General features: G+C 39.6%; 13 protein-coding genes and 3 long non-coding RNA genes across 24 annotated transcripts; 8 read left to right on the plus strand and 8 right to left on the minus strand.

Moving 5' to 3' along the window:
• Positions 1 to 589: 589 nt before the first annotated feature.
• Positions 590 to 13,588, plus strand: LOC146329441 (uncharacterized). The gene is made up of 6 exons (XM_084714701.1): positions 590 to 716; positions 4,724 to 4,777; positions 4,895 to 5,015; positions 5,174 to 5,343; positions 5,478 to 9,987; positions 10,192 to 13,588. The coding sequence occupies exons 2-6, from the start codon at positions 4,775 to 4,777 to the stop codon at positions 12,810 to 12,812; spliced, it is 7,425 nt and encodes a 2,474-aa protein (XP_084570827.1). The 5' UTR covers positions 590 to 716; positions 4,724 to 4,774; the 3' UTR covers positions 12,813 to 13,588.
• A 538-nt stretch (positions 13,589 to 14,126) lies between these two features.
• LOC146329442 (uncharacterized) lies at positions 14,127 to 22,011 on the minus strand. The gene is made up of 7 exons (XM_084714702.1): positions 21,520 to 22,011; positions 19,935 to 20,733; positions 18,993 to 19,053; positions 17,196 to 17,703; positions 15,998 to 16,188; positions 15,765 to 15,891; positions 14,127 to 15,443 (listed from the first exon to the last, which is right to left on the minus strand). The coding sequence occupies exons 2-7, from the start codon at positions 20,727 to 20,729 to the stop codon at positions 15,266 to 15,268; spliced, it is 1,860 nt and encodes a 619-aa protein (XP_084570828.1). The 5' UTR covers positions 20,730 to 20,733; positions 21,520 to 22,011; the 3' UTR covers positions 14,127 to 15,265.
• A 1,754-nt stretch (positions 22,012 to 23,765) lies between these two features.
• On the plus strand, positions 23,766 to 28,501 carry mrpl4 (mitochondrial ribosomal protein L4). Its single transcript, XM_084714706.1, has 8 exons — positions 23,766 to 23,922; positions 24,317 to 24,488; positions 25,360 to 25,411; positions 26,004 to 26,121; positions 26,745 to 26,851; positions 27,878 to 27,987; positions 28,072 to 28,145; positions 28,251 to 28,501. Exons 1-8 carry the CDS (start codon positions 23,796 to 23,798, stop codon positions 28,394 to 28,396), a joined length of 906 nt encoding a protein of 301 aa, XP_084570832.1. The 5' UTR covers positions 23,766 to 23,795; the 3' UTR covers positions 28,397 to 28,501.
• Positions 28,502 to 28,554: 53 nt separating this feature from the next.
• Positions 28,555 to 39,901, minus strand: hyls1 (HYLS1 centriolar and ciliogenesis associated). Of its 3 annotated transcripts, XM_084714703.1 has the most exons (12): positions 39,726 to 39,901; positions 38,369 to 38,506; positions 38,020 to 38,142; positions 37,803 to 37,876; positions 35,571 to 35,794; positions 34,533 to 34,588; positions 31,172 to 31,338; positions 30,986 to 31,031; positions 30,832 to 30,886; positions 30,641 to 30,722; positions 30,341 to 30,367; positions 28,555 to 28,689 (listed from the first exon to the last, which is right to left on the minus strand). In XM_084714703.1, the coding sequence occupies exons 2-12, from the start codon at positions 38,466 to 38,468 to the stop codon at positions 28,555 to 28,557; spliced, it is 1,089 nt and encodes a 362-aa protein (XP_084570829.1). In that variant the 5' UTR covers positions 38,469 to 38,506; positions 39,726 to 39,901. The 3 variants fall into 3 exon arrangements, with proteins under 3 accessions (XP_084570829.1, XP_084570831.1, XP_084570830.1); XM_084714705.1 differs by lacking the exons at positions 34,533 to 34,588; positions 35,571 to 35,794; positions 37,803 to 37,876; ... (1 more) ...; positions 38,369 to 38,506; positions 39,726 to 39,901 and adding exons at positions 32,435 to 33,200; positions 33,543 to 34,403; XM_084714704.1 differs by lacking the exons at positions 34,533 to 34,588; positions 35,571 to 35,794; positions 37,803 to 37,876; ... (1 more) ...; positions 38,369 to 38,506; positions 39,726 to 39,901 and adding exons at positions 32,435 to 33,251; positions 33,591 to 33,810.
• Positions 39,902 to 41,212: 1,311 nt separating this feature from the next.
• On the plus strand, positions 41,213 to 67,973 carry col9a1a (collagen, type IX, alpha 1a). Its single transcript, XM_084714427.1, has 29 exons — positions 41,213 to 41,422; positions 42,558 to 42,632; positions 43,932 to 43,970; positions 47,118 to 47,141; positions 47,764 to 47,817; positions 47,972 to 48,025; positions 48,300 to 48,332; positions 49,467 to 49,523; positions 49,664 to 49,717; positions 50,433 to 50,486; positions 50,608 to 50,661; positions 52,644 to 52,697; positions 52,770 to 52,823; positions 52,958 to 53,011; positions 55,073 to 55,126; positions 55,207 to 55,260; positions 55,361 to 55,405; positions 55,491 to 55,544; positions 55,763 to 55,816; positions 57,311 to 57,364; positions 60,005 to 60,076; positions 61,141 to 61,176; positions 61,285 to 61,329; positions 61,575 to 61,607; positions 63,028 to 63,174; positions 63,494 to 63,548; positions 64,487 to 64,675; positions 65,725 to 65,802; positions 67,102 to 67,973. Exons 1-29 carry the CDS (start codon positions 41,348 to 41,350, stop codon positions 67,305 to 67,307), a joined length of 1,911 nt encoding a protein of 636 aa, XP_084570553.1. The 5' UTR covers positions 41,213 to 41,347; the 3' UTR covers positions 67,308 to 67,973.
• Positions 44,077 to 47,022, plus strand: LOC146329446 (uncharacterized). Its single transcript, XR_014769816.1, has 3 exons — positions 44,077 to 44,140; positions 46,767 to 46,820; positions 46,985 to 47,022. It is a non-coding gene; the product is annotated as an uncharacterized LOC146329446 (long non-coding RNA).
• Positions 67,974 to 70,930: 2,957 nt separating the features above from the next.
• On the minus strand, positions 70,931 to 77,290 carry ptp4a1 (protein tyrosine phosphatase 4A1). Its single transcript, XM_084714709.1, has 5 exons — positions 77,158 to 77,290; positions 76,715 to 76,807; positions 74,988 to 75,118; positions 73,979 to 74,053; positions 70,931 to 72,138 (listed from the first exon to the last, which is right to left on the minus strand). Exons 1-5 carry the CDS (start codon positions 77,260 to 77,262, stop codon positions 72,021 to 72,023), a joined length of 522 nt encoding a protein of 173 aa, XP_084570835.1. The 5' UTR covers positions 77,263 to 77,290; the 3' UTR covers positions 70,931 to 72,020.
• Positions 77,291 to 77,475: 185 nt separating this feature from the next.
• Positions 77,476 to 83,357, minus strand: LOC146329448 (uncharacterized). The gene is made up of 2 exons (XR_014769817.1): positions 83,199 to 83,357; positions 77,476 to 77,848 (listed from the first exon to the last, which is right to left on the minus strand). It is a non-coding gene; the product is annotated as an uncharacterized LOC146329448 (long non-coding RNA).
• Positions 83,358 to 90,605: 7,248 nt separating this feature from the next.
• lgsn (lengsin, lens protein with glutamine synthetase domain) lies at positions 90,606 to 95,394 on the plus strand. 2 transcript variants are annotated; one of them, XM_084714707.1, is made up of 4 exons: positions 90,606 to 90,907; positions 91,099 to 91,807; positions 93,672 to 93,838; positions 94,129 to 95,394. In XM_084714707.1, exons 1-4 carry the CDS (start codon positions 90,884 to 90,886, stop codon positions 95,320 to 95,322), a joined length of 2,094 nt encoding a protein of 697 aa, XP_084570833.1. In that variant the 5' UTR covers positions 90,606 to 90,883; the 3' UTR covers positions 95,323 to 95,394. The 2 variants fall into 2 exon arrangements, with proteins under 2 accessions (XP_084570833.1, XP_084570834.1); XM_084714708.1 differs by having other exon boundaries at positions 90,610 to 90,907; positions 91,079 to 91,807.
• A 5,607-nt stretch (positions 95,395 to 101,001) lies between these two features.
• Positions 101,002 to 121,976, minus strand: LOC146329450 (uncharacterized). Of its 2 annotated transcripts, XM_084714714.1 has the most exons (5): positions 120,514 to 121,976; positions 119,782 to 120,272; positions 114,190 to 114,354; positions 106,381 to 106,505; positions 101,002 to 103,211 (listed from the first exon to the last, which is right to left on the minus strand). In XM_084714714.1, the coding sequence occupies exons 2-5, from the start codon at positions 120,220 to 120,222 to the stop codon at positions 101,147 to 101,149; spliced, it is 2,796 nt and encodes a 931-aa protein (XP_084570840.1). In that variant the 5' UTR covers positions 120,223 to 120,272; positions 120,514 to 121,976; the 3' UTR covers positions 101,002 to 101,146. The 2 variants fall into 2 exon arrangements, with proteins under 2 accessions (XP_084570840.1, XP_084570839.1); XM_084714713.1 differs by lacking the exon at positions 120,514 to 121,976 and having other exon boundaries at positions 119,782 to 120,457.
• A 153-nt stretch (positions 121,977 to 122,129) lies between these two features.
• myom2a (myomesin 2a) lies at positions 122,130 to 162,796 on the minus strand. 2 transcript variants are annotated; one of them, XM_084714712.1, is made up of 34 exons: positions 162,627 to 162,748; positions 161,609 to 161,737; positions 158,592 to 158,684; positions 157,300 to 157,435; positions 155,143 to 155,297; positions 154,197 to 154,289; positions 150,196 to 150,284; positions 150,074 to 150,112; positions 148,313 to 148,477; positions 148,050 to 148,211; positions 146,745 to 146,886; positions 145,586 to 145,797; positions 139,312 to 139,486; positions 137,997 to 138,118; positions 136,685 to 136,872; positions 136,381 to 136,507; positions 134,799 to 134,977; positions 134,499 to 134,613; positions 133,457 to 133,616; positions 131,495 to 131,601; positions 131,337 to 131,381; positions 131,104 to 131,240; positions 129,950 to 130,094; positions 129,530 to 129,589; positions 128,910 to 128,977; positions 128,687 to 128,800; positions 127,085 to 127,172; positions 126,953 to 126,991; positions 126,153 to 126,258; positions 125,138 to 125,301; positions 124,875 to 124,911; positions 124,758 to 124,780; positions 124,402 to 124,457; positions 122,130 to 123,476 (listed from the first exon to the last, which is right to left on the minus strand). In XM_084714712.1, the coding sequence occupies exons 2-34, from the start codon at positions 161,713 to 161,715 to the stop codon at positions 122,910 to 122,912; spliced, it is 4,215 nt and encodes a 1,404-aa protein (XP_084570838.1). In that variant the 5' UTR covers positions 161,716 to 161,737; positions 162,627 to 162,748; the 3' UTR covers positions 122,130 to 122,909. The 2 variants fall into 2 exon arrangements, with proteins under 2 accessions (XP_084570838.1, XP_084570837.1); XM_084714711.1 differs by lacking the exon at positions 161,609 to 161,737 and having other exon boundaries at positions 162,627 to 162,796.
• Positions 162,797 to 173,479: 10,683 nt separating this feature from the next.
• Positions 173,480 to 206,002, plus strand: LOC146329452 (hexokinase-1-like). Of its 2 annotated transcripts, XM_084714715.1 has the most exons (19): positions 173,480 to 173,947; positions 177,399 to 177,561; positions 187,113 to 187,261; positions 189,676 to 189,795; positions 190,229 to 190,324; positions 190,833 to 190,932; positions 191,230 to 191,413; positions 193,337 to 193,492; positions 193,707 to 193,940; positions 194,823 to 195,127; positions 196,673 to 196,821; positions 196,972 to 197,091; positions 197,383 to 197,478; positions 199,196 to 199,207; positions 199,856 to 199,955; positions 200,701 to 200,884; positions 201,073 to 201,228; positions 202,946 to 203,179; positions 205,020 to 206,002. In XM_084714715.1, the coding sequence occupies exons 1-19, from the start codon at positions 173,885 to 173,887 to the stop codon at positions 205,168 to 205,170; spliced, it is 2,772 nt and encodes a 923-aa protein (XP_084570841.1). In that variant the 5' UTR covers positions 173,480 to 173,884; the 3' UTR covers positions 205,171 to 206,002. The 2 variants fall into 2 exon arrangements, with proteins under 2 accessions (XP_084570841.1, XP_084570842.1); XM_084714716.1 differs by lacking the exon at positions 199,196 to 199,207 and having other exon boundaries at positions 173,481 to 173,947.
• Positions 205,461 to 209,445, minus strand: LOC146329453 (uncharacterized). The gene is made up of 2 exons (XR_014769818.1): positions 207,697 to 209,445; positions 205,461 to 207,133 (listed from the first exon to the last, which is right to left on the minus strand). It is a non-coding gene; the product is annotated as an uncharacterized LOC146329453 (long non-coding RNA).
• On the plus strand, positions 207,320 to 225,723 carry zbtb45 (zinc finger and BTB domain containing 45). The gene is made up of 6 exons (XM_084714717.1): positions 207,320 to 207,782; positions 211,231 to 212,594; positions 212,948 to 213,082; positions 219,102 to 219,242; positions 223,548 to 223,821; positions 224,761 to 225,723. The coding sequence occupies exons 2-6, from the start codon at positions 211,536 to 211,538 to the stop codon at positions 225,177 to 225,179; spliced, it is 2,028 nt and encodes a 675-aa protein (XP_084570843.1). The 5' UTR covers positions 207,320 to 207,782; positions 211,231 to 211,535; the 3' UTR covers positions 225,180 to 225,723.
• A 7,610-nt stretch (positions 225,724 to 233,333) lies between these two features.
• On the minus strand, positions 233,334 to 253,489 carry dla (deltaA). Of its 2 annotated transcripts, XM_084714719.1 has the most exons (12): positions 253,333 to 253,489; positions 239,740 to 240,007; positions 239,259 to 239,558; positions 238,922 to 238,982; positions 238,559 to 238,816; positions 237,510 to 237,570; positions 237,264 to 237,394; positions 236,014 to 236,183; positions 235,577 to 235,793; positions 234,682 to 235,462; positions 234,478 to 234,586; positions 233,334 to 234,360 (listed from the first exon to the last, which is right to left on the minus strand). In XM_084714719.1, the coding sequence occupies exons 2-12, from the start codon at positions 239,806 to 239,808 to the stop codon at positions 234,355 to 234,357; spliced, it is 2,163 nt and encodes a 720-aa protein (XP_084570845.1). In that variant the 5' UTR covers positions 239,809 to 240,007; positions 253,333 to 253,489; the 3' UTR covers positions 233,334 to 234,354. The 2 variants fall into 2 exon arrangements, with proteins under 2 accessions (XP_084570845.1, XP_084570844.1); XM_084714718.1 differs by lacking the exon at positions 253,333 to 253,489 and having other exon boundaries at positions 239,740 to 240,394.
• A 7,426-nt stretch (positions 253,490 to 260,915) lies between these two features.
• LOC146329456 (rho-related GTP-binding protein RhoU-like) lies at positions 260,916 to 263,514 on the plus strand. Of its 2 annotated transcripts, XM_084714727.1 has the most exons (4): positions 260,916 to 261,451; positions 261,677 to 261,735; positions 261,927 to 261,956; positions 262,686 to 263,514. In XM_084714727.1, the coding sequence occupies exons 1-4, from the start codon at positions 261,181 to 261,183 to the stop codon at positions 263,172 to 263,174; spliced, it is 849 nt and encodes a 282-aa protein (XP_084570853.1). In that variant the 5' UTR covers positions 260,916 to 261,180; the 3' UTR covers positions 263,175 to 263,514. The 2 variants fall into 2 exon arrangements, with proteins under 2 accessions (XP_084570853.1, XP_084570854.1); XM_084714728.1 differs by lacking the exon at positions 261,927 to 261,956.
• Positions 263,515 to 267,482: the final 3,968 nt, after the last annotated feature.

The following is a 267,482-nucleotide window of genomic DNA, read 5'->3' on the forward strand; positions in this document are numbered from 1 at the left end:
ACTACAGACATTATATGAGTCTAGACAGACATGGATGTAAACTGTAACTTGACTGGTTGGTGGAGACAAACAGCTGTGAGACTAATTTTATTTTTTGACTGCTGTTCAAACTGCTTCAGGTTGAAATCGGGTTTATGACGTACGTGGAGGTCGTGTTAATGGCAGAGATCTGCACTTCATGAGTGACCTCCTCCAGTTTGAATTAATACAGAATATTGTTTCAGTTAGCTTTATTTTTACTCTACAGTCTAGTTTTTATTGTTATTTCAGCCATTATTAGTTTTAGTTCACTGTAATGACCTTGGTTTGCATGTGTCAACAGATGTGGGAACAGATGTGCTGACGTATGAGGGAGAGCGGGTCAGAGATTGAAGTTGTGCTGTTGTCTCCTGGGGTGTGTGTTTGTGTTTGTATGCATATGAGCCGCAGGCGTGTGGTAGTCAGGGTGTGTTTGCATGAGGGCGTGTCATGTGAATGTGTGTGTGTTTATGTCTGTTGACAGTTAATGGAGGCGGGACATCTTAAGGTGGAACCTGTTTGTCTGCTTCAAGTCAAGTATTCGTCCACCTGACCGGCGCTCCTCTCCTCAGTTGCAGCCTGCAGAGCAAACAGCATGGACTGACTCATCTCCGTGCTGAGACTCTTGGACGCAGCCGCGAGAACACGGACGCCAGAAAAAAAAAACACACACGCACACCTGCCTGATGGACCCAGAGGTCAGTGTCATTTATGAGTTTTCTCTCCAGCTGTGTGCTCCCTCCTGTGAGGCGTCCGCTCCTTAAGGTGGCAGGTTTTGGGTGGCAGTGGGTTGAGTTTCAGGTGCCATCGTCCAGGTAGTTTCTGTCATGTCTCCGCTCCTGTTAGAAACTGTTAAACACGTCTTTCTGGTTGCAGTCGTTTAAATCAACTCTCAGTGCATCATGTTCAACCAGCTGACCATGTGTTTTTTCCTGCAGACAGTTTGTTTCCTTCATTAACCTTTTATCATAATATTCTCACAATTATTCTTCTCTAAAAAAAATAAAATAAAATCCATGTCAGTTCATTTAGATGGACTTCTGCACTGTTCTGCACTTTATCCTCTAATTATTAGAAGCTGCAAACATCCTGCTGAATTAATGTGCTGATGGCTCAAAATTTGTGTTGCTAATGAAACAAACAAACAAAAAAAAAAAACTGAGAGGCATTTTGCATCCAGCTCCCACTGACTGAACAATTCCACGTTTGCAGGCAGGTGCACTTTGACTCACTCTACCTGTAAAATGTTTAATGTGTAACTTTTCCAGTAGTAAACCTGCTGCTTCCTTTGCTCACTTGTCATTTGGAGCCGCGTGTAATGTGAGATAAATACCCAAAATGCGATTCATGTTTGTGTTTGGTTTTAGACAAACACATGATATTAAACTACAGACTGACAAAGTTTTCTTTTTCTTTTGTTAAATGTTTGTTAATGTCCTCGTTTTGTGCCTGAGGACCTTCCGGTTCATCTTAAGGGGTCCGTCCTCTTGGACTGAAAATGAAAATATTCTAAATATATTTTTAGGACATAGGAGCATTTTACTGCATCATATTCAGAGTTTTTGTTAATTAAATATTGTTATTGTTGTATCTTTACATATAAAAGTCTTGTGGTTCCCCGTTTTACCTCATATGGAAATAAAACAGTTAAATTTAACTACATTTTCATCTTTTATCTGAAAGTTGTAAGTAATTTATTAAGAGATCCTCTGTAAATCTGTGTAATATGAGAACCAGTAAATCCACATACAACATTCTAGTATAATATCAAACTTATATGAGTTAAAACTTTTTTTTACACACTTATATGTGTAAAAACCTTACAAGACATGGAAGATGTCACATATATGAGACGTACAAATTGAAAAAACATAAAACAAAGCAAAAGTAGGGAAAACTAACGATTATTTTCATTGTCGATTATTTTCTTGATTAATCGATTAGTTTTTTGGTTTATGAATGGGTTTATGTCTTGTTTTATTAACAACCCAAAGATATTCAGTTTACTGTCATAATGGAGTAAAGAAACCAGAAAATATTCAGTTTAGTTAGTTTGAAGACAAATTTAAGAATCGATTAATTGTTGCGGCTCTAAGCTGACTAACTGACACATGTTTAAATATTCTATAAAAACACAGGATGCACCGGTAGCTCACCTGTCAGAGCGCACGTAACATGAAAAAAGAAAAAAGAACAATATTTACTAATAAAAAACTTACATAGTATTTACATGATTAATTCTAATAATTGTGTTGTTTGAGAAAAATGCAGAAATGGCCACTTTTATGAGTAAATCATAGTCTAAGACGTATAAATCTTATAAGACACAATACTATATTCCTGTAAGTTTTTTCTTGTATTTGTTTTTTATATGGGATTGCCTGAATGAATTTTTAGAGTAGGATTTTACAGAAATCTGTCCCAGCTTGACTTCTTGAATATCTGACAACATACTAGTGACAAACAATTTTATAATTCTGCCATATAATTTTAAATTCTGTAAGTAAATATTATATTGTTGTTAAGATATTCCTGCAATAATTCCTGCAATAATTTATTGCCTGAACACATTGTATACTTGCTGCTATAATAACTGCATGAATGTTGGATAACTTTTCACTGTTTATAAAAATCATATAAATTGGATTTTTACGTTTTTAAATCACTCGGGATCTTTTATCCTCATTTATGTGCTTTTATTTTGATGTGTGGAGTTTTATAAACTGCAGTTAGATGTTGATGCAGAATAAATCAGTTTCAATCATCCAGCTCATCTCTGCACATCGTTTCATCTCGATGGAACATTGTGTGTCTGGATTCACTGGAGTTCAGCCAGGACTCTTTTTTTTCATTGATTTCTATACTATAAAGTTCTGGGTGTGGTTACTTTTGACATTGTGTGCTTACATAAAAGGAAACACCCAACAACAGAACATTTGTTCGCAGCACTCTCGATAAACCTGTTCCTGGTTTTCCTCATTTATAACCCAAACAGCTCCGAGGCCATAACTCAAATACCTGAGAGATGCACCTGCGGAGTCACCTGGGTGTCACTCGCCTACCTGCATACACTGAAACTGCTGAAAGTTTTTTTTTAATCTTCAGGAAACTAAACTTGTCTCTGAGAGCTCAGATAAGAATTTCATAGCGCATAATATTTATCTTGGATCTAAATTAAACTCTTTTAATGAAAAATGTTTTCAGACTCTTTCTGTTTCTGTTTCCAGTCTCTATTCTGTTTCTGCTGTCAAAACATATCGTTCTAAAATCATACCATTCCCCTTACCTTTACTATCTCCACTAGATGTAAGCCTGGAGGGGATCTTACATTTCTTTCTTCTGTCAGTGTCACATCTGTCTGTCTTTAGAAGGCTGAAACGAGCTCAGTTTTAAAGCTACAGTGAAGATACTAGTATCTGAAACTTTTAAACTAAATGATGTAAGGCAGCTTGTTGGGGGCTAAATAAATAATGTAAAATAATTTCCACATGTTAACTAAAAGCACAATTTCTACCAAAGTCTGTTTACAAAACTATACATATAGCATGCAAAACTAATGCAAAACAAAACTAAGATAATTTTTTTTGTCCTCACTTAAAAATACTCGCTACTCATTATTGGTGTGTGTCGTGTCTGTTGGATTGTTAAAAGACAAAATGTTAAGCTTATACTAGGAAAGAGACATTCATAACATCTCAATTCCTCACAATAGAGCTTTGGAATAAAGAATCATTCGTGTGGTGTGTTTTGGTGTGTGTGCATGTGTGCAGGCTGGAGGGGTTCAGCCCAAAGTAGGGGATTCATCATGGAAAAAAATTTCGGAACCACTGTTTTAAATAATGTTTCAGTTGAGAAGTTTGTACTTTCTGTTAAGTTTCAGTTTGTACAAAGGATGCTCAGTTACAACACTATTGCACCATTCTATGCAGCTTTAAGAAAACTGAAACTATTTTATACAAAAACACTTAAAAAAAAAACAAAAAAAAATCTCCAGTGGTTGCATGTGGAAGTTGTTGTGGCATTGCAGTTGGTGCATCACTCCACTGAGAGCTTTCTCCTAGTCTCCTAGTTCTTTGAACAGTAATAAAATGAAACAACACTGGTCTTTCCTGTACATATAATTTATTTATCTGGCTGAGTTGATCAACTCCACCCAAAGCTGTTTAGGGGTTTTGTACTTCTTGTTCCCTCCTTGTATCAAAGGACTGCTTGGAAATGCAGTTAAAACAGTGAGCTGGCTGAAGTTTGGTGGTGCCTTCAGGTGCAACTGTTTGGATTGGGAAATTTGGTTTTGTTTCTGCAGGTTATAGCAAGAACTCTGCAGTGTTTCTTCTAAACCCTTCTGCAGTGGATTGATTAAATTCTCAACCCTGCAGCGCTACAGGTGTTTTTATTTTCTACTAATACCAATATACATTTAATCTGGAAATACAGCTTTTAAAAATCTTCGGTATATATCGTCAACTACCCAATCACCTGTTTTACACAAACTGCTAACATAGTCTTCATTTACCGGAGTGGTTTAAACAGATATGACATGATCAGAGCTGCTTGGGACAACTAATGTTCTTGTTGTTTGGGTTTGTAAACTTAAACATGTTACATGCATGCTGTATGTAAAAAGCTGCTCTGTATAAAGAATTCTGTATATCATGTTCTCATAATGGCTGAATGTGTTTACTGAATATTTTATTTTCTTCTCTAGGTTTAGTCAAAGGGGATTTTTCAATGCCACTGTGACAGAAACACAAGCACCATGGTGAGAAACACTGACCTTGTTTTAGTTCTGTGTTAAGTGTGAAATATTCTAGAATACGTTACATTTCTGTTGTATGTTTCTTGTTTTAACAACTTAATGAAACGTCTTGGCTTGCAGCCGTCACACCGCAGGGGAAGGAGTCTCTCTGAGGCTTTCACCCTGGAGCGATCAGAGGGGGGGTCGCTGTTTGTTTCCAGCATCAACGATGGCACCTCAACCAGTCAGGGACTGAAGGAAGGTAAAGACCTTGACTTGCTACTCAAGCTTTTTTTTTCCCATATTGCTTTTGACTGTTTTAAAATATTTTACACAAAGCCCAATGAGAGGGAATTTAGGAATGTTTTGGAAGCTTTTGTTTTATGCTAACGTGGGATTTTTATTGATTTATTTTTTCAGGGGATGAACTTTTGGGGGCGACAATCAATTTTGATCAACTATCAAAAGAGGAGGTGTTAAAAGTACTCAAGCTGATGGAGCCGTTTGACGACAAGGTCCGAGTTCTCACAAAGAACAACCTGAGCAAGAGTGTCGGAAATCTGGACCTGGCTGCCAAGAAACCCGAGGCAGTAAGTGGACTGCAGATTTTATCAAATCAAATGGAATTAATTAATTAGTTAATGTATCATTTTGTCCACAGTTCAACAATTTTGATATTATATAAAAATATACCTGCAAATTAAGTTGTGCTTTACATTTCTAGATGCTGAAGGATTCCTACAACAAACTCTACAATGCAAAAATCAAGAGGTTTATGAAAGGTGACTTGGTCGGTGGTGAGGAGAGCAATGCAAACGGGGAGGTTACTGCCACGCCAGCTGTACCGGGCTCCTCCAAGGTCAACCTAAAACACGCCACAGGATTGCCTCGCCTCGGAGTGGACTTTGGACTTCTGAAAACCAAGACCGTGAGCACAGATGTTAATGCTGATTCACAATCTGATGATGCTGGAGAACTAACATATGGCAGCAATCTGAACCTTCCACCAATGGGCTTCAACGGGAGTGCAGTAGTTGGAGCTCAGTCACCAAGACTAAGAGTCAAAACTAAAAGTCCACAGCTTAACGCTCCAGACCTCCATCTGTCTGGAACATTACCAGCAGCTCCAAATGGCAACACTACAGCTGGTATACAACTGCCAAACACTGATAGTCCATCAGTTGACTTGACAATGCCAAATCTTGAAAGACCTCAAACTGGGCTGAATAGCACTGGAACTTTAAAAGCTCCAGAAGTAGGTATGGACTTAAAAGGTTCAGGTGTCACTATCCCTGACATGGGGATAAACCTTAATGGGGGAAATATCACTGGTCCATCCGTTGACACCGGCGTTCCCAAAGTGGCCATTGAAGGAATAGACAAAGACTTCAAAATGCCAAAATTCAAACTGCCAAACCTGGGCCTCACTGGACCTTCTTTCAGTAGTCAAGAATGTGAGGTCAGTACACCAGATGTAGAAACCCCAGATGTTCCCTCAGGTAAACTCGGTCTCAAGTATTCCAAGAGACTGAAAAACCCAGATCTAAATGTGGATGATCCTCGCAGTTATGTAGAGTCACCCAAGCTCAGGCTTTCTGGGAGATCCCCTGAGTTAGACATTGACATGCCAGGTGTTGACGCATCACAACTTGATCTAAATGGGCCAGACATTGACATGCCTTCAGGGGAAGTCAAAGTGCCACTCAAGAAATCAACAATTGACCTTAAATCTCCAGATTTAGATGTGGATGCCCCATCTGGCAAATTCAGTCTACCCAAATTTGGGGCCTCCAGTAAAGGTGATGCATATGTTAAAACGCCTGACCTAAGTCTCAAAACACCAAAGATAAAAGGTGGGATTCATGTACCTGACGTAAATCTACCCAAAGCTGACCTAAAAGGGCCAAATTTAGCCATTGGAAGTCCATCGGTTGGTGTTAAAGGTCCATCTGGAAAATACAAGGCTCCTAAGTTTACAATGCCCAAATTTGATTTACCAGACATTCCAGTTCCAGGTTTTAATGGAGATTTATCAGGAGCAGATATGCAGTTGACCGCGCCAGATCTCAAAGCTGGATTTACAAACCCAAATGTTGATTTGAATGTACCCTCACCTGACTTGGATTTTGCAAGCTCATCTGGAAAACTCAAAATGCCAGGCTTTGGGCTGTCTGGGCCTAAAGTTAAAGGCCCTGAGTTAAAAACTCTGGACATGGATGTATCTGCTCCCAAGTTTAAAGGGGGAATCAATTTGCCAGGTTTTGATCTCAAAGACCCAAAGCTAGACCTTAACACCCCTGATGTGGATGTTGATGCACCTTCTGGTAAATTGGATATTGATGCAAATGCTCCCTCTGGCAAGTTTAAACTGCCAAAAATTAAGTTCTTTGGCACATTACCAAAGAAGAAAGATGTGGACATTAATGCAGGAATGAAAACACCTGAACTAACTCTGAAATCCCCAAAGTTAGATGGGCCAAATTTGGATCTCAAAACACCGGACCTAGACATCTCAGGTCCCAATCTCAGTGGCGGTGTAAAAGCACCAGACATAAAAATGCCCAAGATTGATCTCAAAAGTCCAAAACTTGACCTCAGTACCCCAAAGCTCAACTTAGATGCGCCATCAGGTAAACTGAAAATGCCAGAGCTTCACGCTCCAGATTGGGATGCTAATGCTCCCTCGGGCAAATTAAAAATGCCTAAATTAAATCTTTCAGGTACATTACCAAAAGGACCTAATTTGAACTTGGATGCAGATCTTAAGTCACCAGATTTGAGTCTGAAAGCTCCAAAGATTAAGGGTGGAATTGATGCCCCTGACTTGGACTTGCCAAACATGGACCTTAAAGCTCCCAAGTTAGATGTTAACACTCCAGATGTCAACATTGGTTCACCCAACGCAAACTTCAAAATGCCCAAATTAAAGATGCCTAAATTTGGTCTGCCAGGCCTAAAAGGACCTGAGATTGATGGCAGTTTTGATGGTCCAGACATGGATATTAATCCACCCAATGTCAATCTGAAAGGTCCCAAAACTGATTTAGAAATGCCAGATTTTGGTATTGCTGGGCCATCAGGAAAATTCAAGAAGCCAAACTTGAACCTGCCTGACTTGGGGCTTTCTGGTCCGAAGTTAGGTAGCCCTAACCTGGACCTCAAAACACCTGATCTAGATATTTCTGGTCCCAATCTGAGTGGTGGTATAAATACACCAGATCTGAGTCTGAAAGCTCCAAAGATTAAGGGTGGAATTAATGCCCCTGACTTGGATTTACCAAACATGGACCTTAAAGCTCCCAAGTTAGATGTTAACACTCCGGATGTCAACATTGGTTCACCCAACGCAAACTTCAAAATGCCCAAATTAAAGATGCCTAAATTTGGTCTGCCAGGCCTAAAAGGAGCTGAGATTGATGGCAGTTTTGATGGTCCAGACATGGATATTAATGCACCCAATGTCAATCTGAAAGGTCCCAAAACTGATTTAGAAATGCCAGATTTTGGTATTGCTGGGCCATCAGGAAAATTCAAGAAGCCAAACTTGAACCTGCCTGACTTGGGGCTTTCTGGTCCGAAGTTAGGTAGCCCTAACCTGGACCTCAAAACACCTGATCTAGATATTTCTGGTCCCAATCTGAGTGGTGGTATAAATACACCAGATCTGAGTCTGAAAGCTCCAAAGATTAAGGGTGGAATTGATGCCCCTGACTTGGACTTGCCAAACATGGACCTTAAAGCTCCCAAGTTAGATGTTAACACTCCAGATGTCAACATTGGTTCACCCAACACAAACTTCAAAATGCCCAAATTAAAGATGCCTAAATTTGGTCTGCCAGGCCTAAAAGGAGCTGAGATTGATGGCAGTTTTGATGGTCCAGACATGGATATTAATGCACCCAATGTCAATCTGAAAGGTCCCAAAGCTGATTTAGAAATGCCAGATTTTGGTATTGCTGGGCCATCAGGAAAATTCAAGAAGCCAAACTTGAACCTGCCAGACTTGGGGCTTTCTGGTCCGAAGTTAGGTAGCCCTAACCTGGACCTCAAAACACCTGATCTAGATATTTCTGGTCCCAATCTAAGTGGTGGTATAAATACACCAGATTTGAGTTTGAAAGCTCCAAAGATAAAGGGTGGGATTGATGCACCTGACTTGGATTTACCAAATATGGACCTTAAAGCCCCCAGGTTAGATGTGAACACTCCAGATGTCAATATTGGTTCACCCAACACAAACTTGAAAATGCCCAAATTAAAGATGCCTAAATTTGGTCTACCAGGCCTAAAAGGACCTGAGATTGATGGCAGTTTTGATGGTCCAGACATGGATATTAATGCACCCAATGTCAATCTGAAAGGTCCCAAAACTGATTTAGAAATGCCAGATTTTGGTATAGGTGGGCTATCAGGAAAATTCAAGAAGCCAAACTTGAGCATGCCTGACTTGGGGCTTTCTGGTCCTAAGTTAGGTGGTCCTAACCTGGACCTCAAAACACCTGATCTAGATATTTCTGGTCCCAATCTAAGTGGTGGTATAAATACACCAGATCTGAGTCTGAAAGCCCCAAAGATAAAGGGGGGGATTGATGCCCCTGACTTAGACTTACCAAACATGGACCTTAAAGCCCCCAAGTTAGATGTGAACACTCCAGATGTCAACATTGGTTCACCAAAAGCAAAATTTAAAATGCCCAAACTCAAATGGCCAAAATTTAATCTTCCAAGCCTAAAAGGACCTGAGATTGGTGGAAAATTAGATGGTCCAGATGTTGATGTAAATGTCCCCGGTGTCAATCTCAAAGGTCCTAAAGCTGATTTAGACATGCCAGATGTTGATGTTTCTGGTCCATCTGGAAAATTCAAAAAGCCAAACTTCAACCTGCCTGATTTTGGCCTTTCTGGTCCAAAATTAGATGGCCCTAACTTGGACCTCAAATCACCGGGCCTAGATATCACTGGCCCCAATCTCAGTGGTGGTATAAATGCACCAGACATAAATATGCCCAAGGTTGATCTCAAAAGTCCCAAACTGGACCTCAATACCCCGAAGCTCAACTTAGACATGCCATCAGGTAAACTGAAAATGCCAGAGCTTCATGCTCCAGACTGGGATATTAATGCTCCCTCAGGCAAACTGAAAATGCCTAAATTAAATCTTTCAGGTACATTACCAAAAGGACCTGATTTGGACTTGGACGCAGATCTTAAGTCACCAGATTTGAATCTGAAAGGTCCCAAAGCTGATTTAGAAATGCCAGATTTTGGTATTGCTGGGCCATCAGGAAAATTCAAGAAGCCAAACTTGAACCTGCCAGACTTGGGGCTTTCTGGTCCGAAGTTAGGTAGCCCTAACCTGGACCTCAAAACACCTGATCTAGATATTTCTGGTCCCAATCTAAGTGGTGGTATAAATACACCAGATTTGAGTTTGAAAGCTCCAAAAATAAAGGGTGGGATTGATGCTCCTGACTTGGACTTACCAAACGTGGACCTTAAAGCTCCCAAGTTGGATGTGAACACTCCAGATATCAACATTGGTTCACCCAAGGCAAAATTTAAAAAGCCCAAATTCAAATTGCCTAAATTTAATTTTCCAAGCCTAAAGGGACCTGAGATTGATGGTCCAGATGTTGATGTAAATGTACCCAATGTCAGTCTCAGAGGTCCCAGAGCTGATTTAGACATACCAGATGTCGATGGTGGAATTGATACCCCTGACTTGGAGTTACCAAACATGGGCCTTAAAGCCCCCAAGTTGGATGTGAACACTCCAGATATCAACATTGGTTCACCCAAAGCAAAGCTGAAAATGCCAAAATTGAAAATGCCTAAATTTAGCCTACCAAGCCTAAAAGGGCCTGAAATTGATGGAAATTTTGATGGTCCAGATATAGATTTAAATGCACCCAAGGTTGACCTGAAAGGTCCTAAAGCTGACCTAGATGTTGATGTTGCTGGTCCATCCGGAAAATTCAAAAAGCCAAATTTTACCCTGCCTGATTTTGGCCTCTCTAGTCCAAAGTTAGATGGCCCTAACGTGGACCTCAAATCACCTGATCTAGATATCTCTGGTCCTAACCTTGGTGGTGGAATAAAGGCACCAGACATAAACATGCCAAAGATTGACCTTAAAAAACCCAAACTGGACCTGAATACCCCAAAGCTGAACTTGGACATGCCATCAGGTAAATTGAAAATGCCAACACTGCCAAAACCTAATGCAGATCTGAATTTACCAGATTTAAATCTGAAAGCCCCAAAGATAAAGGGTGGAATTGATGCCCCTGACTTGGACATGCCTAATATGGACCTTAAAGCTCCCAAATTAGATGTGGACACTCCGGATGTCAACTTTGGTTCACCTCAAGGAAAACTGAAAATGCCAAAATTGAAAATGCCTAAAGTTGATCTACCAAACCTGAAAGGACCAGAGATTGATGGCAGTTTTGATACCCCAGACATTGGCATCAATGCACCCAACATCAACCGTTCCAAACCTGGCTTTGAAATGCCAGATGTTGATTTTGGCAGCCCATCAGGAAAACTTAAAAAAACACATTTGAAAATGCCTGATGTGGGATTTTCAAGCCCAGAGTTTGATGGCCCAAGTTTTGACTTAAAGTCACCAGACCTGAAAAGTCCAGATTTTAATCTCAAAGCTCCAAAGATGAAAGGAGGCATTGATGCCCCCAAATTGGGCTTACCAAACATGGACCTTAAAGCTCCCAAGTTAGATATGAACACTCCAGATGTCAACATTGGTGTCCCTGATGCAAACTTTAAAAAGCCCAAGATGCCAAAAGGCCCCAATCTTGACATAAGTGGGGACCTACAGGGGCCTGACCTGAATATCCCAAAATTAAAAATGCCGAGTTTAAATGCACCAGACATTAATCTTTCAGGACTTGAAATAAAAAGCCCTGGTCTAAGTATGCCAAACATAGATTTACCTGATCCCAGATTCAGAGGTCCCAAGCTAGACCTCAATGCTAAACGTCCTGATCTGGGAATAAATGGTAACATAGGACGACCGGACATGAATGTTACTTCCCCCAGACTCAAAGGAGGAATAAGAGGCCCAGGATTTGACATGAATGCTCCCTCGGGAAACATCCAGAGTCCTCAGACTGATCTTGATTTGGCAGACAGACGATTCAGACTCCCTTCTTTTAAGATGCCTCAGTTTGGGGGCCCAGATCTTAACGGAGTAGGGTCTGATATTGATTTTGGTGCCTCTCTGAGACCAACAAATATGGATATTTCTCCTCCAAATGCAAAAATGAACATGAAACCACCGGCGATGAGGGGGAATATCATCGGTCCAAATATGAGCGCTCCAAACATGAACATCAACATGCCGAAAGCGGTGATGCGAAGTCCACCATTGCATCTCAGAAATCCAGATCTCAACATTGATGATCCTTCACTACATTTCCGAGGACCCTCTTATAAGAATCGCAGATCAGATATGGCTGGGTTAAGCATGAAAATGCCTGCCTTGAATGTAGATGAAGGCGTCAGGCTTCGACACCCTGACAGAAGGTCAACTGGGACCAAAGTAAGGTCCAGCTACCCTATGATGGATTCTCATGTAGGCCCCCATATTGATTTTAACCGTTCAGATCTTAACATTGATGATTTCACAGGAAAGGAGCATGTGCTTAGAGCCAGAGGGACAAACCCCCAGGCATCACATCACTACCGACAGGTGATGTCCCCGCCAGGTGTTAACATTAACATGAGAGACTCCAGACATGCCAGACAAATTCCTCCTGGTGAATTTGACATATATGCAAAGCCTCAGAAAAGAATGCAGCCTGTGCCTAATGCACGTTTGCAGCACGTTCCTCAAGATCCAAGAAGAATGAGAGTACCTGACAGCAGAGAGGGATACTATGTCACTGTTTTTCCCTCAAAAGCACCAAATCAAAGAATGCCAAACCGCAAATATAACACACTTGGGGGGCCTGACTTTGATCCAAGAAACATAGACCTTGAAGTTCCAGGTGTAAATGAACTGAAAGGGTCAACTTTCTTTTTCTCCAACCTTGTGTAGGTTTCAAACCACTGATATTTCCATGAGCAGAACCAAGTGTTCCTTTTAGTGTGCTGTTTATACTGGGTTTATTTATTGTGACTTAATCTGTTGTATGTTGCATGATTTAGGCTCATGCATTTTTGAAAAGTCATTCAGTTTTTGCATATAAAGCTAATTTTGTTGTTTTATAATGATGCTGCCTATGTTACAATGCAGCATTCTTGCACTTGTTTTATATCTAAATTCAAGGTTTTTCATATTTTGTTACTATGCATTAGTACTGCTACTATTATGTGTATATGCTATTTGTACTATACAATACTTGTCTGAAAAGTAGCTTTAATTTCTATGTACATTTAAGTTAATTTATGCCCCCCACTGATGATGAAAGTCATGGAGGAAGTTTATGGATTTTAGAGTTTTAGTACAAAATCAAACAAGCTAAGTTGTTACGTTATATATTGTCAACTGAATGTTAACATATCCAAAGATGTGCATATGTTTATATTTTACCGTATGTTTATACTTTCAAAACACCCGCTTTATTGTATATTCATGGGGGTTGTATATAGTTGAGCTTATATTGTTTTTATAACCATAAAAACTTTTGAGAAATAATGTAATAAATGATTAAGTATTTAAGATGACTACAGTATAAATTCTAAACCATATAAAGTGCCTTAGTAAAATTTAAATGTGAGCATGAAGCTAATAAAGTTGGTTACAATGCACAGACCATATATCATTTTATTATATTGTGCGAAAAAATAAACACAAAAACATATAGCCTACAATATTCTTCTGTGCTTTCTTATTCATATTTTGCCACTTCATTGAGAGGAAGAGAGCATACAACCTGTTACATCAAATGTATTTGTTTATTAAAATATACGAGGAGTTTTGACTGGTTATGGATCAGTCCTCATTTGATGCTGATGCCTCTATATGATCTACATAAGCAAACGAGAACTTGTGCGAGAAAATGTACTGTTTCTGTTGAATTATTCTTAATGTCTGCCACCTGATCGGACTCTTTAGAAATCAGATGAGACAATTTACAGCTCTACAGACCAGAAGAGCCCATGCTTATGTTTTACATTAACCAGTTAAAAAAATCAAAAAACAAAAGGACTAGAGAGAAGTTTTTTTTTTTTTTTTTTTTTTAGATAATTTTATTTTTTCTGTTATATTTTGTGGTTATGGCAATGTTGTGGAAACACTACTGCTTTTGTCCACAGGGGCCTCCAAAACCAACACAGTATGAAAGTTTCTTGTTGTAGCTTTAAGTCCAAAATAGTTTCCTTTGTAAGATAAAATTGAAAAAAAAACCTGACAGATTTTACCAATGTTTTATGTTTCTAAAACAGGTTTTACACAATACTTCAGAGGGTTCAGTCTGTTGGTTTTATGTGTGTTTCATAATGAGCCCAAACTAGATCAAGCAAGGCTACAAAAATCATAGACACAGAAACAGCCACCAGCTCAGAGCCTAAAACAAACTCAACCTCCAAAAACTCCTAAAGAAATAATTTTACAGGATATTATTCATCCCCTTCAATCCAAATTCAAATGTAGCAAAAAAACTAGAGGAAAGAGACTAATACAAAAAAATAAAAAATAAAATAAGAAGTAAACAAGTAGATACAGTAACTCTTTTATTTGTCAAGACATCAGCCTGTACGATCAACAGTTGTGTTACTGGTCACTTGAACTTTTTCACTTTTACATAAAAAGTGAATTTTGCTGATTTGTATTGACTATTTTTATTTGACTTTATTATTGTGACCTAATTTAATATGATTATGTTACAATCTTATTGTGTATTCTATTGTTTTTACAGTTGTTTGACAAAAATTTCCCCATGTGCGATAAAGTCAATTTGAATCTGAAAAATCTTCTGTAAAGTGAGTATTAACTAAAGGTGTCAGATAAATGTAGTGTAGTTAAAAAGTACAATGGTCCCCTCTGAAATGTGTTGGAGTAATTTACAGATTCGTAAAGAAGTTTGGACATATGATACAAAAAGTAGAAAAGTCACATTTGTACATTTTTGAACAGAACTGCGTGGCTTTGGTGAGTCACTCGTCGGCAAATTGTAAAATTGAGTGTAGAAGTGAAAAAATGGCATCAGGTCGTAGAGAAAATGCAAAATTTGGAGAAAATATAGTTTATAATTAAAAACCAAATTACATGATTTTACAAGAACTATATTCTGCTCATTAGGGCTGAGTGATACGGTCAAAATCAAATATCACAATATTTTGACCAAATACCTCGATACTGATATTGCAACAATATTTTAGGTATGACTGTTGTAATGATGAAAGTGGGTAACAGCAAATAATAGAACAGTTAGAACAGTCTGATGAGTTCAGAAAATTAGATCATTTTACTGTAATTCAGCTTTTAAAACCAGAAACATGTATTTCATATCATGATATCCAAAATCTAAGAGGACATCTAGTTTCATATCATGATATTGATATGATATCGATATCTTGTCCAGCCCTGCTGCTCATTTGGTTTGCCAGACATTTTTCAAACATGGACAATATGATGTCCAACATTTTGGAAATGAAGCCGTGTGAGGCGAGGTCCACAGCCTCCACTCTGTCCTTGATGGCTGCTATGGCTCCCCTCAGGTGAGACCTGTAATGAATACAGACAAAACTTTGAAGGTCTCAGTCTCAGACAAAGAGGACTCTGCATTTTATTTTAAGAACTGCATCGTGCCTCTGCATCGTCTGATTGTCAGTGTCATACCTTTAAAATTACACTGTGTATTATGGGATGTATGGTAGACATCTGGTATGGTGTGACAGCTAGATTTAGAGCCATTTTGGATGATGTGACTGATCTGACATGCAGGAATTTTGACTCATGAGTTTATCGTTTGTCGTCACATCAGGTTAATAAGGAGGGTGAATATTTTTAGTGAGTCTACATAATATATACTGATCTTAAATCTACCTGAACTCCAGCAGCCTCCCCACAGTGGCCAGCTCATCCTCGGCCTCAGGAATGATGTGCAGACCCTGAAATGGAAGATGGTCTCGCACCAGGCCAGCGAGACTCTCACATAATGCATCTACCTCCTCTGATGAGAGAAAGAAAAGCAACCAAAAAAAAAAAAAAGTAAGGCACCACTTCAACAAACTGTCGATGATTTATGAAAATTGTGAGAAAAAAACGACGCAGCTTGCCTTCACACAGTCTGGAAAACAGTGAGGTCTCAGCTGTAAGCTGGGTGGGTTTAATCCCAGCCTCCTCCAGCTGGACTTGCAGTTCCTTCCTTGCGTTGTTATCCGTCTTCAGATATGCAGCCAGGGACGAAAATGACATGTACTCTGGTGGACCGACCCGGCGCTTCAGTTCCTCCACTGTGATTTTGCATCTGTGTGAACAAACATTAACATACATACAGAAAGACGATGCAGTTAGGGGTGTCACAGTTCTCCGAATGCACGATTCGATATGACTTTAGATTCATCTTTGAAGTGTTGTTTTTTCTTCGGACACGTGCTGGACGCCGCAGGTAGCTGGGGGTAGAGGAGTAACAGGACAATCACTGATTCTGCCTTTTGATCTGATTACTGAAACTGACAGCTCATTTTGATCAATTTTAATATTGAAATTGTTTCACCCCTGACCGCAGCATGTCAAATTAGAGACATGAACATGAGTCTACAGTGACGGCAATGACACCAGAAGTCGCTAATACATTAAGTCAGTTTTATTCACATATACAGTCAGATGGGGCAGCAGGCAGCCTGCAATTTTTATCAGCCTTCGAATTTTTGTTTTCTCTGTATATTCAAGAGTTTGAACAAAGTGATCACAAGGAGAGGACGACCCTTCAGAAAACATGAGCACACCATGAACAAAGTCTACATGATTCATGGCTGCACTTTACTTTCATGGCTTGGAGAAAAATTTCACTATGGTGTCATGATGTGGAAATTTAGCCACACGTAAAGAAACTTTGTTAAAATTAAGCTTTCCAGGTATGAGTATCATAATAACAAAAGGTCCCTAATATGAATAACCACTCTTTATTTTATTTTGAACATAATTCTAGTTACTCTGTTGTGTTTTTTATTCTCTCCTCCTTCTCTCCTGAACCAGATGGGATGAGAGTCATTCTCTTCCGGGATTCAGGATGGGACAAGAATTTTTCTGGAAGTGCGATGGGACGGGAGTGAAAATCCACTCCTGTGTCACCCTTTACTGAACTCAAGTCCGCCCGGTGTGCATCCACAGTATCGTGGTCATGCAATTATCTTCAGTGAAGTACAAAGGACGTTGTGCAGAGAAAGAACTCTACTGATCGACACCCTCATTGGAAAATAGTGCTAGATGACCTTAACATTTAATATAAAAAAATTACCAGAGAAATCATACCTTCTCTTTTTCCCACCGGACGACAGAGGGAGGATGCTGCAAATCTCTTTGAAAATCTTTGGTGTGGAGGGGGCAGGAGTTGGTGTTGGAGTGTGCTGGGTGGAGGAAGAGGAGGGGCTGACAGGTGCAGGAGAGTGCTGGATGGAGGGAGTGGAGTGTGTGAGGACCGCTGTGTGTGAGGTGATGGTGGCGGTGGTGGTGCTGGTGGTGGTGGTTGTGTTGGTTGTGGTTGTGGTTATGGTGGTGGTGAAGTGAGTTGTGATGAGAGGTTGAGGGTGAATTTGGACCAAAGTGCTGTGTGTGTTTGAGGTGGAGGGGAATGATGTGAGGGAATGTGGGGACTGGAGGAATGTTGTGAGGGGGGCGGGCTTTGAGCTGTGGGTGTATGAACTGAACTGGGAGGTGGAGGGAAGTGTGTGTGTAGGAAAGGAATATGGGTTTGAGATTTCTGGTGTTTGTTGTTGCTTGGTGCTGCTCGATGGGGAGGCGGTTTGCTCTGGTGCATCCACTGAAAATGAAAAGCTGCAATCATTAAATCATCCTAAAATAATCATGTATGAATCATTTGAAAAAAGCTATGATGAAACAACTAAAATGCGTACATTTCAAAATAGATAGTCAGGGTTGATGGGAAATGTAGTGAATTGAAGCAATACATTGACCACAAAAAAGCTAAGTTCTCCTGCTCATGGAGCCGTGCCGGCAATGCCTACATGTACCAGAATGCATTGCTTGCAAATCTGTTCAGCTAATACCCATGTTGCTGTGTATCACCACCTGAGCCTATTGGTATTATTTTGTTGGCCAAAACACGGCATTAGATAATAAAAACACTCAAACAACGTGCCGTCTGGCTATCTAGAGGCAGAGAATAGAAATTCAAGCATGTAGTTCTTCCTTAACACCGATGACATCACTGTGACATCACTGGAGGCAGGAAGAACAACTGATTTTGCAGCATTAGAACTCAGTTTTCTCAGTCAATTTAGCAGCACTGAGGATTTTATATTGATTCAGGTGACGACATTTACCATCAACACTGACTGGACATCCACATGAAAAGTGGTAGATTTCCACTTTAACCCTCTAAGAGTAAGTCTTTTTCCTGTCCAGTTTTAGTTTTTGACACGGAAAAGTCACAGAAATGGCAACCATCTGTACTTTTACATACAGATGAAATTTGTGGGTGAGGAGCAGGAGAGTAAAGCTGCGCTTTAAAAAAAAAAACAAGGCCTAATTTTATTTTATTTTTTATGCAATGTAGAAGATGTTGATGTGAAAATGACATTCCTCCAAAAGTTAGATGAGGTTTCACAATACACTGTGGCAAAACAATTAGCATTACCGTTTAAAATTTGCATTATCATTAAAACCATGTTTGATTACTGCACTTTGAAAAACTCACAGTAAATATTGTTCAGGAGCAACTGAAGTTAGCAACAGAGTCCCAGAAATGATTTCAGTGTCTATCAGTACTTTTTGATAATCATGAAATAAAATTTTCATACTGCTGAAAATTCAAAAAGGAACACAGATTGATATCAGTTTCATCTGTGTGTGTCCAGGAGCTCCAGAGAAAAGGTGCAGGTGTATGCCAGTCTAACTTACTTCAAAAGTGAAGACATACAACATCAAAAAACTCCACAACTGCTGCACAGAGATGAAACTTCTATCCATCTTCATGTCAGACTATGGGGAAGATAGTAAAAAAAACTGTTTCCCAAAATGTTGGACTGCTCCTTTAAGCAGCCACAAACTTGGCACAGACATGTCAAAATTCGATGAAGCAGTCCTTACATGAATCCTCTTGAGGATCAGGCCGAGCCGTTCTCTTCCGTTTCATTCTTCTTGACACTTTCTGAAAAGGAAATGAGAGACTGCAGGTCAGTCTGAGAGCGGGAGAAAAAAGTCAACAGAAAGAAAAAGTGTTATATTTTATTAAAGATCGTGCCACTAATGAAATATTTAGCATGTGATCCTTTTCGCCAGAAAAATACAATAGGTATTTTTGAACATTCACCACTCTCTCTTAAAGCTAGAAATCAGAGATCACCCTCCAATCTGTGGGATGTAAAATGTGGGGCTGCTTCAAAGAAAACGAATGAGTCTCTGACTTTATGAGGCCATTAGGGGGGTAATTAGGTTTAAATTCTGGTTTGAATATAAACTTTATTAGGGTAGAAGGAGCTCACAAACATTTCATGGCCTCATAAACTCAGTTCCTGTTTAACATTAGCCAATAAGCTTGTTAACTTAATTAGATTTTGGTTTCTTTTGAGCGATAACAGATATGGTAGCCTAACGACACATTTTCCTGCTGACCGCCCCAGTGTCGCTCAGGCTGCTGGTGAAATGGCAGACACTGCTGCAGCAGCAGCACCAACCTCGGAGTAGTTGGTGCCAGTTGCCTGACTCGTCTTGGAAACGGTAACAGACCAACGCCGCCTCTCCGACACAGAGAGAAAGCAGCTTCAGCGTGAGTTGGATGCAGGCAACAAAACACCAGCAGCTTGATTGACATGGCAGCCAGTGAGCTGGAGAGGAACATGACACACACTGCCTCCATTGTCCATCAAAATGCCCCACCCCACCTCTCATTTTAGCATCTCTCCAGCTACCAGCCCACTCTGTACTTCATGGTCCGAGCTGGATCCTCAGGTCCCCAAGCCAAGTCCTCACAGACTCACAGACAGACTGAGCCACTGCTGCAGCCATAACATCAGCACATTTAATACTTACCGATGAAGCAATTTCTGGTTGGTTGGTCTGTAGTGTGGTTTGTTGTGAAAGTGAAAATGGCGCATCATTGGCTGAAGTCGTGTTTGAATCTGTTGGCTGCTGAAGGAAATTGGTTGGATTTGTGTTTGAAAGGCTTTCTGGCAGAAAGCTCTGAAGGCAAACTTCTACTGCCTCCGTTTTGACCAGATGATCAACGCTGAAACAGTCGTTGCCTTCTGTTCTGGTCTGTGCATGAAAGCTCTTCTTTAGCATCCTGATGTCTTTGGGGGAAACAAAGTACTGTCGATCTCTGAGGTCCATCTTCCCCTGAGCTTTCGCCCACTCCTCACACTTCAGCAGGATTTCTGCGTTGGAATCTCCCAGCTGAAAACAGGAGTGAATGAAGGCGATCAAATTACTGTTGATCCGATTTGAGCGACCCTCCTCGGGATTGTTGAGATCGTGTCCAGAGTGCTTGTTCATTAGGCGCACAATGCAGCTGTTGAAGGTGTTTTTGCTCACAAATGTAAACGAGACGTAGGCTCCACAGCCGTTGGCCCTCGTGGTTGTTGGATCTCCGCTTGACTTCCCTTTACATTTATTAGCTCTTTCACAGCGCCACTGGATGTGTTCCGCTCCCCTTTTTTTCATTGATGTGAATTTTCCAATCCCATTATTCTCTAATTCCACCAAGTGTCTCGACATGAACTCGTCCCACGTCTCATTGTGGGGGACGATGTGGACTGTCCTTATAACATCTGGATGGGTTTCTTTACGGAGAGAACTCTCTAATGACTGCAGCCAGTAAGACTCCATTTCACTACAATACAAAAGAAAATAATTAGTCAAATAAATTACAATAAATAAATAAAGTAAATGAATAAATGAATGAAAAATGTATTAATTAATAAATGAATAAACTGAAGGGTCCATACAGGTGCTGGAAGTCCTTTTTTTATTTATTAAGCTTTTACTATATTTTAATATTTGTTAATTGAATAATTGATGGCACCAGGTGGAGAGACACAGCAAACTGACAAAATTTCATTGCACTGATAATTTGTTTATTTTTGCACGTGGCAATAAAGCCTTTGAATCTTTTGAAATGAATGAATGCACTCACCTGTCTGACAGAAAGACATCAGGTTAATTAAGAATGATGAATGCACTAACCTTTCTGACAGAAAGCCAGTTCAGATTAATTAAGAATGATAAATGCGCCAACCTTTCTGACAGAAAAACAGTTCAGTTCATATTATTAATTATGAGCGATAAGGCACCAACCTTTCTCACAGAAAGACAGTTGACATTGTTACTGCATGCCAACACCAACTTTAAATAAAACACTTTGAGTGCAGCAGAAATATTCAGCTAAATTTGCCATAAGCTGCTAAGTGACTAATGTTAATGTTAACTTAGCCATTTCTGGAAAGAAAAGTAGCTATCAAGCTAATATTTGCCAGTTAGCTTGTTAACTTTCATACTTGGGTATATTTTGGTTTCTCTGAAGTGAGAACAGATATAACAGCCTAGTTACACAGCAATCAATAGGTATTTCGTATTTAATTTAACAGTATAACTTCAGTAACTTTGATAACTTACTCACCCTGTAAGCAGCTGTGGATCTGGATGGTTGCTCAGAGTCTGGTTTGTGGTCAAAGTGAAAACGTCCTTCTTTAATTCTATTGGCTGCTGAAGTGAAGTGGTTGTGTCTGTGTTGGATCACCTGATCTACCGTCGAAAGAAATTATCGGGTGCATATAAAGGCTTTCTGACAGAAAGCCCTGGAGGCAAACTTCTCCCACGGATGGATAAAGAGAAAAGAGCGTACTGTTCGAGGTCGCGCAAGCTGTTACGTCTTTCGATACGTTACGTCATCAGTACGCGCCAGCACACCACAGTGCAGCGCTAGCACGACCTTTCATAGAGCAAACACGCTTATGGTTCCGTTTATAATGTGTGTTTCAAACGATTTAAGAGTAAACTGAGTGTTTGTGTGAAGAAAACAGAATCAAAATGTTTCGCTGTTCTTTGGTAATTTGTGGCAGAGGAGTCGCTAAACGGGTGAGTAACGTTTAACCTGCAGCTACATTAACGTTAGCTAACTAGCTGCACACCGGTACACACATGAACATTAATTACAACGTTTAATTAAACTTAAAGATGTCTGTAAGGAAAATGACGGCGACTCTGTGCAGCATAAAAGTAACGTAGCTTTGAGGGAACTAGCAAAACTATACAACTACACTGTAATGAAGATTTTTAAGTTTAATTTATTTGATATATTCATAGCAAACAGTGAAGCAGCAGTGACATTCTTGTTCTCAGGGTCCCTCGTTCCTCCCTATACAAAATATAAATATTAAAATCACACAACTAAAATGAGGTAAAGAGAAATGGAAGACATAAATGGTATTAGTAGTTTAGTTTAGTTCAGTCCTAGTTAACAATTTCAATTTCAAAGATAATAAGTAACAAGAATTTACTGAATTGTCAGAAAAGGTGAAGTTGTAGCTTATTAAACCTACTTTATCTGCACACAACATGTTCTAATAGGCGGTGGAAAGAGTACTGAATGTCTGTACTGTTACATTACTGAGTACAATACATTACAAGTAAAAGTACTGGCGTTAAAAATCTGCTTAAGTGAAAGTACTAAGTACTCTTGTCAGAAACTACTCACAGTATTAGTTACTTTTTAATCGTTGACATTTAATGAATTATCAGCAGCAGCATTCAGATGTCTCAGACTCTTCTGCTCTCCAAACTAGGGCAGATTTTATGCATCGTCCTTAATCAATAGTCATAAACGTCCACAATCGATTAATCATTGATAATTTACAACATACACAACACAAGTTTTTTTTTTTTTTTTTAAATCTTACTGTATTTTTTTCCATTTAAATTTTCCTTATTCAACCAATGAGCTGCCTTTACCACAATTTCTAGACTATTGATTAAATATCGATAAATACATTATTAGGTAGTCAAATGATTTTTCCAAACCTGTGCCACCTGCAGCCTTTTGGAGGTTTTTCATCAGTTTGTCCTGGTTTTCATTGTGATCAATGTGTGATCAGATCACCTGACTGGCTACTGCAGTGCAGATGAAAAATGTGGGTTCAGATTGTACTCGACACTTTATTATTATTATTATTATTATTATTATTATTATTATTATTATTTCAAAATTAACTAAGTAGATTACATGATGTAATGCATACTTAAGTACAAGTAAAAGTACAGACTTGAGCATCTACTCGTAAAAGTACACCAAAAAATTACTTAATTACAGTAATTTGAGTATTTGTAATTAGTTACTTCCACCCCTGCTCGTAGGTAACACTTTCACAACTGGGCTTGAACTGTACAAAAACCAAACGAAACAAAAACACAAATCAAATAAAAAATAGTGCACAAGTTAAAACAAAACTTGAGATATTACTGAGATATTTTATTGTTATTGATATTCGTCAGTTATGTTCAGTTTCCTATTCCTGCTTAATGTTACTGTAACATATTATGTTTTATATTTTATTGCTTATTTACAGTGTTTTCTTTGTGTATTTTATATTTTGAATGTGCTTGGGAAGATGCTTTATGTATTTATGTATAGTATGTATTTTGTTATTGTCATGCCAAGAAAGCATCTCTGAATTGAATTGAATTAAAATATAGGAGCAAAATAGAGCAAATATAAAATAAAATATTATATGAAATATTATACTGAAGTAGACTAGAGTACAGTAGTAATGAAAAGGTAATGCACATAAATGTGTGTAATCTGGGCTGTTTTAATGCCTTGAAACAGTAGAAAAATAAATACATTTCTATATGTAAACTGCAGTTTGTGTGTTTCATGCTTCTTCCAGTACCTGCTGAATGTTTGTACTTGTATGTTTTCTAATGGAGCTGTTTTGTCCTCAGTTTGCCTCATCGTTCTCTGGTGAGAACGTTCTGCCTCCCAATCTGCTGCTGCCGACAAACCTCGTCGATCCTTCCAGATTAAGTGAGTCAAAACTTTTGACCTCTGTACATGTGGATTAGGGCGGCATGATATGGTAAAAAAAATGTTTTGGGATTATTTTGACAGATATTGCCATGATTCATGATTTGATTCATGATGCGTGTCAGTGATCATTTTTTAAATTTAACTCAGCTACATGCTGCTGCTGTTGTAGCTAAAGGGATAGTTTGGATTATTTGAAGTGGGATTGTTTGAGCTACTTTTCCAGTGTTTTACCTACAGCAGTTCAACAATACTTTTGGTGTCAACAGTTTACAAACTGAAGTAAAACTCCCTCAGATTGATTTCTGTCTGCACAAATGTTTCATTTTGATAATATTGACTGTCTGTGTTTGTCATGTCCATCACTGACTGGTTCTTGTCTTTTCTCCTGCAGAGCGTCCTCCTCCTCCTGCAGACTGCTCCCTGCCTGTCCTCAGGAAGTGCGATGCCGTCGTTCCCGCTCATCTGAGCCCCGTCCAGACGTGGGTGGAGACTCTGGAGAGGCAGGACAGCGAGCCTTTGGGCATGGCTCATCTCCACCCTGACGTCTTCGCAGTGTCTCCGAGGTAAAGCCGAGTTCACATTTTCAAAACTTCAATATCAAATTTTCAGTTTTTGTCAGGAGAGTGTTGTCAGCTCTGCCTTCACTTCCTGCCTCAAAGATCAGACGTCATTGGCTGTTATCAACTCTGAAGTTCAGGCACCACATTTCTGAACATCTTATTATTTCTTTAAATTATTAAAATAAAAAAAGAGCAGTGGACTCTGTACAGATATTTGCACGGTGTCAATACATATTATAATAATAAAATGTCGTCTGTGATTATTTTGAATAACATACTATATGTATGCGGTGATAAAATAAAATAATTATAAAAGGGTCAGTAGTAATATGCTTCATTAAGTTGCTTTGTTAAATACTCGATTCTGATTGGTCAAGCACAGCATTCTAAGGTCTGTTATTGCTGTATAACTGAAAGTTGCTATGAATATAAGAAACAAAACAACAATGGGACTTGACTATGACAGGCCTATAAAATGGTTTTAGAAAAGAAATAGTTTGTGTATAGATGAATCTGGCAGCTGCTTTATGTGTTCAGCCATCTTGCGTCGGCGCCGTTGCTGCAGTGGCATGTCATGTCCATCACTCAGTGTCTGCTGGTTGGGTCTAGAAGGGAACCCCAGATTTGTGAGACTCACCTGATACTTCATTGTTTCGGTCAAAATGTTGACTCTGACGAAACCTTGTGGATCTGGGGTTCATTTCTACAAACTGTGTCTGCACAGATAATCAGATTGATGAAGGTTCCTTTTATTAACATCATTCAAATTTATTGTTGTAGAAGCTTTGATATGGTTCAGCAGCTGTTTGTTAATAGTAAACTTACATCCTGTGTTAACCAGTCGTGTGTTTTCTCTTCCTCCTTCTCCTCTCAGGCTCGATATTCTCCACGCAGTTGAATCATGGCAGAGAAATTTTAAAAGAATTGTAAGTTATGTTTGTCTTGCATGTTGTCAGATGGCTTCATGGTGTCATTTATGTTTTGTTTCGAGATGATTTCTGGGCGTGTTCAGGCTTCAACTTTCAACATTCTGTAGCTCCTTATGTGTCTGAACATTCACAGTTTGTTCTGTATGTTTTAGTGTAAAAATGCTTTTTTCCCAAAGCCCTTCTAAAAACCTTTTCACACACGACCTGATGTCAGTTTCTGCGTGATGATTGAGGTTGAGGGAGGAGAGGGCATCAGCGCTGTAACCTCCATCACCAGCTGAGTGAGAGTTTCCGTTTGAAAAACCCAGAAAATATCACAGATGGAGCCTCCCTTTAAGAAAGCATTTGTTTTATCTGCTGTGCAGCTATTTTCTCTTGCTCTTATGCTGCTACACTGTGGGCTAAATAAAGCCTTTTGTCTGTGAATGAAACTCAGCCAGGCTTTCATTAACATCTGACTGATGGACTGTATTTTGTATCGTTCAGTGGAGAATCATGAACAAAACAAGAAGAGGTTAGCCACAGAAACTCAAACAGAACCGACCAGAAGCTGATATTCACTTAACTGACAGTTGTTTTGATCCCTCAGAGCCACGCCAACACAAAGGTCAGGTCGGAGGTCAGAGGTGGAGGCAGGAAACCGTGGAACCAGAAAGGAAGTGGGAGAGCGCGACACGGAAGCATCCGATCACCGATATGGAGAGGAGGTGACTGTTAAAATGTCCTTTTGAATGGCTTCATTCATCTGATACATGTAGTTTTCAGTGTTTTATTTAGACGTGAATGAAGATGTACATTTCCAGGGTGTGTAGAAAGTCTTGAAAGTTTGGAAAGCGCTTAATTTTATCCGTTTTCAAGGAATATTCTTCTATTTATAGATACTCCTTAAAAATACTTGATTTTCAACATAATCTGCTCTTTCGTCTGAACAATTTCTGTAAACCAAAAATCTTTTAATATTTGAATTGATATGGTTCTGTCATATTTATCATTCAAGTTAATCTGAAAAACTGGTAAAATAAAGTGACAATATACTTTGATTGTGTGGACAAAGAAATTTGCAGTTTCTTTTGTAGTAACATTCTAGATGTGGTGATAAAGAAAGTCTAGAAGTTTTGTCTTAGGCACCTTGAAAAGAGCTTGAATTTTATTCTTAAAAAAGCTATACAAACCCTGAATCCCAACTGTTACCTAGACGTGACAAAAGTCGGATCTGTTGTGTTAATCCTGCACCGTCACTGTTTTCTTTCCTCACTCGTTCGATCTCTAGTGATTGACAGGTTGGATATCAGAGCAGGACTGACAGGTGATGTCTCTCTCTCTCTCTCAGGTGGGGTGTCTCACGGACCCAGAGGACCGACCAGTTACTACTACATGTTACCCATGAAGGTTCGGGTGCAAGGACTCAAAGTGGCTCTGAGCTCCAAGATGGCTCAGGTAAACTGAAACCTGTTCATGACAACAGGTCATTTAAAACTGCACTGAAATGAGTTTTGTGATGTTTCTTTAACCTTTCAGTGCTTTGAGTTAATTTAATAGGTTTGTTTTTAGACTTTTCAGACCAGGTTTAACTAAAACTAATCCCAATAAGAGTAATGAAGAAATAGCTGTTTTATTCCAATTTTAATAGGCCTGTTTTAAAAAGTGGTATCACTTTTAAAGTCTTCTAACGAATATTTTAATTGAACTGAAAAAAAATTATTGCTTGTTTTGTCCGACCAACAGTCCAAATCCCAAAGATATTGAATTTACTATCAGATGTAACAAAGAAAAGCAGTGTCTACTCATTTAAAGGGATAGTTCACCCAAAAATGAAAATCCAGTCATGATTTCCTCAGTCTGTAACTGACTGAAGGTCTGGTTTAGTTTTTTTGGTCCACAACATATTGCTAGAGTTTCACAGGAAAACAGCAGAGCAGGAGCTACAGAATCTCCAAAACAGTGGAATTGAATGGTGACCAGTTTTCAAACTTAAAAAAACAACAGAACAAAAACATAAAATGCCTCCATGCTGCTCGTCTGGTGTAATCCGAGTCTCCTAAAGTCCCAACATGCCAGATTGACTTTAAAAAAATCTTATTTACACCATGTTTTTAGCCTGAATCTTCAATGTAGATCTTTAGCTTGGAGCCACGTTCACATGCACACTGTCTGAACTGTGTGTGTGGTGTGACGACACGCAAACAGCATGTCGGGACTTCAGGAGACTTGGATTACGCCAGACGAGCAGCATGGAGACATTTTTTTTCCCCCCCAAACTGAAACTCCAGCTGTGTTTTGCAGACTAGCAAAGTAAAGCCAACCCTGAATCAGCATGAAGGTGAGAAGATAGTGACTGAATTTTAATTTTTGGGAGAACTATCCCTTTAAGAAGCTGAAACCAGATTGACAAAAACTGACTGAATCGATTGCCAAAATGACTGCTGATTAATGTATCCTAACTGTTACTGTATATTTTCCCAGGACTACCTTCACATCGTGGACTCTCTGAACATCCCCACTCCGGACTCTCAGTACCTGCTGGACCTCATCAGACACAGACACTGGGGAGAGTCGGTGTTGATCGTCGATGTGTGAGTTATCATCAGCAAGAAAGCAGAAACAAAATTCATCCTCTGTGGTTCGCTCAGTGCTGAAGTTGTTCTTGTTGTTTTCAGGAGTGAAGAGATTCCTGAAAACATCCTCCAGGCAACAGCCAGTTTGAAGACAGTCAACATCATTCCAGCCATTGGTCAGTTCACTCTCAGCATTTCTTTATCTAAAAGGCGACAGAACACACTAGCTTGCAGGACTTTAGCCAACTCAGATTTTTTTGTTTTTGTCTTTTCTCTGTCAGGTCTGAACGTCCACAGCCTGCTGAAACACGAAGCGGTCGTCCTCACGCTGGAAACGATCAGGTTTCTGGAAGACAAGTTGCTTTGGCACGATCACCGTTACACACCTCTGTACCCGTTTAAACTGCCCTACTCCGATTTCCCATAGAATGACCTGTAATATATTCACTGATGACGTAAGACAAATATTTTCTTTATGTTTATTATGTTTAACAAAAAAGTCATTAATAAATAATGCCAATAATTAAAAAAAGCAACGATGTAAAGTTTTATTAAAAATATCTAAAAGGCATGAGGGATAAAAGGCTAAAATTGATAGCTGAATTTGTAAGGAAGAAGACCGTTGGCCAAATCGTTCCTGATCTCCCAGCGGAGGGCCGAGCGTTTCTTCTCTGTTGGCACGATGTAGGTGTTCGGCACGTACACTCTCCGAGGTTTAGGCTGCAACACACAACAAAGCAAGACTTAATTTACTTCAACATTATATGGTGGATATTTTTGAAAATAGTCCACATGAATTTGATTGACAAGTGTTAACCACGCTAAAAGAAAAATGCTTATTTTTTGGCCAGCATACTGACAGACTGAGGTCAGAGGCACAAACGATTGTGACAGAGTCCTGATATTTCTGTCTTAAAGTTGCCTGTTAACATTTACTGTGTTTCAGTGCTGCTGACCACACTCTATATGTTGACATATGTTATCAAATCAGGTCTTAAAGGGCTGCAGAACTGATTCCTAATCAAATCACTGTGTGTGCAGACATTACAACAAAGATTTGTCAATAATAACTCATGCATTGAGTTTGTGCAGCTAAGTGGAAATACATGAATCCCTCTTCGAAAGGGTTAAAATCAGCATCTTAATTTAGACAGAATTAAAGTGCACTGGCATTCTATCCACATCAAAAAGTTCGCCTAAAAATTAGTTCAAGTTTTTGGTCCACAAAACACTGTTGGAGTTTCACAGGAAAACAGCGTTGCAGAATCTCACAAACAGGAAGTGAATGGTGACCAGAGTCACACCACACAAACGTGGCTCCAAGCTAAGGATCTACATTTAAGATTTAGGCTAAAAACATGATGTAAATGATGTCTTTCGAGGAGACACCAGACGAGCAGTATGGAGGCATTTTCTGTTGGCGTCTTCTGTTTGAAAACTGGTCACCATTCATTTCCATTGTGAGATTCTGCAGCACTGTTTTCCCGTGAAACTCTAGCTGTGTTTTGTGGATTAAAAAACTTAAACCTGACCTTCAATCAGCATGAGGGTGAAGAGATAATGACTGTTCATTTTTGGGTGAACTATGCCTTTAAAAAGACATTTTTACAGATGTAACCATCAGTGAGGACGGGATCTTCTGTAAAAATATACAGATATGTGCAGATAAATGCAGAATCTGTAGGCAAGGGACAAGATTTTGGACAACAAGCCAGAATGCTGGGCAGTAATGCAGCTTTGAAACTTACTGGTTATCATCTGATGATGGTTGTACACATTATTCAATCTCGACTATTCTCGTGTCTCAAGTTGCTAATCAGAATGTAAATGGAAGAGGAAGTCTTGGCCTACATGTCTGTTATCAGGATGTGTCCTGGCTAAACTGGAAGCCCTGAAACACTGTCTGTTGCACCCAGAAGTTAAACAGTCATCAGATAATAGCTGATGGATTCGCAGATTGTGCACAATTTTTAGCTTTAAAGCAGGCCTAATTATAGTTTTAAAAAGTGCCATAGGGCCAGATGTTTATATTTCACGTCTGACCTGTTAAGTTTAGAATTTAAATGTGTAAAACAAATGTCCCTGTGCTTAACAACAGACATGTTAACGGGTTATTTAAATAAAATCACAATAACTTTTTTAAATATATATATGAATGATTAAAGGTGCAGATTCAACCCACTGGTCACCAGTTCAACAGGCCTGCTTTAAAGCTAAAGACACAGAGACAGAGACAGAGAGAGAGACAGAGACAGAGACAGAGAGAGAGAGAGAGAGCGCTCGGGTTTTTGATTTTAACAGATAAAACTGGTTTTGCACAAAATATGTTGCCTGGTGCAGCTTTATGGAGAATATTTGGGAAAATACTCACTGGTGGAGGCTGGTATGCAAGTCGTTCCTGAAAACAAAAGCAAAACTCGTTCAAGCAAAACAGAAAAAAAATGTAACAGCTGAACAACTTTTCATTTTCAACACTCATCACACCTAAAGCCAAACTGACAAACTCAAGCTGACAAACCAGAGGTTAATGACAACTCACTCAACCAACAGTCACAACTGAATACTATGAAGATAACTGTGAATGGTGGCTGCACTGACACTGCTGGAGGCGCCTGAAAGTAAATATTTGGACACTATGTAAGGTAAAGTTTTTTTTTTTTTTTTTTTTTACCTTTATCTCCAGGCGGATAGCTTTCCTGTCCGTCTCTCCTGGAAGTTTAAACACTTCCCAGAGCTGCTTATACTGGAAATACCTGCCGGGACGAGAAAACCAAACGAAGCAGACCGATATGAATCTAATGTGAATAAAAATGTTTTAGTATCATGTGGTTCTGTTCATCTGAGGGTTTCTTTTTAACTTACTTTGCCACTGGGTCTGTCTTCTTTATGGTCGGCTGATGCCTCACCGGTCGGATGACTGAAACAAACATTTTTTTGATTATTAATTAATTACAAAATGGTTTTAAGTCACAAAAACTATGATGTGACTCAGTACATCAGATCATTGCTGACTTACAGGATTTGGGTTTTGGCCTGACGTCACCGTCACTGTGAGCTCGAGTCTGCTAAAAAAAAAAACAACAACAGTAAAGTGATTTTTAGCAACAATTCAAAACATTTAAAAGCTCTAACCAGTGCATATTTCATACACTTCTTTGTAATGTAACACAAACAGTGGAGACGTGTCCACCTCTTTACCCACCACGCCTCTCAAGTAGGATTCAAAGGCGCTCATGGAGACTCCGTCTGTCTCTGAGCTGTGCGTGTCGCTGTGACTGGTTACGTCTTCGTTCTCCGTCTCGAAGTCGCGTCGAGCTGCCGTGGACAAATGAAGCTCCGCCAGGCGTTCCTCCAGACAGCTCGCTGCGTCTGCACACAAAAAACATCCGTCACGTTTTATTAGGCAAATTACCTGAGAACAAAAATTCAGTCATTCAATCTGATCAGTTTTCCAGCTGGTCAGAGGATTCAGACCAGTAAAACCTTCAGCTGCCTCTAATATTACGTGAGCTACTGTGTCTGTGATTAGTGCTCAATTTCTGTGGAAAATTAGAACATTATTTCTTGTTCTATATAATTTATTTTCCAACATTTATTGCTTTCATTTTTCACACAGCTCTGTTGGATAATGCACATTTTTGCACTTTTAATGGCACAGAACAGACGTATGATCAGTAATTAAATGTGTCTCTTTCAGCCTTCTTGTTTGCTCTAAATTTGAACAACAATCTGTATTTTATGTTATCAAAAACAAATATCAGTATAGATGTTTTATAAAAAATCTTCCCCATAATATTTTCATGCTCTTATAAAAGTATGTTTTGTATGAGAATCACTCTTATTCACATCAAATAAAACAGCAGTCAGTTTCAGGTGCACTGGGTCAAAGAAACTGTCCAGCAGCAGCACTGATGGAGGTAAACTGATTCAGAATCACTGCTCCCCCTTGTGGATCAATAAAGTACTGCAACTGGTTTTCACACATGGTGATTAGGGGCTTTGTCAGACAGGGTTGCGTTCAACATGTAATCAAGGGGGATGGATCTCGTTACGGTTAAGCACCAGGCTGGGACCCTGCAGGGATCCACTATAGATCTGTACGGACCCTGTCACAGACCAGCCAGCCAATCCAGGTGGCTGCATCTGTACTGTGAGCCAGTAAATAAACATCACCACTAAGACACTGATGTGTCCCGCTTTTCTATATTATATTCAGTATGTGCATTTGAGTATAAAATCTAGGGCTCAATAAGGATATATTGATGCTGTGACTCATGCTCATGTTGGATGGATATAAAACACCATCAGCTGTCATTTCCTCTCAGAACATATTTTTTTTTTAGAAACGTCTATTTTGATCTGAGGTGTTATTTAAAGCAAAGATGTAATCCCTTGAATTTCAGCCTTTTAACAACCTGATATTCTGACACTGACGCTGTTAACAGGGACACAGGAAACCATTTACCCTTCTTGTGTCTGAGGTTTCCTTCCCACTCCATGCACATCTCATCGTACGTCATCTGGCTGAAATCCACTTTGGAGTCAATAAACTTGATGTCTTTGTTGCTTGAAGACTCGTCCGGATCCTCCGACTCCACTTTGTCCTCTTTCTCAACATTATTCTCTTCTTCTCGACTTTCGACATAGACACTCCTACCTTCCAAATGCTTCCCATCCAATATGAATTTGTCTTCAGCGTGATGTTTTTCCTCTGATGCTGCATTTATCATCTCATTTTCAGATGCTGCATGCATATCTTCAAATTTCTCCTCATCTGCTTGGTCTTCTTCTGGTCTCATGTCTGTGATGTCCAACTCATCTCCACAACACGCCACGTTAGCTTCAGGCTCGGGAGCCTCTGACACGCTCAGTGGACGAGTCTCGCTGTAGTCCGGCTCTGTGGACTCGATGTCAAACCCGCTGAAGCTGCAGAGCGAACGATCGTCCTCTTCGTCGTCTCTCATCTCGGACAGATCTCCCCGACTGTCCTGATCAAACTCTGTCACGGTGTGGTCGTCTCTGTAGTCTCCTCCCTCCTGCTCCTCTGGTCTGTAGGTGCCGTAGCCAGAGGTCATGAGACTCGGAGCTGGACTGTCACAACCGCTGCTTTCTTCTTCTTCTTCTTCTTCCCCTTCCTCCTTCTCTTCCTTGTCATCATTATCATCATCATCATCATCACTTCCACCTTCTGAACTCTCCCTGCTCATGTTGCCCTGGCTGTTCAGTTCAGGCTCCTCCTCCTCTGAAGACTCCTGGGGAGACTCTTCAGAATCAGAAACAGTCTTTGAGTCTTCCTCGTCAAACTCTTGCTCAATCTTCACCTCTTCCTCTGTATCCTCTTCATCATTAAAAGATTCGGAGTCTTCCTCACTTTTCACTTGCTCGCTCTCCTCTTCTTCCTCCTCTGAAAACTCCTGGTGAGATTCGTCGACATCGTCAACAGGTTTGGAGTCTTCCTCACTTTTCACTTGCTCGCTCTCCTCTTCTTCCTCCTCTGAAAACTCCTGGTGAGAGTCGTCGTCATCATCAACAGGTTTGGAGTCTTCCTCAGCGATCACTCGCTCAGTCTCCACCTTCTCTTCCTCTGAAGTCTCCTGGGGAGAGTCCTTCACACAGGCAACAGGTTTGGAGTCTTCCTCACTGATCACTCTCTCAATCACCACCTTCTCCTCCTCCTCTTCTTCCTCCTCTTCTTCCTCCTCCTCTTCCCTACGCTCTCCATCAGACCAAAAAGAGGAGTTGAGGGAACTCTTGTCGTCGTCACTCTCGTCGTCACACTGAGCGTTGTACATTTTGTACATGGCGGCGACTTGTTGTGCTGCTGAGGTGAGTGTCCTGTGTGATCTGTGGAGGCAGAGGGCTTAAGGAACGAGCTAAGAGGATTAAGCTGATATCCACGAGCTTCATCCTCTTCTTCTGTGCCTCCTCTCAAAGATGAAGCAGCTCCAACTGCTGGTGACCAAAGGGATTACATCTCTGCTGCTGTCTTTTCTAAATTACTTTAACCCACAGCAGGTTTCTATTTAAGAGACGAGTGAGAATAACTTGAGAGAAGGATGCTGTATTTACATGATTTGAATTATTCGACCACCAGGACACATCAGTATTTAGTTTGTTTGTGTTTTCATTGTGTTCATTGTTTCATCTTGTTTGTATCCTACTTGCTGAAAAAAACACTTTCCTCTTGTAGGACAATAAAAGTTTGAAGTAAACATCTAACTTGAAACTGTTTTTTTAGTGTGAAACACTGTGTTGCAGTTTGTTTGCATGAAAGGTGCTATATAAATAAGTCTGACTGATTGATTAAATGACCAATATTACCGTTTATTTTCAGTAAAATCTAAAATATCTAGCAGTTAAAATGACCTTTATCAGTCTGTATTTTTATGCTATTTTTTTCTTTTACCTTAAAGTCTCCATTTGATTAAAGTGTATACTTAAATTTTATGATTTATTGATGTTAATTTGTTGCCCTGAAATGTGATCTGTAAATAAAGATTGTTGTTGTTGTCTTTGTAGAACAAACAAAGATGATCAGCAGATCACAGATCAGTGAACGTTACCTGAGTCTTCACTGTAGACGGATTCATCGCAGACAAGAGCTTGACCTTTATGTTTCCTATAGGTGGAGAAAATAAAAAAGTATAATTGTCACATGTCCAGAAAAGGTAATGAAATACAAAGCTCCAGTCTGAACAGTTACAAAGAAAGTTTTCCTCCTTCAGCCATGACAAAATCATTTCTGTAGACAGATGTTTTTATTCTCATGCAATGAGTCACTTCATGATGAATTATAATCTTCTAAGTTGGTTTTCAATTTAATCTTATTTAAGTCTGTGTCTTTATCTAGTGTGTCACACATTTCTTTTTATCACTGCTGAAATTATTTATCAATGATTCAATCTGATCAACAGAAAAGGATTAATTATTACTTGTTGTCTTTTCAATATTGCAATTTTTTATCACGATAAACTGAAAAGCTTTTGATATCTCTTTGACAAAACCACAAAAAAAAAAAAACTAAGACATTAGTGTGGCTTTTCTTCTAATTTCATTTATTTATTAATGAAAATGCACATTTTCAACATGATCAACACTTCTGTAAACGTGCCACTGTTAGCCAGCTGTTAGCCAGCTGTTAGCCAGTTTAGTGAGATGAAGCCAATAAAAATGATCTGTTCTTAATGACAGATTGTCATTATTATTGACATTTCATAGATAATCAATACCAAAAATGACAGTTTTCAGATCTACATTTTTTTTCTCTCTTTTCTGTAAAATATTTAATGTACCTGCATGTGGCAGATGAGCCATAAGGTGAACTTAAGGAACTTAAGTTTTATTAAACTGAATCAGAGACATTTGAACTACTTGGTGCGACTCTGCCAGCTGCACTTAATTTGAACAAATTCAGATTGTTGCTCTCAGATTTTTCATGGATCTGTACTCCATGGATGTGTTTTGATTCAGCTCTGTTTTTCCATAGATGGAACGACAAACAGATGAATGTTAAAACAGCTGGAAGAACAGACACAAACCCATCCACTGCATAATCATGTTCACATATGTGAGTCTGTGAATATGAGTGTCGTTAAAATTACCTCAGGACTTTTCTCTTGATGAAGCGTCTCCCCTGGGTGTCAGGAGATGACGTGTCGCTGTCACTGAGTGGAGGGTGGAGGGTGTCGTCAGGATCCGGCTCCACCTGCAGCCTGTTGGGAGCACCTGCTGGCAGCCGGAGCCTCGGAGCCACTGAGTGTTGAGCGTACGAGTCACAGCATCCCTGCTGCCGACCATAATCTCTGTTCTGACACGTGGTGAGCACCTTTGTTAATAGAATTAATTAATTACATTTGCCTGACACTATTAAAATATTTATTTGTCCAAGCTGAACGTTGTGTGGCTTTATTATATATTGTCTTCATTCTCATTTTGTTTGAAAATAAAACAAAACTCCCCATAAATGAAAAATGCATCAAACTTTACAGAACGGTTTGGTTTCATCTCAAGTAATGCAGGCTAAAGTGTGACAGTGCTCTGATTGATCAGCCACTGAACATAATTGGCCAATAGTCAATCTTGATAGTCTGATAGGTGGTTTCTCTGAAGGCCAGTCAGATGACAAAGCAGCAGGATCTGGAATTAACAACACCAAGCACTAAATGTGGTTAGATTTTCTGTTTGGTGAGCGAATCTCTGCAGGCCATGTGCCACACTGACAGAGAAATGTTTACACCAAAGTAGTCAAGTAATAAAAGACAATGAAAAGAGAGTATCTACTGTGTTCTAGTGTCTTTTACAGGGTCTTCATGGTGCATTCAAGTGCACTTTGTAAAGTCAGAAATCTTGAATGGCCACAAAAGTTGTTTAAAACAGGAAAGCTTCTTTTTTTTATTTTCCTCTGCTGAAAAACACATGCTTACATCTGTCATTACTTTCTTGTTCTTTCACTACATTTTTTATAAATAATTAGATGCTAAAATCATAATGTCCCTTTCATTTCTACATAGGCACAATTTTAAAATTCTACTTTTAAAAATTCTTATCAGTAAACTCTACCATATTCTTGTACAACAGGTCCCCAAATACCTCTGTGATAATGTTCAAGTTTTTTTTTATAGTTATACTCAATGTACAATGTTGTGAAGAATAGTTATATGAAAGTTATATGACTTCAAATCGCCCCAGTGATTGGTATCAGCCAACACTGCTTTCAGACTGGTGATCAGCCACAAAAATCCTGACTGAAGTTCACTTTCTAAATTGTGTGCATTTTTTTTTTCTTGACGGTGGGTCTGTAACTACTACCTCCACTTTAAATTGTATTCTTCTAATGTGAAAATAACATATTTCAGATTTAAGACTTTGGTAAGACTGTCTTAAGTTTGATTTTCATGATTTAATAAAAACACAACATATTTAGAGTAAATAAAATTTAAACACAATCTTGTGCACAGTCTTTCTACAGATGGATTTGTTCCTGAATGACAGCTGAACGTCTCTGCAAAAATGTCTCTAGAAAAAAGCCCTAATTTGTTTCTGAGAGATTACCACTGAATCTTGGCTCAGACTACAGGAGCTTTAAAATCCAAACTGATTCTGAAATCACGCATCACTCAAGATTTACAGATGTAATCAGAATGGAGACTGAAGTGGTGCAACAACTTTTTGTAGTAAAACTTTGAGGAAAAGCAAAAGCAGAGGGCTTCACGAGTCTGGAGGAGAAAAAGTTTGGACAGATGCTCAACACAGGTTGTCTATTCTTCAGGGAGAATGAGAGGTGAGACTTTAAATGTCAGTTTTAATATCTGTTAACTGTAGTATGCTAGCTGATGACAGCTTCAAGGACTAAAATGTTTACCAGTGTTAGACAACACTGTCCACTGCTTCTGTCTGCTTGGAGATCTGTCTCATTAGCTGTTGTGGTCCTACCGTTAAAGGACTGACTAAATTACTCAGATTTTAACCCCTAACTATTAAACACCTTTGAAAATCATCAAGGCAGCTCTGATGAGTCTGACTGGATGTATAAATCGTTCACATTACCAGATAATCTGAACTGAACATCAGTACCAATCAAGGTCCAAGACCAGATTTCTCCTCCAGTTGTCAGGAGTGTAAATCAGGAATAAATCAGCCCCAAAGTCTTGTAGTCTGAGCGTGGCTTAAAACCTGAGAGTTATTATTTTTGTTTGAGATTACTTAAACCTTTTCTGATAATAAACACCATATATTTAACACTGCTGATCTCTGGATGTGGTCTCATGTTGACCACATTTTGCTCATTAAGCATCAGAAAAATGACAATATATATAATTGTGATTAACACTTACCTGTCTGTCATGGCCTGTCTGTTCAGCATGTAGGAAAAACCCTTCACCAGAGTCCTCAAAGTACCTCTGACTAACTGCAGAAAAACACAGAATTCACCAGTTAAACTACTGCATAAACACTTTTGAATGGAAAATTTTAAAATGTTACACCTGACTGCTGACATGCATTGTTTAGGAAAAAAGTGTCATAAAAAAATACTTTTATTATCCCACTGACCTTTCTCTTTGGTAAAGGCAGGAGGACTTGGCTGAGATGCTGCTGTCTGAGGTTCTGTGCAGTTTACCTGAGTGGGTGACGCGAGACTGTTCCAGTCTCCATGCCGAATCAGTTCATCAAGATCTGAAGTTACAGAAAGAGTAACTATAATCCTTCAAGACAAACTCAAACACAGAAATCACCAACTGTCAAGTTACTTTTTTTTCCCATATCCTCAGTCTCATGTTATATGTTGACCAATATTCATTTCATGGACAACATAAAACATTTAGGGTCTCGAACAAGCTATAAATAAAGCTGAAAAAAATACGCTAACTCAAGAGGGAGTATGGATGTTTCAGAGTCTAACCTTGCTTGAATTCATGCAGTCTGTGTTTTGGTATGTTTTTGTAGCCCAGGATCGCCAGTTGTTCTTGGATTTCCTCTTCTGTGAAATCCAGGGTGTCCATAATCTTCTCAGTTTCAAGTTGAGGAGGTAGAAAAAATCCTGAAGGAAAGAAAAAAACATTGCAGTATATAATGTAACAACAGAAAACAGATATGACGAAGAACAAGAGAGACTTTTTATAAGTCAAGTTTTAGAGGTCAGGCTGGGGATTATTATTAAGGATTAAGGTAACAAGCTATTTAAAAAATATATATAAAGTTATTAATTTGTTTTTAGTACCTAAAGGTAGAGTTGGTAGCATTTTTCTGAACTGTCTTTAAACATGTTGGGATATCAAATACTAATGTTTGGGGTTGGTGAAATGTCCCAAGAACAACAAAACAATGAGAGCACATAAAGAAATCCAGGCAGGGTCTCAGGGACACCACCACACACTTACGATGGGTCATAAGTGAGAACTGACAAGGATGATGTTTATAGTTTGTATGATGTGTTTAGAAGAAAAACTCCCTTTTTCTTTAACTCAATCTTTAAAACATATGAAGAACTTCTAAAACACAGTAACAATGCATCATGACACCAGCCACATGCTGATAAAACACACAAAAAGCTGGTAGATTTGTTTCATTCAGCAGCCACAAAAACAATGAAAATCTACTGGTTGGCTGGTAAAATCTGAACTTTCATTTGCTATCAAGCCAGTTGATTTTCATCCCAGTTTTTCACCCTGAATGCATTATTTATAATAACCAAGTGTATAATAGTAAAATACTCACAGGGGTAATTTACTTTTACCTTTGATACTCTAAGTACATGTGGCTAATAATACTACATACTTCTACTTAAATTACCCTTTTAATGCATTATTTTTACTTGTGGAGGAGTGTTTTTCATTATTTAAGTAATAGATGTGTATAATTCTTCCACCACTGAACCACATGTCCCGTTCATCCAAATGTAACATTACAGATCTAACTAGCTAGTGTTACTAAGCTAAGTAAATAGTTTGAGAGAGATCTCAACCCCATCATATTTGGTATTTAAACCGAATAAAGTTAGTTAGTTGTCAGCCTTGTGTAAACCGAATTTATCAGCAGACTATTAAGAACACGTGGCCCAAAAACTTTCTTTATAGTTCTACTTTAATAGCTGCTAATAAGCGAGCCAATCCTTAAGTGACAAACTTTTAAACAGGGTTCGGCGTATTGTTCTCACAGGTGAACGGAAGCAAACTATGCTAACGTTGTAGCAGCTAAACAGGCAGTAAACATGCTGACTGTTACCGAGTAAACAGACGGTAAACGGGCTCGTTTCTCACCTGAAGGACAGCCAGGTCTCTCTGTTATGGCGTTTCCATCACGGTAACATAACCGGCTAACTACGTTTATTATTCGCTGTCGAGTTTTACTGTTTACGGGTTCACAGACACAGCACCAAGACAACAGCCGTTAACGAGCTTTGAAATCGACGCCTGCTCTCTTCGACCATAAACTTCCGGTGTTTTTATTCTTCGATGCTCTTATTAGCGGTTGGCAAGCTGGAACTCTAGCGCCCCCAAACGGCAGGAGCGGTTTGACGCTAACAGCGTTGGTGGGAGAAGTATTAAAATCATTTACATTTATTAAATAAATAAATAAAAAATTATCATAAATAAATGACTGAATAAATAATTAAAAAGGGCCGAATTTGAAACTCATAATGTTGGGCCATGAGCTAAGAGCACACAGAGAGAAATGTTTTTAGGGCTGCAACTAACGATTGTCTTCATCCTCGATTAATCGGTCAGTGATCGTCTCAATTAATCGATCAGTTGTTTTGTCCACGAAAGGTCAGAAAATGTTAAAAAAAGAAATGTTGATCAAAGCTCAACATGACATCTTCAAATGTCGCGTTTTGTCCACAACTCAAACATATCCAGTTTACTGTCAGAGAGGAGCAAAGAAACCAGGAAACACCCACATTTAAAAGGCTGTATTGGAGAGTTTTGATTTTTTTTTAAACCAAAAAATGACTGAAAATGATTTAATTCATTCATCATGTCAAAGTCTTATCAGTTTCTAGGTACGTCACTGTGCTCCACATGTTTAGACCTTAAAGTCTTTCCTTTAATGATCATTTTCATTATCGATTAATTAACGATCGCTCATTTTCTCTGTTAATCAATTAGTTGTGTGGGCCATAAAATGTCAAAATATGTTGAAAAATGTTGATCGGTGTAGTAAAAAAAGTTTTTTAAGAAGCTAAAATCAGAGAATTTTGACTTTTCTAATTAAAAATGACTCAAAATGATTAATCGATTATCAAAATAGATGCAGATTAATTTAATAGTCGATTAATAATTAATCGCTTCAGCTCTAAGTTATTAGGTTATTCAGTTGTTCCCTCCTTTGTTGTGTGCAGTTTATTGATTGATTGATGGATCGAGTTAAAGACAAAAAATGATTTCCACCCAATGAAACAATTTCACAAATTCACGAGAGGCCATCCCGGCTCCAATGCCCCATTTTCAAACATCTAAACATTTAAAGTGTGAAAATATGTTTTATAAAATCTAAGGTCTCTATCCTGAGGTAAAGGACAAGATCAAACCATTTTCTGTCATGGACAGTTTTCACTGTACTACTGCATTCATCAAACCTAATTTAATTTCAAAGTAAAAGTAAGTACGGCCCACCCAGTCTGTGCAGAGGAGCCTTCCTCCTCCTCCTCCTCCTCCTCCTCCTCCTCCTCCTCCTCCTCCTCCTCCTCCTCCTCCTCCTCCTCCTCCTCCTGCAGAGCCTCTCAGCTTCTCATGAATAATCAGGACTCTCCAACATCCTCCCCTTCCAGCAGGCGGTGGGGTTTCAGTCAGGGGGGAGACTGACAGGTGGACCGTCCGTGAGCCCGATCTAATCTGGGAAAAAGGGACTTTTTGGCGTCTTCCTCGGCCCTGGGAAGACCATGGCTCTCTCCAGGATCTGTCGGGAGTCTTTGCTGGTGATTTTACTGCAGATCGTGCTGATTTGCTCCGCTCAGGTGAGACATAGGTGATCTTTCTCCTCTGTCCTTCCTCTCCTGGAGAGGAAACTCCAGTAATATTCCTATAGATGCTCAATGAGACATTTATACAGAGTCTACTGTACTTTATTGTGTTTTATTTCCTATATATCCTTATGATAAAATAAATAGTATCTGAGAATCTGATTATTCAACTTTCTTATCATATAGAGCTTAGTGTTTTTTATTTCCTATATATCCTAATTATATAAAAATAGAGATTTTGAGTCTGTATGATTCTTAAAAGTGAAGTTATAGCTAAACTATATGCTCTATTATTTTGGATCTTTAGTGGTATTTATACAGAGCTCATTGTACTTTATTGTGTTTTATTTCCTATATATCCTAATAATATAACAAATAGATATTCTGAGGTTTCTGTATGAGTCTTAAAATTGAGTTTAAATCTTAAGTATATGTTATATTATTTTAAAACTCTTATAGTGTCATATTTTATTCTCTTGTGGATCTTTCAGCATATTTGTGTTGCTCAGTAATGCTATGAGCAGATTTTATTGCACATTATTGTACTTTTAGTGCTTATTTTCCTTATTTTTCATCATATTATCCCTATAAAAACTAACTATTTGTTGCTATGATGAGACATGTATACTTTATTGCATTTTTATTACATTCTTGTCATATTTTTTTTATGTATTTTAAATATTTTTTGGTTCTAGTATTTGATTTTCTTTGACAGTATGTGTTGGTATTACACATAGTTGTTGTATGAGTCATCTATAAATCAGTTTGAGGGCATGTGGATGTTGAAACTGGGTGAATTTTAAGTCTTTTTTTTTAGATGAAGTTTATGTACAAAAGTGGTCTAAACTGTGGTCCATTCATCCCAGTGTGCACACCTGGCACCAATAAGGTCCAGACAGCAGCAGTAACCTGAACACATGGTGGTATAATGGGACTATAATGGGAAACCAGGTTCGGTTTCATGACCTTTCCCCTCACATCACCTGAACAATGAGACTCTGTGTGAGCTGCCCTTCACACCAGCAGCAGCTGAGGCAGCACTGGATGATATTTAGAGATGAATTTCAGTGAGAAAAAAAAGTGAAAACTGATTTTTTTTTTTTTTTCTCTGTGTGTGTTTGTTCTACAGAGGGGCCCGGTCGGTCCCAGAGGCCCCCAGGGGCCGCCCGGACCTGCTGGCGTGCCCGGAGTGGACGGCATCGATGTGAGTTGCAGCTTCAGTTCAAAAACTTGAGTTTTCAGATGTGGGTCAGACGCGTGGATCGGTTCATTTGTGGGTTAATCAGCTCAGTGACGCAGCTTTTCATTGTTTTACAGAAGAAGGAGAAAAAAAACAATAAAGTCCTTTAAAAATAAAAAACTCCTCACATGACTTCATCCTGACTACAGTCACCTTCACTGTGAGCAGAGCTGTCAGCTTTCAACATCACGTTCTCCTCTCAGACTGAGAAAGCTGCACAACTAATCATTTCTCATGAATTTAACATAAACATGCACATTTTATTTATTCAGGTTAGGGTTGACTTAAAGCTAATTTCATATTTTGTTGATTGGAGGCCCTTGTGCACAAAAGCAGGACTGTTTCCACTGAAAAAACACAAAATATAACATTAAAAATAAAATAAACTAACTAACTTGAGGCCTTTTGACTTGAAAAGATGAGTTCTGTACAGGGTTCAGTCTACTCATTAAGATAAGTTTCTAAAGAAACATTATCAGTATATTAGCAGACTTCCCAGCATGCATTGTGAAAGAATTAAAACTCTCCCAAGACCCTTCTCTTTTTTTCATAGTTTGAGGCAAACATATATGATGAACTGTGTGTCCCATATACTTACTTTATCTTTTATTTATTTCATTTTCATGTTTTAATTAAAGTCAAAGAAATTAAGTTCTGCTCTATGAACTGAAAAAAGTACAGGACTCCTTGAAGTTTATGAAATTCCTCCAAAACCACAAACTCAAACATGTATCATGTTCACACAGAAAAAATTGCTGTTTTTCTTATTTCCTGACTGAGCAACATCTGGAACACAGTCAGGATTTTAGATCAGGAGTTCTAGTTTCCCTTCAACGGACCAAAAACAAAAAGTTTGTTGTTCAATTATGTTTTCTGCATTTTTTTTCCTCATGAGTGTGACAAAGGCTTCGAGTCACATTCATCCAGGGATAAAAATTTTGTTGGGGAATATCCTTAATAATTTAGTCTAAAGTCACCTAAAAGTAGTCAAAATCAAATTATCATGAGCCTGAAAATACCAGAATGAGGCTACAAAACATCCACCACATGTTAGGATTCTATAAACTGTAGTTTAACACATCAGGTTAGAAGAACTCAAAAAATCCCAGAAAAATATACAAATGAACACAATCAGTGTCCTAAATGGCAGTTAACGTTAGTCGTCTTATTTTAACAAAAGATTTTCTTTGTTTGAATTTTGAAAAATTCTAATTTAAAGAGAATTTTTATCGTCATCTGAACTTGTGCTTCGTCTGTCTTCAGGGCGACAGAGGAGAAGACTCCACGGTGAACGGTGGACTGGTGAGTGGACCGAGTTCCTCCTTAAATGATAAATAAATGTGTGACGGATGCTGACTTTAGGATCTGAATCGGCGATGTTTAACGAGAGGTGAACCTCTGCTCTCCAGGGTTCTGACGGTGACAACGGCAAAGACGGAGCTCCTGGAGCTGCAGGCCTTCCAGGCGCAGATGTAAGTGAAACAACATGTTAATGTAGTCCAGACTGGTTTCAGCTGGTCGAGTGCTCATCTACCTGACACATTTTCTGGTCTGACAGTTTGCCAAAAAAAAAAAAAAAAACTGCAAAAATCACAAAAGATTCAGTTGAACTCTGAATCCTCTGTGCTTTAATCCAGTGGATGAAAGGTTAAACTCTCCAGTAAAGAGGAAGTATTGAATCTCTGTAAGATCTGAGCTGGAGAACCTGAGGTATTCAGATCTGCTGCTGTGTGAGCAGTTTGTCTTGGCTTCCACCGAGTGAAAAAAAAAAGTTCCTTGAATAAATCAATCTGGCTATTTAGGGGAGAGACTCGAGTAGCTTCCTGACAGAAACAGGGGTCTTTTTGTGTGAGATCGAGGGGTGTACAGCCGGGGGATCGGCTGCCCAGCGATGGCTGACGGGACAGAAGTGAATGCTGGGAGAGGTGGTGCAGAATGGACTCAGTGTGTTTGCTGTCCGCCGTGGTGACGGAGAACAGACGGGCAGATTCATGAGCTTCATGTGGACTGAAACAGAGAAAAAGTGTAAACTGCACAGACACTTGAAGAATACTTTGAGAAATCAAAGTGTCAATCATAAAACAGACCAGAATGCAATGCAGTAGAGTTGGGTTCTTCACTGGAAGAATGAGAAATCAGCACTGCATCATCATAAATGGATATATTGATTATGTGAGGTGGTTTTGTTTCCATCTTTTGGTTTCTGCTTCTTGTTGTGATTGGCTGATTGCCTCGTCTTGGGTTCCCTTCGCTTGCTGAAGCCTTTGACCAGGTGAAAAGTGTGTTGAGAGTCATTTATGGCGGAGGCAGGTGAGGGGAGGAGCTAAAGAGTGGAAGGAAGGACACGCCTCCTCCTGATATCAGATTTCTTAACGTGTCTTGCAGGCAGAAAAAGTTTGACTGAAGCATCGTTCTATGACGGCGTACTATAGGACCATTGTAGCGTAATCGAAAAGAAGAGATTTACTGAGCTGTTGGAAGACGGCAAGATTCCAAGAAAAAACTTTCCAAGAATTTCTGAGATTAAAGTCACAAACTTACAAGAAGAAAAATTTGGAATTTGGAAAAATTGTTAAAAAAAAGTTTCAGTGTTACCTCTATGCCGTGACTTTGTTTTATTTGTTTGTTTGTTTGTTTGTTTGTTTGTTTGTTACCTACATTGGTGCCAATACACAGTTGGCCAACTTGGGTCTTATTTTCTAAGTTTCGACCATCATTTCCATTAATAATTATGACATTCTTCTCACCAAATTAAATGCTGAGATTTGGGAATTCTGTGAGAAACATGAGCAGTAAGATGGTCAGACATGATCCATCATCAAACATGTCTGGAAGAGAAAACAAAATAAAACAGTAAAATTATCTGTTGTAAACATCCGTCACAGATTACAGACCAAACTTCCCGTGGTTGTGTGGAAACATACACAGAATTGTCTGGTGCAAATATAAGTTATTAACAAGATTTTGGGTAAATTCACTAAAACCTGAGACCTGAACCCGGCCTGTCTTTAGAAACCCTTCCTCCCTTCTACCTTGTTTGGTGTGGACTTCTGGACTTATTAGTTTGATCCAAACCAAAGCTGCACCTGTGAAACCCTCAGATCACAAACCTTGGTGCGACCAAAAGAAGTGATCTCAATCTGGATCAACACAACAAAACAAAATAAGCCATGGAGGAACATGGGGCGAGGAGGAAACACCAAATTAACATTTAGTTAATCAATTATTTATCAACTACTAAATTAATCAACAACTATTCTGATAATCAATCAACTGTTTTAAGTCATTTTAAAGAAAAAAATGTCCAAAAACACTCTTTTTAGCTTCTCAAAAGTGAATATTTCTGGTTTCTTTGCTCCTCTATGATAGTAAATTGAATATTTTTGGGTTGTGGACAAAACAAGACATTTGAGGACATCACCTTAGGCATTCAGATAGTGTGCATGTGAACGTGGCTCCAAGCTAAAGATCTACAGTGAAGATTTAGACTAAAAATATGATCCTGTGAAACTCCAAAATGGTTTTTTTGGACTAAAAAAACTAAACCCAACCTTCAATCAGCATGAGGGGGAGTAGAGGGTGAGACAGATTTTTCATTTTTGGGTGAACTATCCCTTTAATTTCATTCACGATTACAAGGCAACATATTAGTAACCTTATGCATTCTTCCCACTTTGCATTGTGTGACTGCATTGGCTCAGTCAGAGAGAGAAAGAGGGAACTTTCCTTTCCTAAATTTCTTAATAAAATTACATTTGAATACAGATAAATAAACCCAAACAGCCTGAACGTGACCCAAAACCTGATGCTTGTTTCATGACCTCTCAGGTTCAAGTCGAGTAGAAAAACTCTAGATAATCTGACTAATCTGTTGGTTTGTTTACAGCCTGTCTGACTGTCTAAGAGTTTGTGTTTCTTGCCCCATTTGGTTTTGTTGTAGCTTGTTGTTTTGTTTGCAGAATAATCATAACTGACAGAAACAAAATAAGACCCAAGTTCTGATTACCGAAAAAATGTCTGTGTCCAGAAAGTTCAACATTCACAGTGATTTGTTAAGGAGTACTTTTTTTTAAAAAGGATTTTATGTCCTCTTTGCAGGGACCTGTTGGACCTCCTGGAGATCCTGGGGCACCAGGCGTACAAGGGCCAAAAGTAAGTTTATTATCTGACACATTTTTATATTGAAATGTCAGCGACTCTGTCAGTCTGCAGAGTTAGTGGGCTGTTTTCTGTCTTTTCTTCTCTTCTTGACCTTCTGTGCATAAATATTGTTCTTCCCTGTTTACTCTAACATTTCTGTCCTTGTTTGTTTTCAGGGAGATCCTGGTGCACGTGGGCCTCCTGGAGAAGCTGTAAGTACTAATAACAACACTGATCATGTCTTTATTGATCTCTGTTGACCAATCAGTCTCAGTCTGACTCTGTCAATCCATGATTTCTCTCTCACAGGGTGTGGGACCTGACGGGCTTGACGTGAGTAACAATATCACTCTTTATACACAACGTTGTTCGATTTAGCTCCTTCAGGTCAGTTCAGATATTATTACCACGACCACAGCAGGGTTACTGCAGGCACAGCACCACGCAAACAACAAGATTTACCCGTCGTGTCCCACAAATGACGTGCTGAGCGGTAATGAATATGTATTCTTATTGTGAGATGAATTACAATTGTTTTGTCTTATCATATCCTATAATTTAAATAAATTAGATTTTGGATTATTAATCTAAATATGGAAACTCAACTAAATGAAAGTTATCAAATATATGAGTGATGTAAAAAGTATAATATTTGCCTCTGAAATGTAGAGGATTAGAAGTATAATGTAGCAAATAATGGAAATACTCAAGTAAAATACAAGTACCTTAACACTGTGCATAAGTAAGGTACTTCAGTAAATGTACTTAGTTACTTTCCACCAGTGAAAATAAGAGTCGATCTTTGGATTCAATGTAAGACCAAGTTGAAGGTTTTGGTTCTGTACAGCTCTTGTTTTAAACTGATCATTTCGATTCTGAATGCCAGAAGTGCACAAGGTGTTAAATATGTATAGGTTCATTATAAGCTGAAGTATTTTTTGCTGTTTGTTAACAGGGTATTCCTGGTACAGACGGATTACCAGGTGAACTGGGCAAAGTTGGACCCCCTGTGAGTAAACTTATGTAAAGTTTGTCAAGTTTACATTCAAGTAAACATGACAAACTTAAGCAACACATGTATTTCCAAATGTTGGTAAGTGTAGCAGTTGATTGTTTTTTATCTATATTCACTGTATTAATAAAGACGCCTGTTTCTCTCACAGGGAGTGAGAGGAAAGAGAGGTCAAGTGGGTCTTCCTGGTTCCGCCGGGCCGCGGGTAAATATCACAGCTTCTGTCTCCACTCCTGTTAAACATTATCAGGGGAGGCGGATTATTAAAAATGAAGGAGAAATATTTTGCTTTCATGGTGGCGAATGAGTCGGGGGCAGCTGTTAACGAGACGGCGTGACGCTGCGGGATGTTATGATAATGATCCGAGTAAATGGTGTCAAGTTTTGGAGAGAATAACATCTCATATTACATTTTAGGATCACGTGTTTTTCTTATGTTAACAAAAATGTCTCAACCACGTTGTGTTTTTTTTTCCCAGGGTCCTCCAGGCGTGTATCAAGGCGAGGACCTGGTAAGTTTGATCCCACAGTAGATTCATTTACAACCACTTCAACAAAACCGCCTTTCACATTTACAAAAAGTTTAGAGTAGAAGAGTAGAAGAAGAAACATGGCCGACTGGATCACTTGGTTGTATAACAACAATTAGCATAATGCTAATTATCTGGGTAGCAGTTTACACTACAACTTCGTAATAAGTTGTTAATAGTGGGATAATAGTTTGTTAAAATAATACTGTGTGCTTACCAAATGTGTCAGATCTTAGGATGCTGTAACTGACCAATCAGAATCGAGCTTCATATCAGGGTCCTGCATCACTCTGTTTGGCTTTAATTCTCAATAATGACTCACTTCCTGTACATTCTCACAGTTATTAAACACCTGCTTATTAAAATAATTACAATAATAATAATAGTTTGACACAAAATATTACTTTAAAAATTATTATATTTCTCCTTCAGAGTTTATGATCAGAACAATCTGTTCTCCATAGCAACGGCCTGCCATACCAGAATAACAGATTTTGGGAGGTTACAACTGACCAATCAGAATCGAGCTTCACATCGGGGTCCTGCCTCACACTGCATCTTTATTTCTCAATAATGACTCACTCAGTGTACATTTATCTGCTTATTAAACATCTACTTACCAAAATAATAATACTAATTTGACACAAAGAACTGCATCCATAGCAACGATCTGTTTTCCATAGCAACAGTCTGTTTCACAGACATTACAGACCTCAGAATGCTATAACTGACCAATCAGAATTGAGCATTTAACAAAGCTGTGTAATAATTCACAATAATGACCTGCTCACTGTAGATTATCCCTTAATTTTTGAGGTGCTATCATCCACACAGATTGAGCTTCAGTTTTAGATTTCATGTTTTAAGTGACCACAGCTGTGTCTTACTTTTCAGGCAGCCATTTTTTTCAGTCCATGTCAGCACAAGATGAAAAGTAATCTCTCTTTTTTTGGGTCACTGTTATGTTATTGTTTTATTGTAATACACCCAAAGGTTTGATAAACCACAACAAGCAACCCGGTCAGGGGTTATGAATACCCAGGGGGGTCAGTGTCAGTGGAGCCCCCTGGTGGCGGGGCTCTTCCATGACCTCAAATAGGCTGTTGTGTTTTTCAGTGTCCCAACGCCTGTCCCTCTGGTCTGACTGGACATCCCGGTCTCCCCGGCATGAAAGTAAGTGAAATTTCACTGATGCTGTTATTTGTTACCACTCTGTGACTTTATTTCATCCTAGCTGTGGTTGCTTAGTAACACCTTTTCACAGGACCGAATGCATTTGATGGATAAACTGAACTTGCTGTTCCTGCCTGTAGGGTCACAAAGGGGTTAAGGGTGAATCTGGTGAGCCTGGAAGACAAGGACACAAGGTAACGTCCTCTCCTTTAACACTGTGCAGCCTCTGCAACAGATAACATGCAAAGACATTTTTCTTTATTCATATGCTGTGCAGACACTCTTGTGCGCACACAGTGTCTGGAAAAAATACACTTATTAACAAACTATTTTAACTCTGAACAACAAAACAAAACTATGCTGTGCAAACAGGTACTTCATTTAAGTGGGTACTTGTGACATATCTTTGGAAAGCTCACAACAGCAGGTGAAATCAATGCCACCAACAAACATTGTCATTGGCAAAGGTCCAGTTGACCTAATCGAAGAAAAAATCTGGTCCAAAACACACAATTACATCAGTAAATACCAACCCACAAACTGCTGTTGTAACATTTCAAATCAGCTGGCCAATGTCCTAATCTTACATGTATTTTCCAAGTTAGCATGCAAATATTAGCGATATTTTCGTATCAAAATGGCAGCTGCACTCTGACCTTTTTGTTGACACCCTACTTGACCCAAAAGGACCTTTCATGTCCTGTCCACAGACCGCAACAGCCAGCGAGTGCCTGCCTTTCCTCTCATGTAATAAATTTTTCAGCCCAGAACCATGCATGTACTCCAAACGGTTCGAGAACAGCTTTAAACTTACTTTGGGGATAGAAGTTTTAGGCTTCTTTACATGGATTTACAGGACAGGGAGGAGGATATGACAGCTTGACATAACTGGGTTATGTTCTCTTTCAGGGAGAGGAGGGCGACCAAGGACTGCCGGGTGAAGTTGGAGCTCAAGGACTACCAGTAAAATATTTCACCGTTCTCTTTACGAAAGCTTTGCTTCATGTGAGACGACTCCTCACAGTCAAACATATTAACATGGGACATTTCTGTCTCTTTTCCTCTATCCGCTGAGTAATTTTAGGGTCCAGGTGGCTCAAGAGGCCTCCCAGGAATAATCGGCCTCAAAGGTGACAGGGTAAGAACTCACGCACACACATCCTGCACAAGAGTTTCATGGATTCATAAAACAATACAACAGTTATTTATTTCTGTTAGTTATGTTTGACCCCATTGACTGCAAGATAACTTTGCACCACTAAGACTGAAGTGCAGTGACTTAAATTAATCTTTGTTGGTGCAACATAGTTTAAGGCTGGATTAATTTAATCTAAGATTAATTTGGTTGCTCTGTATTTCTTAACAAAACATCACATTGTTTGCTTGCTAGCTAAAAAGTTAGCCTAATTAACCTACTCATGATGACATGGCAGAGAGCCTTTAAATTCTCCTCCTTTGATAGAAACTTGGCAGAATTTATAGAGAAATACGGGCAAATAAAGTAAAAAAAAACAAAAAACAACAACCTGACAACAGCACAGTAAGGAGAAAAGAGACTGGCTGGCAGCAACTAGCAGACTGTTTTAACAAATCAGCTGGAGTGAAAAACAGAAGAGACGCATCATAAAACTCATTTGGGTTGCATCTGTTCCTTAAATCCATAACTTTTCCACATTAAAATGTCCAAAAACATTGGACAAAAATTCCGTACTTTGATGAGTTGTGTACTTAGATTATCCCAAATGTTAAACTGAAATCTAAGCGTTTCCTGTTATCTGGTTGCCATAACTACCAGTAAAACACAGAACACATTGGAAAATGTGACCGCATGTCATGTGATTAAAACATAAATATTAATGCATCCATGAGAATGATTTCTGCCTGAGTCGTGTCAGACAGATTTTCATCTTTTATGCCGGTTGTTTAAAAACGAAGACCACATCTCCCATGATTCAATGCTACTTCATGACATCATCAACGCCTTGTGTTATTGTTTTAATTAATGAGGGAGAGACCCCTAGTGGCAGAATTCTCAGAAGAAGCCTCTGTCCAGGGAACCACTGTGTCATAAAAACAATCTATAGACTCATATAACCATAATCCCTTTCAGTAAGCACTTATGACCCACTAGAAGTCTGCTGTGGTGTCTGCATCTACTCTGCAGCCCTCTGCCTGTATTTCCATATTTTCTCATTATTTTGCTGTGCTCGGGACGCTTCGCCAACCTAAACTGTTGGTATCGACCAACAATCAACTATCTTTCTGTTGCATCTTTCAGTTCGGACAAATCCTACTGATTCTACCTGTCATACTGGATCATGTTTTAAATTTCAATTTTAAGTTTTGTTGCAACAAAATTAATTTAATCTAAGTACAAGTAACACAACAGAATGGTCATATGTATACAGGAAGTCATGCAACATCAATAGCTGAAAAGGTGTAGCTGTTTTTTGTTTTTTTTTGTAGTTTTGCTTTAAAAAACTTTCAATAACTTTTTATTCTATTTAAATTTGTTTCCAAACTTCTTTTAAATAAGTTACTAACAACAACTGAAGCCACAAAACAATAAAGAGTAACTTTTTACATTTAATTTTAAAGACATTTGAAAATTTGAGTCTTTTGTTACCCAGTTGTAACACAAACAGAAAAGTTTGTATAATGACGTGTTTGTGATCTGCTAGCTGACCGCTTGATGCCACTAAATAAACACTGGTCTTTTAAATTTTTTTATCTTTTTTAATATTAAGCTGGTTTTAAAGTTTGGTGTAACATAATTTAAAGTTAAACCATGATTTAATCTGGTTTAAAAAGCTGTGTCAACCCAGCCTAAAAGATTTAGTAGAAGTATCTAAATCTGAAACAATGGCTGACTATCAAGTATCCAATCAGGACAAGACACACAACGACCAACCTTTTAAATTTCCAAGAAGATATTTCAAAATAAAAGCTCAAAAAAGAATTCAACCATTATGAGTTGACTCCATCAGTCCCAGTCAGACATAATTGTCTGTGCTGACAAGTATTAACTCAATTTTTGTCCTTTAAATTACAAAACAGATTTTTTAAAAATCTTCTTGAATGAATTCAAGTTTTACTGACTACAGCAATTTTTACAAACAGGGACCTCGTGGAAAACCTGGTGATGGAGGTCCTCAGGGAATCCAGGGAGGCCCAGTGAGTATCTATGTTTGTCTCACCTCTCCATGTCATTTAGACAAAATACTGATAATCAAACTTTTTCTGTAGGGTGATGCGGGTCAGAGAGGAGCCGTGGGTGAACTCGGGCCAAAGGGAGTGCAGGTAGGATCTTAAACACAAATCAGACCTAAAACAACAACAGTGACACAGTTTATCAGCAATGATAAACTGCCACGTCTGCTCCTTACAATTTGTAATTTAATTTGTGTTATAACTTTTTCTTTGCTTCTTTGTAGGGGGAGCGAGGTTCAGGTGGAATCAGAGGAGTACCAGGGCCAAAAGGAGAGCCTGTGAGCACTGCTACATCTTATCAATCAATCAATAAATCAATAAATCCCCTTCCTATATGTTTTTCTGCTTTCCAGTCTCACCTACATCCTAACAAAATGCCTTTCTTCCTCCCTGTCTATCTTACCATAACGCGACCGCATGAATATTGCTGGTTTGGCCACTAATTCGACCGCCTGGCCAATACATATGATTTTTGTACAGTTTCTCTTTCTTGCTTTTGAAGGGAAAACATTTGTATAATTGTATGATGCTAATTATTGTAAGGTTTCTATAACCTATAGCTGTGTTTCTGTTAAGTCTGACAAAGTGGAGGACCCAAATGCAGAGAAGAGTAGACAGAGAGGAGAGTTCAAAAGATATTTAATCCACAAAAGGTCAACAAAACTTACCGGAACCAAGGCAGATGAATCCAAAAAACAAGGCCAGGAGAAAAAACCCAAAAAAACCATACACAAGACAACACTAGGGAACACTGGTAAGCACGGAGACAAGAACAAGCGAGCGAGTGAGAGAGACAATGAACCGACAATGGAAGAGGACAAGACACAGGATTAAATACACTAGGAAGGGGAAGGAAAACAAGACACAGGTGAGGGCAATCAGGAACAGGTGAAAACAATCAGAGATCACAAAGGGAGGGAACACAGACAAAGACAGGAAGTAAAACCAAAACACATGAGGGAGGAACAGAAACTATCAAAATAAAACAGGAAACAACCAACCGGAATCCCAAACCATGACAGTTTCCACCCAAAGTACCTGGAACTTTTAAACACGGTAACTACTTTTCAATGAACTAAAAGGTTCCTTCAGCCCGTTGCAGTTCCAAAGCGGTGTAATGACCGGAGAAGATTAGGCAAATTACTTCGCTGATGAACAACCACACTTTTTACACATAATTTTTGTGTGTAATTATTAAACAATAAGGCCTGGACTTTGTAGTCAGTCCATCTGTGTCGTATGCTATCCTCTGTAACGCCGTGTTGGTGTGTTAAAGACAAAACAGACTGGCTCACAGCTGCAGAATTTTAAAAGATGGTGGCTGAAATAAAATGCTGCAAGTACTTGACCAATCAGAAATGTCCAGCGCCGCAAGCCCCACCCTCAGAGTTCCTCTACTTTTGTAAAATATGACTCCCCTGTTAGGTAGTCAGGCAGAGAAACAGAACAGACCCAAATGCAGAAATGCAACAAGCTGAGGTGAAGATCCAAAGTTTAATAGGAAAAAAAAGACACACACAAATGCACAAAAATGTACAAAAGAGGCAAATGGGCAAAACAAGGCAAACCCAAGTCCAAAGTGTGAGAAGACCAACAAACAGTCTAAAAAACCCACAGGGAAACACGAAGAAAACGTTCTGAGTCTTGACCACAAAAATGAAGACAAATTAACAACTGAAGACAAAACAGACACGAGGCTTCATACAGTTGGGAGCTGATCTAGGACAGGCACCATAAAAGGTGGGAAAACAGACAAAGACAGGAAGTAACGACAACAAATACAAACAAGGGAAGACATGCCAAAATAAAGCAGTAAGTGGATTACAAAACCCCAAAACCAAAGATAAAATAGGTTAAACATATCAGATGGCTCCGTCTGAAGTCGCAGTTATGACTTTTGCCATTAATTCATAATTTTTTGTCATTCAGCGACTGCATGTTTAATTATTACAGGCAAAGAGGGTTGACAGCCACGCCTCAGCAGTCTCTCTCTTATACCTCGTCTTGATCCTCGCTTCTTTGTTTTAATAATGTTGCCAGAATTTAATTTAGACCCCTCATTCCTGCAGTGGTCAAACACTGAGTTTGCCCAAAGGTTCCTAGTCCGTTAAGTTCCTGCAGTGGAAACATCTGAGTAAAAGACAAATTTTCCTACGGAGACAATAGAATGTATTGTATCATATCGTATCATTTTGTATCATATTGTATTGCATCATATAATTATATATCATATCGTTCTGTATCGTATTGTATTGTAACGTACGTATTGTATCGCATCACATGTCATCGTATCGTAATAAACATGACTTATGTAAATGTCTCATCTTTCTTGTCAACAGGGCCTCGTTGGTCCAGATGGCCGTGAAGGAATACCTGGACTGCCAGGGTCCAAGGTAAGTCTGAATCTGTGGACAAGTCTTTTAAGACATCTTAAGAAAAAATCCCCCTGACAGATTGCGTCTCTTGTTTTTAGGGTCTTCCAGGAAAAAGTGGGGCTCCAGGTGATGCTGGCCCACAAGGACTTCCTGTAAGTGTGACCTCTGACCCCAAATCCTCCCTGATTCTTCATTATTGGTGTGAAATTTGGCCTTTTTGAACTCAGATGTTTATGTTTGATACCATTTTAGGGTTTACCAGGCGCTTATGGCCAAAAAGGAGTCAGTGGTACAAAGGTATGATCAAAACTTGCACAGTTACAATACAGTTACAGTTTCCTCAGTGAGATAAACTCTCCTGTTTTTCTCTTTTTGTCTCCAGGGTAACACAGGTGATCCAGGTGTTGTAGGACTGATGGGATCTTCAGGAAAACAAGTAAGTATTTCCTTTGTGTTACCATGAAGTTAATTTAATTGTTGTTAATCAAATTGTAAAGCCTCAGAGTAAGTATGCACTACCAGCCAAAGAGGTATTTTAAATTTACTCACCTGATGAAATAATCAACAGTTCACCTGAAGTACAAGACTAAAACCAATACTGATGTGTACTTTTTTCTGGGTCTGAAAATGATTTAATGTCTTATTTGTTTCCAGGGCGAGCGTGGCGAGCAGGGAGAGGTGGGACCTCCTGGACCCAGAGGAGGACCAGTGAGTCAGCTGCATCTATATTTTACTTAAACCTGCAAGATCTAGTTTTTCTCCCCAAGACGCTGTTTGGAGAAGTGCAGAAGCCCTCAAGGCTGTCTGACAGAAAGCCCTCCTTGGTTAGGTGTAGGGGAAAAATCTTGATTTGCTGGCCGAGGATTATCAGTCATACTGATGAGGCGCCTGTGGCATGTTCAGACAAAACACACGAAAATATTTATTTAAACAGAGAGGGTGGTGCATTGAGTATATCGAGTATTATCATACACTTCACTGCTAACACCTCTGACACACCCACTGAGCAAAAACACACATCAAATCCTGCTGCACACGTTTCACACCGTTTCGAGGAAACGTGTCGTTCAACCTCGCAAAATGTTGCACGCTGTTTTCAGATTGAACGTGTCCCTGGTGTCCCACGAGCATCCAGGGCAAATCTAAATGTCCACAGTTTATTCTACAGTTGAAAGGAGACTTGCATTTTGCATTTTTTACTGAGCCCTTCACCTGAACAATAATCACAAAATACCTGTCCAAAGTATCCAAATAGCATCTGTCTGTGACCAACAGAAAGACCCAGCAGCGCTTCCTTTATGTCCACAGTGTCTCCAATGCTACAATCCATTGCAACTTGGAAGTCAATAGTTCCAAGTTGGTATTCCTGCCTTTCAGTCTACATGTGTCCAAGTGCATCTGCTCAGGAAAACATGGAGGCCCCACATCAGACTCAAGTCTCTGAACTCCACAAACATCTGCAGCAGCTGATTTGACAGATTAGCACACTTTAAGAGAGACGTTGCATTGCAGTTTTCCATGTTGGAGGTCGTTTTTTCCAAGTTTCAAGACCAGTGGATTGCAGCATAACCCTAGCCCTGACTTCCTGCTTTGTGTCCAATAGCCAAATCATGACAGATATGGCCATATGTTACACCTACAGGTGCAAACCCCAGAATGCCTTGCATTAAATCGCAGGCAGGAGATTTTAAACAAATACACAGACAGACAGATTAAGGCAGAATACTTGTGCACTTGTCATTATTTTATGACAGAAAGCAACCTCCTGTAGCCTGTAACCTGGTCAGCATCAGATTAAAGGAGGCTAATATGTCCAATGAGAATATTCCAACTTTGAATTGAAAGTAAAACTGATAATGACAGAAGTAAAGCACCTTTGTTATCAAGTCTGATCAACGTATTTGTTTCTTTTTGTGGACACCATCCAGAACATGTACAATCTGCTGCACAGTTCAGTGTTTTCATCATGCACTTTTACCGATTCTCAAACAATGCATCAATAAAAAAAAATCTTCTGTAATATGATTACATTACAGATTAGTATATAGCACAGACTAACTAAAACCTGGTGCTCAAATCAAAAAAATACATTAAGACAAACAAAAGAAAGAACATTTAAAGGTCAGAAACTAAACATAATGTGCAGCTCTGCATTGATTTGTTTTTCTGTCCAGATTCAACCTTTTATTTTCTCTCTTTTAGGGTGAACGAGGACCGAGAGGGAATGACGGGCCTCCAGGATCTCCAGGAGCCAGGGTAAGATCTGAGAGAGAGTTCAAGGATCAAATCCACAGGTGTAGTACTGCCTGAGAATGCTGAACCTGACCCAAAACAAACCAGAATTTAAGTATGCGTGTGGGTACATATGTGCATCATAGGAGCACTTTAACAAACTGCACTACAGCTCTGATAATATATAATGTCTCACTCAACACGTTGACACCACAAGTGTGAAATCACAGAGGAAATACAGCTGCAGAGGTGGAGGTGACTCATACAGTCGGACAAGATGAACCTTCAACAACAGCTGGAAAGAGAGACGATACTGAATGTAGTTCAGTAGAACGGAGTCAAACAGGGTTCAGTGTGATTATGCAAATAATTCGCAGTGTTTGTTTTGATGTGTGCAGAGTAAAGGAAAAGGTCAGACCAGAACAGGAAAGGATATATTTACTCACAAAAACAGGTTGTAAGGACAGGCTGCTCCCTCTGTCACAAATATTTGTATTTTACAAAGTTCAAACTGATCAAACTGTTTGAATGAGGAGTGTGTGTGTGTGTGTGTGTGTGTGTGTGTGTGTGTGTGTGTGTGTGTGTGTGTGTGAGAGAGAGAGAGAGAGAGAGAGAGAGAGAGAGAGAGAGCAACTAATAATACACACTGAACAAATATAATGAATGGTGAGCAAGAGAAAGAAGACAAGGTGACTAAAAGAACAAGATAATTAGAGGAGGAAGAGGTTGCCTTCATTTCAGATGCAATTTGTTCATTTTGAATAATTTATAAACGTCCCCAACATCCCATTCCAAACCACACAACATTCTCTGTTAAAGAACAGAGACTTATCATGCATATTATTAAACATAAATAAGTAAGTATTGACAGGAAAAACAAATCAGTGTAGAAAAACAGATGAAAGCAAATTACTTTATGTTTCCTTACAGTTACTGGAATATCTTCATGTTATATACAGTCTGAAGTAAATAAAAGAATAAAAGAATCACGTTAAAAGTGTCACATGAAATAAATCATCAGTCACAGGTGAATATTGTCACTATACCGGCATTTCAGTAAATCCTTTCATTTGCACATTTGAGACGTAAACCACACATATATTGAGGAGCGCAGCACTGCAGCACTCGTTTTCATCAGAGGAAAGTGATGTGTGCGGTTCGTACCACTTAGCAGAATAGATAGGAGGCTCAAAACCTGTTGTGTTTATGTTGTGGTTATTATTTCAATAGTGGAGCCGGTTTCCGTAAAATATATATTTTCAATTCCATAATTTATTTCAAAACAATTTATTTGTTGGGGACTTGGGATGTTATGTAGCTGTGACTACTATTAAACTACTGCTCCATATTAGAATAATTACATAAAATAATGGAACTAATTCTACTTTATATATTTTATTACATTCTTAGTACAGTACAGTACGACATCACCATAGCAACATGTCGTCATGGTGCACGGAAAAGTCTCAAGATCTTCTAAGAAAGCGTGTGGCCCCAGAACAGAACGCTGTGGTACTACAAACCTTATTTAATACTCACGTATCTTTGATAAATTATGATTATGTTGTGTAGAAACACAAAGATATCAAGAAAAACTAGTGATACGTTACTTAAGCCTGCAAAACGCAGGATTCAGGATCAGCTGTCTTTCCCTTTTGGTTCCATAAATATGGATTTAGCAAACGATATTTGTCTCATGGCAAGAAACCTGGATTTTGATAGAGAAAAATGATTATTATCATCACTAAGGTGTAAGATATTATCAAATCCCCGTCTGTGCACAAGGCTTTTTGAGTTTCTGAGCTCTCCTACTGGTAGACAAACACACTAGCAGGGTTAAAAACATTCCTCTTTTGGAAGAACTCATTAAACCTGAGAGGAAAACAACAGGATTATGTTAATACAGTTACAGTGAAAGATATGGATGCAAATGACACCATGGATGGATGGAGAAAGAAGATCAGTCAGGTTGAAAATATGAAAATATAACAATCTCTTAGATGTTATTGAGAGTTCTGGGCTGAAGTACGAGCTGTGCTGCAGCAAACGTCGACTATCACACTAAGAGATCAGAGTCTTGAAATACAAAGCGAGTAATCAGTGTTCATAAATATTATCTGCTAACTTGAACGTATTATTCGACAAGTGGATCATTCACCAAGATAAACCTTGTATCTGGGAACTGAAGCCACGTTTTTATTAAAGAGTGGCAGGTCTTTATGAACTTCAGTCCCTGCAGTTAAGTCTCTAATCTGTCGGTGAGCGGGTATGAATGGCCCCTTGTTCCAGAAATCTGAAAGCCCAAGGGGTTTTTTTCTGCAGCTCAGGGGGGATACAGTGCAGGAAAAGAAGCTGAGAAGCCCTGAAAGAGCTCTCTGTTCCCCAGGAATGCCTGAGACCCGTCGCCCCACTGTACACCACAATCAGTACCCACACACACCCAGAAACATGTGAGGGATGGAGGGTAGATGAGCAGGGGTGGAGGTGAGGGGGGGTGTTCAGGGCTTTCCAGCATCACCTAAATGTTTTTATTTTTTCTGTGGATGTGGTCAGGTTAAGGCGGGGGAGGCCACTTCTCTGAGCTTCACACAGTCGGTCTTGTGTTATGATTCTGAGTGTGCTTTCTGTGTATTTAACTATTTATTTTTGTGTGTATTTTAATAGGGAGGCAAAGGAGATCCGGGTCTTCCTGGACTTCCTGGTCCTGCTGGGTATCGTGGCCAAAAGGGCGACAGAGTAAGAGACACGTTTTGTCATTTCCATACTATGAGTTTGTTTTCAAATGTACCGTTGCTCAGACCATAGAAATGCTTTTGCAGATGAATTCAGTCTAGTTAAAAGGCCTGAGACTAGTTAAAGGGATAGTTTGTGTTATTTGAATTGGGGTTGTATGAGAAAGTTACAGCAGATGAGTGTCTGCATGCCCCCAGTTTGGAGAAGCAGCAGGAGAACCGGTGTAGGAAGCTAAGCAATGTGGACAGAATATTTTCACTGCATTACACTGCCAGGTATAGGACAGGTTGTGTCATTAAAATAAATATTCTGATTGACAGAGGATGTGTTGCAGGTGAAATAGGGTGAAGCATCTCCCCAATAAGAGAGACAGTGTCTGCATTTACGCACGAGGCACAGCAGCATATCCTGACATTACTGCATGCATGGAAACATTTAAACTGACTGAACACAGCCTCTCTAATCTTTAGTAAATCATCAAAGAAACACTCAAACATCAATACATCACACAATAAAGAAAACACTTAAATCAATTTGACAGATGATCATTAATTATTAAGCTTTGATCATTAAGCTGCTGTGCCTCATGTGTTAATGCGTTACCTGTGGATTAACTGCGGTGCCCTAGAAGCAGAGTGTATGCATGTTGTGAACCCTCTTATGTAGACAGATCTTACTATATGAATAACACGTCCTTCACATGGCAGGAAAATACTACGATACTGACTTTTTGTTTGGTGCAATCACTCTCTGCTGCTTCAAGATAGCAATGCACCAACAATGCGCCTGACCACAACTCATTTAAAGACCAACATGCCATGGGGTGCAGAGATCAGTGCAAGTACATTTGACACTTGGTGAGAAAACGACAACTGTGTCTATGTCTGAAACTAGAAAGGGCCCATGGTGTGTCCAGCAGTCATGCATTTTACGACAACCAGCAATGATTGGTTTGCCGGAGATGAAGGGGAGCAACTGTTTTACAGAAGGGAGCAATAAAACTTCTGTGCTGCAGGTTTAAACAGTTTCAGATTATCAAATATTCATTATGTTCTTTTTTTTCTCAGGGTGCCGTCGGTCTCGATGGTCCAAAGGGAGAACAGGTATGTTGTTTCATAGGCTGTAATATTACACCTGCTATTAAAACTCTGTTACTGTGTTGAGTTGGAGCACACAAGGTGCGAAAAATCTGTCACGCATCTTTATTTTAGGGACCTGCAGGCGCTGAAGGAACACCAGGAGAGAGAGGAGACCTGGTGAGTGAGCGACAACCAAAACACCTGCTTTTGACCTTCATGCAGACGGCAGTGTGTCTGTGTGTCTGTCGAGGAGAAAAATGAGCCGAGCTGTCAAATCTGTTGTTGTGAAGAATCATTATTTTTGCAGCAAAGTGAAAATGGTTTTGCATCATGAGATGATTGTAACATGTCTGAACAGTTTCCTTTCATGCTTCTCTTAAGGTTCTTACATTTTCTTTCTCTTTTTTTTTTTTTTTTGACAGGGTGACCAAGGAGAAGCAGGAGAGAAAGGATCGGTATGTTCACCTACACAAAACATCAAAACCACATCACAACACTTCAAATGACTAAATAATTCTCAAAAGGCCCTTATTTGTCTTCTGATATAATTCCCATTACATCCTGGTGATCATAACCAACATAACTTCAGCTGTGAAGCAGCTGCAGGACATTTTGAGTTTACTCACAAAACACAACATTTGACCTAGAACGGCACCCAGAGAGGACAGATGTCTGCCAAGACCAATAGCCCAGTCTTATATGATATGAAAATCTGTGTCTGGATATATTTCCAAAATATTTCCAAACATGGTTGTTCCAAGCTGAAGCCTCATCATCTCGGCTGCACATTTATTATGTACAGTATGTCTTATCTCTCATACTTAACATACATTTGTGAAAACCGGAAAATACTTTATCAGGTACATTTGTACAAATATCAAATGCTCAGACTGAAATCAACAACAAAGTCAAACAAGACATGCAAATAGGTTTTAAAAGATTCTAAGCAAGTTGCAAAAATCGCAAAATTTTATAATTTTAGATGACTTGAGAGGTTAAAATGATGAATTAATGTTGACCCTGAGAGTTTGAGATAATACAGCATCACCTTGAGGTCAAAGAGCGTCATCATACGTGCCGAAGTTGTGGGTGAAATTTGCAACCCACCTACAGATTCTGGTGGGTTGTTGTCTAAAAGTTTTTGCTGCATGAACGCTTTTAGTGGAGACAAATAAAATGTAAAGAAGGAAGAATAATCAGAACAAAAACAATAAGGGTCTGCAGCAAGCAGCACTGCTTGGACTTCTAAATACGGCTATATGGTTAGCAATTACATGAGTATGCTCACCCACTCTAACCTTTAAAAAGGCTCATTTTAGTTAAATCAAGTTGGAAAAAACAGTAAGGATCCTTTCCAAACATTGCTGATTTCTTACATTCCTGCTGCAGTGATGTTTGAAGCTGTTACGTTTCGTTGTACGTTAAGTCGCGTTCAGTTGATCTGAATCTGCACCAAAATTTCACGGGTTCTTCCTTGGCACATGCTACACCCTTCCAACAAGTTTTATAGAGCAGTTACAAATCAGCTGTTTTTCAAATCAGTAGTTTTTCCATGATCATGCTAAGAAAAACACAAACTGAACTGAAAACGACCTCTTTATCAAAGATAACAACAACTCTTTCAGCAACTCCTAAATGAAACCTTTTCCTTCTTGTTCATAATCATGGAAATGAAATGGAAATAAACATATACTGGTTTTGCTGCTTTCGTACAGTTTGGAATATCCCTGATCTCATCTAACAAAAGAATAAATTAGATGTTTAGATTTGTTCCTCCACCTCTCACTGTGTTCTTGAGTTACCGGTGTCTGTATCCTATCTGTTGTAATCTAGTCCTCCTAAATGTTAGTGTCTTCCTGCTGCTGTTGATCACAGACAGGCCCTCCAGGAGAGACAGGAAATAAAGGACCCGAGGGCGCCCGAGGACAGCCGGGGAAAGAGGGCAAGCAGGGCACGCTGGGACCACGCGGCATGCAGGGCGACATGGGCGTACCAGGCCTGCCGGGCGCTCAGGGACCAGCGGTGAGAAGATTTTTATCTTCAAACGATTGTGTGACAGTTTTCTGCTGAATCAGAGCTGCTTATTGCTCTGAAGGACACTTCTGATTATTTTAAACCACGGCCTGATTTTCATGTTCATGTTTTCATGTGTTTAAAACGATCCTTCAACAGGGAGGTTTTCCATCACTTAAACTTTAATTTAACAGTAGTTTTATGGCATTAAATATATTTGTTTTGCTGAAGCGACACCTCGGGGCCACGTTGCATGTGATGTTTGCTCATAAGATTGCTGTGCAAACAAAAGACTCATCATCACCATCAACAATCTGTGTTTGTTCAGGGAAAATCACCAACTGATACACACATCAAACAAGTCTGCATGAGGGTAATGCAAGGTAAGTGTTTGTCATCTTCTCAACAAACTCACTCCGTCTGTGTGCAATATACTTTTCACCTCATTTATCCCTTTATCTTGTTAATGGTTCATCCATAATGTGCTTTGTCAGTGCTGAATCCTAATAAATAATTAATAATCCTAATAAAGTAAAAGTGAAAAGTTGGAAAAGCTGATACACAGTGTGATGAATTATATATTGTATATATTATATATTATATAATATATATATATATATTATATATCAGTAATCTCAGTTTATGACACTTTATATTTCTACTCTGTTATATTTCAGACAGAAATATTGTCCTTTTTACTCCACTGCATATTCCTGACAGCTGTAGTTAGTTGTTTCAAAAATTACATTTTTACAAAAATCGATTTTTACATCTACAACATATAAGAAATGAATTGTAAAAAACAAACTACCAAAAAATTTCAGCTTAAATGATTAATCAGTTAGTCAGTTTATTGATTGTCATTTGTCAAAAAAAATAGAAAAGTACATTTTCCTGATTATACTTTAATTCTTTTACTTGAGTAACATTTTCAAGAACTAGTTTTCAAGTAATAGTACTTGACAATAAACTGTATATAATCTGAATATTTCTTTCACTAATGACACTGTGACTGATGCTCATCCTGCTTTAAGGATCAACTAGAATTTGAAAAAACATATTTTCTCACTCTGTAAAAGCTGTAAGTAAGAAAAGAGTTTTAGTTGTCCTGGTTTAGAGATATGTGTCTCTGAGATTTGTGTCAACACTCCAATAAAACAGTGGAGGTAAACAGAATTTAATTGTGGCGCTCACAGTGTGGAAACATTAAAACAAACAAAAAGCAGCAGTGTCACTGGATTTTTACTGAAGAGATATAACTGATTACAGACTGCAGTGTCAGCTTACAAATATAAATGTCGGTCCTGTCCTCCTGTCACAGAGCAGCTGGCCCAGCTAGCAGCCAGCCTGAGCAGGCCTGAGTCGGGCATCGCCGGGCTACCCGGTCCTCCGGGCCCACCTGGACCCCCAGGACCCGCCGGAGAGAACGGCTTCCCCGGACACACCGGATCACGAGGACTGCCCGGTCTGAAGGGACCAGCTGGGGTGATGGGTCGCAAAGGACCCAAAGGTGAGAGTCAGATGAACAGTTCAAAGACCGTATGAATACATGAGATCATTGGACTTCAAGTGGCCTTAAGATTCGGTGAAACATTGAGCTGCAACAATTAGCAGCACGTCTAAAATGATTGATGATGAATCACAGGAAAAATTCTACCGAACATGCTGATCCCTGCATCTTATTATCATCTTAGGGGAACTATATAGTATATATAGTTTTTTAAATTTCTCCAACAAATCCCACCCAGGAGGGTGGCTGGCATCTCCCTTAGGGATAGGGTGAGAATCTCAGTCATCCGTGAGGAACTCGGAGTAGAGCAGCTGCTCCTTTGTGTAGAGAGGAGACAGTTGAGGTGGTTCGGGCATCTCGTAAGGTTGCCACCTGGTCGCCTCCCTAGGGAGGTGTTCCAGGCACGTCCAGCTGGGAGGAGGCCACGGGGCAGTCCGAGGACTAGGTGGAGGGATTATATCTCTGCCCTGGCCTGGGAACGCCTCGGGATCCCCCAGTCAGAGCTGGCTAATGTAGCCGGGGAAAGGGATGTCTGGGGTCCCCTGCTGGAACTGTTACCTCCACGACCCGACTTCGGATAAGTGGTTGAAGATGGATGGATGGAAAAGGATTGTTTAGACCATGAAACTCAAAGTTAAGGACTTGAAAGACAAGGGAGTTCACAATCAGAGCAGCATGTGCCGCCCTCCATCTTTAGACCCTGATGTTAGAGATACAGGATTTAAAACTGGAATAAAGCACTGCTATCATATCTGCGGTCAGATATCCTGATTTAAGTAAAACCTGTACTCTTTTATCATTTGTAAATCAGTTGTCAAAACTGTGAGAATTTCTTCTGTCCAGACGCTGGTCAGTCTTTGGGTTTTTATTTTATGTGTTCTTACTCATATCCTTCAGCGTCTCATGTCCCCCTCAGGGACCAATCAGGTTCATCTTAATGTTAATGACGGCACAGATGAGGTGTGAAGTCTGAGCTTGAACTCCAGCTAAATATGGTGACTTTAATTACGTGTATCCTCCAGGTGATCATTAATGTTTCCTGTCTGCAGGTGACCAGGGTGACAAAGGAGACAGAGGACCCACAGAGAGAGGACCCAAAGGAGCACCAGGTGCCCCTGGTCTGCCAGGTAAAATCACGAGTATGACTAAGAGATCTGATTTTAGAACAAATGTCCTCAATTCCCGACTCTGGTGCGTCTAAATCAAAAACTCGACATGATTCAATGAACGGCAAGTAAGAACATTTATTATTTGAAGGGAAATATTGTTCAGATCACACACATCACTGAGTGAAATACTATAATTCTAAATTATTATTATTATTATTATAATTCTTTATAATTAAAGGTGCAGAAACATATTGATTGTTGAAATCAAATATTTCAAGTACTGACATTTTGGGAATGAGACCCAAAAAAGTAAATTTTTCTCATCTCCAAAACAAAAGGAAACAGAAACCACTCATTTTTGAGAGCGGGGACAAAACCCTATTTTTACATGTTTTTTTAAAAAAAGTTTTACTCTTCAATTATTATTATTATTTAAAAGATCAAACTCTTGGCTATTAAACCTTGTAACGGGCCAACGTCCAAGTGATTTAATTTTTTATTGAATCGTATTTTATGTGGCTGAGGACTTGAATTTTGTCTGTCAGACACACAAAAAGTCATAGAATTATATTATAAACATGTAGGAAATGTTTGAATTTTTTTTGTTGCATTAAGTACAAGATTATTTAATTAGCTGTATAATAACATTTTTTTTAAAATAAATACGATTATAATTTTGCTTACTTACAATTTACGTTGAAAAAATAATTTGTCTTTGTGATAAACAACATATCATATAATTTATAATAAAAAGAACACACATTGGGTGCAAGTTGAAATTTACTTGTTTGTGTAATCTCATTTTGTAAATCCTTATATATGCACATATATAACACATGAGTTATAAAAATTTAGCAGAAGAAACGTCACCTTCAGGTGACGTCCAGACTTTTTTGACTGGATGCTCCAAATTATTTTTTTTAATTTATTTTTATTAAAGTAAAATAAAAACTACTGATCTGAAACACATTTCAGTATGAAAAATATTTTAAAGGGTTAGTTTGACATATTAAAGCACCAAAGTCACACAATAACACAAACTAATCGATCAAGGCAGCGTTAAGATCAGCAGCAGTTTCTGTGTTCTTCAAATTAAAATGACTGTTTTTCTCAGTGGAGTCTGGTGGCTTTGAAATTATAAAGACTGTGTCTCATTAAACAAAAAAGTCTTAATTAACAATAAAAAACACTGGACGTATACAAACAGGCGTATTTGTAGATTTTTTTGCAGCCACTTGGTAAAAGAACTAGTCAGTGATTAAAAAACAAACAAACGGCATATATCCTTTAAAATGTGTTTTATCACTTTTCTCTCAGGTGAACCCGGTCGACCAGCTTACGGCAGAGACGGTCGTGACGGAATGAGGGGACCCCGCGGCGTTGCCGGTACACCCGGCGTTCCCGGGCCTCCTGGCCCCGCCGGTCTGAACGCTTACTGCGAGTCGTCACAGTGCGTCCTGCCCATGGTGGCGTCGCCGGTTTCTGCGAAGGACTCCGGCATGAAGGGCCCCACTGAGATGTGAAGAGGGGCCGGTATGGAAAACTGAGAGACTGGCGGGGAAACCAGAACTCCAAACGGAAGATTTATCCGTTTGGGTTTTGTCACTTGGTTTGTACGTTTTGACTTTTTTTTTTTTTTTAATTTGGTCTTCTCATTTGGAAAGTGATTTTGTTCTCTTGAAGCCATCTTTGTGGTTATAAACTGACATGAAGGTGGACACTGAACAGCACACCTCACCGTTTGAAACTCCTCTACATAAAAAGTTTCATTTTACCTCAATTTTTTTTTACCATCTCTGTACTGTAAAATCTGAGACAGTAAGAACTCACTGAATTTGTGCAAAACCTGCCAGCCCCATTTCTATCCAAGCAACAACGAGGAGAGCCTGAAAGTTTGTCTGTATGTTTATGTAAATGTGTCAATACGCAAAATTATACTGCTGGATGACGTACATTTTGTTTGTGAGTATCTTTGTTGTTTATCCACTTAAATGCCCCCTGTGCTTTTTCCTATAAATGTAGGATATGTTTGATGATTTCTGTCATGACGACTGTTGTTTTTGTGGTTGGAGGGTGGCGATGTGTGAAAACCTCTCTGGCAGTTTTATATGACTTCTTATTTATTATATCAAGGTTCAAAGTGACATCTTCGAGTTGTACAAAGGAGGAAAATAAACACATTTTGATAACCTCTTGCATGGTTTGTATGGACGAGTACAGCCCCAAAAACAACCAGGAGCAGACTTAAAAAAAAAAAACTAATTAAAACTGAATTCCTCTGATTAACAGCTTTATGACATTTCTTCCCAGAAACCGAACCTGACGCTCTTGCTGTGAAGACAAAAACATGCCAGAAGTTTTTAGACTGAAGTGGTCTTTGAATTTGACAATTTTCTTGCCAATCAAACATTGAATGTTCCCAGTTTGATTTCTCTCAGAACTAAAAAGGTCACATTCTGCTCACAGTTTAATTTGATTGGATACTTCCAAAACATATAAAAGAAGAAAATTTCACAGAGACAGTCCACAGTGATCAGAATCAGGGTTATAGACAAGTAGGTTTTAACATATCGGGAATCTGCCTCTGTGTTTTGGTGCATAAAAATAAACTCTAAGTAGAAAAATATAAAGAAAGATAAAAAGCAAGTGCTGCAAGTCAAAAGGCATAAACAGAAAATAGGAAATTAACAAAATGTGAAAACGATTACAAAAATATGTGCAATATGTTCTGTAAATTTAAGATCTGTGCAGATTTTGTGCAGGAATGTGCAAAAGTACACGGTGTAAAGAATATCTGAAGATAGTAATCCAAAGTTAAAGTTGTGTTTGTGATGTGAATAAATACATTTAAATGATAAACCAAGACACTGTTTCAAAGAATAACATTTTTAAGGGTCATTTGCACAGTGGATTTAAAGGGATAGTTCAGCGTTTTTGACATTGTAGTCAGTGTATTACCTCCAGTAGGTGGAATCGAGGAATCGTCAGACCATCAACTATCGTGGTGCTTTTTGTCCATTTAGATTTTTTTGGTGAGAGTTTTGGAGATATCAGCTGTAGAGATTTCTGCCTTAGCACTTTAATTGTGCCTGAATAGTTGAACCCATTAAGGCCCATTCCCATAATTTTTTTTCACGAAACCTACCCGAACCCGACCCTCATTAGCATATTTCAACCTGAACCCGATTACAGCCCGACATTTTTCTTAACAAGCTTCTCCCTGTGCATCAAACAGTAGGAGTTTTCAGTGACAGGGACAGCACACAGGGGGAATTAGCAATGACTAAATTGGGCAGAAAAATGAAAATAAATAAATAAACATGGTACAACCAACGTGAGCCTGTGAAATATGTGAGAAACAAGGCACAGCCCGACCTGTCAGGTCACATCAGGTCCCGTTGGGCTTGGGTACAGATCTCGAGCTCTAGTCTGCCTTCTCTCTAATAAAACGTGACTAAATGGCACTCGGTTTGTGATGCTCAAAGCACCAAAAACATACATTTGAAAAATTTATTTTTATCCATAAATTTTGATCTAACAGACATATATTATGGTATGTATTCAGGGGCGTCTTTATACATCACTTCCTTGTACTGAAGGAGGAAGGTAAGATGGTGGAGAGTCACCCGCCACGTTCCTTATTCTGACAAGTATTTTATGCATTTTGTCCGTCTCGTGATGGACGCATCCTTTCTCAATCTCAGAGGGAAAATCAGTCTTTCCAGCTCATGCAATCTACTGTAGGTGGGCTGGTTTGTACGAGTTATTGCTTTTTTTTGGTTGCCACAGAAAGCAGACATGTTTACGGCTGATTTCTCCAAAACTCTGCAACTCACCCCCCAAAAACCTACACAGGCAAGAAATACAACTGTCATTTCTTTTGAATGACGCAGCTCTTTCTCAGTGTTTGAATATCTGCAGTGAAATCAGATTAAATGCGATGTTTTGACTGTCACAGTTAAAGGGAAGCTGCTGCAGACTTTGACATCAGAAAGCCTCCTTGTTGAAATGTTCGTCAGGTTGATAATCAGAAACACTGCAGGAGGGCGACCCTCACTGATGTAAATACTGTAGGCTGTATGTTTGAAAGTGACCACCAGGGGGCGGCCACACAGTTCCACCATCCTGATCTATTTAACCCAGTTCACGAGCCATGAAGTGTGCTCATATATTCTACAATGTTTCTGCTTGTTTTTGCCTTTGAGCAGTTTTTGTTCCAACACAAGCGGCTTTTATATTTTCTGAATAAAACTTGTTATTTCAGCATTGAGGATCGGACACCTGACACACACTGCCTGCTGTTCATACCTGGATTTACGGCTCATTTTACAAGAGAACAACAGAACAACAGAGTGTCAGGAGGTGTGGAAATGTTTTTTTTTTATATTTATAGGATCACATGCTTGACGGGAACAAACCACGACAGAGAGAGCCTGTATGGAAGAAGTGTGGAAGTGAAACATCATCTATTTGAATAAAATAAAGTGTTTAAAATGTGTGACTTCACAGAAATTACACAACTGTATTTTGGAAAGAAGAGCATGTGAGACTTAACTAACCAAAGAAAAATCTATGGAGTCATATTAGTGCTACAAATAAAAGAGTAAATCAGAAACAGAATGAGAACATGAACATGGAAATATAGAGGAATAAACAAAGGAATACATTTTAAAAATGTGGAAACATAAAAAGTATAAGAGAATAATAACAACCATTTTCACATTTATGTTAATTTTTTTTTACATCATTACAAATTTATTTTCATCCCCTTCTTTTTTTTCCATATTGCTTTTTCCTTTTTGACCTCCCTGACCCCATAAAAAACCTCATCTGTTGACATTAATCTCCAAAATTAGATTAATTCTGTCAAGGAAAATCTTTTCATCAGATAATTACAACCCCGTCTCTTGGCGTGTTCTCGACAGATTAATTTAACTTTTTTTGATTTTTCTTACAAATGGTAAAAGGAAACATTTTTTCAAACTGAATATTTAGAAAAAGTTCAGATGCAGATGCATGACAACAGTTGGTAAGTGGACCTTGATTGGAGATTTTCAATTATTTCCACAATGAAAAACAAACTTAACTCAGACACAACCATGATATTAACAATTCATAAGCACTGACAATAACCACACAATCACTCTTTTCTTTGTTTTTCAGTGTATCATTTAATGTACTCTCACAAGTTGGTGAACAGGTACAACTTTGTCGCTCACGGTACTAAATCACACATCCATTGATAGTATAAATAGCCAACCTAATAATAATAATAGTACACATTTTCAAATACATAAAATCATCAAGTATCCAAGTCTTAAGTTACGGACATCAAATAAAAAGGCATACAAAATATCGCAGACGTTGGAAGTCCAGTTTGAAGCAAAAAAAAAGAAAAAAAAAAAAGAAACAAAACCTGGAAAAAAAAAAATCACATTTTGGACATGGCAGTTAATTAGTAAACAGAAGGTTTGATAGAGAAAAAAAAGTTCCTAGACTTTCAATTGACAAATATTGCAACAAGTAAGCATTTTATATTAAAAAATAGTTACTGAAAGGGCATAAGTGAGTGTAAGACTTCCTGCACAAGACAAAGGCAACGATTTTTTTTTTTGTTCCGAGTAGAAAAATGAAACACCTTTTCCAAATGCCAGCGAGAGTCGCCTCCCGCCTCGATTGCCTTTGTTCCACTTCGATTGTAAGGCATTTATGGATGAACCATCTGATTTGAAGGAAGGCATACCTCTTTCTAGTCTGTCTTGAAACGGAACCGTAAGATTGAACGGGGTACATGATTACTCACGTGAAATTAAAAGTGTCGTCTTATTTTTTTTTTATTTTATTTTTTAAGCACATTCTCAGGCTATGTAAACTGGCCAATCGTAATCTTTGGGATGCGTTTGCAGAAAACAATTAATCCAACATCTTACAATGATACACGACTCAGCGCTGCCCTTCCTAATCTTTTTTTTTTTTTTTTTCTCGGGCACATGAAGAGAAAACACGGTGATTCCGGTTCACACAACTCATTTTACTTTCTTTTTTTTTTTTTTTTTGACACTTGAGCGGGAAGGGGACGAGGTGAATTACTGAGCATGGTTTTCCAAAGTAAAATACTTCAACACAACGACTAAGAAAACAAGCCTGCCAATAAGCTAGCGAGGTTTAATTAAACTCTTCAGTTGTGGGGCCGGGAGGGGAGGGGAGGGGACGTTGGCGTGGCTCAGGGTTTGGCTCTACTGGATGCAGCAGTTATTGCGATGGCCGTTGGAATCTTTGAAGCGCAGGCGCATCTTTGGACGATATTTCTCCAGGTAGAACAGCTGCTTGCTGTTGAACGCTCCTCGACGCTTCCTGGAAGAAACAACGTGACATGAGTTCAGCTCAGTTTCATCATTCTCTCCAAACATCAGCTGTTAAACACTTTAAATATCTAAGCAGCACTGAGAGAATATATAAATAATACTAGAGGTACCACAATTTCAATATTAAATGAAATACTGATCAAATCAAAACATCAAACTTTTTTCCTCCACCCATGCCCACGTCCAAAGAAAAAAGACAAACAAAAAACGTCAAATGCGTCCCAGCATAGCTTATCGACTGTCTCTCACACTTGATGTAGACACTTCTTAAAGAATTTGAAAATGTAAATGACAGCTGCCATAAAACCAATTACCTGCTGATCTGTACAAATCAAAACTCAATAGTTTAACAATGGCATAGGCATTAGTGCAAAAAAGAGAATCGTGACTTCCCGACTAAATACTCAAAGTATAATTCGAGTCATCCAACTTTCAGATATTTTCTGCATCATAATAGAGTGCAGCAGGGATAACGTAGTTTTGTAGGCCAACGTGATATTTACTGACGGATTTTGTGCTCTATTACAAAACACGAAAATTTCTTACACCTACATGAACCACAAACCTTAGTTCAGGCATCTAACTAAAGACAAATTCAAAAACCGACAGACTTCAAGATGAGCAGAAATGCTTTCCTGCAGCTCTCTGTTAGGGCTGGGTGATCTGGTGATATAAATACAGTGTGACGATATTATTTTTTTTTCTTCCTATTGAAATGTTGTTTCTCACATGACAGAACAAGACAGACAGTAGTAGTTTAACCCCTGATGTCTCTAGGTGGACTCGACTGTTGTGGACAACATTGTAAATCACTGATGATGGGTTTCTATATGATTTAGCATCAGTGTGATGAACGTACTTTAGTTTATCAAGTATTTAGTTTCCTGAATTTGTCAAAAACACACATTCCTGTACTGTTGTTTTATCCATCAACACTTAATCAGATTCATTTCCAGAATTATTATATAAAGATTTAAATATACAATATAATATTACATATACTGTGATTTTCAGTAATACTCTTGTAACTGTGTATGAAAAATGATTGGAAAACCAACACGTGAGACCTAAAAACATTGACACATCACATACTTTAAAGCACTCCCTCCACTCACACTGAGTCACTCTTATCTCACTATCTGATATCTGAGCTATTTACAGTGACATGACTCATCCCTCCCTGCGTTATGTACTGTGAGAAACAGGCTGTGTGTCACAGAACTGTAGGAAGATCGCAAAACCAATATAATGGCATGGCTGATATTATCTGACAGCTCACCACAGATACACTGGTGTGTGTGTGTGTGTGTGTGTGTGTGTGTGTGTGCATATGATGGGTGATAATAAGAACCTGCTGAACACAAACAATAAATATACTGAGAGCGGAGGGTCTCTTTCATACAGCTTGTCCACCAGAGAGCACCGATAAGATCATTTTTCAACTGTTTAATGTAAAGTTCAGCACATTTCTGGGTCACGATAACCAAATTTAAGGGACCTTAATGTGTTTATGTTAAGAAAATAATATTTGAGGGCCTGATAACTGCACATTACTGCAACATCCACAGTTTGATTCCTTCCACGGTCCCGTGTTGCACGTCAAAGTGTGCCCCTCTACACTGCCCTACCTAATAAAGGCAAAAATGCCGTAAAATAATAGCAGATATATTAAATTTTTTATCAGCCTTGAACTTCTTATTTTTTAATGTTCTTTCACTGTGACAATATGAATCACTGGGAGGCTGTATCAGCTTTTCAAACAAAACATAACCTTCTTCTGGGAAAACCTGAAACCCCGTCGAAAGGTTTTCTTTGTCATGTGAACTTACTGTCGAATGAACTGGACAGCATCTTCATATTTCATCCCACATTCAATCAAGGCGAGTGCGACCAGAACAGGAGCTCTGCAGGGGAAAACAAACGTACCAAGTCAGTAAGAAAAAGAACTTTGTTTTACACCGTCCTTTAGATGTAAAATGATTGTTTTCAGAGCTTTTGTCTAGTTTCATCTATTCTCTTGAAGTTCCTCTTCATCCACTGGCCAAACGGCAAGTAAAAATTCAAATACTCCGAGCCACTCAATAGATTACTGTAATTTTTTGGCTGCTGAGTGAAACAAGTCTACCAGCCAGTTGCATATTTAACCAGCATGTGGCTGGTCCGAATTTTGTGCCACTTGAATCTCAGATCAGTTTAAAGCAGACGGGATGAAAACAGACTCTGTTTGTTGAGTTTGTCCTCATTTCCAACTCAATGAAAACTAATTCTAATTCATAAAACTGTCTGACTCAAGATCAATTTTTTCTGCACTGCACGTTTCTTGCCACAATTGCTTTTAAGAAAAACATTTAAAAAATATATAAACTATAGATTAATCATCAATAATTAAGATACAAACAAGCTAATTTTCCCCCCTCATTTTCATTTTTTATCTGTCCTTATTCAACAAACACCTCCACCAGATGAAACAATGTCAAATGAGGCACATTTTTTTTTGATGAATAAATTATTCACTTGGAAGGAATATTTAGACAATAGCAGAAAAAAAGTCTTCAACTTGATTACTCTGTTGAGCCAAAATACATAAACCAAAGAAAATAAATTTGCAGCGAAATAAAACAGAGAAAAGCAGCGAATTCTGAAGCTGGAAACTGAATGTTTTGATATTTTTAATTGTTAACCGACAACTGATCAATAATCAAAAATGTTGCTGGTTAATTTTCTCTCAATCAGCAACAGTTTTATCTGCCACATCCCGACCAACATAAATCACGTGTAAAATATGATCCTGTATGATGAGAACATAATACTTTAATCTGAGTGACAGTGAGCGCTCACCTCCCCAGCCCTGCCACACAGTGGACAGCGATGCAGCAGCCGGGCTCCTCCCTGAACTTCAGCTTCAGCAGGTTCAGCCAATCGTCCACTATCTGGTTGGAGGGAGGAGCTCCATCGTCGAACGGCCAATCCTGGAGGAGAAGAGGGAGACGGAGGGAAATGATGTCATCTGCCCGGTTTCTCGGAAACCAAAACAAAAGAAGTGAGAGGGCTGAAACCAGCTGCAGGGGAACAAAAATGTTGTTGTAGGGGGAGGGACGGCTGGAGGGGTTTTCTTTCTGTATCAGTGTCTTCATTATTTCTACTGGTTACACATCAAGTGTTTATAAAAATGACCCACTTAATGTAGTTGGTGATATAATCAGTTTATGTTTAACACTTCTGACTCAATAAGAGACAAAATCTTTGTTTCTTACATCATTAAATGAATTTGTGAAGTTTTGCTGATTCTTCAAAGGCAAAAAGTGTAAATGGAACAAAACAAGGAATCTGCAGTTGTCAACTTGGAATATTGGAAATTTTGTTGAGCACATTTGACAATTTTATGAAATGTTGATAGACAAAAAAATAATCAACAAATGATAGTAGGCTTGTGCCGATTGGCATGCAGATCGCAGTTTGATTGATTCCTTCACCAATATTAAGGCCATTTTAACTAGCTAACTTATTGTGAGAAGTAAGATGTTGGAAAAAAAATAATCTCCCAACTCTGCACCCTACTGTGCATTTAGAGATGTTTTTGGTGGAGCTGAATATCTGCCCACTGAGCTGCATTTATTAGCAAACGTGAATTTTAAATTCTAAATTAGAAACCAGTTTGCGAGTGTCTTTTTTCCATAGATCTGACACGCTTCATCTCCGTTTTTTTTATTGTGTTATAAGAGCAGCGTAGCTCCTGGGCAGAGCATAAGGTCTGTCGGACATCTGTGAGGTATCAGCGAGCTCTCGAGTGCTGATTAACGAGCCCAGAGCGAATGATGATTTTCCTCTGATTTGGAGGCTTTTGTGGGTGAAAAATCAAAGCTACAATCTTGTAGTGTGAACTCGGCATAACCACAACGCATTATACGAAAACCAATCACCCAACCATAATGGATAAGTAATGAATATAATTATTGTATAACTGCAGCCCTAAATATAATCCACTAATTTGTATCCACTTCACTTCCTAATCCATCTTCAAACAAAGGAATGTGTACAGAAAACACTGATCATCTCCACTTTTTTTGATTTAACAGGAAATAGTGTAAACAATATTCACCGAAATCAGCTGGATTCATTTTAACGTGTTGAAAATGAAAACATTAACACTGTCCTCCCTGTGGCGCTGCTAGTTTTTAAAGCCATGTTTTTGCTTGGCAAGTCTAAAAAACTCACCGTGACACTGATGTTTGTTTAGTCAACTGATAATTACATGGCTGCTGCTGCTGGATGACAGTTTTCCCGGACCTCGCCGTGATGTGTTAAGTGGTGCACCAGAGCGCTGAAATGGAGCGAACCCTCTAAATCTAAGGTTAAAGTCGTGTTGGCAACAAGCTGTGAGCTCAGTATTATGATTGTCTTTTGTATGTTGTGTTAATGGAAAATCTTGAACAACACTGTTATAAAACTACATATTAACAAAATTAACACCTCAGTTTCTCTCTCAGGCATGTTCAGGAGAGTAACAAAGAGCAAACGCCAAACAAAAAACACACTGGTTTGGTTTGATGCAGGCCCCAACTCACCAGAACTTGGATTCCTTCCTTCACCACCAGAGTGGCGTCATAGGTGGCCTCACAAACTCTCACAACGGTGGTGACTCCATATTTCTTCAGCTCCTTTACAAAAAAAAAAGATGCATCACAGAATTTATTAGAAAAAAAAAAACAGAGAGTAACATGAAAGCTATGTCAAACACAACATGAGATCAGAGGTGATAAAACTTGAAAAATTAGTCCTTTCTTACTTTTTAATCTTCTGCAGAAACTTTAAATCATTAAAGCTCTTATGTTTATGTTTCATCTTCCATTAGTTTTCTCTCTGAAATTATTTCCAAGCACTTTAACTTTTCATGTTTTCTAAATGTGAACATTACATTCTACAAACTACTTTACAGTTTGTACACTTGTAAATTTCCCTTGAATCTGACTGAATAAACAATCTTTTAACCAATGACAATGAGGCTCACCTCGATGAACTTGTTCAGGGTGGCGTTGGTGGGATTGTGGGTAATGAGGAACCTCATGTTTTTGTAGGTGATCTCCACAGGGGCTGGTCTGTTCATACGAGCCATTGTGACAACGTAAAAAAATAACAAAACCCAAAAGTCTTCCACAGAGTAAAAACACTAATGTAAACACGTAGTTAAACTCGGAGGGAATGTCAAACAAAAACGTCCAACGAGCTTCTAGAAACCCAGAAACAGAAATCCTCCGGTCTTCCTTCGAGGTTGGCAAGGCTAAACAAAAAAAACAAAAACGAAGGCTGCGACAGGCAAATGGGGAAATTTGGGGAGTTAACGGCCGAAAAAGGGCGGACAATCAGAGAAACAACTCAAAACCCTCTCCTTTGGAATAAAACAAAAGAAAAGGAAGAAAAAAAAAACAAGGCTGGTTCCACCTTGATTCAGGCCAGGCGGAAGCCGACGAGGGCAGTGTGCAGCGGGTGGAGTTACCCCATCCAGGCCGAGTTGTCGCTGGTTCTGGGAGGCGTCCCGGTCCTGCCAACTTTCCGGGGTCCCTCCTGTGGCTCAAGTGCGTCGGATCGATGGCGAGTTTGGCTGTTCACTCGTCTGCATAGGCAGCGTGCTGAGCCTGGCAGTAGTCCCCACTGCCCTTCAGAAACTCCATAAATGTGTGACCCAGAACACCACAGAACTGCTGCAGGACACAGAGGGGGACAAGGAAAAGAAGAAGAAGAAGAAGAAGATGCTTTAAAGACAAGATTTTAAAAAAGAGAGACAACACAGAGGACTTCTGTTCAAGCTCACTGTGTTAAATGCACTAGAGGTGCTCTTTGTTTTGGCACTGAAATGTGACAAAACAGTTTCTGGGGCTGTACTCTTGTGTTTTTCTTCCTCCCGTGGATAACAGGCTGATGTTTGATGGCAGAAAAAGTTTTGCCGATCTCTGACTCAACCATTAATGTCGGGTTTCGGAGGGAACAGTATCTTTATTTCAGGACAAGTTCAAACAATTTATTTTGTGAACAAACTGATCTTGAGTGAAGTAAGAAAACTAGCCGACATGTAAGCTTTTGTGCTAAATCATTAGTTAACTGACAGAGATGAATATAATGATTTTAATATTCAAGTTAGCGCTGTAGCCAAAGATTATATATCATTAAATTGTAAAGTCCATGGTGACAATTTTTAAATGTCTTCATTTATTGACCAAAGACTCCAAAACCAAAAAAATATTCAGTTTACTATCAAAGGATGAGTTGGAAAACCAGAAAATATTCACATTTGAAAACCTAGAAGCAGCGAATTTTTGAAATGAAATGAAATTACTGCATTTGTTTCCAATCCATTTTCTGTCGACTGACTGGTGATTCAAAGTCAGTTATCAACAAAAATTACTAAATATGTCCTTTGCCAATTAATCTGTAAGCAATAAATAATCAAATAGTTGTCAACTATTAAATGAATTGCCAACAATTTTGATAATTGATGAATCCTTCTGAGTCATTTTTTAAGAAAATTCTCAAATTCTCTGATTTCAGCTTCTCAAATATGATTTTTTTTTTTTTTTTTCTTCAGTCCTTTAAAGGAGCAAACGGAATAACTTTTGGTTCTGGACAAAGGACATTTGAGGATGTAACTCTTTGGAATTTTTTTTTTTTTTTTTTTTACATTTTATGGACCAAACAACTAATGGATTAATCAAGGAAACGAACACATTAATCAGTAAAGAAAATAATCATTAGTTGCAGCCCTAGAGGATTTTATTTGTTTTTAATCTTGGTTAATCTTAATTTTTGTCTTTCAATTCTCAGAACTTTTGATGGACTGAAAACAACAACAGATTAAACACAGACCACATCATCTAGTTGCAGCATCATTAATGCTGCTGATGTTGGAGAAGAAGACAGACAGAAGACAGAAGACAAGCTTGTTGACATTTCTGTCTCACAGTTGCATCAGACGCTCTGAAATCACCTTTCTGCACACTTATTAATAGTAACAACACTGTAACTCAATATTAGCCCTGATAGTTAAACTGCATTTCCAGTCAAATTCATCAGACCTTCAGACTCAGAGTGACTGATCGTATACAGAGCTTCTATTTTACATCCATGTTGATATCTGACAAGAACACATAGATCATAAACAAAGCACAGAGCAGCAACTAATGATAAGCTGCAGATTGTTTTCACAATCAATAGATTAATCTTTAGTCTTTAAAAGTAAAAAAAAAAAAAGGGAAAAATGCTCATTACATTTTCCCATTGCTTCTTTTGTCAAGCCAACAGTCGAAGGCAAAAGACTCTTCATTTACTATACGACAAAGAAAAGCAGCAAATCCTCACATTTAAGAAGCATGGAACAACGAATTGACAAATGACTGAAACGATTTATCAATTGTCAAAATAGTTTTTCTCTCAACCGATTAATTTATTAATTGACTAGTCGTAATTTGTAGTAAAGTAATTTTTCATGGCATGAAATGTTGTTTTCAGCCTGTAAAATGTGGTAATTTTCTTGCTTTTATACATTTATTAATATTAAATTTAATACCTTTGGGATTTTGGCTGACAAAACAGGACGTTTAAAGACAACCTCTTAGACACCGAGGAACTGGGATGTGATTTTTCACTATTTTCTGATGTTTTAGTCATAGTCATAGCTGTTATTTAATAACCGCTAATTAATAAAATAATTTGTATAGGAACAAGTAACAACGGACTTTGCGCAAGAACATTTCTGACCCATTTGCTCAACTGGGCAAGTGGGAAAAAAAATTTAACCCTGCAATTAATCGATTATAAAAAATTAATCGCCTCCTATTTAGATAATTGATTAATTGGTTTGAGGAAATTTTTTTAAAAGAAAAAAGTTAAAATGATCAAATGTCAGATTCCTAAAAGTGAATATTTTCTGGGTCCTTTATGACAGTAAACTGACTATCTTTAGGTTATGGACAAAACAAGACATTTGAGGACGCCATCTTGGGCTTTTGGAAACACTGATGGACATTTTTCATCCTTTTCTGACATTTTGCAGACGGAACAACTAGACAAGTAGTGAGGAAAATAATCGACAGATTAATCGAAAATGAAAATAACCAGTAGTTGCAGCCCTGGCACTAATAATAAAGTCTCTGTATTTATATTTTTCTTCACATTTAAAACTCACTACACTGAAAAATGGTTGTGTAATTTCCAATGTTTTAGAACAACTTTCTGAACAACTAACAATGTAAAATTCACATGAAACTAAACTGTAAACTCTAGCCTCTACCAGGTGTCGGGGTTTGCTTCCAATACTGAACAGGTGCAGATAAAACAGTGTTTTTAAAAAAGAGCTTTCCACAAAATGTGATAATACACAGCATAATGCTTCACAGAGGGCCAGATGAATGAATAAGGGGCACAAATGAAAACCCACCTGTCAGTATGTTATATAAAGTCACACTGCAGCACCATGTAACATCTTACCTAATGGCTGCTGGTGTACAATAGGAAGGATGTGTCATTTCTGACATCTAGGTCATATCAGTGAAAGCTGAGCTCACCATGAGGCCTTCAGCTGGGCTTAAACACTGACACACTCTGTTATTATCATCTCTATAATTCTGACTCACACATGCTTTCACTGCCATTTACTTCCTAATGTTTTTGCCCTTTACACTCTTAAGAAGGATGTAATACCTGAAGGCCTACTTACTGGAAATGTTTCCCTCCAGCTTATGATCCAAATACTAAAACCTAAGCTGTTCAAGTATGCTTTGTTAATCCGCTATTTTCAGCTGAAAAACAACATTTGATAGAAAACGTTGCATGGGAAACAAAATGGAGTGATTCAATGACTGAAGAGGGAGGGTGATACAAAAACACAAAAGATGTGAGAAAGTAAAAGTGGTCACTTCAATAGATGACATGTTGCATTACAATACCAAGCTGTGTTTTTTTAATCCTTTCTCATCTTTATTTCTAGTAAAAAACGTACATATACCAAACTGTACAAAAGTTAGTGCTTGGGGTGATAAATAAAAATAAAATGGACTGTTGGTAGGACAAAAGAAGCAAATGGAAGACATCACTGTGGGCTCTGGGGAAAAAAAGTGATGAGCATTTTTCACCTGTTTTCTAGAAGAAACAACTAATTAGAGCTGGACGATATGGCGATATTATATTGATGTCACGATATGAGACGTGAAGATACGTGTTGTCTTTTCCTGGTCTTAAAGGCTGTGTTACACAAAGGCAATGCAATTTTATGAACTTAGCAGACTATTCTATTTTTGTCTTAATCCACTTAGTCATTACATCCACATTACTAATGATTATTTATCAAAAAAAAAAAAAAAAAAAAAAAAACATTGTTAATATTTACTGAAAGCACTAATAGTCATCCCAACAATATTGTCGCAATCATTACCAACACATCTGGTCAAAAATATTGTGATATTTGATCCATAGATCCCAGCCCTAATCGTACATTTGCACTATATGAGAATTTATGGTACATTATTTCAGAGAAATTGTGTATACTGAGTTGAGGCCCTGACCGATATATAAGACAGCCAGTATTATCAACCTGATATTGGCCTAAATGTTGTCCAGTATGCATCCTTTTTGTTCTTACAAACCATAATGCATACTATTTTACTCTATAGGTAACATTTTATGTATCTTAGATCCTTTTTCTCATGTCTATTTGAATATATGTATATATATTATTCTATTTCTGGCATAGGGCGGGAACAAATGGATATTTTCATAGTTGATTAACCAGTTGATTATTTTCTTGATTACTTGATCGATAGTTATTTTAAAATGTCAGAAAATGCTGAAAAATGTCAATTAATGTTTCCCAAAGCTCAAGATTACGTCCTCAAATGTCTTGTTTTGCTCACATTGCAAAGATAATTAGTTTAGTTTTCATAGAGGAAAAAGAATTCAAACAAATGTGCACATTTAAGAAGCTTAAATCAGATAATTTGACTTTTTTTCTACAATATACATATATATTTATTAGCAAAATAGCGATTTATCTAATAAACAATCATTGCAGCTCTAATGTCATGTATAAAAAACAACAAAACTACTGGAAAAAATATACTAGTTCAGCGCCCAGGTTTCATTTTTAACAATAAAGTTTATTAATAAACTGTAAAATATTCTACCTACTCTCCAGTAAAGGGTACCAGCCCCAAAAATCAAGCATTACACGAGCTGCAGTTCAGATATATACCGTATATCGCGGCACAGCCTGAAAATTTCCTGATATTATTTAAAAGCCATGTCGCCCTAGAAGAAGCCGGCCTTCTTCCTCACCATCATCCTCAAATAAAGTCCAATATGAAATCACATACGGTACCTAAAGTAGTAATGTCTGTTTGGAGCAGAGCTCGTATAGATTTGTTGTTATGATCAGAATCACCGTTAAATGAAATGTGGTCTCTGGTTGAGGATATTGGAGATAACCGGGGCGATACAAAGCTGTAAAGTGTCCTTTGTGTGAGGACAGACTGGGCGCCATCATTTAACGTTAGAGGCCTGTAGGCACTGTCAGGGCTCAGAGATGGACAATCTCACAAGGCTTTCAGGTGACAAGTACGACGCCTCGTCAAAGCAGCAGACAGCTGGTCTGCGTCGGAATTCACTAAGAAAATGTCATTTACGTGTTGAGCTTATTTCACATAAAAATACGTCGATTTTATCCGACAGAAACTTGGAGTGACTAACGTTAGCCAGGAGCAGCCCGTGCTGCCGCTTCCTCACCATGACGAACATCACACAAAAGCTTTAAATGCACTTGAAAAAAGCGGAACAAACACCCGCTCAGCCTGTTAACGTTACTGTTAAGAAAGAGATTTAATGTTAAGAGTCAGAGTCACGGTGGAAATAAACCGGGTTCGTGACGAGAAGGCCGTGATTTCACCGAAGAAACGTGAAGGCCAGCTGGTAACGATAACGTTAACTGATTTAAGCTTCAACACAAGCCGGAGGAATAAAAAAACATGAGAAAAACAAAATGGCAGCCACAGAAAACATGTTACTTACTGGGATATGCTTACTCATTGAAGATTGTAGCTTAATCATACAGCCGGTCCCCAGAAAAAGGTAAAAATATGAAACGGTTCTCCACCATACAATCCGGTGCTGTTTCTCCGAGCGGAGCCGAAGTCTCCTGATCCGCTGCGACGACTCCGTCCGACAGGCTGGAGAGGAGGGACAACACCACTTCCTGTCACGACTTTCAAAATAAAACACACACATTTTAGCAGCGCTACTACTCCGCCACACAACTTTCTCCCCATGCAGCTTTAAGTGCACATTAAAAAAAAAATATATATTTTATATGGTTTTATATGGCTGCTTATTGCTGTCACGCCCGAAAACAAAATATATTACGTTACAATGTGGAAAGTTCCTTAGGGATGGAACCAATTATTATTTTCATAGTTGATTAATCTGTCGATTATTTTCTTGATTAATTGATTAGTTGTTTAGTCTATTAAATGTCAAAAAATGGTGAAAATGTTGATAAACGTTTCCCAGAGTCCAAAATGATGTCCTCAGATGTTTTATTTTTTATCCACAACCCTACTTTATTCAGTTTACTGTCAGAGAGGAGTAAAGAAACAGAAAATATTTACATTTAGGAAAAAGAGGACTTTTTTTTCTTATAAATAGTCCTACTAATCACAACATAACAAATATAACATAAAGCTTCTATACTTTTCTGTAAGTCCTCAGAAAGTAATTGTACCTCCATTGTACCTCTATCTTCAGGCTGTGAGTCTCCTAAATTTATCCTCCACACGCCATCATAAAAAAATATTTTATTTTTATGATTTATTATTATAGCAAATTAGACTTGCTTAAAAATAAAGCAGACTACACACAAAAGAAAACAATCCACATTGATATATATCATTGTCTTGTAAGCCCATGTAGCAAGTGATAAAGATCTAAGTAATTATAACAATGAGTTTTCATATTTAATTATTCAGTTAACTAGATAATTCTAATTTTTGTGAATTTTAATTCCCTAAATTCTGCTGTGCCCGCACTCTGTCAGTCAAACTAATGGAGAAATAAGGAATCTCTTGTTTTACTACTTTACGCTTTAATAATATAATCAAACAGAAACATATTGAATCTAAAAATACTGGAAACAGCCTTTAAAATAATGGCACCTGAAGATAAAGAGGAAGATTCATATCTTTTTTCTTTTTTTTTTTTTGGTACCATTGTGAATATGTGACTGTCTAGTCTGCAAATACTTAAGAAAAAAATCATTGTATATCACCAATATGGTGCTAAATTCACTGCTGCATCCCAGCTTGTTTCTCCAAAATGTCAAAACTTCATCAGAGAAAAGACAAAAAGTGAAAAATTGACTGAACTTCCTCTCAACCTGTCAAAAACCAGTTTCATCAGCCGACAGGTGAATTCGTAGAACCTGTGATCCAAAACACAAACAAAATGTTGACAGTGTTATTATGTGTATGTGTATTTTAGCCTGCACTCCTGCCCTAAAGCATTTACTCTACATGTACTTATAAGAAATGGTGAGAATGGAGAATATTTTCTGTTGTCAGATATCTGAAACTTCTACTTTTAGCCTTGATTTTACACGATTAAAGCTGTCATTTATTACCTATCAAATATCTAATTTGTGTCCATGTTTTGTCGCCAGTGACACACCTTGAACTCTATTTTGAAGAGAAGCCCGAAGAACTTCCTGTCCTCCATATACTGAATTGTCTCCAGCTTGATGCAGCTCTTTAAAACCCCACCCTGAAAATGTGAGGTGTTCTGCCCAGACATCTCCCTGCCTCCATGCTGCACAGGTCAGGTGATGAGGCCCCACTGCTCCCTCACCTCCTGGAGCCACATGTGGACACCAGAAACCATCCAGAATTATAAAGACTGAAACATTACTACCAACAAAACTAAAGTGGGCTTTCTCTGAACACATTCACCAATATATATTATTAATTATTGGGATATATTGAAAAATAGGGAAAAATCTCATAAAGCTTGTATTTTCACAGTTTAAAGGTCCAATGTAATATGTTTTCATTAATGTATAATCTCCTGATAATAAGAATTGTTGAGTTTTTGTCATCTTAGATCGAACTCTTTGTATCTACAGAATGCGTGGGTCCTCTTCCGTTGAAGCCGCCATGTTTCACTGTCATGTTTCTACTGCAGCACAGAATGGACAAACCAAACACTGGCTCTGTTTACAGCTTTTTTTTTTTTTTTTTGCAAGTTTCACAGCCACCGTCGATTCTCCTGCACACTTGGAATGGAAGTGTGAGGCGAAATGTTTGCAATCTGCGAACTCGCCACTAGATAAATCCTGCACAGCGATCCTTTAAAGTCAGTCCACATTTTGATAAAGTCTATATGTTGAGAATAAAGTTGAAATATTGAGAATAAAGTCTAAATGTGGAGCAATGTCGAGAGTGAAATAGAAATGGTGAGAATAAAATCAAAATGTCGAAAAGAGGAAGTCAGAATGTCCAGAATAAAGTGTAAATGTGGAGCGTGAAGTTGAGGTGATGAGAAATTATGTAAATAAAGTCAAAATGTGTAGAATAACGTTAAAATACCACGTCAAGAATGGTTGCAAAGAAAGTTGAAATGTCAAGAATAAAGTTGAAATGTTGAGGATAAAGTCGAAATGTCGAGAGTAATGTTAAAGTACCATGTCAAGGATGAAGTCGAAATGTTAAGAAATGTTGAGAAGTGCTGAGAATAAAGTTGAAATGTCGAGAAATGTCAACAATTAAGTCGAAGTGGTTTCTACTTTATTCTCCATAATTCGACTTCATTCTCAAAATGCAAAATAGTAATAAAAGCAGCTCCAATTATCTCAAAACCGTGGCTAATGAAACTAAAACCACAGTAGATTTTTTTTTGCATTTCTTTTTTAAATCAACTTGCAGTTTTGACAACAGTGAGTCTGTGCAGCTTCGTGTAGGTCTGTATCATTAATCAGCCCACTGAAGTTGATACTTGAGAAGAAGTGAGGCTGATTTCTGAGGCGATTGAGTCCTAATTAAGTTTTAACTTTTCACTTGAACAGGTAATTTGATGTTTAATTCCAAAGTCATCAGTGTGTCGTCCTGAGTCATCGATGCTGAAGTCAGAGCTGAGTCATCAGAGCTGGAGATTCAGACCAATGAGAGCCACAAATACAGAAGGCCTGAGGAGGAGGGAAGCTCAGGTTGTGGAGGTATGGAAATCTAACAGCAGTATTAGCAGGTAGCAGAAGAGTAGCAGGAGAGCTGGCAGTCATAGTTGCTAAATGATATTTAAACATTGCTTACTTTTAAGAACCAATCGTTCTGGGAGCTGGGACCTACACTGTTACCTACTGTCACGTCTTTTATCCAGTTTAAAGGTAAAATTCACCACTTTTCATGTGGATATCCTGTCAGTGTTGATGGTAAATGTCATCAACTGAAAAAAGAAAGCTGAGTTCTCCTGCTTACAGATCATGTGGACAGTTCCTACATGTACCAGGATGCATTGCATTCAAGCTCTTGATGCCCATGCCCATGTTGCTGTGCATCACCACCCAAGCAGTTACTTTAGTGGCCAAAACATTTAATTAGATGACAAAAACAGGGCATGACAAAGCCTTTATGGGGCCCTAAGCTGATGGGCCCCCCAACACCATACTACTGGTTATTGCAGGGGTCTGCAACCTTTACAATTAAAAGAGACATTTTGGGCCAAAAAAGAGAAAAGGAATTGTCTGGAGACCTTATTATTTAATTTTCTCTTTTCCCTGAGGACCTTTCTTTTTTTTTTTTTTTTTAAATAGCATTCATAGCTAGCTTAACTTTAGCACCATCAAAATTTAAAGAAAAGGGCACCGAGCCACAGATGTATGTTCTGACGCTTTTTAGCTGACAAAATATCCTTTGTTGTATGGGCTAGATATTTTTACAGTTAAAGAATGTCAGAATCAATTGACACTGTAAAAAAAAAAAAAAAAAGCTGAGACAACGCAACATATCAAGGCAACAGATTTTTGAGTTTTAAGCCCAGTTTAAACTCTTGAGCTTTCAGATGAATTTTAAAAGGTTTTAATCTTTAGTTGAGCTAATTTACTATTTGTCAATTGTCAAATTTCTGAGTTTTAGAAACTCAAAAAAATGTATTTCATATTGGTCACAGTGCGATGTGAACCTTTGTCATTATTTTGGTGCCTGAAATTTAAACGTTTTTAATTGAAAATTAAAAAGAATTTAAAACCATCATTCACTTTCTGTTCAATTAATTTACTCAATGATTTTTTTTTTAATACAGCTTTTTGGGTTTTCTAAAACTAAGTTTATCTGAAGGAGAAAAGTTAATCATCTCAACAAAAGATTTGTAATTTGATAAAACTTTTTCAAAACACAAGAATTTGAGTTGGGCTCAAAACTTAAAAATGTATTGCAGTACGTTGCCTTGAAGTTTTTTCATTTTTACAGTGTAGACCTGCAACAGTGACAAATGAAAATTAAAATGCTGTTATTCTTTTCTGTATAATTTTTTGCCAAAGCCACAGGGAGCCTCTGGAGAGCAGCTAAAGAGCCACATGTGGCTCAGGAGTCACAGGTTCCAGACCCCTGAACTATTGTTACTGCTCGATAATTTGCATCTACTGCAAATCTAACAGACCTGTCATCAGTTTATTGGCTGGAGCTGTGTTGTTTCTATCAGACTAATGTCAGCCTGGCATGTTTTGTTAATCCTAAAAGGACAACAAACTCACAAGACTCATCTGGTGTTAATTTGCACTTTAATATTAATTATTGGGAAATGTGACAGCAGCTCTGACAGAGGCAGCTGGAATTTATTAGACCTGTAGGATTAGCTAACACAATATTTGTGTATGTTTTTGTATCATTAGCATTGACAATAATAAACACAGAGACAAAAAACAAACAAAACAAAACACACATTTCAAGCTCTACTGGGGCCCTGTGGGGGCCCTGCGGGGGCCACGGGGGCCCTAAGCAGGCGCTTTGTTTGTTTATGCCTCAGGCTGGCTCTGGACATATAGACTCATCTAACGCGCCCCCCTGGCCGCCCAGAGACAGAGACTGAAGCTGAAAAAGTCTGTAGGTCTTCCTTAACACCAGTGACATCACTGTGACATCACTGGAGGCAGGAAGAAACACAAATTCCAGCTTTCTCTGTCAATATGGCAGCACTCAGGGTTTCTTTTGCTTCAAGTGACTGCACAAGAGGGTTATCAAAGTCAACTAGGTTCTTGAAGATGTTCCAGCTCTGCAGAACTGAAGAAGCCTCTTTGATGAGAGGCAAAACATCTTCAAGAACCTAAACAGGTCCAGTTGCCCAGGATAACCCTAACATCCACATGAAGAGTGGTGAATTTTCCCTTTAAGGTTATACACAGCGTCCATCTTTCTAAATCAAGACTGTTTCAATTTTGTGCAAAATAAAATTATTAATTTCATAACTTTACTATCTAGATGTTGCCTACTCCTACACCGGAAATATCCTAATCTCCTAATGTCCTGAAATAATTTTATAATTTGGTACAAGGTTTTGGGAAGAACATCGATCAATTGGTGCCCTTCCAATAGATCAGTTCCAATAAACCTTTGGCTTAAAACTTATTAGAGCACAGCAGGTCAGCTATACGTGCAGAAATGTGTAATTCTCTCCACAGACAAGCACACAATTCAACACATATAAACAACAAAGTTTAATAATAAGTGAATAATAGATGAATATTTGAGTTTAAATGGAACAGTTGCTTAATCGAAACTTTCCCCATAATTAGGAGTTACTAGGAAATTTGTTCTAGGAATTTCAGCATAAAATAAAGCCTTACCAATCCTTTTGCATGCTGTTTATTCACACTCCGCACAGACTGGTTTGTCTTTGTATCAGGTCATTTAATTCCTCAGGGAAAATCCTCCAATACTAGTGGTTATAGTACATATATACACAGTATATAATATATCAAATATTCTCCATGAAGCAGATGAAATGAGCCTGTGTTTATTCTTTCCCAGTGAGTCATACGGTTGCCAGTTAAAAGAAAGCAGGAAGAGATAATTCAGATAATTTAATCTGATGTTATATTTTGAGGTTATGGCAGAAAAGTTCCTTGCAGTCGCTTAATTTTTTTAGGCTTTCTGGCCTTTACTGATCCAGCTTTAGTCAGACAGGAAACGGGGCTGAAAGAGGGAGGAAGACATGCAGCAAAGGGCCACAGACGGGAGTTAAAAACATGGCCGCTTCTGAGGACTGATAGCTTCTGCACATGGGCTGCATGCACCATCAACTGAGCTGCTGGGGCAACAACAAACAAACAAACAAACAAACAAAAAAACATGTATACATCCATGTATGCAAGTATGCATAAACACAAAAAAGTTTTGGCACATCTTCTCATTCAACATTTTTTAATTTATATTTATTATTTATCTACTTATTAATACTGGTGACATCAGAACTGGTGACATCATTTGTAAAATATGAAAGACTCTCATACGCTGTCTTTAGCAGTAGCAACCAAAGATTAAATAAGACGTGTTTTAAAGTCTTTTTGCTTCTCATTGTGGACCTATGGTCCTCTCCTATGCACCCGTCCACCTGCAATTTTTTTGCTCTTTGATACATTTTGCAACAATTTTGCAGAAGGTCGATATGATATGAACCATTTCTTATAAAAAAAAAAAAATAAATAAAAAAAAAAAGAAGACAAAAGAACAAACATGTCTTGGTACTAAACTGACCTGGTGGTGAGACTGTTTTATCTGTAAGAAGTGAAATTAAGCAGGAAAACTGAGTTTTGGAGCTATTAGCTGCAGAGATGTCTGGCTTCTCTTAATTATAATCAAACTAGAGAGCCCTCAGCTCTGGATCTGTTCCAGTAGATCCAGAAAAGCCAGTGGAACTATGTTTGTTCTGCAGTAGAATCGACTGGAACTACTTTCTTTCAACTACAGAGAAAGTAGTTCCTACATGAAACTGCTCACAACAAACTCTGGATTATTTTGAGTAACCGGGTCGTGATTTCTGGAAAGAGACATTGCTGTTGAGCATCACAAGCCAAGTGACATTTAGTTCCATTATGTTTGAGAGAAGACAGATGTTTCTATATCAAATATCTCCAAAACTCTGCAACTCACACCTAAAAATATCTAGATGGATAAACAGGTAAGAGGACACATATGTATTTTTGTTTTGGGGGTGAACTGCTCCTTTAAACATTCGTGTTCAGCCCCCCCCCCCCCACATCAAGAAAACACAGTGTTGATTGGAGAGTGATTTCACTCAGACAGCAGCAGCAGCTCTTTAATGCACAGACCATCACTAACGGCAGCCATTGTCTGCTCCTCACACTCGTGTGTTTTCATCTCTCTGGAATAAATACTTTTGCTCCCATATCCTTCTGGAAGCACAAACAGAGCTGCTGAGCTCTGCAGTTTCACTTCGCAATGACACAAAAGCAACAGTGAATTGTCCCCACAGGCAGCCAATGAGCTCAAAGCAGCAGTGGTTCAGTGTCCACCGGCGGCCGGCAGCTGCCAGTTTCCAGCCGGACTCCCGCGGGTGTTGGGGGGCAAAAAGAATTTTCTAATCCGTCACCATTGTACCAATTGTCTATAAAAATTAATGTGCGAGTGAAGCTCTGCCTTCACATGAGGGCTATCAAATTCCAAATCACAAGTTCATGAAAGAGTTCAAACAAAGAAATGAATGACTCTGAAGATTTCAAGGTAACAACTCCACATCTAACTTTTTCATTTGAATTTTGTGAATGGATGCTGCAGCTTTGGCTTCAGATACATAATTTTTTTTATTTGTCTTTCTTGACTTGGTTGGATCTTGATTCCTTGCACTAACTCTTTTCATATAAACTTGACCATCTCTTACCATATTTGTGATAGACCCATTGTGTGTTTTCCAGGAGGGTCAGAGTAGAAGCAAGGACCAGATAGATGGCACAGGGATGAGCCTGGGCAACAGGAAGGGAGTGAGGGTGTCTGGGAAATACTCGCCTCCGGTGGACTGGAACAGCGGAGGAGGAGGCCCATCCATCGTCCACGCTCCCAACAGCATCTCTTTACCCCCAGACAGCCCCACTGTGATCTCCATCTGCCCCCTGCCTCACAGGCCCCCAGAGCGAGTAGATGATCCCAGGATGGATGAACCTGCTGGTGAGGACTGGCCCAAAGAGGTGTCTCCTCAAACCAGGGTGTCCTTCAGTGAGATGGGCATCCCCCGGGAGACCATGGAGGAGCTGAAGACCATCCTGAGGGACAGTCCTCTGCTCAGCATCCGCGGGAGAGATGATGGGAAGCCGGGGAGTCCATATACGTACCTCCACGGAGGCAGCAACGGCAGCGGTGGCAGTGGCAGTGGTGGAGGTGGTGGAAGGCCAGATGGACGGCAGGAAGATGGAAACCCCAACAGGGCGTTCAGCACCTTCAAACCCCACTCTGACGCTTCCAGAAGGGGGCCCAACTCGAGAGAGAGCACATCTATTCAGCTGCCTCCCAGCATGGATTCATCCAGCTCATTCAGGTCTGATGCCAACACAAATAGGCAGCCTGGAGTCAGGGCACACACATATTCAAGCGGCAGCTCCTGCGGAGAGACTGGAGCTTCTAATTCAGGTTGGTGAAGCTTTGGTTAAAAGACGAGTTTATCCCTGATACGAAAGAAGGATTGATTGAATATTATCAGATAAATTAGATCATTTTAGTTCTTTGAGGATGAACCATTATCAGATGCTGGTTCACTGCATTTCAACACTCAAGTCATGTTTTAAAATCTCTAGTTCCTATTTTGACTTAAATTCAATAATGTATTGACCTCTTTAACGTGAAAATTAGCTTTGCAGTTCTTTAATTTCTAGGAATTTATTTGTCAGTTAGTAAAATTATCCTGGCATAGCGAACCGGAAGGATCATCCTTAAAAAAACTCCTGAATCATTAGTTTTACATTTGGAATGATGGATTATTGCTTATTTTGAGGTTGTTTTTCAGTGGGATTTGATTTTACTGGATTTTTGTGACCAAAACTGATACTTAGAGGAGAAATATAAACTTGTTGGTGCTCTCTGGTGGGAAAACATTCTGTACTGTAAATCAGTCCCTCCAGGTTTTTGTGGGCTTTTGTTTTTTAATTGTCAAATGCCTGATTTCATGGCAGCTTTTCAAAAAAAATGTGATACATGTTGTTTAATGCTTTCTTTGAGCATTTTTTTTTTTTTTTTTTAAATAATTCATTAAAAATTAAAGGCAAGTTGTTTCAGGGAGAATATAACCACAATCTGTCCTGAATGTTCTAAGTAAGCTTAAAAGAAAGGGTCAGGATTTGACAAATTCAGCTAAATATGCTTTATTTGTGAATGCACCTGTGGTGGTGTTCCACAAAGAAGCAAATTTTTTTAGAGCACCAACTAAGTCAAAATCCAAGTGCAAAATTTTAATACATAAAAGTGCACAGCACATTGATAAATGTCAATAACACTGACGAACTGTATGAACTTTTCAGTACTCTTGACAAAATAAAAACAAAAAAATTAAAAAGATAATAGATAAGGAAACATTGAGTCGGTTCATTGAGATATGTATGTATGACATTTGTGTGGAGAACTGTTATGATTGATAGAACACGTAGAAAGTTACAATTATTGGTCAAAGTTGCAAAGTTGTGCAGAATTCACGGAGATGAACTGTTGCGATTGCAACATTGCAACTTCCTGGAGGGACTGATCAATAAACTAAAGTCATCGACAGACAAACAGATACCGATATATCTGCAAGAAGATAATATCTGCTGGGCAGGTTTATTGTCCAGCTGTACTCAGTACTGACTTGAAATCAAACAGAACTGGTTTGGGATCTGACTTTGGCTCGAGTTAAGTGGTTTTGACACCACTGGAGCTTTGAGTTTTCCAGGAAATACCAGAGACACTTCATAGAACTTGACACTGGATGCAAAAATGGCACCAATTCAAGTCAGTGAGAACTGAAAAGCTGAAGTTAGAAAAACTTTTCAAGCTTCCTGGTTTACTTCGGTGGTATGCAGCCTGCTGAATATGCGTAGTGATGTTTCTGCTGCTGGCCCCACCCACTAGATCCCACTTGGCCCATAGACTTTACATTGTGATGTCACAGGTTTTTAAAATCGCTTGTCTTGTCACAAGGAAAGTTTTACAAATATAAAATTCATAATGAAAAGAGTCATAGTTGACCTTGTTTGCAGTTCAAGGTGTCCTTGTGAAGAAAATGCTTTTTGGGTCACAGGAATGATTTTTTACTGCAATACCACAAGTAGCCACTGGGAAAAATCGTGAGCAAGGCTGAGCAGTAATCCCACTCCAGGTTCTATTATGTGTCCATGAGAAATAGTGACAGAAAAACATAGGTTTATATATGGCTGTTGTTGTTTTTTTTCCAAAAATTGGATGCTTAGTACTTGGAATCAAACTGTCCACTGTTTTTGCAGATATTTCAAACTCTTTTCCACAGATAACGGAAACGAGGTTATCGAGATCTTTGGGAACCAGCGGTTCATCTCAGCCATGGAGCAGATCAAGCAACAAATCGCCAGAGAAAACATCAACTTCGTCCGCTTCGAGGCCACTGACCTCCACGGGGTGTCCAGGTCCAAGACAGTGCCTGTCCGCTTCTTCCATGTAATCACCCTATCTATCTATCTATCTATCTATCTATCTATCTATCTATCTATCTATCTATCTATCCATCCATCCATCCATCCATCCATCCATCCATCCAGAAAGATTGTTGTATGATTCAGAAGAGAGGAAATAGGGGGAAAGAAATAGCACAAATGCATCAGAAATAAGCTGTAATGCAAATACATCAGAATGTCACATTTAACTCTAAAAAATAAAAATGAATGAGTATATTGAGTATGTTCCCAAAATGTTGAACTACTGCTTCATTGTAAACGTTATTTTCACAGGAGAAAGCGGTATATGGGGTACCAATGCCAAGAAGCTATTTGGAGCTGACCCTGAGCCCCAAGAGTAACGAAGTGGACCACGCCAACACCGCCAATTTCAGCAGCGATGTCCTGCTGATCCCTGATCTTTCGACCTTCAGGGTTTTACCCTGGGCCGAGCAGACAGCCCGGGTCATCTGCGACCCGTGCACGGTGACAGGAAGCCCCCTTCGCACTTCCCCTCGCCTGATCGCCAAGCAGCTCCTCGGCCAGCTCCAAAGCATGGGATTCTCCTTGCACTCGTCCTTCACCTACGAATGCTGCGTCCTCGGAGCACCGGACCGGATCGGACCAAAGACACTCATGTTCCCGGCCACCACCCTGCTCAGCAACCATGACCTGCCTTTCTTCCAGCAGCTGGTGGACAGCATGTACTGCATGGGCGCAGATATAGACAGCATCGCCTCCGCAAGCGGCCCCGGCCAGATGGAGATCAACCTGAGGCCAGAGTTTGGGATTGCAGCCGCAGATAGCGCCTTCACCTTCCGCACCGGCATCAAAGAGATGGCTCGTAAACACAGCTACATCGCAAGCTTCTTCACCGATGACGGCCTGTACAACGCTGGGGTGCTCTCTCACAGTTTGTGGGATGCTAACGGCCGCCGTAGCCTCTTTCACAGTGGGGAGAAGGCAGGCGAGCTGTCTGAGATCGGCAGGAAATGGCTGGCTGGGCTCCTCACCCACTCTGCTGCCCTGAGCTGTCTGATGTCGCCCGGCCTGGGCTGCCGGAGCCACATCGCCAAGACGATCAAAGACCCCAAACGAGTGCTGTGCGCCACCTGCGGCTGCAACGATAACAGCAGCTCTTTCAACATCAAGTGTCATGGTGGGAGGGAAACGCACATCGACAACAAGCTGGGCTCAGCCATGGCCAACCCCTACATCGTGCTGGCTGCCACTGCGGCCGCGGGACTGGACGGCATCAGACGAAACCTGAACGTCAACAGCAGTCTGAACAAAGCCCCCAGTCAGCAGAAAGAGTTTGCCATTCCAGTGAAGCTCGACGACGCTCTGGAGGCGCTGGGGGAGGACCAGGTCATCCGCAGTGCCCTTGGAGAGCCATTTGTTCAGTATTTCATTGCCATGAAAAAGTTTGAGATTGAGACCCAAGAACTGGATGATGAGAGGAACAAGTGCCTGGAGTATTTTATCTAAAAACCCTCATCGTTTTGTAATATGAAAAACACACTTCCTCCTGCCACACAAATAAAAGCATGGAAAACAGCAGCTTGAATAAAAACGCCTTTTATTTTATATATAATGTTGATACCTTATTATTATTTTACAGATTGTAGATATTTTTGAGTTATTTCAAAATAAAGGTATAAGTACACCCTCATTGTACAAAGCAGCATTGTGCAATTTCTTTGTTGTGTTTATACACATAATTTTTTTTACTTGCAAGAACAATACTGATGCAGCTGTTGCTCTGACAAGTGTGAACATAGAAATTTAAGTACATTTTTAACCAATATGATTAAAAAGACCTGCACACTGGGTGAGTATGCCACAGAAACAAAAATAAGTTGCAACACTTGCTAAGAACGCACCTCCCCATCTTCAGTCTTGTCAGTACTTGTTACAACCTCTTGGGGTCGCTAACATGGCTGCTGACTTCAAGTCTTCCTGCATAGAGGTACTTAGATCAAATCCTCAGACTCAGAGTTTTTTAGTTAAAGATTCCATCTTTTCACAAAAAAGAAAACCTAAATATGACTTTAAAGGATAAGTGCTTTTCGTAAAAAAGTTGGTATCATTTTCACATTGTATACTTATATTTATAGTTTATATCAGATATAAAAACCTGTAAGTTGCATTTGCTGTTGCAACAATCCACATTTTCACATGTGACTTTGCACAATAGAAATGAACAGAAAAAGCATTACTTCACCCAATTTACAAAAACATCTGAAAAAAAAAAAAAAAATTCCAAAGTCCAACTGACTCTTCACTAAGCCCCATCTTCCTTAGTTACTGTTGCTATGCCTGTCAAGCTTTCCGATTGTGCAAGAATCCATCTTGCCAGGCTTGAAGTTATCCATTAGTGTCCTCACCAAAAGTGGGGCAGCCAATCAGCATCTTAGGAAGGACTACTGGCAGCTATGGCTGTGGCTTTAGGTGTGACATCTCTAATAAACAATGGTGGCTCCTGAAGAGGTTAGCGTAGATACTGTGATCAGTTATATTAGAACTGGAGAGTATTTTTTCATTGAAAGAAGAGCAAAGAACAGCACCGAAGGCTTTTCTCCATGGAAAAGATGTTTTTGCTCTTCTCCCGACTGGCTTCGGCAAGACTTTGATCTGGTTGGTTAAAGTTTGCCCATGTTAGACGTGATAGACAGATGGTTCATCCAAACACCTGCCAAATGTTCTTTGAAAGTGCTTGCCATTTTCCAAACAGTTTCTAAGGGAGACCTCCCAGATAGTTTTATGTAACAATACAGTGATAATGGTGACAGATTTAACATCAAAACTGGTAGCAATTCACAGAGAAGTAACAAAAGCAGCTTCTTATAGCTGTCGACTGAAGATTTTGTCGACTAAAATTATGTGGATCTGGCTAATTAGATAAGATAAACTTTATTGATCCCACACCGGGGAAATTCACAATGTAATTTAATCTAAGCTAATGCTAATGCTTAAACACCTTGAATTAGCTGAGAAGTCTGACTCCTGCTGACTTTAATGTTTGTATCTAACATATTTTAAAACAAGAACCCAGTGAAAGTGTCTCCTCTAAATATGTAAAGTTACTTAACAGCTTAAAGACTGAGTTAGTGAAATAGTACACGTATATGTATATGTATATGTGAGAGGACAGAAATACAGTCATTAATGTGCGAAAAAGAAGCGCAGGAATCAGATCAAGTGCAGCGGACCTTGAGACACTCACCCAGGGATAAGAGCTGAACTAACCCGACTTTGACCTACGAGAGCGAGCCACAGAGAGATGCACCACTTTGATTCTGCACCAGCCGACATCCTCCTCCTCAAACCAACACACAACAAATGTGGGATTAAGCCATGAGTTTAGAAAATAGAGTAGCTGATGGTAACGTTACTGCAGCTAGTAAGCTAGGATTAGTTAGCCGTACATGCTAATGCTTGTAGTTTACATTAAAGCAGATAAAGATGAATTTGTAAAGTAATGCAAAGCTTGACAGGCCTGTGGTGTCTTGCTATGTTTGCTAATCTATGACTGAACGGTTACTGTTTGCAGGGGGGCTTAGCAAAGGGCTAATTAGTTGCTGTTCTTGGTCTTTCAATCATATCACATGATCTTCCTCAGCATGAGAAGTTTGCCCAGTTGTCATGAAACTGAAAATGTTCAAACATGGACATGCCCTTAAAGTCCTCAGAGAAAAAATACATTTAAATCTTTTATTTCAACACATGCAAATGGCAACTGGGCAAAGTCCATCTGCTGAAAATCATGTGACCTGATCAAAAGCTCCAGAGCAGATACCGAATAGACCTTAAGGCTTGATTGTTTTCTGCTGTTTCTAAGGTTTTCAAAAAAACAACAACTGATTTGTGACTTAGAATATCCCTTAATGGTACATATCCACACAGAAAATTTCATTTTTACTTGCCCAGATTTAGAGATATCTTGTCTCTGAAAATTCTGCTGCTGCACAAATACAATGAAGGCAAACTGAATTTAACTAGTGCTGCTATTTGCATTGAAAAATTAAATTCAAAATATTCAACAGCAGCTTGTCTTTCCAGAAGTGGTGTCCTTGTTACTCTGTATAATCAGCAGACTTCACTGTGATCAGTTTTCAAAGAAACTACTTCTTCAGTAGATTGTAGATCCAATGAAATCTGATCACAGTGAAGTCTGTGAAATCACTAATGAGTCACATCACATGGACTTTGTGACTTCTGCACGAGAGATATCTCATTAGTCCCGCTGAAATCTTGTCTTCAAGGCTACATTAATCAGAGTGGTTGTACTGTATGTTTTGTTTTATCTATTAAACATATGGACTTCACTGTATCACAGCCGTATGCTTCAAACATGAATATCTTCAATGACACAGAGAAAATGAGAAACACAGAGAAAATGTACAACATATGTATTACAAAAATATATTAAATATATATAAACCAGAGGAAATAGTGCATTTGTTGGGGACTATTTTCAGCAGTGAATTAATCCACATTTAGTGCTCCAGTGTCGGGATGGAAATCAGGAACCGGTTTCAGTTCAGAGCGGGTTCCACATTGTCTGATCCATTGGTATCGTATGCCTCTGAGCCAATCAGTTCCCTTTATCCATGCCGGCATGTTTCTTCTGACAGATGATTGACTATTTTAATAAAAAAAGAGGAAGTGTCATTGTCCTGCAAGCTAAAATAAGCTGTAACCCTAATGCTAAGAAACGTATCTCTCCATCTTCAATCTTTAATACGCTGACACACTCTAATCTCAAAAACCATTGTTTTCCAGGTGTAAATTAAAAAAAAAAAAAAAAAAAGTTTTGTTTTTAAAAAGGGTAAAAAATACATAGTTTTATTGTTTTAAAGGCTCAGTAATTTCCTGGAACAGCCACTCACCGTAACTTATCAAATGTAAGTCAAACAGGAAGAAATAGTGAAATGCATTTGCAGGGACTATTTTCAGCAGTAAATTAATCCACATTTATTATTCTGCACTGTGCAAAACACTGATATCAAACTCATGCATCTAGAAATGTTCCAGAGTGTTGATTCAGTTCACAAAGAAGATGACAGTGTTAGCTGTAATATGTGTGTCAACTGATCATTTCAAGTCAGTAATGCTGAAACATCTTTCTACAAAACCTGGGCTTGAATTCCATAAATTCCATGTATTCGACACCGCCTCCCAACTGAGTAGCATTTCCACCACACGGGCACGCTCAGCAAATTTTTGAGAACCGGTTCCAAATTAAACAAAGTGGAGCTTTTGCACACCAGAGTCAAACGCATGCCTGTCTTTACTCTGATCCTACACTGTGTTCAGACACAGAGATCGTAAAACAGTCACACTGACGCTGTAAACCTGTGTAAACTTTTTATCCACAAAGAAAACTGATCTGGAATCAATAAAGGAATCAGTAAAGAGTTAGGCAGATAATTTTAGCAATTTCCATCCCTACAGCAGGATGATATATGTGACTGAGCCAAAATGTATGTTTTTGTAGTTTTGCAAACAGTTAAAATCATTGTTTGCTTTGGCCTTTTCATGGGATTTAGTGTTATTTGTTATTTGTTCAGATACTGATACCAATATCCTAAATGCCTCCGATACAGCCTAAAATCAAGATCAAGTCTATGCATCAATCTGATATCAACTCATTTATTATCTCAGTAACTGGATCCTGCTTCTTCCCAGCAGTGAAGAACACAACCTGAGTCGGGCCGTGCAACAATGATAGAAAACATATTACATACATACATACAGGGTTGAGTAACATACAGTTGTTAAAAAATAATAATAATATACATTTTTTACATTTTCGACTGATATTCAAAGTTCAGGGACAGAAAAGTGGTCTTGAAACATCTCTAAACACTTTCAATATAAAAAAATGTATCATTTTTACAATTTTAACTCCCCTGATAAAATATTTTTTTTCCTGTCTAAAAGCACTATAGTTACAGTGACTCTGTTTGAACTTCATTGTAAACAACTTGCCTCACTGGTATTTTCACATCAACCCTGTTTCCCTGTAACATCCAATTCCAGGTAATAGACAGACACTGATTTAGTAGCAGATACCTGACACATGACGTCTTGTTTTTTTTAACAACAGCTGTAAATATCTTCCCTGATCTTAGTCACATTATCAAACCAGCTCAACACATCAAACATAGCAGCTTGTTCGGTGGCCCTATAGACGAATCCGGCAACTGTTTTTTGTGATCACTGTTGTTGCGATGCCATGTTGTGTCCGTCAGTCTCGGTGCTTTCTGGTTAGGTCTAGAAGGGAACCTCAAATTTGCCAGACTTTTGCAAGATTTTTCATGGTTTTTGTCAAAATGTTCACTCTCGTGAGATCTTGCGGATCTGGGGTTCCCTTCTAGACACCATGTCTGCTGTTGCTTGCTAATAGTGACAACATGGATAATTGGATTAATGACGTTAGAGATAGTGAAAATGTGCATCCTCCTATAGTTCGGATATAAAAACAGTGGACAAGCTTCTCTTGCCAGGTTGCAGCAGTGCTGCTGCTGCTGTCCTGCATCACCTGCCATGCATGTGTCAAGTTGGAAAGACAGTGGAAAGATAAACCAAGATGTTTTTGGTGAGTTTTTTTTTTAAATGTTTCTGTGGAGTTGGAATGAAGCTGACGCTGATGATGTTTTTAAAAAGGAGTCTGGTTAGTTTGGTGAGAGCAATAAGAAAACCGAACAAACAAAATGTAAACAAAATGTTTAAAAAAAAGGTCTCAAACTGTTGCGATCCTTTCCAATTATAATGCGATCATACACTTAGAACAGTGTTAGCTTGTCAATGGCAAAAACAAGCATAAGCAACAAGCAAACAACCAAGTGTTACCTGCTCTGCATGCTCTCTGCTGCCGTATGTGGTGATTTTGAGAATCAGTTTGTAAAGTTTACAGCCTGTTATGTTGTTGCATTGCTCTGTGTACAATGACGCAGCTAAAAAACGAGAGCAGAAACTTTTTAACTAACCACTCGTTTCCCTCTCACCATTCTTCTTTACACACTTGTGAACACTTGTGATGATTGGCTGCACGCAAAACCATGTAAATAGTCTTTTTTCCCCCTGGGTCTGGAAATCAAAAGGGTCAACTGCAGGTATTATTTGACTGGAAAAGTTTGGATACAATACAAAAGTTTGGTTATTTCACTCGATACCTTAAAGGTGTTGAGTACCGATACCCTGCCGTAGTGGTGACCATACAGTCAATCGCTGCATGAACAACAGAAGCACTAAAGACTGTCTTTGCCTTCATTCTTGAGCATGGCAGCCTTCTTTTTCTGCAGCTCTACTTGTTCTTGCCCATTAGATTTCCTACTCGCTGCATGAATCTTCCCAGTTTGTTGTCAGTGCCACTTTGTGCCTGATTGGCAGACAGATTGACAGGCCTGTTCAGTGAAGAGCCTCTGTCTTTCGGAGTATTTTCAGCAGTGAGCAAATATTCAAATCGGCTGTAGACTTTCTGTCTTTGGTAGACCGGCGCTCCCTCGTCGTCCAGGGTGCTCCCCGAGCCTCGATCCTGCTCTGCTGAAAGGTTTGCCTTCTTTTTGCTCGAGCGCTGAGGAGATAATCTCGGGAATGGAGATTTTGGCTTGTCTGTCTCTGTCAGACTGCTGACAGACTTCTGCGACCTGGATGTGTTTGGCGAGTGAGTTTTCTTGGTTGTTTGGTTTACCGCAGGTGCCTGTGAATGGTCTCCTTTAACTGGTTGGTTTGATCCTGAGGGATTTTTTGATCTCAGCGATGGCTTTCTCTGGAGTGTCTTCTCATCTTTTTTGGATGCTTTCTTTTCGTCCGAATTCAGCAGCGAATATACTTTCATTCTCAAGGAATTTTTCCTTTGAAGGGTTGGTTCCTCGCTCTGTGTTTGTGCTTTTTCTGTGTGACTAATCCTAACCTCTGCTCCATGCTGAGATCCTGTAGAATTGTTTGGGATAGTTTGTGCCTCATTCGGTATTGATTTCTGTCTTTCTTTTGGGGAGTCTGAGCTGTTGGCCACCTTACCTACAGAACCATGGCTTCTTTTGGCTTGATCCTGATGCTGCTGTGGTTCTGCAGGTAAGCTTGTTTTCACAGAGTTCTCTTCTGCAGCTTTCTCGTCTTTGTGAGCCTCCTCATTTCCCTCTTTGAATGCAGCGGAGTCTGAGCTGTTGACACGTGATTTCGAACCCTCTTTCTCTTCAGGGATTTCAGTCAAAGACTCCATCACCCTGGCATGCTGGAGACCACCGGGCTGCAAATGAGAGAGCTTGAGTGACGGATCCTTTGGTTTCATGTCCAGATCGCCCGCTGAGGTTGTCCTGGAAAGAGGCTCATTCCGGTTGGGCGTCTGTGCCGTCTTTCGATCTGGAACCATTTTTACATCGTAGTATGAGGCAGAGCGGTTGCCATCAGTGAGAAGTCCCTCCTGATTTGGCTCACTGTTTTTGTGGTTGGCTGGTTCCAGACTGCCATCGTTTTGACTATTTGGTTCTACTTCTGCCACGCTCATGTCCAGACCTCTTAATGAAGACATAAAGGTAGGTCTGTCTGTCGGATACATAGCTCTCAAAGACTCTTGGCTCTGCCGGAGACTGGTGTATTCCTGCAGACTGAGCCTCTTCTGCCTCATTTCTTCCATCCTGGACTTTATGTCTCGCGACCTGTTGTGAACCAGCTGCGACTGATACTCGTTTAAGCCTGTGTGGCTACTATATGGAGATGCCAGCGGGGATATCGCCTCACATGATGCATCTAAAGGCATGTCGCTGTCTTTAAGGTATGTGTCCATCTTCCACCTGTGCAGTGATGATTCAGAGTTGAATGGTATCAGATTCTGGTCTGCTCCATAGCGAGCCCGGTGCCTCAGGTGCTGCTGAGACAACCTGTTTGAGATTAGCATGTCACCGACCATCCTCGGGTTAGATCCGGTCCTCTCAGGAGGAACTCCAATGTCCTTGGTCCCCATTCTCAGCCGAGTCAAGGAGTTCAACTTCTGCAGTTCTCCACCATAACTGTGTCCTCGTATCAGATTCCCCATGTCAGGACAGTGAGATTGATGCAGCCTCTCCTGTACGCTCAGGCCCCTGGTCAAAATGGCGGCATTGTTTAACCTGTCGTCCTGAGCGACTCTCAGGCCGTGCATCCCTCTGGATCGCATGTGAATCTGATGGAGGGAGAGGTGGCTGGAGTTTGGGCTGTGCAGGGCCGCTGGCTCTCCCAGGTATTGGACAAACGATCTCTCCTTGGAATGAACTGGAGGGACCATGGAGCGAGCGTACAGTCTTCGAAACTCCTCGTCATAAGAGCAAACCAGCTGACCCGTGATCACCAGCACCATGCTGAGGTTGATCTTCTCATACGTCCATGTGTAGCTGAAAAAGAAGACAGAGAGGAGAGCCGGCAGGGAGATGATGAATAGATTTTCCACATTACTAACAATGAACTGATGTAAATCTTAATTATTTCAATCAGAGGTTTTTAAAGTGGCAGGCAGGCCAAGAGGGTCCCAAACAGTTTTCTCAAGAGGCTCAGTGAATGGAATTAAAAAATGATTACATCAGACATTAGTTATCAAAAGGAGATCACAGAATAGCTTAAATATGTGAGCTTTGGTTAAAGAGGCACAGTTTGGGGGGAATTCACTATCCCCTGACACTGACAATGGGGAGCATAGACATAAAATACCAGGAGCCGAGTGCACCAGCTGGGTGGTAATAAGGTCTTAACTCTTACGCCAGACTGAACTATGTCCAACATTGTGATTGGAATATACACCGACTGCACCAAGCCTGACTGACAACAGTTGTAGCTGCGCCTGGTCTAACAGTGCACGTCCACATGAGCACATGTGAATTGATTATTGTTGCTAAGCAACACACTTCTACCCAAAGCATTATCATGCATTTATCATGTCTTCCATAGTATTCTGAAAGGCTCCGTTGGCATAAAACCTGAGTGCAGTCAGCACCTGCAGGGCGGGAGACACCGCTGTCTTTCTGTCCGACAGATCCTGTAGTTGATGGGAGAGCACTTCAATTAACTCAAACAGTGCTTGTCTGCTGAAATGAAACCTCTGTATCAGCCTACTTTCTGAATACATATCAAGCAGATTTGTCCTGCCACAGATTACTCTTTCTCTCTTTAATTTTGTCTTTCTCCTGCCATCACCATTACAGAGTTTTGTTTGAATGAAAGAGGGAGAGCTTGGTTGTTCTTGTTACAGAGCCTCTGGATGATGTGTTTCTGCCTCTGCGTCAGTCCCAGTAGAGAGCGGGTACTGTGATTGGTGTCCTTCTGTGATGAACACAGCGTGTGGCCAATCGCATTTTAGAAAAGAAAAAAACAGCAGCTGACTTCAAAACTTTGCTTCGACTAAAAGTAACAAGTAACGACAACCTTCCTAGAAATGTAGTGAAGTCAAAAGTACAATATTTGTCTTTGAAATGTAGTGGAGTGAAAGTCTGAAGTTTTTAAAAAAAAACTAATACTCAAGTAAAGTACAGATACTCAAAACATGTACTTAAGTACAGTACTCAAGTAATTGTACTTAGATTCTGTCCACCACTGCATTCAAAGCATCATTTTAGCACCAGTATTGGAAAAAACCCACATGATACACAACTCTAGGAAAATAAGCAAGAAAAGTTTAGACTCCTGATTTAATGATGTTTAAATGTACTTTATCTTTACAGTAGCTTTTACAAAACAGGACTTGAAAATGACAATAGTCACACATAATGAATTATGGGCTTTTTAGTTACAAATAATTGTGAGAAAGGCTCCAAACACATCACTGAAATCACAAATCAGTGGCAGTTACTGAGGATTAAAACATCTGTAGGCTAAAGAGAGAAGAAACCAGAAATCATGGACACTGTGTGTCACTTGAACTCTTCTGATTTAGTCATGACTTTTTGGTCAGTTGACCTGCAAAGTGAGCACAAGGCCACATTTTCACCCAGTATAAACATCTGATCTGTATCCGGATACAGATTCACACCTGGTATGAATACATGTTCATGTTTCTGCCCTGTGATTCCAGCTCAGCCTCAGTTGTCTTTCCTGTCCCTCTTGACAGCCACATTTCCTCTTGTCCACATTCCCACGCCCCACCAGATGTCCTCGTCATTTAACTCTCACATCCACTTGCTCACCTGTGTCTCCTTCCTGAATCATGCTGTTGGTGCATCGTTGCTGCCCGAGAAATGTACATGTAAATGTTCCCCTGTTTACTTGTATTTGTTTACAGGACAGTCTTTCCCTGTCCAATATGGCGACGATGTTAATGCATCATAGCAAAGGGCCGAAGCGGTTGGTGCAGCGTCTGTGTATTTAATGTTTACACACCAGATGATCTCAGATTGTCCTCATCAATCCTTGTCACTGGAGTCTCACATCCACCTGCTCACCTGTGTCTCATTCCCTCGATCACCCTGTCAGTCCCAGCCCAGTTTCTCAAACCATTTACCAGTTCATCAGTGCTGCTTCATGCCTTTGCTTTCCACCCACCTGAACCCAAATCTGTACCTCCGTACTTGCTGCTTTTTCCTGACCCATTCCTGTTAACCTGAGGACAGACTACGCTCGCCTGTAGGCTTATGTATCGACATTTTCACATCACTGAACTGTTCATGTCTGCTTGTTTGTCTGTATTCGGGTCTTTTTCCTACATCATGGTCAGATCTCAGTAGGCACAGACTTATATACGTATATGCCTCATTGGCCTTTGGGTTGTATGTCAGCGTTGCCACCATAGTGGACAGGACATGACCAGCGTGCAAACAAATGCAATTTAACAAGAGGAGCTGCAGTTTTCCTGAATTAAAATAATTAAAATGTATGATTTCTTAACCGATTACAATGAATGGTTTTTATATTTGAGGGTTCATGATCTGTGTTTCCTACATAGATCATAAACCCTTTTTTCAACATAGCAGCACTCATTGAAATCAGAATTGTGAATGTTATAGTGCCTTTTATGCAGAAAAACAGCAGCTTCCCATCTGCATATATTTGTTTACAGGCCAGGTGGTCCGAAATGGCAGCAATGTTGACATATTGCAGCAACAGGTCAAAATGGTCAATGTAATGTCTACGTATATACGTCCGGACTGATGGATGTTTCAGCAAACATAGTAATCAAATGCATAGGTATCTTTATCATCACTTTACACATGGTAGGTTCAAGGCTTGCTATTGACCAGCCGCTAATTCTACTTGTAGCTTTTGCTAGCATTGCTTGAGCTAGCAGGGAGATGCACAGCTAGAGACTGTGCAGATTTACCCCTGACTGAGATCCGACCACGATGCAAGCTTCTAGATGTAATTTGATCATGATGTGTTCTGCATGCACTTGCAGCTTGCAGTAACAAGTGTTTTCCTTTATTCAGATAGGACATCCAGATTCAGATCACATTTTAAAGTCAGGTGTAAATGAGGTCCAACTGATCAAAAGGATTTCTGGTTTCCAGAGCTGAACAATAAGAGGTACCAGGTGCATTAGAGAATATCAAATCACACCATGGCTCCTGAGCAACTCACCTGTAAGTTCCATACATCACTGTTCGACAGTCCACCAGAATGAATTTTTGCTCCAGATCTCCGTGGAACTTCACCCCAGATCGACACTGATACTGTGGCCCCTGAACCGTCCGAACTCGAATGTTCTGATGAAGGAAACAAAGAGTCACTGGGTTAGAGCTCCTCAGCCAGGGAAAGAAACAGGTTTCATTTTCCAGTGCTTGTTTAAACGCTACAGGTACCTTTTCAAATCAGTAAATTTATTTTTACTTTAACTTGCTATAACTGATGTTTGGCTTCTCTTCGCTTCTCTTCTTGGGGGAGCCACCATTCAGCAGACCATGCGGTCGCCATCTTAGCTTCCGCTCTGCCTCGCCCAAAAACACTCTGGCAGCGGAGAGCGGCTCCAGTAGAGGAGTGATCCTGAGAAGTCACAGGCCGGGTGAGAGGGACTGACACAGCGAAGGAGGTCGATGTGATTATCAGGGAGAGCACGACTGACAGTCTGCTGCATCAGCACCACGGTTCAGCTCAGCGTTTTATCATTGGCTGTCATATATCAGATACGCTTTTGTCATTCGTAAGTGGGTACGGTTTCATCTAAACAGGGTTGGAAAAACGATAGATGCGGCCCAGTCTCCTGGGTGAAAGTCCTGTGATTGTTTGAGTCCTCCAGACCTGGACTTCCTCGCTCTTTATACTGTGTTGAAAGCCCGGTGCGTTTTTCTGTATCCAGACAGAACATCCACCTGACTATGTCTGGTTTTATATACTTGATGTTAAAGGTACACTATGCAGGATTTGTCCGTTGCTGTTTGTAAACACACCATTCAAAGTTGTCCCCTCCTCCCAGACGAAACGAGTGAGACAGAGAGTGAATGAAGAGAGGGAGCAGCGAGAACAAAACAGTGAATCAGAGAAATAAAATGTTATTTTCTATTTGTTTCACAGCTGTTAATGTGTGTAGCTCGGCCCCACCCTTTTGATATTTTGTTTTTCTGTTTTACGATGACCTAACAAGCTTTATTTTGTTTAATAGACAAAACAAATGTACATGACGTACGTAACATAGCAAACTTGCTGCTCATACACACCTCCCAGCTGAGACTCGGGAGGAGTTGCAAGGCACAAACACACATGAATGAATAACTCTGCATTCAACAATTGATGTGCAGACAGACACAAGCATTGTATTAGAAACTGGAATGTGACACTGCCTGTTTAATTGGAATGTTTCAGCTTAATTAGACAATTTATCAGGATTATATTTTTGTGATAGCAGGTTTAACTAGTTTGGTAGCTCATGCTAGCTAGACATCTAACATCTAACTAGTAAACAGGCCTGTGTATGAATTATAATTCATTATGTTTCCATCTTAAGAAATACAAATTAACACGATAACCGTCGTCGTAAACTGAGAGTGAAATGTGTGTTTTTCACAAACCAGGACATTCACACAAAAGAAACCCCAAAATGCTGCAGCAGGTACAGGCTGTGGCAACACGTTCGCATCCAAACATACCAACGATTCGTCAGTGTTCCTCAGCGTCTGATATTGAAGCGCCAGGTAACCTTCAGTGACTATCTGACGCGGTCAGAGGGTCGTTTTAACACGTGATTAACGCTGTGAAATGGTCACAGTTTGGTGAAGTTAGGCACTAAAACTACTTAGGTTTTAGGATGAGACCATGTTTGAGGTTACAAAAACGACATTATTTTACATACATCACATGACCTCACTGAAGTGACTTGCAAAACGAAAGACAAAACGAAGTGATGGACATAACACTATGTGCCTTACAACTCTTAATATTGTTTTGGTGTCACATGGGACATGAAGTCTCCTGTGTTTGTTTGATCCATCTGTCCTCCCCCACCACCTGAAAAGTCTGGTTCATCACTTTCAGATACAGATACCCTTTGCATTTGTATAATTCGATTTATGAAAAATTGTCTTTTTTGTCGTGTGTATACGACTCTCAAAGTCTACGCTTTCTCACAGACAACAACACAGCTACACCAAACCAGATTTGTAAAAAGTTTCTTTAAAGGAAAGCGGCATGGATTTTGTGAAATCTGACGCATCTGTTTTCTTTTAGGAGCAGAGGCACAAAAATAAATAAATGAAAGAAAACCAATGAATATTCGTTTATGCCATGGATTTACTAAAGTCCACATTCTGTATTCTTTCCTGAGAATTAAACATAAAGCTGATGTGGATGCAGCGTACTTTATTCTGTTATATTTTGGTGTTGAAATCCTCCCTTTTTTGAGGTCTCAAGCTCGACAAGTATGCTGAACATATGATGATTATTGTCATGGCAACAGAGCCGAGTCAGAGTTCAAGGCAATGAACTCATCACAGGCCTCCGCCTCCTTTTCAACTGCATGATGAATTATATTTCACACACAGACCTAAATGACAGTCAATATGATTTTATTGAGTATCTAATTAAATTATACTTGTTTATGAACCTTTTCTTTTCATTTGTCATATTTTTTCTTCTTAAAAGAAAAGCTTGTAGTTTGGAGAAGCGTAGGAGTATAAGAAAATAATATATAATGCAGTCTGTATTTAAGTATCATTTCCATCTTAAATGAGATGGATTTTACTTTGTCAGATTGGGTTTTTTAAAGTAAATTCTAAACAAAGTAATTCTGGGAAATTAGCACACTTGTGAACCTTTAAAAAAATATCAATGCCAAAAAGAAAAAACATATTTGAGTTTCAGGGACATTTTTCCTGCATTTTGGTGACTTTTAAAGACTGAAGCTCGGCGTAAGTCCAATCAGGGGGACTATCTTTATGTCTCATGCATCCTTAACTGTCTGTCTCTCTCCCCTGTCTCTTTACCCGGCATTCACTCTTTAAGTCAACCAACCAGATCATGCCGTCAAAATCTGCTGCTTTCATTTCTGCACAGAATTGTTGCGACCCTCCTCCGCCCCGTTCTCCTCCAGTTCATCTAATCCAGAGTCCAGGTCCAAGTCCAGTCCTCTTCAGCATCTCTTCACCACCACCACCAGTGTCCAGATTCCATCAGGGGCTTCTTTCACTAATCATAGCTTCACTACCCCCTTTATACATCGCTGACTGATCAAATATATTTTGTAGTCTCTCCTGATTAAAATAAAACCAACAAAATAATACCTACACTGTTACATCATTTTTATGTTAAATACATTTTACTTTTTGTTCTTAGAAAAGCATATAAAACAAGACGCCCCTCTGGCGTGAACTTGTGTAAATCTCTGGCATAAGCTAATATGTGTAAGTTTTTTTCATGCATTTATTTTTGCTCTTCCTTGAAAAGAATTGACACAGTTGCTTTTATAAGATGCATACCCCTCCTCTTTAAAACATAAACTATTCCATGAAGGGTCGAGTGGCTGCAGGTTTTCATTCCCACCAAGCCGGAGAACACCAGGCTCGACTCATTAAATCAACTGATTTCAGTCTTTCAACAGCAGGTGAGTTGTTGATTGGTTGGAACAAAAACCTGCAGCCACGCGGCCCTTTATGGAGTAGTTTGGACATGTCTGTTTCAAAACTTTCCTTTTAAAGAAACAGGAATTCTTCTATCCAGAGAGTCTAGTTTGGTGTGGCTGTATTGTCGTCCGCGTGGAAACAGTGGACCTTTGGAGTCGTAGGGTGTAAACACACAGCTTGTGATAAAGAAAAGGGAAAAAAAGGTATGAAAATGTGTCAGAAATCAGGAGAAATACAGGAGAATTGTGATGGAGGGAATAGGGAGAGGCCAGTGAACAACGGGAGTCTCCTGGGAGAATCAGGAAGTTTGACAAGTACAGAAATCAGGAAAGTGCAGCAGTAGCTTTTTTCTTCACGTCCATTAGTTGTAACTTCAACACCCACCTACCCACCCACACACAGGAGATCACACACACACACACACACACACACACACACACACACACTCACACACCCTCTGTGATACTCGACAAGATCAAACCTGTGCATCAGTTTCTCTGAGGCTGTTATTTTGAGCTGGCTACTGGCTAAGCAATTTGCAGAGATCACAAAGCTGTCGTTGTGTTCGTCGCTCTGACGTCTCGTTTGTTTGGTCTGTTGTGTGAGACGTCGTCCCGATGCCGCTCAACAGGAAAATCCAGCCCCCGCTAACAGATCTGTCCTATGGCTGCTGTGGTTGTCTCCGTATGATAATGACAGGTAGAGAGGGAATGCTGGTAAATGACAGCATTTCCACGAGGGCGTGGAGCAAATGTCAGACTTAATCCACTAAATGCTCCTGCCAATAGAAGAAAGGTCATGCCACAGGCGAAGCTTCCTCTGGCGGAATACAAATCGACAAATAATAGAGCTGCAGGAGCGGAAAGATGGGTCGTTTTTTTTTCATCCAAAATGTCAGAAAATGTCCACATCAGATCACATTTAACAAACTGTAGTGCTGTTTGTCGTCTACTTGTGTGTGTGTGTGGTGTATTCTGGCTTCAGATAGTTGACGTCTGTGTCTCTGTGTGATAATTTCCCAACACAATACCTCAATCAGCATTTTCTAAATCTTAAAATCCTCTTTAACTATTCATGTTGAGCACATGATCCTCAGTAAACAAAAGGGAGTCGATGAAAGCTGCTTTTATTCCTCAGCCTGTTCTGTCTCGGATGTCTGAGGTAATTTAATGTACGGTGAGTGAATTTAAGCTGCATTGTGTTTAAAAAGTAAAATAACATTTAGGCATTAAAAATACCCTTTGAATTCACAAAAACACATTGTTTGCATCCCTGAGGTCTAACAAACCTGCAGAATGCATTTCCTTCCTCATGAAACATTTGCAAACTTTTAGCGAGTAGCCTTATTCTTCTTCACTGTCTTTGTAAATCGCTGTGTTTCATGGAGCTTCACAGCCACCTGTCGGTCGGTGCAGACTATTCTCACCCACACGTCTCTGTGTGTTTGTACTCATGCATGAGAACAAACATCCCAGGGGTCTGCTCATGTTAAAAAAAAAGATCCAGAGCCCTGATAAAGGACAAAAACTCCACCTTGGAGCCCCCCTACTTGTATCAAAGGAAAGCTGAGCCCCAGTGGGCTCATGCACACGAACACGAACACCAAAATAATAAATGATTAATTCCAAAGCCTTACTGCCCAAAATAAACATCAATGAAATGTTTTCCATCCTCAGAACCTTTACCTTTGGTAAATGTCTGTTTTCTAGTATAAACCTAACAATCTTTAGTTTTAATAACCCAACAGGATCAGCTTATACAAACTCAGTCTGACCAAGAGTACAATAATGATTCATTATCAGAGAGTTTGAAGGTCATAGAACAGTGGACTACTGAGAAGCCTGCAAAGTCACCTGCTATTTTTAATTCATGACGAAAATATAATCTTTTACAGCCCCTATAAAAAGTGTTCACCTGCTTGGATGTTTTCCCCTTTTATTGCTTTTATACATGGAATCATGGTCGATATAATTTGGCTTTTTAGACAAAAAACCAAAGTTATGTCAAATAATTAAAAATATGTCATGTGAAATAAGTGATCCTCTGGAGTTCAGTTAAATCCATCACTAAGAACTGGAGGGAATATGGCCCATGTGTAAATGCGTTTAGAGCAGGACGTCTTGCAAACTGCAAGAAGGAGACGAGTGAAGGAGACACCGAGACACCTATGATACTCTGAAGGAGTTAAAAGCTTCAGCAGCTGAGATGGGAGAGACTCTGCAGACAACAACTGTTGCCCGTGTTCTTCACCAGTCAAAGCTTTATGGACGAGTGGCAAAGAGAAAGACAGTGTTGAAGAAAGCTCATTAAATCTGGACTAGAGTTCACCCAAAGGCTCATGGGAGACTCCATGGTCAAGTGGAAGAAGGTTCTTTGGTCTGATTAGTTGTTCACACCTGATCCCCGGGCAGCCAGACAGAACTTGAGCAGTTTTGCAAGTAAAACTGCAGAAAGTAAAATTGCAGTTTCCAGCTGTGTGAACCTGACTGAGACCTTCACAGACTCAGAGCCGTGACTGTGACCAAAGGTGCATCTGCTAAATACTGACTTATTAAATCTCTTATTTTACATTATATATTTTTATTTAATTGACATTTCTTAGGAGAAATCTGTTTTTTCTTTGACACACACAAAAAAAAAGCCAAATTATAGCGACCATGATTCCATTTCTAAAATCAATAAAAGGGGAAAACATCAAAGAGGGTGAATATGTTTTATAGGCACTGTGTACAGACTGGTATAAATTGTGACTGAATCTGATTTTGATTACTTCATCTCAGACAAAGTCTTGGGGACCCCCTGTGATTTCCGGCGCCCCCCTGAGGGGTGCAGAGACCCCAGGTTGGAAACCAATGACTTCATTTTATAATTGGGTGTACGGGTGCAAACTCAGAGCAGATTAAGGTGTTTTTGAGTCTCTTGTACAAATGCTTTGTTCTAAGTGATGCTGACATTTGTGGCTTTTCAGGCTCATATTTTGGTTTCAACCAAAAATGCAGACTCACTGCAGTTATAAGATGCTTCTGACATCACCAACACCAGTCTGAGCACGTTTTTGTAAAGTTTTTCATGATTTTGCAGGATAAACATACGTATATCTGCTGTGCATGAAAATCAGAGAAATCCACGTGTAAAAAAAAGGGGGCAAAAAATGGTGCTCGTGTCTTCTGCGAGGATTTATCAACATCACCTCCTGACACTTAACTTCTAATAACCGCAAAGATTACACTGCATTTTCTTCTGCAGATTTTCTGGTCATTTTATGATCATGATCATCTTTAGTGGAAAGTAATTGGTGGAAGCCATGATGGCATTAAATTAAATAAACATTTTAGTTTTAGTTCTTAACTGTCGACAACGATCAGTATACAGAGCCTTTTATTTAAGGTTTTCCTTGTTAACCTTAATCAAAGTTTTTCTTCCTCTGCTGGATAATACTTTCAGGACTTTAATACATTAAAACGAGTGTGTTGTGTTTCTGTCATGTGATCAAAATAACATCTCAAATATTTGGTGTCCACAAAATAAAATATATGTTTTAGAGTTTGAGGCTACAGCCACAAAGTGAGACTTTAAGACACGCTGTCAGTGGATTTTCTCTAAAAGCTCTAAGACTGAAATCCCCTGAAATCTCACTCATGAAAACAAAGTCTGTTTATTAAATAATATTTCACTGACGTGGATTAAGGCAGGGGTGGAAGTAACTAATTACAAATACTCAAATTACTGTAATCAAGTAGCTTTTTTGGGTGTTTGTACTTTTATGAGTAAATTTTTAAGTCTATACTTTTATTTGCATTATACCCTGTAATCTATTTAGTTACTTTTGAAATCATAATTGAGTACTGAGTACAATTTGGATTAATACCCAAACTGTTTGTCTGCATTTTTGTGGCCAGTGAAGTGATCTGACTGCAAACAGGAAACTTCAAATTAAAATGACAATTAACAAAAAAAAAAAAAAAAAAAAAGTTTTCAACCATCAGTTTAGAAAATGCACAGAATTTGCAGCCCTAGTTTAGCAGAACAGCAGAGTTTGGAGTAATTTAGACAGAAGATTTGTAGAAAGCAGAAACTCCTTTGATTCAATGGCTGCTATTTAATTAACAATTAAAAAGTAACTAAAGCTCTGAGTAGTTTTTTTTGTCAGAGTATTTTGTACTTTTAATTGTAATTAAGTAATATTTTCACAATGTAACAGTACTTGTACTTGAGAACAGATGTTCAGCACTCTTGGCCACGTTTGTCTGAAAGTCTCAACACATGAATATGTTCAGAAAAGAAAAATAAGTAGGTATTTTTGCTGGTTGTATTTGACAGCAGTGTGTGTTCTTCTCACCTTGAAGTCGTGGATGTTGACGCCCACCCTGTTGGACATGGTGAGGAAGCTCCTGAAGTGGGAATCGTCCAGCAGGATGTAGACGACCACTCCCCTCAGCGTGGCGGTGATGATCTCTTTGAAAATGTCGACGTCGGTGAAGACGTCCATCGCTATGGCGATAACCTGGAGACACATTAAACATTTGGAAACACTCTGAATACAGGAGAAACAATATTTATTCTGTCAAAGTTCGTACTTTCAAATACATTGACAGTAAGTGGTTGTATTATACAAAAGTTCTACCAAGTAAAAATCCTCTGAAATGTTTTTTTTTTTTTTTAAGTTTTGATGAACTGACAGATTCCTCACCAGGAAAAAGATGCAGACAAGTACTGACTGTGTGTTTTATTGATTTTATTGAACTGATGTTTTTGGATTAATGTGTATGATGCATTATACTGCTGTAGCTGTTAAAACTCATAGCTAGTTTAATCTACAGCAATGCATCATGGTCTATATGACATGATATATCGTGTTTGTAGCGTCACTGTCCTGTGACGCCACAATGTGTGTATCTCTAAGAAAATCAACTTTTCATGCTGTTAGCCGTGTTTTCAGCTTTGTGATGATGCATTTTCCACCTGATCCAGAGGGTTTTTAAATACTTTATTTAGCTTAAAGGGACAGTTCACCCAAAAGTCAAGACTGCATCCTTCCCCCCCTGGCCAGCAGTGCTATTATTATTTAGCCATCTAGATTTTTTTTAAAGTGAGTTGCAGAGTTTTGTATCAGCTGTGGAGATGTTTGTCTTCTCTCGATATAATGGGACTCAGTTTGACTTGGTTGTGCTGCTCAAAGTGCTCAAATCAGTGTCTCTGTCCAAAAGATAATTCACAGACCTCATTGTGACGACTTTCATGTAGGAACTATTTTCTCTCTGCAGTAGAATCTACTGGAACTACTTTCTAACTTGCTACATGAAACTGCTCACAGCGAAGTCTCTGGATTATCTTGAGTAACCAGGTCATGAATTTTGGAAAGAGACACTGGTTTTGCATTTTTCAAAAGTATTTTTTTGGTGCTTAAGCTGTAAGTGAAGTAAAAGTACAATATCTGCCCCTGAGATGTACGGAAGTAGAAGAATAAGGTTGCAAAATGATTATTGGCTCTAATAAACATGAAGCAATATTTTTAAGTAACATGGAACTGAGAGATATAAAATTAAAAGTTCATTTATTTAAAAAACTTAATGGGAAAATGTTATGTATAAGCTAAATGTAAAAAAAAAAAAATCAAGTAAACCTTATTTACTTGATTACATAAGCAGGCTGTGTGTCACACTGTAACATGTATAAGTTTGCATTAACTTAATAAAATAAAATTACATGGAAAATTTGCATGTAATTAAAATACATAAAGTCATGTTTTTTTGGTTAATTGTTATTATTTTGGTTGTAACAGAAATACTCCAGTAAAGTACAAGTACCTCAAACGTGTACTTAAGTACAGTACTTGACGTGCATCATGAATTAAGACATTTCAAGACAAAGAATCACAATAACAGAGGGCTCACCATGTTTTTATATTAAGAGTTTAGCCACATTTTCTGGCCTGACATAAAATCTTTAGGAGGTAAATTATTAACAGCAAACTTCACAGCATGTTGTATCAGATAGATGTTGTGTGAGTTATAAGAGGACAAAATGAAATGTCTTTATGTCTGAACGCCTACAGGATTTATGGTATTTGTCCTGATAACAATCAGACTTCTTCACTGTACATGTACGCACAGAACAACACGTATCACGCAGTACACTGTGTGCATTTCATCAATCATTTAATATCTGTGTAATTAAAGACCATTTCCTGCACGCTCAGACTAAAACACACACACACACACACACACACACACACACACACACACACACACACGCCCTGCTGTAATTTCTGAATTATTAGCTTCAGCTCTGTGAAGCCGGTAGCTGAACACCGAGAACATTCAAGCTGAGACACGTTGGCTGTTAATGTCATGAGTCTGACAGTGAAACATGACCTCCATGTTAACCTTTTCCATTAAGAACTCATTTCACAGCTGGCAGATTAACTTTTTGTCTCGGAGACGAGTAGTAAGTGTGTCTGTAAGTCTGTTCTTTACATGCTGAGCTGTACGTACCTCATGCTGTGGCACGATCTTTTTTAATTTACTCTTGTAAACGGAGTAATGACTAATGATTCGCCTCAGGTGCTCAGTTTTTTTCCTGCATGTCAGCGTTCTGCCAGCTGGAAGTCCCTCTTTAGTAGCTGATGGAAACATGTCTGGTCACTCTGCTACATTTTCTTGTCAAAATAACCCACAGCAGCTGATATTTTAGATTTTCACTCCTTTGCACAGTTTCCCTGAATAAAGTGAACTGAGTTCTCTGGGTGCCGTGGTGGTTCAGTGGGTCGAGTGTACTGAGGGTATCAGTCCTCTGCAGCGTCCCCGGTCCAGTTCCAACCTACAGGCCTTTGCTGCACGTCACCTCCCCCTCAGCTGCACTGTGTACGATGGCTTATGCTACACAACAACATCAAACAAAGTGGTGCTGCTCTGTGAGCTGCTGGGTGAGGTTGTGCCCAGAGTTGACCTGGGTTGAACTTTTGGTGGAGCTGAACCCAGCACTGAGAGCAGCTTAAGCCTCATTGTGTTTAAAGCAGTCATTCCCAGAGACTGGGTCAGGACCCGCACATGGGTCACAGGAGATTATAGAAGACTATAGAGGAAGTTTTTGTAAATGTAAGATTTATTTCTGCAGTACACTCGTCATAAACCCATTACTCACAAGAGGACAAGAAAGAGACCTTGTTAATTCCACTAGATGCACTTATTTTGTCTCATTTACGAAGTAAATTGTTTTCCAGATGAGAGGAAATAAAAACAACGAGATGATGCAGAAATGGCAGGAAAAAAAAAGAGTCATGAACGTTCATTTATGATGCACAAAGTAAATCTCCCAAAATGTATTGATAAGGCCTGTTGTGAATTGGGTTGTGATAGTTTGTCATTTTAAAAAAATGAGTCCACAGAAAAGAAGTTTGGAAAACACGTAAGACACGTAACCTGGACGCTGCAGGAAAGCAGGCAGTGCTTCGTCACACTTCTCTGTCCCGTGTCCCCAGCGTCACTACGCTGCAGCAGCTATAGCTGTTGAATTATAATTTGTTTATGCTGTTTTTGTTTCTGCTATCAGTTTATTGCTAACCAAGCTAGTCGTAGCTGTCTGAGGCTAATGTGTTGCTAACAGAGCTGCACGATATGGTAAAAAAACAAAACAAACGATTGTAATATGCAATACAGTTAGTGGGAATGAATAGTTGTGCATCAAACTTTTTCATTTTTACTGAAAAAAAAACTTGTGATGATGGTTTTGTAGGGGTCTGAACCAAACAAACCTCCTTACATCTGGAGAACATCTGCAGCACGACAGTACTTAAATATAATGCTATTTTCTCACACATTTTTTCTTTTTCAAAAAAATTACAGTTTGGTTCTGGTTCTGCAGTCTGGATATTGCACTTGGCCATGTTGCGATTTCAATAATATTAAGATTAATTATGCAGCCCTCTGCTAACTGTTCATTTATTACTTTTTGTCCAACTGTTATGTATTTTACTCTCTTTATCTTTACGCTTGTGGACTCTATTTATATGTTTACCAGATTAATTACTACTTTGGAAACCTAAAACATGTATGGTAGGTCAGTTCTGCTGTCTGGATGCTGCACAGCATTAAATGCACAGACCGAATCTTAGTGTATATTTGTGTTTTGTATGGTTGTATATGTCACAATAAACTCAACCTTGACCTTTAATATTGATCTCTTAAGAAGCTATTTGACAGTTACATATTTCTGTGAGTGAAGTCTTGTTACTGTACTGGACAAAGAGTAGTGAGGTCAGGAGAACTTGTATTCTTTTCTTTTAGTTATTGTTCTGTTTTAGCTGTTGTTACTTCACTGCAACTGGCTTGATTTAATCCAGTTGTTAGGTTTGTTTTGTAAAGGTCTGAAATCTAAAAACCCACATCAGGATCTAGTTCAACAAGAGACTGTGGCTTTATAACAATGAATGAGCTGCTGCAGGATTCAGCAGGTCTGACCTTATGGAGGGGCGGGAAGCTGCGTTGTAACGTGTAAAATAACACACGTGTCTGCTCATGAGCTCTGACTGGCTCTGCTTAAAATGAGGACTGAGTCAGATGAAGTGCATCTAATCCAGATTTCGTGATTTGTTTCTGCATGTTTCATCTGAACGATGCAGTCATCCTCATAAACCTCTGAACTGTCTGAGGACAATTACCTGATCATGTAGTTCATTCCTGGAAATTCCATGGAAATTATTAGGAAATTTCTTAAAATGAACCGTAGGCATTTTGTCTCTCATCAGGAAGGATTTACAAACGACAAAACAAGAACGTGAACTCAGTCCATGTCGCCAAAACCCACAATAACCAGAAGAAATATGGAGGACATGATGCTATCTACAACCCTGAGACTGTGGGGTCTCCTGCCCCTCAGGTGCAGGGGCAAAAAAAGGGCGGGTGAGGGCACTTGATCATGTTGTCTCTACTGGAAGGGCCCTCTAGAGGGCGCTTTATTATGTTTCCCTGCAAACTGGGCCACCAGAGTGGGCGCTGTATCCTGTTTTATCTACTAGAAGGGATATCCATCATGTTTTCTCCAATAGAAGGACACTCTAGAAGGCACTTTATATTGTTTTCTCTACAGGACAAGGACACCCAGTCTCATTTTGTCCACTGGAGGGGCACCCTTGAGGGCACTTTATCATGTTTTCTCTGCTGGAAGGGCAATCTATCATGTTTTTTCCACCACAAGGGTACTCCAGAGGGTAATTTATTATATTTTCTTTTACAGGAAGGACACCTGATCTCATTTTGTCCACTGGAAACCCTTGAGGGCACTTTATCACGTTTTCTGTTCTGGAAGGGTAAACTATCATGTGTTTTTTTTTACTGGACAGACACTCTAATAGGGAATCTATAACATTTTCTCCACCAGAAGGGAACTCTAGAGGCCACTTTATATTATATATTATCTATATATCACTTTATATTATCTATATATCTGTCGCTCAGTGTAATTTTGTCCACTGGAAGGACGCCTTTGAGGGCATCTACCAGTTAGTCTCTGCTGGAAGAGCACTCTATAAGACACTATCACTTTTTCTTGTAAACTGGGCCACCATAGCGGGCACTGTGGCACCATAGGAGCATCTAAGGGAGCATTGTTGCAGAGTTTTTTTTTTCTAACATGACGGCAAACCTTTAAAGCCTGTAGGCAGCAGACTCTCGATACTCAGAGTGACTCGTGTATTGAGCTGTTTCTGATAATGTAGAGTACAGGCCTGGAGAAATATGTAGAGTGTGTGCAAAGCAACGCCTTTCATTGTGTGTCTGTGCTATAGATCAACTTCTATTGTCCCACTTCTCCATTTGTAAATATAGTATGTGTCAGTAAGATCAATCTATACATGATTATGTACCTGACAGTGATGGATAAAACTGCACCTTCAGAGTGTTTTTTCATCTGTTTGACAGTGTTTGTTTCTCACCTGCCTCGCCTCCTGTATCTGTTTGCGAATCACATCTTTAATGCTCGGTGTGTTTTGTCTGGGCGGGTGGAACAGCAGGCTGACGCTGGTGTCTGCACCCTCCAGGGAGACCTCGGGCCATCCCAGGTCCAGGTCGGGCACCTCCTCGTCCGACTCGATCGGGAAGTAGGTGGAGGGGCTTGCCTCGTCCGCGACCTGCTTCCCCTTCGTGGGGTCGTCCTCCACCAAAGGCAGCTCTGCATTTTCCAAGACGAACAGGATCTCCTCCTCGGACAGGAAGTGGCTGATCTTCTCGGCTCGGAGGAACTCCTCGTAGGCCTCTTTGCCTCCACACAGCAGGGCGTAAATAGCCAGGCGGTAGGTTTCCTTGTAATGTGGCTGGATGTAAAGCGGAGCGTCGTCTTCTTTCAGCGAAGACAGGCACGACAGATTGGACTCCATGGATGCCCGATCCCCTCTGAGCGTCTTTGTGCAGCAGACCTCTCTTTCACCTTCAGTGTGACAAGTTGTTTGACTGTTAACCATCCTGTTCAGACTAGACACTCAACTCATAATGAAGCAACTGACACTGAGAGAGCAGTTCACATTTATAAAGGGACAAAAACAAAACCTGTCCGACTGGTGTGATTCACCACAAGATAAACAAAACAAGGCATGTGGTGACTTCTTTAAGACTTTATTATGATTGGCATGAACTGAGCAAAAAAACTAAAAAGTATTAAACAAACTTACTTCATGACTGGTAGAAGAGTTTTCCTGAGTCCTGAACCTTGAAGAAAACGGCTCAAAAAGAAGAAAGTTAAATCCTCCGGTCGGTGTCTCTGCTCTCTGCAGCATGAACCAGCAGCACTAAGGTGTGGATGTGAACTGTCTGTGCAAAAAAAAAAAGAATAGCTTGTTGTACCTGCCCCGTTGCTCACATACTGTAACAAGCCCCGCCCACCTCAGCTCACCTGAGTTTCAGCAGCAGGAGCAGGTTTGTCTACCTGTCCAGCTGTCAAACAGTCCACCTGAGCCTGGATACAAGACAACAAGTGACCATTTTCACTTTCAACTTTATTCAGTTTCCTCCTGACGTATCTGAGAAAGCCTGTTTCTGCCTGAACATTTAGACAATGAACATTCCTGACCATTTTTATTACCGTTTCTGCTTCTTTATATTATCTTGACACGGTTATTGAAAACATATGCACGTGTTAAATATTTTATAAATGATTAATAAATGCATTTGTGCTCGGTCACAGGTCATCTCGTTGTTTTATTTCTTGAAAACAGTTCAGGACATTTCATTAATGAGACAAATTGAGTGTATGCAGGCAGAATTAACAGGCTGTTGTTTGTTTCCTCTCATTAGTAAAATAATATACACGTTTTGAACGCTTTTGTACTGCAGATATAAATGTTAAATTTACAGAAGTCCTTCCATAGTGTTTGATTTATTTGAGAATCCACCTGTGGGTCCTGATCCAGTCTTTGGGGATGACTGGTTTAGACTAATGTAATGTTTCATTTTGGTTGTTAGTTTTTTTAGTTTGTCCAATTAGTTTCCACCCAGTGAAGCGTTTTTCACCAGAGGTCATGATAATCAATCAACAGCTGTAAGATTATGTTTAACATGAGACCAGACTGATAAAGTTTAGTAATGTGTTTGCACACTGTGCAGGATAATAAATCCTTTATTTCACAGTGGATTTCAACATTTTAATTCTGCTAATAATCACAGTTTTTACTAAATGTATACGTGATCTGATTACAAATTTTTAGTTACCTTTTTATGTAATCCTGTTACATGTAATCCGTTAGTCCCCAAGTCTGCTCAAAGTGAGAAACTTTCTAAAAATAATGATTTAGTAACTCAGAATAAGAAGAAACTTAAAAAAAGTGATTTACCTATCACTAAATAGTGAGTTAGTGACTCAAAATGACTAGTTTCTATCTCAAAATAATCAGAGACTTTCTAAAAATAATGACTTAACATTGCAAAATAATGACGTAGTGTTTAAATAATGACTTAGCATCTCAAAATAATTACTAGGTACTGCAAAATATTGACCTTTTATCTTAAAATAATGACTTTTTTGCAAAATACTGACCTTATATTTAAGAAGAATGACTGAGTACTGCAAAATAATGAATAAGTAGCTTGAAATGATGAGAAACTTTCTCAAAATAATAACTGCATTACAAAATAATGACTTAGTATCTAAAAATAAAGACTCATTTTGATAAAGTTTCTAATTACTTTGTGATTATTATGAGAACTATAATGACTGACAGGATCATGTTGGTATAAATGCTCTTCCAGACACACGTGAGGTAAGAAGAGACGACTCACAAAGACAACAGGACGAGGTTGATAAGTAAAGTTTATTGCCATCACAAAGCGTTGGGGGGACGCAGACAGACGGACAGACAGATTTCTCTGGCGTAGACACCAGGGCAGGATCATCATCAGGATCATCACGTGATGAAAACTTAACCATCCCAGAGCAAAAAAAAAAAAATAAATAAACAACAACACAATAATGTGGTATCTGGTGCTGATTCCACACCCAGGTACTGACAGCAGAACCCCAGCTCTGTACCTGATAACTCCCAGCTCGCCCAGCTTAAAGAATAACTCTGGTTTATAACATTTCCACATATTTTCCACCTGATTTTTAGTGGTCATGGTAACTTTGTGCTCACACCCTCTTTGTAATAAACAAGAATTATCCTTTAACATCCACACAGAAATGTATACAGGCGTTCCACTAACGTAGCGCAGTGGAAGGTGCAGCTTTTAAAACATTGAACATGAACATCTACCCTGGTTTTTTATTTTTCTTGTGCCTTTTTCCCCACCTGTGTCAGCTGAATGACATGAAATAACTGAAATGATCTACTGTATGTAAGCCGCCGTTAAAGTCCCTCTTTTGCAGGTTTTTTCTTTATATATCCTGCAAGTAGCTCTTAGACAAAAAAAACCTAACTGGTTAGAAGCCCGTTCTTTGCACGTGTTGTCCAGAAGTTCAGAAAAAGGGACTTTTAGCAGCGACTACATCTACATAAACTTTAAAGTAACAGCTCATGGTTTCACACTCATGCTTTGCTAACGTTTCCCCCACAGACGTCGCCGCCGCCACCGTTTACTTCCTGGGTGGGGTCGGAGACTTGGCGAACCTGGGCGGGGTGGGCGACTTGACGCCGCGAGACGGAGTCGGGGTCGGAGATTTTGGGGTTGGAGTTGGAGATTTGGGGACCGGGGTTGGAGACTTGGGGGCCGGGGTTGGAGACTTGGGGGCCGGGGTGGAAGCTGGGGTAGAGGCCGGAGTCGGGCTCTTCATGGACATCGCGGGGGTCTGGGACTTAGAAGGGGTGGGGGTCGGGGTCTTGGAGGGCGGAGCTGGGGACTTTGGCGGCACAGGCGTGGCTGCGGGCGTTTTGGGCTGTCCCAGTTTGGGCTCGGGGATCTGCTCGCCGTGCCTGTAGACGCTGACGGTGATCTCGACGAACTCGCCGCCGTACTTGTTCCGCACGTTGATGCTGTACTTGCCGGAGTCGTCGGGAGTGACCTTATTGATGACGAGGCTGGCGAACTTGCCGCCGTCGAACGTGACCCTGGTGTGCTCGGTGGAGGCGACTTCCTGCTCATTCTTGAACCAGGTGACCTCGGGGGTCGGCTCGCCCCACACGGTGCAGGTCAGGCTCAGAGACTGAGGAGGGACGAGAGTCAACTCAGGTCAACATTTATTCAAAATAAAGGTTTGTTTACTGTAACTTTATAGAAAAACACATTAAAAAACACTTAAGAGCACTGGGCCTCATCTTATCTCAGTTTAGGATGACACTTAAGATTTTTGGTATTAAAGAAACTTTTACTGCATTTAGGAAAACAATCTTTTTTTTTAGCTGAACCAACCTAAATGAAGAAAGTTAGAAATCCTAAACTAGGATGTTGGAATCCAGAGTAACTGTAAATAAACATGAACACATATTATGATTAAAGAGCGACTCAAACTGTATGATGACGCTGTAAATTTCCAGAACCATGTATTAGAGCACTGGTTCCCAACCTGGGGTCCGGGCCCCTCTTAGTGGGTCACCAGAGATCACAAGGGGGCCCAAAGACTTTGTCTGCTCGGAGGTCCTCAAAACCAGATTTGCACATGTCAACTAAAATCACAACTTCAGGGTTCCTACATCTTTGCCAAAGTCTAATTCAAGCTCTTTTCAAACTTTTCCAGCAGCTCACAGCTGTGATACTTCAAGAAAGTTTTCACACTATAATGACACACAGGATCTTTGTTTCTTCCCATCACACTGGCATAAATGAGCGCCCACAAGCTTGAGGCTGAAAATTTTACTCTTTCCTTAACTTTTACCCTTGTAAAATACATTCTACATCTATAGACTTTTTGTTTTGTTTTGTGAAAACCGGATCACATGACAACTTGTAGATCTTATTTTTACTTTTTGTTCCAGCTCTCATGTCACAGGAATGCTGTCGGTGCAGTACACCTTGACCCTCTGTACTACTGCTCTCACACAAACATGTAAACCAAAGATCTAAAGGTGATCTTTGGTTTTCATGTCATCACACTGTCATTTTATGAGCACAGTGTTGATTTACATCCTCACCTTCTCTTCCATGATAGTGACCACGTCAGGCAGACCACCGACCACTCTGCCACGGTCTGAGGAGAGACAACAACAGGTACGTTAACTTCAGAACAACGTCAGTGAAGACTATCATCCTGTTTGCACAGTGAAGTGATGTAAAAAAAAAAAAAACTCCACCTGTCACAGAGTAAGCAGGAGGAATGTAACACTGTGACTCTTCGAACTTTCAGACACATTATTCAGTTGAACTTTGCCTTCAAAGCAAATAACTCGCCTGTCAGACTCATCAGAAAATGTTCAGAATGCTCAAAGAGTCTTAAAAATCCTTATCATGATGAAACTCAAGATATAGATATAAATAAAGATATACTCACTCTTCTCTGCAAATGCGGCTGCCCTAAAAGATAAAAGAACGTCGGTATGATTAATATAATTTAGATATAATTTAAAGATGCATGTTCACAAACTGACTGTGCTGTCAAATTACTTACTTAAGTCTTAGGTATTCTTCATAGGCATCGGTGTAAGCTGCAGAAAAAGAAATAATCTCATAAGATATTTACTAATGACTGACTCAAAGTGACTCAAAGTCAAGAAAATAACAAAAGGGAAATAGAAATACATCAAAATAAATCTAGAAATTAAAAGTAACCATAACCGAGTCATACAATAACATAAAAAAATAAATAAATTGCAAGTAAAATGAATGTGTTCATCAGTGAGTACAGATAAGTGTTAAGTGCACATTACAGACCTTGTCCAGAGAGGTCGAAGGTTCTGGTGTGGGTCTGCACGCCGTCTGAGATCTCGATGGAGTAGTGACCCTTCTCCTTGTCAGACGGATCACAGATCTGCATCCAGGCCATCTCTGCGGTGCCGCCGATCCTCATCTTCTCAGAGGAGGCGATCTTACTCTCCCTGCAGGGTCACAGGAGTCAGTCCTCGGATCAAAGGCTGAACTTTCTACAGTGAAGTGGCTGCAATAACATCTACAAGCTGATGACTGAAGGAGGATTTCTACACTACTGAGAAAAATAAGAGTGGAGCGCAGCAGAGAAAAGTAAACTGTTGGTCAATCGCACCTTGTTGCACAGAGGGATGTGAATGTTTTTCTCAGTAAACAGCTTCATTAGGAAGTGTCACAAAAAAATCAGTATCAGTTTGACGCTACACACTACATTTAGAATATTTTCACCGTCTTGCTTTGCTTTATGTAATTTTTAATAAGCTTGGTCCGATGATGATCCACAGATAATTTGATAAAGATCTGAGTTGCAGTTTAAATATTTGTCAAATATATGTAAAAAAAGTTTTTTTTGTCCAGGAGGTTTTTTTTGGAGAAAACAGTAAGCTGAACTTCTGTGTGAAATTTCGAGTTAATGACACTCGTGGTGTGAGGGCCGAGACCTTTCTTCAATTTAATTTTTGGGCTTTAATTACAGCGCCACCATGTGGCCAGTTGGGCTCATATTTCCTGGGAAGCGCATCATTTCCAGTTATTGAACAGAGTTTCATGTTTCTAGCTCACAACAACTTGAGCCTCGGCATACGACAAATAATGATAATAATAGAGTGGCACAAACATAATAGTTCTTAAGTGACGCTGCAGTTTGTCTTTTCACAGACTGAAAATGTCAGGTTTACACACAAAAAAGAACTCGACAGCCGACAAAATGTTGTTACGCCTCAGCTGTGAAAGTAAATATTTGAATTCTGTTCACTTGTTGCGTACAACGTGAAGTCAAATGAAGCATTTAATGAAACAGTACTTGTGTTTCCAGACGGTCTTCATCTCTTCAGTGTAGTAGTTCATGTAGCACTGCAGCCTGATGCCCTCTGGAGTACACTGCAGCACCAGGTCAGAGGCAGACGCACCTGACGGACACAAACACACAGGAACTCACACAAACTGAAAGTAAAGATGCTTTCTGTGCATTTTTCTGTGTCCCAGTTGTGCATTTTTATACTTCCTTAAAGTATACACCGTGTACTTGTGTTGCAATTATTCCATCTTTCAGCTTCTTGTACAGACGTTTTCCTTTCCTGTTTGCCAAGCGCTTCTACTCTGAATACTTTACTGAGGGCTTTTCAAATAGATATCCAAAGAGCCCCTTAGGCTGCTTTTTCTCCCTGCTTTACTTTTATCTAAAGGTTAAATCACATTTTTTTTCCTTATACATTTTTTGGGAGGGGAGACAGTCAGACCTTCAGGCTAAATCGAGTTACAGCTGCGTGTAGCAGAGCGGTAGGACTGGATTCAGTGCAAATCCAGAGGATAAACTTTTCACTAAATGTTGGCACGATACAGTGTTATAGGTGCAGTAACCGATTCTGGAGAAAGATAATTGATTGCTGAGTGTCATTCTCAGGTCATGAGCCTCAAAACGGCCTCTTGTCACGAGTTTTTCTAAAACCTGAAGACAGAGCCAACAGGACGAGCAGAAGTCTAGTTTTTTCTCAGAACATGTGAGCTTTTGCCCAATGACATAAAAAATAAACCACTTATCGGTCAATTACACACAAGAGGACAAGGTCTGAGATGATGTTTAAGTCAGATGATCAAACTCACCCGCGATCTTGGCGATTGCATTGATGATGTCGTCAAACACTGTGAGAAAAAAAGACACAAAACACATTATAACGTGTTTATTATAAAAATGAGCATGAAGAAATTGACTCCTTCTGATCAGTGAGAAAGTACCTTTGCCTGAAATGTCAAACACAGATGTGTCCTTTCCTCTGTCGTCACCGAGCACGGCCTTGTAAACGCCCTGAGACGTTCTGGAGAACTAAAGAAATAAAAAACATGATTTATATGAACATGCAGCAGCAACATGCAAATTTCTGTGAATCTGCAAACACATACAAAAAACTACGATGTAATTATAAACATTTTAGAAAGTAAATAAGATAGATTACAGTGTGGTTATGTGTTGTAACGAAGGTATGAAGGTCAATTTTAATTATTTTGTCCCAGAGAGCAACATTTGTTTTGAAGCCAGATAAAAAAAAAACATGATAAAATACATGAATACATCAAGTGACAACAGAAAATCTAGAGTATGTTTAGCATCGCTGAAATCGTCATCATCAGCCGGGTCACTGTGAGCATTTAACAGTTCGGTGAAACAGCAGCCTCTGGTCTAAATATCTGTCAGTTTCATGCAGAGGATGAAGAGAAAACCGTAAAATATCTCGAACTTCAGAAGTATCCTAAAAATCACAGTGAAAATCCGCAGCAGAGTTTTGGTTTTTGTGCTCAATGTTTAAAAAAAAAACAGGAAAGACAATATAAAGAGAGTAGCTGATTGTTTAATCATGTATTTTACAGTTTCCTTAATTTATTTTTTTATTTCATGGTCTGTAGATTCATAAACTGCAACAGTGACATACTGTTTATTAATTCATTATAAGCTGCTGGTGTGTATTTTTGAGACGTCCAGTTGAACAAACTCATCATCTGTTGAATTGTAGCTTCAGCCATGATACTGACTACTTTTTTATGTTCAGTGTGTCTTTTATCATGGAAAGATTCATATTGTTACTATTTTTATCAAGTGGATTTTATGTTTCATTAGTTATAGCATTCTATCCACGTTTAATGTTCATTCTATGTCTTTTTATGTGAAACAGAGAGTTTATTTGCAGCAAAGTGCTTTGGGTTGCATTTCTTGTATTAAAAGTGCTGAACAAATAAAGTTTATTACATGATTATTATTATTACTATTACCAAAGGACACAGAGAATAGTTCTAAACTGTCCTTAATGTTAAGATTGTTAAGAATTTTCCTTGACAACATTACTAGACTTCACTTTTAACAGTTTCATTAAATGCAGATTAACTGTAATGATCATAATGTATGCTTAAGAATAACTTATGCTTCATTTATGTACGAAAAAACATACATTTTAATTGATATAGCCGTTACCACCCACATACGTCATGTCTCCTTCACGTCAGAACGGGTGTTATAGATATAGAATAAAAGTTTTTGACAATAACAAACATGTTTAAAACTTTTTTGTGGCGTCCTGTGGTCGTGTCTCAGCTGAACTATTAGCTACACTGCTACACAGCCGTGACGCTCCGCCTCGTCCATACACATGAAATAAAAGCACAGAAGAGTGCGGACAGAAGCTCCGCCTGTATCTGTATCTGACGTAGAGCATAAATGAACCTTAAATGTTAACTCAGTGTTCGATTACTGCTTTGGTCTTTGATTTGATATAATTAATATTTGTGTGTGATGTAAGTCAATAAGCTCGCAGCACAACAGTGGATTATTTTGGTGTCGACGGTTACCAGAGGGAGGGGGAGAGAGCAGGCTCCAGACATGACATTGGGAGGAGTTTCTGGAACGATCTCTTCGTCCTCTTTGTACCAATGGAAAGTCGTCTCCTTCTTCACATTGGCCACCTGACACACACACACACACACACACAAACACACAAAGATTAGTTTTATTGAGGGAATAAGGAAGTCAAGAGATTAAAAAAGGCAAAACGGTGAGCGACCTGAACCTTACCTTGCAGGCCAGCAGAACAGTGCAGTCCTCAGTGACAGTGAAATAGAGATACTCAGAGAAATGTGCACCTAAAATCAAAACGTGGAATCATGTAAATTAGGATCTCATCAGTCCTACGAACATAAAAGTATAAAATCCTCAGAGAGAGTTTATCTCTGCCAAGGCTGCGCAGGTTTGTCATCATTTAAGTGCAAGAATTAGAAAATAACAGCAATGTTCAAAACTGACTCTTCTCATAATGTCAACAAATCCTTAAAACATTCCTGCATCCAAACCAAAAATCAGCCACTCGTCTCTTTGCCTGTGGATTCATTTTACACCAGATTTCATTGACATCTGTTGACATTTTTTTTTTTTTTTTGAGCTAACAAACAAACAAACAAACAAACAAACAAACAAACAAACAAACGAGACTGTAAAATACTGGAACCTCTTTGGAAGAAATTAAACACAGAATTAACTCAGATTAGATGTGTTTGCAACTATGAGCTTTTGTTTGTGTAAGTGATGTTTACAACATAATGACAGTTGAGCCTTGGTGGAGCGTTGTGTGTGTGTGTGTGTGTGTGTGTGTGTGTGTGTGTGTGTGTGTGCGCGCGTGTGTGTGTGTGTTTTAGTACCTTGCTTCCTGATGTGCTCTTTCCTCTGAAACTCGGCCTCCCTCAGAGCAACCTTGAACACTGAAACAGAAAAACATGATCAATATAAATGTGGATAATGTAATGTTTCTGAAGAAAAACAACTTTAAAACACACAGTTCACTTGGGGAACATAATTTCTTTAAATGTCATAAAACTACCTTTATAATAGAGTTCATTTATACTGTATGTTAACATAATTAATTTGTAAAAATACACAAATTTTCCTCAAAACATTTAATAATTCCCTATAAATATTACATAGACCGGTTTCATACAGAAATATCCTGTACTTTCCCATTATGTTTATTTGGTAAATAACATCATACTTGTTTAAAATAATCAATGAGCTGATTTCTTAACTTTCTAATAACAGTTAAGCGAGGATAAAGAAAGCCTCACCATCTCCCACCAGGACCAGGGAGCTCTGGGTTTTGGCCTTGCCGTCGTGGATCTGGACGGTGTAGGTGCCCTCGTTGGCTCTGGTGAAAGTATCCACCGTCATCTGGATGATTCCTGTGGCCACATCGTGGCTGATCTTGTGTCCCTGAGAGGAAAAAAAAAAAAAAAACACGATAAAGATTTGTATCTACAACACACCAAGAGGTCAGGTTCATATCTGAGCGTGTTTGTCTCTTCACTGTCATGACATTATATCTTTACTGCACATAAGAAATTCTTCTTTAACACAAACTGCATCACTGTGACATCACTGGATGCAGGAAGAACCACAGATTTCTCAGACTTTGAACTCACTGAGGGGTTTATCTCTTATATTCACTACATTTACCCTCGGCAGTGACTGGACGCCCTCATTAAAGGTGCAGAATCTTCACTTTAAAGACCAAATTCATTCATTTACTTAATGACAAACAAACTGCAAGCTGTTTATTTCTCAGCTGACTGATCGTAAATGAAAATATAAATTGGTTTCAGCATCCAGTTTACAAGCATTACTGATTTAAATAAACCTCTCAGCGTGAGGCCCATATGCAGCAGCTGTTAGTCCTCGGCAGTGGCCATGGGTTTGACTCTTTCCTGTCTTTCCTGTCTATCTAAAGCTGTCCATTAACCGCCTGGTGAGTCACTTTTGCAAGTTGCAGCAATCCAGCGTTTTAAATTTTGGTTGGGGTTTACATTTTAATCTTTTCTTTACAATTGCGTAAAACATGCAGGGACAAATGGTGCTTTCCTGTTTAGGATTCACATGGTTTTTCATTCGAAGGGTTAAAAGTGAGTACAGTGGCTGTTTGACAGGTACGATGCTGCTTTGCAATATTTGTTTAACACCTAACAGTGTCAGGAGAGCTAACAGAGTTCATCAAACAAGTCGAATGAAGCTGCAAAATAAACCTGAGGGGAAAGAAAGAAACATTGCAGGAATTGAATTTACACATTTCCAACAATTTCAACAAAAACTGAACCATGAGCTTAATAAAAATGATTCTTGTAAAGCTGCAGAATTAGATTTCACGTGTACCTAATAAAGTGGCCGCTGAGTGTGGAATTAAATTTTCATTCAGAAACTCAGAGGATGTAAACGTTGAAGACGTTACCTCTCCACTGGTGACCTCCTTGTCATTGACGATGAACCTGTAGGACACAGACGGGGACAGTTTGACGGCCTGCACCCAGAAACGCACGTGACCCTTCTCCAAAATCTCATAGTTCAGATGGTGTTTCAGAGGAACGACTGCACAGAGACAAAGGACACGCAAAGATTAGATCCAGAGGAAATAATGTCAATTTAACTGACACAGGAGGTTTGCTGATGATGCTCAGGACTCACTTGGATGTCTGATGGCATGGCTGAGCTCCAGCATGGTGTTCAGGGCTGCAGAATGGAAAAAAAAAACAAAACATGAGCAACAAGGACGATTAAAAAGAGTCAGAAAACTAAAATCTAAATGCTGTTTCCGACATTTGGTTTGTGACTACGTGACCCACCGTCCTCGGTCAGAGTGTGGCTGCTGGAGACTCCATCTGTGTCGGTGACGACCACAGAGTATTTGCCCAGATCGTCTTTATCAGGGTTGGTGAAAGTCAGCCTGGAGCTGAGAAACGAACAGAAAAACTGTTAAATTCAAAGTTCACACACACATTTTATGATGAAAACGATTCTTTATTGAGGTTCTTCTGCTTGGAATCTGCTCCTCACAAACACATTTTCTTTAAAAAGTCACTAAAACAAAATTGATGATGCTGTTTGTAACCTTTTTGTTCATTTTTATTTATTTTTTTGATGCTGTGTGTTTGTGACAATTTTGCTTCTCTTTTCATTAAAAGGTTGCTGCTATTTATTGTTTCATGTGTAAAGTAATTTCACTTATTTTCTGATCTTTATATTTGTCTTACATTGCATTTTGTTGTCTTATTAATACTGTGCGATTTTAAATAATTGCCTGTTTTAATGTTGTTGTTTTTGTGTGGATCCCAGGAAGAGTAGCGATCACTTTGTGGAAGCTGATGAGGACCCAAATAAAAAATAAATATCCATTAAGGTCAAAACAATTACAGCCATCAACTCAGCAGGAACAACACTGAAAATCCACTTGCATTTTACATTTATTGTCCCAAAAATTTCATACATTTGTTTATTTTTTTACGCCAGTCTATCGTCATGAACACTTGTAAAAATGTTTTATTTAAAAAGTTGTTAGTTTGAGATAAAGCAATCTGTCACTTCCTCTGGACTTTCTGATCATTTCCTGAGAGATTTTTGGAAAAAGAAAAATGAAATTCAGTAATTATTAAACTAGAGACAGCGTTGAGTTATTACACTTACAGTAACTGCCAAGTTAATCAAGTCTTTTAGTGAGCACACAGCAGGTCAGCTGCACATATATTTAGAATAGCTGAGCAGTCTCTATCTTTCCAATGATTGGTACCAAATTACAACGTTCTTAACAGGAAACATTTAGGAAGAGTTTCATTAGAACCTGTAAAATAAAGAAAAATTTTGTAATATCTTGGCTGTTAAGCTTGTATTTAATTACTGTAACTTTTCTTAATTCTAATGATATTTCTGGCGTCCCTTCTGAAAGCTGAAGAGTCGAATCATCTGTTAAAAAACCTTCACTCGACTGAGATTCTTCATGCGTTTTTTTCCTTTTATTTTTTTCCTTTTTTCGTCAGTCAGAGCGCAGCGTACATCTGCGTACACATTTTGGTCCACAGAAATAGCTACAGAGTGAGCGCTCTTGTTTTCATGCTACTCTCTGGGATAAAATCACCTCCAGCTTAGAAGTGAATTTGCAGCTCACAGCAACTTAATACAAAATCTTCGGCTTTTGTTTGATATATATAGTGTTGCACATTTCTGCTCGTCGTTAGCACTCATTAGCTCAGAGGGCTAACTTGGCTTGTTTACGTGAAGATGCATCAAACACCATTATGTTGCTTGCTGGTGTACATGCAAGAAAAGGAACGAATAGTTGAATATTCATATTGATGATATATGACATATTCGATCGGATTCGACTGACAGAATTCTGAGTTGGGTACAGCCCCAATATTTTCACAAACATCCAAAATATGAAAGACAAACTTTGACAGAATTGTTAAAAAATCTGCATAACTTGTTCTACTGGGGCTGAAACTGAAAAATAATCTTGAGTTCAGATGTTAAACATCACTTGAACGCAAACAAGGTCTTCAACTTATGACCTTACGACCTCCGTTTGTGACGCCGAAAACAGGAAACAGAGAAGTGTGATCCTGTTCGGTCGTGAGTTCAGTGAGGACAAAGCCCCGAGGACAAAACACGCTGTCTCGCTCTGCTCTATTACTGACTGACTCTGACAACTACTTTAAAGTTAATCGCTCCGTCTGTAATCAGAGAAGAAGCTGAATGAGCGCCGAGCTCTGCCTCAAGCCTCTGTGATGCGTCGAGGATTACGGCGAGCTTACGTTCTGCCCTTCGCCGAGACGGCCACCCTGGGGCAGTCGCCGATCGGTTTGTAGTTCTTCGACCAGACAAACTTGGACGTCTCACAGATCTCGCAGGCCTCGAGAGACAGGAAGATGTCTCCGGTCTCCTCGTCCACGCCGGCCACGATCTCCTTGGTGCCTGTGAACATGAATAACAGGAGACAATTTCAATGAGATATTACACAGAAAACAGAAAACATCAAGATATCTCAAACATAACATCCATTTCCTCCTGGTATTAAAATGTGATCTGTATCCAGACACTTTATCCAGAGAAGGAAAAATGCTTGTTAATGCATAAAGTCTGGCTCAATCTGTACAACGAACTGGCATCTGTAAACAAAAAAGCATTGATACTGATATTTTTTTCTTACCTTACATAGAGACCAAGTAAGTAAGTGAGAAGGCTGAAAGAGACACACTTTTAATGACTAATTATATGTATATTCTGTGCAGTGATGTAGATAGATAGATAGTAAAAAATAATAAAGTGTGAAACATGACTGTCCCTGCTGTGTGGGATCAATAAAGTTTATCTTAACTCTTATCTCTTAAAGTTTGCCCTAAATGAACAACTCACAGAAATGATTCTTCAGTTTTCAATCTGAGGCTGATTTACCCACCATTACCCACAACACCTCTGTTTACTGATGAGCAGATTTTGCTCGGCAGGAAAGAAGTCGAGTCTCAATGAGGATAATAAGTAATTAAATGCATTAAAATATACAAAAACAAGATCAGATCTTTCAGATCCCGTTCTAATACCAGGTGTAAATAAGATGCTACAATAATATGTGTTTTCAAAATGTTTCTAAAATATATTTATTAAACTAAACACATGTAAGTTCTCTTTTAGTCACAAGAAGCTGCAGGACTGTGTGACTTGTGATGTGAAATCCAAACTGGACTAAACAAACATCATGTGACACAGTCAGTCCCCGACATGTTAGCAGGTATTTTGTTAATATAAAAGGTGCGGAGCTGCTGGTAGTAAAAGTGAGCCGTATTAAGTTGTTGTTACCTGGAAGAGCTCTGGCGCAGACCGGCTCAGACAACTGGGAGGCTTTTCCCACGCCGTTTGCGTTGACAGCACGAACTTTGAACACGTAGGTTTCACCTTCCTCAAGACCCTTCACCTGCAGGAAACCATGGAAACATCTCTACATGTACAGTGTGTCAGGTTTCTGATTCAAACTTTTAATAAGGAAAAACTCTTTAAGTCACTTTTCATGGTCATCAGGATTCTTTATGCTACTGTCCACTAGTGTGAATGGGTCCTAACAGCCAAGTATGATCTCTAGTTGAACAGTCAGTGTCCTACCTGCAGGTAACGGTGGTTCACAGCTTCCTGATTCAGAGTAACAAAGTCTGATGAGCCCTTCTTGGCCATGTCCACGAAATATCCAGTCACGGCGCTCGCTCCGGTGTAGACTGGAGCCTTCCACAGGATGACCAGGGAGTGACTTCTGACCTCACTGAAGCTCAGGTCGTAGGCTGGGCCTGCACGTAAGACAGAATGAAACATGAAAAACAGAAGTCTGCTTCAGAGATATATAGAGATAAAGGTGAAGACGTGTTTTCACTTCCTTCCACTACAAAATTAAGCCAAAATATCACGGATAGAGTGCTGCCAAGTTTGTGCAGTAGTAGTTGGGGTTGGAGATGTGGTATCGTGGTCCCCCTCATACACCCAGCCGACTAAAATGCAAGCAAACTGTAACTCGTGACGTGAAAGCCCGTTTTTATAGCATCAAATAACTAATCAAAACCTAACTGATCAGAAAAATAACCACTTTAACATACAACAGCATAATAAGAACTACCTAAAATAACAGAAAACATCTTTAGGAAACATTTATTTGGCACAAACTGATTTTTCCCATCTGCTAACATAGAGGGGGCGGGGTTTAAGACTTACACTGCAGCCAGCCACCAGGGGGCGATCAAGATGTTTCAATTTACAATTTCATTTCCCAGACTCTTTTATCCAAAGTGACATACATCTGAGAGCTGATACAACACAAGCAAGCAATGTTTGAGGTTCTTTTGTGTCCTGAATGTAATGAGAACATCATCATCATCATCCATCATCATCTTCCAGCAGAATCTCCAACATTTCTCATGTTTGACATAAAAAATAGTCACATTTTCACAACAAACATAAGTAAACATCTAATCAGAAGAGAACATTTTATATAAAGAAACAAGAGCAAAAGCAAAGAGGGAGACATACACTTCCTCTAAATCCTTTGAAAGTCAGGAGTGTTAAGTCATTGTTATTGATCATTTGCACATTAAATATGCTACATAACCTTTATTGCACATTTAACAACCTTGTTAGGTTTTTGGGCCACTGGAAACATTCAAAGACTCATAAGAGCCATTAAAGAGCCAGATTTCTATTCAAATATATCATAAAATATTAAGAGATTTTTGAGTGAAACGGCAAAAGAAAATGCAAACTATTGCTTATTTCCTTCCACTAATGTTGACGGATGACAGATGATTATCAGAAATTGGTTCTTCTAGACGGAAGAAGGATGTGCAACAAGATGATGAAATTAAAAGACGCCAGTTGAACCTTAAGTGGTGAGATTGTCTGGTTCATGTATTAATGTGAGGACGGTTCCCTCAGATCTGTGTGGAGAGATGATGGATGTGTTACAGTCATTAAAGTCAGTGTTCTCTTCATAAGAATTTATTTGGAAAAAGCGTCCCGTTAAGACCATTAACTCTTTCTGGAAAAAAGGCTTAAACCCTTTCAAGCGAGCGTAACATTTTGCATCACAGGAACACGCAGCAGACCCAGAAATGACTTCTTCTTTGTCATTTCTTAGTAGTATTTGGGCGGACAGAGAGCTGTCAGTCTTGTATTATTTGAGGAGCGGTGGTGGTTCTCCTACCTGGCTGCTCCATGGTCCACGCTTCACACTTCATTGGGACGCTGGGAGCTGAGGGCACGCCGACACCGGCCATGTTAGCAGCCTGAACCTTGAACTCATAGAAGTTTCCCTCCGTCAGATTGTCAACCTGCAGAAACACAGAGACGGAGGTGTTACTCTGAAAACTTCCTCTGATGAGTCATGGACTACATGAAAACTCACTTACTCACATATAATCAGAGTTTCTCTTAAAAGTTTCCAAAACAAACTTTTGCATTTTAATTTTTTTTACTGTATAAACTTGTGTGTGATTGATTCCACTCACAGTGCAGATCCTCTCTTTGACGCCCGTCAGGTTGACCTCCTGCCACACCAAAGTGTCGGCGTTGCGCTTGTCGATGTAGTAAGCGTTGACCTTGGAGCCGCCGCAGTGTTTGGGACTCCTCCAGGCCAAAGTGATGGAGGAGCCGTCAGAGCTCAGCATGGTGATGCCGAAGGGAGCGCTGGGAGTTGCTGAATCACATATAATAAAAAATATTTAATATGCATTTCGGATACTTAACTGGAACCTTACGGGCCTTTTTACACCAGTACGTCCAAACTAAAGTTGACTTTGATGTGGTTAGTTTTGGCTTCACATTGCAATTGTGCAAGTGGACTAAATAACTATATTAGATGTATCTACATCCTGTCATCTTCACCTACATGAGCTCTGTGTTGCAGCTGATTGGTCTGGCATGAGTCTGATGTCAGTGTGATGTCAGGTCTCATCCTCTTGAAAAATAATTGGAAAGTTTTTTGTTTTTCCAGCTGATCCTTTAGAAAATTGTCAAACATCAAGTCAGTTAAAGTTTTCATCCTACCATGTCTAATTTTGTTTTGTTCTGTTGTTTTTTTTTTATTTTTCTAGCTCTGACAACTTCCTGTAGCTTGTCAATTTCACACCAAAAACAAACCAAACTGCGGTTCCTTTTTGGGTGGACCAAAGTTTGGCCATTTGGGAAAGTTTTCACATCTGTGACTTTAGTTCAGACCAAACTGAAAAGTCACAATGTTTGGCCCAAACAGCGTGTGTGTGTGAAAGGGCCCTTCATGAGAAAATACATTTATGTTTGTTTATTTCAGTCAGCTGTGAACTATGTTGGCCTTTCATGCATGTGTTTTTCAAACTAGATTTACATGACAACCACAACAGAACAGTGTCATTTCAAAAACACATTGAACAAAGGTTTTTAACACCTAAGCTGAATAACTGTGCAGTGGTTTTGTCTGGTGCATGAGTTTTTGTGATCTTTCTGGCTCCTTCTCTGCACAGTGACAATGAAATATACAGTTCTGTGATTGAAACACACATGTGAAGTGAAAACAGCCACAGTGTGAGCAGTGAGTCAGTCAGGTGGGAGAAAACTGACTTCATACATACCATATTCTGCCCCTTTACCTGGACAGAGTAATGAAATGAGCCACACTGAACATCCACCATGTTTATGACACTTTAAATAAATAAACTAAAGGTGATGAGATTTCTAATGTTCACATCTGCCCCTTTTGAAACTGTTTTTTTATTTGAAACCTACCAGTTTTATCGACAAGGGCAATATGAGCAGAGTTTATTGTGAATGTGATGTTGCTCTCACCGAGCGCTGGCTCCACAGCGATGGGAGAAGACTCCTGAGACTCCTCACTGAGGCCGAAGACGTTGACGGCCTGGACACGGAACGCGTAAGTCTCTCCTGGGATCAGGCCGTGGACCACAAACCTAAAACACACACACACACAATTCATTTACATACAATTAAAAGTTGTTGTCATCATCCATACTATCTTATAGGGTTACTATAGATTTTTTCTTTTAATTAATGGTGCTTTATGAACTTTGGTGCTTAATAATGGTGACTAAAGTTCCTCTAAGTTTCCACAGATTGAAGCCTGGCTTGACGCTGCAAAGATTCACCTCGTCGTAAACCACATTAAAGAAAAAATCCACTGGACCACCTGTAAAGTTTTAAAAGTTTACTCAGACAAACACAAAAAAACAGGTGGTTAAGAAAAAATATCAAAAGTGTCCATCAAGCATCCATCACATCCAGGCAAAAATCAACAATGAGAGGAAGAGGAAGAAGTGCCTCCACTCCCTGCCTTAATGTTGTTTTTAACTGTTTTTAAATTAACTTGAATTATTTATTACTTACTTTTTTAATCAAAAATGAATTGCATTTGGGCCCCTTTGTAGCTTTACTCGTGGATGCATATGGTATTTCTATTTCATTCATTATTTTAAAGCATAATAATTCAGAGTTGAGTCATATAGATCATTATTGTTCCAAACTGGTACCATGTAAAAAAATTATTGAAAAGCGTTTTTCACCAGAGGGTTACAAACTTATCAGGCCATTAAAGTTTGTAAGAGTTCTTATCAAAAAAATTCCCAAACTCGTCAGATGTTATAAAGGCTCGTTAAGATTGAAGGGGTGCTGCGTTAGAAAATCTGAATCAGAAATACTTCTTTTTTATCCTCAGGGGGGAATAAAAAAATCAAAGGAAGAAAATACATGAAATGCACAGTATAATAGATTTATTTATTCTTATAAATACATTTATAGATCCTAACATAAATTCACAGGTGGAGTATTGATAATGAAGGAGGAGCTTTGTTAAACTGGATGTGGATCAAAATAAATCTCTGCAGTATGAGATTATTAAATCATTTGAAAAACAAATGGTAAATAATAATTAATTAGAGTCAAAGTCACTGTACCGATGGGAGATATGAAGCAAATTCTTACCACAGAAAGATAATGAAGCGGTTAAAAAAACACAAAAAAGAAGCAACGACTCAAGACTTATTTTCTCGGTTTCTTTTGTTCTTTTGTGAATTTAATATATTTTGATAAGATAACGCTCTTAAACCTCCCTGGCCTCTGCGGGACTCTGTTAGGTCTGAACACCCACCTGGTGTGTTTGAAGGGTTTGTGGTTGCAGGGGAACCACTCCTTGGCTCCGACCACGCGGCCGTCGATGTAGTATCCCATGAGGTTCTTCAGGTGTTTGGGAGCCTCCCACTGCACAAACACAGACGTCTTGGTGTTTCTGGAGGTGACGACCTGACCGGGAGCAGAGGGGACGCCTGTCCAGGGGACAATAAGATAATATTAAACACTAGTAATCATATTATTACCAACATTTATTATTAAAGGTTTCATTTGAATGTAATTAACCTTCAATTTATGTGTTTAAAAAAACAGATCTTATCACAATATCATCATACGATAATGGATATTATCACGATACTTAAATCATGATTGGATATTATTCTGATTTTAAATGTTTTGTGACATGCTGAGTATTGCAATATTTTCAACTGCAAATTATGTCCCCAAAGAATAAGTTTGTCAACAATAGTTTTATTTAATAAGCTTAAGTCTTCATTTCATTTCAATGGTCAAAAAACATAAATGTTACATGCACCTGTCAAACTAAACTGTTTATATTACAGTCGACACAGTCCAACACAACTGTGCTATTAAAGGTATTTTGAACAATGCAACTTGCACAAAAAACTTATGCAGCAACTGGGGAGTTTGAAAGTAAAAGAAATTATTTTATTTTACTCTTGTATTAAATAAAATGTGCAACTGGCCTGCAACTTCCAGTGGACTGAAAAATCAATTGATTCTATTATTCTAGTACTGAAAATGTAAATTTGCATTTGCAGCATTTATAATTTAATATAATATGCATATTGATCCCCCCCACACACACCTATAGTAGACAGTAGGGTAAAAAACAAACACAACACAACAAATATGCAGGTATGCAGGAGCTTGATTTACCAGACCAGGATGACTCAGACAGCAGCTGTCAATCACAGGAACTTATTACCTGACTTCACTTCTACCATTTATACTTTCTGGAGGCAACGTACCGACTTCCATCCAAGTGCTTTTCATGGAACAGAAATACTAGTAATTATCTGTAAACATTACTGGCTGCAGGTCGGTACAGTTGATCATAAAACATGCAGCACTCAGAGGTGTGTACTCATGGTGCTTTCAGTGAAAGGTGAGCTCTCATTGTGCAGTTCGTGAACAAACAGAGTGAGTTTAGGTCAGTGAAACTGGTTTGACACCTGGGTTGGAATAATAAAGCGACAAAAACAAACTGTGGTTGGATTGAAGTGATTGAGATTAAGGAGGGATTTAGCTGAGCCTTTCCATGGAATCTGACCAGAGTTTCTTTCTTTTGAAATGTCAGATACTGTCGAACCTGGAGTTTGAGATGCTTTATTGAAACATTCAGTTGCTTAACAGGAAAAGTTGGAGATTTTTTGACTTTGAAGTAAAAATAAATGCAAATGTATTTCAACAACAAACAATTCACATTCAGGCATAAGAACTGAAAACATCAGATCTGAATTACAAGAAGCACGAGATGGTTGAGGTTTAATGGAGAAAAGAGGTCTGAAAAATTCTTTATGTGCTTTATATAAAAAAGGTGTCTAATTAACTCATGGTTAACTCACACAGTGGAAGAGTGAACTGTTTTGTGATGTTACTGCAGTGTGTTTCCATTAAATTGTACAGTACGTACCAACTGACACCTCGGTACCTGGAACATACAGTGATCCACTTTAAACAAAAGATCCATTTCATCATTTCATGTGTTTTTGTTTACACACACATCTGCATGTTCGCTTTCCAAAAATGTTTGCTAAAAATCTTGTGGCGTTAAAACACAAAAACACGTTCACAGACGTTCCATTTTCACATGAACTGAATTTAAGGTGAGACCACAGGCTGGCAAATACACAGATACTTTTTCTGATTTTGCACTCGAAAGAAACCCAACATTTTTGAGATTTATTCCTATTGTTCCCCCTCAAATATGGATTTTGTTTCATAGTCATGTATTTTGAAGAAACAGAAACATAGAGAAGGTTTGACAAAACCTAAATTTAACACTTTAATCTAATATTTCTTTTATTGCTCCATAATTATTACTTTTTTAACCTACAATAGTCCTGATATGTCGTCATAAATATGTATCTGTGTGTGTAAATGTTTGTGTGCAGGTGTATTTGTGCGTTCATGTTTTTGTTTGTATTTATGACGCTGATCTCAGCCCTTACCATCCTCATCGACCTTTTGGATGGGCTCAGAGGGCGCGGACGCCTCGCTGGAACCGTACATGTTGACCGAATACACTCGGAACTGGTACTTTTGCCCATCTTGCAAATCAAAAACCGGGTAACGAGGGGAGTGCAGTTTGACTGCTGTGTTGATCCGCTGCCACGCTCCAGTGCCCGCTAAGCACTGTGGGAGAGTCGGGGGGGGGGGGGGGTGAGGAGGTGGGGGTTGGGGGGGTGTCAGAAGGTACAGCCATCTGCGATAGAAACCTCATCAATGTAGCACAAACACAAAGAGGAGCTTTCAGGGTGTTTTTAAATAGTTGGGGCTCAGTTTAGTAATCTAAATCTCAGTTTTGAATCGAAAATATCAAATTTTAAAAGGTGCGTTCATCATTATATTACAGAGAAGCTGCCAGTTTTGGGCACCTAAAGCCCAAACTAGAGTGGAGCCAATACCAGTATTGTTATTTTAGAGTCGTACAAATATGATCAAATCATCTGTAACAATATTTGAAGAGTTCATTTGCAAAAACAGATTTTGATTTATTCTCCTAAACCATGTTTTTTTTGTGCACTCAAAGAAATATCAAACAGAGGCGATGGGCTGCAACTAATTATTATTTTCATTATCAATTAATCTGTCGATCATTTTTTCCATTAATCAATTAGTTGAATTGTCTAAAAATTGTTAAAATGTTGCTCACTGTTTCCCAAAACCCAAAGTGACATCATCAAATGTCCTGTTTTGTCCACAACCCAAAGATTTTCTGTTTGGACCAAAGAAACCAGAAAATAGTCCCATTTTATTCTTAAAAAGTCAAAATGATTGATTGATTGATTATCAAAAGAGTTGGCAATTAATTAAATAGTAGACAACTAACTGATTGATTGAGTGTTGCAGCTCTAAATACAGCACTTTTTTTTTTACATTTTCATAAATAATGTTTTCTATTGTGTCTTCAGGAAAATATCAAACTGTTGTTGGTTCATTCATTTTTAAAAAGATGTTTATCGCTTGAAAAACATAATAATAACCATTTTTGACAAGAATTACCTCAAAGAGTTGTGACAAGGAGGCAAGATGAACAAATGAACAGAAACTTTGAAGACAAGTGTCAATGTTTAAATCTTACTTCAAAATTAAATTATTGGAAAAACAAGTATAGCGGTTACAATATATTAAATATGAACTGAGAAAATAACAAGGGTTAAACTATTATGCAGAATATATGTATATCTGCAGATATTAAGATCTTGCCAGTCTTTTCGGACCTCGTACCTCCCATAATATCTACATTTCTAGCGTACAGATTAATTGTCAGTTATGTGAAGTTATGTGACCTTCATATAGATTTGTTTTGGCCATATTTTGATTTTGCACTGACTTCAAACAAGTGGAGCCCCAACAATACAAGTCATACATGTTGTGCTTCAGTGCTAGAATATTATATAAGCATAAAAAACACATGTAACCTCTTAAACTCTGATGGACTCAGCAGTTAATCCATCTTTACACACTCATGTTGTGCAGCAGGGCACCGTTCAAACCCACAGAACCCACCATCTCTAATGGAGATCTCAAAGAGATCTACTGTAAGTATCAGGAAGAATTCTGGGGGAAATCTGTGTAAAATGAAGACATCAGCAATATTTCAACTTGATATAATGGTGCAGCTATAAATAAATATGTTGTTTTGGGTCAAACAGTTTGACTTTAAATTAAAATCATGCTTCATTGAAGTCACGCAGTTTGAGAAAAAGCTCAATTTTAATTTAAACAAACTTAGTGGGGACTGAGTTTAAGAGGTTAATGTCTTCTTTATCTTTTCATCACAGTGCAGGTCTTAACTGCGGGCTACATTGACGGACATGGATGGCCAACGGTGCAGCGACACACACCTTCTCGATGACGTACCACAGCGGCGCTCGTCCGCGGGGGTTGGGAGGCTTCCAGCTCAGCACGACGTACGATTTGAAAATCTCGGATGCGTGCACGTCGGTGGGCTCCCCCGGGATAGTTACATAGCCTAGATTGGGAGTGAACGGTGTTGAGGCCTAAAGTACATACAACGGCACCTGATGCAGAAGTCCCACACTGTGTTTTTAATCAAGGATTGTATAATATTACATCAATAAATGTAGTTTTCTTAGAAGTTTTGCAACTGAATAAACTTGAAAACTACATGATATGATTTTCTGTTTTTCTTATGAGGACTGTTTTTCATTGGTCTTTCTAAAAAGCTGAACAGAGAGTATTTTGGTCATTATTATGATCTACTGACTGGTAAAAATTATATTGTTTGCATTCAACAAAAACAACATCATATCCATTAGCACTGAAGAGCTGTCAAAGCCTCATGTTGTTCACAAAATAAATCTTTTATTTTCATAATGATGAGGTGTTCAACGTGTTTAGCAGCTGGTAGAGAAGATAAATATAAGACTATAGTGTCATATATATCATGTTTCAGCTTTTTAAAAAGAATCATCTTCATGAGAATTTACATTAAGCAATAAAAACTCTACATGAAGAGGACCTGGACTCTGGTGATAGTTGAGGATACTGCTGTAAAAATGTGGGACTTCTACACAAGCCTCATGTGTAAAAATATATATTTTTTTAGTTTTTAAATTAGTTTTTGTGTTAAAGGTTTACTTTAAGTAAAGAAAGAGATACTCGCCAAACTTTCTAAGGGGAAGAAAACTCTTTGAGTGGTTTAATTGGAGAAAATATTAAAATTTCAGTTCACTAAAGCAGAAATAGAAGAGTTGGAGTTAGATCAAAGATGACACTGCAACAGTTAGGACGGGAGGAGGAGAGAAAATGGTTTGTCCTGACCAGAATTAAAATCAACAAGTTAAAGCAGATGTTAGGGTGATTCTTAATTCCTAAAACTTCGACCAGATGTGTTTGCCGGGTGTCGGGGGGTGGAAAAGTCTGCAATATAAGGCGACTAAATCTTTTACTGACGTACTATAAAATAAAGTGTTAAAAAAATAAACGTATATGTATTTTTGTCTTTTCCTATTTGTGCATTCGTTTATTTTTATCTGTACATTGTCATTTGTAATGTTTCTGTTTTTGTTTCCTACTTCTAGACTACAAATGTAAATTAGCATTCCTGCTAAAGTCCTTCATGTTCACATCTTATTTATATAAATATTTTTGTATTGATGTTTGTTAATGTGCTTTAGTCTTATCAAATAAAAAAATAAAGTAATGAAGTAAGTAGTAAAGTAAAGGACCTTTCAATGCATTCTGTCAGACCTCTACAGAAACAAAAGGCAAAATGTAGAAGTAAATATTTATGCTGTCCTGAGATTAACAGCATAACATGCAACACTTTCCTTAAAAAAAATAACATACAGACTCATATGAACATAATCCTGTTCAGTCATCACTTGTGACCCACGAGAGGTGTGTGTTGACGTCTGTATCTGCAGAGACTCTGCAGCCCTCTGACTGTATTTCCTTATTTTCTCAGTGTTTTGCTGTGCTCAGGATGCTCAGGACCAACACGAAACGTCTGTATTTGACGTCCTGGCATATTTCTGGTGCGTTTATGAACAGCTCGGACAAATCCGGCTGATTCTCCCTTTGATTTCACATTGATGAATAAAAAAGATTAAAGAAAAAATCTTTATAATGGCTGAAAATGTTGTGACGGTGTCAAGTTTCCTCATGTATATAGTTTATAGCTTCATCAGAATGAGGTATGAGTAATTACGAGGTTGTTGATGGGATGTTTATGTGGATGAGAATAACATTTAAATGAAAAAAAAAAGAAACTTATTTATTTACAATAGGACTACCCTTTATGATGTTGAACATGTTATCATGATGGAGCAGATGAGGGTTGTAAAGAAGGACAGGTGTTAGTATCTGGTGTGTGTCAGATTCTGATTAAGGAGTTTAAAGGATTAAAAGAAAATCACTGAAACTCAGATAAGTCTTTGAATTCTACTTTACCTTCCAGATCATCATCCTTGATCACTATGTCGTATTTTCCTTCGATTTTAATCACTGTTGCAGGAAACGACATCAGCAGACCCGTTAGGAAACAGTCGTATCCCGCCGGTTTGTATTTTTGTATTTACCTTCATCGGTACCTTGCAGCCTCTGGTTCTCAGCTTCGTCGATGGCGGTCACTTTGTCAGACTTGCGGGACGGCCTGCTGATGCCGGCGCTGTTCACGGCCCGGACGCGGAAGTGGTAGGAGCGGCCGACGCTCAGGCCGTGCACCGGGTACTTACAAATCTTCACTGGGGAGTCGTTGCACTGGACCCAGGTGTCGCTGCCGGCTTCACACCTACAGACCAGATCGGGACATGACATCATCAGTATAATGACATCATCAGCGAGGAAATATTCACATCCAAACATTGACTAAGCACAATAAAATTTATAATATTTATGCATTGGTTGGTATGTTACGTTATCTCCTCTGCTAGTTTTCTGTCGTGTTATATTCTTTAACTTTTGTTATTTTATTGTTCAGCAGTCGATTTTTAGTCATTTTTAAATGTGCTTTACAAAAAAAAATGAATTGATTTTCTGTCCACTTAGGTGAAAGAAACTTCACAACAAGCTTTGGTTACTGAAAAGATTTATCGATATCGAAATTTGTTGTCACTTCTGTTGATCAATCGCTTCAACTAGGGGCAAGTCTGAACCACACCACAACTTTTTTAAATTATAATTATTACTTTTTTTTTTCCTTGGTCATTTATTTATTTATTTTTAGTATTTTTATTATTATCTCTCTGCTGTGGTTGTCATGTTGAGTAGGTGTCACTTAATTTTTGTGTTTAATTTATCTAATTTATATTAAATTATACAAAAAATTCTACAATGTACATGAAAGAATCAGTTAGCTGGAATGATAAACTTTAAATCATTGCAATAACGTAGAAAAAAAGTTAATACATAAACAGTTGGAGGATGACGCTCATAGCCTCCTTATGTCAATAAAGTTTTCTTGATTTGTTTACATTCAGTTTATACTCAGCATATTGATATTATTTAATTTTATTGTTCTGAACCACACAGTAAATGTGCTATAAACTGTGAGCTAAAAGGCTCCGTAGAGAAAAAAATATTGATGAGTGCAGCTTTGAATAAATATTATGACATCACCTCATACTTTTAATAATTTCCTTGGCATTAAGTGTGGTGTTATTTGACTGTATTCATGTTAGTGTGCCAACCCCGGGCTATAAAAAGAAAGCCCGAAGAGTTTTCAGGGTGCACACTGACCGATCCACAAAGTATCCGGTGATTGCCGCCTCACTGACGATGTTTGGGGGTTTCCAGGCAACCAGGACGTAGTCAGAGTTGATGTCATATGCCTTCACGCTCATCGGTGCACCAGGGGCGCCGGCCGCGGTTGGGGCGGCATCTGGGGAGAAGGATAAGGACACGGAGGTAGGAAAGGAAGGAGGAGGGAGGATGAAGGGCAGAAAGAGGAATAAAGAGACAAATAATGACATCAAGTTGGAATTATGAAGATCAATTATTTGCAATACACTAACATCAAAAACCATCCTCCTCATCCTCTGTTCATATCCCTGTGGTTACGAGGAAATTAATTTTAACTTGGATTCTTTCAATTAATTTTCTTGTGCTGTATGTTGGTTTTTCAAGAGCAACATATTTAAATCTTTTTAAAACTAACTGCTTCTATTTCTAGATGTCTGTTTGATGTCTTTGCTTGTTGACTATAAAATCAAAAAGCGTTACTTTAATTTGAATCAAAAGTCAAACCAGTCCCGCTGATTATTCTGGGAACCACAGACAACCTGACTGAAGTTCTCACTAATTAATAGTTCACAGACCAGACATAAAGAAAATCATCTGTCACGTTGTCATGTCGAGACACATCCTGAGATCCGGTACGGTGGGAACTGAGTGAACTTCAGTTTCTGAGCCTGTTATACACGCTCTCTGCAACTGATGTGACATTTGTAATGAGTTGAGATTTGGCTTCAGTCCTAAAAACCTTTACTATGTTGGAAAAATAATTGGATCAACCAGTTTATCCATCTGAAAAGACTACAGGGACAATATCTACACCATCAAAATGAATCATTTTCTACTTATGGCTCTTTAAAAGAGGAATCAGGTATGATGAAGGGATCTGTTTATTTATAATATCTATTTTAGATTTTTTTCTTGTTCAGTTAACAGAGATGAGGCTCACTAATTTCTCATCTTTCTTTTTATCCATATTTGGTTCCAGATTTGGTGTTTCAGATTCAAGCTTCATGAATACCATTAAGTGAATCCTCTCACTGATCTGCAGCTACTCAAGATAATATATGAAGCTGACTTGTGTTTGTTTGAAGTCCCTGAGTGAAGCATTTTTTCATAAATCAATCAATTTTTGAAGATATTCTTGGAATTTCTTTACGTGGTTTACACTATTAACTCTTAACAGTTATTGTATCTCTTTTTGCAATAAAGCAATTCAGTCAATTTCCCCAAAAATGTGATCCAATAACTTTTAATCTCTAAAATCAATGTTACTGCTGTTAAAATGCAGGATGATGCAGGGAGACGAACCTGAAACAAACAGGTAGGCGCTATGCTCGGCAGTGCCGTCCTTTGTAAAGATGCGGAGGGTGTAGAGGCCCTCGTCGTCCTTGGCCAGGTGAGGCAGCGTCAGACGGGCCGCTCCTCCGCCCACACACATCTCCGCCAGCTTACTGGGTTTCAGCAGTTTATCTGTTAGCAGACAGGATGGAGGATGCAGCGAGGGGTGACCAAACACAACCAGCTGATCGACTCCCTGAACAAACGAATGAACGAATGAATGAGTGTCTTACCGTCTCTGTACCACTGGGCGTGGGGGGGCACGTTGGGGAGGTCGGGGACGACCACCATGGTGCACACCAGACTGATGGAGCCGCCCTCCACGCCGAAGCTCACTGGGAAACGATCGAGCAGAGCGACCTCCAGCTTACTGGGGTGGATCTCAGTCAGATGCGGCACTGAGCAAGAAATGAAACATCACTGTTAATTATTATTATTATTATTATTATTATTATTATTATCATTAACATTTTATAACACAGTCACAGTCTGTTTGGGTCGTATTTTAAAGGTGTAAGAGCAGGATGATGATGCAGGATCCAAAATAAGAGTTTTGGCAAATATGGACATTAATGTTTGTTTCTGTGTTTTCTGCATTCTAGTCTTAAGGTAACACACCTTGAAAACCAGGGATCCAATAATCAGTGCAAACATGTTATATTTATTTTAAAGGAGATCAGAAATATCTCTGAATTTAATATTGCATAAAAGGTTGTCAAACAGACCCATTAAAGTACATTTATGAGATAAAACTGCCAGGGTTCCCTTCAATGAACCCTGGGAATTATCAGATACAGGGCTGCGTTTGTAAAAAATTTTCTTAGATTTACGCTGCACTTAGTCTTAAGATCATTTCTGATGGTGTACTCACTTCTGAGCATAAAAAAAAAATTAGTTTACACAGGTTCTAAGACGCCCATTTTCCCTCATATAATGCAGCACAATTGATGGTTTGATCAGGAGTAGCACTGAATCAAAACAGAAAAGCAAACTTTTTGGAAGACAGGATCACAGCAATGGTAGAGGAGATTGAAGCCAGGCAACAAGTATTACAGAAATATACTAAATAACTACTTATATACAGGTTTTCTGTGCAAGTCAAATTTACACAAATGGTTCTCAAAGTGTGGTCCAGGGACCACAGGGGTTTGTGGAGAGGTCAGTATTGGATCCATGAGAAAATGTAGAATAATTGTGCCCTCAACACTGTGTTTGATTCTGTGATTTACAGATTTATACTGATCGGTGTGATACCACACATTTGCTTGACTGTCAGTGTATAATGTGCAACACTTTGTACAGTGGATGATTTTAAGAAATTAAGAAAACCAGATAATGCAGCACGCTGTCAACCGCTTGCATCCACTTCATCACCACTGTGTCGTCCTCAGAGCTTCATCAGGAGATTACATTTTTAAATTTTAATAACATATTTATTTTACCAAGTGAAGGAGTGGGGAGTGTTGCTGACAGAGTGAGTAAAGCTGATCAATAGTGTGCAGGATTCCTGGTGTGCAAAAACATTTTGATTTCAAGAAAATTAAATCCATGTTGTGTTTAGGAGAGGACGATAATACTGTTTCTCCAGTTTTAACAAAATCTTGACTCGTAATGAACCTGACTGATGTGTTTCAACATTTTGTTTGGGGCACTGAGCCTCTCATTATATATTAATGATGAGAGAAATGATTTGCCTAATGGCTTAATGATTTAATTTCCTAAACACTAACACATTAAGCAAAAGTTAATGAATCTTTTATTAGATCACCGAGGGCTGAAGTGTTTACTGAGAGAAGTTGTTCTTCTTGTTTTCACTTGTTTCTGGACAACAGCTTCTTCCAATAGTTTCCACTGTTTATCAGGCCTCTCATGTGTTCTGCTATTTGTAGCCAGCTGATCCCGTGTGGTTGAACTGGTTGAGTCCGGGACTGATTCCAACCAAAAATTAAAAAAAAACACCCCACCCTCCCGCTAATGCCCCACTCTCTCCTCACCTAAACCGAGATGGGAGGACTCTCCGGCTCCTGCTGGTCCTGAGAACACAAGAAAAATCATGTTAATGGTGAGAAGCACGAGCTGAACCGTGTCTGAACGGCACGAAGCGAGAATGACTTACTCTTCACGGCAACTTTAGCCATGCTGGTGGCCGTGCCGTGCTGGTTGGTGGCCACTGCGCTGTACTCAGCAGTATCACTCACAACACACCTACGACACAAGACGGCAAAAATAAAAACATGTCATAATGTAACTTAATTTTAAGTTTCTGCCACCAGAAGTCTCTCATATCAAAACAACAACAAAACAAGTAGTTTGATGATGTAGCATGTGATCATGGAAGATCAGCTTTGTTAAATACTCTAATCTGATTGGTCAGTTACAACATTTTAACGTCTGTTGTGTCTCAGTAGTAGACTGTTGCTATGAATCACAGACTGTTGCTATGGACACAGCTCTGATCATTGACTCTGGAGGAGAACTTATTTATTTTTTTTAGTAAGGAGCCACATAATGAGTGGGATAATGTACAGTGAGTATGTTATTATGTCGAAATAAACCCCTACAACAAAAAATGGCATAGAAATGATTGAAACAGATCTTATTTAACATTTTAATTTTTATCTACCATTGCTGTGGGCCTAAAGTGATTCTTATGCTATCCAGTTGTAAAAAAATGTAGCCTATACATCAAGCAAAAAAAGTTCTATGATTTTGTCAACTTAAATGTGCATCACAGGCCACGTTTGTGGCTCGGCACCTTTTCCTCTAAATTTTGCAGATGACTGGTCTCGTGTTTCTGAGGGATTGCTACAGATGCCAAACCCAAAAGAATAAAGGTTTCAGAGGAAATTACAGAATCACCCCTGTTTTAGGGTGGTTCAAGACCTGCTCCACTGTGTCGGGGCTTGTTTCTCGCTGTACATTAGCCGTTACTTATTTACTTCACTGTTAAAAGTTAAACCACCATTGATGATAAAAATCAATCTGGTGTGACTCAGGCAGAAATCACGTCCAGCCACGAGGCAATTTATTAAAGTTTTATTAAGGTATCATTTAATCATGTTTGTCGATCTCTGATGCATCCCGTGTTTCCCCAGAAATTACATCGACAGCATCATTACCCTGAATAAAATTATGTATTTTTCTGGGTTTGAACATGTTTGGAATTTTTTGGGATAATGTAAGAACACAACCCCCAAAAATATATAACTTAGGTCTACTTGTTTTTAGGTATTTTAGGTATTTTAATGCAGACATGTTTCATATTATATCTTTAAATATATCAATTTATATCCCCAGCTTTTCAGCTTTGCAGGCTACATATGGACCCAAGAGCCCCATGACTAATCAGAGGTCACTTGTTTTGTTGGAGTCACTTGTCACTTGTCCAGACAAGTTGTTCTTTGCACTTTAAGTATGATGCACATCGACTGTTAAGCTTTGGTTCTTCCTGGATCTACTCAAATAAAGTGTCCTTGGTGTGTCACATACAGTACGTATATGCCCTTTCTGCATTTTCTGCATTCCAAACTATGCATGTATGTTATATCTATTTTTTAATGACATTGGAAATATCTCTGTATTAAAAAAATATTAAAAGTAGCTTTAAGATTGCCAAAAACTGCCAGGGTCCCCTTCAAGGAACCTGAAAAAGAACAAGATCATTTCCGATGGTGTTCTCACTTCTGAGCATGAAAACCCTTGTTTGCACAGGTTCTAAGACGCCCATTTGCTACACGCCTGTGATCTATAAAATTCAAATGAACCTAACTGTCCCTCATAAACTGTCCTTTGTGTGTCACATATACATATGCACTTTATAACTGGATGCTTTAAAAAGCCATCTATGCATGTGCACTTTAAAAGTAATATAAGCACTTTGATTAGTGTGCTATTATTGTGCACTTTACTTTTGAGCAGGGTTGTTTGTTGGACCATCCATGTAAGGAATTTGCATGCGTTTCTGTTTTCCTTTAATCCTGTGTTTTATCTTGTACTGTGATTTTTGTCTTATATGCTGTCTGTATGATTTAATTGTTTTTTGTGTGTTTTATGGGCTTTTGCACTCAATTTCCACTGCAGTACCTTCTGCAAATGGTGAATTGGTACAGCCGCCAGAAATGTTGCCTGAGAGGCAAAACTCAGGGAGAAACAACTTCTACTTGTCTCTGCTGTGTATAAAGCAAATTCATTGTAAAACTAGGTGTTAGAGGGTGAAAGTATGATTTTGAAGAGATCTGCCCCGTCTCCAAATGGACATTTTGCCAAAAAACAGGTAGCATATCCACACTTAACTTGACAGCCAAGAAGGATTTGAGCCAGAGAGGGAGCAACCAGCTGAAAATTGAGCCCATCTTAAAGTCTTGGCACCGTAATACAGAGTCAAACATCGGAACATGGAGCAGCTAAGCCCTTTCTTTCCTCAACAACACCTCAGCAGCTCTTCAAGGTCAGCTGTAAACTCCTCAAGTCAATGTCTGATCAAGGCACAACACATCATGTTCTGAATCTTTTGAAAAATAACCTCGCATGTTGGGAGGACACTGAGGAGAAGTCACAGCAAGGCAGCGGCGCCCGTGTGGCAGCCACTGAAGAGGAGTCTGAGAGTGAGAATAGAAGGAAGAAATGTGACCTTCACCCTGGTCTGAACTATTTTAAAAGACGATCCATTTTCTCAGCTGTGGGGGACGTAAAAACTGATTCTGTGTTCTTCTTCTATTAGAGCTTTTCACTGTGGCTCTGAAAGACACAATTCTCTCACTTCTTTTTCAGAGTTCGGGACGTAAATGACAGTCTCCTCGCTGACCCTGTAATGCAATGAAGGAGGAGCGGAGATATTCAAAGCCTCAGAGAGAAAAAGAGAGAGAGCGAGCGAGGGAGCAGTGGGAGGAATTCATGGCTCGAATGACGCAAAGGTCAGCACTTCGACACGAACAGCTGAGGAGCCTTGAAGATGACGAACAGGCAGCAGGCTGGGCCCTGGCCCTCAGTCTAACCTCCCTCTGCCTCTCTAACCACTCGTCTTTTAATTTTAGACGCCAAAAGTGAAGTTAGAGGATTAAAATATTAAACTTTTAAGAGGACAGAGATTATTTAGCTTTGCTTTAGTTCACTGCCCTCAGTTTCTTTCATATTGTAAAGTTGGGGTCGACTGATTATTGGCCTCGTCGACTATCAGATTCGATATGCAGCATTTTGACAATTATTGGAATCTGTGTTTTTTTAATGAATTAATAATTTTTAAAAATATTATTTTTAGCCTTAATTTGATCAAGATAGCTCAATATAGACAGGAAATGGGGGAGAGAGTGGTTGGAAGACACCCATGCTGGAATTGCACGCTCTGAGCTACCAGGACACCCTGAAATCAGTGGGGTTTTTTTTTTTTTCCATCCGATTGCTGATAAGATACAAATTTCAGTACAAATGAAAGAATTACTAGTTTTCTTTTTACTTAATTTACTTTGTAAAACTTCTGGCAGCTTTTGTCTATTTATTAAATTAAAAACATTCAGTTAACTTTATGAAATACTAAAGGGCATTTCAACAAAGTTTTGTGTTGGAGTTTGTGTTATTGTAAGTTTTGAGATTTTCATTTTTTACTGCAAATGTAAATCGGTTCCAAATATCAGTTATCAGTTTCCTTGATCACTAATCTACCCTGAAAAAAACCCAAAACAAAACATATTGGTTGATCAATGCAGTAAAGCTGCACAAGACAAGGCTGTGTCCACTGCATATGATGAAGCCTATTTATGTTGGCCAATTGTCTACAAGGTGATGAGTTGTGGGATTTAGGGTGGGGGGCTTTATATGTACAGTACAGTTTAAAGTTTCAGTGTTTTTTCTTTATTTTCATAAGAAATGTTTCAGATTATACCAACAATGTGCAAACATGTCAGAGCAAAAGATCTAAATAACTTCTGCACACTTGTACATTGACAGGTGTCTCCAGAATCAATCTACAATTAGAAAAATGATAAAAATAAAGAAAAAACACTACATGAAAAGATATGTCCAAACTTCTGACTGGTACTGTATATACTGTGATGTTCAAACTAAAGACCTCCTGCCAGTTTTTTTATGTTTTAACTCTGCAGAGTTGTGTTTGTTCCGTACCTGCTAATGATCAAACTGTGGACTCCATACTTGTTTTCAATCTTGTACTTTCCCGGGGCGCTCAGGGGGTCGACTGGCACTCCTCCTTTATACCTGCAAACAGTCGTCTGTCAGTCATCAGGTCACACCTGCAGCACATGCTCTCACTTTAAACTGTTAAATCAGCATGTGTGTATATGGACACATGACTCTCTGATGATCCATCCAACAATAAAGTGAAATGTGTCGTGTATTTAAATAGCAGCAGGTATTTACAGTACAAGGTGATGGCTGCTGGGAGGTATGCTAAACACTGTAGACTGGTACTAAAGGGATTGAATGAATGCTAACAATGCTAACAGACTTTTTTGGGTAGATCAAAGGATCAATGTTGTATATCTTCCCAGGATAAACGACTAAAGTAAACCATGAGATGAAAAAAATGGCTGCACCATCATAAACATTAAAACATACAGTATTTAAATTAACTGGGAATATTGTTTGGTGAGTTTAAAATGTTCTCCTGTGTATGTAAGTCATTCAGATTTTAAATATTAAGAAAGTTACAATTCAAACTGAACATGAATAGACTGTTATGGAAGCTCATTTCAGCCAATATGAAGAACAAAAATATCCTGTGATTCATTATAAAGACAAACTTTCTTGAAATAATGACTTTGTATCTCAAGATAATATGAAACTCATTATTTTGAGATACTATATTTGCAATATTACAGCAGCAAAGTGTGTAGTAAAACAGATATAAGCGTCAATAAAAAAAATAAATGAGTAAAAAAAAAGATGGAAGTCTTTTTTTTAATCATGTAGGCAGAAACAGCCTCCCACAGACTTGAATGCTGTGAGCTTAAATAGTATAATCTTTAAATGTGGTTTTGCTTAATCTGACATGAAAATCAGACTGAGGTCAAATCTAAAACCGACTGCTGTGAGATGTGAATATTCTGACCATTTGACAATGGGCCTGGGGTTTCCCTGCACGGTGCAGAACAGTTTCACAGGAGTCTTTTCCCACACGGTGTGGGGCCGCAGGGCCACCACGAAGTCCGGCATCTTGGGGATGTCGTCCAAAAACTCTGGCCTCTTGGTCATCATGGCCCTAACCTGGAGAGAGTGTACTGCATCAGGTGGATGTGTATAACACAGTGTGTAAGTGACAGGACAGTGACACTGCTACTAAGCTATAACAGTGTTTGCCATGCATGGTAAACCCACAGACCGACTGCTTCTGTGAAAGGAAGTCGTCATTATAAACCCGATTATGCCGACATGTTGTCATCGTCAACATTTCCCAGCTGACATCACCATCAACAGATCTGAAATCTGCCCGGAGCAGAAGGATTAAAGAGGTGAAGTCAGCAGTCAGCAGTTAGACCTTCAGTCAACAAGAGAGAACAACTTTTAACTTCAGCGTCATCCGTCTGTCTTCTTACAGCAAGATGAGGAGGGACCACGAGGGCTGCAGCGCTATAATGGTTTAAAATATACAACGGTATCAAAAATAATTTACAGCATTGAATTCTACTGTATTAGTGTTATTTTTTTTAAAAATGAAATAATAAACAAATTAACAAATTGAACATACAGAAATGATGGATTTCTGCTTTCAAGTGAAATTTGTAAACATTAAAATGCTGTCATGTTTACAAGACATAAAAATGACAACATTAAACTGCAACTGGAAAGAAAAATGTTACAGGTCAATGTTCAGCTCCTCAGATCCACTGGCTGTTTTTTTTTTCTACAGAAACAGGAAATAATTAAATGGCAGAAATTCAGCTTCAGTCTTAATTCTCACCCTCAGAACAGCAAGAAACCAGTTCAAGATGACATATGAGGTTAATAGAGGAATGATTCCTGAAACCCAGGAATGAGCATTTTTGCACCTCTGGTTCCTTCGTCTTTAAAAATGTTTTTAAAACTTTTTTTGACGTTCTGTTCTACATCAATACCCCACTCATGAATTTTGAAGCTTGCATGTGTCTTAAAGTCATGCAACTGTAGTATCATTCATTTATAGCTCAAAGTTAGCTTTTTACTCCTGACGATTGCATTTACGCTTCAAAAATCAGAAAAGTGGTGTTCACTTGCGAAGATTATCCTGCTCAAGAAACTATCAAAAACTTTTATGAGCCACATGGTCTATTTTTTTTGCAATAATCCAGAATCCACTAGAGAAGAGTCTCACTGGCTTTTTTGACGAGGAACCGGGGTGATGCTAACATCAGGGGTAGCCTCCAAAAAGATCGTCATTCAGCACTCTGTCCTACAATACAATCACGTCAAAGATCTACTGAATCTGGCTTTAATGATTCAGCATCCAGTGATCCATGATACTGTGACTTGGTTTCTATTTTATGGCACATTGAGAGATGCAATGAGGAATGAGTTCTAGTTTTTTAGTCTTGGTTTTAAGGAGCTGCAGTTTTTAATCGTTTTACTGAGGAGAACACACAAAATTACTTAAAGACAACAGACTGGAAGCACTGCTGGGTCTTTCTGTTGGTCACAATACAGCTGCTCTTTGGATACTTCAGGTATTTTGCACTTATTCTTCAGGTGAAGGGCTCATTGTGTGGGTCAAACAGTCTCAGTAAAAAAAAATGCAGGGCTCCTTCAAAAACACACCAAGGCACACTGTAAGGTTTGTTTACAATCAGGATGCCTTTATTTTATATGGCTCGTGAAGGGCTTGTTACATGACCCATGCAACGAGCCCTTCACCTGAAGAATAAACAAGAAATTACTTATTTTGGTGTGTATCAGCAGACAGTACAGTACATGTGCATTTTATGCCTGTTGAATTAGAGAATATTTTGACCTCAGCAGTGTATCAACAAGACCAGGTGGTCTGTCAAAGATAGATGAACAGTTGAGTGTCATCTGCATATGTGCAATATGAAACATTGGATAAATATGTATGAAATGATTTGATCCGTGTCATTTCATGCATGACTGCTGAAATACTGCACTTAGTCTGGTGAATCAAAACTGCGGTTAAACAAAACAAATAAATCGGCCTATCAGCCAGTTTTGCAGGTAACAATACAAAAGTTTACGATCACTTACAGTACGAATAATAAAAACACCATTATCGGCTCCTCACCTCTCTCTGGATATCGAGACTCTCCACCTGGGCTTTGGTGGCCATCCTCATCCTGTGGAGCTCCTCCTGAATAACAGTCAGTCCTTTCCCAACATTCGTACTCACGCGCTGGTACTCCTCAGTCTCTTCAGCAGTCCTACAAACACACAACGCAAACTGATCCACTGCTAATCTACAGACCAACTACGTATGTAGAAGATTAGTCATTTTAGTGTCACTCATACACTTTCTCCACCAAATTATCTCCATTTCTTTAATCGGTTCTGTTCAAGATTCTGAGAGCTACAACAAAAAATCAATTATTAAATTGATCAACAACTGTTTTAATAATCAGTTTGACTTCATAATGAATATGTCCTGACACATTAAAACACATTACTTTTCTTAAACAGTCTGTTTTGCCTTTAATGAGTCCTTTGACCTGATGTTTATGGCAATTTTCGTGTTATCTCCATCTAATAATTAAAAATAAAGTATTAGTGTCTCAGCACCAAGCAGATCTAATAGCTTTTACAGATTTATTGGCTAAACGCCTCATATTAATGAGGTGGAAATCAACAATACCGCCCTCCCACACTCTGTGGATAAAAGGAAAACTTTAATATTTTACAGCTGTCAAAAATCTGATATACATCGAAGGGCTTTTCCAAGAAATTTAAAAAGATGTGGGGGCCTTTCTTTGCCTATGCAGAGAAAATTATTTTCCCAGTTATCTCCGAATGAGGTCCCACTCTGTCTAATTTAGTTATCACACTTTTTTATTTAATTATGGCTTGAAGTATGAGGTAACCATGCTGACTGTAAAATCTGAAATTATAATCTTTTCTGTTTTGTGGTTATGTGCTGTATGATTCTTCTATTGCTGCTACCTCATGACACTGTCGCAGTGTTTTAACACAACTGTCAATTTGTGTGTAAAACACCAAAAAAAACAAAGTTCATTAAAAAAATAAAACAAAATATTAGGGCCTAATTAAAGTTGGAAGAATATATTATACGAGCAAATTGATTCAAGCTCACTTTTTCTGTATTAGTGGCACCTACAGTACTGATACAGCAACAGTTTTAAAGTTTTACAAGTGAATTCATCACTGATCCATGAGCTTATCAGGATTAATTTAATACTGTCACTGACTTGAAACTTGAAACAAAATGATCATTACTGAAAAGTGAACAACTAGTAACACTGAAGAAATGTGCTGTCTTTACTGAGGTCAGCTACTAGAGACTAGTTCAGTATTACCTTACACCTAAAATAGCCTGACATATGACAGCAGCCAATGGGAACTCACCTCTGCCGGAACACCGGTATGGTATACACCTGTTCCGCCATAGCCTCTGTGGCCTGGGCCTGCACCTGGGTCACCGATTTAGAGCTTGATTTCCTGTCGGGAGGAGGTCCACCATTATATAACAGGAATTGAAAAGGAAATGCCAACATAACGGACTCTTCAGTTTTTAGTTTTGCAGAAGCAGCTGCCGAGTTAAAATCTCACATGATCCAACTGAGGTTTGCTTGTATAATAAATAATTCTACAGCCGTGCAAAATGGTGGCTCCTTGTCCGTAATATCATGTTATTGGAGACCAATCTTTCCCCTTTGCGTTACCGATATAATGCAATCCAAAATTTAGGATTATGGTTAGCTGCAGAATAGCAACTTCAAAGTTACTTTTTTAATAATTCTCTCGTTTTGACAGCTGATACACGGACTTGCTGCCACCTCCTCATTCACTGTAAACTTTCATTTGGCTGCAGCCACATCTGCTGTGATAAGGATGATGGAGTTAGTGTCTGAAACACATGAGGATAATTTGACCAACGAGCATCAGAGACGTGGATTAAGATTTCAGCCAAAAACTCCACGACATGACTGCACGACAAACGACATGTTCTTTATAAAAACTAAGAATAAAAGCGATAAGCCTTCCACGTGTTTACTTCTCCAATCGCTCTCATGGAAAACTTCTTGAGGAGCACGGTCAGTACTGATATCAGTATCCACAGCTCGGACCACTGGCCTCAGATGTAGGTCAGGTTCAGGGGAGTGGCATGCAGCCTCTGACATAAGGCAGGGGCTGCATGACAACATGGCAGCTTTCTACATCAGGGGTCAGGGCTTGTAGTGGATCAGATCTTGGACTTGAGGCAGTTTTAGGTTCTACCCCATTCACTAGCGTTGCATAGCGGAGCTGGATTAAGAGCCGGGTCGGCTGTGGTGCTTTTTTTTTTTTTTTTTTTAAGCGTGCTACAGCAATCTAGTAAAATACACAAATCTTTCATGACCTGAGTAATAAAACCAGCTAAAAACTATTGGCAGAAGCTGCAGATGATCAGTCACACCAGCATTGCTTAGCACAGTAGCCTGACCAGCAGCTGTAGCTCCAGAGCTTCTTGACCCCCACAGTTTCTCACAGACTCACTGCTCACCACTACATTTCCACTACGCCAGACATGCGACGTTTTCGGGTCCCTTCTTGAGAACTTTAGGTTGATCATCTGTCATTTGTCATCTTAAACTTACTAAACGGTTGTCGAACAAATGTATTCCAACTGAATACCACTAAATTAAGTAACATTATGTAAGCAACAAAACTGGATCAGCCTTTCTTTCTCTCAAACTTTCTCCAGTCAAAGAGACGTTTGCCAGCTCAGACTCAGAAATATTTGCGCCTCGAGTTTGAGTCATAAAGTCCTGGACGATCTGCAGTCGTGGCGTGAAGCAGCTTAACACGCTGACGACTCCAGTTGGCAGTGAGAGTGAATGTTACAAAAATTTTTTGTTTTATTTTTGCATCCAAAAAGACAAATACTTGATTCTACTTAGTCTGATTGTACAATATTTGGTACACAGTCAATAAAAGCTGCCGAAGAGGAAAAGAATGTTGTGTATTGTCACCACCAGTGTTGGCTGTTTGAGGTATTTATTGATGCAACAAAATGACATAAAACACCATGTATGACATCGTTTTGTTAAATACTCACTTCTGATCATAGACTCTGAAGGAGCAATAAAATCATTTTCAAATCCATAAAATCATTTTTAAATTAATATTTTGTGTCAAATTATTGTTTTTTTGGCAAGTAACCATGTAATAAGTGGGATAATGCACAATAATGTACATTGAGAAAAAATAATCCCCATCAGGATAATTCAAGACCGTGTCCTGCATCACCCTGGCAGGGTTTATTTCGTAATAATGACCTGCTCACTGTACATTATCTCATTATCTCTGACTTATTACATGGCTTTGTTAAATACTTGATGCTGATTGGTTAGTTATGGCATTCTTAGCACACTGTTTCCATGAATAACAGACCACTGCTATAAATAATGTTGCTATGCAGTTCTGATCATAGACCCTGGAGGAGTAATAAAATCATTTTAGTAAACAGTCCTGTAATGAGTGTGATAATATATAGTGAGCGGGTCATTACTGTGAAATTAACCCCTGACAGAGTGATGCAGGACCCTGACTTTAAGCATGACCCCTTACAGATGATCTGGGTGTGAAATGGACCCAAAAGCTAACTTAGTTAAATATTAATTTGACAAAAGAGTTCTGAAGATGAAAGTTTTTAATTAGTATCTTAAATTTGTCTTGTTGTTTTGGTGCATTAGCACACATTTAACCAATGATCGAGTTTGTAATGATGTAAACCCAACAAAAATTTAAGTATAAGGATGGAGACCTTATTGGATGCTGTTTAGGACACAGTTTGGACTGTGATTCACTGCTCATCCAAACTCATAAATCAATTTCGTTGTTAATTTCAACAGTCTCAGTACAAGTATGCAAGTCTATGCACCGACCTGATATGACATCATTTATACGCCCTGAGACGGAAACCTGCTACTTCCCAGCAGCGCCCCATAAGCCAAATTTATTTAACCTGAGCCAGGGTGTACAATGATAGCAATCATGTCACATACACACAGGGTTACTACAGCTGTTAAAAGAAACAGGAAAAAGCACTCCAATCATATTAGTACTCAATATCAGCCAATACACAAAGTTCTGGTATTGGGAAGGAAAACGTGGTATTAGGACATCTATAATTATTAGCCTCATCACATCATAAAGGGCCGATTAGTTTATTTAATAAAATCTGGGCCTTCGCAGCTTTAAATCTGGCGTCAGAAGACAAACGACCACTCAGCTCGGGAAGCAGATGCACGCTATATGCAGCAGGAACATAAAGACCCTCCGTCAGATCTGCGTCTCTATGCACAACTGCCGCTCTACTTGGCAAAGCAGCGAGAGCCGAGCTCTTCGCAGCAGCGGGCGGAAGAATTCCACCTTCGTACCTTTCTGTCTGCTGCTTGACAGCGTATTTAGTGTGATGATAAGCATAATCAGTTTTGACTTGGCTCTGATGTTTCCTCTTATACCAAGGTATGACTTTGGAAGCCATGACTGGAACACTTCAAGGAGACCTGGCCAAGAGCACCAGGGGGAGGGGAAACCAAACATGTGTTAACCATGAAAACAATGTCAATACAAGTCTGTCCGTTAACCGTTGTTGCTGCTGCAGCTGTTACGAAGTCTCTGTGATTCACATTTTTCCAAGTAAAGCAGTGCTTCCTTGTTGAAATCATACTTAAGCACAACCTCTACTCCTCTCAAGAATAATTTCCATTATAAACAATAAATTACTGTCGCTAAAACACTGATATTTAGAGAATTCATTAATATCATGTGAACAAGTCCAACATTTACGAGGCATCAGGACAGTTCAAACATACACCAGAGCTCAGCACTTCAAATGTTTCACCTTACAACCTCACACAGCTCAGCTATGAATAGCTTGCAGCAGTCTATTCCATGATTGGAGAAATGAAGGAAATAGAGTCATTACCAGCAGTGCACAGCCCTCACACTATTTAATTAAAACCATCATGCAGGAAATGAGACTGATCAAGACTGTGTAGGTTTTTTTTTTTTTTTTTCAAATTGAACAAGACTAATTTCTAAACTGGCTGTCAAATCCACCCTCTGCCTCGGGCTAACTGTGCTCCCATCATGTATAATCATTTATTTCAACACAAGAACATTTTTTACCTGAGTCATTTTGGCTGACATGAATTGAAAAAAGAGGGTCAGTCACCTCTTAATGCCCTGGTATGTTAAGGAAGCAGCGCTCAGGGAGATTACAACAGACCGCTGCTGTTTCCCCACACAGGAGACAGATTATCTACAGCCACTCATTATCACAACACATTTCACTGATCCCACACTTCACAGCTCCTCTTCCTACTCTGAAAGTCACCCTGCAAAAGTTATTTCTCCAATAAAATTAGCGAATATTAAGAAGAAGTGACTTACCCCAAGAGATTAAAACAGCGCAAAGCGGTGGCAGACCAGCCTGATGCCGCTTGGGAAGCACTTGCTGATGGTAACAAAAATATTACCCTCTCACCGGAGGAATGCTGTCCCCCTTCCACCCCATGTATGGATGCACTTAAGACTATATATAGCATTTACCCCCAAATTTTGCTCTCATTCTGCACTTTGGAGATGAAGAGTGCGCATCCGTACCTGCAATTTTATCGAATTACTTAGAGGTATGTTTCATCTGCTGCATTTATTAAATTCAGGGGTTATTCTGAGACTTTTAGTGAAAGGTTAAAATTAAATTAGAAATGTCTGTAAAAGACTTATAGAGGGTGTATTTCTAAAATGAAACCCTGTTTCCACACAACAATATCTCATTTTTTAAAGTCCTTAAATCGATGTTAAAATGGCACATTGCCAGTCTTCCCCTTATTGGCAGGAAGGCTGACTTGCTGTTCTAACAAGATTAATAAGAGGCACCTCACCTTTAGATTTCAAAAACACTCATTCAGCCAAGAGCCTGAAAGACGTTTTGAGATAATTTGCTGGCAAATCCCAACACTGAAAGCCTGGTGAGACCTTTTTAGGTTTCTCGAGACAGCCTGTCCTCCTTGGCTCAACACTTGTGGGCAGCAGTCAGGCTATTTTTAACATCCAGTCCTCCGATACAGTGATACCCCCAATTCTTACTGTACAAGAGCTCTTGCAGCTATTTTTATTCTCAAGTCTATTTAAAAAAAAAATAAAATGACTGAAGGAACAGAGGAAGAACCTGCTATGAGGCAGAGTGAGTGAAACTCAGATCACCACAGTGAAAAAGAGGCAGCCGGCCTTGAGTTCATTGAGCAGATGACTCGCAGTTGTTGTCATGTGTCTTCACTGGAAAGGTCACCTGCCCTTCTCTGTTTAGAAAACACTATGTTCACATGACACGCTGCAGTTCAGTCTTTAATAAAACCCATAAACTCATTAAGTCCTCAAAAGGTGTATTACCTGTCCTCCTTACAGCCTCACAGTGTGAAATTTGAAAATGTAACTTTTTGACGCCTCCTAGTGGTGAAATCAGATAAGACAATGTGGCAGACGTCAGTCCACATCATTATCCTGAACCTCTGATAACACATGTAAGGAGTGACAGAGTGATTGAAAGAGGGTGAATTTAATTAGTGTAAAACTTTTATTTTAAGATGTAGCTTGTACAGAAGCCCCGAGAGACAAGTGAGAAAAAAACACAGCAATCCATTTTCTCCATTTTCTGCGTCTGATTAAAATTGTTATCTCTTCTTTTTTTTTGCCAGGTGAAAAATGTTTTGCCAGGATAATTCTTCTTTTTCTTTTTTCAGGTGAAAAAAAGGTTTGGCAGGTGAGTTTTTATTTCTTTGTGTACTCTAAACTCTAAAGATACATGCTCAGTGACGTCACCCATTGGTTGCTCAGGAGTTGATTTTAAGCCCACAGTGTGACGGCCATCTTGGCAGTGTCTGACTTTGACTAACTCCTAGCTAATCCAAAACTAGGCAAAGAGGTGAAGCGTGAGTGGAGCTGAATGAAGTGGCTACCGAGCAGCTAGCCACCTGTAATGGCACCCACCCGTCACTCAAAGGAGCCGTGCCTTTAAGGTTTAATATTTAAGACACGATGACTTATGCAAAAATTCAACCCAGTATATTTGACATGAATGGAGAAATTAAGTATTGAGACTGAAAACGTTTTTTATATCAGGCTGTATACGTGTTTATCTCTGTTGTAAAGTTGAAGTCCTATGGAGACCGACTGACTCTGGAGCCAGCCTTAAGTGGACATTCAAGAACTGCAGTTTTTGCATTTTGCAATTTTGCGTCAGCTTCACTTTCCATCCCTGGAGTCTGCCCTTTTACAAGTTATGGGGTCGTGGTGCACTTCAGCCTCTTGTGGTCAGAATGAGTATTACAAAAAAAACCAAACAAAAATTATGCTGATGAATAAAAGAAAAAATTCGCCTGGTAAAACATTTTCCTCAATCTGTTTCACAGATTAAAAAAAATAAACCACCAGAATTTTTTTCTCACTCGCCTCTCAGGACTTCTGTAAGTTTGAGGAGGTTTAGGTGGTGCTTTGGGACGAAATAAAGAAAAAAACTAAAAGATGTGAAATGAGAAATAATGTTAAAAATCAATGCAGTCACAAAGAAGCAAGCCTTAAGCTCGGTCTATGACTGCTGGACTGTTACTTACTGCAAATGTCCAGATGAAGGGACTCCATCATCATCATCCTCCTACGTTTATACAAGAGGCCACTCCTACAAAGAAAAAACACTATTAGTTCATCCACACTGTCTGTGCATCCACACAATTCATCTTTCTGTACTTCAGCTAGAAAAATGCAATATATTTACGGTGCAGGGTACTTTAAATAAACACTGAAACCAACTCTCTGTGCTTACTTTATGAATATAAACCCAGCATTAACAGTGCATATTCAAGTGATAAAAAGACCATTGCTACCTTCTGCTCAATAAACTTTTGAAAGGTGAACAAATTTTCTTTCAAGCAATTTATAATTGCACTTCTGAAAAAAGCTGAGTGACAGATGTGTTGAGTTTTATTCCCTTACTGTATGGTTCAGTTTCCAAAAACACTGGATCTTAAATGTCCCATGATGCAACTCAAAAGCATCTTCCGTTAGACCTCCTCCCACTGGTATATGACCACATCTTTCAAACTTGACGTCCCTAGTCGTCCCTAGTTTCTGTTGCAGCTGAAATAATTTAAGTGATGTCACTGAAGTCATGTCAGAGCCACAGAGGACACGATACAACTGACCAGTAAACTGAATTTCATGTGTGAAATCAGTGGAGCTTTCAGTTTGGTGTTATTCTCTGTTAAATGCTGCCACCTGGTGTCAGTCTGTCTGAAGTTGCAGTGGATGATCAGGTGATCTGCAGAGTTTTGGTTGCTCTTTCTTACTCATAGGATTAAAGCATATTAAGTCTTAGACAAATTAAAATGCAACTCTAACAACTAGAACAGGCTGATACAAGGAACAAAAAGTAAAATAAAAGTACCGTATATTTTTAATCCAGATGTTGCATGTTGGAGGTTTCCATCATCTAACTGTGATACAATTAATCACAGATTCAAGAGTATTTGTAGAAAATAGATTCTGGTCCTCCCTTTAAAGCCTTCAGGAGGAGGAATATTATTCTTATATATTATTCTTATACTATTCAGTACATAAAGAAAAATGAAATAAACAAGTCTAGAAGGAAAAGATAAAAATTGCAAAAACAAGAAAATAACATGAGAAAACATGTTGCACATGTATCCTCATGAATCACTCGACAGGATCACATACTTTTCTAGATTTGGACTCCACTGGAACCCATTTTGCTGTTTTTTTTGTGGCGTCTGGAAGTATCTTGTTATTACTTTCCATTTAAACTCCCACCAAGTATTAGAATTGGTCATCAAAGGTGCCTCCCTTAAAACATCCTCCAGGTATCTAGTGATTTATCTGTGTTTACTTCAGACTCCGTTTCTCCTTTATTTATGAGGTATTGTTTGGGATCATCAAGATGAAAATTAAGTATACACTTTATTCTACTTTGCTAACTTAATTCACAAGTTGCAATTCTGCAAGATCCTTCCCTAATGTTTTAATAACAAAGAGAATAAATATTTCCAAGTTTTGAAACTGCCACATATCTTAGTTACAATTCAATTTACATTCTGATTAATTAAAATTATATGTATGGCTTTGCACACCTATAAAACAATCTCCCATTTATCTCCACTGCACTGGGAGGCAGACAGCAGGGTGGTGCAGTCAGTGTTGCTTTAGCCTTTGACCCATGCAGGGAATTCTGGGATAGAAACTCTGAGGCTTTTTTTTTTTTTATTTTAACCACTGATGACAATTCTCACAGAACAGGCTTACAAAATCATGACAGGGTCACAACTAATGATCATTTTCATTTACTGTCATAAATGACGAAGAAAAGCAGCAAACCCTCACATGTAAGAAACTGGAACCAGGAGATCTTTGACACTTTTGCTTGAACGATGACAGGAACTTTTAATCAATTAGCAAAATCAGTGACAACTAATTTTCTTTTGATCGATTAATTGACTTATTGTTGCAGCTTTAAGTCATGGCATAAATAGTGAAACAAAGGAAAAATGCGTTAATAAAGAGGAACAAGCAGACCCTCAATAACACGGACTGAATTAAACCGATGCACTTTCCTCTAAATACCAAACATTATTCAACTAATTGATGTTTGCTTCCAGTGCTGCTGTATTGTGAGATAGCTCTCTGAACTTTGTGCGTGCGTGTGTGTGTGTGTGTGTGTGTGTGTGTGTGTGTGTGTGTGTGTGTGTGTGTGTGCGTGTGTGTGTGTGTATCTCCTGCCTGCTGGATTCCAGTCTCCTTCCTCCCTCTGGCCCCAGTACACAGCATGTTTGTAGTGGGAATAAAGGAGATTATTGGAGCATGATAATATGATGAGCAGGAAGTTCACAAGTTTGAGGGGCCTCATCGCTGCAGATCAACATTCACCTCTGACGACGGGCGTTCAGACTGTTTAAGAGCAAACAGCTGCATCCATAACAACATGCACGATGAATTTGTTTTGTTTGTGACTCAAGTAATGAGGAGATATTCCGATATATTGTTGTTTGATAAAAAATGGGTCAGTAGACTTTTCTTTATCCCAGTTCATGTGAGGACGGGGAAGTTTGTTACACACTTTGGATCACAGGCAACAAATCTTAACATCCACAGGCCTGGTTTCCACGGTATTTGGCCTGGATATTCATGGATTCAAGGATGACTGCAAATAACTTGTGTGACCTGTGACCTTTTCTTTGACACACTGCCGCGCTGCTCTCTAACAACACTTTAGTTAGGACAGAATATCCCTGAAACGACTGGCCTGATTTCTGCAAAAGAAAGATTTCTAATGATTTCAGTGACCCCCCGACCTTTCCATCAGATCAATTTTTCCACTTGAACACAAAAATATCAAAATCTATTAAGAGGAATGCTACTGAGCACATTCAGGTTCCCAGAAAGATGGAAAATGTTTAAGTTGGAGACATGAGCTTTCCTGAAGCAGCACATCATATAATCTCATGATAATCTAACGAGTGAATCCATCAAATTTAAGGAACAAATATATCTGACTTTCCTTTTGTACCAGCAATGAAGCACCTTTTCACAAAATTATACTTAAACTCTCTTTAAGATATAACAAAACCATTTGGAACCAAAAATAGAACTTCCTTATAATGAGTAAAAAATAAAATTCACTAAATAATGTCAAAGTCAACATTTTTTCTACTGGAAACAAAATTATAGCACAGCAATAATGCCATTGTTGTGAACTAATTGTTAGTTGCAGGGAGGGCTGTGGGAATTTTATTTTCAGATGCATTTTAAAGATGTTTTTAAACAACAGTTATAGTGTGGCAGCTCAAGTGGAAACAGATAAAATGGTGGGAAAGCTCACCAGCGACATCTGTTGGTTAAAATGTGAATGCACTATAGAGAGGTGAAGTCCCATCACCTCTGGTGTCTGGTGAATACTTCTGCAGGACTGTGCATTGTCAGATTCTTTACAAAACTATACTAGAACTTATTCTTTTAAATGTGTGTTAAAATGAGCTACAACAACACATTATGCAGTAATATTTTCAAGTCTCTAGTCAGCTCTGAGCACTGATCTAAAGGGACCCCAAAATGAAAAATGCATATTTTGAGTTTTTGGAGACAGAGATGTCTTTCTTCTCTATAATAGGATTCAACTGCACTCAGCTTGTGGTGCTCAAAGCACCATAAAAATACATTAAAAAATTCAAAACTAGTATCTCTTTCCAAAAATCATAACCTGTTTTTTCAAGATAATTCAGCGGCTTTGTTGTGAGCAGTTTCATGATAAGAACTGCTTTCTTTCTAATACAAACAAAGTAGCTTAAAAGCAGTTCTGGTAGATTCTACTGCAGAAAGAAAGTGGTTTCTATGTGTAACTGAAAAAAATAAATAAATGGCACTTCGAGCACCACAGGACTTGTACCACCTACAGTAGTTCCATTATACTGGAGAGAAGACAGACATCTCTGTGGTGTATATCTCCAAATCTCTGCAACTCACACCAGAACAGTATGGATGAATAAAAAGCACTACAGGCCAAAGGAAAAATATGCATTTTAAAATATTGGGGTGAACTGTTCCTTTTATGTAGGGATCTGTTTTATTGCTTTTTTTAAATTCTTGATTCTGACACCCTTCAAAAGATACGTGCCACCAGGCCTGAAGGTTTTGCTGGGGAAGAACTGAATGGACACTTTTCTTTGCCTCAGCCTCAATTAATTCATTATGTACAGGTTCTGTAAAGCTTTTTAAGAGTAAACTTCAAACATTTTTCAAGTATTCAAGCAAGAACTTAAACCAAAACTTTCCACACTCTTTAAGTCTTTATCATCACATCTTAATAATTACTATAAATGCTATTTTGAAAAATAAATTTACAGAATTATTTTACGCTCACAGCAGTCAGTACACATTATCACTTTATTACATCAGCTGTTTACCTTTGATTGAATGTTTTATTCATTATTATTTAATGCTCGATAATTATCATTATAAAGGATCAACAGAGGGCTTCTCTGGCTATGAATGACAAATATGACGATGGGTTTGTTTCATTTCAAATATTTAAAAAAAAAAAGTTTTGTTTACATGAATGATTGCGTGGATACTAGATTATGTTGAAAAATATCAGCATTTTTCAAGGACATTCAAATTCAAGCATATTCCCAAACTTGATAACGTAACAGTTACAAATGAATCATTTTCCTTCGGTCATTAGGTTTGTGTGTCAGCGGTGTCTGTCAGGAGGGACACTAAATCAACCACTCATGTGAAGGTCAGTAGAGAAGGTCACCCTGCAGCAGCCATGACACCAGGCAGGATATTCTGCCTCAAGGGGAGTGAGTGAACGCTAAGCCCTCCCTTCTCCCCGTCTCCCTTTTGAGCAGCTCTTCTGGGGCACAGAAGGGGGAAAGACGGCACAGGGAAGCCGTTCTTTTCATTCATGCACTCGTGGCTGCAGCTGGCACAAGACGGGACACAGGAGGAGGAGGAGGAGGAGGAGGAGGAGGAGGAGGAGGAGGAGGAGGAGGAAGAGGAGGTGGGGGATTATGGGCAGGATAGAGGGGAATCAGGGAGGGAAGTCCTAAATCGCAGCCGTTCGGGGGGAAAAAAGGAGGCACGTCAAAGGCTTCTGCACGTCATCGAGTCAGCAGACATGGCTCCCGTCACGCAGAACGTGGTGACGTAACGGAGCTGCAGGGGGTGAGAGAGGAGGGGTCGTCTCTGACTATGTATAGCAATGCTGAGATTTGTTGCATCAGTCCTCATAAGAAATTCAAAGAGGGGCTTCACACCACGTGCTTTCCACGATTAAGACGGGACATAGTTCAAGAACATAAGACGTTTTTCCATGATGCATCCAATTAATATTTGTGCAGACAGACACACACACACCGGTACATCTGAGAGGATGAAGCGATGCCTGTTGTACACAGGATCCAACAAAATAACAGTGATACAGACCACCTACCCCAAAAGTGACTGCAATATTTGAACTATCAGGAATAAGAGCCCAGCTCCTATTCTGTTATTGTGGTGTACAGATGGCAAAAAAAATCCTTATTTTAATTGCTGAGTCACAGTGAACATCCACCATATTCTATCACATGACTGAGCTAAGATCAATCTTAGGTTTTAGTATTTGTATTTGTATGTAGTATTTGTAATCTCTCTAACAAAAGAATTATTTACAGAAGGTTAGAATGGATCAAAACCACTGATACAACATTTGGAGATAAAGTGATGGACAGTAACACTGACAGCAGATGAAAAATCTAAACTATACAGTAAAATACAACATCTGTCTCTAGAATAATAGAATGAAATAAGTTCCTGACTGGGAAAATTTCACCAGGGCTCCTAGACCTTTTCCAAAGTCAAATTCAAGCATTTTACAAGCACCTTCAAGGTTTTCAAGCTTTTCCACAGCACCTCGCAGCTGTGGTAAATTACATATTCACTCATTTTTCACATGAAATCAGATGTTATACATGACAGCATTCAATAAAAGAATACGGAATATCTGACTTCTTTCATTTCTTTATCTAAAAAGTAGTCAGTCAAGTCTGTGATTTATTATAAAAGTAATTTCAAGGACTTTATCCGTAATCTCAGCTTCTTTCAAACCTTGAAAATGGATTTCCAGCACCTGTACAGACCCTGTTACAGCTGAATGTCCCCTCATCAACAAAAAGTTAAGTAAAGATTTTGGTACACAGTGGCTCACTGTTGACGTCATATTACACGGAAACATGTGAGACAAAAGTAAATGTTGTGCTGATGGTAAGAAATGTTCTATTAATTCAGTAACTGCAGAGCAATTTTTTGCTCACTTGTAATTTGTAATATGGTATCTGGTTGTAACTGTTAGTTGATCTCTAAATAAAATGCAACACTTCTTCTTTGTAGTGTTCATGCTCATGAAAACATAGAAGTCAAACACCTGACCATATGAGGAGCACATGAATGCACCATCTGAATAATCAGTAACCGACTTACACCTGGATCTGCAACTGAATGTAAGTAACTACCTGTCAGAGCAGAAAGTCAGTTTGACACAGGGCTCATATGATCAGTACTCTGCAGTACATACATACATTTTCTGTTAATGTCTCTGTTTTGTTTGCTGTCATCTGGGGCTGCATCATCAACTGAAATATTATCAAAATCCAATATGGCCAAATGCAACATCCAAATCACCGATTCTGTTGATAAAGGAACGACACTGCACACTGAAAAATTTGTGCTTAAACTTTGCATGAATTTATTTGTACTCTGCAAACATTTAGAACGGCTTCATACCATTCATACGTACAAATGGTGACAGTCTGATTGTCTTGGAAAATGTTGAATAACACGTTTTAACTGAATGCATATTAAAGCATATTAAAAACACATTAATTAAAATCCATTTTAATTAAGTCCTGGAAGTGTTTTTATGCTTGATTTACCTTGTTCTATTTTCCTTGTTTTGAGGATCTTATTATAAAGGACTTTGTGTTACATTTTCTGAATGTATTGTGCAAGACCATTATTATTACTATTACTATTATTAATATTATTATTATTATTTTAATCATTGGCTGAAAGTCCTTTCTGGATACCAACACTTTCACCCTTGTTTCTTATCCCTTTATAAATATTTCCAATAATTGCAGTGAATCTCTCATCTTGGGCCGACAGATCAGCTGCTTTGCTTTTTCTTTTTTTCTACATCAACTTTAATATCAAACCATTTCTTTTTCACCTGAGACACAGTCCGTCCGTCCATGGACACAACATGCACGCCTTGGTTAATGCAGCCCAAAGAATTTTTTTTTATGAGTCACAAAGTGTTCCTTTTCTGGTTTTCTCCTCGGACTCGGCGGCGCAGCTGTGTGGGAGAGGCAGCGCTCAGTGCTGGTAGTAATCAGATGAATCAGACAAATAAAATGCAAATAAAATGTTATTTCCTGATTGATTGGAACTGCAATATCTGTCAAAATAAAAATCATATATCATAATTTTAATATTTTTTAACTGTATTGTCAACAGAGCAACTGTTCACATACTTTTTTAATTTGTGACTAGTTCTTATATTTTAACGCCACACTCAAAAGGCAGCATATTTTATGGGCTTGATGGCAAACGTAAGTGTTATTTTCTAACATTGTTTAATTGTGGACATGCAACGTATTCCATAGATGGTTGTAAATAGTTTTAAATATGCATTTGGAAACAGGAAAGACTGAGAAACCTTTTTTTGTTTGTTTGTTTAAATAATTTTTCATATGGCTTTTAGTTTAAGAAGCTTTCGGTAAGATACTTTGTCTAGAATTTTTGGATGAGAAGTAGAGAATTATATTTGTTAGTTATTTTGAGAATTGCTCTCCATTTTTTTCCTGCTGTGTTAAGTTATAATTTAAACCTCACAATTTATCATGAAAACCCGTTGAGTCTCTAAACAAGTTATTTCTTAGTTGCGACAGGAAAGTATTGGTGGTATTTTTCATGCCCTCTTTTTTTATCTTTCACCTCAGACTGGTGTGTTGGCAAAAAACATACACTATCTGGAAGCTGCAGAAACAGCAGCATGATTCAACCTTGTGTTTAGAATATTTTACCAGGTCAAGAGTGAATCTCCGTGCTGAATTATCTGTAGTAAGAGGCTTGAATATTGTATTAATGAAACAAATTTTCCAGGAATTATGTGTTCCTGCAAGTGTTCCTTGGGCGCCCTGCAGAAGGGAACCTGACACTAGTTGCTGTGGGAGGGGAGAGTGTTGCAGGAGATAAGAGACGAGTCACGAGTCTGTTTCTGTAACTGTAGTATGTGTGGAGCTGTTGGGTGATGGCTGTACGCTGCAGCTTGTATCCGATGCCCTTCAGCCTGTAGCTGATGCTGAGTGTGATGCAGTAAGAAGAGGGAGGATGACATCATCGTGTGGTCGCTTTGCCCCTCTGCACGTACACCTCTTGATGCCGTGGCAACGTGAGGGACGTGCCGGCTGAGGGAAGACTCTGGCTCTGCGCTGCTGGGAAGAGAGAAGCAGGTTATCGTGCAGATGCAGCTTCCTGCTTCAGCTCACAGTTCCCCCCAACCCTCCCCTCTTTCTTTCCCTCTCCCTGGCTCCCTCTGCTGCTGTAGGAGAAGCCCCCTCCTCTCCTCTACCCCTCCCCTTTTTCCTTTCCTTCACGTCCTCAGCTCAGCCAATCAGAGCGGTCAGTGGGGGCAGGGCATGGCATAAACCACCACTCCAGTGCGGAGCTGCTGCATCTCCCCAGAGCTAACAGGGAGCTAGCAGCTCAGAGGGAGGAGACACGGTCAAACCCAGCCTCTGTGTGTATTTGTGTGTTTGAGTGTGAGTGTGTGTGTGCGTGTGTGTGTGTGGTTGTAAGTGTGTGCCTGTCGCAGACTAGCAGGCACGGCCACTGCTGCACTCTTGTTTCACCAGACTTTTTCCTCTTAACCTTGCCTTGCCACGGTGCTCAGCTCGGGCCTGCTTCTTCCTCCACTTCAGGATAAAGAGGGATCAGCGTGGGGGGACAGGAGAGAACGGACGGCAGCCTTCCTTTCCCTCCTTCTTTACTCTCTAACCACCTCGTAGTTCCTGACAGCTCCTGGCGGACGTGCAGGCAGGATGATAGCAGCTCAGCTTCTGGCCTACTACTTCACCGAGTTGAAGGATGATCAACTCAAAAAGGTGGGTGAAAGCAGCTTTAACCTGCCACAGTGGTGTTCTTGTGGTGGAGTTGTGTAATGTGACGGCAGCCCGGTTGACAGCCGTGGACGCCGGTAAACGGGAGCTGCATGTCAGCATGGAGCCTGTGGGGCGTATCAGGCTGGGAGAGGAGGATGCAGCATTTGGGAAGTAGAGGAAACGGAGGCCATGATGATTTCTAATTTGGATTTGATTATATTTTAGTTTGTTCAGAGGTTAGCAGTGTTTGACATTGATGTCCTTGAGAGGGGCTGTGGTCAGTGATGGTGGTGATGGGCTGCAGAGCAGACAGATCCTCGTTATCGAGTGTTTCCAGAGCGGCGGTTGCCAGGCGTCTGAAGCAGACAGGTGTCTGTGAGGTTCTGTTGGGAGAAGTCGTGAGCGAAGCGCTAACCCTCCCACCCTGACCGCTTCCCCCACTCACTGATTGCTACTTTCTTTCACTGTTGTTCTCTCCAGTTTCATCTTTCTCCAATTTGCTCAATCATTCTCTTATTACCTCTGGGGAAAAAAAACAACATAAACTCGTTAGCAGAACAAAGACGTTCCAATCAGTGAAACCTGAGCTGGAATAAAGCCTCTGGTCATCCAAAGAAGCTGAGATCAGGAGAAATTAGCCACTGGATGGGATGACAGGCGGGATGGGATGTTCCCAGGCAGGGAGTCAGATGTGATGGAGTGGGAGGGACAGATTTATGATGTCATATGTGACGTCACAGTGCAGTAGTTGCACGTGCCTCTGCTGAAGTAGGTTAGTGGAATTTACAACTGTCTCTGCTGAGGGGAATCGCAAGCCTTTAAAGGATGAAAGACATTTAACTGCGTATATCCTGACTGGATATATGACTGCCATATTAAGAAATGAAGCCAAATCTAGCGTTAGCCAAAATCATTTTCAGCCTTTTAACCTCTGATGTTCCTCTTTACAAACTCATCTTTAATAGCCAAACTGTCCTCAAACACACAACTCCTTATTTTTAAAGGTATTGGTCAAACAATATGGGTATTCAACGGCCATTACTGTTGCCAATATTTTGAGAGCAGGGCGACCGATAACCGATCTATAATGTTGATGTTAAAAGGAGAAAAGTCTTGCTTAATTCCATTATTATTACACATTACAATCTAATATGCATTGTTACCTTAGTAACGAAAATGTTGTTGGAAGTTTTATTAGTTAATGAATGGAAATATATGTTGGTTTTGCTGTTGATTTCAGTACGTGACTGGTACTGAAGGGAGAGCGGATACAGTATGTCAGAAGCACATCATTCAATTCTATTATGCTGTAATATTATAATATACTGTATATTTAACACAATCAGTAAAAGGTTTTGATTAGATTTGCTGTCATTTAGGATGGGAGGAACATATAAGTTATATTAGAGGAACCTTGTTCCACAGCAGCCACACTGATGAGGCTGCCTGCAGGTGTGTCTGTAGACAGGTTTTTGTTTATCGGCCAACAACAATCAGTCTATCATTATTCCAAATTATCCCAAGAAATTAATGTACACAAAATTACACTTAAAATATGATAAAACTTTCCATTTAATGTAATGGTGCAGCCATAAATAACATGACAGCTGGGGTTTGATTGTTAATCCACTATGAGAGTCATATAGCTTGGATTAAATGTTAATGAGTTAAGATAGTTGAATAATAAAATGTCTTGGCATACAGCCACACAAGGTTGACAGCGAAAGACGGGAACAGAACAAAGAGTGATTTGTCTCCTGTGTGACTTCCTGGAAATCATATCATGCTGTATTCAATGCCCTGCAAAGTTACTGTACTCCTCAGTGCTTTAGTCTGGGAGCGGTGGTTCAAAGAGTGAGCCTGTGGGCCTCCCCTGTGGACAAAGCTCAGGAAAAACATGCTCACCTTTAGTTCAATTCCTGCATGTCTGTGGGGTCATGCAGCAGCCACAGACATCAAGCGATTGAGTTAAAATAGCCTGATATCGTCGTTCAACATAATTTAAAACTGTATGTAAATAGAAAACAGAGCTGATTCTAACAAAAACTCCCCAGATGTATCTCCTTAACCAAATCAGAGATGGTTCCTATTGATAGAAAAATATTTATTTATTAGAAAGTTTTCACCTCGAGTCTCCGACCCTCACCTGAAACTGTCCGGCACGTCCCCCCAACTCCCACTTTGAAACCCCCTGCATTGGTCTATTTGCAGCTAATAATAGTAATGCCACTCAGAGCAGCCTGATGAGAAACAAATGTGTGGACGGTGCGGCACAGAATGGATTTCTGAACTGTGGTGCCCCACATGACATGCACTGTGAGATTATGTAACAGCAACAATGAATTCCCACAGTAAACAAACGCTTCGTTAATTAGATTCATTAACTGTAATACAACAATTCAACTGCATAATGCTGCTATTAAAAAACGATTATTATATTTCTGCTTGATTGATACTGCATTTTACAAAGACAGAAGACCTCTTGAACGCCTCTCCACCTTGTGTTGCACTGCAGTAATTATGACACTTCTGTCTTGTGTTAATATGCTTCTACACGAGTGTTTTGAGTCGGGGGGTTGAGGACGATTCAGGCTTCCTCTCACAATATATGTGGTACTCTGTGTTAACTGAATCAATCTATTGACTTTTTAACTACCACTCAGCCTCAAAACCCAATCTCCCAGCATGCATCTCATTCAATTAGTTAAGTAAGGGGTAACACAACCTGACGTGACCTTACATCAGAAACTAATGAATGAGGTGGAGGCAAACACTGCAGAATTCACCTCACAGCGCATAACTGTGTTTACATGCAAAAGGAAAGTTACATTTGAAGTTACACTTTTAAGTTAAGTTACACGTAACTAGTCTCATGTTAAATATTTTGTTGAGTTGAATGCTTAATTATTCTGAATGTTTCTAACGTTGTTCAAACAGAGAAATCCTTATTTTTATTCAAGCTAACGGAGCCACAGCTTGCTCTAAAATAGGATAGGTCACAGATTGTGAAAGGCAGTCAGTGAACATTACTAAACATAATGTGAATAAAAACTTTGATTAATTACTTTGTCCAAAAACATGATTTATGATTGAGTCATGTCAGACAGACTTTCATCTTTAACAATGTCTGTTATTATTTTTATGTCAAAGACCCCTGGAGCGAGAAATTACACACTGTGCAGGTAAAACAATGTCAGTTTGTAGTCACCTCAACACACAGTTAGGTCCATTTCACCAGTGGGTTAATCAATAACCTGGCATGAAACATCAATAATGTTGCTATGGTTACCTCCAGTTCATTATACCTTGCACACTAATGAATCTGTTGTTAAACTTTTGGTCAGAACTACTTTTTTATGTTGTACTATGTGTAACAATTATTGGTACATCTTGATTTTAATAATTTGACACATTTTGAATACTTTGTGTTTGTGTCCTGTGTCTGTTCCCTCAGATCGATAAGTACCTGTACTCCATGCGTTTCTCCGATGAGACGCTCAAGGACATCATGAACCGGTTCCGCAGGGAAATGGAGAACGGGCTCGGCCGTGACACCAACCCCACCGCCACCGTCAAGATGCTGCCCACCTTCGTCCGGTCCATCCCTGACGGATCAGGTACAGTTTACAAAAAGATTCTCAGGGCAAAAACACGTCATTGTAATAATTAAACGTGAGTGTTTAAAGATACTCTACTTGATTTTGGTAACATGCTCAACACTTCTCACAGATATCAAACCTTTGGCAGTAGTCTTCTCAAAAGGATCTAAAGACTCTCACGCACCTCAGTTGGTCTGGACTTTCAGTCTTTTCATTTTAATCCAAACCAAAATTACAGGTGTGAAACACTCCTGGACCAAACAGCTGAACGTTGGTCTCAGTCTGGATCAAACTGAACCATGCTTCAGTTCATTTCACTTCTAGTTCTAGTTTGTTTTAGAGCAGTTAGAGGAAGTTCTGGTAGGCTATCATCAGAAACAGACAACGGAAAAACAATGCAACAAAATGAACAAGAGTTGCTGATGTTTTAATTATATTCGGTCCAAGGACTTTATAAAAAGTCTGATGGAAAAAAAACTCTCAAAAATTTGGCCACTTTTTAATTATTTTCCAAGAAGATGAGAGAGAGGAACTGCAGTGAACAGACAACATGCTGACGTCAGACACACACCTGTCAACAAACCAACCAGCTGCAAGTTTAGTCAGATGCAGGTCATGTAGGTGATGACGGTGATGACATGTAGGTGAGGACTTGTATTATTGTGAGGTATTGTCATGTCATGCATAGTTCTTTAGTGTGGTTGCATTAGCACAATGTGAAACCAAAACTAACCAGATCAAATGTACGAGGGGTGGGAGAAAACAATTAATTCATTAATTCTCTCAATACTAACCAGCTACAACCTCAGAGGATCAAAACTCACATTTTTGCTGTGTGAAGTTTTCAGGGCTTTTCTTTATTTTGGCCTTAAGTCTTACCTGTCATCTTATTTATTATTATAGCGCCAGCTAGCTGAGCAGGAACAGCCAAATTTCGCACTTCACTTAAAGTAATGTCTGTACTACTTTATATGAAGTATAGAAATGATGCTGCTGAAAAGAAACTCTAAAGTGAAACTGACGTGATGTGCATTTCTTATGGAAATATGAATCATGATATACAGTCTCTAGAATAATGAATAGAATAGAATAATAACTTTTTCCCCATGGTCAGTGGTGGAAAGAGAACTGAAAATCTGTTCTCAAGTACAAGTACTGTTACATTGCTAAAATACTACTCAATTACTAGTAAAAGTACTGCTGTTAGAAATATATTTAAGTAAAAGTACAAAGTATTTGGCTTAAAAACTACTCAGAGTATTAGTTACTTTTAACCGCTCATCTAATCATTGATAATTTATAAGATACATAACGCATTTTATTTTCCTAATTTTATTTTTTTTCTTGTTTTTTTTCCCTTTTGTTTCTTCATTTTAAGTCAAAGTTTAAGTTTCCTTATTCAACAATGGCTCCACCAGACAAAACAATATCAAACTTCCATGACTATTGATTAAACATCAATGAATACGTTTCTAATTGGGTAAATTCTTAATGGCAATTAATCGATTAACTATCAATCATTAACATCTTTACTCCAAATGTTTGCTGCCGCACCATTTTGTTTTGTTTTTCAGTCGTGTGTCTTTGTTTTCATTGGTTCGTTTGTGATCAGATCACCTGATTAGCTACAAAAATGCAGATGAAAGGTTTGGATATTAATTCAAATTGTACTCAATACTCAACTATGATTTTGAAAGTAACTGAGTAGATTACATGGTGAAATGTATACTTAACTACTTAACAATTATTTTTGTTACTGTCCACCTTCTCAATTAATTGATTGGTTTGTTTGATCCATAAAATGTCAGAAAACGGTGAAAGATGTTGATCACTGTTGCCTTAAGCCCAAGATGACGTCCTCAAATGTCTTGTTTTGTCCACAACTCAAAGATATTCAGTTTGCTGTCAGCGAGGCATAAAGAAATCGGAAAATATTCACATTAGAGAGGCTGAAATCAGAGATTCTTTTACTTTTTTCTTTCTCAAATTCTCAAAATGATTACTCAATCAAAATTTTTGGAGATTAATTTAATAGTTGACAACTAATCAATTAGGTGAATTCTGCTGCAGCTATAATTATCTGTAACAAACAGGTTTTCATTCTAAAAGCCAGTATAGGGCTTTAGGTTATGATTTCTTCATGCAGTAAACTCTTAAAATTAAAATTAGATTTATATACAAGCAACAATGATGAATGATAAATGTCTCTGTTTTGCGTTATGAGGTTGACAAGCTGAATCAGATGAAGAGCAGAATGATCCCATTCAGACCCCGGTAACACAGAGTACAGTGTGTTGTTATATATCATATACAGTTCATCTATACTGTAAGCGTGTTAAAGCAGCGCCTGAGGTGTCGTGTTTCTATCTGTCTGTAAACAATGTGCTGATGTGGTAAAATCGTCAGGCCTGTTCTGTGACATAAGCCTCTTTGTGTTGTGCTCTGGATTTGGACTCAGTAGATCACTATTGTTTTAGGCCCTGGGTCAAACAGTTCAGCTCTCTGTGTTCATCTCATAACGTGAAGCCGACAGTGTCAGAGGAAAAGCTCATAATAACAGTCTTATTGATTTGACTTTGATGAGACAATTCAATCACCAATAGGGTTCAAAACCTGGTGCACAGTGAATATTCATGGCTGACAGTGTGAGGGGTTGGCCTGCTGTCAGCTACGACTTTTGCCATTAAGATCATGACTGTGCCTAATTTATTAAACAAAATTAAGACTGGCAACTTGATGGAAAAAAAATTAACTGTTCCTGTGGGTGATACTCTAACGAAGGCTCGGAATATACTAAAGTTGCAGTGTAAGTGTAAATATTACAATTTCATATTGCCTTTAGATGAGGAATCTGTCATAATGTCACCAGTGAAAGCTATAGATACAACTGATATTTATTTTTAAAGGAAATTAAACACAGACATCCTTCAAAATAAAAATCCTGCTGCTGTAAAAAGTGTCAAAATCACACTGGCTTGGGGCCACTGATGGTATTGTCACCTCACAGGGGGGCCACTTCATCGTTCAGCAAGGCTGTGTATTGTCAGGAATCTGGTAATGTGATACTTATTGTATTTTCAATCAAATTTTAGGAAAACTGTCACTGTGTAAATCAATTCTGCAATTCAGCAATCAGCAATCAGCAATTCTGAAACAAAAAAAATCAAAAAATTTGACACAAAACATTAATTTAAAGTCATTTTAGTGAGTGATTTTATTTGCTCCTCCAGAGTCTATGATCAGAGCTGTATCCATAGCAACCGTCTGTTCTTCCTAGCAACGGTCTGTTATTCATAGCAACGGTCTGCTATTCAGAAATAGAACTGACCAATCAGAATAGAGTATTTCATAAAGCCGTGTAACACAAGGATATTGTGATACTCAGTATCAATACTTTTCTTACACCATGGACATTCAAGTGCTGAAAGAAAACCCAAATTTTCCATTTCCATTATTAAAATACTTCGGTCATTCTTGACAAAAAAAGGATGCAAACAGCAGTTTCTGGACATTTTTATATACATTAGTTAGACGTGCACTGGACACAAACTCAGCAACTCCTCTGTCATTTTGAATTGGTCATTAATACTTTTTTTTGTCTGTGCCTTTGTGAAATGCCACAGAGCTTTTATAATAGAATTATTTTTTATTTAATTTGTATTCAGTTGAAGATTAGTTTAAATCAGTATGAAACAACTACAAAAAAAAAAATGGAGGCTGAACTACATTATATTTTTTAACATCACTGGCTGAAACGGCCTGTTTGACACTCCTGCTGTAGAAGCATGTTTAAGTTAAAACAGGAAGCTAACAAAATAAAACATGAAAAGACAAATAAAGCATACTCCAACCTGCAAATGATCATGTCATTATTTTTTAATTGTGGGTTACCATAATGAAGTTGGCAGGGAAAAACACTGACTTTTAATGATCAAATCTTTACAAGGTATAATTATGTAGTTACCAGAGAAATTAACAAGACATACAAAATGATAGTGTAATAATTTTGATTCCTCAAAGGTGAAGCTGTCTCTGAATCTGTGTGTATTCATGAACAAAGGAGGATAATTTTAATGTGCTTAATGTCATTAGAGAAACTAAACCACCCCTCAGAACAGCTACTTTCTCATAATTTCTTGGCCAACATCGAGCGGTTTGCTCCTCAGACTGAGCCTGTTCACTGGTTAGTACGACTTGTTCTTGTTAGTAAACAGCTCCAGTACACAAAAATAACATCAAGTTCCCGTCAGACATACTGTAGTCCGAACAAGGGCAGCAGAGACGGAGAGGCCAGGGGCTGCTCCTGCCTCCCGTCACATTAAAAATAGCCTCAGGTTTCAACAGCCACATGAGGTTAGAGGGATCAACCAAAGGGCAAGACTGGAAGTTATGGCAACAGTAAACTGATAAATATTACAAAGCAACGATAGACACGACGGGAAGGACGAGCTAACAGGAATAAACGATAACTTTTCCTCCACTGTTGCATGTGGTGTCAGTAACAGTTAGTGTAATCCTTCAGGGCAGACTTTCTGTGAGTCTCAAAGGAAAAAGAGTCTAAGAAATCATGGATAAGCTCTAATGATGTCTGTTCAGAGTAATCTTTACTGTGTAATGAGATTAGGCTGAAAGCTAATAAAGATAAAAATGTAGAAAAGAGGATATTTCTCCTTTTGCCTGAGAGATCCAGCTGAAATCCCACGAGTTCAGTTTTTGGTGTGAAATCTCTGAAAAACATCATCATCTGATACTGCCGACAACCAACCAACAAACAAAAAAAAGGTAACTAAAGCTCCATTTACAAGATCTTTTCTAGAGCTTTCGATCACATCTCGCAGGTTGTTTCGGAGGATGGAGATTGCTCAGTTGTCATGGAGATGGCTCAATTGAGCCGTCTCATGATGACGGTGACAGATGCTGCTCAAAGCTCATAAAAAAGTTTAGTGGACCATAAGTTAAGTTTGTCAAACTACTGTATCAGCCACCATCCAGTTTGAAAACACTGAGTGAAAACTTTACCAATAAATAAAGTTTGAGAAAAAAAAACTGTGTATCAAGATTTTTTTTTTTAATATATAAATAACTAGCACTTAGTCTGTTAGCTCGATGCTAACACATAATGGGAATTCCCATTGACGCACTAACAGAAATTAGCATTGTGATCATGGTAATATCTTAAAACAAGTTTACTTTACTTCACATGATCAACATAAAGCGACATGGTTTAAGACATAAATTTCCTCTGATGTGTTGAAACAAATCAATCTGTTACTTTGTGTTCAACTCTCAAAACGACCAACTACAGAAACCTCAAATGGACAAACCTCAAACTCAAAATATAGCAACTACTTATAAGAGACACTGCATGCCAGGAGAGGGCAACACATATATTTATATTTTAATTATTGTCCACTACGTGATCAGGAAAATAAATGATCAGGAACAGCTAAATGTAACTCTTTAAGTAGCTTTTTGTTCATTGTTGTACATTTTATTTATCATGTTTGTATGCAGGGTTTTGAAACCAGTTTTCAGTTTCATATGTGAAGGATGTTAATTTCAGTGCTCACATTGTGCTGTATGACGTTTTCAGGGGCTCAATTCATTTTGGCCTGACATATTTATTTATCATTGGTGAGAAGAAACAGCTACTTCTTTTATATATTCTGAAATAAAACTCAAAGACTGAGTGACATGTGATACAACTGTTCCCATGGCCTAGTGTTACAAAAGTGAACTGAAATTGCAATATATCATAATATCAATTCGCAATACATATTGAATTGGCACTGAAGTATCGTGGCACTATAGAACTGGGAGATAAGTACATCATCCCAGCTCCACTAAATGTTGTGTTCATCCCATCAAATGCAGGAAGAGTTTATGTTAATATTGGAGCAAAAGGAATCCCACCATCACAATTTGTTGATGGGTGACAGGCTGATGAAAGTGCCTGCAAAGTAATCCCAGTTTATGTCCACTGATGACATCTCTTAGCCATGAAAAAGCTCATTGAGCCTTTCCAGAGACGAAGTAAAATATTTAACTTGGCTGTGGGAGGCTGCCATTCGGTGGTTCAGTCCAACTTGAACACTGGGTGACGCCTGATCACATTACAGTACCAGTCGCCCAACCAAATTCACTCTCAGTTAATGTGTGCTGTAAGAGGCAAAGATGTCCCACTACAGAAGAGACGGCTCTCAAAAGTTCAACATTAAGCCAGACTTAAACAAAGCTTAGTCTAAGGCTTACTGCTTATTGCTTACAGCAAACAGTCCTCGGTGGTCAAGTGTGTTTTTTCGACTGTTCAGATTCACCGAATGAAGTTAACAAACCTGAATTCTGGGAAAGTCAGATGAGACAAAGTTGGACCAGGACGCTTTTTAGGATTTAAATCTACAAGGTGACCACACCATCAGCTGCTCTTGCTAGCTCTAATTTTTGGGTATTATACCTCTTGGAAACTAAACCTCTGGGTTTCTTGGCAGTGTTACAGGCAGGATTAAATTTAAAAAGGACAACCACATCTCTGCTGCCTAATTAAACTAAGTCCTCAGATTACTTTGCCTCTGTGCTTGTGCATATTTGTCTCTTAATTTGTCCTTTTTTAAGCCTGACAATACGGCTGCATGATGGTAAAAAAACAATCATATTGTATTAATTGACATTAATATGATTCATGATTTGTGGGAATGCTTTTTGCGTCACAATTTTGAATTTCAGTGGAAAAAAAAACAAAATCATGATGATGTACAAACATGTTTTCTTACATCTGGAGAACAGGATTTGTAGGCCAGGGCATCTGCAGTCACCAGCCCTCTACTGACTGTTAATTTAAAGAGACAGTTCGCCCCAAAATAAAAAATGCATATGTTTCCCCTGGCCCGTAGTGCCATTTTTCCATCTAGATTTTATTTAATTTTTTTATGTGAGTTGCAGAGTTTTGGAAATATTGGCCATAGAGATGCCTGTCTTCTCTCCAGTATAAGGGGACTGAATGGCACCAAGAAATCATTCTGGTCATTCTAACTAGTATTTAAGGTATTATGGAAATCACTGTATGACCAAGTGCAATGTCCAAATCTCAGGATGTGTATGTTGTGAGCAGTTTCATGAAGGAACTTCTGTCTTTCTGGTAGATTCTACAGCGCAATAGTGGTAAAGTCATCTGTAGAAACTAAGTAGTTCCTGCATGAAACTGCTCACACCAAGGTCTGTGGATTATCTTGGGTAACTGGGTCATGATTTTTTGGAAAGACACACCGGTGCTGAATTTTTCAGTCGTGTTTTTTTTGGTGCTTTAAACGCTATAAGCCGAGTGCTATTTAGTGCCATTATACTGGAATGAAGATAGACATCTCTATTGGTGATATCTCCAAAAACTCTGCAACTCACCAAAAAATCTAGATGGATAAGTAGCACTAAAAGCCAGGGGAAAATATGTATTTTTTATTCTGGGGTGAATTGTCTCTTTAATAACAGGCTTGATCAACTTATGAAACTGCTGCAACAAATACTGAAACTCCAACATGTCCTGTATGTAAACCAAGAAGCTCACACATACTGGCATTGAGGTTACTGTGGGACGGGACTCTGAAACGGACACATGCTCTGCAGCAAGTCAGTAACACTTCTATATGTCAAGCCTGGCCACATCTCATTCCAGTCAGGTCAAGGGGACACATAGCATGATGCAACAAACACGGCAGTCATGGAGGCACTAAATGAAGAACATTGTTCGGTTGGGAGGCAGGATGTCCTGGATGTTTGCTCGTAACAGAAAAGGTCACAGGTCTGATCCCTGCAACAGTTTAATGTACATGCACACACTATCATGTGCTCTGTTGCCGTGTCCCTGTGCAGGACACTTAAGCCTTCTTTATTCTTCAATTATAACTCACTTTAGATCAGTGTCAGATAAAATTCTTAAACGGTAAATTAATAAATGAGAATGCAGCTGTTTTCCAAGAGAAGCATGGAACTATTTGATAACTGACAGCAAGAAAATACAAATTACTGCCAGATGTAAGTGGCTATATTCTTACAAATGAGCAAAAATTAGGGTAAAATGATGGTATATACATATATTATAAGCAACAAGTAAATAAAACCAATTCTATTTATGTTTTGAAAAAGCTTCTCTCTCCTGAGGATAATTTTACATTTTGGCTTCGTGCCTGGAGTGAGACTCAGCATCTGGCTGGTGGGTCTGTTCACATAAAAGGGTTGAGGAAAATAAGCTAAAGTGCATTTTAAATGAAGGTCTTTTGTTTTTAGTGTGCCTCTTTCTTGACCGGCACTTCCCGTCTCAGGCTTTTAAGTGTCTGAAACGTTGGGGTTGTTTCTTTCGCAAACCTTATTCATCAGTTTGTGCGTTTCATTACTTGTGTCACAGGTTTGGATTCTGCAGACACGCTGCCATCATCTGCATCCCAATAATGACATGTCAACAGTGAGATAATTAACCTGAGGAAGCACTGATTTACTCATGCCAGCATTTATAAAAGATCCTTGATGATATACTTGGGCTCAAAGTGCAGTCACAAGCACAAACATTTGTGGTTTACTTTCTTACTATTGACATTATCCTGGCAGTTACCCACAACAAGTGCTCTGTGGTACAGTCTGTGCACTTTTTCTTTTTCATTGGCATGTGAAGTTTGGAAATTATGATGTACTCCGGGAGCAGTATAATGCAGCGAGGGAGCTTTAACAGAGAATAAAAAAGGTCATAAAATCGTCACATCTGAACTGGCCTGGGCCCCGTTTCCCAGAGCCGTCGTAGCGCTACATGCGTCGTAAGTTGTATGTTCAAGATACAACTCTCTGGCTCTGGGAAACAGGGCCCTGAGCATTTTGGAGCATTCTGGAACATTGAAAAAGTTAAAAACTTCATGCAGAAGTTTTATAGACTTCAAATTTTCCAAATGTAATGAAATCATCTGGTTTATAATTATTTTATTTTTTACAATAATTTTACACTGAAAACTTCTCAATGATCTGAAATAGTGTCATGTCCTTTGCGATGTCTGTTTTCACTCATGCAAAACAAACCTGTGTTGCATGCTACATCTGCAAGACGGTGGCTCAATTTGGTTGATGCTGGACAGTATTTGGGACTTTTTCAAAGCAAGGTAATCAAACGCTAATTTAATGATAATTACAAAAAAAAAACAAAAAAACAAAACATGGGTTGTTCAACATCATTTTTTAATGGCTTCTGAAGTGGGACATGTCAGAACAGGTTTGAGAACCACTGAGTTAATTAGCTTATGCACTGGGTCCTCCCTTTATTTGACAGGACACGAGTACTGAGTACATGAGGTGCCCACACTACCAACTGAGCTATGAGGATGCCCCCCCAAAAACTTTCCTTCTATTCTGGGAAATGAGTCTGTATAAAATAATAATATAGTAAATAAAAAATAGTTTGAAATATTTTGTGTAGTTGCATATCATAATAGTAACGTATGGTTTTCACAAAATCCCATGGTTCACCGTTTGGGAACCACTGCTCAAACGTTTAAGACGTCTCTAACATTTATCTGTGCCTTTTTCTATTTTGACAGAAAAGGGGGACTTCATAGCTCTGGACCTTGGGGGCTCAAACTTTCGGATTCTGCGTGTCAAAGTGACACAGGACAAGAAGCAGCCGGTCCAAATGGAGAGCCAGGTCTACGAAACCCCTGATGACATCATCCACGGCAGCGGGTCGCGGGTAAATAAAAAAAATATACAGAATACTGACTGTATTTAGACTTTTAGTTTTGGGGAAAAAGGTTTGACAGTCTGGTTATTTCCTAAATAGACCACAGAACTGGAAGGATTTCCCTTGAAACAGGCACCAGGAGATACTATCTAAACTGTCCACATGTTGTTATCCCTATCATCAACAAATACTTAGCAAATACTGCACGACCCGGGCCAGACACTCAACTGTTTCCCCTCAAAATATTCAGTGTTGTTTATGTCTGCCCTCCATACAGAGCACAGCAGCATTAAAGGTCGAGGACCAATATGTCTAAAATGACCTCCTCAATAACGCTGGGAACAATGAGAGTGAAGTCAGACGCTACACTGACCTTCACTGAACTTGTAGAGAACAGCTGGCGGTCGTATAGTAACATGATAACCAAAACATGAGCGGCTGTCTGAGGCCATGTGATTGGATCAGAGCACGACTAACACAGACAGAGCGAAGACAGATGCTGTTTAATGAAATGTCAAGGGGGCAGCTGGCCAAAAATGTAACGTGCTGTATGAACATGTTTGTTAACAAAGTGCTTTGCATTCTAGTAAAATATAAGCATTTTAAATATGAAGCCAAACAGCTGTCGTCTCAGTGAAAATCACAAAAGAAATTTTGTTTTAATTAGCACTTAAACTAGTCAAGTTATCAATATAGTGCTGTCAGTGTTGAGTGTTGATGTTGTATCTTCATCGCTCCATTTCGCCTCCTGAAATGTGACACTCAGCTGCCAGTTTATTAGGAACACCAAGCTAAAACTAATGCAGTCTTGGAATAAATCCTACTTTCACAAATGTAACAATATCTGTTATTAATCAACTATTTTAAAGAGGTTTTGTTTTGACTGTAATTTAACGTCATTCGCTCTCTGTGGACGCCAACGCCTACCGTCTTTCAAATGTCAAAAGTTTTTGGTACCAAATCACAGCGCATATTTGTCTGTGGTCTTCCTCAACATCTTGGTGTCTTAATATTTTATTTTGGAGGGGTTTTAATCCCAAACATCAAACCCAAAAACTTCTGCAACAAGTTGAGACATAATAGAGAATAAGAATGGCCAACGTAAACTTCAGTCGTTTAACTATATTCCATTATACAAGGTTTTTCCGATATTTAGTCGCCCTCGATTCATATGAATAAGATTGACAGGATGTTAAAAACATGAAAAACATAACATACAATTCCACAAACTACTGACTATGTTTACAATTTTTGCCTTTATTAAAAAAACTAAATATATAATATAAACTAAATACTCATACTTGGCTGTTTACATTAACCGTCAGTCATATTGTGATTATTTTGACTGACATTGCGATTGCAATATGTGACATGATTAGTGGAAATGATCAGTTTTGCATTACAAATTTCATGTTCACTGAAAAAAAAAAACTATTAAAATAACGGTGATGTGATATTTATTGGGGTCTGTACCAAACAAACATATTTTCTTTCATCTGGAGAACAAGATTGTTAAGCCAGGTCATCTTTGTAGCACTAAAGTACCTCAGTATAACGCTGTTTTCTAACAGTTTTTTCCTTTTTCAAAAAAAATGTGATTTTGTTCTGCAATTTGGATACTGCACTTGGTTGTATTACAATTGTATTATGATTAATTGTGCAGTAATGTCATACAAAATAATGACAAAGTATACCAAAGTAAATTCAAAAACCTGTTGATATAAAAGTCTTTCATAATGTTTAAATGTGGGTGTCTCTCTCCCTCAGACCCTGTGCACACATCTCTACTCCAGCCTTGCAAACTGTTGTCTAGTTGGTTTATTTACAGTGCTGACAGTAAACAGGCAAGAGGCAGTGTGCTGCAAACTGCGATAAGAACCCAAACTAAGATGCACATTCCAAAAAAAAAAGTATACATGGCCAAAGAATGCGCCTACAACCTATCAGCATATTCCACAAGTCTTTATTGGAAAATGCTACATTCAGAATGAGGCCTATTTAGAAATATCCAACTGGAATACACTGTTTACATGACCTGAGTCAAAATAGGAATATTGTCATATGCAGAATAATAATGAAAAGTTTAATGTGCATGTAAACGTGTGCAGTTTAAATTACAACTTAACATTATTAGGTACAAATTATGGCATAGCTGCTGAAATAGGTTAGGTCAAAAAAACTGTTAACAGTGTATGTGAGCGGACAGAAGGTGACACAGGCTGGCGACAAGTTTTTTTTTCAGACTTTTCCTTACCTTTCTTTGCATTTTTATTGTAAAATATTTGATATTTTTCCCTTATTGAGAACATCCACCCTTTGTTAAAGTGGTCACAGCTCAGAGGCAGTCCGTGTGCAGTGGTGAGGGTTTTTTGTCTGCGTTATCCTGTTTTTCTACACTGTAAAATCTTTTTTTCTTTCTGCAGCTCTTTGACCATGTCACGGATTGCCTGGGTGACTTCATGGAGAAGCAAAAAATCAAGGATAAAAAGCTTCCTGTGGGATTTACGTTCTCCTTCCCCTGTGCCCAGTCCAAACTAGATGAGGTAAACAAATGTGCTGTGTAGTTTGAAGTTAAGGAGATAACTGTGCCACAGTCAACTTTCAGATATTATTTTTTAATATTATGAGCTTATTTCATTTGTTAAGTCTTGACATTTAAGGTTACAGTGTAATATGGGGGTTGAAGATGTTTTTTTAATTGCATTTTCTCTGATCTTATAGAGACAAAGCATATAAACATACAGTATTCGCATGAAGTGTGGCATGTTTTATAAAAATTGTTTTCCCAAATATTTCTTTTTTCTAGAAAAGCCAAAAATTGTGTAACTGTACTCTCAGTACCATCAGGAAGAAGTGTTGAGAAATGTGTTGTTGGAGCCTGATGCTGTGGTTGGAATAGCAATGGACATTTTGGATTTGCCAAGCCTGTCTAACTGTAACTTAAACTCCGTCCTCATAAAACAACTTGTTTTATAGGCGGTCTTACTGACATGGACAAAGAAGTTTAAAGCCAGTGGTGTAGAAGGCATGGATGTCGTGAAGCTTCTGAATAAGGCCATCAAGAAACGAGGGGTGAGGTTTTTTTCTTTTTCCTTTTTCTAAAACAGTTATTTTTGTCCGTTTCATTGTTTGATGCATTTCAGAATACACAAACCACAGTGACTGTTCTACTGAGAGATGTTCTGTTAGCATTTTTTTCTTTTGGATATTGATTGATACTTCAGGATCGTGTATCAGCCAACCACCAGTCTAATACCAGTGTGTATATATTACTTTCTAATAGTTGTATATTACTCTCATATAGATTATCTATGATTGCTATCATTGGTGTTTGACCTGGGGGAAAAAATGGCATATGGGATGTTGCCAGACAGCAGCAGGGTATTATTTTGTGGGTAATAAATCATGTTATATTGGATCGTTGCATAGACTTGCATGCTTGCTGATACCCAATCAAGCATTTTTGTCCGTATTAAAGGCATTTCTGATACCAATTTTATTGGTCAAAATGCAATTTTTTGAGGGCAAATTACTGATTTCTTCACTTTGTTTTAAGTTAAACATACTCTTGTTTTTCCAGGACTATGAGGCAGACATCATGGCGGTGGTGAATGACACAGTTGGTACGATGATGACCTGCGGATTTGACGATCAGCGCTGCGAAGTGGGCATCATTATAGGTAAAGACTCGACGGACTACAGTTTTTAGAGAAATTATTACTTATTTACTCATAAAATTATAAGGCAGTCTACTTTAATCTTTGTTTTCTTTGGACAAAAAGCAAAACAGGTCAACACATATATCATAAGTACCTTATACTACCATAACTAATACCACCACAGTTCTACATGTGGGGGCGCCAAAGGTATACAACCCTCACACTGATATCATTAGGACAAAACTCTCTACTGCCTACTGAGCTCCACAGAGCAAAAGTCAGGCAGGACAGGAGTCATGCAGCTCTGCATCCTTTCAGGAACGGGAACGAATGCCTGCTACATGGAGGAACTGCGTCACATCGACCTGGTGGAAGGAGACGAAGGGCGGATGTGCATCAACACCGAGTGGGGTGCCTTCGGGGACAACGGGTCCATAGAAGACATTCGCACAGAGTTTGACCGAGAGATCGACAGAGGCTCGATCAACCCAGGAAAGCAGCTGTAAGATTTTCCTCCAAACTTCTATTCATTCAAGCCAAGCCTAGTCTCTCTGAGAAATCTCCTGCCTGAAATAAACCTGAGGGACACTGACTACAGATCACCCTTTAAAAATTCTCCCCTACTCCTTTACCATGAAACTATTTCTGGTTCATAAACCAGGTCAGTTCAAGATTCTTGGAACCCTGGTGCTCTCAAAGGGTGAGGCTGAGGGTGAGGCTGCACAGGGCACGACTACCTGTAGAATATGACACGGCCACTTTGGTTCACACTTAAGATCACTTAAGAGAACCTGCTAGTTTTTAGTTCCAAATGGGAATCCAGAAGGGATGTTAATGATTAAAAATCAAGCGATTAATCACCAAAAAGAATTTAAGTGATTAAAAACATTAATTGATCATCTAAAATTGGCAAATTATGTGTGACTTGTAGCTTATTAATTATTAATGATTATCAATCCATCAATTGTTAGCATTTTCAACTATCTGTTAAGTAAGATGCACAAAATCTGCAACCCTAGAACCAACTTTCCAGGCACCAAAACAGTTTATTTTGCGTCAAAATTAAGTGCACGAATGGAACCAATTCCATGTTGGTGGGAAAAGAGATTCCAGTGGGTTCAGGGATTCTAGTTCATGAGCCCATCCAACATAAAATACTGATCAAACTGTATGTTCTTTGTAAAATAGGGCTACAAAGACACTGGAAATGGTGTAATTTTAACATGCAAATATATTATAATACACGGGTTACAATTTAAAGGGATAGGTTCAACCTCACCCTCATGTTGATTGAGGGTCGGGTTGTTAGTCTGCACAACACCGTTGGGAGTTTCACAGGAAAACAGTGTTGCAGAATCTCGCAAAACAATGAAAGTGAATGGTGACCAGTTTTCAAAGATAAAAAACAATTGGAAAAACAAACCTCCATATGGCTTGTCTGGCGTAATCCAAGTCTCCTAAAGTCCCAACACGCTGTTTGCACACCGTCACATCACACATCCCCAGTTGAGACAGTGTGTATTTGCACATGAACGTGGCTCTAAGCTAAAGATCTACATTGAAGAGTCAGACTAAAAACATGGTGTAAATAACATTTTTTGAGTCAAATTGGTATGTTGGCGCTTTCGGAGACTTGGATTACACCAGATTAGCAGTACGAAGGCATTGTATGTTTTTATTCTTTTTAATTTACGTTTACGTTTGAAAACTGGTGCCAAGTACACACTGCATCGTACCAAATATAATATAAAATACACCGAACTTATCTTACAAAGTGACCGGATTACCAGTGCAGATGCCTTACACACAAAAAAAAAGCAAGTGCACCCTGCACGGTCAAAATGCAATATAAAATACTGTCATAGTAGAAAGAACACACTACTATAAAGTTTTTTGAGAATTGATATTATAGTGGCTAAGCTAAAAACTTAAAGCCACTGAGCGGCTGCACAGACGGGCTAATAACTTAGTTGACGCGCTTGCCATGCACCGCTTCATTATGTCTTGTGAAATAACAACGTCCCATTTCCTGGTATACATATATATATATATATACATATATATATGTAATTGTATACTGTGCAGTACATACAGTGCAGCTGATATGCATCAGTCATTTTCTTAATTATGTGGCTGTCAGTAAACAAAACCGTATGTTTGATATGATTTTCTGTGGATCTGATCTCATTTGTTGTGGTCATTATTTGCCCCATCAGGAGCATGTTCTTTGTTTTTGGTGAAACTATAATATTCATCCTAGAAACGGAGGAACAACGTGACATGCCTTCCAAAACCGTATCCTGCCAAGCAACAGCAGCGTGCCAATTCTACTGTGGGTTTTTGAATGAGATGATGGACTGGCTAGCGCAAACCGCATCCGTGGCTCATCATCTAAAAAAACGCTGCTGTGTTTCTCTGTGTTCAGGTTTGAGAAGATGGCCAGCGGGATGTACATGGGAGAGCTGGTTCGACTCATCCTGGTCAAGATGGCCAAAGAGGGGCTGCTGTTTGAGGGACGGATAACCCCCGAGCTCCTGACGAAAGGAAAGATTGAGACAAAACATGTCTCTGCCATTGAAAAGTGAGTGGGGAGAATGATTTGCAGGGTAATGCTCCATAAAACAGCATAATCTTGTTTTTCCAGGGAAGCAAGTTTTTTATAGGAACTAAAAACGTTAATGTTTGAAACGTGACATATAGATGATCATCTGGAGTCTTAAAAAACTGCTGGTTCATTGCTCTTCTTCAAAAGCAGGGACAAAAGCTTCACTAACAAGAAATACCTGTTATTTTAGGACTAAAGAAGGACTAAAGAAATGTATGGAGATCCTGACGAGGCTCGGGGTGGAGCCTTCAGATGAAGACTGTCTGGCCGTGCAGCACGTGTGCACCATCGTATCCTTCCGCTCTGCAAATCTGATCGCTGCAACACTGGGAGGCATCCTCTCTCGCTTAAAGGAAAACAAAGGAGTCGCACGCCTCCGCACCACCGTGGGCATCGATGGATCTCTCTACAAGATGCACCCTCAGTGAGTTTCCTTTCAGAGAGGGACGGTTGTGTAGAGTGTGCAGTAACAGTTCATAATGAAAGCTGTGATTTCCTGAATGTTCCCCCCCCCAAAAAAAAACATCAAAACCAGAATGAGATGACAGGATCCTCTGAGGAATACAGAGGATGTACTCCAGACCAGACAGTGGGAAGATCTCAGATTCCCATCAGTCAGTCTTTACAAAAAAACTCCCACACATCCATCCAAATCTTTTCTTCATGAAATACATTTTTCACGAGGTGATTTGGTTTTTGGGTGGGATAATATGAAATATTATTGTTTTGTTTTGATTTAAGCTATATCTAATTGTAATATAACATTTTTGGTTCCGAATTAAAGGGACAATTCACTCCAAAATCAAAAATACATATTTTTTCTCTGGCCTGTGCCTAGATTTTTTTTTCAGTGTGAGTTTAGGAGATATCGGTTGCAGAGATGTCTGGCTTCTCTCCAGTATGATGGAACTAAATAACACTCGGACCGTGGGGCTCAAAGCAACAAGTGTCTCTTTCTAAACAACATGACCCAGTTAATCAAAGTAATCCACAGACCTCGTTGTGAGCAGCTTCATGTAGGAACTGCTTTCTTTCTAGTGAAAAGAAAGTAGCTTTAGTAGATTCTAAAGTAGTTCCAGTAAATTCTACTGCAAGTAGCACTACAGGCCAGGAGAAAAAAATGTATTTTTGATCTTGAGGTGAACTGTCCCTTTAACAGTTCTGAGCAAAATTAGTTACTTAAGGTTAATATATACATAACAATTGTAAAACTTTGCTTATTTAATCATTCCTAGATGTGAACATTTCGGATTCTGTTACACCCATCGAGCCTCTCTCATCAGGATATCCTCTGCTTTCTGAACAGATATGCCCGCCGTCTGCACAAGACAGTGCGACGCTTGGTCCCAGACTCAGATGTCCGCTTCCTGCTGTCTGAGAGTGGGAGTGCGAAAGGCGCAGCCATGGTGACAGCAGTGGCGTACCGTTTGACGGAGCAGGCGCGCCAGATTCAGCAGACTCTGGCAGAGTTCCGGCTGAGCAAAGCGCAGCTGTTGGAAGTGAAGAAACGCATGAGGGTGGAGATTGAAAGAGGCCTCAAGAAGGACACCCACAAGGATGCTACAGTCAAAATGCTGCCAACGTTTGTCCGAAGTACACCAGATGGAACAGGTGACTGAAGCCTACAGCTGCAATGAATCCAATATAATCCCATTATTAAACTGGCTACCATTTTGATAATGAACTAATCAGTTTGAAAGAAAAAAAAAGACAAAAATCTCTGATTTCAGCTTCTTAAATGTAAATATTCCCTGGTTTCTTTACTCCTTTATGACAGTAAGGTGAATATCTTTGCATTGTGGGAAAAACAAGACAGACCAAACAATTGATTATTCTAGCAAATCTAAAAATTAATCAACAATAAAACCAGTTTGTTAGTCAAAGCCCTACTAAAGACTGATCACTGATGTATATCCAACTGTTTCTGACCTACTTTAAAGATGAAGTTACTAAAGATGAATCAGTTTATCTATCTTTAGGTTGTAGAGTAGCGAGACCAGAGTTTCCCGGTGAACTGTCTCACCTGAAATAGAAACATCCCCTGCTAATGTCAGAGGGAATTATTACACTTCTGTTACACTACAGTATATCATGCAGCAAAAGATCAAAGTAACTAAACTGATCACAAAACATGATGCGTGAGGATGTGATTCTCAGCCCAGCAGGTGGCAAAAATAACCGATCGATCACATCATATGTTTGCTGTGTGGTATAATTATTGATTAATTGACTGTGTTTGCAAGTTTGGAAGAATAGCTGCATATCACCATGTTCAGTCAAGTCAGTTTTAAAGTGTTTATTGTCAGGTGTGGAGGAAAAACTGTGGACCTCTAGCAGTCTGAAGTTAGTTTTACAATATGTTTTAACCAATACAGTGTCCATCAATTTGAAGTTAGATAAATGAGTGGGTTTAGACTGCATCAATAATTTCAACCAGAGACCAACCAATTACCTGAACCTACACTAAAAGGACTGTACTGTAGAGACACAGCTGCTTTTTAGAAATATTGAAAGAAAGTAAGTTACATAATGTATTTGCACTGATGTTACCAGGTCAGGTTACAATTATGACATCAAAGAGGAAGAGAATCAACTTCAAGTAAATTCTCTGTCATCTTGTTTTGCATAGTTTATGGCAGATTCCTGGCACTGTTAGTGTTCAGATGAGGTTCTCTAGTTTGTACTTCAATTCTGAGTTTGTCTGCTTGGCAGTTTTCCAAAATCAGAGCTGCATTATAAGAAGTAGTCAGCACAAATCAGGTTCTTCCACATTATTTCAAAAGATTTGCATGTATGTTATTGAAAGGGCGACTTCAATCCGTGTTCTTCTCCGGGTTTTCCCAAATAGAAACTCACATGCTGCCATTTGCAAAAACCGGTGATGTAGGTTAGGTGCTGCAAGCAATTCTGACGAAAGATTGTTAAGCCTCATTCCCAGGTTGTCAGATACAGATGCTTTGGGTTTGTCAGGGTCAAAGGAAGAGGGAGAAGGTATAAAAAAATATATGAAAAACAAAAACATAATGTACCTGCCGTTTAAGTTAAACCACAATCACTTGCCTCTATTATTTAAGCATCAGAGAGCAATAATTCTTCTAAAATAAAATCAGTACAATGGAAGAAAACAAACAGTTTTGTTGTTTTCTTGTAAAACAGAGAATGGAGATTTTCTGGCTCTGGATCTCGGAGGGACAAACTTCCGTGTGCTTCTGGTAAAAATTCGCAGCGGGAAGAGGCGGTCGGTGGAGATGCATAACAAAATCTACGCCATTCCCATAGAGGTCATGCAGGGCACAGGAGAGGAGGTAATGATTTTCTTTTTTTTCCTTTGTTGACATGATTCAACATTGGCAGGATGCATCTAAACATTTTTGTCTCGCCACAGAAAAATTAAGCGATAGCAAACCAAACATACCTCCCACTGCAAAAACCACTAAAAGCACGTCTCTTTCCAGCTCTTTGACCACATTGTGCACTGCATCTCCGACTTCCTGGACTACATGGGGATGAAAAGTGCTCGACTGCCGCTGGGTTTCACCTTCTCCTTCCCCTGCCATCAGACCAGCTTGGATGCAGTACGTTCTTCACCAATTATCTCAAAAATAGCACAAAGAATCAGACCTAGGTCCCTTACATTTAATGGTGTGGACTAAAGAAAAATACAATAACTATAATTGACAAAAAAACTTTGTTCCACCAAGGTTTATCGTCTCTATTAATATTTTCCCTTCCTCTTCAGGGTTTCAAGAGCAGACCCCTTAGTCACAAGGCTGCTATAACCTCTTTATCCTTTAGATAATTATAGTGCTGGAGTGCTGCATTGTTATTTGTGAGCTATTCTCCAGTAAGTGTTATGTGCTCTGCAGGGTATCCTTGTAACCTGGACCAAAGGCTTCAAGGCCACAGACTGTGAGGGTGAGGATGTGGTGGAGCTTCTTCGGGAAGCGATCAAAAGGAAAGAGGTACTAGCAAACAGGAAGCATCATATGTTACAAGAACTGACGCAAAACACACACCAGTTTTTGTTCCATTGCTTTCTACGCACAACACGTGACAAATCAGCCTTACTGTTGGATTCTTGTGCAGTAAGAAAACAAGAAAACCATTAGTATGATTTAATAAGGGCTTGATGAAAGTAAGTTGAACATTAAAAAGATTCTGAACTAATTCAGCACTGCAAAGACTTTTGCAAAGTTTGGGTAATATTTGACTGTATTTCAAGCATTTATACCCAACAGTATGACGGGGTAACTTCGGTATTTTTCAGCCTGGACCCCATATCACCGTGTTTTTCAGTCTGATGACAACATCTTTGTTGTCGCTGAAGCTTTGGTGGTTCAACTGAAATAAACCCATAATTCACAAAGTTGGATGTGAAAATCTTGGGAGGGGAGCGAGTGGAAGGTCAGACTGAATCGGACATCAGAGAGGCAGCGAGAGAAAACAGAGTGACGAGTCAGAATATTTTCACATCTAACGCTGTAAATTAAGGGTTTTTTTCAACCAAACCGCTAGAGTTAGTGATTGTTGGAACAGTGGAAAGACTTACCAAGGCAGTTTTGCTTTTACGATGATGTAATTACTGTTTCTGTAAATAAAGTCTGGTTGCTAGCATAAGCAATAAAATAGCTGTTTCTAATGAAACAAAAACGATCTCACTTAACTTTATTACTTTACTTAAAAGAAAGGCCTATCTTTGTAGGCCTATTTTTGTCCTTTCCATAACATTAAAATAACCATCTGAGCCCATCAGTGGCAAAAGCAAGCACTTTTATTTGACATACACTGACAGTTTATAATTGCTTGTGAGGACTTTACTGCTGCCTGTTTCACAGCTGATGGCTGCAGGAATCTCACTCAATACTGGACCAGTTTAAAAAAATATTGTCCCCATCAGTCACTTAGACACAAAACATGGAAAAATAGGATTTAGGCTGAAAAATATCCAAGTTCACCTTCAGTATCTGCTATTTTCCTGCTGCATTGATGCACTTTCTGCTTGGAATGTGAGAACTTAAATACTTTATATACGTCTTTTTTGGGGCCAATGCATCTTGCATAGCTTGTCATCTTTGCAGCTCAGACTGTTGCTTTCAAAGCCCACTTCCAAAAGGTTTGACTGGCAGACCTCTTGGCTGATAGATGCTGCTAACTGGCTTTCAATAAACCTCTGTAGCAATGTTTTTAAATGTGATTAAATGATTTTATATCTGAAGGCCTTTGGCGCAAGGTGTTTGTTTTGTCTACCTGTATAGAACTACTGTTTTATTTTGCCAAAGTACACAAATGAAAATGTTCCCTGAACTGCAGCAATGACGGACTAAGAGGAACCCTCTAATAAAGCGCTCACTCAAATTTAACAGTCATTAGATAAGACAGTAATATTACAGCATTGTGCACAAGTCAACTACTGTACATCACGTGGCTACATGCTAATCTGTGCATACTGTCACATTTGGGCTGAACTGCAATTTTGCAGTTCCAGCATGAAGACACTTAACCCCACCCCCTGCTGTGTAAACCTACAGCTTAACAGCACCTACTGTACTGAATTATGTCCTGGTTTATATAAATAAATACACTTTAGTACTGATTATTGTATCTGTTTTGTATTCAGAAGGTTTTGTTCATTCATATGTCATCACCTTTAAGTTTCTTACATTGATTTCACCCTTTTAGATGGAGGATCCAGTAAGTATTAAGTGACTGTAGATCATTAACTGGCAGGTAAAGAAGCGCAGGACTGGAGGAGTGTGTGATTATTGTTGTACCAGCATGCCGTAACACCTGGAAAACCGACTTTTCAGATATTGTGGAGGAGTGTGTGTCTGGTTCTGCAGTGTGGGGTTTCATTTAAGCTCAGAACAAACACAGCGATGACAAGGATGATACTCTGTACTTTGTGTGTTTTTTGGCAGAGCGCCTGAATTTTGCAGCTTGTGTATTTTATTGTGCAGCCTGTATGGGAATGTGAGTGAACTTGCATTGTGCTCCGTGTGGCGTTTGAAAAGTTGCCAAGCCTGATATTAATCCTTCTGTCAACACACCCACTCTGCAACAATTGTTGGACATAAAACGTGGACTTAACATTGCTTTAATGTTGTGTGAAAACACAAGGGCTATTATGCATTAATAAGATCTTTTAGTTAGTTTTGGTAAAAGAAATCATCTGACATTTTAATTTTCCATTCTAATAATTCAAAAGCCTTATAGGATTATAACAAAAAGCACAAATGTTGATTTGCGTCATGTAGCACCAGTGTACAAACCTTATTGAAACAGGTATGTAGTTTCATTGTCCTTCTAGCTGTGATTAACTGTCTTGTTTGTTGTTCACAGGAGTTTGAGCTGGATGTGGTCGCCATAGTGAACGACACAGTGGGGACGATGATGACATGTGCATATGAGGAGCCCACCTGTGAGGTGGGGCTGATCGCAGGTAAATCAAACACCACCACTTTTAAAAGGGACATTGTTTGTCATTTAATCTACGAATTTGTTATGAAAAGTTGAAGGTAACTTGGTTTTGTATTTTCCAGTGTTTATTTTTACTTGTTTATAATTTTTGTTTGCATTTCAGTTTAGTTTTAGTTAGTCGTTTAAGTTTTTTTTTATGTTTACTTTTAGTTTAGTTTTTATTAGTTTCAGTATTAGTTTTGTTTATTTTTTCATTATGATATCAGGAGTACATTTCAGAGGTTTAGAAAAGTTATTTCAATACAAACAACACTTTGTGGAGGCTACTGACTCATGTAGACATCCTAGTCTCATTAATCATACACACAAACGTCTCCTTGTGCTTGTTGTGTTGACAAATCTGAACAAATTGACAAAAACTAAAAATATTACCTGGATATTTTAATTTTATTTTAGTTAGTTTTGTAAGTATACAATATCCTTTCAGTCAGTTTTTGTATTAAGTCTAGTTTTTACTTTTTAGTTCACTTAAGTGGATTGTTCTTTCACATTTATTTTAGTCAGCTTGATGTTGACTCACATTGTTAGATTTATTATACCATACTTTCATATAGTTTCCAATGTTAGTGATCTACATCACTAAAAACAATAAATGCTAACAATTAGAAATATTCTGGGATTTGTACATGTAAAACAGAAAGTTCTGGAGGATTAGGTACCATTTAGGGTTTTAGAGACTGACGGGACGTGGCTGTGTGTCCTCTCAGGGACAGGCAGTAACGCCTGTTACATGGAAGAGATGAAGAACATTGAGATAGTGGGGGGAGCCGAGGGCCGAATGTGTGTCAACATGGAGTGGGGGGCGTTTGGAGACAACGGCTGTCTGGATGATATCAGGACGAAGTACGACCAGTCGGTGGACGAGAACTCGCTCAACGAAGGAAAACAAAGGTAAGACCCCTGCAGTATCAAAATATCCCTCAGTGTCTTCATTATTAGTCTGAACACCTTTGATAGTGAACAACTGTCCAAGCTCCAACACTTTGCCAACTCATAAAACACTTTATAAACAAACCAAGAAGGATTATGTTGTGTTGGTGCAATGTAACTAAGATGTGTCTCTGTCTTATACATGTCAGATATGAGAAGATGTGCAGCGGCATGTACCTCGGTGAAATCGTCAGGCAGATTTTGATTGATCTGACCAAGCGCGGCTTCCTCTTCCGGGGACAAATCTCTGAGACGTTGAAGACGAGGGGCATCTTCGAGACAAAGTTCCTGTCACAGATAGAGAGGTGAGTGAATCACTTAATGCATGTTACTGCAGCTGATTCTTCAGCGGCTTTTTGACATGTCAGATTGACACCTTTCTCCCAAAGGCACACACACAAAAAAAAAAACAAAAAACTGTGTGTTATGTTACAAAAAACTGTCATATTTGAAAGTATCTGGAGGTAAAACTGCTCTTATTTCAGCAGTCAAGCAAATGGTTTTAACAGACTGTTTAATTAGATTTTCATTGCATTAATAATTTTGAACATCACACAGGGAGAAATCATTTCATGTTTCTGCATGTTCATTTCTGCAGATAAAGATTAGGCTACACTAATATTATTAGTATGATCCTTTTTGTAGAATTTAAATCCAGTGAAGGCTGCGCAGGATTGTTTCCCACTCGTGTGATCCAAATATTTCTAATAACAACAGAGTGTTGTTGAGTCCAAAAGCCAAAACTGAAAGAAGAAAGATGCAATCATTTCCAAAACTTTCATGTCTTTATCTAACAAAATATTCAACTTTAATCCATATTTCTTCAAGTTGGGCCTTTCAAAACAACATTTTCACTCTGGTCTCTGCTCTTGCACTGCTGCACACAAAGAGAGGAACACACCTGTATTAACAGGGCTGTCTAACAGCACCACAGATTACATTTATGTTGACACAAGTGACAATTTATGTTCCTTACAGACGGCTGGTTTAATAACAAAAGACTAACTTATTTAATCCAATGAATCACTTTATTCAAACTGAGGATTTTTAAAGATTTTAGGGTGATGATGTCATAAAATGTAATGACAGATATTCAAAGCTTCATTCAAAAACCTCAACAGAAGGTTTGAATGTATAGCCTCAATGATTATTATAGCAAATTATCTTATAAATGTATAGCAGTTGAGAAAGATGAGGGGAATTTGCCAAAAGAATAAATTATAACGACTGACTGCCACACAATTTCTTTTCATACGTCAAAGATTTTTCTCTTTTCAAGGATGTTTCTTTAAAGGGTTGTGCACGTTTAGTCTATTTAGTAAAAATAACATTTTGTTTGCATTATTACCAACCATTTTTCATAGCCTCCAGCTGGTTATCTACCTGGCAGGCATCCGTTTCCACACACTATGAGAATTAAGTTGCAGAAAAAAGCAAAATAAAGTACAGAGAAAACCATTTCATATATTTTTTTTTCGTGTGATAACACAAAGCAGTCTTTTTAAATCCAGCACTAAACTACAGTGTATAACAGCTACAACTTAAATATTGAAACAGTATTTGTCACAGCAAACAACATGATGTTCAACATGATGGATTATCTTTACATATCAAACAGGTTCATGTTGATTTTTATACTGTAGCTTCCTGGAGAAAAGACAGATTTAAAAAGCTGTAACACCAGAAATAGTTGTTAGTGCTGCAAAATATTGGATGCATTCTTGTTCATATACAATCTAAGGCCAAGACATACAAAAACAGTTGTATGTTTGAGAGGATAAATGCAGAAAAACATGCGCTTAAGCAGCATTGTTCAGAGAAAAGTAGCATCTAGGGGGATAACACACCTAGGTATGAGAGGAGGAGGAGGACGGGGGGGGTGCAATGTGACGACTTGAGTTTATACACCGTTTAATCCCACCTTAGCCTCTGGGAACAGCTGTGAAGTATCCGGTGACTCTCCTGCTGTTGGCTGACCTCTGACATGTCCCCCTCCCTCCCCCTGCCCCTCCTGGTCCACAGTGATCGTCTGGCGCTGCTGCAGGTCAGGGCGATCCTGCAGCAGCTGGGGCTCGACAGCACCTGTGATGACAGTATTATCGTCAAGGAGGTGTGTGGCACGGTGTCCCGCCGCGCGGCTCAGATCTGCGGTGCCGGAATGGCTGCTGTGGTGGACAAGATCCGTGAGAACAGAGGAGTGGACCACCTGGATATCACCGTGGGCGTGGACGGCACGCTCTACAAGCTGCATCCACAGTAAGACACAGGATAAGGACTTATTAGGGGGCGTGTTTTGGGGAAAAGGGGTCCATTCATTCTCAACACTACAGTAGATATTGAATTTCATTAGGGTTGCATATGTTTTTACTTTATTGTATCAATCCTTTCAGAGGACTGGATTGTACTTGCTTCATGTGGCAAGGAACTTATTTTTGATTCACAGTATTCACATTCACATGACCTACAAAAAGCAGAACTCGGGACATTTTTAATGAAGGATGTTTATCCTCAACGGCCTTTTATGAGAAAACTAGAGCTGGTTAACAGAAAAAGAATATTTATAAATGAATCAAGCAAAAATGCCAAACATTGATATCTTGGTTTTCTGTTTTTATGTAATTGTAAATGTTATATCTTTGAATTTGAGACTGTTCATTTGACAAAACAAGACAGTATTTGTCATTATTTACAACATTTTTAACACAGACTAAAAGTAACTAATATATTTCAGCAGCAGTAAGAGAGGGGTTAATGTGGACTTGCTATTTGTATTTCATTTAACAAACTAAACAAACCTTTTTTTTTATGAAATAAAGCCTCCTAATTTCTTATTGCTACTCCAGTTTCTTAACAGTCCTGTACACCTCGCCAGCCCTGACCCCATCATTGTCCTTGCAAGTGATTTACCACTTTTCATAGAAAAGAAACCGAGACATTGCATTTGGTCAAGCCCCTTTTTGCAAGTGATTCCAAAGGCTACACACCTAACTTGTTTGGTTCAGTTAAAATGAACCCTGGAGAGGTTTGTGTGGTTCGTTTGGGCTGGTGTGAACGCTGTCAACTGACCACTGGTGCAGACCAACCAACCAGACCAAGACCACTTGAAAAGGTGCTTCTCGGTCCACTTTCAAGTGGACTCTGGTTTGTTTGTGGTGTGGAAGAAAATGACCCAACCACAGGAATTTATGTTAGCAGATATGTGATTTTAGTAGACTTAAAACTACTGTAGTAGACTTTAGTAGACTTCAAAAGCGAAACTACTAATAAATCTATCCTCTGATCATGAAATCTGTTCAGGTAGCGATCTTATAATTAATCCATAGGCCATTTATTGAATTTATACAAATAACATGGTAACTAAGGTAGCATGTATGCACATAAGTGCGGCTATTTTCCTATTTTCCCTGTACCCAGATCTATGAAAAATTACTATTTGTATAGTTTGGCACTAAAATGGTCTAAAGTAAGGCTATCTCACACACCCGTGATGTTTGATAAGAATGCATAAAATGTGGGAGGATTATTTCAGGGATAAATGTGAATGTGGCTAAGCACCTAATAAAGCATGAAGAAAGCTTCAGGGTGGCCAAAAGCAGAAAAGGTATCGAACAGAGTGCTCTATTGGTATCAGTATCACTTTAAACGACCTGAATAAAACTTCATGTGTACTCCTGTGGTTCATTTGTAAAAAGTCAGTGTGAACAGGAACTGAATCACAACTAAAATGCAACAATGCATCATTTTTTTCTTTTGGTCTGGACCAAAATATGCTACAGGTGTGAAATCGCCTTTAGTTCCACTGTAAATCAAGGGGCTACGACTGTCTCATTAAGCAGGATTACCAAGTTAGCTGGACGAGTGCACAGAGTAAGATCAGAGGTGTTCTCTTAAATTCAGTCCATCCTCAGTTATTGAGATATTATAATCCCTCTTCATGTGACAGGCCTGAAATGAACGGTCTCTTCTGCTCATCTTGGCTGTAAAGCTTTAGTGAAAGCTGTATTTGTTGCTTGTACTAGAAAGTATCTCGAAATTTCTCTGAGTTGAATAGGGACCTGCCTCCTAACCACAGTTTCCTGTTGCTCTTTACCCTCAGCTTCTCTCGGATCTTCCAGCAGACAGTGAAGGAACTGGCCCCAAAATGTGACGTCAACTTCCTGCTCTCCGAGGACGGCAGCGGTAAGGGGGCTGCGCTCATCACAGCCGTGGGCTGCCGTCAGAGGGAGCTGGATGCGCAGCAGCACTGAGGAGCTCCACCCCATTTGTCCTGAACTACCTGCTGCTCCACCGTGAACTTCACTTGCCGCACAGCCCAACTCCATCTCCCCTTGGCAGCCGTGACTCCACCTCTGCCCCACCTGGCCCCCCTACAGCCAGAGACACATGCTGCATGCATAGGGAATCAAAACTGAATATCTAAATATTTATTTATACTGCACCAGAGGGTTTATTATTTCCATGTTTGTACATTTTACTCAGTAGCTTGTCAGTAATCTGATAACTCTACACTCCTTAGGTGTGCAATATTTGTGTATTGCTAATTTTATTTTTATATGGAGGCAAATATATAATTGTATTTATATAGCTGAGGCCACTTTGAATCCCAGAGGTCATTAGGATTTTGCACCACAGACACAAGAAAATGTCGGCACTTTTTATATGAGAGTTACAACAGCAGCATTTAAATGTAACTTCCAAATGAAGGATGTCCTTCTCGCTGAATGATGAAACTCATTTTTACAGGCTCCACTGGTTCAGAAAACCAGTTCCAAAAGGGCTCGCTGCATAGGGTTGAATGCAAGAGTCACGGCTGTTCAAATCATCCTCATTTTATGTGCAACATGCTCACACGATGTGCTAATCTGCTACTAACCCCTTTTTGTGTAACTGTCAGTGTAACTCACATATTAAAGTATTCCAGCAGCACCGCGCCATTTATTCTTCGAGAGATGAGAGGGTAGAAAAGGCCCAAGTGGAAGTGTTAGCGTAACTTGTTGCTATTTGTGAACTTTTGGTGTTGTGATGAAACCCACTTCTACCCATTGTATGTGCAAAGAATAAATGTTTATTGGGCCCCAAGATGAGGAGTGGATACTATGAGCGCTTTTGTGTGTATTTGTGGCTGAGTGTCAGTGTGTCCTACTGTAATGACCTGTAGCTTTCAATGTCCAAAGCTCTGTGGAGACTGCATGCCTTACATTAAGACAAAGGAGAGCACTGGATCATTTTCTTTCTTTTTTTTTTTTTTTTTCCTCTTTTACATCAATATAGATTTGTGATCGACACAGTGAAAAGTGAATTCATTAAATTATATTTTGTTGTGGAGTAAACCCTGGTGTCTCTTTCTTAAACTATCAAGCAGCAGCAGAGGCATGCCTAAACTTGCAATACTAGATGGGCAACTTGATAATGGGCAGACACATGTAAAATACAGAAAACGTGGAGCACTTATCTGATACAAAGCAACAGAGAAATTAGCTTCTCACGAAGCTTTGCTGATGTGCTGATGTATGCTGTAACTCAACATTAATACCAATACAGGCTACGGATCTGCCAGCAGGCAGAGGAGCAGCTAAAACAGAAATTATTGGTAATACAACCAATCTACAACTAATTGTTTCTCATGGGATTCCACAACACGTCTTCTTATGAAATGAAGTCCTGTTTATTTTAAAGTATACCATGAAGGTTTTTTTTTCCATTAATAAATGATATCGTTTCTACGAAATGGTATTGATAAAATAACAATTTGACATTTCAGACTACTGGGAAATATCAGAGGTGAAAATCAGGAAACACACTGTTTGATTTGGTCTAGAAATAAGCTTAAAGGCACAGTTTGGATGTTTTAAAGTGTGGGTTTGTAAAGCACTAATCAATGGTCAGTGTATTACCTACAATAGATGACAGATGTCTGCACAAGCAGAGATTTTTTTCCTTTTATAAGCTATTTTCATGATCGATCAATTACCCATTCAGTCTTCAGCTGTCAGAAAATGTAAGACTTTTTCTACCTCACTTCAACTCATCTTCTTCGCTGTGCACTTGTGCATTTATTGTATGTCTCAAACATTTCTCTTTTGTGCAGAAATACATTATACTTACTTCAAGTCTTTGTCCTTGAAAGCGCAAGATGCTCAAGAATCTGGCTGTGCTGTGTTCACCAGACCTGCTGCCAACTTCACTGAGGTTTAATCACCTGGAACAAGTCTACAGCACAAACAAAAGACAACTCACTGTACACATGTTCTTTTAGCTCTTAAATACCGTCATACAGTCTGTGTGTGTGTGTGTGTACGTGCGTCCAATCTGTACATTTGATCATCTGCCAACCTATAAATCTGTCAGTTATTACATTTATTATAACAGTTATTACTATTGTTGCACATTCAACATACATAAATTAAGAGTTTGTACAACACCCTATGTATGTCTGTGTGTATCATCCTTTTGTTTAGGCATGTTTCCTGGAGCGTGTGTGGGTGTGTACAGGTGTTTGCATGCATTTGTATGCGTTCATGTCTGATGCCTCTGCTGTGTGTTATGAGGATTTTCTGTGCAGGTATTTGTCCTACTTTCTGAATGGTGTCAGTATTAATGTAAGAGCAGTACAGCCTGTGCTGTGCATTAACAATAGTTGATGGTTTGGCTGCCGTTAAGCAGAAGAAACTCCACCACATCCCCTTTTTTCTGCCCGTCTCTGTATGTCTGTATGCATGTGTGAGTCTGCGAGTGTGTGTTTGTTTGACTGTGTGTTTGTTTCCAGCTCTCACCGGGTTGGGTGCGTTATACTGAGGGCTTCCTGCTGCATCCATCTGCCTGAAAACTAAAAGCGCCGAGCTGTCACTGCACACTGCAGGTATGTTCTCACGATTAAACAACATGCAATCACACCAACTGTCAACCACATGAGCGTTATCATGCTCTGTACAGAAAAAAGGGTGGTAGCGCGTTAGCTGCCATGCTAACTTTACTAGTTAGTGTCTTGCAATTTGCGCTAGCTAGCTAGTCGTCTAGCTATGTTAGCATTTGTATTGGAGCGTGGGGGCGAGCTCCGACAGCTGCTTTTATGTTATGCTAGGCACGTTGCCAGCTTGCATTTGATATTTAACAATTTTTGTTCGTGTTTCGTCGACGCTGATGTCCAGTTTGCATGTGTTAATGTGGGCATTTGGTGCAGATTTCCGTGCGGGAGTTGAGCGGCTAATGTCAACAGCTAACGCTAGCTAACGTTAGCTTGTCACCGTTAATCTGCTCGCTTGTTGCTGGAGCTAACGTCGGCTGGTCAGTAACCTGTTTACCGGAGCTGGCAGTTACATTCAGTTAACGGGGTGTCTTTAATTCTTTGTCTCGACACACTAACGTACCTCCTCACTGTCCGTGCGTCTGTTTAGCACAATAACAGACAAATTATCGTCGGTGTTTCGTTACCGGACACCCACTGTGCCAAATAAACTGACCCGAAGAGCTGCTGGACTCGCGCACGGCACGTGCTGTCATTTGTCCAAAACAGGTGTTCCAGATGATGCACGCGACTCGTTTGACGGTTAATTAGCAGCTTGTTTAATTGTCACCTGTGTCACTTTCAGGTACAGCCGTGTGAGGAGACTCAGACATGAAGCAAACCAGTGTTAAAAATGTAAACCAGCTGTAACTAATGGTTACTAGCAGTTTGAAGTAATACGATGGTTATTTTTTAGATTTATTTAATAATTATCCATTATCCAATAAGCGGGGGTATAATTAGGATTTTACTGATACTGTTTATTAATACCGATATTTGTCTAGAGCTGGATGATATGGACAAAAGTCATGATATTTTTGATCAAATACCTCAACATTGATATTTATCATTAATGGAAAAATATTGTTGGTGGGACTGTATGTGCTTTCACAAAATATTAACTAGCTCTGCAACTAATGATTATTTTCATGAGTGATTAATCTGTCGATTAGACTAAGCTTGATCTGTAAAATGTTAGAAAATGGTGATCACTGTATTGTTATGTTCAAAACACAAAGAAATTCAGTTTACTGTCGTGAGAGAACAAAAGAAACCAGAAAATACTCACAGTTGTGAAGCTGAAATCAGAGAATATGGACACTTTTTTATTAGACAATGACTCAAAACAATTAATCGAATATCAAAATAATTGGCAATTAATTTAATAAGCGATCAATCGTTGCAGCTTGAATATTAGCACAATTATAATTTTGATAAGTAATCATCAGTAATGTGGATATAGTTAGGATTGGATATTGAGAACCTGTTCTAAACTTTTACAGATTCCTGACTATGATACTGCTATTGATATTTATGTAACAGAGGGTTGCCAGGTCTGTGAGACAAAACCAGCCAAATGTGCATGTGGGTGTGTGTGACGTATGTATGTGTGTGTTTGGTAGAATTTCGATATAAATAAATGATTTAATTAGAAATGGAATGGATTTGTTTAAAGATATTATATTATTTTTGTAATTTGCATACAGAATAGGTCTACGCAACGCGGACATAAAATTTATCCCACTGCAACACTTCAAAATTAGTCCAAATCCATAGACCTGGCAACCCTGATGTAACTTTACATTAACAGCGTTAAAGTGTGGACGCACTTTACTAACATGATAAAATGCAGCTAAATTTAATAACTCAGGGAATAATTTAACTCTGTCTGCAAAAAGTAATAATAAAATAACTGTTCCCTGAATCTTTTCATGTTATGTCTGTATTATAGGACAAGTAGGCAGTATAAGAAAATATCGATACACTTCAGTATTGGATATTATGTTTTGTGATACTGTATCGATTCTCAGGACATTGTTTTGTGATACAGAGATAAATGCAAAGACTCATGGTTGTGCTTTGTGATGTTTTTAAATCCCTGACAACAAGATAGTAGTGATGTTAATCCATCTTCACTGCTCTGATTGCATTAAAGAAGTAAACTTTTTAAACTTTTATGCATATGGTGGTGTGTTTGTTATACTGGGACAGTTTTTGTAAAATTAGATTAAAACAAAAACAATGTATCACCTTGTTACTTTAACACAATATATTGCAATATATTGAATTATAACCCCTGTATCGTGATACGTATTGTATCAGTTCAGTTCAAGTCAAGTGATGCTGTTCTTGCTGTTTTATTATTTGCCTTTATCCACTTACTTATTATATCCACATTAGATATTTCATTGTGTTAGTATTTTGTGAAAGCACCAACAGTATTGTCCCAATATCGATACAGATATTTGATTTAAAATGTTGTCATATTTGATTTTGTCCATTTCTCCCAGCCCTACTTTATATTCTGCTGGGTTGTTTAATCTACAGCAATGCATCATATTCTATAACTATTTAAGAATTTACAGTATGTTATTTTAGAGAAAATGTGTATATAAAGATATATGTCGTATATCACGGCTTAGCCTAAAGTAAAGATATCAAAATATTATTTATAAGTCATCTTGCAATACTGACATTGATACTGTTTCTGCTATTTTCAAATTGTGTGTTAAAAAACTTTAAAACAAATGAATATTATGAGGCGGAGATATCCTGATTTCCCAAATCAGATTCTATAGATTAATAAGTACAAATGACCAGTACCTCTGCTATTACATTTACAAAATCCGTCAAAATAATCGCAATTAGATATTTTTTCAAAATCAGTCAGCTCTATTCCTGAGTTACTACATTTAACAACATTTTCATGACTTTTGTAAAGTGAGCCCACACTTTTTAATGTTTCGTCCTGTCCACTGTTTATGTAATATTATATAAATACTGATAGCCAGAGCACAAAGTTAGCGGCAGCCAAATGCTGGTAAAATGTGCAAGTGGCTGACAGATTTGCTTCACTCACCAGCCAAAAATACAATCGTAATCTGCTGAGCAGCTGGTAAAACTTGAACAAGTCTGAAAAAGTGAATCGCTGAGAGCAGCATCATTTGTCGAGGAGCTTATTGATATTTCAGTGCCGACCAGTCAAGAACTGGTTCTGATTTAGAACCAGTTTTCAGTACCCGTCGCTGGTTTACAAAATGTCGAGAAATGGTGAAAAAATGTCCATCACAGTCTCCCAGCTGGTCTGACCAGCAGATGTTTAATTTACAGTCATCCAAAGCACAGAAAAAGAGCAAATCTTTACATTTGAATGTGGACATATTTGGTATTTTTGCTTCATAAATGACTTTGAATGATTAATAAACTACCAAATGTCGGTAATTAATTGACTAATTGTTTCAGCACTAACGTAATCCTTAACAGCTTAGTGTTTAATCACTCTTCTTATGATTTATTTTAACAGGGTTTTAACGGAGACAGTGAAGCTGGTGGAAACAAGCTCTCGACGTCCCTCCCGCTCAGGACCACACAGGCAGCTCCTCATACACACACACACACCTCACACACACACTCAGCAGAGCAGCAGTTTGAAGCTTCCACCAGACTCATGACTGTTTGAGGGGACGCGGACCCACCGTGGCCCATGCACTGTACCCGTTTCCCTCCCTGCCCTCCTTATCCCTCAAGCTGACGCAAAACCCCAGACACCTACCCCCCCTCCCCCACCCCCACTCCCACCCCGTCCCCAGCGACTCGCCCCCTCCGCCCATGGCCCCCGGCACCGAGACCGTGCACTACATCCACCTTCACAACTCCAGCCAGTCGGTGCTGGAAGCCCTGCGCACGCAGCGGCGCGAGGGCCTCTTCTGCGACGTGACCGTGCGGATACACGATGCTTCGCTACGCGCCCACGCCTGCGTCCTGGCGGCCGGCAGCCCCTTCTTCCAGGACAAGCTGCTTCTGGGCCACTCTGAAATCTCCGTGCCGCCGCTGGTGCCCGCTGAAACCGTGAAGCAGCTGGTGGATTTCATGTACAGCGGCTCACTGGTGGTGCTGCAGTCGCAGGCCCTCTGCATCCTCACCGCCGCCAGCATCCTGCAGATCAAGACGGTTATCGACGAGTGCACCCAGATCATCTCTCAGAGGAAGGCGGCGGCAGGGGCGGCGAGCGCAGCTGCAGCGGCGGCGGCAGCCGGAGGAGGGATGCTCGGAGGAGTGCTCCCCAAACAAGAAGAACGCGGCGGGGGGAAAGGGACGGAGAGGGGAAGCAGTGGAAGCTGTTCTGTCGGCAGCGCAGGTGGCGGTGGAGGTTACGCAAACTTCTCTAACTTCATGGCTGAATGCGGGGGTGGCAACATGGCAGGAGGGTTAGGGGGTGCCAGCGTTAATGTCAGCGAGAGCGGCCCAGGCCCGATGGAGCAAGCTAACACCGTGAGTCTGATGGCGCTGGGTGACATGGGCCCCGGCTCCATGTGTGGCGGTGACGGGCTGGGCTCTGGGGCCGGCGCAATCCTCATGAAGCAGAGCTCCAGCTGTACTCAGGACGTCAGGTACAAGCTCCGAGACCTGTTGGCGCAGACGGCCAACGGAGCCAGCACTAGTAGCACAGGGAACCTCTCAACGGGCTGCAGCTCAGGCGTGGGCAGTGTGGACAGCATCGGCAGGGACAGCCTCCGCGGCAACACAACCGACCTCTCTGATGACCTGGTGGGGATGGACCGATACAGCGAGGAGGAGGACTTGGACGGGAGAGAGCGGGGAAGAGACGGAGACAGAGACAGGGGGGCGAGCCACAGCCGCAAGCAGAGGCAGCCGCTAAGACTCCAGGTAGAGGGATAAGGGGAAGGGTTGCCATGGTTACAGCTTTCAGGCATGCAGAGCTGCAACGGTTTGCTTTTCTTTCTTTTTCTGCTTTTCCCTCTTCTCACACTGCATTGGCGTATATTGCTGAGATGTTTCTGCACTTTGCACAATTGAAGAGAAGCTCTCGTCTTAACTTCAGCAATAATTGTTGACATTCTATGGACTTCTGCATATTTACTGTAGGTCATTAAACTTATTAGTGCCTGCTTGAAGGGGCTGTAGCCGGGTCAATGCGCTGTTCTTATCTGCAGCCACTGTTGTGAACGTAATTTCTTGACTACTCAAAATTGAATTGGACCTTTTTTTTTTCTCTCCAGGTGCTGGGAGGAGAAGGAGTGGTGGTGAAAGACGAAGGGGTTCAGGACACAGATGGGACCGTTTACACCTTGGAGGACGGGAGACGAGATGGAGAGCAGGAGGGCTCCCAGGAATCCATGGCAAGCTTTGGACAGGTGGGTTTAACTCTGAGGTGAGCTGCAGCTATGGGAGCCAGTGAAGAAGACTGATAAAGAAACCCTATTAGAGATGTAAAGCTCATCTTTATTGAACATTTTAATTATTTATTAACTACTGCTTGTAGAAGGACATTCAGAGCATAAAACATCTTGGAGATTCTAAGCGCTGAGCCTTGATTTCAAGGTAATATTTTAATTGAATTTTTACATTTTGCTTCAGAAGGAAACTTTTATCTTTATTGTGTTAGATTTATACTCTGCATTTATGTCACAAGTTCTGAAGTAAGTAGAGGGAAAAACGTGGTGGAGCGGATTTATGCCGCAGCCTGCTGTACCCTGCAGACTACACAAGGAACATCTGCCACACAGTCAAAAGGATTCAGCCTTGCCTGTCAGTTTTCTCAAAAGTGCTGCAGAGTAAGTCACATCGGAAATGGATTAATCCACTGAATTTAGGAGGTTAAGGCGTTTTCTTTTTCATGCAAAGCAAAGCATGTGATCATCAATTTACCCAACACTGTTTCATGTAATCTAATCTTCTGTCTTTGAGCAGTTTTTCTGTTCTGTGCTTTAGTTCACATGATGTGGTAGTTTCTTACTTGCATTTCTGAGCACAGGAGTGAGGGTCAGGGAATTTCCCACCAGTTAATAAACTTGTGACAAAACACGGCGTCACAGATTTCACCGACTATTTTGTAAGAAAAGATGCTCTGTCCGCAGCGTGCTTACTTTGATCTTTAACATTCTGGCCTCTGCGGTCGAGCTTTCGCTGCAGGACTCATTCTGGCAGCCTCAGTCTTGTGGTGTGTTTGAAAGTGTGTGTGTAGATTAGAGGTCTTGCCTCCAGATGATCCCACCTTCATCAGACAATGTTTGCAGATTATCAGGTTCCCTATTAGCATTAACATTGGGATTAGAGCCAAAACACTGTTAAACAGGCGCTCTTGCTTTCCATTTTGACATCAAATCATCCGGCTGTGTTGTCAGTCAACTCTGCTTACTCTGGTCACATGATATCTGAAATATGTCTCTTGCTATTCTGTGCTGCAACTCTGATGCTGCAGCTGTACGGAGCAGACACCTCTAGGTTTATGGATGTAGCATCCAATGTCCGACTAAGTATCGACAAACTCAGTATTTAACAAATTAGAGTTTGATGAATGTGGATGCTGATGCACGATAGTGAAATGAAATATGTTTCATTTCTTTTGGGTAAAAAAACAACAGTGGGTGGGTAAGTACTGTAATCAGTGAGGAACACAGACTATCACAGCATGAAAACCGACTCATAGAGCATTGCTCTATTTGCTGCAGGAAGTGTAACGCAGCAAAATGGTGCACGGATTATTCTGCAGTTAATGATGTGTCTTTACTAATGTTTTTATCTTCATACTCCTCAATTTGATCCTTTAAATGTCACTTTTAGTATATATCTTAAATGTGACTCTTGTTTGTTCAAACTTACTTAAATTAACTTAAATTTAATTGAAACTTATTATATTTGTAATAATTATCTATTTAGAGCTTGTTTTATTTTTAAGTTAAAAACAGTCGTTTTGGATTTCTGACAATATATGTGTCTGTATACTGGGATAGCAGTGACCTGAATTTGGTGGCCAAAGCACATTTTTAGTGGCCTAAAAGTAAACTGATGTAAAAACAATACAAAATACACAATTTAACACCGCCTTCCTTAACTGTGACACTTGTTTTGTCCACTTTGACGTCCTCAGATGTGTCATAATCCAGTCACTTAAACTCCTGCTTCCATTCACTCCTAGATTTTCGTTGCCATTTCGTTTTTTCACAGTCCTCCTTCTGTGTTTGTGGTTCTTCTGTACGGATCACGTTAGCAGTCGGCTTAGTGAACCCAGGCATCAGCAGCCAGCTGGTGATGAGGACTGTTGTCAGGTTTTGTTTAATGTTGAGCTGAAAGCTGTGAAGGATTTTGGGATGTTTTTGGAGATATATACATATATGTATATATACATATATATATATATACATATATGTATATATATATGTATATATATGTATATATACTGTATATATATATATATATATATATATATATATATATATATATATGTATACATATACATATATGTATATTTATTTATTTTTTTTGTATAGGCTCTATATTTTTAACAGTTGGAAAATGTAAGAATCACTTTACATGTAAAATAAAAAAAACCCTCAAACTCTTGTGAAATAAACTTTAAAAGGTTTTGCCATCTTTTAATCTTTAGTTGAGATAATTTACTTTTCTTGTTTAGATAAACTTGAATCTTTGAGGTTTAGAAAAAAATGTATATATATTTCAGAATTTGGTCACAGTTATTTTGGTGCCTAAAAATGAAATAGTTTTAATTGAAAATATTAAAATTTCTACCATCTATCACTTTCACTTGAATTAATTTAGTTTAGAATTTTTTAAATAGTTAAAGTTAAAGTAAATAGAGTTTCTAAAACTCAAATATTTAAGTTTATCTAAAGGAGAATAGTTAATTATCTCAACTAAAGTTTAGTATTTGGAAAAACTTTTTCAAAACTTAAGAGTTTGAGTTGGGCTCAAAACTCAAAAATCTTTTGCAGCACGTTGCCTTGCAATTTTGAGTTGTCTCAACTTTTTCATAGATGTGCATCAACGCTAAATGAAAATTAAAATGTTAAAGAAATAACCGTTATTCATTTCCGTGTAGTTTTTTTTTGCCAAAAGAGCCACATGTGGCCCCAGAGCCGCAGGCTGCAGACCCCCACTTTAGACAATAGAGATTTTGTTTTGGCTCTGTTTTATCTTTAATAGCTCCGTCTGATCATCTGAAAAGGGAACAACACAAGCCAATATGAGGCGTGATTCCACACAGGATGCACTGCAGTTGCGATGTGACCAGATTGGCCAGACCACATCTGAAAGTGGGTCACGCTGTGGTCGGATCTCGGCTGTGACAAAGTGTACACTGTACGAGGTGACCACATTTTCAAGAAAGAAAGAAATTCACCCAGCATGTTGAAGGGTCTCATAACTCCACCTCTTCTTCTATCTCAAACAAAATCCATAAATGAGCCAGGCGAGGAGAAATGAGTGGAGCCCTCACAGCAGCATCGCTTCAGGAGGCTCCCGAAGGACCACTACAACGTACAGGACTGATGGTGGTTACGGGTCTGCCTACCTTTCACAAAGGGGCACCGCTAACACCTAGTTGTAGATCACAAACGCCCACGGAGTCACCAGCAAATTGCAGATAGATTAGAGAGTGATACAGGCCTCTGGGAGGTTCATAATCCAGTAGGGTGCTTGTTCTGTGTAGTTAAAGGGATAGTCCACTCGAAAGTGAAAATTCAGTCATTATCTACTCACCCTGATGCCGACTGTGGTTCGGGTTTATTTTGTTAGTCCACAAAACACTGCTGGAGTTTAACAGGAAAACAGTGTTGCAAAATCTCCCAAACAATGGAAGTGAATGGTGACCAGTTTTCAAATGTGAAAAAAACAACTGGAAAGAAACCATAAAATGCCTCCATACTGCTCTTCTGGCGTAATCCAAGTCTCCTAAAGCCCCGACATGCTGTTCACACCCAGTTCTGACAGTGCAGCAGTATGGAGACATTTTATGTTTTTATTCTGTTGTTCTTTTACGTTTGAAAACTGGTCACCATTCACTTCCATTGTTTTGGAGATTCTGCAGCGCTGTTTTCCTGTCAAACCCCTGAATGACTGAATTTTTCATTTTTGGGTGAACTATCTCTTTGAGAGAGAAAACAGGACTCTGACCACAAAGCAGGCAGATCTGAGATTATGAGATTATACTTATTACCAGGTGTTAATGCACAGGTCCATAATCAGATGACCTCATCTCGATAACCGATCCAGAAACAGGTCACATGTTAATACTAGATGGAACTGAGGTTTACGAGGCCAAATTTAAATTCATATTCATGTATGAACTGTGCTTTGATTCAGATATTTAATTTGGTCAATTAACCAAAAACAACATTCCCTTTTACGAATGGCTTTTCAAATGAAAATATGCTATGACTGTATAATTATGCATTTTAGGACTGCAACTAATTATCAGTTAATCTGTTGATAATTTCCTTGATGTATTGATTTGTAGTTTGGTCCATGAAATGTCAGAAAATGGTGAAAAATGTTCGTCTCCGTTTCCCAAAGCCCAAAGTGACGTCCTCAAATGTCTTGTTTTGTCCACAACCTAAAGATATTCAGGTTGTTGTCATGGAGGACTGAAGAAACCAGAAAATATTCACATTTAAGAAGCTGAAATGGCAGAATTTTGCAATCTTTTTAAAATTTTATCACAATAGTTTGCAATTAATTTGATAAACTAATGGATAAATAGGGTATTGCAGCTCTAATGCATTTTACAATTGCATTATCAAATTACATACAACATAAGTTCCTTAAAACTTAATTAGAGCTGGAAAGCTTAATTGATTATTAATTGACTATTAAATAAGGCGCCAACTATTTTGATAATCGGTTAATCATTTTGAGTCATTTGTTTTATAAAAAAATATCCAAGTTTTTTTTTTTAGCTCTCTGTGACAGTAAACTGAATATTTCTGGGTTGTCGACAAAACAAGACATTTGAAGAAGTCAACTTGGGTTCCGGGAAACAATGATCAACATTTTCACCAATTTCTGACATTTTATAGACCAAACAACTAATCGATCGATGGAGAAAATGGTCGACAGATTAATCGATAACGTTGCAGCCCTGCTCTATATCGCCTTCTGTCCTGTGGGTGGTTAAACTCCAGCAGCCTCTCTGACTAAGACAACAAAAAGTTTGACTCACGTTGGGGTTTTCTGCTCCTTTACGTTAGACGAGCTCCACCCAGGCTGGTGTTTCTCGTTTCAGATAATCTCCACAGACGTTCATCAGACTTAATTTCATGTCGTTATTTCACAGCAATGTAGCTCGACTGGTCGGGACTGTGCCAGCTAATCTTTACCACGTCTGCGTCACTGCATGTGTAGGAGGGAGGAAACAAGTTTTTATACATGCAAATAATTACATATGTGGTATGTACATCCCTGTACGTGAAAGCATGTCATACATGCATACGTTTGTTTAGGTGAATGTATGTTTCACCATGGGAGTTAGAGCACAGAGACAGGCAGGATCTTCACATATGGAGCTGGTAAGTGTTCAGCGTCCTGCTCAAAGACATTTCAGTAGGTCCTCTGCATATGAACGTCAACAGGACCCACAGAACCTGAGACCTACAGTGTTTTCTAAAAAGATTAAGTAAACTTTGGGGTTGTAGATTTGTTTTTTCAACAGTCACTGAACTGGAAACTGATATGTGTGTGTGTGTGTTGGGATCTTTAATCTTATGGATGCTGGAAATCCTTGAAAACACTTGAATTTGAATGTAATGTTTTCAAGGTTTGAAAAGTGGTTGGATTTTAGACAAAGTGCTTGAAACAGCTTACTTTCACGATAAACCAATACCCGGCTGAACAGTTTGCTTTTTAGATAAAGAAATAAAAATAAAGTCGGGGAGAGTCTAACCGCTCTGGCCTTTCACACGAAAAGAAAACAACTTCACTTGATCCTCGCTTGCGTCTCTGCACTCTTGGTGCGACCTGTCAGTCCTTTTTCATGCGTTCCCTCTGATAGATCAGTGAGTGGGAGGCAGAGAGACAGCAACATGCTGGGAAGTTTTTCTACTAATTGTTTGACTTACTGTAATAATGTCAGCTCAGCTTGGTTTTATAGGAAGTCTACTGACAGACACGTTTTGAAACATGAAACTTTGTTGTATTTTCCTTTAGTTTGTCACCCTTCTGTAGACTAATTTTTTGCTATTTGTAGCACAATAAAAACTGATTTAATATGCTGAAGAAATTATATGTGGCCTAATCATTTTTAGCATATATATAAAGTGTGTATAAATATGTAACCACAGCTGTAAGGTGCTGGAAAAGCTTGAAAATTCTTGAAAAGTGCTTTTAATTTAGTGCGTGTCTTTGATTGTGTGTTTTCAGGATTTCTATGATGAGCAGGGGGTGTTCTCAGAGAGTTTCTGGCCCCAGAGCGAGCCCCCTCAGGCCATGGCTTTCAACCCCAGGGGAAGGGTCAACAAGCCTCTGACTCCGCCTCCAACCACACAGTCCATCAACAACCAGGTCAGTGTCTCCTGTCAGACGCCGCGATCGCTTCCACAAAATGTTTCGACAAACGTGTTAGTAGAGAGTTAAATGACTGTCAGAGAGATGACTAAGTGCCAGAGGCAGAGTTACAGTTGCAGCTGTCACATTCTTCAATAGGGCTGCAACTAACAATTAATGTCATTGTCGATTAATCTGTTGATCATTTTCTCAATTAATTGATTAGTTTGGTCCCTGAAATGCCAGAAAATGGTGGAAATGTTCCCCAAAGCCAAAGGTAATGCCTTGTTTTCCCCACAACCCAAAGATATTCAGATTACTGACAGAGAGGAGTAAAGAAAAGCTGAAAACAGATCATGATTATCACGATCGATCCATAATCAGTTAATCGTTGCAGCTCTACTCTTGACACTAACAGAGACCATGACCCCGTCTGTTCAGACTGGATTCTGACTAAAAATTAACTTTGTTTAAATTCTAACCAATTTATAAACCAAGATTAACAAGGAGAAGAATAGAAGTTCTAGGCGCCTAATTTTTTTTATCCACATCTTGTCAGCATGTTTTGTGATGAATACTCTGAGGGCGGAGATATACTTTGAATTTAACTACTGTTTGCATGACACCTGCATCACGAATCCTGCCTCCATTTGGAGCGTTGATTTGTGCGCGTCCTCAGAAATTAACAGTACGTGTCCGTAAGATGCAGTACACACAAGACAGCATGTCACCAGCAGCAACCGTGGCGGGAAGTTTTGAGGACAGGCTCACTGAACAAGTTGGTAATTACCCTCATCTTTGCAACGTATCGTTGCCGCTACACGGCAACAAACATGCCTGCCACAACAGCTGGCAACAGATAAGTTCAGTTTTGGAAGTCTCGAGACCGCTATGTATGTGCACGGTTTGCCCGCAACTCCTTTTCTTCTCTCTTTTGATTTACAGTCTGAGTTCTCTGTTGTGCCCTCTAGTGGTGTTTTGCAGTAACAGACGCAGACAAGCGGCCGCATCGTGAAGAGTTCGCTTCACTACGCAGCCGGTTGTTTGTGCAAACACGTGATCAAACAGGAGCTATATCTCCGGCCTTAGTGCTGAAACTTAAAAGGGATAGTTCGGGTTTTTGAATTCGGCTTGTATGAGGCACTTATCCTTAGTCAGTGTATCAACTACAGTAGATGGCGGCTGACACACCCCCAGTTTGGAGAAGCAGCGGGAGTCCTGGTGTAGGAAGCGAAACAGTGAACTGCTGTGGACGGGATCAACAGCAAAATGTATTTTGGAAAATTTTACACATCCTAAAATCATAAAGTAAAGACAGTGAAACATGCCTGCTACCAAACGAGCTAATTAATTACCTGAAGATGTCAATTAAGTTGTCCATTCCTCAATTAATGTTACATCCATCCATACATACAAATCCAAAAGTGGGCACAGGTTGCTCTGTCATGAATCTGTACTCAGTACTGATGATGTAATTCGGTTGGTACCATTAAAAGCAGTTTGCTGCCCAGTCCTAATCAATATAACCTTAATTTTCTGATGATATTTTGATGACGGAAAAGAACAAAAAAAAATGGCAAAAAGGAGAAGAAAGACATAAAGCAGGGCTTACAGCAATCATTTAAATGAACATCCAGTATTAAATTCTTGTGATGTTCTGCAGAGAGGAGGCGGCTGTGTTGTCTGCAGACACTGCTGTACTTTTAACTGTGTTAGGAAACAGATAGATTAACCACAAATGAATGAATGAATTAATGAATGAATTAATTAATTAATTCATTAATTAATAAAAATGTTACTTGGCTGGTTTGCCCTCTGGTCTTCCGGCATTCACGGCATCTGAAAAGACAAGGATACAGCAATTAAATTCCAAAGCTGAATGCTTTTTAAGAGACACTTCATTTAGCCGAGACATTTGCTGTATTTCCTCTGTTTTTTGCCATGATGACTGACAGAAAGACTTTAACGCAATGCAGCACTGAAATTAAAGACAAGCACTCAACTCGGAACAATGAGACAAAGATAACAGAAAACGGTTTTAGTATGATGGACTTCTTTTTTTTTTTTTTTCACACCCCCGCCTACACATTTTGATTGACACGTGTATTTACTTTGAAAATGAAAATGCTAAGGAGTGTTTTCATTTGCATTTTAAGTTTTGAGACATGATCATGTGTAAAGGTCACCTTTAAACATTTAAATAGTATAATAAAACATTTAAAAAACAATATAATAATTAAGCAATAAAAGGCAAATTGAATTATAATTTATTTTTTGTCAAAGATGATTTGATTAAAATTGTAGACTGCCTTTTGAAATTATGTTTTGCACATTTAATTGGTAAGGTCATTTTAAAAATGAACGAGAAAAACATTGTTATTTACATATTTACTCATGATGATTATTATTATTATTAATGTACTTTTCACAGATGTAGATGCAACAATGTGCTTTGCAAGAGATGAAAAACAACATTTTTCTTTAAATGCTACATTACAAATAAAAGAGACAAAACAGATAAGACACATAACAAAAAAGAGACATAATGAAAATAATAATAATAAAATGAGAGTATAGAAATGTCAGCTCATCTTTTGCATCAGACTTTAAGTTGTATCTGAGGTTTGTATAAAAGGCCAAAATGTCCAGTGGGAAATATGCCAGATAGACCGTAGATAATATCTAAAATAAAAATAGCAGATTTTGCTGCGTGCTGAATTAACCAATGATTTGTAAGAATGACTGTAATTGGAGCGTCTTGCTGAGCTGCTGTGCACAGATCGATGGAAGATTTACTTCTGGCATGTTAAATTAACATTTAACCTTTTGTTTTGTCAGAACTGATCAAACTTTCTATGTCACCAGAAGAGGAAAGGAAAAGAAAAGAAAGAAAAATAGCTTCATAATGCTTCCAGAGTGCACCAGAATGACGCTTCGCTGCTTATTTTGCTCCAAGTGAGGAAACACAATTTACAGTTTTTTAATCATCACTAAGGCGTTATGGCCCCGATCAGAAAGAACACAGTTTTTGCAGTGAGAGGCGTCTTTTTCCGGTTGTATTCTACTTGTGATAAGTGTTTTGATACGGTCTGAGTGCCTCGCGGTTTAGATGAGAGACAAGAGAGCAAATAAAAACAAATGTAACGGTGAAAGTTGTTGTATGAACAGAACTTAAGTGACCTGAAACAAGCCACAATTTAAGTGTGCACCAAAGGTGTGCTTCAGTATTTAAATAAACTGCACTACTATTATTTGACTATTCAAAACAGTCTGGTAGTTGTTCTATATGACAGGAATGCTGGAATATATGCAAAAAAGTCTGGCATAAACTCTGGTTGTATCATAATTACTATGGCTGTGGCGATACACTTATCCTGAGTATTGTGATTTATTATTATTTTTTCTTTGCCTTATAAACAATAAACCATGAGAAGAAATTGAAAACAATGCACATCACATGTCCGTCAGCCTCTGGGTTTTATTTCTGCAGCATCTTTGCTATACTCCATATAAAAGTAGTAAATTAAATACTATATATAAACTGCACACAGCACAATGTGAGCATTTAAATCAACATCGTTCACAAATTAAACTAAACTTAAAAACTGTCTTTTCAAAACTCTGGACTTGACTGCAGAGAAAAGTGGTAAATAAAATCACAATAAAAACAAAATCAGACTTAAAAAGTATATACTTTTTGAAGTAAACTGCCACATTCAGCTGTTCCTGCTTATGAAGTAATGAACAATAAATTAAATATAGATATATGAGCTGTCCTTTTGTGGCACGCAATGTCTCTTCCAAGTAGTAGCCATATTTAGAGTTTGCAATGAGATTTAAGCGCTAATTTCCATTAGCGCATCAATGGGAATTCCCATTATGTGTTAGCATCGAGCTAACAGTCCAAACACTAATTACATATAAAAAACTGATTCAGGAAATAAAAATTTGATTCTGGAATTGTACTGAAAAGAATCAGGATACTTAAAAGAATCTATTTTTGCTTCCATCCATATCACTCAGAGTTGATATGGCGTAAATATACAGGAAGATAAAAATGCAGTTGCAGATTTGTATTGAATACGTTTCTTGATTTTCAGTTTTCCCAAAATAACACAAAACAAAACAAAGAGCAAAACAAAACCACACGGCACAAAAAAGGACATCCCAGCCACTTCAGCCCTCCTCATATATGTACAGGACATATTATAGATACATATCATACACAAAAATAAACAAATCAAACACGTCTAGAGTTTATTAGTTCAACAGAAAAGTATTTCATCCGGCCGCGCTGACCGTGGACGCTGTTTTCTCCCTCAGCTTCTGTTCCAGTACCCAGTGAGCCAGTCGCAGCCAGCTCCGTTCTACGTGGGCGGGCCCATGGGTGGGATTGACAGCATGGCGGGGACGGAGCCCGGTCAGCAGGCTCCTCCCCCGGCGCCGATGACCCCTGCCCCGCCTCCCTCCACCTCCTCCTGCTCCGCAGGCCCCTCCCCCTCCTCCCAGGGATCTGAGACCTCGTTCGACTGCACGCACTGTGGCAAATCTTTACGTTCCAGGAAGAACTACAGCAAGCACATGTTCATCCACTCCGGTAAGACGCGCCTCCTTCTCCTCCAGCTTGTTATTTGTTTCTTATTTATTTTTGTCCGTCATTCATTTACTTAGGACTGCTTTATATCAGTTATTTTAAATGTCTCCTATCTTTTATATAAAAAATAAATCAAATTTAATTTAACTTAATGTGAAAGGGGCGTTTTTAGTGACAAACCTACAGAGAATTATCACCAACTTTGCAGCTCTGTCTCTTCTATCTCACTGTTTTGGTTTTACGGAACATTTACTCTGATTTGAATCTAAGTCGTTCTTATGAGACGCCGGCATGGACCTTTTTTCAAGCTCTGATAAATTCACTGTACACTACCTGGCCGACACCAAACAGCAGACAGACACAGCTGGAGAAAAAAGTGGAACATCTAGCTGCTAAAAAGCCAAATACTTTTCTCAGGAGTTGGTGGAGACCGAAACCGAGCTAAAAGGATTATTATCATTAGACTGTAGTTTATTTAGGTGAACACAAGGTAGACTTAAAATGACTAATTATTAGGGGCGTAACGATTCACTCATGCATCCGGTGCATCAGACTTTAATGTTTGAGATATGAGCGTATCGGTTCAGACGGCCTGTATCGGTAAAAAGCTGAACATGAATCGGAAACAAATCGATGCAGCACCAGCGTATCGATGCATCTCATTAGGACGTGCATATGTTTCATTTTTTGTATTGAAGGAACTGCCGCTGTACCTTTCCTCCGTTTTCTCCCTCGTCCTGCCTCTCTCGCTGGGCGCCTGCAGCCGCGATCACACAAAACAAGCGCTCCCTCCCCTGTCTCCTCTTAATTTCCATAAAACAGGCCGCACTGAAAACAGCGACAGAAGTGACATTGTAAGTTTGGGTTTTATAAGAAAAATGAGAAGATGTAAAAAAGATTTTTCTTTTTCTTTTTTTCTTTTTTTTTTGTCTGTCCCTGCAGGTCAGAAACCTCATCAGTGCTCCATCTGCTGGCGCTCCTTCTCCCTGCGCGACTACCTCCTCAAACACATGGTGGTGCACACTGGAGTCAGGGCTTTCCAGTGCTCCATGTGCGGCAAGCGCTTCACCCAGAAAAGCTCGCTCAACGTGCACATGCGCACCCACCGTGCCGAGCGCACCTTCCAGTGCAACGTGTGCCACCGGGCCTTCACCCACCGCACCTTGCTGGAGCGCCACGCCCTGCAGCACGCCCACCACGCCCCCCAGGCCCAGGGCCAAGGCCAGGGGCGTGGGCCCGACATGACCTCACCTACCAAGCACAGTCCTCCGGCTCTGGGAGGGCCCTCAGGTATGGCTGGCGCGGCTGGCATGGTCGGCAGCATGGCCAACATGCCCAGCCACGGAGCTTCCTCCACCTAGAGAGAGAGGGGGGAGATACGGGGGAGGTTAGTGAGCCCATTCCTCGAACCGACACTTATTTGGTCCTAACAGCCTTGTTGATCTTTTGTTCTGGCGGGAACAGCGCTTCTAGGTTCCCATTGTTTTAGCTCAATGACACCTTCAATCAGGGTTCCTACACAGGGCTGGAAAGTTTTCGAGAATTATGTAAATTTTAGGTGTTTTGGAATTGCACAAAAACTTGGAAAAAGTTTGTAAAAAATAGTTATTCCCTCCCCAGAAACCCATCTGAAGTAGTTGTAGTCCTTCTGTCATTACCTGTGTTGTGAAATTTGTTGCTGTGACGACTAATCATAAGAGCGACATCGCTAACAATCACACAGCTTGTTGAACAGCCATCCAAAATCCAGCCAAAAAGATGTTTTGGCGGAGAAATAAGGAAGAGGTCTTGAATTTTGAAATAGAGGATGTGTAGGAACCCTGTTTCAAAGACACCAGAGAGTCACCAAAGAGGTTAGGAATAACAGAGCGGGTTTGGGAGTGGGTGAGGACGAGGGGGGAGTCGTGGGTGTTTCTAGGTGGAGGTGAGGGTGGGGTGGGATGGGAGTTACATTTAGATGCAAGTTGGGGGAAAATAAGGGGAAGGAGGGGGTTGATGGGGAGGGAGGGGAGGGGCTGCAGAGTTTCATTTACCTTCAGTTCACTTAATTCAAGTTGAGAACTGAAGTTCATCCAGTTCTGTAAGTGCAAAAATATTTGAACACAACTGGGTTTGTTTACAACCCATTCGTCCAGCTGTTTGTGTCCTGTTGTAACAATTTGTTTGTCCCGAAATCTGATTAAAACATCGTCATAACCAATTGAGTTATAAATCTATGAGAAAAAGAGCCAAAAACATTTCTTACGAAATTAAAAAGTGCCAAATTAGCTTTTTCTTTTCTTATTTTTCTGCGTTGAAATGGCAACCCGAACACAGATCCACCCTTACAAAATGACTGCATCTAGTCAGCTCGCTAGCTAGCAGGTGGTTGACGGCCTGAAATGACTACAAACTAAACATTCTTTCTAAGCCCTGACTGTGTGCTGAAATCTGGATTTTAACAGCGTGGCTTCTTCATGCACGAAGTGAGGCCTTCAAAATATGAAAGAAAGACAAAACATCAGCCAAAGTAATGATGTGACATACATGAGACTGAATGCTGAAATTAACGTAAAGGCTGGAAAATAAATTACAATCACATTTAGAATAATGTTTATATCGTTAATGTTCCCGTAGTTTATTTGGACTATTGACTCCATGATACTAACAAGCATTGCAAATTATTTGATCAGCAAGCGATTTAAAACAACCAACACCAGATCCATGCCATGTAGCTAAGTTACAGCTAGCTGGCTAACCTGAGCTTAGCTTAGGTTAGAGTTAGCTAGTTAGCTTCCTCTGCCTTGCATCACTCTTGGCCAGTAGAAAGCAATTGTTAGTTATACACCTCTGCTTTGTATTCAATCATTTATTGTTGCTACAATCAATACTGTTTGTCTTAATATACAAGATATTATGGATCAAGTTAGCTGGTGAAGTAATTTGGCAAGTTAGCCAGCTAACCTAGCCACTCAGATAGTATTTTGCTGGCAATAGTGTTAGCAAGCAAGCAGGGTAAGATTAGCCAGCCAGCTGTACTAGCCAGATCAGCCCCAGGAGTCTGGATAAGTTAGCCACTCGAGACAGTATTTTGCTGTGTTAGTTAGCTAGCAATTCATCTGCATTAGCACGCAACCTAATGTTAGCGAACATTAGCTAATGTTAGTTAGTTGTTAGTTACTTTGTGTTGGGATTGGTGCAGGATGTTAACAGACCAGTGTCGTAAACCGTTGTCGCTGTAGGGGAGTGGAAGAAAGGCACGGCACTTTGGAGCACATAATCATCACATCCTTTGGATTTTCTTGGGGAAAAAGTCAGGCTGTTACAGGAAACTGAGAAAGTCTAATTTTTTAAGTCACTATAAAATGCCTTCTTACAGTGGCAATAAAAAGCGATTGATATGTGAAAATTGCTGCACATTCTTGTGTATTGCACCTTTAAATGAAACAAAAGGATTTTTTCTTTTCATGCAGTTTAAATGCACCTTAAGAGCCTAACTGTTGTAAAGATTTTCCCATTTTTGAATATTAAAGGAAAACAAAAAATGAACTTCTTGAATTAAGTGAATTGAATGTGAATGAAGCCCGGCGCTTTTCAGGAGCAAACCAGGGTGACAAAGAGGGTTGTTGATGAATGATTCGACGAAGGAGGAAAAAGTAGTCCGAGCAGAGCGAGACTACAGCAGGGAGGGGAGGGAGGGAGGGAGGGAGGGAGGAGGGGGGAGGAGGAGAGGGAGGAGGCGTGATGCACAGCAGTGTGAATGAAATTCACCATCATCCATCAGACAGCTTTGTAACATTTTCCACAGGCGCCACTGGTCGGCCCCAGGATCATATACCTCGAACCAGGACGAGCCCCTGACGGCTCGGAGGGACACTATTTTCTCATTTTTGAAATGTTTGGGAAACATTTCAGCATGTTTTACACACACATACACACACACACACACACACACACACACACACACACACACACACACCTACAATTACCTCGGTGGTCCAAAGACAGGCATTATGCTTCACATCTTTTAAGCTACATCAAACGAAGAAACAGTGAAAACGAAAGCTAGATCCGTTTACTTTTTGAAAGCTTACTAAAGTACTTCTATGTAAAATTCCTGTACATCGCTATAACGCTCAGTTTGTTATTTGTTGCTCATGTGATTCTTTGATGCAGAAATAAGGCAGAACATAAAAAAAATAATACTTTTAAAGTGAAAGAGCCATTCAGAGGAAGTTAAACTCGGTTGAATAACTATGACAAATCAATTTTTATTGGGATTTTTATTGAGTGTTTGTGTTTGTCTTTTGGGGCTCTGGTTAATAATAAATGGGAAGTGTTTGTTGCTTAAAAAAAAATAAATAAATAAAAGCTTTTTTCGCAGCACTATAAAATAAAACTTTTTAACATTTTAGTAAAACTAAATTAATCATGAAAATGTACAATCACCCCTACAAGTTTTGACAAAGTCAAACTCGTGATAATGTTAATTATCACATTAATATTTATTACAATTTGATCTCTATGCACAGTTAAGTTTGCACATCATATGACTTAGATATAGATGTTGTCGTCCCCTGAAGTATTTGGCCTAAGATTGTTTTTTCCTTTTTTTTTTTTTCTACACCTAAAAGGTGATCTTAAAAAGACCTTACGTGTCCCTGCTTTTTGCTCATTTTCCTTAATGTTTGTCAGTCGAAGCATTATATGGTATTCAGTAGTTTACTTAAGCTTTTGTAAGAGCCTTCTAATTGACATGATTTCATAAGCCTCCCTAATAAGTGAGACATTTTTGAGCTAGAGAAGCGAGTTATGAGGTAATTTGACTAAAATATCACTTTAATCGAGACTCGTTTTGGTTTAAAAGAGTGAATCCAGCAAAGACGTAGATTCAAATCCTTTTCCGTCTGGACTTCACTATAAATATTGACATTAAATGTCCCATTTAAATGTGGGGGGGAAAAAAAACCTGCTTATTTACAGGGAGCAGGCCTGGCAGCGTGTTTTCATTGGCCTCTGAACAGTGCAAATTCATTTGCAGACTCAGTACTTTGTTTCGCCAGCGTCGTGGATGAAAAGAGATTTAAAAAAAAAAAAAGAGTTTAAAGAGAAGCTGGACTGAAACTTCCTCCGACTCACTGGTTATAAGCTATATAAAAAAAAATTATAACGCCAAACCTTTGGTGCTTTTTTGGAAATATTTACCTCATTTGCCAGTTGCCAACACCATGCTGTGGTCTGGGTTTGGTAAATAAGCAGTGTTGAGCTGTTTCAGAGGTTTGATCTATCCTCAGCAGTGGAAGTGGTTTTGGTGCATTTTGTCTGAGGCGGACCCTTGTACAGTACTGTAATATGTGTGCTTTGAAGCCATGTCAGCGCATTGTAACGTACTGTGTTATGCCTTTTTTTTTTGTTTTCTGTTTTTTTGTTTTATTGGGAGGGAAGTTGATAATTGTTTTTCTACATTAATATTTCTTTAACAGAGGTTAAATATGTCAGAAGAAGAAACTGTCATTTTATAAAAAGAAAAAAATCACTTGTCATCGTAAAACCACATCTTTTATGTATAAAAAGACTAAAGGCATGATTTTAACTTTTTCTGAGAACTTAGATGTTGTACTCAATGAATTAATTGAATTTTAAAAATGAGTGATTTCAAAGATTTCTTTCTCCAAATAAAAAGTCTTCTATGGCTCCAGGCCAGCTGCTCGTCAGTGGATTTCATTTCTTTTTTTTTTTTATTATTATTATTATTTAAACGCTATTTAAGTCTGTGTTTAAATCAACGAATCACAGCTCAGTGCTCCTGTCTGCACATCAAACAGAGTAAACGCTGATTCAGCCTCACATCATCGACTATCAGGTATTGATTTTCTTGCACCTGAAGCTTCTTTCTCTCATTGTTACATCAGATTTGACCTGATTTAAGTAAAAAAAAAATCAAGAATGTGTTGAGCATCAATGGAAGAAGAAACGGTGTGCTTAGGTTAGAATCATAAATGTTTTGCAGGTTCTAAGAAGAAACTTGCACCTGAAGCACCTGTGATCTATAAATCTCAATTTAACTTATTGACGGCACCTGCTTTACAAGAAAAGGAAAGTTGAGAAAAATTTCTGTCTTCACTATTTTTTTTTTTTTTTTTTTTTTGAGTTTTGTCTCAAACTGAAACTTCTAAATTTTGAAATAAACTGAAAAAAAAAAAACATTTTATATTTCAAAAATTCTCAAGTAAACTCACTAAACTGAAACGGAATAATGGTTAGTAATTCATATTTTCAATTGCAGCCTCTTAATTTTCAAGCACCAAATAATGCTAAATCAGGTAGGTTTCTAAAACTTTAAATATTCAAGTTTCTCTAAAGAAGAAAAGTAAATTATTGTATCAGTAAAAGATTATAGGTCGGCAAAAGCTTTTTGAGCTTATTTTAAAATTTAAAAAGTTTGAGTTTTGACTTAAAACTCAAAAAATTGTGAGGACAGCTGCCTTGAAGGTGTGAGTTTCCTCAGCTTTATTGATTTCTGTTTTTTTTTTTTTTTACAGTGAATAGAGAAAAGTGAACTGTTTGGGAGATGAGATCAGCGCTGGTCGAGGAGACTGAAGCCAGACTAAACAGTGAGGTGATAAAGAAAGTCAAACAGAAAGCATGACAGTGTCGCTATCAGTTCGTCACATCTATAACTGGTGGTTCCTGTAACTCTGTCACAAAGCTGATGCAAAGTTCACCACAGGCTGCAACACTCCGACACAACCAGCAGGAAAATCACTCTGACCAAGAGATAAGATCAGATTAAAGTTTATGAAGTAAAAGTTTAAGCTCTCATTAAGCATCAGATTGTAAGTGTCATTATGCTGTTATCTGTTCTGATGGAAAAATAATCACTGAGGCGTTAATGTGTAAACAGAGTCAGCACTTCTCATCAATTATTAACTAGTTTATCTGCAGTTAAGCAGCTTAATCAGTAACAGTGTAACAAGCTGCCTGTGTGTTTTGTATTTAAAATATTAAAAAAATTAACTATTTGTGTGGTAAAAAGCATAAAAATAGACACAGATGTTTTACAGGTTGCAACGATAGTCGCAGCAAAAGTAGAAGAAGAACATAAACAACGTGGATGTGCAGCACTGACTGAAAAAAGTTATGGTTTTATAGAAAAGATACAGTTCATCATCATTAACAATGAACACAGCACGGAGCCCTTTCAAAATAAAGGTCTGATAACAGTTTTACTGATTTAATTTTTGGTATTTCCATGACGGCCTTTTGGACCACATGAAACCTTTCAGTGGGCCGCATCCGGCCCCCGGGCCTTATTTTGCCCAGGTCTGACTTAGAAGATGCTGAAACAAGTGTTCACGACCTGTCTGACCTGCAGATGTTACAGAATTCTCCAGCTGGTACAATACAGAGGAGTTTTTAGTTGCGCCAGGCAGGACTGTTATTATTTTTTGGATTGCTTCGATATAAAAGATGGTGAAGATGTTCAGCCTATTATACTGCTTTTAGGGCTGCAACTAGTGGTTAAATTCATCATTGATTAATCTGTTTTGCGATCGATTAGTTGTTTGGTCCATGAAATGTCAGAAAATGGTGAAACATGTTGTTCAGAGCTCAAGATGACGTCCTTAAATGTCCACAACTCGAAAATAGTCCGTTTACTGTCAGAGAGGAGTAAAGAAAACAGAAAATATTCACATTTAAGAAACTGAAATCTGAGAGTTTGGACATTTTTTTCTTAAAAAAAAAAAAAAAAAAAAGACTGAAATTGATTAACTGATTGTCAGAAGAGATGCAGATTAATTTACATTTTGAACTGGTTAAACTCTCAATAGTTAATGATCAATCACTGTAACATCCAATGCTGCTGCATTGTTCATATCTCATGGTTTTCATTGGCCCGTTTGTGATCAGGTCACCTTATTGGCCACTGAAGTACAGATGAAAGGTTTGGATATTAATTCAAACTGTACTCAGTACTCAGTTATGTTTTTCAAAGTAACTAAGTAGATTACATAGGATTATGCATACTTAAAAATAAAAGTACAGGCTTGAAAATCTACTCATAAATGTACAAGTACCCCAAAAAACAACTTAATTCAGTAAATTGAATATTTTCTGGATACCAGAGGGTTAAAGTAAAAAAAAACAGGGTAGCAAAAGCTGAAAGCAATTAGTCAGTTGAGGATTAATCAATTAATCAATCAAGTGAAATCTAACCATCAACAGTCTTATGTGACAGTAAACTGAACTGGTGATTTGACAAAACAAGTTAATCGTGTCAACAGAAGTTATAACAGACATTTTTAATGTTTTCTGATTAATGATTAGTTGAGAAAATAATCGGTAAATAAATCTGTGAAAAACGATGTTGATGTTTTGGTAATTGTATCAAAAACATTGATCGAAACCTCTCTGGTTGTCAGGTAAAATGAGCTTTTCTGGTGTTTTGATCCTCAAAAGCTGCTAGATTCTTTGAAACGTGAAAAGTATCTTTCCTTTATTCGTCTGTTAATCGGATGCTTTTTGTGTTCCTGCAGAACGTTCTGTAGTTTCTTTTGTCTGCATTCATCTCTCGACACAAAAGTTCTCTGAGGTGTTCTCTTATCTCTTCCATTTCTCAAAATCCCAACATATTTATCAGGAAGACAATGTAAAAGCTGTCTTTTCTTCGAGGCCCAGAGATATTCTTTTTTTTTTTTTTTCCCTGCAGCTCGGGGGCCTTTGAAGGTCTGGCTGGTCGTGGCTGAACTCTGGCCAGAAGGCATCTGTTACTCAACAACATCTGTTCCTGTTACTCTCTTTCTCCCAGCATGCCGAGGGACACGCAGGCTCTCCCAAGGGTGGCCTTTTGTGTGCCCCATTGTCAATTCCATCATTGTCTGCTGAAGTCTGTTCCCATAATGCCGCGGGGTTATAAACCCCCTCCAGAGGCCAACTCTACCGGGCTGATGATTTACAGTTATTTGTGTCTAAATACAATCAGCGTCTTTGTGGAGCAATTAAGAAAGAAAACTGAGGGGAATTTAAAGAGGTAAGTGTGAATAAAACTAAATGTAGAGAAATTTAAAGTTTGTTTCCTTCCTGTATGATGGCTGCGTTCAGATGTGACAAAACTTTACTGCAGCGAGAAGGAAAAGCTTCATAAATTAGTGAGAAAAAAGCCAGTAAAGTTATTTTGGTGGAAGCAGGAAGGGTGGAAAAACCAAAAAAACCCAAAGTGTTGGATGTCCAGTAGGCGTTTCTCTACATTGATCTGAATTTTAGAGCCATGAATTACCTGACTCGTTCTTTAGGGGGAGAAATAGGAGTGGTAAATCTAGCGTAGGGACATTGTTTTTTATGAATAGGCCCCCTCTCCCGTCTCCAGGGAGACACTTTCAACTTCTGGCAGTAGCCAACAGTGTCGGCATAGAAAAGCCCACTATGGGGTCGCCAGGGGAAGACAACAGATGTTACTGATTAACTTTGCTCACAGACCCCTAAAGAAGTGTTTTTCAGAGCGCTTGCAGATGGACAAAACAAAAGTTGGGACGCAATTAAAATTTCACGTTTAGCAATATTTATTTGGAAAAATAGTCTTGGCTAATTCCTTCATTCAAAAACGGTAAAGGAGACAGTAACATAACAATTTGTACAGTACAATCCCTCTTAAATAACATTTTCTTAAAAAAAAAAAGTCCCATTGACCTGAAGTGCCTTTGCAAATATCATCATTAAAAAAAGCCAACTTAAATAATCATAACAAACATCACAAATATACAATACAAAATAAAAATAACACAAAATCATTAAATTAACTTAAATTAAATCATAATTTTAAATCATAACTTTTTTCTTGTTTTTTCTTTCTTTATTTTACAAAAAGGACAATCTGTATCAAAAAGCAACATTTTTTTTTTAATTAAGACAAAGTTTTCATGTCCCAAAAAGAAACAAAGAAAAAAATGAACAATACTATGTCATAAATGGTTTGGAGGGCTTTAGGGAAGAAACGCACTTCAGTTAACACAGTGATCAAGTATACATACAGTCTTCACAGGTGTAGTGATGGGTGCACAGCCCATGTGAACAGCCTCGTGAAGAACAGGCCAGTATGGCCAAACATCCACCGTTTGATGCAGTTCCTGCGCTCAGCAACGGCGTGTGGGTTAGAGAAAAGGCCTGGGTGCAAATGTTGCAAAAAACTTAAGTCGTGGCATCGCACGTCATCGCCACGAGACAGTGTCCGTTTATATTTTATTTTCTTTTAACCCCCCCTCTCCCCGATAAACAAAGGCAGAACAGAAAGCTAAATGGCAGTTTACTTTCAAACGTAAACTTTTTCTTCTTTTTTCTTTTTTTTTTTTTTTACCCCGCCAGTTCTTAATCCCACAGGCCGCCGCTGCCTGCGCTTATTTCCAGTAGAGAACCAGCTCACTCTGAATATCAGTTAAACGTCTCAGTATCAGCAGCAGTCTCAAGGCGGGACACCTCCCCCTAGGGTTAGAGCAGCATCTGAAGGAGTATAAAAACTCTCCCATAGAGCAAATGAGCAACGGGCAGCCCATTGGTGGCTCGTTACACCTGCAGAGACACAAAAACATCAGAAAACATCAGTGTTTGTCCACCAAATGACCGCAAACGTGAACTCTGGTTATACTGAGAGGTAAAAACAAAGTAAAACACTTCTAAAAAACTCACCTCAGTTGCAATTATACATTCGTCCTTTTCCTCTGACATCACAAACACAGATTTGTACTTGGTGTCCGCACATGCAGACATTTCTGGGGCTTTCTTTTCTGATGCATCGCTTTAGGAAAGAAAGAAAATGCGTCATTAGCTTCGTTGTTTTGACAGCCTCAGTGCTGTATTTTGTTTGTCAGCTTTTCAGTAAGAAATATTTACCATTTTAAACGTTTGCTGCGTTTCTCCTCGAACTCAAATGAGTCCAGGGATTGGCACTTGTCCTCGCAGGCCGCCTCCAGCATGGCTTCTTTAGCCGCCTGCTCATAGTTGACCTCATGTACGAGGTTGTAGTCTGCAGGCGGATGGCGGCTCTTGTAGCTGCTCCTCCCTGGTGAAGACCCTTCATCGGGGTCACCGCTGCAGAAGTCCATCTTCTTGTTGATATTTTTGACGCCTGGCGTCGGCATCACACTGACCGCCAGGTCCCTGTCGCTCCGGTGACAGTTGTTGGTCAGATTGTTTATTGTCTCTCCCTCGCCGACGGTTTCTATTTGACCGCCGCGCTGGGCTTTTGATCTGAAAAATCCAACAAGTACAGCGCATCCTGCCAGCAGCAGCAGCACCAGTGCCACGCCGGACCACACAGCCATCCAGGGCACCTCTGACCCACGGATGGCAGCGTGCTCTGGAAGCAAGAACTGGCAGTTTCTGCCGCCGTAGCCAGGAACACAAGCGCAGACGTAACGGTTGTTTCTCTCGTGGCAGGTGGCACCGTTGTGGCAGGGGTTGTGTTCACAGCGGCTGATGGGTGAGCTGCAGTTGCGGCCCGTGTATCCCGGCGGGCAGGTACAGGTATAGCCGTCTGGACCTTCCTGGCACGTCCCACCGTTTTGGCAAGGGTACGCCGAGCACTCGTCCCCAGTGTGGTCGCAGTTCATACCGGTGAAACCATCCGGACACTGACACAGGTACGAGTTGACCAGATCCACACAACGTGCACCTGAGAACAGAGATAAAGAGTGGTGTAAATGTTTGGTCGGGAAGTTGGAAAGACAAACTTAAATCTGATGTTTGGCACTCAGGGCACGCTGAAGCCCATCCACTCATCTCTCACCGTTGGAGCAGGGGCTAGAGGTGCAGTGGTCAATCTTCTTCTCGCAGTTGAACCCTGCGTATCCTGTGGGGCACTGGCAGAAGTAGCCTCCGTCGGGGTTGTCGGCACAGCGGCCACCGTTGGAGCAGGGCCCATCAGCGCACGTCATGGCACTCAGCTCGCAGTTGTTGCCATAGAAACCGTGAGGGCAAGTGCAGGTATATGTGTTTTCCAGATCCTGTGGGGGAAAAAATAGAACAGGCTTGACATCAAGATCTGTCTTGGAGCTGCAGCTGCTACAAGCTGCACCCGTTTGAATCTCAATATGCTGCATCTGTTTGTTTTATCGTGTTAACATTTGTGGAAGCTTTTCAGGCTTAACAGGAGAGATGTAAGACAAGGGATAAAGGCTCGTGACAAATGTGCCAGATAATCTAAGAAGCCCAAACAACACTTACAGTGCAGCTTCCTCCGTTGCGACAGGGGTTTCCAGCGCATTCGTTGACCTGGATCTCACAGCTGGCCCCAGTGAAGCCGGGCTTGCAGGAACAGGTGTAGCTGCCCTGACCAGTGTTGCTACAAGTGGCTCCATTCATGCAGGGCTTGTGGTGTGTGCAGTAGTTGAGATCTGGAAAGACACAGCAGCACATGTGGATTAGCCACAGCACAACACATGGCAGGACAACAGCAGCAGGCGACAGAATGTCTTTTTGTCCTCTGGCACACTCGACTCTTTCTCCTCTTCCAGTGGTTTTTTGTTTCCTGTTCCTTCTGGCCTCCTTTCGAGACAACTGCTGCTCTGTTGTTGTTTCTTTTCCACAGTGTTGACGCCTTTTATTATGTTGCTATCTCGATGCTGTGTTTTGTTCCTCTCCCATCTGAAACTTTACCAGAGTTTTCAAGACTACTTTGTCCACTTTCTATCCTCTATCCCAATCTTCCCAGTGAGCATTGCTTTGGTCATTTACAACTAAAGTTAACCTCGAAACACTAAATTAGTGATCTGCTGGTTCAAAGACATCAAGGCATCTTAAAGACATCTTCGTGGCAAAAAATGTACACTTTAACCACATTTCATTTAATATTCTTGCAAATGTAGTAGAGCTACAACATTTAGTCGATTAGTTGATTAGCTGCCAACTATAAAAGGTAATTTTTGAAACAAAAATGTCAAACATTTGCTGGTTCCAGCTACTTAAATGTAAGGATTCACTGCTTTTCTTTGTCATTTAAGATGGTAAATGATGAATCTTTGGATTTTGGACTGTTGGTTGGACAAAAGAAAGACATTCCCTGGGTTCTGTGAAATTTAATGAGCATTTTAATTTTGTTTTTTTTACATTTTATAGAGACTAAAAAATTATCGATTAATGTGGAAAACAATCAGTACATTAATCCATAATGGTTAGTTGCAGCTCTAAAATGTAGTTATGGTCAGAATTAAAAGTTTTATGTAAACTAAAAATTCACTTTTTAGTCCAATTTAGCCTGCTTTCAACCAGTAAAACACCCTACCAGTGCTTTCTGGTTCCTTTCCTTTCTGTTTGACTCCCTGATGACTGCTTGATGCTGAAACACGTTGTTTTTTTTTGTTTTAAGGTCCAACATGACTGTGCCATGACAATAAAGGCATTTTTTTCCCTCTCCTTTCTGTCTTTCCTCATCAATTGTCACCCCACCAACTCTTATCACCACACTCTGTCCTCACCTTGGTTGCAGAAGAGTCCCCCCCAGCCCTCCTGACAGTTGCACTGCCAGGGCTGCTGGCAGGTCCCGTGGAGGCAGCCCGGGTAACGAATGCACTCGTCGCAGTAGCGGCCTTTGAATCCCACTCTGCACCTGTTGTTGTCCAATTAGGAGGGAACACCGGTCAGTCCACTCACATTACCTCATGTGTCCCACTAATTAATAATTAATGCCCCAGTGAACCAGCAGAGAGAAAAAAAAAACTTACTTGCACTCTCCAGGTTTCTCACAGAAGCCATGTTCTTCATCGCAGCCTGGCAGGCAGATCGCTGTACAGGGGAAAGAAAGGAAAAACACACATTTTAGACACATTTGAGGCTCAAACATAGCTTCTTTGTTCAGTTTTGCTCCTGAAAATATAAAACTGATCACCTAAACCCTGACAAAGTCGTTAAAATAAAAGAAAAAGGAGGGGCTCCTAAACCCTTTTACCTTAAACTCAATCTCCTTATCACCGTGGAAGAATTTTCTGCTTAACATAGTGCTGAGACAAAGGAGGGAGTGTGTGAATGTGTGTGTGCCACAGAGAGTGTACACACACACACACACACACACACACACACACACACACACACAGACCCCCTCAACCCACCCCACCACCCTCTTTTTTCTTCTTCGCTGCGGGTCAAAACTCTTTTATTCATTCTGAGCGCACACACACACACACACACACACACTCCCCTTAATGTCTCGGATTGGGGCAGATAAGAGTGGACAGCTGGCGAGTGTGTTGCCAGTGCGCGACAGCTGCTCCATTGTCTCCTCTCTGCCGGCAGCTGCCCACTTCAAACAATACCTCCCCCGCCTCGGCCAATCAGCGCCCGGCCCACTCCGAGAGTAACGAATCGGAAGGTAGCATGTAAATTTATGGCACGCGTGAGATTATTCCCAAAAACTTTCCTTAGAATAAATCAAGTGGTCGTGTGTGTGTGTGCGTGTGAGGGGAAAGGAGGGGGTGCGTGTGGTGTTTACGCACAAGTTGCCTTCTAACGGCACTCAGGGGATCTGATTACAGACCCAACACAGAAATGAACTTTTATACTTTACTTTTTCAACTTTTACAACAAATAAACCTCTTAAATTATCTGTTTGTATTAATTTTAAAACAATTTTAAGGTGTTTTATCTCAGATTATATCCTCTTTTTACATTTATTGTGTCTTGAAATATATTTTAAGATTATTCCTTAAAGATTTCAGCAGCTCACTCACACATCTGCACACGCGTCTGATATAATAACACAAGTTTTGTCACTCACGTTCAGTGCAGTATTGTCCCTTCCACCCAGCGTCGCACACAATCTCCCCGCGCTCTCCACAGGTGAAGTGGCCGAAGGCGTCGTCTCTCGGCCGGCAGAACACCGAGCAGCCGTCCCCGTAGTAGTGCTCGTCGCACACGAAGCGGTACGAGTACTTGAGCTCCGTCCTGCCGCTGGTGTGCAGGTCCTGGGACCAGTCCTCTCCCACCGTTAGATGCCTCTGTGTGATCAGAGTGCTGATGACGCGGTCTGGGTTCTCTGGAGCGCACACGTGGAGGCGGAAGATGAGGGGTTAATAATGAAAGATGGGGAAGGTGTGTGAATGCGGTGAAGATTGAAAAGCGATGGGTGTTTATTTCCTACCTGTGGAGAGGTCGTCTTTGGAGTCGGTGTGTAATGCCTCAATGATCAGCGAGAAGGTCCCCTGGGAACACAAATGGCTTCATGAGACAGGTGGCCAGCGGAGATGTGAGACGATAACATCAAGCAAAGGCCCGAGGCGATTGTGCCATAATGCAAACAGCCTAACCTGATCTGGTGAAACTGAATACCTATAAACTTTCGATGCTCTCAGCCCTTAAATTTGTGGCCAGAAATCGCGCAACGGCGCGTTTTTACGCACGGATTTACTCCAAAAAAGGCGCGATTCCGCTGCGTTCACTTCTACTGTAATGAGACAGGCATGAATGGCTGCACTTACCGGCCACGTGAAGCCGAAGTTTATCCTGACGGGGTTGGTGAATGAGCTCTCCGGAATGACATCGGGGACCTGGAAGGAGTTGGAGCCGAGCACGGGCGTCACCGCGCCGCCGTAGGTGCACGGAGGCTCCGGGGAGGCGTTGGGCTGGTAGTGCTTGAGACAGATCCTGAAGAAGGTTTGACATTCGCACTGCTGCTGGAAGGAGGCCAGGCCTCCTTTACAGCAGTTTCTGTTGCCCTGTACACCCTTCTTGTTGAGGAACTCCTGCAACTTCAGCTCAAAAACTCCTGAACAAAACCCCTGCGGAGGAAAGCAACTTCTCATTAACTACACACTAACACACACACACACACACTGTCACACACACACAGTAGCGCTCGTGTGTGCGTTGTGGTGGGAGGGGAGGGATGGAGGAGGAGGAGGAGGAGGGGGGGTGATGTTTGGTTCATTGTTTGGAAGAAATAGAGATTCAGGAGCTTACCTGGCACAGCAACATGGACATGACGGCGAGAGTCAGCAGGATGACGCGCCCCATATTAAATAAATACATAATAAATAATAAATAAATAAAGTAAAAAGTCTCGGGGCTCGGCTTGTCCTCAGGGTGCCTCCTCCTGTTCAATCCCTCTGAGGAAGATGCATTGAGCACGTTTCTGTCGCCTCACGGGGTTTTCTCATCAACTGCTGCCGCTGTCAGCCGCGCCGCTTTCACTCATGTCCCGAGGAGCAAAAAAGGATAAATCCCAAACCTTAAAAAAAAAAAAATAAAAAAAAAATAAACAAGATGTGTGAAAACAGAGAAGTCCTCCAGTTCCGTTATAATCCAATGCGTAAAGGGAGATTAAAAAAAAGAAGAAGATGGAGATCCTTGTTTTTTTGTTGTGAAGAAAGTGACAAATTTTTAAGGAAGTATCTTTTTGTGTGTGTGAAGGTCTTGGTCTAACCCAAGGACAGATTTGTCACTGGTCCAACATGCTTCCTTCTTCCTCCTAATGTCTTTTCCTCACTGTGAACTGTGCGTCTGTCTCCAGCCAAGGCCGCCTGCAGCCTGTTATATACGGCCTGACACATGCTATGGTAATAACATGCAAATTGAGCCCCCCTCCTCCTCCCCCCCCTCCTCCTCCTCCTCCTCCTCCTCGACTTCACCTCCCAATCTGGCCCGGCTCTCCACAATGGGATCCCATGCAAGTACCCCAACAGCCTCCTCCAGCCTCCCCTTCAACCCCAGCAGCAGCAGCAGCCGCAGCAGCGCACACAGCGTTAATATCTGAGCCCAAAATGGAGACGTGTGAAAGTATTTCGAGCAAATAAGTCGTGAAAATAAAGCTGTGAGACTCTCAAAGGCGGATGGAAAGAGTTCAGACAACCTGTTGAAGGAAAGGGCTCAATTAAAGGTGTATTCTACCTTTTTAAAGTTAAAATCCACGAGAGCATCCTTGGAGGGGCTAACCCTTAGATATACGCGATTGGGAGGGAATCACGTTCCCTTTTTGTTCACTCTTATGGTTGTTTGGAGATTAAATTTTAATTCGAATCAGAAAGATCTCGTGTCTGTGGATTCAAGAAGTTGCACTCAACCAAAAATGAGAGTTTTGAGCAAGCTGAACATGCCAGACTGGCTCCTGACAGGATGTTGATGACATGTGGTTGAATTGATTCGTCCAGCTGTTGCCTCACTGGACAAACTTCTTTGTTTTGTTTTGTTTTTTTTGCGCGTCTTAAGATGTTTTAGATAGTGTGCCAAAAACGCAAAAAGAAAAAAAAGTGTGAAGTTGATTCAAAAAAGTTCTCAAAAATAAAAGAAGAGAGAAAAAATGTTTCTTGGTCAAACCCTGACTCAGTTAATTGTTTACACCCCTCCTCCTCCTCCTCCTCCTCCTTCCTCTCTTCCTCCCTCTTTTTTTCCTTCACTGCACACACACCCTCTAAATTTTGGTATTTCTGGTTGTGGGAAGAATTTGATGCTTTGAATCGACTCAAAAGACTAAAAGAAAACATTCCTTGGCAGAGCTGTGTGGTGGTGAGGTAAACGACTTGAGGGGCTGGACTCCTCCTGCTTTCCCATTTTGCTGCTCTGCTCCCTTCTTCTTCTCATTCTCCGAGCTAAGATTTAAAAAAAAGAAAGAAAGAAAAAACGCGTGTGTGCGGGTATATGGATGTGTGTGTGCGTGCAAGCGGGCGCGCGCGCACCAGAGTCGCTCGCGTGGCCAACATGAGGGGGAACTTTTGTTATTTTGTGTGTGTGTGTGTGTGTGTGTGTGTGTGTGTGGTGAAGGAATAAGTTTGCCCCCCCTCCTCCCTCAGCTGTATGGTAATTCGGTCAGCACCTGCTCTCCCCTCAATAACAGCGTGCGCGCGCCTCCCTTAGCTGAGCGCGCCCCCACACGTCCCATACACACACACACACACACACACTCACGCAATGCTCTCTCCTCTACCTCCATCCACAAACACACTTTTCAAACACAACACACATCTGTTTTTCCTCCTTCCCCTCGTCTTTAAATATTGACCAAATCCTGTGTTAGCACGCAAAAATACATTATTTAAGTTATGTTTGTGTGAAGGTGATGTGTGCACGTGCACGCGCGTATGCGCATGAATAAGGAGCAGGAGGTGGTGGGGGTTGCCTCTTAATTAGGTCGTTCATTAGAAGTGTGATTTTCTGCTGTATAATGGGGGCCAATTCACCATATTCACACAGAGGCCATTTTCCTCTGATGTCACACTGGGTGGGAAGCTCAAATGTTGTACTGCTGTGGTCTTATGAAGCAAATCTGACACAACATCATCATTTCAAAAAAGATAGTGGACAGTCAAAATCTGGAGGAACATCAAGACATTTTTCAGGCTAAAACCACATATTTGATGGCCCATGAGCTACTGTATGGCGACATTACCCGACCCATAGCTAACATTTGTTCGTGTTAAATGATAGGAACGGGTATGAATTAATTCTGAAATATCAACGGAAGAATTAATTTACACATTTTCTATCATATTGTGTAACACTACCAAATAATGTTAGCTAGGAAGTGGTTAATGCTAACAAGTTGTATATTGCCATAATTTCACTGCTTATCAAGTGATGTCATGATATTCTCCCTCCAAAATGTAACATTAGCCACTGAAGCTACAACATCTGTGGGTTTTCATGACAGGAACGGCAGTCTTGAGACAAATAATCCTTTGAAAATGTTTCAACTGTGCTATGATTTACGCATATGATGTTTCTAACACTTTGTCATAAAACTTTTGAGGTGTAAAACTGATCACAATGGTCCCCATCCAAAAGCTAACATTAGCAACTTAAGCTACAATATCTGTGTGCTTTCGTTCTTACTCGTTATTTCACTTCCAGGCTGGTAAAAAGAGCCAGATGTAGCTGGATAAAACAGTTCAGGTAAGTTAACGTTACAAGGGACAGCAATGTCCCTTGTAACGTGATGTTGATGATGTATATAGTGCGAAATGAGAGATGTAGATGATCGGTTTTCAAGCAAGAGTAAACTTTGACAAACTTACTACAAATTGCAACATTCTTGTTAATTTTCTTTTAAATGAGCAAACATCAGTTTGCAGTTAGTCTTTTGCCATTGACTATACTGTTAATATTTTTTCTTAAGTAAGGTCCAACTAGGCAAACCTGAAGGGAATTTGCCGTCCTATTTACATGGTGGCCATTTTCCTCTGATGTCACACTCAGGGTGGGAAGCTCAAATGCTTTAGTGTCGTACCGCTGTGTTCCAGGTTACAAGTCGTATAAAAGCACAAAACCTAACAAATAATTATCATGTCACTGCCTCACAATTAATCAGCAACTGAAAACACATTGTGAAGTGAAAATCAGAGAGGACACTGGGCCATTGTTCATGCTAAAACAAAATATTTGCTAAACAATTAGCTACAGTTAGCATTCAACCACTTCCTAGCTAATAGGACTGCTTTTTGATAGTGTGATTCGATATGAAAGACAGAAATTAATTCTTCTGTTGATGTTTCAAAATTAATTTAGGCCTTTCCTATCTTATTGTGTAACAATAATGTTAGCTAGCAGGTGGTAGAATGCTAACATTAGCAGTTGTGGGCACTAATGGGTTATCACATACGTTGTTCAATCTTGAATATGGTCCAAATTTTCACTATTCATTGTCTTTGAAATGATAATAATTTGTCAGATCCATGTTGTGTCCTGGAACACAGCAGTGTGAGGTCAGAGAAAAAATGGCCGCTGTGTGAAACCGGAGAGTTGCCGGTGACGTGCATATCTGAACACACAGTGATGCAATTCACCAATGTCCGTTACCTGCTGCTGCTGGGATCCGTCCCCCACACCGCGCGGCTGTCTGGCAGAGGAGGCAGCTCCTCCTCCTCATCCTCCTCCTCCCCCACCACAAACAGTGGCATGCTTTCCCTTTCTCATCCAAATTACCTTCACTTCTGATGTCACATAACATGGTTGATGTGCCTGTAGTTACTTATTAGCTCTAATCAATGGCAGCAACAACCAAACAAAGTCTTCCTCCATTAATAAACCTGTCCATCTCTCCTTTCACACCGGGCCATTTTTCAAACCAAACTCCGGCTGAACCGTGACCATCACAATTAACTTCCAATAGAGACAAGAGAGGAGAATCAATTATATTTTCACTCTACAGACTAAAAAAAGAGACTTTCGTATTTAAAGGAGGCAGTTTTATGTTTTACAACATCCATTAAGTCTATATAGAACAAATCTCAGCTTGGTGCCACTCTAACTGGGCTTTTAATACCCAAAAGTAAAATCTTGAAAAGCTGCACACATACCCTCCAGTGTAACCTCGTATAGTTTGAATTAATCATATTACTTGAATTGCTGGGATAAAATATGATGGAGTCTGTAAACAAAGAAAACATGATGAGGAAACTAAAACTAACTTCAGATTAAAGTCTTCCCTGGGAGTTAAATGCACAACATGTAAATTCTGTCACTAGGGGACGCTCTCACTTTAAAAGGATAACAAAATACATAGTTTGATGACATTACAGAAATCATGTTCACAGACAATGAGTATAAAAGTTATACTCATGTTATGTTTAGTTACGTTCGCCAACTTCCTTCCTCAGTCTCTGACATATCTGACATATTCTGTGTTTTCCCGAAACTTATGGCAACTAGCTAGTAAGGATGCGCGTGAATCCGAATATACTATTCGGAAAAATACAAATTATGCGTCTGAAACCGATATTTCATCCACCCAAAGTTGCTTGTTATTATTTGGGAAAAAGTAATTCCCCATATATAGTAACATAGTACAGTTAAGAGTAGGCTACCTATTTTTAATTTTATTTAAACACACAAATACTTCATTGTAAAATTATCATATATAATAATATTAATATACATGTAGAATATTATAGTACTGTGAACTGCACACGTCAAGAAACATTTCCTTTAACTGTAAAATATTTTTATGTCTTTACTGTAAAGAGTTGCTATTTTTAAAGCAAAGCAGAAGCTTTTGATTGAGTTTTTTATCAGTCAAGGGTGGTGGAGTTCAGTTCATTAGTTAAGTTAAAAATAATAAAAAAAAATGAGTGCACTATGAGAATGTGGAAATATATTTAATAATTAAATATACACCAGTTATGCCAATATTAAATAAACTTGATGCTCAAGACACAAGAATTGTTTTGCCAGTGAATATTAGGCCTGTTGAATGTGATGACTGGTATAGACCACACTCACTTCTGGTCTTATGCCTGAATACAGATGCAGAGACAGATAATTTTGTTGGTTGAACAGATACAGATACAGATAATGACATCTCTGTGCACCTTTACTAGATAGCAACAGCTAGCAGGAAAAGCACCATTACCTTGAATAAATTACTGATATCTCCGTGTTTGAATCATTGACTTACAGAACTACAGTTTTTCCCAGTGGCCACTCCTGGTATTGCAGCAAAAAATTCCCCATCTGCCCAAAAAGTATTTTCCACCATATAAGCCTCCATTATAAAAGAGCTGCCTGTAAGACTGTTGACAGTGCGTCTCGGTCTGCAAACAAGCTCAGTTATGACTCTTTCTATTATAAATTTTTGATCAATGCGGGTATTATATTTGAAAAGGTTTCCTCAAGCCAATTTAAAGGTCTCTGATGTCATCACAATGTAAAATCAATGGGCCAAACTCGTGGACAGGGGAAGGGGAGAACACCATCATGCATTGAGTGGGCTGTATACCCAGGAAGCAACTTGGACTGAACTGGATGGGCGCCATCTTTGCGCTCACTATATTTCATGATAATATATCCATGGTTTGGTTTGAAACATATGGGGTCACGTAGTACAAAACTCAACAAAATATGTAACATACGTCTAATGTTTTTAGACATTTTAGTGCGGAAATGTGACATAGGCTCTTACAGCTTTAACTTAAAACTGCTTCTGCACTTAGCAGCCCATTATAAAAAAAATAATAAAATAAAGTAATTAACCATGTAATATCGTGGTAGATATCATCACAGTTTGATAAGGTATTGAAACAGTTTTTAATTGTGATGTTGCAATATTGAGTGTATTGGTACATCCCTGATCAACACCCTTTGCAGACAGTTTTTGTGCACTTGACCACAGAAGAAAAAATTTGACAGAAAAACTGGTCAGTACTACAGAAATGAACTAGAGGCAGAGAGGCAGAACAGTTCAAAGTAATCTGACACGAACTGAACCTGTAAAACTCAGATAAAAGCTCTGCCCAGTGTGGACACAGGCGTCCTTACAGTATATTTTCTGTCCCTTTTTTTTCTCGTGGCTAAGATGGTCCTGGCTGAGCTCTGACTGTTTAACTAAAGTGCTACTGTAGGGGGCTGCTGTAGTTTAACTCCTGCCCACCAGTAGCTGCGCCAAACAAAAAAGGGTGACTCGGGGTCTGACTATTCATCCATTCTCTGCGCTTTAATTTCCATTGATTGTGAATGCAGGAGGGAGGGAGGAAGGGGGTCTTCAGTGAAGGACCACGACACGCCTTCAGACGCGGACAGACCCTTACAAGCCATCTGCCACTAACCACCCCCCCTCCACATCCAGAAAACGACGTTTATTTCCCTGCTTCCCTCCCTCCCTCCTTCCCTCCTCCGGCCTGAAGCGCACGTCTCTATGCGCCTCTGTCCACCGGGCTCCGTCTACACTCAACTGGAAGCATGTTAAAGGACCTGTAACGGTATGGGCCCTCCGGGGCCATATGGCGAGGGGGAAGCCAGGAGGGTTTTTTTTTTCCTTTTTTGGTCCCCGAAGAGGAGACAACACATGGTCACTCGTGGGAACGTAAACACGGCGCGCATCACACGATATCGATCATATGAAGCGGTGATTGGGGAGGGGGGAGGGAGGTTGCTACTGAGTGATGATCAATTGATTTTTTCTTAACACTGATACCTCATCATTGCACAAAATATTGACGCATCTTCACCCGCAGTGAAAGCATCCATCCACCCCGGTTGGAGCGCAGTGAGTCGAGCCTGTGATGGTGCCATGCAGGGTTGTTGGTTCCATTCCCTGAATGAATGATGCAGGCAGGAGGAGCAAGGCACCAGACCAACAGTGCCAGGGTTGGATGGAGTTAAGAGGAGGAGGAGGAGGAGGAGGAGGAGGAGGAGGAGGAGGGAGGGGTGTCTTAGAGGCCACTCGTGCTGAATATAGGTTAGTACTGAAAGCCTCGAGGAAATGGCAGGTTTTGAATCAGCACTTTCTCAGGAGACGCTTTTACGCACGCCTCCCCTGAGTCCATAATGATGCTTACGCACAAAAAAGTGTGGCTAACATGACGAAAAAATAGTAATTAATGGTCACATGGAACATTTAACTGTTCCATTCTTATCAATAGTGAGTTTGTATGTGTTTTATTGGGCTTACTTCGATTTTATGCATAAATCTTGTCTTTCTATAGGCTGATTTTGCCGTGATTTGTCATATTGTCCTTAAAGTTCTGTATATTTTCGAGACTCTTGATTTAGGACCAGACCTTGACTGTCTCTTTCTGTCTGGTTCTCCTGTTTTACCTGCTCAAACGCAAGGATCAACAGGCTCCTTTGTGTCCAGATCAGATTACTGTGGCCAGCTGCTGGAAGAGGGGGCCACAGGCCAGATCCGCGGCTCCCCAGGGCTCTTCAGGGCTCCGCGAGGCTCCCCACGGCTTCCCACGGCTCCTCGAGGCTCCCGGTCCGGGCTGCTGTCTCATTTGCATACGTTGCTGTTACTGGAGACGTGCTGAGCTTAAGTTTATGGGAAGAGTGCCGCAGTAATTACGTGGGGGGCCCAGAGACGCGCCTGCAAGTGTGTGTGTGTGTGTGTGTGTGCCTTATAAGTGTGTGTGAGAAGGGAGGGGGTGGTGTGTGTGTGCGTGTGTGTGTGTGCAGAGACACTGGGGACCTAAGGGGAGGTATGGAGGGAGCTGAACGTGGCCAGTCGCGTGCCAATGTTTATGAAAGCACATCTGCCGCGCACCCCGGGGTGACGCACCACAACATATGCGAGTCCCTATGAATAAAATCGATAATTCAACAACTGATACTGAGCGCGACACGTTTACCCACAACAAATACTTAAGTTAGTGTCGAGGAGAGATCAACCTGCCATAATGAAGTCGAGATAAAGGGTTAAACAAACATTGAAAACAACTTAATAAATAAAGTGTTTTATTGTGTTTTTATATATTTTAAAATTTTTATGGTAAAAACACATGACTTAGAAGAATATTAAGATACAATAAATATACTGTAGCTGATTTTAAAAGGCAAGTCAAGTTATTGTGTATCAAATACCTTAAAGGAACAGTTCACCGCAAAATAAAAAAAAAACACATTTGTTTTCTCTCACCTGTAGTGCTATTTATAGTTCTGGTGTGAGTTACAGATGTTTGGAGATAATGTATGTAGAGATGTCTGTCTTCTCTCCAATATAATGGAGTATAATGTAATTAGATGAAATGGCACTCAGTTTGTGGTGTTCAAAGCCCGGGACCAGAAGGAAAAAAAAACAAACTTGTTGACCCTGGTTGACTGATCCTGTTGTCCCATTCTGGATCTCGGTAGTGGTGCCCCGATTTTGCTTTGCAGCCAGTGGACAAGGCGGCGCTACCCCAGACTTTTTCTATTATTATTATTATTATTATTATTATTATTATTATTATTATTATTTATTTTTTATTTTTTTTATTTTTTTTTCATTTAGTCTGTTATTTTCTTCCATTTCAACTCTACTATTCCTCTAATGATTAGTATTATCATTATATTATTTCTTATGATATAACGCACACCACAAGTAATGTCTCATACCTGTATTGTTCTGTCCCTTGTCTTGCAGTTTTTTTTAAAAAAAAGCCCAGGGCCAGCTCCAGGATTTTTTTTCTCTCCCAGCGGTGGGGAGGGGGAACTTGGCCAATATGTGGGGTGCTAAGTAGGTCTGGATGGTAGTGATAGCAATACGATTGTTTGCCATGAAATGTAAACTGCACGAAGCATGAAACAAATACGCCCCAACTGTTGTTAGGTTGCCTCGTTGACACGTGAGATACAGCATGGAGTTAAACTTGAGACAACAGCCTGCAAAATGAGTGCAGATAAAAATGGTATGGTAGGACAGTTTTTTGTTCTATCAGAGGTCGAGGGGCTCGGACATTTGCAGGGAGATCGGAGTTGAACATCTGCAGTTGCTGAGGAAGGACAGGGATGTCATGCTCGGCCTACTGCCACCGCGACTTGACCCCAAAATAGCTATAAAAGACGCAACAAAATGAAACAGACAGAGAGGGAGACTTCAGTTAGCTTTGCACAGAAACCGCTGGTACTAATGCCAGAGCCTGAAATTTCTCACGTTTACTTGAGTAAAGACGTTGAATCAGGACTTCTACTTTAACCAGAGTACTTAACCAGTCTTTTTTTTTTTTTTTTTTAAACAAAAGTATCTGTACTTGAGTAAAGAATGTTCTGGGAGGTTTACTTTTGGATGAGAGGTTACAGCTCAGCTGAGGAGGACACTATGAATGTTTACATCTCACACTGTCACAAGTGCAAGCCTCTCCCCTATGAGTAGATGCACAGTTCTTCCTGGGCAGCAAATACAGGTGATGGGTGTGGTTCGGTGGGAGGAAAGTAGTTATGAAACTGCTCACAACAAGATCTGTGGTGTATCTTGAGTAACCAGGTTAGTATTTCTTGAAAGAGACATTACTGTTGAGTTTTTTTTTTTTGTTTTTTTTTTGGCAGACATCTCTACGGCTGATATCTCCAAAACTCAAGAACTTACACCACAACAATTTAGATGAATAAATAATACTAGGAAGAGAGAAAAAACAGATACTTTTTTATTTTGGGTTAAATTACCCCTTTAGGTGTGTGTAAGTATCTTGTAAATCTTAGAGGAGCAAAATGGCCCGATACACTGTGTAGTTTGCCAGCTCCTATAAAAATAGGTAGAATCTGTGAGTCTTTCAATAGAAGTACTGAGGAGACCCAGTCAATTTGGTTTGGATGGCAACAGAAAAACATCTAAAAGGAAAGATGCTCCTGTCCACAGAAAGCAGGAGCTCCCTGTTGAGATGCGAATCATTCATTATGGCCTTCACAATCACCAGATTGCAAGATACCTGTGAGAGATTGTGGAGCGTCAGACATTTCTCTCCACCACCATCATCTAAACACCAAATGATTTATACTGGTGTTTGGTCCTTCCAGCAGAGCTCCAGAGACTCGGAAAATCTATGACTAGGAGCACTGAAGCTGTTCTGGAGGACGGCAGTGTTAGTCTGTTAGTCGCTCCACCCAAGCCCCCAGGAAGTGCCCCGTGCTTTGAAGTGGATTTGACATAGTGACCAAAACGTCACATGATGCACTGCAGCCCAAAAAGACTTTTTCCTAGAAGCTTACTTAATGAAAGAAGCAGCAATAAAATGATGGAGCGTCACATCCCATGCAAAATCAGTTGTTTCACTTTCAGGATTTGATCTGTTCAATCCAATAACATTTGGAAAGTCTACAAGAGCCACATGATTAAATCATTGTACCCAATTCAAGTTAGCAGAGGCTAAACAAGAAGCTAGCCACTCAGCTGGCAGAGGTCCATACTGCAGTTGCTCAATGGACTACACGATGTGGAAGCATAACGCAGAAGATCCGGTGCAAAAGTTGGCTTCATGCATGAGACTCATCTCAGCTGCTGCATCCGGTTCACTTTGGTCCAAACTGAAATATCTCTACAACATGGACTGGATTGCCATGAAATGAGAAATTATATCCTTTACAAGCTCTCACGGGCCACATAAAATGAGGTGTCACACCAGATTTGGCTCACTGATGTAATTTTTAACACATGCGCCACAGACTCTTCATCTTGTTTTCATTTCATTTGCCACATATCTGATGTGATTTACAGGAAATTGCTTCTAGTGGCTGCAGGCTGAACAATGATTCATCAACTAAGATAACAAACATGAAAATAAAAGTAGAGGAGAGCATGAGCACAAACTGTTTGTACAGCCATTTTATTGTGCCATAATACCATAAAATCATATAACAATCAAATCACTTATCTTCTCCTCTGCTCTGGACACTGCCATGACCAGCACCTGATGTTTTGTGGGCAGCGACCTGTATTAAAAACACTACATGGCCAAAAGTATGTGGACACACAGATATTATACTTGTGCTGCTTCAATTCTGAAAGTCCCACCAGCATCAGAAACGCCTCAGATACTTTGGAAAATGCTGGACTGGGAGGATTAGCTCCCAAAAAGGATGATGCTACACCATTTTTATCCTCAGCCAAGCTCTACAACAATGATAGGAATCATATAACGTCCATACAGAATTAGCAGTACACAGCTCTTAAAATACTCAAAGTTCAGGTATCAGAATTGGCAAAAATGGAACGAGAACATCTCTGTATTGTACACAAATGTGATAATCTCATTGGACATTCATCTACTTCTCTAAAAGCTTTCACTCATTTGGTTTCAGGCTTTCCAGCAGATGTTGGAACCTGGCTGCAGGGATTTACTCCCATTCAGCCGCAAGAGCATCGGTGACGCCCAACTCTGGTGTTTGGTGATAAGGCCCGGCTCGCAGTCAGCACGGTAAATCGTCTAATCAATTGTTTAAGCTGTAAAACCTCAGAAGAAAATGAAAAATGGCCATTGCAATTCCAAGAGCGCAAGGCGATGTCTTGTAGCTCACTGGTTTAGTTTGTCCAAAATCCACAGATTTTCAGTTTACTCTCAAACTAAACATACACAGTTTAGAATAACCCATATTTGAGAAGGTGGACACAGTGAAAGTTTGACATTTCTGCTGCGTAACTCACTAAAAAACATATTTATTATGAAAATAATTTGATTAAAAAAAGGCCCAGACCAAAATACTTTTGCCCATGTAAGGTATTTGATGTTGAAAAATCTAAACACTTGGATAATTTGTGCCTTTCTTGCGACCAGAAGAAGTCCAACTCTCCATTTGTCACCCATAGCTCTCCTCTGGTTTAATCACCAGTATGAGTGATGAGAGAGTAAACGGAGGAAGTCCACCTCCCCTCCCCTGCCCTCCCTCTCTCTAACTCTCCCTCTCTATCTCTGCAACCATGAGCATCTGCCCAGAAATGAACAGATGTAGGCACCTGCGTCGTGGGCCCACATATGCGCACATGTCCCCCTCCCCAAAACCCCCTTTCAACCTTCCATGGGACCCGGGGCCGACCACAATGGGGAGAGATCAGGGATGCAGTAACCAAATACTGCCTATCCCCCCAGGACACTCGCTCTGTTAGAGGCATTGTCACCAGTTATATCAAGTGGCTGCACCAAACAATCTGCTGTATGACTGCTCATTTCAGACATAACATAATTCAGAGGGACAGAGGAGGGAGGGGAAAGAGAGGGGGGGTGTACAGAGGTGGCTGCCTGGATAATTTCTATGGGGCTGATATGAAGTGGTGGGTGTTTTAAACAAGTGGGCTCAGGTTTTCTTGCAGTTGGGGTTCAATTGAATTGAATCCAGTCTTGGGATAAGTGGCTGTTGGGCTTGCTTGGAGGGCCCGGGGGTGGCAGGTGCTAGCTGGGGTAGGAGGATGAAAGAGAGGCTTGTCGGAGCAGGGTGGGTACAAGACCAGGTTACACATAAAAAGCCTTGTTTTTGTTCGAGAAAAGAGCTCCAACAGCCCAACGGTAGGGCAGCGGTGGATAATGGCGCCATAATAGCCCCCCGTCCCTATCTCTCAGCTGCCGCTGGACGACAGAGGATCCACACGCACCTGTTGTCGTCCCCCTATTGTGTCCGGCTAGTGTTAGCGTGCTACACCTCAGGAATGCTCCCCGTCCAGAGGCCTGGCTGCTCGTCCCAGGAGAGAGCTTAGCCACGGTGGGATGAGGGGAGGGTGTCAGGAGTGTGTGTGCGGAGGAGCTGGGGGGGGGCGGGGTGGGGGGGCACAGGAACCAGCAGGGAAGCTTTAGAGGACAAGACAAGGAGAAGGAGGGGAGGTGGAGGTGGGTAGGAAGGGAGGGAGGGAAGGCAGGGTGGGTGCGTTCCTCCAAAGCCAGTGTCCTCTCTCCTCCTCTCCAGGGGCCTGTCCAGAGAGCCCTGTCCTAAATCACTGGCCCCAGGGGGAAGGCTCTCCATTGTGAAGAGATGGCCCCTGCAAGCTGGGCCGCCAGCTGCCACTGCTGCAGCGTCATGCCCCCCTCCTCCCCACACACACACACACACACACACACACACACACACACACACACACACACACACACACACACCTCCTCCCAGTGTCCCCTCCACCTTCAGCACCATGACAATGCTCCCTGCGGCCAGGGCCACAGGCCAGAGGAGAGCATTAAAAAGGACTTGGAGGAGACTCTTGAGAAAGGCCACAGCGGAGCAACATGTTTTTTGGCTGAACATTAATGATGACAAACTCCGAGCAGGGTTACAGTGCACGACACGCTAACCTGGACCGATATGACTCCCAGCCCCCTTCAGAGCAGATGAAATACAGCACCGAATGACAGAAAGAGAGAGATCGTAATTTCAGTGCGATGGTGCAAAACTTACCGCAGTTTGTAGTCAAGGAGTTTCAATTGTAGATGCCAAACTCGAAGGTTCACTGCGGTCCTTTTTGTTCACTTCAAAGAAGAACAATCCCAGCTGTGAGTCTCCCAAGTCAAAGAAGATTGTAATAGTTTTTCTTTCATTTTGCTGCCTCACTTTCACCACTTAAGAACGTTTACGTCCAAATCCAGAGTTCAGCCTTTGGACACAAACCATAAATGTGCAAAGTTCATCTTTCATTATCTAGACACAGGTATTGGTCTTATCAAGTCAGACTGATTTTAGTTACCTGTTGAACATTCACCCCCATTAGCTCAGGTGTGCCATACATTGCAAATGATCACAATGACCATAAAGACTGTAATCCAATCTGATCACCCAATGAAATGGGTGACATATTAAAGGAAAAAACAACATAAATTGCCATAAAAAAGTGTTGGGCCTCCAGACGACCACCATTCTTCCTAAAGACGGTCCCTCATTTGCTGTTTTAATGATGGCTAAGGTTAGAAGTTAGGAAGCACTGTCAGTCCAAAATCCCTTTAAGGTGTTTTTTGGGTTTCTGGGCCTGTTTGGCATTTTTAGATTGTATTTTTCTTCCTTTCACAGAGCATGAAACTATTTTAACTGATTAATTGTAAAAGTTGGCTCTGTTGTTCCATGTTCAGGCTATGTTGCAGTTACCGTAATTACCAGTTTTGCACTGCTCCCGGACTGGATGTGATGCAAACGAACAAAAATCAGCTTATTTCAGTTTTTCCCCAGTGAAGATGAAGATGAAAATGTCCTAACCTGCTCACCTCGGTTCTATTTTGCAAAAACTTCCTGCACTTTCTCCACATCCAACCTATTTTCACTGGTAAAAATGAAATCTTTCTGAGGTCTTTGACGTTTCCTCTCATCAAAGCAGTCGACACAGATGATGATGAGAAACTAATTTACAAGACTGAGGAGTTGATATGATCTGGAAATGCCTCAGAGCACCGTTTTTATAGGGATATTCTCAAAAAGGATGAGGTTTGGAAGGAAACCGGGGAGCTGTTGGGAGTTACAAGTAAGTAACTGTCAACCAACTATATAGAAACATTAGTTACAGATAAGTAACTTAGACATCTAACTTAATTATGCAGCAAAGGGCTGCAGGCTGGAATCAAACCCATGGCCCTTGCAGAAGACACAGTGCAGTACAAAACAATACAGTGTCACTGTTCCTAGGGTTTCCGAAAGAGATGGGTCTGGGTCACGAAGAGGACGGTACCCTCTCTGAGACTCACCGACATGGACAGAGAAAGTGTATCTGTGCGTGAGATACCCTTGGACAGACAGGACAAAACGGTTCTAGATAGAACCCCCCGGGTGGGTTTTAGATAAAACTCTTGGAATATGAAAAGGTTCCGAGCAGAGCACCCCTTTAGGGGCTCTTGTTGGCACACTTAAGGTGGAAAGGTTCTGGACAGCCCCTCCCCTTGTGTAAGTTTCTAACAGGAACCAAAAAGTGTTTGTCTTTGGGGACAAGCTGAAGAACCTTTTATGGTTCTAGTTAATATTTCTAAGAGTGTATCAGACAAGTTAGAATGAAACAGGCTGTATGAGAACAACTGTAACATGAACACAGCATTAGACCTTCGACACAGTTAGTGAAAATCTCTCCCCGGTAAAGATGAAGACATCTCAGAAAGATGTCCCGTTCCAGGATAAAGAAGTCCGTCATTAAATTTGAGGTTTTATGACGAGGTTTTTGTCTCCATTGTCGTGTTTATCGGAAGCTAAAATCTCTCAGTTTGCACCTGATGAGCCGTGCTGCCTCGCCAGACGTAACTGTTGCAGATTCACTAAATAGACACATTCACACAGACTGTTTTGTGCTCTTTTTTTTTTTTTTTTTATTTCATCCCCCACTGCCACCGCCTTCACCGCCGCAGCTCTGTAGGAGGATTTTCCCATCCATTGCTGAGGGAGGCGTGCTCCATTGTGCAGCTTCTAATGATGATTGTAATGATGGCTTGTCCATCTTTGATAAGAAACAGCACGCCCCTCATTAAAGGGCCCGGGGCCCCGGTTCTCATGGCTGCCGGTCCTTCCCCGGAGTCGGACAGCAGGCGAGGGGAGGCGAGACGACACCCGTGGCACACGCCTGTTGACCGAGCCACAAAGCAAAAGCGTGTGACACTCGCCCCACCCCCGCCGGTCCCATTGTCCTCCCTGTGGGTCCCACAGACAAGACCAATCCTGTTACCCTCCCTCCCCCGTCTCACCCACCCCTCCTCACAAACCACAAAAACCACAACACACACACTTGTATTGCTGCTCCACACACACACACACACTCCCCTTCCTCCTTTCCCTCTCTACTTCACAATCAATTTTACCAATCAGCTGATCTCTCTCTTTCTCACACATCCACCAGGGGTTGCCCTCGTCCCCTTCTCCTCCTCCCACCCTCACCCCACCTCCTCCATCACCTCCCCCCTTGCCATCAGCTGCTATGTAAGGTGGAAATCCATCATTGTGTGTAAAGAAGGTACTCGTGCATGCTGCGCAGCCATTACCATACACACACACACACACACACACACACACACACACACACACACACACACACACACACACACACACACTTAGAGGGGTGTGTTTTCTGGGGGGATGATTGGTCCAGGAGGTTTGGATGGTGGTGGTGGTGATGGTGGTGGGGGCTCTAATTCACTGATTCACATGCAGACAGTATTTCTTGGAGGAGGGTGTGGCAGGTGGGTGGGGTCTGGGTTTTAGGGATGCTGGATGGTGGTGATGGTCGTGGGATGGAGGAGAGAGGAGGAGGAGGAGGAGAGGGAGGAAGGCACGGGGTGATGGGTAGGGAGGAGGAAGCGGAGGGTGAGGGTGGTTGTTGGTGGTGGAGGTGAGGGGCGGGGGGGTTGCTGCGGCTGCCGGGGTCAGGCCTGTATGTCCTGGGAAAGTTGGGTTCTCCATTTAAATCTGCACATGTTGCGGCCTTCTGGTGGCTGCGTGAATGCGCACGGTGACAGATGGCCCCGGCCCATAACTATAGAGTCCGAGCACCCCGGTCCCCCGAGGGAAGGAGAGAGGGTAGAGGAGGAGAGAGAGGGGAGAGAGGGGAGAGGAGAGGGTGCAGGGGAAGAAGAGGAGAACGTAGCGCTCAGCTGATCCCATCAAAAAGAGAGATGAGAGAAGGAGGAAAGGCAGGAGAAGAGGAGGAGGGTGTGTGTTTGTGTCTATGTGTGTGTGTGAGAGAGAGTTATAATGGGGGAGGGGTGGGTCCTTAATCCCAAACTCTAAATTGAGTTAATGTATTTGCCTGGTCTGCAAACTCCAATAGGAGGCCCAGGGTCCCCAAAGATTCTGATTAGGTGTCTAGTTTATCAGATGTTGGAGGAGGAGGAGGAGGAGGAGGGAGACTGTTTGTACATGAGTAGAATAGCAGCTTTGTATGTTACATGTGTGTGTGTGTGTGTGTGTGTGTGTGTGTGTGTGTGTGTGTGTGTGTGTTGACAGGGTTTATGGGTTTCTGGGTGTTGTGCCAGCTCTTGGAGCAGGGCTGCCCGATGTCACCATTCACAGCGCTGGAAGATCCCCGTTGTTTTTCTCTGACTCTTCATTAATCCTGTTAAGCAGCTATGTCAGCGCCTGGTTAAAGATTATTTTTAGCAGATTTACACCATCGAGGAGCCCGGAGACGGTTTTACTGTTTCACGTCCTTTCTTTATGAGGACCAACTTCAGTTTTAGATCTTGGGAGTGGGGACATTTCTCTTTTTGCAGCCTGCTGACAGGCGGTGGTTAGAATCAACGTGATCTCATGGGATGATGAAGGGAGACACACCATTTACATTTTGGGTACCAATTGGTTGCATTCAATGAGTTTTCATTGTGGTAATGTCACTTCATACTGTGAAATATTTCACACAGGTGAATTTTTAATTTTAACTTTAATGTACAGTATTCAGTACTTTAATCAGCTGTATTATCAGCCAGTGTCTAATATCAATATTTCACTCAGGTGAATTCTTAATTCCAGTGTATAATAATCGGGTGTATCATCATTATTCTTTGTGCAACATGAATTTTTCCTCAACTGCTGAGTCTCCTTATATTGTATATACAGTTCCTATTTTTATATTTCCCCTGTTTGTAGTGTTTTTATTTTTATATTCCTTTGTTTTAAATTATTGATATTCTTCATATTTCCTCTTACTTTTATTTTTTATATTTTTATTGATGCCTCTATATTTTTGCCATCCACTTTGCTGCTATAACACCATAAATTTCCCCACTGTGGGACAAATAAAGGAATATCTTATCTATCTTCTCTTAATGTTGTGAAACAATCGTAGTTTGGTTTGGTTTATGCAACAAAACTTCTTGGTTAAGTGTAAAAAAGTTATTTAAGTTACATACATAAGTTATAAGTTAAGTATTTTAGGTAACTTAAAGGGGTAGTTCAGATTATTCGAAGTTGGGTTGTATGAAGTACTTATTGATAGTGTTTTAGCTACATTAGATGGCAACAAAAGGTATTTTAGCCACCTGTAAAAACAATATCTGTCCAAGTGTAGGCCATATTTAGAATATTCTCGGCACTTTACCTTGCTGTCAGACAGCTTTTTCCAGCAGGAAACTGAATATATGATATATCCAGACCAAACAAGCTCCATGGATGAAATCAGTAATCTTACCTAGCAGAACATGGGAGTCGCTGGTCCAGGGGCGGAGCTAGATGGGTGGCATGGGGTGGCAGCTGCCACCTCTAAAAGATGCTTCACCACCGCAGCTGCCACACCAACAGTTTTTATATACATATATACATTTATGTAAGAAGTTGTGGCGATTGAAAAAATTACTGAAACTCTTATGTCTGAGTGCAAGTTAATACAGTGAGAGATGTTGCTCTGATTCATTCATTCATTCATTCATTCATTCGACCTTTATTTTAACTCAGAAAACACTGAGGTAGAGACCTCATTTACAATGTGGGCGAATAAAAAATAAAAAATAAAAGCACTTAGGCACAGAAAAAGCCAAAGGGAAACTGAAAGTGGCAACAAGAAGTAAAAAGCAATAAAACCACAATTACAAATGTAAATAAATAAATGAAAGCATCAATAATGAATAAAAATAGTTAAAATGTAAAACATAATCAGATAAAACAGGAAGATGATGATGTCATTTTTGAGTCTAATGCATGACGACAGATAAATCAAACCATAAACTGTTTGGATGTGTGTGTGTGTGTGTGTGTGTGTGTGTGTGTGTGTGAACGGTGTCTTGTTCTTTGCTCATGCGTATGGTTTTACTCCCACTCACTGGTGTTTTTGGTGCTGTTCAATGCATGGCAACACATTCTGCCTCCCACACACACACACACACACACACACACACACACATACACACACACACACACACACACACACACACACACACACACACACACACAGACTGCTGCCCTCTCACCATGTTGTCATTCTGCAGAGAAGTGAAGGCACACGAAGATGCCCGCTGGATTTTTGCGATTTTGCTCATCTTGACTTCACTGATTAGAGCCAAAGAAAAACAGTAAAACCTGCAATAAATATGTATTTTGAACTATTTTCGAAGGGGGGCATTCCAAAAAAAGTTTGGGAAGCACTGTCCTAACAATATCTCTAAAACACAAAACAGACTATTTCATAAAAAAGTAGAAATGTTAAACTTGTTTTAGATTGAGCTCAGCAGTGTGTAAGTGGTTCTGAGGTGTTCTGCTATGTGTGTGTGTGTGTGTGTGTGTGTGGTTGTGTGAGTTGTGCATAGCTGAAGCAATTCTGAAAAGAAAACTGCATGGTCAGAAAGGCACTGAGACTTGAAAATATCATCTCTCTCAAGTTTTCATGTTAAAATTTAGCCATTTTTTTGTCATCAGCTGACTCCATTCCTTCGAACAACACGGGTCAGAGGATTTCCAGTGTCTCAGTATTATTCTACATCGTGCAGTTAAAAGAGTCAGGATCTGTTCCAGCCCTCAAAAACCTCATTTTAATTTTTAACCATTCAATAAAATTCCATCATGTCAGGGACTGTCTAACAGCTGGATTAGGAAACTTTAAACTTCTGTATTTTGTTTATGTTCCTCATTTATTTCCTGTTTGATGAAGATCATAAAACAAACAAATGCATTTGAACCAGAAATGAATTTCCCCTGTCTGTATTTTTCAGCGTGTTCACTGCAGCTTCTCCTCTTTTGATGTTTTAATCTGTTTTCAGCTCCAGGCTCTGTGTGTGTGTGTGTGTGTGTGTGTGTGTGTGTGTGTGTGTGTGTGTGAGCTCTGCTGTTTATTTGCTGCTGGTGACAGTGATAAGAAATGATGATTCATGCTGCATCCAGTCCTTCAGTCCCTGCAGGTGATGTGATCCCACCACTAGGGGGCGTCGGTCCACCACATCACCTCCACATATTTTCTGTCCTGAGGAGGTAAAATGTCAGTTTTTATGATTGAATGGATGTTATAGAACAGAACTAGTGAGTCAGACTGATAAGAAGAATAAATTACAGCATTTATTTGTGTATTTGTCATGTATTTACTTGTTTATTTTACTATTATTCACATTTATTCAACAGATTTAGTCTCAAAGAGTTTCATCTGAGATGATTTTTACAGTTTAATATATTATTTATTTTGTTGGCAGACAGCTGCACTATGTGTAATCCCTCTTTGTCAGTTCTTGCTAAAATTAATCTGTTATTTCTTGTGTGACCTCTGTTGCATACATACTCAACCAAATGTAGGGGAGACTGGGGGTTAGTGTAACAGCACACAATTCTAACACATTCCTCTCAAATGCAAAATTACTTTTAACTCAGGTAAAACTATTCAAATCTAGTTAGCACTACTAACGTTGCAGAGAAAATTAAAAAAAAAATTAAGTAACATTATAAGATACAACAGCAGTAATATGATTACTTTGAGCTAATCCTTTATTTGAGACAGTACATTAATATTACCTATCAATGTGAGACATACGGTATAAGAAAAGGATTTAAGTTTTGAATCTAAAATGTTTAGATTGTATTTTGATTTGTTCCAGTTTATAAGTTGGGGAGAACCGTGAAAAGCCTTGTAGGCTTTTGGCCTCTCTTGCATATCTTATTTATATTTTTGTTTATGTTTTCTATTTGTGCTAAATTAATAAAATCAAATAATCAGAAACAAATCAATACGATTTATTTATTCAGTGTTACAGTTGCTCCCAACCACTCTGATTAGTCTTGTTCTCAGTGAAAATATATTGATTATATTATTAATTAGTGCACATTTATGTTTCTTATAACAAAAAATGACTAGTATATTTCAGGTAATCTGTGTTTTATAAAGGAAAATGTTAAATATGTTCCAATTGCCCCCGGTCTCCCCTATAAATCCACCATTGATTGTTTAGACGTTTATTTCCATCTTTTAATTGGCTAAACAGGGTGACATACTGTATATTTTCCTCCATGGGATAAAGGCTTCCAGTAGGCTTAAATCATTTCACTTGGAAAGCTCTGGAGCTTCATATGGCGCTCTGCGCGGTAAGCCTCTTAGGAATCACGACCACAGCAGATGCAGGGAGAATGCCAATCAGGAGCTCCTGCTGAGCGGAGAAACCCGACGGCTGTGCCGCTGCGCGCCTCAAATCTCTGCGACTGTTCACATGAAACGCACCTAAAAATACATCGTTTGGCGCTTTCCTGGTTGCAGTTTACGAACCTGAACAGCAGCAGAAACACGTGAGCTGTGGAGAGGATGGAGCGCGCAGGGAGTCTCCAAAGACTCTGAAGCGTCAGACAGAAAAAAAAAAAACGTTCCCTGAAGGCAGCAGAGCAATGCTCCCTCAGGATGTCGGGAAGCAGAAACCGCGCCGTGTGTCGGAACCAATGCTGGGGGGAGACTGTCCCCCGGTCCCGCCACGGCGCTTAAAGAACCGGGACTTCCCTCTGAGCGTGAAGCGCCGGCGGTCCGGCTCCGCACCTGAGCGCAAGGTGAACTGCGTCCTGGTTGGAGACGGAGCGGTGGGAAAGACCAGCCTCATCGTCAGCTACACCACCAACGGATACCCGACGGAATATGTTCCGACAGCGTTTGACAACTTCACCGGTAACCTTTGACACCAATGTGGCTGATTTTGAGCTTTTACGCACAGGTTTTACGCACACCTGAAGGTTAATGTTAAAGACTTTTGTGGGATACATGTCAAGTTTTCCGTCTCAAAGTCTGTAGATGATGACCATGTCAGCTGTTTTATTTCACAGAGAGAATAATGAAACATATGTTAGAACATTTTCAACAAATACAGTAAAAGTGCTTTCTTTCTCTTCTCAGTGGTGGTTGTGGTTGATGGAAAACCTGTGAGACTGCAGCTCTGTGACATGGCTGGACAGGTGAGCTGCACCACCTCTCTTTCAATTTGAACATTATCATAAACACATAACGTTGCAGTAGACATACCTGATTTTTTCATGTGGCAGCTGTAAAACAGCTGCTTTTCATGTTCCCAAAATGGAAATCTAACCACACAACATCTTTTTCACATCTTTTCACATTTCTGTCACTTCCTGCTTTCACATGATAGAAATGGGGGCTGGTTGATGGATCAATCAATGTAAGTCAACAGTGATCAATAAGTATTTGTCAGTAACTGGTGTTACTCTTTGCAGTTGTTGCTGTGTTTGTGTTGGTTGCCCCCTGCAGCCTGCTTTTAGTCCTGGAGTGAAATCCTTTAAGACCCCTTTAGTAAGTCGCCCCCTGTTAGTCCTGTTAACGCCACAGTTTACAGCGCCCCCTGCTGGAAAAAACAAGCTTGTAATTCAGAGGATTTTCCCCTCCATCACCCACTCTCAGTTAGAAAACTTCTGTCCATAAGCAAACTGTTCCTAATATGAGGTTAGTTTTGCATGCCAGACAATAAGCTTGTGTCTTTTGTCTTCATGTCTGAAGTGTCTTTTCAGACATAAAGTGAAAAATGCACAACTTGTTTTGTCTTTTACATCATGAAATCAAGTCCAGAAACAGTGTCCTTGTCATGCTAAAAAAAAATCACAGACTTCACTGTCAACAGTTTTAATTTGGACAATTTCTTTGGAAAAAGTAGAAAGAAAATGCACCCAGAAATCTCAGAACAGACAAATCTAAATCAAAACCATCTGTATGGTCAGATTCTGAAGAAATGAAGCAGTTTGATGTTCCCTAAAAAAATTAAATACTTTTTTCTTAATCCAGATCATACTTAGACCTGTTTTACATCAAATATATGGTTAGTTGAGTCAAACCAAGGTTACATTAGCAAAGAGAGCTAACCTCATCTCTCTCTTTTTGTCTTTTCCTCATGTAGGATGAGCTCGATCGCCTCCGGCCGCTCTGCTACAAGAATGCCGATGTCTTTCTACTGTGTTACAGCGTGGTCCGCCCTTGCTCCTTTCGCAACCTGATCAACAGGTGGGTTCCCGAGATCCAGCAGCACTGTCCCGGTGCGCCCCTGGTCCTCGTCGGCACCCAGCTGGACCTGAGGGAGGACGTCCAGGTGCTGATTAACCTGGCGCAGAACCACGAGCAGCCGGTGGGCACCGAGGAGGGCCAGCAGCTCGCCCAGGAGATTGGGGCAGCGAGCTTTGCCGAGTGCTCGGCGCTGACGCAGAAGAACCTGAAGGACGCTTTCGATTCCGCCATCTTGGCCAGCATCCATCAGACGGACATCTGTGGCGACCAGCAGCAGAGGCTGACTTTGAGGAGGAAGACGCCTGATAAGATCAAGAGCCTCTCAGAGACGTGGTGGAAGAAGATCAATTGTCTGATGGGAGAGCAGAGCTGTGACTTCAAGTGATCAGCTGCAGAACAACAAGTCTGGGTCTGATCATGTTTGCAGACACTTGGTAGATCCGGTTTGTTTCAGCCTGCTGACAGAAGGTGTTTTCACCTGAGTTTTCACCAGAGGTTGTCGATTCAGATCCTCAGACTGAGAGGGAAAGTTTTGGTGAGAGATTTTACACACAATGATCAGTTAATTTGGACAAGGAGAGATACCAGAATGTCTTGCTTATAAACCGGGGGTGTAGAGTTTGAAAAATGGGAGGTTTTAATGAGAGATGCTATTAGTTGCATTTTAGTAAAGTGTTGTATCCAAAGACTTTTTATCCCAAACTCATACAAGGGGCAAAAAATCAGAAAATCAGAAAATCAAAAATTTCAGCCTCTGTAGCTTTGATATTTACTATTCTCTTTTTCTATCTGTATGTCACAAGTTCCTCAACTCAACAGCAGTAGACACATCTGTACAATTCTCTAAACCACCAACTGCTGAATAACATTGTTTGATACTGTGGCTGTTCTGTTCTGCAGGTTCAAATCAGTCTAGTACATGGAAAAAGTTAAAGGGGTCATTCTGTTATTCTTCAGGGGTCAAGCTGAAATGTAGTCGCTTCAGGCAACTGCACACCATCAAAGTGCGTCCACTAAAAGTGTTTCGCCGCTGCCAGGCTCAGATTGTTGTTATACGTGTATGGCATCATTACAGAAAGGATCCCTAAAGAGACAGACCTTCTCTAAAAGAGTAAGATACAATTTGTTGTTCCTCTTACCAAACTAACCAGACTCCTGTTGCAAAACTGTAATTTTAACATCATCAGAGAGAAAATAAAACTCACCAAAAATGTCCTGACTCATCTTTCCAATTTTCCAACACTAGCTGGTTGAATTTAAATCTTAATTCTTGAGAGTTAGATGTGAAAATATTCTTGTTCTACACGCTGTGTCAAACTTCCATCTCGCTCCTCTCCCGATATTTTCACATCGAATGCCTCAAATTAAGGGTTTATTTTGACCAAACCAGAGTTGGTGATTGTTAGAACAGTGGAAAGATGAAGCAAGCGATTTTTTTTGTTGAATTTTATTTTGTTCCTGTCATTGTTGAAGATGACAATGATGATATTAAAATTACAGTTTTGCAAAGAGAGTCTGGTTCGTTTGGCGAGGACAACAAATCAGCTGTTTCTGTTTGAACAAAACGGATCTTACTCTTTAACCAAAAGGTCTCTCTCTGTAGCGATCCTTTTCATAATGTTGTCAGACACTTAGAATAACAATCTGAGCCTGTCAGCTGCAAAAAAAACACTTTTAGTGGACGTACTTTGACGGTGTGCTGTTGCCCGTAGGGAATACGTTGCAGCTCAGTTTGGCTTCTCTCTCAGAACTGGACCACTTTCAGAAATTGTTATTTAAGATGTTAATTAATTTTCATCTCTCTTTTTCGGATTCAATGCACCGTGCAAACTGCAGCTTTAAAAGTGCAGAACATATATGTGCTGTCATTTTATGAAATTCCTTGCACACCATATCAGACAGCTGCTAGAAGATATTGTCACTCTTTTACAGTTGGTACCATGATTCTGTCCAGTTCCTCTTCTCCCCAGTTTAATTTCTGTATAACTGCAGGTCAATCTCAGGTGAGTCTGTCGCAGTTTTATTGGGACTTTTGGTTGGAAAACTACATGAAACCTACAAATAGAGGTTTCTGTGTTTGCCTTTGTCCTGGTGTGGGTAACTCCACCCACCTGAGCCTCCCAGGAGGTTAAACCAAACCAAACAAATGTTTTCAGACCCAGGTTTGGTTTGAAGAAGTGAGTCTGACTGTCCGACAGGTTGATGGGGATCTGAACTTGTTGTTGTTTGTCACCTTACACCCCAACATTACTAGTACTTTGTTTGGCTGTTAGTTTGTAGGATATTTATTTATTTATTTACATATTTATGTATTTATAGTTATTTTTATTGCCGTCACTGATCATGGAATATGTTCAGAAGCCTTGATTAAAATTTATACCAACCATATACAAGATCATTTCATTCAAAATTCTGACATTTAAAATACCAGTGAGATTTTTATCATAAGACATTTCAGTGGGTGTGATGCAGAGCATGGCCTTCTCTATGTAAGAAATATTATATGCCTTCACCTGCGTCTTCAGTGTCCAACAACTTCTGCTCTTGATCTTTCACCAGACAAAAACAGAACATATTGTCAGGTTAATAGGGATCAAGTGTCTCATCAGCTCTCTGATCCTCCTGATGCTGCAGCACAGCCAGACCTGCATGCATAAAAACGCCTCTGTTACAATTTCAGAGTCGGACAGTCCGAGGCAGAGCGTCTCCTGGGTGATTTTCCTGTAATCTCAGGGTATGCAGCAGAATATCAGCACTTTGCTCGGCTTTCCTCTTTGATTCAGAGTCTTGCCTGGTGGAGGCTCCTCTAATAGGAGCAGACAGGACCACCTGGACTGGATTAGACCAGCATATGGAGCCTGTTTCTCTCCTCGCAGAGGCCTCACACCTTGAACGGGCACATTCCTCCGCCTCTAAGACCTCATCTATTTATTTTATGCAAGCTGTAAGCAAGGAGAATTTATTTACAGCACTTCATGAACTGATGTTAAGTAATTCAGGAGGCACTGCACTGATTTATTGATTTATTTAAAATTCACCTTGAACCTTGAAGTCTTAAACCGAAAATGTAATGATTTACATAGATAGAAATTGCATTTCCCCCTCAAAAAGGCAACAAGTCATATATATTGCATGTTTACAAAAAAGATGATAAAGTAAACAAACAACAAATAATCTAAACGCTTGACATATTTATATAACTTCACCCTATATGACTGTATTTATTAGTCTAAGATTATGAATGTGCAAATGATGTATAGTATAGGACATGCCATGCAAAATACTGCAGCACAAAATACATCAAAAATATAGTTACTAGAGTACAAGAGTAACTTGTACAAACTTTACGGCGTGCCTCAGTGTGTTTTTGAAGGAGCTTTGCACTTTTGATTTTTTACTGAGACTGTTTGACCCATGTGATGAGCCTTTCACCTGAAGAATAAGTGCAAGTATCCAAAGAGCACCCGACCCAGCAGCGCTTCCACTCTATTGTCTTCAAATCAAAAATACAGTTTGACCTTAAACAGAGTAAAGCAGGTGTTACAATGACAAAAAATGGCCCCGAAAATCACGCTGCAGAAAAATAATGTTATGTTACAAAGCAAAAACAGGTCACTTAATAACCTGAACTGAATTAATATGAGATAATGTGACAAGAAGTTACAACTTGTAAGTGAATCTTAACACCGCAAGAACTCTAGTACTTTAACTTGAGTAAAATTTTGACTGACTTCACTTTAGTTGAGTAATATTTAACCAGAAGTAACTATACTTTGACTCAAGTACTTGAGTTGAGTACTTTGTCCACCACTGACTGCAGGTTCAGCAGGAGAAAGGTGAGTGATTCTTTTTTGACTGAATCTTTGCATCTGGTGTCCAGTTCTATAATACATCTATGAGTCAGATCTGATTTAATTTGTTAAATGAATCTATTAAGAGTGCAGAGTTGGTTTTATGTTTTTATTTTCAGCCCCACCCTGTCACCGGAGAAGGCCGGCTCAGTTTAACAGGTCACCTCACTTAACCCGACCTAAATTCCTTCACGGAGACACAAACAGCTTGAGAGATTTCACAGGCAGGTGTGGTTACCACTCTGGACATCTGGCTACTGCTGCTGATCACCTGAGGACTTTCTGAAGGACTGTCAGTAATTAGAGTCTCTTCGGTCTTTCTGACTGTAGGTGTGAGACGCGACGGAGCAGGTGAACTTGAGTGCAGACACTCAACAGTGACTTGGACTTGTTTGAGAGTGAAAACTCAACCTCCCTCTTTCATTCACTTAATCACTTTCTTAAAAAGGCCAGCATTGTGATATTTGCGCATATCCAAAAACGTCAATATCAAATAATTAAATTAAAATTTCCACAGTTTCATTAAAAGGTATTCAGGTGTTCGACGTTAACAAGCTAACGACCGGAGGAAGTGATGTCTGCATGGGTGACGTTGCAGGGTTTTCCAGATGGAGGAATTTTGTTGAGGGAAGTTCCCTTTACTGACACTCCCTGAGAAGGGGAGTACGATCTAAGCACACTGTGGATCTGAGCACAGCTTGGGTTTGGAAAGAACAGGATAAATGCATGTGAACACTGGCAGGCAGCAGAAGTTTTGATCTGGCAGAGTGAAAGTGGCAATTTTGTCTTAAAAGTCTTAATTGCTGAGTTGAGGTGCAGCTGGTGAGGCTCTGCTCCGACAC

Source organism: Lutjanus erythropterus, chromosome 3 (genome assembly GCF_056507025.1).
Source record: "Lutjanus erythropterus isolate fLutEry1 chromosome 3, fLutEry1.hap2, whole genome shotgun sequence".
In the NCBI taxonomy this organism is placed as follows: Eukaryota; Metazoa; Chordata; class Actinopteri; order Lutjaniformes; family Lutjanidae; genus Lutjanus; species Lutjanus erythropterus.

Bases quoted from the DNA above. Each gene is read 5' to 3' on its own strand.
- lgsn (XM_084714707.1), top strand. From the start codon at position 90,884: ATGAATGACTCTGAAGATTTCAAG. The intron at 90,908-91,098 runs GTAACAACTCCA...TGTGTTTTCCAG, and splicing joins ATGACTCTGAAGATTTCAAG to GAGGGTCAGAGTAGAAGCAA. The intron at 93,839-94,128 runs GTAATCACCCTA...TTATTTTCACAG, and splicing joins TGCCTGTCCGCTTCTTCCAT to GAGAAAGCGGTATATGGGGT.
- dla (XM_084714719.1), bottom strand. From the start codon at position 239,808: ATGTATTTATTTAATATGGGGCGCGTCATCCTGCTGACTCTCGCCGTC. The intron at 239,559-239,739 runs GTAAGCTCCTGA...TTTCCTCCGCAG, and splicing joins TGTCCATGTTGCTGTGCCAG to GGGTTTTGTTCAGGAGTTTT. The intron at 235,794-236,013 runs GTAAGTGTTGTT...TTTCCCCCACAG, and splicing joins GCAACGGAGGAAGCTGCACT to GATCTGGAAAACACATATAC.
- LOC146329450 (XM_084714713.1), bottom strand. From the start codon at position 120,306: ATGGTTAACAGTCAAACAACTTGTCACACTGAAGGTGAAAGAGAGGTC. The intron at 106,506-114,189 runs GTGAGAAGAACA...TTCCTTCATCAG, and splicing joins TCAACATCCACGACTTCAAG to AACATTCGAGTTCGGACGGT. The intron at 103,212-106,380 runs GTGAGTTGCTCA...CTTCTTTTTCAG, and splicing joins GTGATGTATGGAACTTACAG to CTACACATGGACGTATGAGA.
- LOC146329442 (XM_084714702.1), bottom strand. From the start codon at position 20,729: ATGGAGTCTTACTGGCTGCAGTCATTAGAGAGTTCTCTCCGTAAAGAA. The intron at 17,704-18,992 runs GTAAGGACTGCT...TTTCATTTTCAG, and splicing joins TGATCCTCAAGAGGATTCAT to TGGATGCACCAGAGCAAACC. The intron at 15,892-15,997 runs GCAAGCTGCGTC...TTCTCTCATCAG, and splicing joins GTTTTCCAGACTGTGTGAAG to AGGAGGTAGATGCATTATGT.
- zbtb45 (XM_084714717.1), top strand. From the start codon at position 211,536: ATGGCCCCCGGCACCGAGACCGTGCACTACATCCACCTTCACAACTCC. The intron at 212,595-212,947 runs GTAGAGGGATAA...TTTTCTCTCCAG, and splicing joins GGCAGCCGCTAAGACTCCAG to GTGCTGGGAGGAGAAGGAGT. The intron at 223,822-224,760 runs GTAAGACGCGCC...CTGTCCCTGCAG, and splicing joins GCACATGTTCATCCACTCCG to GTCAGAAACCTCATCAGTGC.
- myom2a (XM_084714711.1), bottom strand. From the start codon at position 162,781: ATGCTATATATAGTCTTAAGTGCATCCATACATGGGGTGGAAGGGGGA. The intron at 158,685-162,626 runs GTAAGTCACTTC...TCCTCCCGACAG, and splicing joins CGCTGTTTTAATCTCTTGGG to GAAATCAAGCTCTAAATCGG. The intron at 136,873-137,996 runs GTGAGAGCAACA...TATGTGATTCAG, and splicing joins CGCTGTGGAGCCAGCGCTCG to CAACTCCCAGCGCTCCCTTC.
- ptp4a1 (XM_084714709.1), bottom strand. From the start codon at position 77,262: ATGGCTCGTATGAACAGACCAGCCCCTGTGGAGATCACCTACAAAAAC. The intron at 75,119-76,714 runs GTGAGTTGGGGC...CTTCTCCTCCAG, and splicing joins AGGAAGGAATCCAAGTTCTG to GATTGGCCGTTCGACGATGG. The intron at 74,054-74,987 runs GTGAGCGCTCAC...TTTCCCCTGCAG, and splicing joins TGTGTGGCAGGGCTGGGGAG to AGCTCCTGTTCTGGTCGCAC.
- hyls1 (XM_084714704.1), bottom strand. From the start codon at position 33,770: ATGTACAAAATGTACAACGCTCAGTGTGACGACGAGAGTGACGACGAC. The intron at 30,723-30,831 runs GTAAGTTAAAAA...TCGTCCCGGCAG, and splicing joins AAGACAGACCCAGTGGCAAA to GTATTTCCAGTATAAGCAGC. The intron at 30,368-30,640 runs GTAAAAAAAAAA...TTTTGTTTTCAG, and splicing joins CTATCCGCCTGGAGATAAAG to GAACGACTTGCATACCAGCC.
- LOC146329441 (XM_084714701.1), top strand. The intron at 5,016-5,173 runs GTAAAGACCTTG...TTATTTTTTCAG, and splicing joins CAGTCAGGGACTGAAGGAAG to GGGATGAACTTTTGGGGGCG. The intron at 9,988-10,191 runs GTCCCAAAGCTG...TGAGTTTGAAAG, and splicing joins ACCAGATTTGAATCTGAAAG to CTCCAAAAATAAAGGGTGGG.
- LOC146329452 (XM_084714715.1), top strand. From the start codon at position 173,885: ATGATAGCAGCTCAGCTTCTGGCCTACTACTTCACCGAGTTGAAGGAT. The intron at 193,941-194,822 runs GTGAGTTTCCTT...CTTTCTGAACAG, and splicing joins CTCTACAAGATGCACCCTCA to ATATGCCCGCCGTCTGCACA. The intron at 200,885-201,072 runs GTAAGACCCCTG...TATACATGTCAG, and splicing joins CTCAACGAAGGAAAACAAAG to ATATGAGAAGATGTGCAGCG.
- mrpl4 (XM_084714706.1), top strand. From the start codon at position 23,796: ATGTTTGTACTTGTATGTTTTCTAATGGAGCTGTTTTGTCCTCAGTTT. The intron at 24,489-25,359 runs GTAAAGCCGAGT...TTCTCCTCTCAG, and splicing joins GTCTTCGCAGTGTCTCCGAG to GCTCGATATTCTCCACGCAG. The intron at 27,988-28,071 runs GTGAGTTATCAT...TGTTGTTTTCAG, and splicing joins TCGGTGTTGATCGTCGATGT to GAGTGAAGAGATTCCTGAAA.
- LOC146329456 (XM_084714727.1), top strand. From the start codon at position 261,181: ATGCTCCCTCAGGATGTCGGGAAGCAGAAACCGCGCCGTGTGTCGGAA. The intron at 261,452-261,676 runs GTAACCTTTGAC...TTCTCTTCTCAG, and splicing joins AGCGTTTGACAACTTCACCG to TGGTGGTTGTGGTTGATGGA. The intron at 261,957-262,685 runs GTAAGTCAACAG...TTCCTCATGTAG, and splicing joins TGGTTGATGGATCAATCAAT to GATGAGCTCGATCGCCTCCG.
- col9a1a (XM_084714427.1), top strand. From the start codon at position 41,348: ATGGCTCTCTCCAGGATCTGTCGGGAGTCTTTGCTGGTGATTTTACTG. The intron at 63,175-63,493 runs GTGAGAAGATTT...GTGTTTGTTCAG, and splicing joins CGGGCGCTCAGGGACCAGCG to GGAAAATCACCAACTGATAC. The intron at 63,549-64,486 runs GTAAGTGTTTGT...CTCCTGTCACAG, and splicing joins CTGCATGAGGGTAATGCAAG to AGCAGCTGGCCCAGCTAGCA.